This window comes from Hemitrygon akajei, chromosome 18 (genome assembly GCF_048418815.1).
Source record: "Hemitrygon akajei chromosome 18, sHemAka1.3, whole genome shotgun sequence".
NCBI lineage: Eukaryota > Metazoa > Chordata > Chondrichthyes > Myliobatiformes > Dasyatidae > Hemitrygon > Hemitrygon akajei.
The window spans coordinates 13,647,865-13,924,084 of NC_133141.1; the positions used below are offsets into that span (position 1 = coordinate 13,647,865).

At 40.8% G+C, this 276,220-nt stretch overlaps 3 protein-coding genes across 12 annotated transcripts; all 3 read right to left on the reverse strand.

Annotated features, from left to right (window-relative positions):
- Positions 1–208: 208 nt before the first annotated feature.
- Positions 209–139,213, reverse strand: esyt1a (extended synaptotagmin-like protein 1a). 2 transcript variants are annotated; one of them, XM_073070877.1, is made up of 31 exons: positions 138,300–139,213; positions 66,284–66,325; positions 64,799–64,933; positions 63,143–63,216; positions 54,575–54,647; positions 52,766–52,855; positions 52,099–52,154; positions 50,850–50,970; positions 47,368–47,544; positions 44,380–44,462; positions 40,352–40,400; positions 38,694–38,783; positions 35,995–36,090; positions 32,873–32,944; positions 30,671–30,757; positions 30,116–30,265; positions 28,365–28,562; positions 27,224–27,400; positions 26,819–26,901; positions 18,874–18,922; positions 13,552–13,641; positions 12,817–12,912; positions 12,519–12,590; positions 10,602–10,688; positions 9,439–9,582; positions 9,032–9,282; positions 6,315–6,407; positions 5,542–5,673; positions 4,910–5,006; positions 4,309–4,358; positions 209–4,039 (listed from the first exon to the last, which is right to left on the reverse strand). In XM_073070877.1, the coding sequence occupies exons 1-31, from the start codon at positions 138,624–138,626 to the stop codon at positions 4,018–4,020; spliced, it is 3,363 nt and encodes a 1,120-aa protein (XP_072926978.1). In that variant the 5' UTR covers positions 138,627–139,213; the 3' UTR covers positions 209–4,017. The 2 variants fall into 2 exon arrangements, with proteins under 2 accessions (XP_072926978.1, XP_072926979.1); XM_073070878.1 differs by lacking the exons at positions 54,575–54,647; positions 66,284–66,325; positions 138,300–139,213 and having other exon boundaries at positions 64,799–64,850.
- A 25,433-nt stretch (positions 139,214–164,646) lies between these two features.
- Positions 164,647–240,811, reverse strand: LOC140741115 (zinc finger CCCH domain-containing protein 10-like). 6 transcript variants are annotated; one of them, XM_073070899.1, is made up of 7 exons: positions 240,793–240,811; positions 188,684–188,729; positions 187,120–187,196; positions 176,759–184,124; positions 175,500–175,627; positions 174,052–174,103; positions 164,647–164,967 (listed from the first exon to the last, which is right to left on the reverse strand). In XM_073070899.1, exon 4 carries the CDS (start codon positions 184,087–184,089, stop codon positions 183,247–183,249), a length of 843 nt encoding a protein of 280 aa, XP_072927000.1. In that variant the 5' UTR covers positions 184,090–184,124; positions 187,120–187,196; positions 188,684–188,729; positions 240,793–240,811; the 3' UTR covers positions 164,647–164,967; positions 174,052–174,103; positions 175,500–175,627; positions 176,759–183,246. The 6 variants fall into 6 exon arrangements, with proteins under 6 accessions (XP_072927000.1, XP_072926997.1, XP_072926999.1 ...); XM_073070896.1 differs by lacking the exon at positions 240,793–240,811 and adding an exon at positions 202,597–202,734; XM_073070898.1 differs by lacking the exon at positions 240,793–240,811 and adding an exon at positions 188,845–188,980.
- Positions 199,145–240,873, reverse strand: LOC140741117 (zinc finger CCCH domain-containing protein 10-like). Of its 4 annotated transcripts, none has more exons than XM_073070905.1 (2): positions 240,808–240,873; positions 199,145–202,810 (listed from the first exon to the last, which is right to left on the reverse strand). In XM_073070905.1, the coding sequence occupies exon 2, from the start codon at positions 202,760–202,762 to the stop codon at positions 202,073–202,075; it is 690 nt and encodes a 229-aa protein (XP_072927006.1). In that variant the 5' UTR covers positions 202,763–202,810; positions 240,808–240,873; the 3' UTR covers positions 199,145–202,072. The 4 variants fall into 4 exon arrangements, with proteins under 4 accessions (XP_072927006.1, XP_072927005.1, XP_072927007.1 ...); XM_073070904.1 differs by lacking the exon at positions 240,808–240,873 and adding an exon at positions 204,436–204,542; XM_073070906.1 differs by lacking the exon at positions 240,808–240,873 and adding an exon at positions 204,417–204,498.
- Positions 240,874–276,220: the final 35,347 nt, after the last annotated feature.

Genomic DNA, 276,220 nt, shown 5'->3' on the forward strand with positions numbered 1-276,220 from the left:
AATTATTGTCTTGAGTAAATACTCTTTCCTAAAAACTGCAAGAATATCTACTTCTATTTGACTTGATGAATATTTCCACAGCATTTGGCTTTTGCTTTATGTCTTTAGTCCCTCAAGTGAGGCTTGACCCACAAGCTACTGCCACCGATGAGAGCTGCCATTGAACAACCATAAGAGTAAGTGAATTATCACAAGTAAAAGTAAATAATTGTTGCTGCATTCTTGTTACTTTATTGAGATTACATATACATACAGCAATACAATAAATGTACATGCAGAATTATTTATCTATAATTCTTTAAATTCATGAAATATGAAATACGTAAGTGCCCAAATCGCAATGTGCTCTAATATATCTTGGCAACATTCAATCATAAAAGTAGCAGTTTACTTTATGCTTGTCATGTTTGATAACATGAGATATTCAGAAGAATGGCTTTAAACATTCCTATTGGAAGGAATTCCCTGTAGTGACTTAAGGTAAGAATTCAAATTAGTAATGTATTTGATTTATTTGTCACCACATATTGACCTTGTGTTATTTTTAGTCTGAAATATAAGGCAGAGGAGTAGTAAACAAGAACTAGAATGAAGTCATTAAATGATATTGGGTCCAAACCAGATAGAAGCTTGTCCTTCAGAAATAGTATGAAGACAGTTAGTTTCAGTCACAGTTTAGGAAGCTCAGTTCCAGCTCATTCACTTTTTGGTGTTTTTTTTTAAACTTAGATGGGATTATAAACAAATCAATATTAAGGTTAATGGCTTGGTTAATGGCTTTGGTTAGTAATACAGTTTACAATATTTTGTTTAAAAATGCTTAGATTTATAGTGATCTTTCTTGACTGCTGAATATTAAATTTTATAATGTAATAATTTCCTAAACTATTTTGGGAAGATTGGTCAATGTACAGTATTCTAAAGTGCCATTATTTTAAGTAAGAGGAGTATTTAGTTATTCTATACTCTAAACATGGATAACATTAAAATGTCTCTTTTTCCCTGAAATTGAAGCAACTGAGTTTAAAAATGAAAATTCTGTGATTTATAGTTTTGATATACTGAGCCTGGAGGAACAAAGTTTAACTTCAGCGTGATTTTTTTGCATTCAAATCCACCAACCTATTTGACATTCAAAAATAATGCAAGACCACCCCGACTGATAGTGCACATCTCTCGCCTGTAATCGTGTCATTACTAAGTACAAGAGCAACACCTTGTGGGAATACAAGGCTGTTGCAACTTTGAACATCAAATAAGAATTTTAAATTTCAATTGAAATTTCAGTTGGATAATTGTACCTGTAGCTTTAACATACCATCTGCAATTTGTATACTCAAGTTACAAAATTCCAACCTGCTTAAAATTATTAACCATTAAACCATAATCCCTTTCCGGCTTCAACTGATCAAAGATGGACACACGAAACAGATTTTTAGGTGGAAGCAATTGTCTCTATTAATTCTTAAAAGGAGCTGCATGGATAGGAATTTAAATTGAGAGAATGCAACAGCTGATGATAGGTTTCCTTTGAGGAAGGTGAAGGATGAATTTGGTGGTGCTTGGAGTATCTGTACAAAAATAAAATAATTTGTGGACAGTGGCTGAAGTGAGCTGCTTGATGGGCTGAATGCTCTTGCCTTTGCCATTTTTCCATATACAGTAAAGCTGCTAAGTGTACTGAAGGGTATGGATGCATCACCATTAGACTATCTCTGTCCATGTGGAATGGCAATATAGCTCAGACTGAAGTGATCACAAACTCTGAAGCAGGATTTTATTTTTGAATGTGAGTTATGATATGTCGCTGAGAAAGGCTTTTTCAGTGGTGAAAGCTTGTAGCACCATTAGTGCATGATTATTATTATTCAAACATTTTTTTAAACTATATGTTAAAATGTTCCCTTGTGGAAATAATTTTTATTTTCATTCAGACTTTTACAAGCTGTAAATATTGAATATACATAATCTTTTTTTTTATATAAAGGCACAGTTATTGTTCCCAACCATTCGGCTAACCCAGGAAATAAGCAAAGTATATCTGCAGACAGCTATTTTCTGGTTAGGACCATTCTTGGGTGACATTAATGCAATCTATCAACTTTGGCTTCAATTCTGCTACTGTAAAGTATCCATTGTTTACCATGACCTGCACTGGTTCCACTATTCACTGGAAGACGATAGGTTGCAGCATTTAAGAGGGATATCAATCTACATAAAAGTTCTCAATGTCTCCCAAGTCATTTATCTTCTCTGAAACTGGTATTTTAAGAGCTAAGACAAAAAGGGCAACTGTATTTGGGTATCAAATTGCTCTGAGAAGTGGGGTAGAAGGCATCTTTTCTTCCCCCCCCCCCCCTTGATTGAGGGTCCATTACTAAATCCAAGTATAACCAACACTGAAAACTTAAAAGTGGTAGAGCAGGGTTGGGAGTTGTCTGGAACTTGAGGAAAACCTGGTTGATTTTTTTTTTAAACTAAAAGATTTCTCCTGCCCATTGCCAGTTATACTGGTACACTGGTGGCTGCCCAGCAGTTAACCTTAAGATACCTGTTGCCGAAGTTTTAGGACACAAAATAGACTTTTCGGTGGAAGTAATTTTAAAGACACAATCTAGCGTGCAAAATTCTAACCACCACTCCAGTAGTGTGGCACCTTTCAACTTCTACAGCTTGCTGGAACTTGAACCAAGGCATGATCCGATGAACCCTGGGGCTCTGTTGTAGGCACATTTTCAATATATTGACAATTTTGCCAGTATCTGTAAATAGCCAAATCTCAAAATTTGAGGTTTATTTTCCAATGCCATGTTATTAGCCCATACAATTTCACTTCTAATAAAATCCCATACTGCTGAAGGATTCCCATCCTAAAACATTAACTCTGTTTTTCTTTCCACAGATGCTGCCTGACCTGCTACTTGTTTCCAGCATTTTTGTTTATATCTGATTTCCAGCATCTGCAATGTTTTGATTTTATTTTAGTATAAGTTGTTCTTATGTGCCAATTAGACATTAAAATCCTTGAACACTTCCATGTTAATTGGAATAGAAATTGGTCCTCACTACAGAAAACGGAAACCAAAGACAAAACCTGGAGGGTGGCAGTGCAGTGTTCTTTTACCCAATCAATAACTGCATTTACTAAATGCTGCCATATTGATGAGGATTTCCCTTCCCTCAAGATATTCTAAGCTACCCAAGCGAAGATTAGACCTCTTGCAAATGTTAAATAGAGGCCTAAACAGTCTTGAATCAGCCACAATACTATTTAATTTTTTTAAAGTACCAATTAATTGAATCTCATCTTCAATGGAAGTCTTTTTGAGCAATGCTGTGGATAATCTCTTAAAGACATTGAAATATAGTTTTTGAATTACATTTCATGAACTAGAAATTGTTATTTTGTATTAATACTTTTTTTAAAAAATGTCTCATTGGGGAAAAAACTATTTTCCACCCCATCACATCAATGTTGTCTTTTTCAAGAACTGAACAGTTTAAGTGCATAGGGATGCTGCCAAATCAGTTCCAACTCAATCCTAATTTCAAACCTCTTCTGTAGTAGTTATCTAGTTTCCATACCATCCATCTTTCTGGAATGAGCCTGCTCATTATATTAAAGTTTTGTAACGTGAACCCTCAATCGAAAATGCATCAAGATCTCCCAAACTGTTTCACATAGGATGTTATAGTTTCCTTCCATTCACCAAGTAGCTTTATGATCATAGTTTATCAAGATGTACTTGAATAAGAAGATTGTTTGCAAACAATAAAAGGATGAACATAAACAGAATGAGCTGTGACTGACTTAATACTCTGATCATGGTCTTTGGAATTTCTTTGTGAATTAAAGCTAAAACAGGAACAAAGACATAGTCATTGAATATAAAATATTTAAAATTAACATAATACTTAAGTGGTATGAAATACTTCAGTAGAAACAAAACCATTTAAAAATAGTTGGTCATAAACCAAAGACAAACTGAACAATGGGTTTAATGCGACTGAATCATCCTATTCTTCCTTCAAATCGAACCTGCAAAATTAAATAGTTTTATTTTAATAATTTGCTGTACATGTTTAAAATTATCTTAGTTTTTACTCCTCTAGAAGCTGTTAGCCTCATTGGGATATAGACATGTACAGTGACAACTCTGATGGCTAGCAGGATTAGACATACTTCATATGAAACAATGAATGGTAACAACTTCATCAGTTAAGGACACAACTGAGCCCAGTAAGGAAATGGTCTGAACAGAGGAGCAACCAGTTTGACCCATTTTTCTTATTGACTTGCTCACTTACCACTGTGTTACCTCCTGAGTCAGGTCAGGTAGTGAGAGATCAATATGGAGCTGTAAGAGAACCAGTGATAGATCTAGTTAGAACCCAAGTTTAGTAAAACTCAAAATTCAGGAGATGGCACAAAGTAATAAACACATAAAAGTGGTAAGAAGGGTTTAGAATAATCAGAATCATGCTAACTTTGAAACACTAGTTCTGCAATAAATTCCATGATTGGACTTTAAAAAATATTTTTTATTTGTTTAGATTGATAAGTTTTTTTAAAAGGATAGTTTTTTAATGGTTAAAATCTATTCATTCCCAAGATATAGGCATTCCTTGTAAAGCCAATTTTTAATAAGTGCTTTCTTAAACTGTAGTGGTCCTTGTGGTGAAGGTACTGTCACAAAGTTCTTGGGCAGAGAGTTCCAAGAGAGGGAAATTGGTCTCCCTGTGCCTGTTACCTTTTAAGTGGTACAGGTAACTGATTTTGGAGATGCTGTTGAAGGGTTTTACATATTGATTTTTTTTTAATGCAATTGTGTCCATTTTACAAAACACTGAGTGTGACCTGTGCTTTTTTTAAAGTTTCTTTTAAATGTTCTACATAAGTGTACAGTACCTTTCCAATTTCTTTAGACATGAAGGAAACACTGTTTTTTACTGTGAGCTCCAGCTTTCTCTTCTCTGCTTCCTCCAATGATATTTCAAACTCAAATCTGGAAAACAAAATGCCACTAGAACAAACTCATGGAAATTTTAACACAGCCCATTATTCCTACACCACTACTATATGTTGATTCTATCACATTTGCTAACTCTTCAATCTCTCACTCATACATATGGAGTTGATCCCATTTTTTAGGAATAGCAGTTAACTTTCTCAACTAGTTGGATCAATCTAACAAACTGTTAGATTGGCCTTTGAGTACGTTAAAAGGTTGGTACAACATCGTGGACCGTAGGGCCTGTATTGTGCTGTACTATTCTATATTCTACCTAGAAATCCCTCTTCTTGAGGAAGTTCTCTAAAGTTGCTTAAAATACCAACTATCCTTGGAAATGTAAAGACCTTTTGCACAGTAAATCTTTTAACGTTAAGTAGTATCTTTTTATGTGTGAATAATAGTTACATTTGGAATAGAAGGAACTAAATTATTAAAAATGCTGCAATATAATTTATCAACCTTAGATAAATGCCTCAAGTTATTATTTTGCTTAAATCCCTTAGGTTCTCATGCATACATTCCTTACGTTTCGTTATATTCTGGATTAATTGTCTTCTTCTTCACACTTGTTTTTCTCTTTGTAACTTTATTTTTGTCAGGGAGTAGAATGAGAGAGACATATGGGTCCGGGACCTCCTTGGAATGGAGTCTTAGGTTCCTGCAACAAACAACCAATCAGTATTTTAAAATACTGTATTGTGAGATTGAAAATAGCCTCTGAAAAACACATACAATCCCTATGTAGCCTTTGAGATGAGAGGAAAGGGAGCAGAAGGACTGGAGAACACAGGAGAAAGGAGGAGAATGGAGAGGAAAGGAAAGGAGATGAGAAGGAATGGGAGAGGATTGTAAAAGGGAATAAGGGAAATAGTTGAGTGGCTGGCAGGAAGCAAGAAAGGAAATGAAGGTGGTAGGTAGCAAACTGCAGAAAATGAGGGTGGTGGATGAGGAGCAAAGTTGTCATCTGTACCATATTCAATTAAACACACTCTACTTAAATGTAATTTTTGGCTGTCCTGCCAGTATAGACCTGTTTTCCAATATAATTTTCCCCCCCCAAAGTCATCCAGCAAACAGGCACTCGGTATTTTGGGACTGACAATGATCTTGATTTTGTGCTGGCCTCAGTGTTAATTGAGTAATATCAAGTGATCCTCCTATCAATTATCTGTGGGAGCTGCTAGAATTCATCCTAATGAGGCAGCATAAATATTTCTCACAATCATGACAAGCTGAGATCATTGTTATCAAAAGAATTTTTTCCATAGTGGTCTATTAACTAATGATCAACTTCCTTACCTGCAGGAATGGATTAGGAGCATCAGTCTCTCTTGTTCCACACTATATTGCAGAGTCAGCTTGATCTGTGGTGACTCTGAAACATCCATTTTGCTGGAGGAAGAGGACAATTCAATTATATGAAAAGACAGCAGCAATTGAATAGTGGAGTGAATACTCAATAACCACACAAGTTAACTGCCAGCTCAAGATTGTGTGACCAGACACATTTTAAAATGTATTCTGGTGCACTTAAATTTCTTCACTGACTTTCTAATGTAAAGTTAACTACAGTGGAAGGCTAGAACAGAGAGGCAGAGGTATGGAGCATGGGGCAGATTACCCACTTTTCTGACATGGATAATATAAGCAAGAACTAGTATTTACAGTATTACAGTGAATGTGAATATTTATCAATTGAAATCAGAGTGCAGCTGTATAAAAGCTATTAGAACAGCAGAACTGATGTTACACAGCAGGCTGCCACTTGACAAGTACAGTAACACTGCTAATCTAGTACAGTAGGTGGTCCAGACTAGCAGATTCTTTATACTGTTGTATTATATCATCACACTTTATTCATTTTTTTTTTAAAATGTACACTCAATTTTCATTGAGCCCAGCAAGTTTCAATGAGTGTGGGAACTGGAGTCCCAATGTGGTTAAAGGGAGAGCCAGAACCAGGGCCCCGGTGAACCAGATGCTGAACTACCAGCAGATTATGAATTTTATTGTATTCTGGAAAATAATCACAGTATTTATACAATGATCAGTTCCTCAAAGTAAGCACGTACATGGATACTTGTTCAATATACATGAGCACAAAGCATTCTGGAACACAACTAAATATGCTGACAACATGGCTGATGTTGAGAGAGATGAGACAGAGCTGTTGACTAGATTCCAATCAACTTGAGAGATAGGTTGTAGCTCTAAACCACAACACACTGATGAGATTAAGGGATGGGGAAACAATAGATCAATGTATAAGATAGATATGAAATACCTTCTCCTTCAGACAGTCCCTTGGGATCCAAGGTTACTTGCTCCTACCTTTTGGGTTCTGAAGTGGTTAACGGGAGTAACAGACTATTCTACAAATGGGGCAGGTGGTAACTAATAGGATGGGTAGTTTATGAGGTGCTTCTACAGAGCCCCTGCGGCATGGATTCAATATCATCCATTTTGAGCTGTCATGAACCAGAGGTGCTCAGGAGTTATTGAGCACATAATTTTATTTTCAAGGAGCCTTGTACAATAACTTTAAATCTTGTTCTCTGTTCCTGCTAATCTCTTCTCATGACAGAGCTCAGAATAAGGAGTCTGGTGTGAACAATGCAGCAACTGAGAGGAACCTGGGTGATGTTGTGCCACTTATCCTGGCAGTAAATTTGGAAAATTGTGTGTAAACGTTATAAATTATTCCCCCAATTCCTTGTGATGCACACTACAAGAGAAATGGGCCAGGTATTAGAACCACGGATATTTTAGAGTTAAGGTATTTGGCATCATTGAAACACTTGTCATAGGAGGTCCTAGCTAGATAGATGAGGGGTTATCAATCACCTGTCATGTGTTATTGTATCTGAAAAGGTATAAATTGTATGTATTTGGCATTTTGGGAGGTGGTGCCACCCAATCTCCCCTCTCCCCCCAACTCCATGCACAGTTGTACATTTATGACTCCAAACTACAAGTAGCTCTTCAACCACTACACAGGTAGGGCTAGAATACCATGTTTCATAGAAACATAGAAAACCTACAGCACAATACAGGCCCTTCGGCCCACAAAGTTGTGCCGAACACGTCCTTACCTTAGAAATTACTACTTACCTATAACCCTCTATTTTACTAAGCTCCACGTACCTATCTAAAAGCCTTTTAAAAGACCCTATCGTATCCGCCTCCACTACCATTGCTGGCAGCCCATTCCACACACTCACCACTCTCTGAGTGAAAAAAAACTTAACTCTGCCATCTCCTCTGTACCTATTCTCCAGCACTTTAAACCTGTGTCCTCTTGTGGCAACCATTTCAGCCCTGGGAAAAAGCCTCTGACTATCCACACAATCAATGCCTCTCATCATCTTATACACCTCTATCAGGTCACCTGTCATCTTCCGTCGCTCCAAGGAGAAAAGTTAATGTTAACTTCTGAATATTGTCTGCATACGAAGTGTAGGAAGAGTTAAAAGTAATGTTGTATGCAATATTGATGCCCTGCTGGTGGTTATCATTAATACTTCTAACATGGGATGTATTAACTATTTAGAAATCTGTATTGAGATGTTCTGTTTATGATTGCCACTAATATTCATTGTTTACTATAATCATCTGCTTATTGCAATTTAATTATTAAGAGCTATCAATATTCATTTGCCACTAAATATTTTTGTAAATTATAGATGTTTTGTTGTTCACCTATTTTAGGATAAACTGTATAATTGTTATTTCCTTGTAGTTTAACTTTCTTATGCGTTTATATAGCTACGTATGTACACATAATTGTCCAGTGTGTTTTCTGGTGATTGCAATTGCTTTTGTAACAACTTGGTTGCAGTTGTGGGTATTGCATTATTTGAATAGGGTCTATCTGTTTCCATCCACTAACAGTAACAGTAAACCTTAAGGAACAAAACATTACGGTATAACTTAACTCTTGCTATTTGCCAAGTTACTCAAAGGTAATTTTCAGAAAGCACAAGAAGAATGAATGAAAATAAAATGTTCCTCTCTACCGATTTGTTCTCTGACGGAGATCCTGTTCGGATGACGCTGACTCGCTCTCAGGAATGTTGGCATTATGCTCTGAAGTAAAGGAGGCCACTGAATGGCTGCTGGGATCATTTACTAATGATGAAACTGGTTTCGGTTCACACTCATCACCAGCGGAAGCTGAGAATGACACATTCTCCACCTCATGACTAGTTGGTTCTTGAGCTCTGTTCTGAACTGAGAAAAGCTCCCTGGAATGCTCAGAAACTAGGATCTGTGGGATAATAAAAACATAAAGAATATCAAAACACACTTACAATAGACAGAGAACCCAACTTCTGATATAGGGCACCAGTCACAATATTGCAGGAGGTGCACAGTCATAGATATAGACATACATATACAACCCACACTCATTTTGCATTCTTACCCCAAGGATAACCTTCAACAAAATTTGGCTATTGGGTCCTGAATTTTCCAGCTGAAACCACTTGTCTAAGGTCAGATTCTTGCAAGCCAGCAGTTCAGATAGTGAAATGGTAAGAGTTCCCAGAGTGTGATTGTCATCTTTAACCTAGGGGAAAATTTTGAGACAAATTAATAAGGCACATATTTGGAATCAACAGAGGTGAATTCAGGTTATTTTGAATTGTGTAGTGTTTCTGCCTCGTTTAAATTAGGTGTGCTGAGCTGAATATGTTGGCATGCTGAGAGCTGGCTGATGTATCAAGATGGGCATGCTGAAATGATGGAAATGCTCAACAGGTTATGCAACATCTGTGGAATGAGACAGACAGTTAATCTTTCAACCTTTATTCATAACTGGAAAAGCAAGAAAACATTTTATGTTGCAGAGAGGAGGGAATAAAAAGGATGTGAGATACAGGAATTGTGAATGCATCTTGACCTTGGCTTATCTATCTGGAGGAGTAAATGGAGAGGTAAATGAGGGCAGTCAGGAGAAAAGCAATGAAGAGCATAACATAACAGTTGATGGAAATCAGAAATAAAACAATGCTGGAAACAGCTGATCAGGCAGCATTAGTGGAGAAAGAAGAACAGAGTTAATGTGGATAACAACATAACTGGCTAGTTCTGATACAAAGAGCAAAGGCTAATTATTTGAAATTGTTGAATTTGATATCGAGTCAGTGTGCATAAAGACACAGATGAAAGATTGGATCTTGTTTAAGGTTACATTTGGGCTTTGTTAGAATACAGTAGGAGAGGGCCAAATGCAGAAAGGTCAGAGTGGGTGTAGGATAGAAAATTAAAGTACCAAGTGACTATTAGATGAGCAGTCTCGATCTCCAACCCAGCAATGATATTCCTCTTGCTGTTCCCCCTTACCCCCGTTAAAACTCTAATGGCTTGCTTTCTCACTTTCCCAGTTCTGATGAAAGGTTATTTATTAACCTGCTTTTTTTGGACTCTGCCTAACCTATTAAGTACTGCTGGCATGTTCTGTTTTTATTTCACATTTCCAGCATCTTTTTGAGATTAGCATGTGGATAGACAGATGTGATGAGGTGTCTTTTCATGATAAAGTATCTGAATAAAAACATTTTATATTCTGGTGTTCTTACTGTTTACCTGAACCTCCAGATGATCCACGTTTGGATCCTTAACAAGGAATGAAAATGTCTCCTCCCAAATAGGCAAGTCTGTGCTATTAATAACCTGTGACAGAGAGTAACATCAATTCACAAAGAGGCAGGTAAACTTAATAAGGTACTGATTTCAGCAACAAGGCTCTCATCTTAAAGCTCCAGGCTGAAGTGTTTTAAGTCAATGTATCACATAGTTTGGTTTGTTTAATTTTAAATAATTTCTTCCATAAGACATACGAGCAGAATTAGACCATTTGGTATTCAATCTGCTATCTAATCATGATTTATTTTCCTTCTCAACCCCATTCTCCTGCTTTCTCCCTGCAACTTTTGATGGCTTTAATAATCAGGAGCATATCAATATCCTCTTTCAATATACCCAACGACTTGGCCTCCACAGCTGTCTGTGGCAATGAGTGCCGCGGTAGCCTAGCCATTAGCACAATGCTATTACAGCTCGGCATGTTGGAGTTCAATACTGACATCATCTGTACATTGGTCACTGTAAATTGTCCTGTGATCAGGCGAGGGTTAAATCAGGGTTTGCTGGGCAGCATGGCTCTAAGGGCTGGAAGAGCCTAATCCGCACTGCATCTTAATAAATAAAAATAATTCCACAGATTCACCACCCTCTGGATAAAGAAATTCCTCATCTCTGTTCTAAAAGGATATCCTTTCATTCTGAGACTCTCCCACTATTGGAAACAGCCTCTTCATGTTCATTCTATCTGGGCCTTTCAATATTTTGTAGGATTCAATGAGATCCTCCTTCAAGCTCCAGTAAGAACAGGCCTAAAGTCAAACATTCCTGAAAGGTTAACCCTTTTGTTCCCATGATCATTCTCGTAAACAACCTCTAGACCCTCATAAATGCCACCATATCCTTTCCTAGATATGGGGCCAAAAATTGCTCTCAATACTCCAAATATGCCTTATAAAGCTCAGCATTGCATCCTTATTTCTATATTCTAGTCCTGAAATGAATATTAACATTGTATTTGCCTTCCTTACTAATGATTGAACCTGCAAGTTAACTTATAGGGAATTCTGCACTAGGACTTCCAAGCTTCTTTACATCTCCAATTTCTGAATTTTCTCCACACTTAGAAAATAGTCTAAGCCTTCTACTAAAGTGCATAACCATATACTTCCCTAGAATGTAATCTATCTGCCACTTCTTAGCCCATTCTCCTAATCTGTTCAAGTCATATTGCTGACTCCGTTTCCCCAACACTCCCTGACCCTCCACCTACCTTTGTATCATCCACAAAGCCATCAATTCTGTCATTCAAATCATTAACATACAATGTGAAAAGTAGTGGGCCCAACCAGACAAGCTCCCCTTTATTCGCACGCATTGATTCTACCTGTCAGCTAATCTTCTGTCCACGTTAGTATCTTTCCTATAATCTATTTTCTTGATTATAAGATTATAGTTCCTTCTGTAATCTATTTGAAAAAGGGAGGTTGAATTTTCAGATCATGAAGGTGGAATTCTTATTACTAGGAAAAGAACAAAACATGTAATCAAACATTCTCAGGTCAACTAGATCTTAGGTTAGGGATAAAACTCCCTCTACACTATCCCATTGAACATTTTTGACAAGGGTAACATAAGTGGAAAACAGATCAATGCTGCCTCAACTCTATCCTATCAAATACCCACAGGAAGAGTATAGAATGAATTAGATACAGGATTGATCTCTGTGACTCAGTACAGCACACAAGATACAGAATGAGCTCTCTTATTCAGCACCATTAATGTACCTCAGCTATCACTCTCAATGTGTTATTCCCTCAACAGCCATTTCAAATCCTTACTGACCAAGCTACTAACTTTTGAAGAATGATTTTCTTGAGTCCTATGTATTTTGGAAGCTTCAAATTCAAATTCCTTTACCTGACTTTTATATGTGGTGTGGTCGACAGTGAGCTGAGCCATTGGACTGGGGGGTTTCTTTCCTTTCTTCATCTATGAAAATGAAAGATCGACAATGAGAATCACAGTAAGAGAACAAGAGATAGCAACTTCAACTCAGTGATTGTTTAATCAAGTATAGAATGGTTAAGTATTGAATATAGTACAGTAAGACACTTTGATAAAGCCTTATCCATATGATGGCAAGGATTAGCTTCAGCAACTATAACATGGGACAGAAATTGACATTTTATTGACAATCATGAAAACCAAGGCTTACAGGAAGTTCATGGGCTCTGTCTAAGTAGACGGACAGGATGGCAGCAGATGGTTCCACGTCATTATGTGTGAAAATGGTTTTGTTGGCCTGAAGCACCTGCAAACAGATGAATTATGGGGAACACCATTATTGGAAAATATAAGCTCTTTGATTAAAAGGAGGGAAATAAGAAAGCTGCCTATTCCAACTTCTCATTTAAAAATTAAAATCCAAATATGCACAATCTAGTTTCAGTCTAGCTGGTCACAATATCATTTGACCTGAAACAAAATATTTGCACAAAAATATCCAGAAACTTAACAATCCCACTTCATTCTGCAGTATTTTCTAAAATTATTCTTTTCCAATTTCTAATCCACATGGAGATGACTGAGATTACTGGCTATGCTGTGAACTGGAGTCCACTGACATCGTCAGACTCAGGTTTTCCAGCTAAGCACAATAACCATGATGTATGCATTTGGTTTCAAGCCAGAAAGTACTTCCGCTCACTTCAAAAATAAAAATCATTTATCTTTCCCTCTAGCATCAAATTTTATAAACCAGACTCAGTCCACGACAGCTAAATTTCATCCAAGTTAATTTAGAACTCAACACAAACACTTGCATCACATCGCTACCCACCACCACACGCCCAATACATGATGCTCAAAGGGCATTATACCAGATGTGCAGTCTCTTGGGTATAGAGACAAAATCTTGTGAAATGCTGCATAGTAAATAGGGGACTGATACCTGGTCTAAGATGATTGAATCCATACTTGGTGGCAACCATTCCAACTTGAGATGAAGTTTTCCTGACTTGACATCATTCAGAATGAACCACTGCAGAAAAAGGAGTCGAACATAATGTTACATCACATAAATGTTATGATAATCATTTCATTCTCCAACTTTAATAACTAGAATATATGTATAATCTATTTATAAATAATGGCATGCACACAATGATCTTTGGGTGTAGAAAGGTTGCTGACTGAATGCTTTGAACAAGACACACTTTTGAGACGTAAGAAACTAGATGCTGGAATCTGGAGCAAAATACAAACTGCTGAAGGATCTCAGCAGGTCAGGCAACATTGTGGTGGGGGGGGGGGGGGGGGGGAGAGAACTGTTGACTTTGAGTCAAAATCCTGCATCAGGACCGAGAGTGGAGAGGGGGAGAGCTGGTATAAAGAGAGAGGATGAGAAGGGCAGTGTGGAAATGGGAAAGGAAGTTAAAATAACAAGCAAACAGGAGCACGTAATAGGCTAGGTTGGATTAGATGAACTCCCTCTGACCTCATCTTCTGCATTTGGTTCCTCTAATGAGCTACTTTCTTATGTGCAGAACTTGCTTTAAGATACCAAAATACAATAACCACAAAATCATAGTGATCTCAAAACAATTTCAATCAGCAGTCAAAAATGTTGCAGCTGGATATCAACAGGAAACAGAAAAGGCATCAAAGATAGTTGCTAAATTTGCTGGTTTTACAAAGATAGGTAGGAAAGTAGATTGTGAAGAGGACATAAGGAAGTTACAAAGGCACAAACTTGCCTTTGAAAACCTGTGCCAATCATCTGGCTGGAGTGTTCAAGTATATCATCAGTCTCTCCCTGCTGTAGTTGGAGGTTCCACCTGCTTCAGAAAGGTATCAATCATACTAGTGCCCAAGAGGAGCATGGTGAGCTGCCTCAATGACTATTATCCCATAGCACTCACATGTACTGTGATGAATTGTGTTGAGAAGTTGGTCATGCCTAGAATTATTTCCTGCCTAAGCAAAGACCTGGACCCACTGCAATTTGCCTACTGCCACAAATAGGTCTACAATGGATGCAATCTCACTGGCTCTTCACTCGGCCTTGGATCATCTGGACAACAGCAATACCTATATCAAGCTGCTGTTTATTGATTACAGTTCAGCATTCAACAAGATCATCCCCTTAGTACTAATCAACAAGATTCAGAACCTGGGCCTCTGTATATCTCTGTGCAACTGGATCCTTGATTTCCTCATCAGAAGACCACAATCAAATAGCTCCTTCTTGCCAACAATCAACACAGGTACACTCAAGAATATGTACTTAGTCCACTGCTCTACTCTCTCTACACTCATGACTACGTGGCTAAGCACGACTCAAACAAACACCATCTATAAATTTGCCGATGACACAACTGTTATTGGTAGAATCTCAGATAGTGATGAGAAGATGTATAGGAGTGAGACAGATTGGCTGTTAAGAGTGGTGTCGCAACAACAACCTTGCACTCAAGGTCAGTAAGACCAATGAACTGATTGTGGATTTCAGGAGAACACCCAGGAACTTGAAATTGCTCGCACTCTCCACTTCTGAACCCTCAATGAGGATTGGTTCGTATTCCTTCATCCTACCCTTCCTGAAGTCCACAGTCAGCTCTTTCGTCTTACTGATGTTGAGTGCCAGGTTGTTGCTGCGGCACCACTCCACTAGTGGTACATCTCGCTCCTGTACACTCTCTCATTTTCATCTGAGATTCTGCCAACAATAGTTGTATCATGGGCAAATTTATAGATGGCATTTGAGCCATGCCTAGTCACACAGGAATGGAGCAATGGGCTACGCACACATCCCTGAGGTGCACCAGTGTTGATCGTCAGCTTGGAGGAGATACAGTATTACTACCAATCCGCACAGATTGTGCACAGATCAAAAACCCAGAATACAAAACACAAAAGGCATTTCAGTAAACTACTGGAGAGAATTTGTAGAGATAGGATTTTTGAGCATTTAGAGAAGCATAGTCTGATTACAGATAGTCAAGCATGGTTTTCTGAAGGGCAGGTGTTTTTCAAGGAAGTGACAAAACAAACTGATGAAGGTAGAGCAGTAGATGTGGTGTGTATAAATTTTTAAGGCATTTGATAAGGTAGCCTCACTTAGGAGACATGGGATGCAAGGAAATGTGTCTGCATGGATTTGGAAATGGCTTGCTCACAAAAGGCAGAGGGCGGTCGTAAACGGAGCATATTCTGCCTGGAGGTCTGTGATTGGTGGTATTCCACAGGAATCTGTTCTGGGACCCCTGCTCTTTGTGTCTTTTACAAATTGCTTAGATGAGGAAGTAGAAGGGTGGGTTAGTAAGTTTGCTGATGACACTAGAGTTGATGGTGTTGCAGATAGTGTAGAACAAACCTTTTTAAGCCCAAGATCCCCTACCTTGGCCTTAGTGAAAGGCAAGATCGATCTACTAAATCATTTAGAGAAAAAACAGCTCAGATTGTACTTGCAACTTGAGGCCCTTTATTTGGGCTAATTGTATTTTAATTACATAAAATGCTTTTGTCAAACTTTCAAATTAATTTTACCAAGAAAACACTGTAACTAGCATATCAAACAGGACGTAGCAGCATTTAGCTAATCCAATAACGTCTTGAATAAGCGGTGCTGAAGCACTTTTGCTCAAATCAAGTTTATCAGTTTGACCACCAGTGTCATTACATGAGTAAAGTCCACAACCTTCCCAGCCAAGGCCTGCTGATGAATCACACAGTGATAATCCAGGAAGTCGGGAAAATCAGGGTCATTACGGCACAGTGCTATAAAAACCAATGCGCACATCGCACATTGCCGGGGCTCCATCAGTAGTAATTGCCACCAGTTTATGAATGGGGATGTCATTTTCACGGACTTTTTTTTTAACTCATTGTAAATATCCTCGCCTCTCGTTCTCTCCTTTAATTGCAAAAGAGTGAGGAAGTCCTTTTTTGTAAAATCCTGGAAAGCCATTCTGACAAATACAACAAGCTGAGCTGTTTGCATTACATCCAGGGATTCATCAAACTGTGGTGAAAAATATTCACAGAGTGACAAGTCCTTTAACACTTGTCGATCCACGTCCTCTGAGCAGCATGTTTGCTGGGCCTTCAACCCCGATTTCAGCTCCTCAACTTTCCTGGTATTGGTAAACTTACTGAGACACTAGTATTAGTTTCAGGGATACACAAGCTGATGACACCACTGTTTTTGTTTCCCATTTCTTGTACATTTGGGGAATGTTGGAATTTAAAGGGGGAGAAATGTTGTAATGTGAGCATTATAAAGATAAATTAATACCAATTAGGATTATGGTAATATAGGAATACTCCTGCTATGAAAACTGTTTGTCAAGAGAGATTGTTTCCGGGGTTGCGGGGTTTTCCTTCTGGTCTTTTCTGCCTGGTGCGCATTAGTGAAAACTTCTGTATGCGAATATCGTTTTACCGTCCCAGATAAAGTTGTTCTTTTTGGGCATGAAGTTGTCAAGTGGTCCTTTTTCAAAGTAGAAGTTACGACATATTTGTATCAAAAGGTTTATCAGGTATAATGTATTTCTGTATTTGTTTTTCATTTTATTTCGGGATCTACTGGGAAAGTCTCAAAGATCGACCGGTCGATCGTGATCGACTGGTTGGCGACCACTAGTGTAGAATGTTATCACCGGTTTCAAAAGGACTTTGACAGAATTCAGAGCTAGGTTAAGATGTGGCAGATGGTGTGCAATACAGAAAAATGTGAATTTATGCATTTAGGAAGTTCAAACTTGAAGGCAGAGTACAAGGTTAATAACAGGATTCTTTTTTTAACGGGGTCGAGGAACAGATGGATCTTGCAGTCCATGTCTTTCAAAGTTGTTGTGTAAGTTGGTAGGGCGGTTAAAGTGGTGTATGGTTTGTTGGCCTTCATTAGTCGGGGGATTGAGTTCAAGAGCCACGAGTAATGTTGCAGCTCTATAAAACTGATTAGTCCACACTAGGAGTATTGTGTTCAGTTCTGGTTGCCTCATTATAGGAAGGATGTGGAAGCTTTAAGGAGAGTGTAGAGGAGATTCACTGGGATGCTGCTTGGATTGGAGAATTTGTCTTATGAGGAAAGGTTGAGCAAGCTAGGGCTTTTCTCTTCAGAATGAAGGAAGATGAAAGGTGACTTGATAGAGGTGTACAAGTTGATAAGGAATATAGATAGTGTACACCCAGCACCTTTTTCCCAGTGCAGCAACTGCTAATACAATGCATACTTTAAAGGTGATTGGAAGAAAGGCAAAGGGGGGAGATATCAGAGGTAGTGTTTTTTTTTCGAAAAACACAGAGTGGTAAGTGTCAGAAATGCACTGCCAGGAGTGGTGGTTGAGGCAGATATATTAGGGACATTTCAGAGACTCTTAGATAGGAACAAAAGACGAAAGAAAAATGGAGGCTATGTGGGAGGGAAGGATTAAGATTGATTTTGGAGTAGGTTAAAAGGTGATACATCATTGTGGGCCAAATGGCCTGTACTGTTCTATGTTCTAAATACATATTCTCTAATTTTTTTCATTTCATCAAATATTCACATCAACACTGCCCATAAACTAATGGAAATATTAATCAATGAATACCATGAAACATTATTATCACCATCTTGAAAATGCTTTTAAAATATATGGCAGAATTTATATGAAGTTGTACTTTCATAAGTCAGGTCATTCATAGCCAGGGGAGCCTCTGTATTGTTAAGGCAGAAGGAGACAGGTTTTTGGATAAGCAAAGGGAACTAGGTTACCAGAGTGAGCAACGATGTGCAGATGAAGTTACAAACTCAAGGGGCCGAATCACCTCCTCCTAAATTGAATTCACATGTTTGTAAGGATCCAATTAGGTGGCTCACGTGGAAATGGTTTTGATCGGCTGAATTATCTGTTTGGTTGTATCATGCCATGGAATTACTTTTCATTGCCTTCACTGGAACATAGAGGTAGGTACTTGGAATTCTTCCCACCATGCCATAGGCAACTCTGCAAGTCACAGCTAGACAAGTGCTTCAAGCTAGCAACTTTTAGCTGATTGAACTTCCTAATCCATAACATTTCCTCAACAGCCTTTGAAAGTTAGCAAAAGTTGGAGTCACGACAGGAAGAGTTTGAGCACTTCTAAACAGCCAAACAGAAAATGACAGATGTTCTTGCTTTTCACTTGCTCTCTTAATTGTTGTTGTTGTAGTACTTGGAGATCTAACACTCCCAAATGCAGCAACAGCAAAATGTCTGTAGCATTTCAATTAACCAGACTTCCATACCTCATCCACAAATTTTTTCTTCATAATATCCTTGTAGCTGATCTTCAATCTGCATGAAAAGATTAATTCAGATCAAAGAGAAAAATCATTTACGTTACAAGTGAATACAACAGCATATATATTTTTTGAATAGTTTGAGGCTGTTTCTTGAAAATGGACAATGAGTTATCCCTCTTGTCCTCCCCCTATAATCAGCTGTATGAAGTACAGATGCTCCCCAATCTATCTCACTTCCCCCAGAAGGAGCAGGTGGAGAAGGAAGAGCTCACAGGCAATGAAGGTTGTGTATCTGATAATATGATCTGCTGCATCAGGTGGGGGTGGGGGTGGGGGTGGGGGTGGGGGGGGTGATCCCCTTACATGGACCCAGGGTAACCAGCCAAAAATCAGCAAACAAAAAAGCACCTTCCAAAAGTTAGAGGCTGCACCAATGGATGAAGGGCCAAGAACTTTACATAAGCCTCTAGAGTCAGGTTTGAGGAGAATGGCTCTTGACCTCAGGTTATTAATGCAAACAGAGAGGCACGGCTGCTGCTGCAGCATGGGCGTAAGGACCACACCAGCACAAAGCATTGAGTGGCCATGGGGTCACTCCGGTTGAAATAAAAACAGAAATATCAGGGAAAGGAGAAATTAATAGGTATGGTAAAGGGAGAGGAAAGTGAAGAAGGATGGCTCAGGCTCTGATTTATGTCTACAAAATTCTTCTGCTACATCTTTGGCAATGGAGGCATTTTAAGACCATAAGACATAGGAACAGAATTCGGCTATTTGGCTCAATGAGCCTGCTCCACCATTTCGTCATAGCTGATCTATTTTCCTCTCAGCCCCAATCTCCTGCCTTCTCCTTGTATCGCTTCATGCCCTGACCAATCAAGAATCTATCAACTTCTGCCTTAAATATACATAAAGACTTGGCTTCCATAGCTGCCTGTGGCAAAGAATTCCAGATTCACCACTCTTTGGCTAAAGAAATTCCCACTCATTTCCATTCTAAAAGGATGCCCCTCTATTCTGAGGCATGTCCTCTGCTCTTAGATTCTCCTACCAAAGGAAACATCCTCTTCACATCTACTCTATCAAGGCCTTTCAACATCAGATAGGTTTCAATCAGGTCACCCTTCACTGTTCAGAATTCCAGTGAATACAGGCCCAGAGCCATCAAACACTCTTCATCTGACAAACCATTCAATCCTGGAATCATTCTTGTGAACCTCCTTTGAACCCCCTCCGGTTTCAGTTCACTCTTTCTAAGATAAGGGGCCCCAAACTGCTCACAATACTCTAAATAAGGCCTCACCAGTGCTTTATAAAGTCTCAACATTGCACCTTTGATTTTACATTTCAGTACCCTTGAAATGAATCTGAAGATTGCATTTACCATCCTCACCATAGACTCAACCTGCAAATTAACCTTTAGGGAATCCTGCACAAGGACTCCCAAGTCCCTTTGCATCTCTGTTTTTTGTATTTTTTCACCATTTAGAAAAGTCAACCTTTCATTTCTTCTACCAAAGTTCATAATCATACACTTTCTAACACTTTATTCCATCTGCCAATTCTTTGCCCATTCTCCTAATCTATCCAAGTCCTTCTGTAGCCTACTTTCTCAAAACTACCACCTAGCTCCATATCACCTGCAGACTTTGCAACAAGACCATCAATTCCATCATCCAAATCATTGACATGTAATGTAAAAAGAATCAGTCCCAACACAGACCCCCGTGGAACACCACTAGTCACCGGCAGCCAACCAGAAAAGGCTCCCTTTATTCGCACTCTTTGCCTCCTACCAATCAGCCATTACTTTATTCATGCTAGAATCTTTCCTGCAATACCATGGGCTCGTAGCTTGTTAAGCAGCCTCATGTGTGGCATCTTGTCAAAGGCCTTCTGAAAATCCAAGTACACAACATTCACCAATTCTTTGTCTATCCTGCTTGTTATTTCTTCAAAAAATTCCACCAAATTAGTCAGGCAAGATTTTCCCTTGAGGAAATCATGCTGACTCTGGCCTATTTTATCATGTGGCTCCAAGTACCCTGAGACCTCATCCTTAATAATCGACTCCAACATCTTCCCAACCACTGAGGTCAGACTAACTGGCCTATAATTTCCTTTCTTCTGCCTCTCTCCCTTCTTGAAGAATGGAGTGACATTTGCAATTTTCCAGTCTTTCAGAACCATGCCAGAATTTATTGATATTTGAAAGATCATTACTAATGCCTCCACAATCTTTTCAGCCACATTTTGCAGAACCCTGGGGTGTACATCATCTGGTCCCAGTGACTCATCTACCTTCAGACCTTTCAGTTTCCCAACAACCTTCTCTCTAGTTATGATAACTTCACACACTTCATGACCCCAGAAACCTGGAACTTCCACCATGCTGCTAGACTTCCACAGCAAAGACTGATACAAAATACTTATTCAGTTTATCTGCCATTTCCTTGTCCCCCATTACTACCCCTCCAGCATTATTTTGCAGCAGTCCAATATCCACTCTCGCCTCTCTTTTACATTCAAAGTATCTGAAGAAACTTTTGGTTCCCTCTTTAATATTATTGGTTAGCTTACTTTCGGACGCCATCTTTACCGTCTTAATGAATTTTTTTAGTTGCCTTCTGTTGGTTTGTAAAAGCCTCCCAATCCTCTAACTTCCCACTAATTTTTGCTATTTTTTTTGCCTTCTCTTTGTTTTTTATGTTGGCTTTGACTTCTCTGGAGGGGCTACTGCACAGGACCAAAAGAAGCTGCAGAAGGTTGTGAATGTAGTCAGCTCCATCTTGGGTACTAGCCTACAAAGTACTCAGGACATCTTCAGGGAGCAGTGTCTCAGAAAGGCAGCGTCCATCATTCAGGACCGCCAGCACCCAGGGCATGCCCTTCTCTCACTGTTACCATTAGGTAGGAGGTACGGAAGCCTGAAAGCACACTCTCAACAATTCAAGAACAGCTTCTTCCCCTCTGCCATCCGATTGTTAAATGGACATTGAATCATTGGAAACTACCTCACTTTTTTTTAAATATACAGTATTACTGTTTTTGCATGTTTTTAAATCTATTCAAGTAATTAATTTACTTGTTTATTGATTATTATTATTATATTTATTCATTTTTCTCTGCTAGATTATGTACTGCATTGAACTGCTGCTGCCAAGTTAACAAATTTCATGTCACATGCTGGTGATAATAAACCTGATTCTGATTCTTGTTAGCCATGGTTCTGTCATCATGCCTTTGGAATACTATTTTCTCTTTGGGATCTATCTATCCTGTGCCTTCTGAATTGCTTCTAGAAACCCCAGCCATTGTTGCTCTGCTGTCATCCCTGACAGTGATCTTTTCCAATCAAGTCTGGCCAACTCCCCTCTCATGCCTCTGTAATTCCCTTTACTCCACTGTAATACTGATACATCTGACTTTAGCTTCTCCTTCTCAAATTTCAGGGTGACTTTGATCATATTATGATTACTTACCCCACAAGGGTTCATTTGTCTTAAGCTCCCTAATCAATTCTGGTTCATTGCACAACACCCAATCCAGAATAGTTGATCCCCTTGTGGACTCAGCCACGAGCTGCTCCAAAGAACATCTCACTGGCACTCTAGAAATTCCCTCTCCTGGAATCTAGAACCAACCTGATTTTCCCCAAGCTATCTGCATATTGAAATCCCCCTTAACTATTGTAACATTGTCTCTTTGGCATGCATTTTCTGTCATCTGTTATAATTTGTAGACACCATCCTTACTACCATTGGGGGGGGGGGGGTCCTGTATACAGCACCCATCAGGGTATTTTTACCCTTGCAGTTCCTTAGCTCTATCCACAATGATTCAATGCCTTCTGACCCTATGACACCTCTTTCTAATGATTTGATTTCATTTTTTTTTAAACCAACAGAGCAACTCTGCCCCTTCTGCCTTCCTGCCAGTCCTTTCAATACATTAAGCTCCCAGCTATGATTCAGTGATGCGTACATCATACCTGCCAATCTGTAACAGTGCTTCAAGTTTATCGTCCTTATTCTATTTACTATGCACATTCAAATACACCTTCAGTCTTGTATTCACCCTTTTTGATTTTGTCCACCTTTTACGTTGCAACTCATCCTGTCAACTGCAATTTTGCCCTATCGATAGCCTCTCCTCACTACACATTGCCTCTCTTTATAGACCAGCTCCCTTATCTTCAGCACTATCACTCCAGTTCCCATCCCCCTGTTAAATTAGTTTAAATCCTCTCAAACAACTCCAGCCAACCTGCCCGCAAGAATATCAGATCCAGTCAGGTTCAGGTGTAGCCCGTCCCTTTTGTGCAGGTCGTACCTTCCCCAGAAGAGATCCCAGTGATCCATAAATCTGAACCCCTATACCCTGCACCAGTTCCTCAACCACACATTCACCTGCCAAATCATCCTATTTTTACCCTCACTAGCATGTGGCACAGTCACCAATCCACAGATTACTACTCTGGAGATCCTGTTTCTCAGCTTTCTACCTAGAACCATAAAACATTACAGCACAGAAACAGGCCTTTTGGCCCTTCTTGGCTGTGCCGAACCATTTTTCTACCTAGTCCCACTGACCTGCACCTGGACCATATCCCTCCAAACACCTCTCATCTACGTACCTATCCAAGTTTTTCTTAAATGTTAAAAGTGAGCCCGCATTTACCACTTCATCTGGCAGCTCATCTCACACTCCCACCACTCTCTGTGTGAAGAAGCCCCCCCCCCCAATGTTCCCTTTAAACTTTTCCCCCTTCACCCTTAACCCATGTCCTCTGGTTTTTTCCTGCCCTGGCCTCAGTGGAAAAAGCCTGCTTGCATTCTCTCTATCTATACCCATCATCATTTTATATACCTCTATCAAATCTCCCCTCATTCTTCTACATTCCAGGGAATAAAGTCCTAACCTATTCAACCTTTCTCTGTAACTCAGTTTCTCAAGTCCCGGCAACATCATTGTAAACCTTCTCTGCACTCTTTCAACCTTATTAATATCCTTCCTGTAATTCGGTGACCAAAACCGCACACAATACTCCACATTTGGCCTCACCAATGCCTTATACAACCTCACCATAACATTCCAACTCTTATATGCAATACTTTGATTTATAAAGGCCAATGTACCAAAAGCTCTCTTTACAACCCTATCTACCTGTGATACCACTTTTAGGGAATTTTGTATCTGTATTCCCAGATCCCTCTGTTCTACTGCACTCCTCAGTGCCCTACCATTTACCTTGTATGTTCTACCTTGGTTTTTCCTTCCAAAGTGCAATACCTCACACTTGTCTGTATTAAACTCCATCTGCCATTTTTCAGCCCATTTTTCCAGCTGGTCCAAATCCCTCTGCAAGCTTTGAAAATCTTCCTCACTGTCCACTGCACCTCCAATCTTTGTATCATCAGCAAATTTGCTGATCCAATTTACCACATTATCATCCAGATCATTGATATAGATGACAAATAACAATGGACCCAGCACTGATCCCTGTGGCACACCACTAGTCACAGGCCTCCACTCAGAGAAGCAATCCTCCACTACCACTCTCTGACTTCTCCCACTGAGCCAATGTCGAATCCAATTTACTACCTCACCATGTATACCTAGCGACTGAATCTTCCTAACTAACCTCCCATGCAGGACCTTGTCAAAGGCCTTACTGAAGTCCATGTAGACAACATCCACTGCCTTCCCTTCATCCACTTTCCTTGTAACCTCCTCGAAAAACTAATAGATTTGTTAAATATGACCTACCACACACAAACCCATGTTGACTCTCCCTAATAAGTCCCTGCCTATCCAAATACTTTTAGATCCTATCTCTTAGTACTCCTTCCAATAATTTACCTACTACCAACGTCAAACTTACCAGCCTATAATTTCCTGGATTACTTTTAGAGCCTTTTTTAAACAATGGAACAACATGAGCTATCCTCCAATCCTTCGGCACCTCACCCATAGATACCGACATTTTAAATATATCTGCTAGGGCCCCCTGCAATTTCAACACTAGTCTCCTTCAAGGTCCGAGGGAATACCCTGTCAGGTCCTGGGGATTTATCTACTCTGATTTGCCTCAAGATAGCAAGCACCTCCTCCTCTTCAATCTGTATAGGTTCCATGACCTCACTACTTGTTTGCCTTATTTCCATTGACTCCATGCCAGTTTCTTTAGTAAATACAGACACAAAAAAACCCATTTAAGACTTCCCCCATTTCTTTTGGTTCCATACATAACCGGCCACTCTGATCTTCAAGAGGACCAATTTTATCCCTTACTTTCCTTTTGCTCTTAATATACCTGTAGAAGCTCTTTGGATTATCCTTCACCTTGACTGCCAAAGCAACCTCATGTCTTCTTTCAGCCCTCCTGATTTCTTTCTTAAGTATTTTTTTTTCGCACTTTTTATACTCTTTAAGCACCTTATTTGCTCCCTGTTTCCTATAAAGCTCTCTCTTCTTCTTTATCAGAGTTCCAATATCCCTTGAGAACCAAGGTTCTTTATTCTTATTCACTTTGCTTTTAATCCTGACAGGAACATACAAACTCTGCACTCTCAAAATTTCTCCTTTGAAGGCCTCCCACTTACCAATGACATCCTTGCCAGAGAACAACCTGTCCCAATCCATGCTTTTTAGATCTTTTCTCATTTCTTCAAATTTGGCCTTTTTCCAGTTTAGAACCTCAACCTGAGGACCAGATCTATCTTTATCCATGATCCAGTTGAAACTAATGGTGTTGTGATCACTGGAACCAAAGTGTTCCCCTACACATAATTCCATCACCTGTCCTAATTCATTTCCTAATAGGAGATCTAATATTGCATCCTTTTAGGGACCTAGCTCCCTAAAATATCTCTTCAAGGTCTCCTCACCTTGTCTACCTATGACATTTGGTGCCAAGACTTCTGGCTGCTCACCCTCACCCTTGAAAATGCCATGGACCCAATCAGAGACCTCCTTGATCCTGGCACCAGGAAGGCAACATACCATCAGGGTGTCTCTACAGTGCCCACAAAACCTCATCTGTTCCTCTGACTAGGGAATTTCCTATCAACACTGCCGTCCTCTTCACCTCTCTGCTCCTCTGAGCCACAGTGCCAGACTCAGTGCCAGAAACTGTGGCTCTCCAGCCCCCCCCCCCCAGTAGCCTGTCCCCCTCAACAGTATCCAAAGTGGTATTATTATTATTGAGGGGAACTGCCACGGGTGTACTCTGCATTAGCTGTGCATTTCCCCTCTTTCTCCTGACAGTCACCCAGTTACCTATCTATCACCACCTCATTCTCACCCAGGTCAGCTGAAAACTGCCAGGCCTTTCCAAAGTCTGAGACAAAAGAGAATCTTTCTTTCACCCAGGCAGTTCTAACTGACTTGTGCCAGGCAACAGGGGTGGGGAGATGGTTACGTGTATCAAGATAGGAAAAACTATTACACAGTATAGCTTCATGACAGAAGCCCCATCCCATGAGATTACCCTTCCCCAGTTTTCTGTAACCAGTCACCAAACTTTTAAGATTTTATACAACATATCGCCTTCATTAACTTTGTGAAAAGCTTCTCCTCTCCCCACCAGATACAATTGATTAAATCCAGCAAATGTTCTCACTGCATTGTGAACTCCTGACCTCTTCACTGATTGGAGTCAGGTTTATCCAATCTTCAATCAACCAACATGTGCTGTTCCTGCTCTGGGAGTGGCTGATTATATCCAATAAGGTTTACTTTGAATCTGATAACCCCTTGCAATGTTTATTGCTAACTAAGCATGCCTGGTATGGTGTCACATACCCCACAGATTTCAAAATGATAAACATAGCTGAGCAAACAGATATTGGCACTAGATGGTCAAAGCTCTAATTAAAAGGCACGCACTTTGTTCTAAAACCATGTAATATTGCACAATTCTGAATTTCTGGATGGACTAACATACCTTCCGAGGAAATCATCCTTGTCCATGTCCTTGTCAAAGAGCTCAAATTCTAGCTCTTGACCAGGAATGTGATTTACAATGACCTGAGAGGAAAACAATTATTACAAAATAGAATATTAATTTGATTGAATATGATTAAGACACGTCCAGTATGAAAAATTTACAGGGGTTTGAAATTTTACACAAATGTGAAATAATATAATGAACAAATCCAGGAAAACTGAGTGAAAATGAAAGGTCAGTGGTTGTCCCACACCCAGGAATTGCCTCTGAGCAATGGAAAAATAGAGTTAAAAGATACATCTTGAATACTGAACATGTTGAATTAAAAATTCAGAGTCCATTTGTTACCCAGGTCACCCACTGCTGATGTAGTTTCAAACTTCAGAGTCTGAACATACTGACCTCATACATTTCGTACCACTTCGGATTAAGGTTTTCTTTAATAGTTTTGCTTCGGAAGCTTTGGGCTCCTGCTCTCACTTTGACATAGGGATCTGACTTTCCTTTCACAATTCCTTTCATGAAGTTGTCCTTTGCAATCAGGTTCTCAGCTTCCAACAAATAAATCCGTATCACCCCCTAAAAGACCACAAATCAAGACAAGATTAAGACTCTTGAATTTGCTGCACAATTCCATATAAATCTTGCTTTCTTCTCTTTAAAAAGCTTCTTTTTAAGCAAGTGTAAGTTTTCACAAGTTTCACATTATAACCTCCTGATATATTATTACTAGAATATCATTAAAATAACTAGTTATTTAATAAATACATTCTTATTTTAATAAAATAGTAATTTTCCTCAGAAGCTTCTTATACAACTTCAAAGCTGCAGCTTTTTCAAATTGCATGGTATTCTCAAGTTACGTTACCCATGATTTTATGCAAATTCTTTAATGCTCATTTCCCCCCAAAAATTCTTATAATCAATTATCACAATCAATCACTCTATGCAATTACCCAATCCCTATCCCCATTAATCAATCCCATCCCCATAGTTAAGTCCCGTAATTCAATCCTTTCAAACAATATTAATAAATCTATTCCTGCAATCTATCAATTTCCTTAATCAATCACTCCAACAATGATCTAGACTCAAAAATCCCTCCATCAGACTTCACAATAAACTCTAAGATCAAGCCTTTTCAGTCCTTGGAAGTGGACATCGCTACCCTTGCCTAATTACCCTCAGCTACAGACACCCTTGTACTAGGTTGTCTAAGAATCACTGAATCTGTTCCGGACTGAGTGGCTCAATAAACTCCTGTACATGGCTTGAACTGAATGTGTCCTATTTAAAGCCTTTAAATGGGACTTTGAATCAATGTTCTGCTAACTGAAGTCCAACTTTGATTCACCAGAATTCCAGTGCTGTCTTACAATAACTATTGGGACACCACTTTAAATGTCATGACTATCAATCAGAATCAAACACTGACAGTCAGCAGGCTGATTAATTATATTCTAAATACTTCAACTTAAGTTTGATCTACACCAACCTAAATAATAAATGCTTAAGTGTGTGAAAATATAAAGTGACCCAGTACCTCAGTCCCCACGCTGCTGGGGGCACTGCTTTCCGTTGGTAAGGGAGCTTGGATCAGGCTCCCCACTCCAGAAGCCTCCACTAACTTAGCAGTAGTCATGCTTATCTTGTCAGATTTGGATGATCCCTGCTTTTTTTCCATTGTGGATCTCCGAGCCCTGGGAATTTTCTCTGGATCAACAGCATCAGAAATCAGGACCTGTCAACCAAACATGCAACTAAGGTAAAAAAAAACTGGGAAGTAGAGTGATACTTGATTCATTTTGCTTTATTTTAATAAAATCAAGCGCTTTATGTACAACATTTAATTGAGTCCTATTTCAAATCTAAAGGGATATTGTTCAGTGAAAATGCTATGGACAATCATGTTCACTTTTTATTACATTTTTCACTTCTATGTGAAAATATTAGAAGCCAGTGGTGCAGTTAGAAACTGCTCAAGTGAAAGTATGAAAGAAGAAGTGGAGGCAGAAGGATGCATTTTTTTCAAGGAGCTGTTTCTTAACCTTTTCACATGGAATCTGTTTACTACTTTAACACCATTCAAAAACAAGTTAAACTAGTTCAAAGTGGAATTTTAAGCAGAAGCTAAACAGTCCATTGTCAATGAAAATTCAACTGTAATGGATACAATTGTGAAACAGAGTAGATGCTGAATAGGACATGAGGTAATTTAGATAGAATGAAAAGCAAAATGATTGACAAAATTTACCTTCGTAAATTCAATTGATATGGTACTGTTGCAACCTAATATCCAGTAAGGTTGTTTCTGATTATATACGTGTAGAGAGGATCGGAGTTGATGACACTTATGATTCTTTTTCTTTTCTCAGATATTATAAACAGCCCATGTTTCTTTTTCTTTCTCTTTTTTTTAGTTAGTGGTTAGCTTGTTAGAGTAGTTTCTTTTTTTTTTGTTTTGTTTTGTTTGGAGTATATAATTTTTTTCTTCTTTTTCTGTTTTTTTTCATATTGTTACACCTAGTTTTCTTGTCTTGTACACATTATATTTGTATCATGTATGATTTTGAGAGACTTATTTTTGTACCTATTATTTATATATCCATCTATGTTAATTTTTAATTTTGTAATCCCAATAATTATGTATCAATTTTTGTTATCTTAATATGTTGATATTAATAAAAAGATTGAAAAAGGAAAAAAATCCAGTAAGGTGGCCATACAATATCATTTTGGTGCATCGTCACTGTTGAGTTAAAAATGGCAGCCTTTCTGATGTGGCTGTATAAGTATCTAAAAACTTGTCAACGGACTAGAAGTATCTCAAATTACGATGTTACTAAAACAGACTTAATAGTCCGATGATCAGAATGAAAATAAGAAAATAGAGAAAGAGGTGCATTCCACATGACCATAGGAGGGGGCAAGTGAGCTAAAGAAAAAGAGAAATCCTGATGAAAAGTCTCAGACTGAATGTTCTGTTTATTACCCTCCATAGATGTTGCCTGATTTGCTGAGTTCACCTAACATTTTGTGTCCACCTGAGTTTTCGTTTCATTGAAATGATTGGAATGAGAGTTAGAGAGGCTCTATAATAGGAAAACACTATTACTGTACAATGAATATAAAAGTGTATCTCTATGTTCTATTCTCTTGGTTCTCTTTCCTGAATTTTGCAGTTAGGCCACCTGATTGTTCGTGATGTGTATCCCAGCACTGTTCCTTTAGTTTCAATCCATAGGCTGTCTTTATATACAGGTACAAATTCTCTGATGTTGCCTTCTCACTCACCCGCATCACGATTTTCAGATAAATTTTGCTGTTGCGTCCAGAATGTTCTAGTGGGAACCACTGATCACAGGTCATATCTGAGCTCATCAGTAACTGTGACAGAGGCAGGGACAGGGATCCCAGACTAAACTGACGGTCATCATCTTTAACCTAGAACAGAAAGCAAGAAATACTGATTTAACTAAAATGCTGAAAGTACAATTCTGTAATTAATATTTTTTTTACTCTTTAACTTGATTATTTTGTGTTTACTCCATCTATTATCAATACTCTTCAGAGATTGTCTGCCTGGTGCCAATGGTCGCATAATCAGGATTTGTGACATACACCAGCTGCTCATATGACCATCCACCGCCTGCTCCCATGGATTCACAGACCCCGATCGGGGGGCTAAGGAGGTGCTACACCGTGCCCAAGGGTGACCTGCAGGCTAGTGGAGGAAAGGAACTCCTTGCACCTCCTTTGGTAGAGACACATCTCCACCCCACCACCCATTAAATTACAGTAAACATGTAAAACTGCTTTGATCACCTCTTGTAAGTTTCTGAAAAATACCTGTATATCAAGCTCCTGTTGTTTTGGATTCTGGACAAAAAATGTAAAGGCATCCTCCCAGATTGGGGCACTTGTGTTATATACAGTCTGTGGGAAGAAGCAAAAAAAGTGAAATCTCAGAGTGGTAAAACAACATCAATTTAGTCTGTCTGTTGAAAAACCAAGTGCACTGGCACAGTGAGATGGTGTTTATCTTAATGTCAGCTGGCTTGGTGAGCAGCATATTTATTTCTGAGTCACAGGCTTATGGAATCAAGTTGTACTTCAGGAAAATCTGGGGTGTAGTACTGAGGGAATGCTGCATTGTTAGGGGTGCTGTATTTTTGGATGAAATGTTAAACTAAGACTGTCTCAAAAGACTCTGGGGGTGTTTTGTTAAGAAGAGTTATAGTGAAGTATTTATTCCTCAACTAACATCACCAATACTGTTTAACTAGTCATTACCAGAATCAGAATCAGGTTTATTATCACTGGCATGTGTTGTGAAATTTGTTAACTGGGCAGCAGCAGTTCAATGCAATACATAATATAGAAGAAAAAAACACAAAATAATAATAAGTAAATCAATTACAGTATATGTATATTGAACAGATTAAAAATCATGCAAAAGACAGAATATATATTTTTTAAATGAGGTCGTGTCCAAGGGTTTAATTTCCATTTAGGAATTGGCTGGCAGAGGGGAAGAAGCTGTTCCTGAATCGCTGAGTGTGTGCCTTCAGGCTTCTGTACCTCCTACCTGATGGTAACAGTGAGAAAAGGGCATGCCCTGGGTGCTGGAGGTCCTTAATAACGGACGCTGCCTTTCTGAGACACCGCTCCCTGATGATGTCCTAGGTACTTTGTAGGCTAGTACCCAAGATGGAGCTGACTAGATTTACAACCTTCTGCAGCTTCTTTCGGTCCTGTGCAGTAGCCTCCCCATACCAGACAGTGATGCAGCCTGTCAGAGTGCTCTCCACAGTACATCTATAGAAGTTTTTGAGTGTATTTGTTGACATACCAAATCTCTTCAGACTCCTAATGAAGTATAGCCACTGCCTTCTTTATAACTGCATCGATATGTTGGGACCAGGTTAGATCCTCAGAGATCTTGACACCCAGGAACTTGAAACTGCTCACTCTCTCCACTTCTGATCCCTCTATGAGGATTGGTATGTGCTCCTTCGTCTTACCCTTCCTGAAGTCCACAATCAGCTGTTTCGTCTTACTGACGTTGAGTGCAAGGTTGTTGCTGCGACACCACTCCACTAGTTGGCATATCTCACTCCTGTATGCCCTCTCGTCACCACCTGAGATTCTACCAACGATGGCTGTATTGTCAGCAAATTTATAGATGGTATTTGAGCTGTGCCTAGCCACACAGTTGTGTGTATAGAGAGAGTAGAGTAGTGGGCTAAGCACACACCCGAGGTGCACTAGTGTTGATCGTCAGCGAGGAGGATACGTTATCACCAATCCACACAGATTGTGGTCTTCTGGTGAGGAAGTCAAGGATCCAATTGCAGAGGGAGGTACAGAGGCCCAGGTTCTGTAACTTCTCAATCAGAATTGTGGGAATGATGGTATTATATGTCACTATTTGTGGGATCCTGCTGCTTGGCCACCGTATTTCCAACATTAAAAAAGTTGCTGGACTTCTTGGCTCTGAACCATTTTGGAATGTCCCAAGACTGTGAAAGGTGCTATAAAAATGCAAACTGTTCCATAGATTATATTCTGGGGCAAATCCACTGTAAATTGTAATAACTGTAATAACAGAAGACAGTCTTAAAGGAAACTCTGAGGGTGTGGTGATAGTCAAGGAATTGTGAATGGGCCAGCACACAGTTTACATTAGTAGTTCTTGCCTGCTCCATTTTACATAAATCATAGAAAACTCACAACACGGGAACATTTAGCTTATTGTTTTTGTGCTGGTCAAAAATGAGCTCCCAGTCTAATGCTACCTTCCTGCATGGATCCATAGTCCTACAGGATCACAGCTCTTCAAGTACTGTTTAAACATGGGGAGGGGTTTCTACCTCTGACCCCCTTTCAGGCAGTACTTTTGAATGCTCTCTAACTGAAAAATAATTAATTCACTTGCCCTCCAATTCTTCCATTCTTGCCCTTGTGTTTTTTTTTCACCTCTCTGTTAAGGGGTTTTGAAGTATACTGCATTTATTTTAACCAACAGATCCAGAAATGCCATATTCATACCCTGCTCTCAAAGGTTTTGTCCAATAGTGAAGCCTGTACCAGAGGATTCGGTTCCCTCGTTCCTTGTTTTAGCTGTAGACAAAAAGAAAAATAAGAGTTAATGAAACAAGAAGAGTTGAATGCAGAGTGAGAACAAGGACAGAGACAGAGTCAGATGAATAGAAAGACAAATGGAATGCACACTGGCCATGAGGGGAACCATGATTCCCCAAATTACCTTCCCAAGAGCTACACAGAGCTGACATTCCTGATTCACATCTGGCAGGTTCCTCTTTAACACTTACACAAATTGGAAGAATGGGCAAAAAAGTGGTAGATAGAATACTATGTTGGGAAATGCATGATAATGCATTTTGGTAAAAGGAACAATAATGTGGACTATTATCTAAATGGGGAGAAGGTTCAAACATCAGAGGTGCAGAGGTACTTCGGAGTCCTCATGCAAGACTCCAGAAGGTTAACTTACAGGTTGAGTCTGTGGTAAAGGCAGCAAATGCAATGTTGGCATTTATTTCAAGGGGAATAGAATATAAAAGCAAAGAGATAACTCTGAGGCTTTATAAGACACTAGTCAGGCCGCATTTGGAGTACGGTCAACAGACTTGGGCCCTATATCTCAGATAGGGTGTGTTGTGAGAGTCCAGAAGAGGTTCACAAGGATGATTCCGGGAATGAAGGGGTTAACATATAAGCAGTGTTTGGCAGCTTTGGCCCTGTACTCACTGGAATTTAGAAGAATGCAAGGGTATCTCACTGAAACCTACCAAATGTTGAAAGGACTAGATGAGGTGGATGTGGAAAGGATGTTTCCTCTGGTAGGGGTATCCAGAACTAGAGGGCAGAGCCTCAAAATTGAAAGCTGACCTTTTAGAACAGAGGTAAGGAGGAGTATTTTTAGCCAGAGATAGTGAATCTGTGGAATGTTCTGCCACAGATTGCAATGGAGGCCACATCCGTGAGTATATGTAAGGCGGAAGTCGATTGTTTCCTGATTGGTCAGTGCATCAAAGGATATGGTGAGAAGGCAGGTGTATGGGGTTGAGGGATCTGGGATCAGACATGATGGAATGGCAGAGCAGACTCGATCGGCTGAATTCTGCTCCTATGTCTTATGGTCTTATGTATATACCAGGCCAGATGACTCCCTGTTTGGCTGCAGGCTGAAACTTCTCAAAGCCTATAAAGGCCCAAAAAGTTAGGTTTACAGTAAGTGTCTTTTATGTTCTCTTAGTATTTCTTCACCAAGAAATTAGATGCCACTGGCACCTCAGCAAAGGAAAATGTAGCTGTGATTCTGGTTGGGTCAGAAGTTGATAAATCATGTGACTTGACAGTTTATGGTGAAGGAACAGATGAGGAAAGTATAGTTGATGACCTCTAGAGCAGTTAGGGACCTGGCTTTGATCCTGTGCTTGGATGCTGCCTGTGTAGATTTTGAACATTTTCTTCATGACCACTTGGTTTCCTCCAAGTGCTGTGGTTGCCTCCTAAATTCCAAAGAACTGTGCTGGTTGTTGTAAATTACACAACCAGCATGAACCTGGTGGACTGTAGGGTCTCCATGTCATTATACAAGATTTGAACTTCCAAAAGGCCTCTGAATAACTGTGTCACATTTTAGGCTTGTCATCAAAATTGTAGAGAGAGCTGGCTAAGTGACAGAAAACAGACAATAGTAGTGAAAGGTTATTTTTTGGGTCTGGTGGGAAGTCTACAATGGAGTTCCCCAGGGGTCATTGCTAAGATCAGTACTTTTCTTTAGATTAATGACTTGGACCTAGGTATATAGAGCATAATTTCCAAATCTGCAGATGACGGCATTGGAGACATTTAACTGTGAGGAGGATGGTACCAGCTTTAAGGGGATATGGACCAATTGATGGAATGGCAGATAGGTGGCAGATGTGAGGAGTTGAATAATGCTAGAGACAATAGGAGGCAACATGAAGTAGAGGGCATAACTATAAAAGGGATACAAGAAGGGACAGAGTTATGGGGTATGTGTATAGTTCATTAGAAGTCTTGGTGCAAGTTGAGAAACTGGTTTAAACAAAACCATGCAGGATCTGGGCAGAGAGTACAAGAGCAAGGTGTCATGATACCCTTAATGAAACTCTGGTTTAAACATAACTGGAGCACAGTGTCCTGTTCAGGATGTCACACTTCAGGAATGATGTCAGGCTTTAAAGAGGTTGCAGAAGAAAATGATTCCAGAATAAGGATCTGGAATTATGCAGATATACTGAAGCAGGGATTGTTCTCCCTGGAACAGATAACATTGTGCAGGGTAAAGTCATCAAAGATATGAGGTCAGAGTCTGGAATCCACTGCCATGGACAGCAATGGAGGCAGATTCAATTGTAACTACAAAAGAGATCTTTCAGGAAGCTGTTTAATTGTCCACCACGATTCATGACTAGAAATGATAGGACTGCAGAGCTCTGATCTGATCTATTAGTTTTGCAGTTGCTCACCTCTGTTTGCTAGATGCTGTTTTTTTTTCAGATATAGTCCAGTATTGCAACATCATTGGGCCTGAAACTCATTATGTTTAGGCAAGTCTGATACTACTCCCAGCATACCCTTCTGCCTCCTCACTGACCCATCGTTGATCCTCTGACTTGATCATCATGGTAGACTGAGGAAAATGAAGTTACAGATTGCGGGGATCGACATTTCAGCTGCTGAAGATGGTCCATAGCACCTCATGGATGCCCGGTTTGAGTTGTTCTGAGTCTACCCCAAAAGTATGACTGTAGTGCCACACAATATGATTGAAGTGGAAAATTTCCTACTATTGGAAAATAACTACTGCCAAACTCCAGGTAAGCCATTTGTCACAGGGAGAATGGAAATATCTTCAGTTGGGTTCCAATTATCACCATGTACTCACATCACTGACAAACTACCCAGTTAGCTGAGTCTGTTACTAGGAGTATCTGGCTTGTCTGGCAGATCAAAGCACTGTAAACCTTAATGACAAAGACACTTGTAATGCGATGCAAGAAGATTACCGTACAAGGTAATGGCCGCATGGAGGTTTGAATGCGTTGTTGGTGTTTTTTATTATCCAGTTCAACTGTGAACTGGAATCTATTGCTGATCACAGCCATTGTACATACCGGGAGATCCAGTGCCTGGTCCACATAGACAACCATAATGGCAGCGGAGGGTTCCTCGCTATTCTGCGCAGCAATGGAGTTATTTATAAGCAGTGCCTAAAGGGTAAAAGCAGAATTCTATTAAATTTTATTTTGAAGGGGTAGAATCACTCTTTTCTTCCCCCCCTTCTGACACGTTTCACTAGCTATACAGACCCTTAGTTACGGGCTGGCGTGGGATCATGTCAATAAGTGCTGGGTGCTAATTAACACAGCTCTTAGACTACTCTGAACCACCCAAATTTGTCAGCCAGGAATATTTCCCCACTTGTCCTGAAGGGTCTTGGCCTGTAATGTCGACTGTCAATTTCCCTTCATAGATGCTGCTTGACCTGCTGAGTTCCTCCAGCATCTGCAGTCTCTCGTCTCCCTTTTTTTTAATCTCTTCCCCTCTCCCAGAAATCACATGGACTCAGTGATTTCTGAGCCAAAAATGCCAAAAAGCATTTGGCACCTCATGTTTGGAACAAACAAGATAGAGTAGCTAGAATTTTTCTGCCTGGCATCCTTCAGTTAGCTCATGCCTTATGCTCATGGAGGGTTACTTCTTCCCCAGACCTTTACTACTGCTAGAATTTTGCTGGAGCTCGTGGATGTACACCGTGGCCTCACAATGGCTTGCTATCTAATTTACTCCCCTTCCTCGTGTTAAGTGAAAGCCTTCACTAAGTTTGAACCTCATACATTGACTGGAATATTACTTATGACCTTCCCTTTGCAAAATGTATATTTCTTGTATTGGAAATGCAGGACAATGAGTTGCAGATGCAAGCTGACTGAATCATAGTCCCCATTTGAAAAGTTGTATCCTCTCCTTACTTGTATATCTCCATTACTGGCTATAACATGACATTTATTATGGAAACTGTGTAAATTGCAGTGCCTCCACTGTCAGGAGGAGGAAATTTTAACACTACAAGCAATTTTTATTTTAAATACAACAATGGAATTGTTAAGAGAAAATGGCAGAAGGGTCAAAAATTAGGGAACATAGAATAAAGATGATTGGCAAAAAAACTAAAAGTGACACAAGGAAAATTACATTTTTTTTAAAGCAAAAGTAGTTAGTGTCTGGAATGTATGATCAGGAATTCCTAAGAAATGCCTCAAGATGTTTATTACTTTGAAGGCATAACATTAATTGAGCTGTGTCTCCTTGTCTCCATGAATCCAATCACATACTTCACAGTCAACTTGGCTCTCTTTTTAACCATTCACTGTGCTGCTGTATGTATCTAGAAAGAAACATGGCAACAAGGTTGTACTTATCACAAGACTTATTGTTCCCTCTGATAGTTCAATTGGTAAAAGGTGCTCTACATTAAACCGTGTAGACCAAGGGCCAAGATTCAATGTCTGGTCAAAGCTGTGTTTGCTAATTTCAGTATGCACAGTGGTAAGGGGTGGTATAGCTGCAAAACCCTTCCAAGACTGAAAAGAGGATCCTGCTGCTGATCACTCTCCAATAACCGATTATGTCAAATGGATGTGTCAGTTAACTCTGATGCATCCTTGGTAGAATACCCTGCTATAATTCACATGCGGAATGGGAACTTGGGTGAAATACCAGAGACTTTATGAAGGTAAGAGAGAAATACTGATAGGGATGTACAATTATTAAAGAAGTCTCTTAAATTTGTTCATTTGGTTTAAACCATCACTAAACCACAGGATTGAATTATGGGGCTTATCCATTATCACCATCCATAATCCTGCCTGTAATACAGCAGAAAAAAATCATTCTCTTGTGATCTGCTGTCAATGGCTAGCTGACAGTACTTCAGTTATACACTCAGTGGCCACTTAATTAGGTACCTCCTGTACCTAATAAAGTAGCCACTAAGCGGTCATTCATGGTCTTCTGCTGTTGTAGCCCATCCACTTCAAGACTCGACATGTTGTTCATTCAGAGATGCTGTTCTGCACACCACTGTTGTAACAGGTGGTTATTTGAGTTACTGTCACCTTCCTGTCAGATTGAACCAGTCTGGCCATTCTCCTCTGGTCTCTCTCATTAACAAGGTGTTTTCATCCACAGAACTGCCACTCACTGAATTTTTTTTTGTTTTTTCACACCATTTACTATAAATTCAAGAGACTATTACGTGTGAAAATCCCAAAAGATCAGCAGTTTGAGATATTCCAAATTGGCACCAGCAATCGTTCTACAGTCAAAGTCACTTAGATCACATTAATTCCCCATTCTGATGTTTGGTCTGAACAACAACTGAAGCTCTTGACCACGTCTGCATGCTTTTATGCACCGGGTAACTGCCACATGATCTGGCTGATTAGATACTTGCATTAAGGAGTAGGTGTGCCTAATAAAGTGCCCACAGAGTAAATACGCAGTATGTGAGTGGTATTTTATAGAAACAAAGACAATGAAGGCAAAGCTGAATCAAATGTTATCTCAAAGAAAAGACAATAATATTATGGAACAGGATCATTTCTCAGAAATGACTTGTCTACTTCTGATCAAATTCTAACTTACCTTTGAGCTAAGAATTCAATTCTTTAACAAACTGAACTAAGAACAAACCAAATTCCAAACTATGTATAGAGCCATATATCAATTATTGATCACTGCAATGGTCATCAGGCAAGCCATGATTTCAAATGTAAGGCACTAAGAGCTCAAAGATCAGCCTTGCGATTACCTGCTCCAGTTTTGCTGGATCAGCGTACAGGGTCAGCCACTCCAGTTTCAGATGAATTTTTCCTCTCTCCACATCCTTTAGAGTGAACCACTACACAAGAAATAAGCCAGAGGGTGCAGTCAGGCAAAAAAAAAACATACACAAAAGAAGTCACACGAAAATAGGAGCTGAAGTAAGTCTCCTCAAGCCTGTCCCAGCAACATCCTCCAGGCCTCATCTCCTTTTCTGTCTCAATAACACATTGCCCTCATTCCCAAATCTTTCACAAACTTATCTACCTCCTCTTTAATACTCCCCTCCCTCAGTGATCCAGCCTCCACAAATCTCCAAGGTAAAAAATTCCAGATATTCATCCTGCTCTACATAAAGACACCTTGGTTTTAAACGACTGCCCCCCCCCCCCAATCACATCACTGTGTCTCCTCGTTCAACTCTCCTACTATTCAAGTATAAAATCACATACCATTAGCAGCAATTTTAATTTCTTGGGGGGAGGGAATTGGCAAATATTTTACTTGCAAATGATTTGGCAAAACATGATGCAAATTACTTGTATGTGATATCAAGCCACAACTCTTCCCCAACAAGTGCAGAAATGATATTAGCATACATAAAGGAAAGTTGAAATAAGCAGCACAAAGCTTCTTCTAACATAGTACAGTGAAGAACCTAGTAGGAAAAGTAATTGAATTGAATTGAATTGACTTTATTTTCTTACACCCTTCACATACATGAGGAGTAAAAATCTTTACGTTATGTCTCCGTCTAAATGTGCAATCATAGTAATTTATAATAAATAGAACAGCCAATGACACATAGAAATACATTCAAATTAGCATGAGTTAATCAGTCTGATGTTCTGGTGGAAGAAGCTGTCCCGGAACCTGGCTTTTATGCTGCGGTACTGTTTCCCAATTGTAGCAGCTGGAATAGATTGTGGTTTGGGAAAATATAGTTCCCATACCAGGCAGTGATGCAGTTAGTCAGGATGCTCTCAATTTTGCCCCTGTAGAAAGTTCTTAGGATTTGGGGGCCCATATCAAACTTCCTCAACCGTCTGAGGTGAAAGAGGCGCTGTTGTGCTTTTTCCACCACACAGCCGGTTGTTTTTTTGGCACCACTGTGTCAGAGAGATGACTTCTTCCCTGTAGCCACCTCGTTATTGTTTGAGATTAGGCCAATCAGTGTAGTGTCATCAGTGAATTTAATTAGCAGATTGGAACTGTGGATGGTGACACAGTCATGGGTATACAGGGAGTAAAGGAGGGGGCTTAGTACACAGCCCTGAGGGGCTCCTGAGTTGAGAATCAGAGGGGTGGAGGTGAGGGAGCACACTCTTACCACCTGCCAGGAAGTCCAGGATCCAGCTGCACAAGGCAGGGTCAAGGCCGAGGTCTCTGAGCTTCTTGTTGAGCCTGGATGGAACTATAGTGTTGAATGCTGAACTGTAGTCCAAGATCAGCATTCTCACATAAACATCCTTCTTCTCCAGATGTGTAAGGATAGTATGTAGAGCTGTGGCTATTGTGTTGTCTGTCAATCGGTTGTGTTGGTACTTCAGTTTTGACAATTCATTGTTTCTTTTATGTAGACAGTGCCTCCCGCCTCCCCTTTTATCCCTGCCCAGTAACCATCTTTGATTCTCTGCAAATCTTTACCTCATCCACAGTTTGATTTTTCATCACTTCCCCAAGATCCAGCTGCATTCTGAAATGAAAAAAATACAACCAACCATGATTATTTCCATAGCAGTCATCTGCAAAAAGTTGGGATTTCTTTCCCATTTCATCAGGTGACCGAAGCAGCCCAATTGAGTCACTGTAAGAGAAAGCTTGTTTATAATATTTTACTATTATATATGATGGAGAGATAGACTATGTACACGGTTGTCCTAAAATTTGCAGCAGATCTCTACCAGCTTTATTTGTGAACCCTGCCTGTGATATTCTGTTGTGCGACTATTCTATCATGTGTGATAGAATAATTTTTACTTGATGGAATTTGAACAAAGGTCTTGCTTCTGCAATCTCCTGTCTTTGTGAAAAGTGATGACTACAAAGGAACTGAGTTTTGGAGGAATAAGAACAGCTGGGGAGGAAGAACAGTGAGATGATAGAAAAGTAGGCAAGACTTAAGAGAGATTATCAGTAGAAGTCTGGCAAAATATCTGGTTGGTAGCAGAGGTGGAGGGCAGCACAAGGCTCAGGCATGAAGACTGAAGTTGGGAAAGTTGGAACAATTACATGCAAAGCATACATAAGGAAGAACCTACATGAAAAAAAAAACTACCAGAAATCAATTAGGAAGGCAAACAGTATTGTTGGCCATTCTTGCAAGAGGATGCAAGTACAAAACTAAAGATAGCTTGCTCCAATTATGTAGGGTCTGAGTGAGATCTGGAATATAGTGCACAGCTTCTGGTCCCCCTAGCTAAGGAAGAAAATGGAGTGGGTACATCAAAGTTCACCAGATTGGTTCCTGGGATAGTAGGTTTATTGTATGAGGAGAGATTAAGCAGACTGTGTCTACACTTTCTAGACTTCAGAAGAACAAGAGCAATCTCATTGAAATGTATGAAATTCTTAGAGGTTTGACCATGTAGTTGTGCAGAGTTTGCTTGCCAATCAGGATGAGGTAGTAGATTGGATTAGACTTTAGCTTTGCAGGAGAAGCCTGAGAGTGGTGGTAGATAGTTGCCTCTCTGACTGGAGGCCTGTGACCAATAGTGTGCCACAGGGATCGGTGCTGGGTCCTTTGTTGTTTGTCATCTATATCAATGATCTGGATGATAATGTAGTTAAACTGGATCAGCAAATTTGCAGATGACACCAAGATTGGGATTATAGTGGACAGCGAAGAAGACTATCAAAGCTTAAAGCAGGATCTGAACCAGCTAGAAAACTGGGCTGAAAAATGGCAGATGGAATTTAATACAGACATGTGTGCATTGTTGCATTTTGAGCGGACCAACCAGGGTAAGTCTTACACAGTGAGCGGTGGGGCACTGAGGAGTGTGGTAGAACAGAGGGATCTAAGGATACAGGTACATAATTCATTGAAAGTGGTATCACAGGTAGATGGGGGCATAAGGAAATCTTTTGGCACACTGGCCTGTGTAGATCAATATATTGAGTACAGAAGTTGGGATGTTATGTTGAAATTTTATAAGACATTGGTGAGGCCTAATTTGGAGTATTGTGTGCAGTTTTGGTCACCTACCTACAGGAAAGATGCAAATAAGATTGAAAGTGCAAAGAAAATTCACAGGGATGTTACAGGGAAAGTTTGAATAGGCTAGGGCTTTATTCCCTAGGACGTAGAAGGTTGAGAAGAGATTTGATAGAAGTATTTAAAATTATGAGGGGTATAGATAGGGTAATTGCAAGCTGGCTTTTTCCACTGAGGTCGGGTAAGTCAATCAACTTCCCAGCTCTTTACTTCACCCCTCCCCCTCCCGGTTTTACTTATCACCCTGTGCTTTTCCCTCCCCTCCCCCCACATTTTAACTCTACTTTTTTTTTCTCCTGTCCTGATGAAGGGTCTCGGCCTGAAACGTCAACTGTATTCTTTTCCGTAGATGCTGCCTGCCCTGCTGAGTTCCTCCAGCACTTTGTGTGTGTTGTTTGGATTTCCAGCATCTCCAGATTTTCTCATTTGTGATTGGTCTACAACTAAAGGTCATGGGTTAAGGGTGAAAGGTGAAATGTTTAAGGGGAACATGAGGGAAGCTTCTTCTCTCAGAGGGTGGTGAGAGTGTGGAACGAGCTGCCAGCGCAAGTGGTGGGTGTGATTTCAACATTTAAAAGAAATTTGGATAGGCACATGAATGGGAGGGGTGGGGGTATGGAGGGCTATGGTCCTGGTGCAGGTTGATGGGTTCAGCTGAAGGGCCTGCTCCTGTGCTATGGTGTTCTGTGACTCTGCTGGAGTGTGTGGAACTAAGGGTCACAGCCTTACAGTTAATGATCAGCCATTCAAGAAGCAGTAAGAAATTTATTCACCCAGGTGGCTGTGTATCTTTTGAATTCACTGCCCAGGAGAGCTGTCGAGGCTCAGTCACTGAGCATATTTGAGAGAGAAATAGATAGGCATTAGATATTGAAATCAATCAAGGTTTATGAAGTTAGTGCAGGAAGCAGGCTGCCAAGTAGATCACAAACACAAGAGATTCTGCAGATGCTAGAAATCCTAAGCAACACACACAAAATGCTGGAGAAACTCAGCACGTCAGACAGCATCCATGGAAATCAATACACAGTCAACATTTCAGGCTGAGACCCTTTAGGATTGGAGAGGAAGGGGAAAGACTCCAGAATAAAAAGGTGGGGGGGTCACGTGAGAGGAAGGAGGACAGCCAGAAGATGATAGGTGAAGCCAGATGGTGGTAAAGACGAAGGGCTGGAGAGGAAGGAATCGTATAGGAGAAGAGAGTGGACCATAGGAGAAAGGGGGGGAGGGGAGGAGGAGACCCAGGGAAGGTGATAGGCAGATGAGGAGAGGTAAGAGGCCAGAGTGGGGAATAGAAGAAGAGGGAAGGGATTTTTTTTTAAACCTGTAAGGAAAAATCAATATTCATGCAATCAGGTTGGAGGCTACCCAGATAGTATATGAGGTGTTGCTCCTCCACCCTGAGGGTGGCCTCATCTTGGCATAAGAGGAGGCCATGGACCAACATGTCAGAATGGGAATTGGAATTAAAATGTTAGATTTGCTATAAATTTGTTAAATGGAGAAGAATGAGGGGCTGAGTGGTCTACTGTTTCTACTTCCAGGTCCTTCTTTTCCAAGATGGCTTCCCCAGTAGTGACTCAGGCAAGGCCCCCTTTAACTAGTAACGCATAGGCCTCAATTGTCATGTTAGACCTGCCTCAGCCTGAGAAACTGTCATTCCTTGTGGGCACAAATTATGAAATGTAAAAGTTATTAGAGAAGCTGCGGAGGAGATTTATCAGGATACTGCCTAGAGAGCACATCATGAGGATAGATTCAGCAAGCTAGGGCTTTTCTTCTTTGGGGTGAGGGAAGATGAGAGGTGACTTGACAGAAATGAACAAGATGATAAGAGACATATATGAAGTGGAAAGCTCGAGACATTTTCCCAGGGTGGCAACAGCAAATATGAGACAGCATAATTTTAAAGTTATTGGAAGAAAGTACAAGGGAAATGTCAGAGGTAAGCTTTTTACAGAGAGTGTTGGGTGTACGGAATGCCCTGTCCAGAGTGGTACAGAGGCAGATACATTAAAGACATTTAAGAAACTTTACATAGGCATATGGATGATAGAAAAATGGAGGCTGTGCAGGGGGGAAGATTAGATTGATCTTGGAGTAGATCAAAAGGTTGGTATAACATCGTGGGTTGAAGGACCTGCACTGTGCTGTACTATTTTATAAAGAACACACACACACACACACACACACACACACACACACACACACACACACACACACACACACACACACACACACACACACACACACACACACACACACACACACACACACACACACACACACACACACACACACACACACACCCCCCCCCCCCCCCCCCCCCCCATAAGCATAAGGTACACTGATGTATACTTGTATGCAGATCACTACAGAACTTGTATATGCATACACAACCTCATACACAACACAGACAGTGAATGCGTCTATACACAATCATTCACAGAGCTCTCACCTGCCCAAGAAGTCATCCTGATCTGGATCTTTATCGAATATCTCAATTTCAAACAGCTGACCAGGAACTTCATGAACAATCACCTGTGGGATACAGAAAGTGGGCACACAAGATACAGTAACATTAGTTTTGAGATTTCCAATTCTCTATCTCTTGGAAGTTTGACATTCTCTCAAAGCAATTTGTTCCAAGACTGTAATGTCCAGCACAGTATTACTTTGATCCTGCCTGGCGAATAACTTTCAAAAAGCACCTTACTTCTATCTGAAAGAATTTGAAAATATATGAATGATTTTTCATGTGGTATAGTTATAAAAGTTCATTAAAATGAGAAAATAAAATAAATGTATCCTTTTGTATCTAAAGCTGAACATATTTCTTCCATATTGCTGACATCTTGAGTTGGAAAGCAAGGTGCTCATTCAACCATGTGACTGAGAAAATACAGGTTTTGTTAATTTTGTATTTGATAGTGGACACTGCTATTTTATTGACTACTAGTGCAAGAGGAAAACTAAATGCTATACAGTACTGGGGGAATCTTGTATACATATTGCTGATTAGCAAAGCACTAGTGTTCATGATGCTTGGGGTACATCCTCATACTCAATGAACCTGGTCAGGTGACAGATCGCTCTGTAGGTCAGCAATTTGGTGACAGTGACCACAACTCCCTGACCTTTACCATAGCCTTAAAGAGGAATAGGAGCAGACGGTATGGGGAAGTATTTAATTGGGGGAGGATAAATTATAATGGTATTAGGCAGGGACTTGGGAGTGTAAATTGGGAATGGATGTACGCAGGGTAAGCAACAATGGAAATGTGGAGGTTATTAGGGAGCACTTCCATGGGGTTCCCATTGAGGATGGTAGTTGACAAGAAATGGGGAACATTTAGTCAAGAGGAAGGAAAAAGCATACTTAAGGTTCAGGAAGCAAGGACCAGAGCTCTTGGGATATAACAGGTTGCCAGGAAGGAGCTGAAGGATGGATTTAGGAGAGCTAGAAGAGGGCACAAGAAGGTCTTGGTGAGTAGGATTAAAGAAAACCCCAAGGCATTCTACATGTACAATTGTATGTTAAGAACAGGAGGATGACTAGAGTGAGGGTAGGATCGATTAGGGATGGAAGGGGAAATGTGTGCCTGGAGTCAGAGGAAGTACGGAAGGTCCTTAATGAATACTTTGCTTCAGTATTCACCAGTGAGAGGGACATTGACGTTTGTGAGGCCAGCGTACGACAGCGCATATGCTAGAACATGTCAATGTTAGAAAAAAGTGCTGGAATTTTGAAAAACATTAGAATTAACATACCCCAGGTTAACTTCAGGAAGCAAGGGAAGAGATGGCTGTGCATTTGGAGATGATCTTTGCACCCTCACTGGCCACAGGAGTAGTACCAGAAGACTGGAGGGTGGCAAATGCTGTTCTTTTGTTCAGAAACGGGAGTAGGAATAATCCTGGGACCTATATGAGTCTTACTTCAGTAGTGGGCAAAATACTGGTGAGAGCAAAGGATGTTCGGAATGTCGAGGGTGGAACACTGCGGGAGGATTGTGGGGCAGGTGGCAGTTAAGAAATGCCAGGACAGGGGATGGAATGGGTACAGACACACCCAAACCTGAGGCACCAGGCAAAGTCATCTGATTCCAAAGATGAGTCAGAGATAATTCCAAAGATAAGAATCAATATTGATCATGACAGAATGTCTTTCTGGTGCTTCCCACTCTCTCCCCTCTCCCTTTCTCAGTCCACAAGAGGCCCACATCAGAATCCGGTTCATTATCAGTCACATACTTCATGAATTTTTTTTTGTCTGCGGCAGTGGTACAGTGCAATACATAAAATTACAACAGCACTGTGCAAAAGTCTTAAGCACCCTAGCTATATACATGTGCCTAAGACTTTTGGACAGTACTAGTGTGTTGGCCTTCAATTACTCGGAGTATTGTATTCAAGAGTCATAAGGTAATGTTGCAGCTCTATAAAACTACTCAGACCACACTTAGAATATTGTGTTCGGTTCTGGTCACTTCATTATAGGAAGGATGCAGAAGTTTTAGAGAAATGCAGAGGAGATTTACCAGGATGCTGCCTGGATTAGAGAGCATGTCTTATGAGGATAGGTTGAGCAAGCTAGGACGACAGTTAACTTGATGGAGGCGTACTGCAGATCAAGTGGATAGCCAGAAACAATTTTCCAGGCCGGAAATGGCTAACACCAGCAGGCATAATTTCAATGTGATTGGAAGAAGGTCCAGAGGTAAGTTCTTTAAACAGAGTATGGTTTAGAGTGTGGAGCATGCTACCAGGGTGTTGGTAGAGGCAGACACATTAAGGGTATTTAAGAAACTCTTAGATAGGCACATAGTTGATAGAAAAAAGGGGCTATATAGGAGGGAAGGGTTAGATTGATCTTAGAGAAGGCTAAAAGGTGGCGCATCATTGTGAGCTGAAAGGCCTGTACTGTGCTGTGATGTAATGGTTCTATGTTCTAATGGCTGCTAGGAAAAGATTTTGTATTTATTTGAAAAATAGAACTTTCGCACTTAAGGTATGAGATGTATTCACCCAAAATGCTGGAGGAACTCAGCAGGTCAGGCAGCATCTCTGGATTTTCAGTATCTGCAGAATTTCTTGTTTACAAGTATTCATCTTCCAAATCTATTAGAATATCTGGTGGCTGCCTACAGATTGGCTGCTGAGATACTTGTGTGATAAACTCAACAGCATATATACAATGGCATTTCTGGCATACCTAAAGGTTCCCACCTGACCAGGCAGGAGCCAGGAATTGTTGTGATGCCTCACTAGAAAGTTCTAGGAATGGTGAATATTTATCTGATAATTTGGTGCCAGTTGGGAATTCTGGCATTGAGTTCTGATCTTGATCCTAGCTTCATTATGTGACAGAACTGCCCTACCAGGCCCTGAGAAGTGCAGGAATTGTACTGTTAAAGAGGATGAAACCACAATGAAATTCACCCACCTCATACATTTCATTCCACTTGGGATTCACAGACTCACTAACGGTCTTGCTCATGAATGTCTGTGTGCCCACTCGTACAATTGCATATGGATCAGATTTTCCTTTGATGAGTCCTTTGACATACGTATCTTTTGACTCCAGGCATGCTGCTTCAATTAGGTGGATCCGCACTATTCCCTAAAATTAAAAACATAAATTCAAATCCCTCTTTCCAAACTACTGGATTACTGTACTGTATCTGGCATGCTGATTAACTGAGTACAGGCAGCTAGTTAGACCTTGCACCTGGTGTCAACTATATTAAATAATTCAGTTCAAAAACAATGCAACAGTGCTGGGATTTCTCCATTTCTAGTTGTGGCACCAGTAACCTGGCATTAATTTCTGGATAATTTGTTTACACTTCAGGTTCCTGACATTCATATACATTGGAACATTCCTTCTATTAAATAAGGCCAATTAAAAAGCAAAATAAAGGAGGAGGAATCCTATCATCATTGCCTAGACAGTAAGGTGGAAGAGTGGATTGGTCACCTTTCATGGGAGTAGCTTTCATCCCATTGAAATCAACACAACAAAGATGAACTTGTTCTACCATCTGAAATTTGACTCAGATCACACTTCAAGATCACTTTGACAGATTACAGCTGTTTGACCTCACAGTTACCCTCCATTCAAAGATCCCCCTCTTTTGCCCATTCAGCCAGATCACCACCAAATATCCCACACCCTTAGTTGTCACGGAAGAGAGGTGGTAAGGAAGCAAAATATCAAGAAGGCTGCTTGCCCTAACTCTGTCTCCCCTGCCATCCACAAACACTGCATTAATCAGCTGTCTCATTTTTGGTGACATTTTCAATCAGTCTCTCAAACTATGCACTGTTTCAGCATGTTTCAAAAAATCTGTTACCATTCCAGTCTCCACAAAATCAAAGATCACTGGACTCAATGACTACAGGCCAGTTGCACTCACATCAGTCAAAATGAAGACTTTTGAAAGCTGATGATGTCATTTCTCAAATCCTGAACTCAAAACTTTCTAGATCTGCTGCAGTCCACCTACAGAACCAACAGATCACTAGATGATGCTGTTAATATCAGTCTGGACATCATACACATCAGTTCCTCTGGTACACATGTTAGGATTCTCTTTGTTGATTTCAGTTCAGCCTTCAATACCCTGAGCTTCTGCAAGAGAAACTCGCCAAACTTAATGTACCAGGTCCCATGTGGAGGTGGATCACAAACTTCCTCTCTGACAGTAGGCAATACGCAGGCCTAGGCAAGCATACCTCCACATCCCACTCAGTCAGCACTGGAGTGCCACAGGAGTGTGTCCTTTCCCCTCTCCTATTTTCTCAATACACCAATGACTGCATCTTCAGTAAATCTGTTAAGCTGATAAAGTTTGCAGACAACACTACTGTGTCATAGGACCAATCACCTGGGGGGGGGGGGGGGGGGGGTGGAATGAAACCAAGTACCACCAGGAAGGAAGTAAACAAGTTAATATCCTGGTGTAATCACAACATCTTGGAACTAAATGCTCTCAAAATCATGGAGATGTATAACAACATCAGGAGAAATGTGTCTCCTCTGCACCAACTCATCATCGACAACTCTACAGTTAGCACTGTTTCAACATTCAGATTCCTCAGCATCATTATTTTGCAGGTCCTCACGGGAGAACCATATCTCCTTCATAAAACAAAAGGCACGGCAGATAATGTACTTCCTGCAGCAGTTGGCAAAATTCCATCTTCCCCAGAACATGCCAGTACAATTCTACACTGCCATCATAGAGAGCATCTTCACATCAGCCATTACTGTCTGGTTTGGTGCAGCATTCCTCTCACAACACACAAAAAACTACAGTGAACTGTCAGGTCAGCAGAAAAGGTTATTGGCTGCAGTCTACCATCACTACAGGACTTGCATATGTCCAGGACAAAGAAGTGAGCAGGAAAAATCACTGCTGACAATGCCTATCTTGCAAACTGCCTTTTTGAAAAGCTCCCTTCTGGAAAATGTTTAGGGCCATTAGAACAATATCTTCATGCAATCTTGAAAGTTTCTTCCCACAAACAGTTAATCTTATCAACCAGCACCCCTCCCCCCACCCCCCTCTATCTATTACCCCACCACTGCACTGTAAACACTTAAAACCACTTTTTATAATGCTGCTTGCATTATAAATATATACTGGCACAGTGGATTCCAGTTAATTGGCACATCAGTTAATCAGGGCAACCATTTATTTGGGACAACTCTTAAAGAACAAAGCTAATCTAGAAAATACCCGGGATTCCCTTTGTTTATTTGGGACACCATGCTGCTTAATTGGAGAAGGAGACTGTTGCCAAATAGTTTCTAACAAGCATCAGTCGCCCACACTTGTGCGCTTGTTAGGCGCAACACCGTGCTTCGAACAAACAGTTTTAAAAATAGCATCAGTTGTGTGTGTTTATGTTCAAAAAGCAGTGATTTTTGTCACTTATAGTTGGCGGGAAATAAGCAGTAAAACAATTTAAAACAGTTTTGCTCATTGTGGCTTCAAGCATTCAGGCTTGGAGATGCCAGAAATGGTTGAGAGTGAAAATGAAATGATCTCACAACTTCAATAAGTTAGAAAATGCAAAAATTTGAAGGTATCGACAATCATCTTGAATGATATAATGAAAATGAAGATTTGAAGGATACAATTGTCAACAGCATTGGATGAAGGCAGTCCATTATCTGTACTAGGTGTCTGCACTCATTTTGTTCATTTACAGTCAAAAGAATGTGCCACGGATATATTCCTCTGTCAATAAAGTATTAGGAACTAATATAGTTTTATAATACTACAGTAGTATTGTTAGTGTTCTGATTTGTTCTGTTTTTCATTTAAAGTCATAATTTGTTACTTGGTTTGTCTTTTTTATACCTTTTCAAGCTATTTCCATGAAACTTCCACTAATTGGGGCAGCTGCTTAACTGGGCCAAAAAGAAATGGTTCTGATGTGTCCCCAATTAACTTGAATCCACTGTATTTGTTTATTTAAGTAAATTTTATTCCATAACCATTTTTAACCACCAACTTTATTAGCTTTATATACAAGATAAATTATAATTCTTTATAATTGTTGAATGTTGTTGTTTTTTGTTGCATGCCGCGCCCTGACCAACACACTACAGCAAATTCTTAATACATGTAAATATATATGGCAAATGAAGTTGATCCTTGAAATGCTTCACTGCTCAGGTAGTAAAATGAAACTCCACCCTTGTTTTATAACTGTAAAAGGTTCAAACTACTTCCATGCCTCTAATTAGCCAACATGATATTATTACTAAGTGCCTTAATATATTGTTGATCTCAACAGTGTCTGAACAGGTGATTTCATGGCAAACACACCACTAAAAATGCACCAACAGATTTTGGAGTAATTACTTTACAGAAAATGACTTTGTTAGTCATGATTTGATGTCATGATACATACCCGAGGCAAAGGAGAACGGAGTTCAGCCACGTGCAAATCTGGAACAAGAGGGCAGGTAATCCGGTTTGGCAACACCAAGAAAGAGGCAATGGTGTCCATAAGTATGGTGTCAGACTTTGAACTGTTCAAGTGGAAAAAAAAGAGGCAGCAAGGTTTATGGAGTAAACACAAAGTACACTGCAGATGCTGTGGTCAAAGCAACATGTACAACAAGCTGGAGGAACTCAGCAGGTTGGGCAGCATCCGTGGAAATGAGCAGTCAATGTTTCGGGCCAAGACCCTTCGTCAGGACGAAGGTTTATGGAGTAATAGGGAAGAGAATGGGAGATAAAGAGAGAAAAACAAAACAGTCTTTGGGGGTTTCACTACAAAAATACAAAACTAAAGGGGCACTGTTAATTTTAAAGCAGGCTGATCTACAATATAATGCTTAGTTACTCAGAGGTGAATTTAACTAGAGATCAGGTTCATGAATAGTAATTATGGTTCATCAAGTGTTTTAGATACTCCCTGGAAATGTTTTCAGACACATTGTTTTCTGGACAGTGGTGCAGCTGCTTCACAGCTTCAAAGACCATGTTCAATCCCGACCTCCAGAGCTATCTGTGTGGAGTTTGCACGTTCTCCTTGTGACCGTGTGGGCTTCTTGCCAGTGCTCTAGTTTCCTCCTACATGCTAAAGATGGGTGGGTGGTGGGTTAATTGATGGTAACATGGGGGAATAATAGTTTATACAGAAGTAAATGGGAGGATGGGATTAATGGCACATTGATAAATTATTGTGTATATTATTATTCTGTGCTTTATTATTAGTTAAGTCTGCACACTAAATGTGTTTTTAACTTGCTGCTGTAACGAAAGAATTTCCCATTCGGGATCAATAAAGTACTTTAGTATTATTGCTTCAAGAGCTGGCATAGATCAATGGACCAGATGGCCTCCTCAGTGCCAGAAGAAAATATGAGAAATATTTATTTACCGTATTCCCCAAACAGATCTCATCTCTCCTTTTCCAAAACAAATATGTCCTCGTTAAATCATTCAATTCAAAATCTTGTATATTTGTGAAATTGTATTATTAGTTAACATTTTTCAACATACATTGATCTTGCTCAGTTACAGTACATATTGTTCATTCTAAGAAGCTGATAAACTTCTAGAACTTAAAATAGTTTCATAATGTTCTTGGAAAAGAAATCTTACAAATACTTTGGCTTTGTTTTTCATTTGGGTCCTATAAAAATCATTACCTCAGCCCTGGAATATCCAGCAGGTTGGTAAGACCTGTCCAGTTAATCTCCAGCACCTGAAAGGACACCAAGTTTCTCAATCACTTTCAGAATATCAGCTTTAATTTAAGACATTAGAGGTATCAATTTCACAACTAAGACATTCTGCTCTCAGTGTCAGACCTGTAACTCTAAAACTAACATGCCAATCAAATTTGTATAGGCTCATCAAGTCATATTCATTTTGGTTTAAAACGTGGTTTATTTTGATCTACATCTCTCATTTTAAAAAAAACAAGTACTGCTCTATCAGTTAAACTGATAAACCAATGAATTTCTCCCTGCAGTCAAGAAGCAAAGGTCAAAGACAGATCACAAGCAATAGCAACTCAACAATAACACAGCTCTAATACCAACACTACTATCATCTAGGAAGTTTCAAGGAAAACCTGAAAAATATGACACACACTGACAAAAGTCAGTAGCTCAAATGGTTTTATTAAGCAATTCAATAAAAGAAGTTATAACACATCCTGTTGGGTTCTGGCTGAAGGCATTAAATATGACTCAACACTCCTGTAGAGAAGAGCCCAAAATCATTTGCAGGATCAATCTCAAATCAATTTTTGCTAATCCCTCCTCTTCTGTTACAGTAGCTGTTTCTTTCCTTCTACAACAATTTCCTTACTGGGCGTCGGATGAAGAACAGGGTCACTGCTCCCACCAATGGCATGTCTCCGATTAAGGGCTCAAGAATCACTCGAAGCATTCCATGGAGCTGTGGGGAAGATAGACAAAAGTCAGTAACTGAAAGAATCAATGGCTCTGAGCTGCCACAGAAGAAATCTATCGCTGACGGTGCAGAATCATGGCCAAGAATACTGAAATTGGCCAGCAGTTTGTTCCCCAAGCCTGCCTCTTATGGAACAGCTGCGTTGAACAGGTGGCTAATATAATAGCAGCCATTGTAGCAAGATTATGCTTTAATACCACTGATTCTCCTTCTGAAGCCACACTTCAATACTTATATAAGGACCATAGATGAAGTCAACTGTACCCATCTGTTCCCCTCATTCCCAATTCTGTTACCTCAACTCCGTGGCTTTTTCTATTTCTGTAGCTTGTTTCTTTGCCCTATCATTGACCTAATTCTGAGTCCAATATTCTCATAACCTGGTGTAAAACCAGCCATTTTGTCACAGTGGCTGACACCATACTGTCTCATCCACTTACTCCTGCAATCCAGATGATGCTTGCTTTATAGGAGGGTTGGTTGCAAATTGGCTGCTACTGCAAATTGGCCGCTGATGCATCTGGATGGCTGCAGATTGCCTGTTTGTGCAGATTGGCTGCGCGTTGCCTGCTGGTGGCAGACTGCAGACAGTGCATTTTGCTCTTGCCATAATTTCATTAGATAGATACTTTATTGATCCCAAAGGAAATTACAGTGTCACAGTATTAGACACTATCTGTATAATTAGCAAATGTTTTTTTTTAAATGAGGCACAAACATATTTGCACCTAATATCCCTGTGCAGGGCTTGCTGGTGCTTGCTCCAGTGTAGGTCTGAGTTTCCTTGTCCATACCCACAAACAGACAAATTAGTGCCCTACTCTTAGCCGTTCATGTAGTGCTGTGTATGGTCATCAACATGAAACATTTCTTGAGATGAAAAAATAGCTTCAATTTGTTTTATTTTAAAGAAAATATCCGCTGTGAAATAGCGCAAAACTCAGTTTTATTTCATAAATTGATTTTCTATGTTTTATACAGACCTTCCTCATTTTTCTTTTAGCTGGAAAAGTAAAGAATCTAGGTGCTGACCGATCAACCTACCTAGATACACCAATGCTTAGGAAAGGTTCGATCCAGGAGCAGTTTGAAGTTGCTTCAGCTAATAGTAATGTAACAGTCAACAGCCAAAAATTAAGAGTTTATTATGTCCTTGTCAGTTAAACCATTTTAACTACCAGCTCTTGAACTGTCAAAACATTCAGTAATATCTCCAAACCTCCAGATGCTGATATTATCCACAGGTGAAATTGTAATAGTGATTTTCATAGTTTAATCTTGTCATGTTAGTAAAATCTAAGAGGTACCATTGCAAGGCCTTAAGCTATAGTGCTTCCCATCTACTGGAACCCATTACTAGTAAATCTGATTCAACACCATATCCATATACTTTCCATCAAAAAATTCCAGATAGGGACTTCAACCCATTTTGCCTCTGTCTGACCTGAGCACTTAGACATGTGATCCAGTACTATCACTACTATGCCAGTTGTCATCAGTGACCAGAACAGATACTAAGGTGTGAACATGGAACCTTTCAGATTCACACATGACAGTGCATTTGTCTGCTGTGGCATTGAGTATGGCATTTTAAAATGGAATCATAATCTGTTTCAAGTGTTATTTGCAACAAGGATGCTCTAACTTAGTGGGTACAGATTTACAAAGGCAACTGAGCTTGCTCTTTCCCATCAAATGACCTACCTGGATACCATTCACTCCAGCTTTGCAGAAATACTTCTTTACTTCAACATTGATTTCACAGTCACCAATGTAACTACAGAGGAAAGACAACAGAGGAAACCCCATTTTAGAGAATCTCAGCATGCATAGTGTATTGGCAAACTGGTGTTTTTGGTTTATTTAAAGGCCAATTTAAATATCAATCTGGAGTTGTCAGCTAGAGAAGTGAGGGTGACATGTGATCATGAATTTGTCTATGTGTTCACAGTCATATCAAAGAGTAGCTGGTAACTCAAGGCCAAAACCACCAGCCGATTTACTTGAAGGAAGTCTTGGCTAAGTCACAACCAGCAATGCCTTAATATCAAGCAGCACCAATAGAGACCATAGCAATCTCAAATAGTAAGACAGTGATAGTGTTGGGAGACTGTATCAGAAAAAGCAAGAAACTAATTTCACATAAAAGCATTTGCACAAGTTCAATCTATTTAAATAAAAACTCTCTAAACCTGGTTACATAAAAAAAAAACATTTATTCATTTACTTCTCCATGTTACTTGTGTGACAGACCACACAACATGTTGAAATACATACATCAAACCTGGGAGAAATTCTGCAATATGGAAGAAGCCCTGTACTTCAATAGTCACTGTATGTCGCTGGGGCACCCCAACAAGCCTTAAATCTGTAGCTTAGTTTGGATTTTCAAAACCCATCTTTCACTCCTACGAGTACTTTGAGCATTTTGAAAATGTTTTTCCTGATGTACAATTATTCCTTTTTTAGCACACTATTTCAAATGGTAAGTTGGTGCAGTGATAGGAGCAGGTCTGGATGAGCAAGTCTGCCTCATGAAGAGAAGGCACCAACTGGGAAGCCCTTTCTCCATCTGCCACTTCTACTGAAGTATCTCAGATGAGCTGATTATTTGTCCAGTTGTCCACTGCAATAAAAACAGAAAGCACTAAAAAATACACAGATCAGGCAGCATGTGTGGGTACGGAGCATAATCAACTGACGAAGTCTCTACATTAGCCTGGAACATACAGCATGTTGGGACGAATCATTCTGTTACTGCCTGGTTCACCTCTTCATTAATTCTTCCAAGCTATCATGGAAGAGGCATTTACCAGACAAACTAAAAAAATACTTGCAGAGCACTGGCACTGTCTCTCTAAACTTTATCTCACCGACAGTGTCAGTTGTCCCTGGAGTAAAGAATAGGTCACCCTTTTATTGTACATTTGTGGAGTCCAGGCATCTTGTGCTGCTGCATTTCCAGAAGTGCTTTGTACCCATTTTTCTATCATCTTCTCTTTCAGGATATTCTGATTTCCAACACCAAAATGAGCAGTCAGAGCTGCTCCTTCCAGTCAGTGTACATTTCACAGAAGTAAAGTTAAATGCTTTTGACTGGCTAGATTTTGCTGCTGGCGGCCAGTTAGTTAGGGTTTTCTAAACCCAAAGAGCAGAGGTGAATTAGAATTGGTCCTCAAATTGTAATATTTAGTGCAGCCCATTCCCAGTACTGTGGACATAGCTACACTTGCAATCCTGGTTCATATACGAAGCCACAGTTCATATCTACATCTGAAGTGTATAACACAGAAGTCCATTTAGCTGTTCATTTCCATGCTCTGTCTAAGCAATCCTAGCTTTCTTCTTGTACCTCTACAGTGGTTTCCATGCAACATTGTAGAAGTGACAAAAGGAGTGCCTGTTGCTTTGGGGAGAAATGTGACTTTTTTTTTAAAAACTGACCTTGCACCCAGTGGCATATAGTGAATTGCTGCTGCTGCTCAGAACATTGCGCAGAAAAGTATTATTGAACCTCCCACTATGAAATAAAACTAGGAAGTTGAATAAAGCTGCAGATTAGTCTAAAGAGGTTCAGAAATAGGAGGATTTTGTGATCCATAGCAAGCTTCTATGTTAGAAGTAATCTGGCCTTTCGCAAGTTTCAACTTAGCTCCTTTGGCAAGATTTTGCGCCAGCCACTTGTGTGCTTGCACACCTCTTGCACTAGCCTGGTGATACTTCCGATGAATATCAAAATAGTCAAATGAACAAGTGTGCAACTTCATGGTTTTTGCACTGAAGCAGTGTTCCAACCTCAGTACCACCCTCACTGTAAAGCCTATTTTGCACAGGATCAAGATAAGGTAGAGGTATAAAACAGACTTTGGATGCTTTTGTTGCAGTATTTTATTATATCTTTTTGGTGCAGTCCACTGATACAAGCCATTTAGGTTCAAGCTACAAGTTGCCAAGTGAAGGTTGCAGTTATTGATGGAGATTTATTCGGATACTATATTTTATGGTTAAAGTGAAAAAAGATGCATTGTTGAGAACTAGTGTATCATTAACCATATCTGCAAACAGTGGCACACCCAGCTACAAACTGCCAAGCCTAACTGTACCTACATTGATGACTGCATTGGTGCTGCTTCATGCACCCATGCTGAGCTCATCAATTTCATTAATTTGGCCTCCAACTTCCACTCTGTCCTTAAATTCACTTAGTCCATTTCTGACACCTCTCTCCCCTTTCTCAATCTTTCTCTACATCTCTGGAGACAAACTGTCTACCAACATTTTTTAATAAACCTATTGATTGCCACAGTAATCTCGACTATACCTCTTCCCACTGTCTCCTGTAAAAATGCCATTCTTTTTTCTCAGTTCCTTCAGCTCTGCCACATCTGATCCCAGGATGAGGCTTTCCTTTCCAGGACATCAGAGATATCCTCCTTCAAAGAACAGGGTTTCCCTTCCTCCTCCATTGATGCTGCCCTCACCTGAATCTCCTTTATTTCCTGGACATCCATGCTCACCCCATCTTCCCACTGCCTTAACAGGGATAGAGTTACTCTGGTCCTCACCTACCACCCCATGAGCCTCCACATCCAATACATCATTCTCCGCAACCTCCACCATCTTCAACAGGACCCTACCACCAAACACACCTTTATCTCTCCCCAACTCTCTGAAGGGATCACTGCCTCCATGATTCCCTTGTCCACTTGTCCCTCAACACTAATCTCCCTCCTGGCACTTATCTCTGCAAGCAGAAGTGCTACACCTGTCCATTCACCTCCTCCCAAACCACCATTCAGGGCCCCAAATAGTCCTTCCAGCTGAGGCAACTCTTCACTTGCAAATCTGTTGGGGTCATTTATTGTATCAGGTGCTCCAACTTGATGGCAGGTACATCAATTTCTCCTTTCAGTTTTTTTTTGTCTTTTTTCTCTTCTATTCCCCACACTGGTCTCACATCTCTTCTCCTCACCTGCCTATCACCTCTCAATGGTCCACTCTCCTCTTCTATCAGATTCCTTTTTCTCCAGCCCTTTATCTTTCCAACCGACCTGGCTTCACCCATTGCATTCTAGCTAGTCCCCTTCACGCCCCCCCCCATCTTTTTATTCTGACATCTTCTCTCTTCCTTTCTAGTCCTGAGTAAGGGTCTCAGCCTGAAACATCAACTGTTTATTCTTTTCCATAGACGCTGCCTGACCTGCTGAGTTCCTCCAGCATTTTGTCTGTGTTGTATCTGCAGTCACCAAGTCAGTACAAAATTTCTCCTGGTTTTCAACTGATGTGTAACAACAGCAAGGCCCAATTCGTAGCAGGCACCAAGATCCTTAACATCTCCACTGCTAGTGTCTTCCAGGTTAATGCTGTTGTTTACATGGAGAAACAATTAAATGATACACTAATTAGCACAGACAATTGCATCTCCTTTCCCATCATTGAAGAGCCAAATACTGCTATCTAGTATTATCTCTCCAGTGCATGAGAAAGGTCAGCAATGAGAATGCTCAGATCAGTGGAACTGGTTCTTCCTCAGTTCCCCACTAAGTCATGTGGCAATTTCAGCTTAAGCTAATGCATACACTAAAGGATTGTAGGGTTCTGAGCTGCTTTCTGTTATTTAATCTTGGAGTGAGTATGTGCCACTAAATACAAGGATCACAGTGGAAAGCAAAAGCCCCCTCTATGAGTTTAGTGTACACTGAGGGATCACATAATGACAGTTGTGCAACAAGGCCAACCCAGCCTAGCTTTAGCAAGTAACCACAATTAGTATAGGTAAGTCTTGTTACATGCTGGTATGAAGATTGGTGGTGGTGTTGTCACAACCACAGATTCAGCAGCGCAGTAGATACGGCAATTACACTTGTTAACTTGCACATGTCAGCTAATTATTATCTAATTGTGACAGTATTTAACTCCACACTTGTCATCGTAGTGCTTGCTGAGACTTGGACAGAGCACAGCAACGCTTTGCTGCCTGTTTGCCTTTGGCCTTCCCTGAGAAATTGGACTGATTCGGAAGACCAGTGGTATTCATTTGATATTTAGATATTCTTTTCAGCCACAGTGTAGGCTTCGTTTCCCTTTTGAGAGTTTTAGTTAACGGCCCTGTTTGGCCTAGCATTTATTGTTTATTTTCTCTGTAACACTGTTCACATTAAAGTCTGTGAACTATCGACCTGCTTCAGTGTCTCTCACTCCGCACTTGGGCCATATACAAACCTGGTAACAGCAAGTCTCGACCACACAAAGATGGACCTAGCAGAGAGAGAGAGCAACTGACCTTGGCCGTGAGATTCATTGGTCAGGTAGGAGACAAGCAAACAGGTAACGAACCATTGCTGAACTCTGTCCAAGTCTTGACAAGCACTATGACAAGTATGGAGTTAAATATGATTAGAAATTTGCTGATGACACAAAGGTTGGAGGTGTTGTGGATAGTGTGGAGGGCTGTCAGGGGTTACAGAAGGACATCGATAGGATGCAAAACTGGGCTGAGAAGTGGCAGATGGAGTTTAACCCAGATAAGTGTGAGGTGGTTCATTTTGGTAGGTCAAATATGATGACAGAATATAGTATTAATGGTAAGAACTCGGCCTTTTCTCCTTGGGAGCGGTGGAGGATGAGAGGTGTATAAGATGATGAGAGGTATTGATCGTGTGGATAGTCAGAGGCTTTTTCCCAGGACTGAAATGGTTGCCACAAGAGGACACATGTTTAAGGTACTGGGGAGTAGGTACAGAGGAGATATCAGGGGTAAGTTTTTTCTGCGCAGAGAGTGGTGAGTGTGTGGAATAGGCTGCCGGCAATGGTGGAGGAGGCGGATACAATAAAGTCTTTTAAGAGACTTTTGGACAGGTACATGGAGCTTAGAAAACCTAGAGGGCTATGGGTAAGCCTAGTAATCTCTAAGGTAGGGACATGTTTGGCACAACTTTGTGGGCTGAAGGGCCTGTATTGTGCTGTAGGTTTTCTATGTTTCTAAATACTATCACGATTAAATAATAATTAGCTGACACATGCAAATTCACAAGCACAATTACCATATCTACTGCACTGCCGAATCCGTGGCTGTGACAGTTATGGATAGTGTGGAGAGTTGTTGTAGGTTACAAGGGGGCATTGACAGGATGTAGTGATGGGCTGTGAGCTAGCAGATGGAGTTCAACCTGGAAAAGTGTGAAGTGATACACTTTGGAAGGCCGAATGAAGTTAGGGTGCAAGGTTAGTGGCAGGGTTCTTAGCAGAGTGGAGGAACAGAGGCATCTTGGGGTCCACGTCCATAGAACCCTCAAAGCTGCCACACAAGTTGGTAAGGTTGTTAAGAAGGCGTATGGTGTGTTGGCCTTCATTAGTTGGGGGGGATTGAGTTCAATAGCCATGAGGTAACGTTGCATCTCTATAAAACTCTGGCTAGACCACACTTGGAGTATCGTGCTCAGTTCTAGTCAACTCATTACAGGAACCTTTAGAGAGGGTGCAGAGCAGATTTACCAAGATGCTACATGGATTAGAGAGCAAGTTAGGGCTTTTCTCTCTGGAGTGAAGGAGGTCGAAAGGTGGCTTGACAGAGGTGTATAAGATGGTAAGAGGCATGGAGAGAGTGGATAGCTGGAGACCTTTTCCCAGGGCAGAAATACCAGAGGGCGTAATTCTACAGTGTTTGGAGAAGTATGGGGGTGGGGGAGGAAGCGGGATGAAACATGCTGAGAGGTGTGGTGGTAGAGGCAGAGACATTAAAGACATTCAAGAGACTCCTCGATAGGCATGTGGTTGAAAGGGAAAAAATGGAAGGTTATGTGGGAGGTAAAAGTTTGAATGATTTTGGAGCAGGTTAAAAGGTCAGCACAATATCATAGGCCAAAGGGCCTGTACTGTTTTATGTTCTATGCACAATGGTCAAATATTTAAAGATGGGACTGAACTAATTTTTTAGATGTTATTTATTTAGGGGTACAGCACAGAATAGGCCCTTCCAGCTCACTGAGCTGCACAGCTCAGCATCCCACCGATTTAATCCTAGCCTAATCACGGGACAATTTACAATGACCAATTAACCTACAAACCGGTACATCTTTGGACCATGGGAGGAAACCGGTGCACCCGGAGGAAACCCACCCGCACATGGGAAGGAATGTACAAAGTTGCTTACAAAGGATGCCAGAATTGAACTCCAATTTCCAACACCAAGACCTGTAATAGTGTCGTGCTAACCAATATGACACCTTGGCGCCCTCTGTGTAGAGTTTATGAAAACAAGTATTGTAATTTTGCACAACACTTTGCTCAAGTAATAACTGTAAAGAATGTTGCAAAGCAATAATGTGTGGTATGCATACTCAGGCTATTTCTAATATACACACAACTGAAGAGTCTTTGCTTGCCAAATTTGTTAAAAAGTGCCATTGTCTCTACACCTCTACAGAAATGCTCTAATGTGCCAACTCACCAGCCAAAGATTCTTGGGTGCTTCACCACTGTCACTTAGCAACCAACATAGTTTGTTTCCTCCATTTTGAATCAGCTATTCCTGCTTTTGGTGTGCTACATATTCCCTAGCCACAAACACTTTGGGAAGGTCAGTAAATATATAAGCATTACTTTGCCTTCTTAATGGATTGAATATTTTTGCCCACCCACATAGGGGAAAACCTCAAAGAAAACAGAATTTACAGAAAATGCTCAATAAGTCAGGTGACATTTGCATCAGGTTTAGTGTTTCAGATCAATGAACTTTGCATCAGGACTGTTCAAAAAGATCATTCCTTTGAAACACTGACAGTTTTTCTCTCTCCACAGAAAGTGCCTGACTAGCTGAATACTTCCAGCATTTTCTGGCTTAACTCAGATTTCTAGTATCTGCAGTATATTATTATGTGATGTTTTCGACATCAGATACATGGCTATCCAGTTAATGGTTTAAACGTGGTTACATCCATTCATGACAGTAACACTGCCAACCATCCCATGATCATTCACATCATAGATTCCTATGATCTTGAGATTTGGAAGTACACACCCACTTTCACTGTTTAAAGCAGAAGTTGTTTCATGAACAACATCAATAGTGCATGTGTGGCTAAAACAAAGGAAATAAAATCTCTTTTGAATTGAACCTTGCACCAGCACCCAGGAACAATAGTGGCTTAACAATTAATTCCTACCAGTACCAAGAGATTATTCTTGAAGTTAAACAATGATCACAAAGAGGCAATTATTATGATTGAAATTATTTATCTTCCCAAGTCTTCATCTCTCCCTCTCCCAGCCTCCAAATGCGTTCCACATCTTCATTATCATTTCATCCAACACATATTATAGCCAGGTGCTTCTGTGTCACTTGGTAGACAATTAACTTCCCATCCCTAATGAGTTGGTGTACAATCTAGAAGCAACATTGATTTCCCCACCTATGGAGATAACCATATCTGAAGCTTCCCGCAGTTTCAGAACTCCACCAATTGATATTCCAGTGGGCACCTAGTGGCCAGCTACTCTCAAAGAGCATTACCGTTCGTCAGGTAAACTGTTTCATATTATGTTAAAAAGAGCTCAGAAAAAAGCTCAACTGACACCAATGCAAGTGCAGTCCAAAACTGTTAATCATCAGCCTCACCTTTAAAAATATTTTGGGAAACCACAAGCAAATTTTCCAATTAATATTCCAATAACATTGGTAAATGAAAGTAACCAGAATTAACACAGGTTACCTAGCCAAAGTATAAATAAATTTAGATCACAGGTGAATTGTTTCCTACATATGGAGTTATAGAAACATGATAATTGTATTATATCATGTGTCAGTGAAGTAATGCCATACAAATTTTCACTTATGCTTCACTGCACCCAGTGTGCCCACAGCAGTTGAAAGGTAGTGTGATTGCAAATGGAATTAGGATAACAGAAAAATGAGTTGGGTCCTCGCTAGCAAGTTAGGGCATTGGATAAAAAAAATGGGGGAAGGCTGAAAAATGAGGAGGAGTTGGACAGGTTCTCTCTCCTGACTATCCTATTCCCTCCCTCAGTAATAATGACAGAGCCATAGAATAAGCTTTTAAAAATGAGGTTATGTTTCATGGCCTGATTATTACAGAAAACAACCATGGAGCATAAAGGAACTTTAGAGAGCAACGTGAGACCACTGGATTGGTATTTCAAGCAAAAGTTGTCTAATAATTTATGAACATGATTGGCCAGCACACACTTTACATGAAAATATCTTTTCCATTGGCGCTTAACCAGGAAAGTGGAATTGAATAAAGAATCAATTACCTGATATGCAGGTCAAGAATGACCTGCCTTTGGTCTGCACCTGAATGCACCTGTACTCCATGAATCTTCAGAGGCTGAAAAACATTTTAGAGGTTTGATATGTTCACTAGTCACTTACATATACCATCTTTTCCTTGATATTTGGAACCCGTTTCAATGAATTCGGTTTGCAATAAATAGGCTTCTGCTACTTACAGTAAAATTTCCTTGTTGGTTCATCAAATTTAGTAAGTGAACAACTGAAAACCCTAGATTCATTCTATGAGTGTTGAGAACACCACAACCAGACACATTTCAGAACATTAAGTCAGAGAGGGGTTTGTTCGACAAAGCTAATGGTGATTAATATCTACTAATTATTACTGATTAGTGCATATGCTTAAGTGTTGGTTAAAGACTCATGGTCCCTGTAGTCAAAAAGATTTACCAACTTAGGTTCACACCCTAGTAATGGGTAGTAGTAATATTACTAGTAACACTAGTAATAGTATGTCATTGGGAGAATGACAGTGAACTTGGTAAACCTTGTGCTATGTAAATGGGCCACTAGTATTTACTCCAGTATGACACTTTTTTCCCCAATTGAATTTAATCACTCATTTCATTTAGAAATAATAACTCAACAATATGTGCTAATTACAAAGATTATGGATTACTGCATACGAAAGAACCTGCCTGAGGATTGGGAGTAATTTGGGAATTAGCAAAAATAACCAAAATGTTGATTAAAAAAAAGCAAATTAACAAAAATTATATAGAAGTGTATGTAACTATGCATAAGTGAAGAGGATAACAAAAAAGGGTTCTTTAGGGGACAGAGCAAAGAGAAATTATAGTGGGGAATTAAAAAGAGGAATTAATCAAATAAATTTAAGAATGCAAGTAGTAGGGTAGATAAAATAAAGACCACTGGATGTTCCTGGAAATCGGGGGCTGTGAACCTTGGGAATTGTCCACCCAGAAGACTGAGAATGCAGATTTGTTAAGAATATTTAAGACTGAGATTGATAGCTCATTCAGCTCTAAGGGAATCAAGGGACATAGGGATTGTGAAAGGTAGATTTGAAATAGTCAGCCATAATTTTATTGAATGGTGTATTAGGTTGGATGACCCATCTGGTCTTCTCCCTGCTTCTAGACCTTTATATTTATGTTCAGTTTGTGTTCATTTGCTGTATTCATCACAGTACAAGCCAACCTGATCGATATCTGAAAATTCACACATGCATTAAATACTGCCTTATTAAAGCTGCCTTCTAGAACAACCTTAGTTTACATTTTTCTTACTATTATGCGAGGAGTTTGTAGAAGCCTAAATGAGAACAATAATAAGCTTGCACATTAGTCAAATGGGCTCTATGGTCAATTTGCCTGCTAACACTTACAGTCAAGACTTAAAATGAGAAGAACTGCACTTGAACAAGATACACAAAAATGTACAGCAAACTATACTGCAGCACCAGGACTAATCTTCAGGGGTGGGTAAGAGAAAGCAAACAGATAATAGCAACAGCAGATAGCTTGACACCCAATTATTCTGTAGATATGCTATATGATTCAGTGTATCAAACAGTGAAGAAACTAACAGACGCAAGCTACGTGAAAATTAACACTTGTTATTGGAACACTATTTAAAATATGCAGATACCCAATTACCTTCACTCCAAAGTTGACTTTTGTGAAGGCAAACGTTTGTAGGTGGTTGTTCGAACCACGAATACTGGGAGCAATGGAGTTCACCAACAGCTTCTCCAGGTATTGGCCGACAAATGGCCATGCCTGCCGCAGAATCTACCAATGACAATGTCTCAGTTAGATTGTTACTTTTGAGAATTTTATCTTAGATCTAACAAATATACCGAAGACTCAGGCATCATATTTTTGTTTTAGTTATTGTTTGCCCTTTTTCTAAGCCTGCATTATCTTTCCAAACTGACAGCACAACATATTAATCTTTAGGAATCTAGGCCACTCAGTAACCCATTCACCATGGTGCTCCCATGGAAATTCATCTTCCAAGTTTACTTCTCATTTCAGGAGGGGATTGTTGAAACAAAAATCAGAAGATCCTCTTTCTAGTCAGAGAATGGTTAAACTATGCACACTTTTTGACAATAATCCTGCTAGAAAATCAGGTATTTTTATTTGAAGATCAAGTTAATCAAGGTTGGCATGTTTTCATGAAATAAAGTCTCATTTACCCACTTGAAAGGCATGAAGCAGGTTTAGTTTAAATGCTCCACTCATGTTAAAATAGGAGCCTTAAGACTTAGACATCTCCTTGGCCATCATATTTGTGCCAGATAGTGCAGTTTTGAATCCAATAAATGACTGGGCACAATGTGGTTGTGAGAAATTTGCAATGTTTCAGTTTCATTGAATCAGAAAAGTTAGTAGCTCCAAAGTACCATCTTTTTTGCAGCAATGATCAGTTCTATACAGGCTGTTTGTACAAGCAAGGCATCTTTATATTTGATGTTTTATGGAGAATAATAAAATTTGTAATTGTTGTTGTGTTTAATACTGATCATTTACTACTCTATCTTTTTGTAGCCTTAACCTCTATCAATAGACTGTTAATTCTTCTGTGTATTAAAGTAACAGAAACTCTTTTCAAGAAATTGTGCTACAGAAACTTTTAGCAAGAAAAATGGGATCTGTGTATAGGGAGAAGGCTACATTGGAAATTACAAAATAAAAATAAATTAAACTGTAGATTTAAGAAAATGTTATCATTATATTGTACTCCCTGAAGTAGGAGGCAGCTGTTTGGCCCCTTATGCATGTTCCCACATTCAACAAGATCAAGACTAATCTGTTACCTCTGCACAACTTCAGTGGATTCAGTTCATATCCCATCAATAGCTAAAATTTTATTGATCTTAAAACTCCCTCAACAGAGCTTGAATGTTGTTTGGCTATTGGGACATCCACTTAATTGGGCCAAAACGTACTGGTCCTGATGTGTCCCAATTAACCAGAACCCACTCTATTTAAATTTCAATCTGACTGCATGTCTTTTGCCAAACTCATCTCATTTGTCTAAATGTGCTGGAGATGCGCATTGCAGTCAGTGCAGCCAATTTCACCTTCTGGTTGCATAAGGTTAGAAAAGCTTGTAGTTAAAGTAGGAGTTCCTACCTTGTTTAACCAGTCTACACGCTCAAGATCTTGGAAGTTGATCTGTGAAGAGAGAACATATTGCTAATTTAACAAACTAATCAACAAATCCATCAAGGGAATGCTGCAGCATTTAAAATGTGGCTCTCCCCTGAGTGTTAAAATAACCTTGCCTCATCTGCTAATCTGAATTCTAAAATAAATAAAATAAAGAAAAATAAAAAAGAATTACTCTTGCACTTTGTGAAGATTCTAGATCCCTTCAATATTTATCATTGTAAACACATGATTTCATTTTAAGATGAAAATCATCACAATGACTCTTATAATATTGATAATCACAAGTGGCCTGAGAAAGGCTCACCCCAGCATCAAATGGAAGAACAAACAGCTGACAGTCAAAATAAGTAAATTACTTTTTAATTTTGTTCAACCAACATAAAATCATGAAAATTTATGGTAGAGGAAGCCATCACTTGGGGCTGTGTCAATGCCAGCTAAAAATGAACTTTAATCTCACTTCCCAACTTTCAATCAGCCCTATGAGTTATGGCTCTCCAGGTACTCATTCAGATACCTTTTAAGTGTGGAGAATGTTTCCCCCTCCACCAGCATGTCAGACAGTAAGTTTCAGACTTGTACCATACATTGAGTGGAAAAGAAAACTTCCTTCAAGTTATCTCAATACTTTGTCACTACTGCCCTCTCATGCAACATGCTATCACAATGGGTACTTTTGCAAACAGAACTGCTATAAATATTTAACGATGTCCCATAAAGTCTACAGCTTAGATTTTCCTAGTCATTAAATGAACTTTCAGTCACATATGTATACAGTACCACTAACATAGTAAAATGTTGCAAGGTGCTTCACAAAACCATTGCTAAATTAAATTTGACTGATTAACAGCTGGTCAAAGTAGTAGGTTTCAGAGCAGTGGGACCTCAGGTGACTATTACGGTGAACTTCAGGGCTCCTATACACCGTTTGTTACATTGGGAGTTGACAGGTTACCCACAATGCACTGCCTGAGATGAGCTACCCACATTCACCTTCTTGTAGCAACATTTCTGTTGACACTGACATTTTGGGGTCAGTCTGATGGAGATTACAGATGTGTGTATGGTGGTCAGTCCAGTGGCCATTTGTACCCATTATGCACAGATGATACAGACATCTTTGCAGTCCCTTGCTCAGATTATGGTACATGTCAGTGCTTGCACAGAGGGTATTGCTATGAGGCTTGTGCTCATCACTAATGAAAAAGGCTGCTGGTTATGACAAGACAATGCTCCAATTATGTCAGAAGACTTCATTAGAGTTCCTTGCTAAACCTCATCACTCTTTGCTAGAGGGCTGCATCCTTCCCCATCCCAACATTGAAGTCACGCAGGATCACCTCATTTCACTGCTAAATTAACAACTCCCCCAGAACAAAGCAGAAGTCCTCCTTGCCTTCAGGGGTTGGGGCATGAGCACTGATGACTCCAGCACGTTGGTTCCTTGATCAAGTGAGCCAAAGGGTCATTAGGCATGCTCAATTCAGCGGTGGGGGACACGACGGGTGGCAAAGCTCACTCTGTGAGGAGCATGTCCCTTTTCTGGAGTTGTACACACCACCTTGTTCTTTAAGCAGTTCCAACTGCCGCACAACATGACTCACTCATCAAGATGTTAAAGTATTTAAGATCAAGGTATGGTAGTGAAGTGGTGTCTGTCACTCTGAAATATCCAGCAGGGTCCTAATATTTCTGGTCACAAATTTCATATCACGAAATGGGAGATGCCTGGATGTAGCTTCATTTAAACTTGGGCAGCGGTTACACAGGCTTCACAGAGCAAGATTCTAGAGGATCAGTGTATCTATTATTTTTTAAAATGTTTGCAGCTCTCCCCATTATTGTTAAGGGCTAGAACTGTTAAGATTAAGTAATGTTAAGTAAAAAGGTTGTGGGGCAAGGCTAAAGGATTAAAAAGGCACTTGCACCTCAGCAGCTACTTTAAGCAACTGCACTGTCTGTATTTTAGTAGGGCGGAGTGAGAACTCATTAAACAGCTGCAATTATTTGCTCAAACTATTAATCACTGAACTATAGGGGAAGCCTTGGAATGCCACCAATTTGGTCTGCCTAAACTGCATGTTAGCATTGAAACTTTTTTTGTGCAAACTGCAAAAATAAACAAAGTCATATTTTTGTTTTCCCAAAAGAGCTACAATTTTCCCCCTGTAGCTTTGGGGTTCAACTGAAATTTTCAGGATTTTGATAAATTTCAGAAGGAATTAAGGAACATGAATCAATGAGAGATACGAGGGGTGATTGATAAGTTCGTGGCCTAAGGTAGAAGGAGATGAGTTACTAACTTCAAACTTTCTGCATAATCACGCAAAGAGTTGACCTGCATGTGCATGTAATGACAACTGTATAACTCATCTCCTTCTGCCTTAGGCCACAAACTTATCAATCACCCATCTGTGGACATTTTCTGGAGGTCCAAGATCCATATGCTCCACGACCACTGAACTAAGTGTGTACATGTAGGAGGGGACTATGTTGAAAAATAAATGTGCTAGGTTTTCTAAAATTGACTCCTTCTATCTTAGACCATGAGCATATCAATCACCCCTCGTAACTGAAGCTGAAAGAAAACAATCCATAAATGCACAGGCTTGAGGAGCTGAAGTGACTCAGGTATCTGTTGCGGTACTTCTATCTGCTTGAGGAAATGTTGCAATTTTGGTTTAAGTCAACTCCAGCTGCCTGGTACAATAGCATGCACGCACTCATATAAACAATAGACCTCAGAGCACAAAAACGGGCACTGTGGCAGTAATATCACATTCAGACCCATTCAGGAAACCACATTTTCTATTTGCTCAGTGCTTATTATTATATCTGCTAAAGACTTCAAGGGCTGTTTGTAAGCCTTTTCTTCAAAGCGTTTGCGTGAGTAATCAATGACTGTCAGAAAGCTACTCTTTAGCACAGTTTCCTGCATGAGTTAGTAGATTCCAATTATGAGCAACAGCTTTCTTGGTATTTCTCTACGCTGACACCAGTTGTTTCTGCAGCTGATTCAGCTAACACATAAACTGGCCACCTGGGTCTGTCTGATCACACTGGATAAGCTTTGCTTTCAAATGTATTAAATACAGTAGAAGAAATGTATCTTGTACCTTTAAGCAAGGTCACCTGTTATTGAAATTGTGAGATGATCTTGAGGATATATAGAGCATAAAATTGGCAAACTTTTAAAGCACATTTTACTACATTTAGTAAATATTTAAAGCACATACTACATTTTATTTAATAGCAGTAATTACCAAAGTCAAAAATGATATACTTTTAGCTAATTATTCAGTTGTCTTCAATGAACTTAAACCTTGTTTTAAAATATTCTCAGTCATGGGTGATTTTAACTTTCCAAATATTAACTGAGATTACCTTCTAGGCCTAGATGGGGTGGAGTCTGCTAATTCATTCATGCGGAACGAGGACGGGTAAATGGTGGAAGTACCCTTTGTGAACAGTGACCATAAAACAGTAAGCTTAAAGGTAATCATGGAAAAGGACAAGGTTGGACCTAGAGTTAAGGTCTTGAATGAGAGGACTGGCTGATTTCAAGTCTAAGACGGGACGTATTTCAAGTTGAGTAGGAGCAGCTGTTGGAGGGAAAAACAACAACAACAAAAATCTGATAGTGGGAGGTGTTTAAAAGCAAAATAATAAGAGTTGGCAAGCCCCTGTTAAGGGTAAGAAGCAAAAATGATAAGATTAGGGAATTTAGTTAACAACAAAAATTGAAGGTTTAAAAAAACAGGAATAAGGAAGTGTGTATAAGGAAATGGTTATGAATTGAGTCCTTTGAGGATTATAGAGAATACAAGAGAGATCTTAAGGAGGGTGGGAAAGGGGCTTGTTTTCCTGTTGTTGTAGCTGTTTATGTTGTTCTGCTGACACTTGTGGGCTGCCCCCAGCACATCCTTAGGTTGTTTTGGTTGTTAACACAAATAACAGTATGTTTTGATGTGCATGTGATAAATAGGTGTATCTGAACAAATGATTCTGAAAGCACTTGAGGGCAAAAAGAGGACATGAAATGGTCCTGGCCAACAGAATTAAAGAGAATTCCAAATCTTTACAAATATTAGAAGCAAGATTTTGCATTATCCTTAGCCACAGGTGAGGTGCTGGAAGACTGGAGGGAAACCAATGCTGTTTCCAAATTCAAAAAAATGTGTAGTGGGGATTTACCAAGAAACTACAGGCCAGTAAGCCTTGCATCATTAGTAAGGAAACTATTGCAAAAAAATTCTTAGGGATAGGATTTATAATTGCTTGGAAAGGCAAGGACTGATTAGGAAGAGTCTCACAAATCCAACAGAATTTTTTGAGGAGGCTATATAGAAAATATATTCGGGTAGATAGAGCTCATCAGCCTGGGAAGACAGTCCATCTAAGAGAAGGAATACTCTGATTTCAAACCTCCGCTGCCTTGCGACCATACCCACTCATGGGGAAGGCTTCAGGAGTAAACCCTGAGGACAAATCTGGAGCTGGAGTCCCTAAGGCAGTCCAACATTGCCTTCAACCTCGTTCTGGCAACTCCTGCGATGTCAAGTTGGTGCCAAGTTGTATCAGCCCTTGCCCTTCCCTTGGACAACGTCGGTGTCCTGGAGAGGGGAGACTTGCTGCTTGGGCAACTGCTGGTCTTCCGTACAACCTTGCCCAGGCCTGCACCCTGGAAACCATTTCAGGCACAGATCCATGGTCTTGCGAGATTAACGGATGCCACCATATAGAAAATTGATGAAGGCAAGACTGTAAATGAGGTCGACATGGACTTTAGTGAGGTTTTTGCCAAGGTTACACATGGTAGGCTAGTCTAGAAAGTTAGGTCAATATATTTTGAAAAAATGAATTTTAAAATTGGCTTGGTGATAGGATGCAGAGAATAGTAGAGGATCGGTTTTTACTGACTGCAGGGATCTTTACACAGATCAGTGCTGGCACCAGTGTTTGTCATACACATATATTTGGATGGGCATTGTGTAGTCCGTTAAGTTTGCTGATGATTTGAAGATTGTTGGAGTTGTAAATAGTGAAGATGGTTACCCAAGGATACAGAGGGAAAGCTGGGTGGAGCAGTGACAGATGGAATTTAACCCAGACAAGTAGAGGTCAGACATGTAGAGTAAACAGCAGGGACCTCAGAACTGTACATGTATAGAAGAACTTTTAGGTACAAGTACAGTCGGCCCTCCTTACCCGTGGGTTCCACATGTATGGATTCATCCAACTGTGGATCGGGAAAACCTGGAAGTTGAGCATTGTTCGCCTTGCGTCTCGTTCATTCATTACTTGTGTTGTGAGCGAGAGGAAGGAGTTTAAGGCTAGTAAGGGATGGCTGGCTAGCTATGTGAAGTGCTACAGCCTCAAGAACTTAAAGATCACGGGAGAATCGGGATTGCAGCGTTCCCAGAAGAGCTACGATGGTTGCGTCTGTACTGAACATGTACAGACTTTTTTCTTGTCATTATTCCCTAAACAATACAGTATAACAACTATTTGCATAGCATTTACATTGTATTAGGTATTATATGTAATCTAGAGATGATTTCAAGTATACGGGAGGATGTGCGTAGGTTATATGCAAATACTAAGCCATTTTATATAAGGGACTTGAGCATCGCATTTTTTTGGTATCCGCAGGGGGTCCCAGAACCAATCCCCCGCAGATAAGGAGGGCCGACTGGACATACAGTAGCTCCCTGAAACTGGCAACACAGGTGGATATGATAGTGAAGGCAGCATTTAGCTTGCTTGCCTTCATAGACAGGGATATTGAACATAAGAGTTGGGACATCATATTGCAGCTGTACAAGACATTATTTAAACAACACTTGGAATATTGTTTGCAGTTCAAATTAAATTTTATTATCAAAGTACATATACATCACCATACACAACCCTGAGATTTATTTTCCTGTGGGCATACTCAGCAAATCTATAGAATGGTTACTATAACAGGATCAATGAAGGATTATAATCAGGACCGAGTACAGAAGACAACAAACTGTGCAAATGCAAATATAAATAAATAGCATTAAAAATACCAATAGATAATGAGGTAAAGAGTCCTTAAAGCAAGATCATTGGTAGTGGGAACATCTCAGTGATGGGACAAGTGAGTGTAGTTATCCCCTTTTGTTCAAGAGCTGATGGTTGAGGGGCAGTAACTGTTCTTGAACCTGGATACTACATTATAGAAGCTGTGTGATAGCATGAGACAGAATCCGAAAGGGATTCACCAGGATGCTGACCTGGGATGGCGGACTTCAGTTACAACGACAGATTGGATAGGCTGGGAATCTTTTCTGGGGAAGGTATGACCTGTACAAAAGGGATGGGTAAAATGTGAATCCAAGGGGGGGGCAATATCCTTATGGGCAGGTTTGCTAAGCTGTTAGGGAGGGTTTAAACTAATTTGGTAGGGGGATGAGAACTGGAGTGATAGGGCTGAGGATGGGGAAGTTGGTATACAAGCAGGAGCATTAAGTAGTGAGCCTGTCAGAAAGGACAAGCAGATGATAGGCAGTCAATGGGATGAGTTGCAGTGTAATATGGGGGACAAAATCAAAAAGGGTTGACAAAAACAGGGCTGAAGGTAGTATATTCGAATGCACACAGTATACAGGAATAAGGTAGATGAACTTGTAGCACTGTTGCATATTGGTATGTATGATGCTGTAGGCATCACTGAATCATGGCTGATACAGTAGAAGATTATAGCTGGGAACGTAATATCAAAGGATACACATTGTATCAACAGGATAAGTGGGTAGGCAGAGGGGGTGGCATTGCTCTGTTGGTAAAAAATGAAATCAAAGCATTGGAAAGAGGTGATATAAGGTCGGAAGGTGTTGAATCATTGAGGGTAGAGCTAAGGAACTGAAAGGTAAAAAGACACTGCTGGGAGTAGTATACAGGTCCCCAAACAGTAGCCAGGATGTTGGCTACAAATTAGAACGGGAGGTAACTTGTAAAGAATTATGTCAAAAGGAAAATCTTACGATGGTCAAGGGGGATTTCAGTATTCATGTAGATTGGGAAAATCAGATTGGTGCTGGATCCCATGAGAGATAGTTTGTAAGATGCTTACAAGATGCTTTTTAGATTGTGGTTGAGCCCAATAGGGGATCAGATATTCTGGACTGAATGTTGCAAAATGAAGCAGAATTGATTAAAGAACTTAAGGTAAAGGAACCCTTAGGAAACAGTGATCATGATAGAATTCACAATGCAATTTGAGAGGGAGAAGCTAAAGTGAAATGTATCAGTATCACAGTAGAATAAAGGGAGTTACAGAAGCATGTGAGAGGAGTTGGCCAAAGTTAATTGGAAGGGGACACTGGCAGGGATGACAGCAGAGCAGCAATGGCTGGAGTTTCTGGGAGCAATTCAGAAGGTGCAGGATACATAGATCCCAAAGAGGAAGAAGTATTCTAAAGACGGGATGCTGTAACAGTGGCTGACAAGGGAAGTCAAAGCCAACGTAAACACAAAAGAGGGCATATAATAGAGCAAAACTTAGTGGGAAGTTAGAGGACTGGGAAGCTTTCAAAACCAACAGATAGGAACTGAAAAGCCATAAGAAGGGAAAAGATGAAATATGAAGGTAATCTAGCCAATGATATCAAAGAGGATACTAATTTTTTTTCAGATATATAAAAGAGCAGGGGTTCCCAACCTGGCGTCCACAAATTCCTCAGTTAATGATAGGAGTCCATGGCATAGAAAAGGCAGGGAACCACCAGACACTAGACACTAGAATACTACAGCACAGTATAGGCCCTTCGGCCCTTGATGTTGTGCCAACCCATATATTCCTAAAAAAAAAGAGTACTAAACCCACACTACCCCGTAACCCTCTGTTTTTCATTCATCTATGTGCCTGTCCAAGAAGCTCTTAAATACCCCTAATGTTTTAGCCTACACCACCAACCCTGGCAAGTCATTCCAGGCACCCACAACCATCTGTGTAAATAACTTACCCCTGATGACTCCCCTAAACTTCTCTCCCTTAACTTTGTACATATGCCCTCTGGTGTTTGCTATTTGTGCCCTGGAAACAAGTACTGGCTATCCTCCCTATCTATGCCTATCATAATCTTGTAGTCCTCTACCAAGTCCCCTCTCATTCTTCTACGCTCTAAAGAGAAAAGTCCCAGCTCTGCTAACCTTGCCTCATGAGACTTGGTTTCCAATCCAGGCAACATCCTGGTAAATCTCCTCTGCACCCTCTCCATAGCTTCCACATCCTTCCTATAATGCGGCGACCAGAACTGAACACAATACTCTAGGTGTGGTCTCACCAGAGATTTGTAGAGTTGCAACATGACCTCTCTACTCTTGAACTCAATCCCCCTATTAATGAAGCCTAGCATCCCATAGGCCTTCTTAACTACCCTATCAGCCTGTGCAGCAACCTTGAGGGATGTATGGATTTAAACCCCAAGGTCCCTCTATTCATCCACACTCTTAAGTAACCGACCATTAACCCTGTACTCAGCCCTCTGGTTTGTCCTTCCAAAATGCATCACCTCACACTTGTCCTGATTGAACTCCATCTGCTACTTTTCTGCCCAACTCTGCATCCTGTCTACATCCTCTTGTAACCTTGGACAACCTACAGCTCCATCCACAACTCCTCCAATCTTCATGTCATCCACAAACTTACTCACTCATCCTTCCTCCTCTTCATCCAGGTCATTTATAAAGATCACAAAGAGCAGGGGTCTCAGGACAGATCCTTGCAGCAGTCCACTAGTCACCGACCTCCAGGCAGAATACTTTCCTTCCACTACTACCCTCTGCTTTCTTCCTGTAAGCCAATTTTTTATCCAAACAGCCAAGGTTCCACTGATCCCATGCCTCATGACTTTCTGGATGAGTCTCTCATGGGGGACCTTGTGAAATGCAAACCCCTGATAAAGAGTAAAAGAGAGGCAAGAGAAGGTATCGGACTGCTGGAAAATGATGCTGGAGGTGTAGTAATGGGGGACAAGGAAATGGCAGAACTAAGTATTTTGTATCTTATAATTTCCTTTCTTCTGACTCCCTCCCTTTTTTGAAGTGTGGAGTGACATTTGCAGTTTTCCAGTCCTCCAGAACCATGCCAGAAACTAGTGATTCTTGGAAGATCATTATTAATGCCTTCACAATCTCTTCAGCCACCTCTTTCAGAACCCTGGGGTCCAGGTGACTTATCTACCTTCAGACCTTTCAGTTTCCCAAGCACTTTCTCCATAGTAATAGCAACTGCACTCACTACTTCCCCCTGACATTCTCAAGCACCTTAAAACTGTGCCCTCTCGTGCTAGCCATTTCAGCCCTGGGAAAAAGCCTCTGACTATCCACACGATCAATGCCTCAGTGGCTGGGATGATGTTGGAGTCGATTATTAAGGATGAGATTTCAGGGTACTTGGAGGTACATGATAAAATGCCTCTCATCACCTTAAAATTGTGCCCTCTCGTGCTAGCCATTTCAGCCCTGGGAAAAGCGTAGAAGGATGAGAGGGGATAAAATAGGCCAAAATCAGCATGGCTTCCTTGAGGGGAAATCTTGCCTGACAAATCTGTTGAAATTCTTTGAAGAAACAACAAGCAGGATAGACAAAGGAGAATCGGTGGATGTTGTGTACTTGGATTTTCAGAAGCCCTTTGACAAGCTGCCATATACAAGGCTACTTAACAAACTTAGATCCCATGGTATTACAGAAAAGATACTAACACAGATAGAGCACTGGCTGATGGGCAGGAGGCAAAGACTGGGAATAAAGAGAGCCTTTTCTGATTGGCTGCTGGTGACTAGTGATGTTCCGCAGGGTCAGTGTTGGGTTCACTTCTTTTTATGGTGTATTTCAATTATTTGGATGATGGAATTGATGGCTTTATGGCCAAGATTGCAGACGATACAAAGATAAGCGGAGGGGCAGGTAGTGTTGATGAAGCAGGGAGGCTGCAGAAGGGATTGGACAGATTAGGAGAGTGGGCAAGAAGTGGGAGATGGAATACAGTGTCGGGTAATGTATGGTCAAGCACTTTGGTAGAAGGAATAAAAATGTAGACTATTTTCTAAATGAGGAGAAAATTCAAAACTCTGAGGTGCAAAGGGGTTTGAGTGTCCTTATGCAAGATTCCCGAAAGGTTAACTTGCCGGTTGAGTCAGTGATGAGGAAGGCAAATGCGATGTTAGCATTCATTTTGAGAGGACTGGAATATAAAAGCAAGGATATAATTCTGAGGTTTTATAAGGCAGTGGAAGTTCAGAGGAGGTTCATGAAAATTATTCCGGGAATGAAAGGATTATCGTATAACCATATAACAATTACAGCACGGAAACAGGCCATCTTGGCCCTTCTAGTCCGTGCCGAACGCTTACACTCACCTAGTCCCACTGGCCCACACTCAGCCCATAACCCTCCATTCCTTTCCTATCCATATACCTATCCAATTTTACTTTAAATGACAATATCGAAACTGCTTCTACCACTTCTACTGGAAGCTCGTTCCACAGAGCTACCACTCTCTGAGTAAAGAAGTTCCCCCTCGTGTTACCCTTAAACTTTTGCCCCTTAACTCTCAACTCATGTCCTCTTGTTTGAATCTCCCCTACTCTCAATGGAAAAAGCCTATCCACGTCAACTCTATCTATCCCCCTCATAATTTTAAATACCTCTATCAAGTCCCCCTCAACCTTCTACGCTCCAAAAAATAAAGACCTAACTTGTTCAACCTTTCCCTGTAACTTAGGTGCTGAAAACCAGAGGAGTGATTGATGGCTCTGGGCCTATACTCACTGGAAATTTAGAAGAGTGACAGGGGAATCTCATTGGAACCTATCAAATGTTGAAAGGCCTAGATAGTGTGGATGTGGAAAGGATGTTTCCTATAGCGAGCAAGTCTAGGACCATAAGGCACAACCTCAGAACAAAGGGACATCTATCTAGAATAGAGAGGAGGAGAAATTTCTTTAGCCAGAAGGTGGTAATTCCGTGGAAGTCATTGCTACAGGTGGCTGTGGAGGCTAAGTCATGGGGTGTACTTAAGGAAAAAGTTTATAGGTTCTTGATTAGTCAGGGTATGAAAGGTTACGAGGAGAAGGCAGAAGAATGGGGTTGAGAGGGAGATGGATCGGCAGTGATGAAATGGTGGAGGAGATTCAACGGGTTGAATAGTCTCATTCTGCTCCTATATCTCATGGTATGTTCTCACTTGAGCACAGGAGGTTGGCAGATGACCTCATATATGTTTATAAAATTATGAGAGACATAGATAGTCTTTTTCCCCTACAAAAAAGGTAGGGGAGTCTAAAATTACAGGGCATAGGTTTGGAATGAGAGGGGAAACATTTAAAAAGGTGATCTGAATAACAAGTTTTTTTTTAATTAAAAACACACACCTCAGAGAGTGGTGGATATATGGAACAAGCAACCAGAGGTTGTCGACAGGTATATCAATAGGCAAGGAGTAGGAGCCGAGTAGGCCAAAAGTTAATGACCCACCACAGGAAAATGTGATTACCTTGTATAGGCATTTTGGTTGCATTGACAAGTCAGGCCAGGATTCATTTTTGTGTTGGACAACTCTGATTCGAAGGCTGAGCTGACACATTGAAAGCAGTGAGGAACTTCATCATAGATATCTGCCTTCACTGAAAGGTGGCTCCTGAGGAAGCAGTCCACATTCACCCCCAACCATCCCAGAGTATTAATCTAAAATGTTCTAGCCTAAATTTATCTGTCCGAGATGCTGATCCCAATCATTGCACCAATTACTATTGAATTTTTTTTAAAAAAATGTTTGCCATTCCTTCACAGAATGGAATTCACAGAAAAGGATATACTGAATCACCTTTGAAGTAGGTAATTGTTGGTCCATTTCAAAGTAAACCATTTTGCTGTGGATCTGGAGCCACAAACTGTTCAGATAAATTCAGAACAACAGATATTATTCCCCGAGGGGAAAAAAAAAGAATCCAACAGGTCTTACAACAATTTGGTAGCTTTGTGGTCACTAATTAACAATACTAAATTCCAAATGTAATTACGAATTATAATATAGAATACAGCACAGTACAAGCACTTTAGCCACAATATTGTGCTGACTCTTTAACCTACTCTAAAACTATCATCCATGTGCCTATCTAAGAGTCTCTTAGATCTTCCTATGTACCTGCCTCTACTACTATCTCTAGCAGGGTGTTCCATGCACCCACCAGTCTCTGTAAAGAACTTGCCTCCGACAACTCCCTATATTTTCCTCCAATCACCTCAAAATTATGCGCCCTCGTATTAGCCATTACCAATAGGGGATAAAAACTCTCTGGCTATCCACCCTGTCTCTGCATCTTATCTTCTACATCTCTAAAGCTTCTATATCCTTCCTATAATGAACACATTTATTCCAAGTGTGGTCTAATATTAAAAGCTATAACATTACCTCACAACTCTTGAACTCAATTCCCCAATTAATGAAGACCAGCATACCACACACCTCCTTAACAACCCTATTAACTTGCATGGCAACTTTAAGGGATCTTTGGATGTTCGAAGGTTCAAAGGTCCAATTTAATGTCAGAGAAATGTACACAATATACATCCTGAAATGCTTTTACTTCGCAACCATCCATTAAAGCAGAGGGGTGCCCCAGAGAATGAATGACAGTTAAATGTTAGAACCCCAAAGTCCTCCCCCATCTCCCCTCCCCTTCCTCCCATGCGTAAGCGGCAGCAAGCAACAATCCCAAGATCCTTCTATTTCTCCATGATTCTAATAATCCAGCCATTAACCCTGTATTGTGCCTTCAAATTTGACCTTCCAAAATTAATCACTTCACACTTTTCTGGGTTGAACTCAACTATCACTTCTCAGCCCAGCACTGCATCCTGTCCATGTCCCATTGCAACCTACAATAACCCTCCACACTATCCACAGCACCACAAACCTTCATGTCATCTGCAAACTTACTAACCCACCCTTCCACTTTCTCATTCAAGTCATTTATAAAAATCACATAGAGCAGCGGTCCCAGAACAGACCTTGCGGAACATCACTGGTCACCAACCTCGATTTACTACCACCCACTCTCTTCTATGGGGAAGCCAATTCTGAATCCACACAGCCAAGTTTCCCTGGATCCCATATGTATTACATCCACTGCTCTAACTTCATCAATGTGCTTAGTCACATCCTTAAGGAATTCAACCTGGCTCGTGAGGTATGACCTACCCTTCACAAGCCATGCTGACTATCCCTAATCAATCTATGTTTCTCCAAATTCTTGTAAATCTTTATTTTAAGAACCTTCTCCAATAATTTGCCCACCACTGAAGTAAGACTCACTGGTCTACAATTCCAAAGGTTATTCTATTACCTTTCTTGCCACCTTCCAATCCTCTGTTACTACTCCTGTGGCCAGTGAGGACGTAGAGATCATCGTCAAAGGCGCAGCCCTGTTCCCTCCCTTCATCATATTTAACCTGGGTATGTCCCATCTGGCCCTGGGAACTTATCTATCCTAATGTTTTTCAAAAGTTCTAGCACTTCCTCTTTCTTAACATTGACATGTTCTAGCACATTAGCCTGTTTAACTCTGTCCTTACATTCATTCTCACTGGTGAATAGTGAAGCAAAGTATTCATTAAGGACCTTCCTTACCTCCTTCAACTCTAGGTACATTTCCTCTTCCATCCATGATTAATCTTACCCCCTCTCTAATCATCCTCCTGTTCTTCATGTACATGTAATACACCTTGGGGTTTTCCTTAATCCTACTTGCCAAGCCTTCTCATGTCCCCTTCTAGCTCTCCTAAGTCCATTTTTCAGCTCCTTCCAGGCTACCTTGTAACTCTCAAAGGCCCTGTTTGATCCTTGCTTCCTAAACCTTGTGAACTTCTTTCTTCCTCTTGATTAGATGTTCTAGTTCTCTTATCAACCATGGTTCTTTCATCCTCTCCCTGCTTCAATGGGACAAACCTCCCCAGAACCACACGGAAGTGCTCCCTATACAACCTCAACATTTCCATTGTTGCTTTCCCTGAGCGTATCTGTCTTCAAAAGTCCTAGCACTTGCTATTTCTTAACATCAATATGTTCTAGCATATTAGCCTGTTTAACTCTGTCCTCACATTCATTCTCACTGATGAATAGTGAGTTCCTGCCTAACAGCATTATCATTCACTTTCCCCCAATTAAATACTTTTCATATTTTCTGCTCCTATCGCTCTCTAAGGCTATGGCAAAGGTCAGGGAATTGTGGTCACTGTCTCCAAAGTGTTGACCCACCGAGAGATCTGTCACCTGACCAGGTTCGTACACTACATCTAGTATATGACTTCTCCTCTAGTCGGCCTGTCTACGTATTGTGTCAAGAATCCATCTTGGACACAATGAACAAACTCCACCCCATCTGAACCTTTTGCACTAGGGAAGTGCCAATCAATATTAGGGAAGTTGCAATCACCCTTGAGAAGCCTATTATTTTTGTACCTTCCTAAAATCTGCCTCCTGATCTGCTCCTCGGTGTCTGTTGCTATTGGGGAGGCGGGAGGGGGAGTCTATAGAACACTCCCAACAGTGATTGCTCCTTTCGTGTTTCTGATTCCACCAGACTGACTCAGTGGACCATCACTCCTTAACATCCTCCCTTTCTGCAGCTGTGACTCTCTCCCTGATTTACAATGCCACTACACAACTCTTACCTCCCTCCCCGTTCATTCTTAAACATCTAAACCCTGGGACAGCCAGCAGTCATTCCTGCCCTTGTGATAGGCAATCTCTATTGACCATAACTTCATAGTTCCATGTACTGACCCTTGCTCAAAGTTCATCACCCTTGTTCCTAATACTTCCTTGCTTTAAAACAGACACACTTCAACCTATCTCAGTGACTGCAATTTATTAACTGCCTATCCTTCCTCACAAACTCTCTACATGTTCCACCAACTGCCCCACCCCTTGACCTATCACTCTTGTTCCCATCCCCACCAAACTAGTTTAAAGCCTCCCTAACAGCTCTGGCAAACCTTCCCGCAGGGATATTGCTCCACAATGAGTTCAGGTGTAGCCTGTCCCTTTTGTACAGGTCATATCTTTCCCAGAGGAGATTCCAATGATACAGAAATCTGAAACCCTGCCCCCTGCACCAGTTCCTCAGCCACCCACTCATCTGCAAAATCATCCTATTCTTGACTTCACTAACATGTGGCACAGGCAGCAATCCAAAGATTGCACCCTGCAGATCCTGTTTATCAGCTTTCTACCTGGCTCACTAAAATATATCTTCAGGATTTCCTCCCTTTTCCTATCTGCTGTTGGTACCAGTATGTACTACAACATCTGGTTGCTCTCCCTTTCCCTTTAGAATGCTGTGGACCCGACCCAAAATGTTCTTGACCCTGGTACCTAGGAGGCAACATACTCACAATGTCACGTCTCTCACATCCGCAGAATCTCCAATCTGCTCCTCTAACTATGGAATCCCCTGTTATTACTGCATTTTTAAATTGTTAATTTTGAATTTTTTAAAAATTACTATTTAAATTTACAGTTCCCATAGTAGGATTTGAAAGTGGAGGAAGATCTTTAGTCCAGGCATCTGAACATTTGGTGCAGCAAATTAATCACAATGCCTATAACCTATTTACATAACCTATTTGATTCATTGATTTTAATTATTGATTGTTGCATCAATCCCCATAACAGCATCTCTGTATCAGAAATTCCAATTGTGATTGCCTGCTGACATCTTCCATGGCATGACTATGTCTGGAAGCTTGCTGGTTATTTTTTTATTATGCTTAATGGCACTAACCTCCCCACTGTCAAGGACATCTTCAAAAGGCGATGCCGCAAAATGGACCCGTAACATCCAGGACATGCCCTCTTCTCGTTGCTACCATTAGGGAAGAGGTACAGGAGCCTGAAGACACATTCTCATGTTTTAGGAACAGCTTCTTCCCCTCTACTATCAAATTTCTGAATAGATCAATCCATATACACTACATCAGTACTTTTTTTACTCCCTTTCTGCACTACTCATTTGATATTTTATATATACAGTAGATTTCTTATTATAATTTGGAGTATATTTATGCATTGCACTGCATTGCTGCCACAAAACAAAGTTGTCAGTGATAATAAACCTGATTCTGAATGTCATGTAATCTCTTACTAGTTTGTTTTGCAATTCACATTGTTTGGAGGAAAACAGTTGAGATTATTTCAAAATTTCTTATCAGATAATTTGATAAACTTCAACGGAAGTTGCACATAAACTGTTCAACAGTGTTGATAAAGCCTTCGATTGTGAAAAACAATTCTTGCATTGCAATTCAAAGATAAATTAGAGGTTGTGAATTGAAACACCACACCAAAGGTTTGAAGCACATACTCAGAGCCTCTTTGGGAGCTGAGGGGGTGGTGGTGGAAAAAATGCAGTATCCCACTGACACCTGGGAATCTCTAGCGCATAGCTACTGAAAGTAGAGGAAGAACTTTTAGAGTGGTATCGTGAAACTTGAGACAATGACTGAACAATCAGCAGGAGTGTACCACTTCACAAATTAACCACCACCTCACCCATCAGGCCCTACATTGGTCTCATCAGTCACCTGGGAACCAACAAAATTAGAGTGACGTAAGTCATCCTAGATAACAAGGTACTGCCAAAGTAGTAGTATCTGTCACATCACATACTTCCCTTACTAAACTACCTGAAAATTATAGCACATCCAAGTTGGTGATAGCTGTCTCTGGATATCTAATTGGCTCAGTGGAATTCTGAGGTGGAATCTTAGCCAATTTGGGACAAGCCTCGAGGTTTTGCCACTGTTCCAAGTCTTACCTAATTTGGGCTTGAAAGTAGATCTAATATTAGACTCTTGCAGTGCAATGTAACACCTCTGCAAGAGTCTAATATTAGATTAAAGAAGCCAAAGTGGAGAAAACATTGATACCAAAATAAGGATCTATCTTGGATATCTTTAGAATGCTTATAAATAAGATGATGTGTAATATTAACTGAATGTATCAGCCATTTTTAAATGGCTGACTGCAAGTACTCTGCATTCTTAGAGACCTTTTCTTTGTTGTCCAGTAAATGTCAGACTGGACATTTGAACACGCAGATGGGAATATTAGGAGAGCAATATTTTCTCCCATAATTACAATGTTCTCTGTCTACCTATAGTACAGACACCAGAATCAGAATCAGGTTTAATATCATTGGCATATGTCATGAAGTTTGTTGTTTTCAGTACATTGCAATACATAATTTAAAAAACTATAAATAATAAGAAATATAAATTAAATTAAATAATTAGTGCAAAAAAAAGAAAATAGTGAGGTGGTGTACATGGGGTCATTGTCCATTTAGAAATCTGATGGCGGAGGAGAAGAAGCTGTTCCTAAAACATTGAGTGTGTGTCTTCACCCTCCAGTACCTCCTTCTTGATGGTAGCAATGAGAAGAGAAAATGTCCTGGGTGATAAGGGTGCTTAATGATGGACGCTGCCTTTTTGAGGCATTGCCTCTCGATAGTGTTCACACTATGTCTAGCCACACAGTCGTGGGTATAGACAGAGTATGTATCTGCTGTAGACCTATTGTGGCAATAGGCAAATTGCAGCGGGTCTAGGTCCTTGCTTAGGCAGGAGTTGATTCTGGCCACAGTCAACCTCTCAAAGCGCTTCATCACTGTGGATATGAGTGCAACTTGGTGATAATCATTGAGCTAGCTCACCCTACTCTTCTTGGGCACTGGTATGATTGATACCCTTTTGAAGCAGGTGGGAACTTCCATCTGTAACAGTGAGATTAAAGATGTCCTTGAACATTCCAGCCTGTTGGTACAGGTTTTCAGTACCCTGCCTAGTACACCATCAGGGCCTGATGCCTTGCAAGGGTTCACCCTCTTGAAAGATGTTCCAGCATCGGCCTCTAGGGCAAATAGATGCTACACCAGGTGTAGTTTTATTCTCCCTTTTAAAACATGTATAAAAAGCGTTGAGCTCATCCAACAGTGAAGGATCACAGCCATTTATGATGTTAGATTTTGCTTTGTAAGAAGTGATGGCCTGCAAACCTTGCCATAACTGATATGCTCCCAATTCTGTCTCTAACTTCACTTGGAGTTGCTTTTTTACTCTAAAGATGGCCTTCCATAGGTCATACGTAGATTTCTTGTAGAGTTCTGATCACCAGTCTTGAACACCACTTCTAACATCACTTAGATTTGCCCACATTCAAGCAAGATTGTTCCAACATACACATAACAAAGAACTCGGAAGTAGATAAGCAATCTGATGACAAGTGATAAGAATTTGTACAAATGGAACAGTAGCCATGCAGAACAGGACAGGCTATGAAAAGGCACTAGGAAGATCTCTTGAGAGAAGGGAAGAAGGAGACTGTTGCCCATGGTGCTCACAGAATTATCCCACCAAAAGCTCACTGGGGAACAACATGCAAGGTGTTCAGGATGTCACAATAGACGCCCCTTTAATAAAGCCAGTGATCAGAGTCCAATTCAGGCACCATCTGTAAGGAGTTTGTACATTCTCCCCATGCTCATGTGGGTTTCCTCCAGGTGCTCCAGTTTCCTCACACATTCCAAAGACACACAGGTTAGGATTAGTAAGTTCTGGGCATGCTGTGTTGGTGCCAGAAGCATGGTGACACTTGCGGGCTGCACCACCCCCCCACAGCACATCCTTGAACTGTGTTGGTCATTGACATAAAATGTATCTCACCATATGTTTCCATGTACATGTGATAAATAAAGCTAATCTTTAATTGCACCTCAAACATAGTTAATGCATGATATTTTACAGAACTTAGAACTTGATACCAAGCTACACAAAGAAACAGATCACAAAAAGCTCAGCCAAATAGGTAGCTTTGAACTTTGAGGTTTCAAGAACTGCCTTCAAACAGAGCAAAGCACAGATGTTTGGTGGGGGTCGGGGGGGATTACAAAGGGAAGGATCTTGGCAACTGAAGATACAGCCATGAATGATGGAATGATGAAAAGCAGGGATGATCAAGAGGCAAAAACTGGAGACAAGAACTCAGAGCTCAGGGAGTAATACACTGGAAAGATTACATACAGAGAAAAGGAGGAGGTGAAGCTATTGAAAGATTTGGAAACAAGGATGAGAAATTCAAAGTGCAAGATATTGGTGGACCTAAACAAAATGTTAGGCACCTTTCATTTACAGACAAACTAGACAGAATACAAATTTCTTCAGAGGTCATCCCTGAAGTTATTACAAGTTATATTTCAAATGCCAAAACTTTGTTTTTAATTTTTTTTAATGGCAGGATTCAAGTTAGATAGAGCAACATTGACTCACATCAAAGCTAATTTACATCACCTTGGAATACAATAGTTGAATTTGTTTGTGGAATATAAATTAAGACCCAAATCAATAAGAGCCTATCCAAATGATTGATTTAGCTCCTGCCTTTTACATCTCCTGTGGGAGCTTACCCACATGAAATGTCTCCCAGTTCCTGTGATTGATTGGCCTCTAATCCAAAACCTGCATTAGTGGTTTTCCTGTATCTCTGGATATAGACAGGAAAATAAAAATTCAGAAAAGCAGCCGATGCTTGTCTGACCATTGCTGAAGCCAATTAGACCAGAAAATATGCTTCATGATTTCTGGCTCCTGATGCCAACTTCCTCAAAAAAAACCTATTTACATGAATTCCCTCTCTTAGCTAATAGGATGAGGTTCCAGGAACACTAGTGGAATCAGCATTAAAAGGGATCAACATATCATTATACTGACGTATTACTGACAACATTGCTGTGCCAGAACCTGCCACAAACACGTCCAGCTAAGAACCTGGTTAAGGCCTGGTTATGGTGCATCCATACTAAGATTAAAGTGATCTCACACCCAACAGCTCAATGTAAAGTGAGCACAGGCATACACAAAGGCCTGTGAGTTAGTGTTGGGTGAGGCTGGAGTGAGCAGTGAGGATAACCAACACTGAGATGTGTGGTTCAGGACTGCACCCCAGTTAACACATTGAGTGCGGCCATTGCTGGGGGCTGGGTATTCATAAACAGCCTGGATCCTATAGTCTCTCTTACATATAATGACAGCTGCTGACTTCCCCCCCCCCCCACCCTTATTTTCCTTCTTGCCATTCAAGGGGCAATGTAAGCAGACTCCCTTTTTAAAAAATACTAGGCATGCGTATTTCTGAGCATTCAGACGGGGACCAGGAGAACTGTAGCATAGTATTGAGCAGTGTAGGTTCCTTGTCTAAACCACAACACCCAAAGAATGTACAAACTCACATAGACAGCACTCAAGATCAGGACTAAACTCAGTTCTGTGGCAGCAATTCTGTCATAAACTGTCAGCATTTACAAAAAACTCAAAATTTTAAGACTTCCAGTTCGAAGACTCATGTATCAAATGTGCTGACAGATTCCAGTTAACACTTAGCTGGAAATCTGCTTACTGATCCAGTGTCAAGCTAGCCATAATTTAAAAGAATTGTTTCAGTCATACAGTACAGAAACAGGCTCCTCAGACCCACATCTCTAGGAAGTGGGAGGCAACAAGAACATCTGAGGAGGAGTGGAACGCATGCATTCACAGGGAGAGCATGTAAACTCCACACAAACAGCACTAGAGGTCAGGATGGAACCTGAGTCTACCTGTTGTGCCACTGTATTTTAATAGTTTTGAATACTTCTCATCATAGACATTTAGAAATATTGAAAAACCTTGACAATTTTCTCAGAAGTTCCATGAGCAGGGCTTGCACAACCTATTCTTTGAAGTATTACATGTAGTTTGGTGTCCTTACACCAGGCAAGTTCCTGGAAAGTTGGGACTGATACACGAGAAGGGATGGGTTGACCAGGCTTACATTCACTGGAGTTTAGAGGGGATCTAATTGAAATTCACTGTATTCCGAATAGCCCAACAGAATGGATGTAGGGAGGACATTTCCCCTCGGGGTCAGATGCTTAGAAGAAGGGACTACAGTCTCAGGATACGGGGCCAGGGATGAGGAGAAACTTGGGAGGGTGGTGAATTTGTGAAATTCACTACCAGAGGGCTGTGTTAGCCACATGGCTGAATGTAGTTGAGGAGATGGATTCTTTTCCAGATGGAAAATGTATAGTGGAAGACAGGGAGAGAATGGAAATACAATATTAAGAGGGGATTGGCCATGATCGTACTGAATGGCAAAGCTGTTTCAAAGGACTGAATGGCCTACTTTGGTTTAGAATTTATGGTTTGTTTCTAAGTAATGTACTGCACTCCATGAGAAACACTTGAAACTAGGTGAAAGTATCATTGTAACAAGCTCCATTTGTGAATAATATTACCTCATATTTCTGTATCCACTACAAAGAACCATTTATATATTGAATATTTGACATTCAAAAAGAAAAAAAAGATCAAAGTATTATAATAAACTTTTGTCATTACTTTCACTGCTTATTAAATTAATGGATTGTTATTTATGGCACAGCATGTACATTTCCGGACAATTAGTCATCCCTAATTAAACAGCCACACGGTACACAAGTACACTGGCCATCTTTCACCTTATAACCATTTATACTGCAGCTTGTATTCTGCCTTTGGTTCTACATTTACTTCCCCTTGCTCTTCTCCTGAAATTGTCAAGTGCTGCTTAGATGGAGGCTGTATAGAACCACAGATGATAAACTATTGATTGTTAACCAGTCTAGCTAACAATTGTTAGTAAGAAATTTCAGCTGAAGCCAGCACAGCTGAGACCAGTAGTGGCATTCTTATCAGCACAGATTGGAGAAATCAAACCAGGCTCTCATATATCAGTGAGTATGCAATAAAAAAAATACAGATGCAACTGAAACAAAAGCCTGTCAAAGCAAGACGTTCTCTTATGTGCACTTCTATTGCCGGTTACAAATAGATATCAGTTGCATCCTATGGCAGTGAGATGGAAGTTGACCTTGAGCTTGGCGGTACATGCTATCAGGCTTTTGTATCTTCTGCCTGAAGGGTATGGCAAAAAGAGAATGTTTCAAATTCAAAAATAAACTTATCAAAATACATACATGTTACTGCATACTACCTTAAAATTCTTTTGCAGGCATTTACAGGAAAAAACAGAATTTTTGAGAAAAATAATTAAGACTGAAACAATCAACATGCAAAAGACAAACTGTGCAAATAAAATAATACTAAGAACATGAGGTCTTAGATGAGAGGGATCTTTGATTATGCTAGCTGCCGTAAGGAGTAAGAAGTCTAGATGGAGTCCACACAGTGAAGGATGGATTCCATGATGTACTGAGCTGTGTCCACAACTCTGCAGTTTCCCGCAGGCACAGACAGAACAGTTGCCATGATGCATCTGGATAAGATGCTTTCTATGGTGCACTGACTTTTTAAAAAAGATATCTCAATGAAGTGTCCCTGAGAAAGTAGAGGTGTTGGTGAGCATTCTTGACTATGCCATCTACACGGTTGAACCAGGACAGACTATTCATATGCCCATTTTACAACCTGCCTCCATCTTCACACTGCTGTCTTCAACACTGTTGACCTTAGTTTGAACTCTGAAGACTCATTGAACAGGAAATTCCAGAGGCTTCCCTGCATTTTACACTGCCTTAACACTGCATTTTAAAAGGAAAGAGACAATGAAAGGCAGCAATCTGGGAAGAACCACCCAAAGCAATTAATGTCACTCACTGTGTTTCATAATCTGACTTCATTTATGATAAAGCAAGATGCTAGCAAAAGATAGATCCATTCTGCTGTAATATTGCAGCACCCTAACTGAGCTCAATGGAGAAGTTGCCAATTTCATCAGAATAGTTATTAATAATAGTGCTATTATTTCCAGTTCAAAGTAAATTTATTATCAAAGTACATATTATGTCACCATACATTACCGAGGTTCATTTTTTTCTGGCATTTGCAGAACAGAGAAATACCATATGAACAATGAAAAACCACACACTTGATATGATAACGCTAATGAATTTAAAGGTGATCAAAGCTCTGTCCACCTTTGATCCTCTAATGACCTGGTTGATGAAGGCATGGGCCAGATCAAAGTGGCACATTTGCATGACACTGAATCTTGAGTGACAAGACAGACAGACATACTTTATCGATCCCGAGGGAAATTAGGTTTTGTTACAGTCACACCAACCAAGAATAGTGTAGAAATATAGCAATATAAAACCATAAATAATTAAATAATAATAAGTAAATCATGCCAAGTGGAAATAAGTCCAGGACCAGCCTATTGGCTCAGGGTGTCTGACACTCCGAGGGAGGAGCTGTAAAGTTTGATGGCCACAGGCAGGAATGACTTCCTATGACGCTCAGTGTTGCATCTCGGTGGAATGAGTCTCTGGCTGAATGTACTCCTGTGTCTAACCAGTACATTATGGAGTGGATGGGAGACATTGTCCAAGATGGCATGCAACTTGGACAGCATCCACTTTTCAGACACCACCGTCAGAGAGTCCAGTTCCACCCCCACAACATCACTGGCCTTACGAATGAGTTTGTTGATTCTGTTGGTGTCTGCTACCCTCAGCCTGCTGCCCCAGCGCACAACAGCAAACATGATAGCACTGGCCACCACAGACTTGTAGAACATCCTCAGCATTGTCCAAGACCAAGACGCATAAGGACAATTTTCCCAGTGCCTGCATAATTGCAATCTGATTTTAACCAATTTGAAAATACCTCATCAACTGCAAGAATGATATGAATGAAAATTCTCATTCATAAGCAGTTGATGAACATGGAAAACCTGCTCTCCTGAGTGTGACCATGCAGTTGTATAATACATCTGTGTTTATCTCACATGATACAACTGTTTCATTATTCATGCCAGATACCACTGGCTTGGATAGACAATAGAAACTACCATTTTGCAATACTTTAGAATACAAATAGATGCAGTACTGTTGTAGATTGGTGAAGATACACATCATAATATTCTTCAGCTAGCTGACATTCAGAGAACAAGTGGTCAGTATGCAGAACACACTAAATTCATACCATCTGTCCTGGTGAATTTTATCTCATTTAGCTTTGGAGCAGATTCAAGAACAGAAGTTTGAAAGAAAAGCTGCAAGGTTAGGGAAATAAACTATATCTGCTCACTCTTTCCATCCTCCATACTATGCTGCATTGGTGAGAATCACTTTACAGTTGAATCAATGGACTCAGCCAGAAATTAGGGACATTCAAGCCTGGCCCTTATCTTGCATAAGTAATATTTTTGTATGCTGATTTTATTTTTAATTTAACAGTAAGAAATTAGCAAGTAGGGAAAGACTGGGGGTTGGGTTGGTGTTGGTGATGCAGCTGGCCATTTATAACACAAGCAGAGGCTAGATGCTTCAGGACAAATCATTATTTCTCTTTGACCTTCCTCTGAAGAATCATTTGCACTGGCACTCTTGCCGGGGACCTCCTCTGCACTCTGGCACAATCCTTGGGACTCCTCATTACTGACATGCTCCTAGGGCCCCTGTAAATTCTGCCTGAGAGCCTCAACTACAATTGGTTCACAACATAGTACATGGCTCTTTTCATAGTGTCAGAGTCATAGAACACTACAGCACAGAAACAGGGCATTTGGCCTATCTAGTTTGTGCCAAACCATTATTCTGCCTACTCCTATCAACCTGCACTGGGACCATGGCTCTCCATACCCCTACCATCCACTTACCTATCCAAGCTTCTTGTAAACATTAAATTTAAGCATATTAGCTTAAGTTTTCTGCAAGTAGGAGCACAAGATAGCCAAAGGAAAAACAATATTTTTATTACTTTGCAAGTTGTTATTAATACATAGTAACAGAAATAAAACAACAGTCCACATTTAGAAAAGCACAGGTGAGATTTAGAATACGAAATCTTGAGAGTCACAGTGGATGCCTTTAGTTTAAGTCAGACAGAAAATTGCTGCTTTTAAAAGAGATCTACCATGATGTCGCTTGGAGAATGCAGACCTCTTAGAACTAGATTATTTGAACTTTTTTTTTCAGGATCTGAAATCTGTGTAATCCCTCATCAGCCTCAATATTTTTTCCTCTAACCTTCAAGTTTTTAAAGTAAAATTTTGGTTAGACCTAATCGCTATTCCCAATTCACTTTATTTTAAGTATTCTTTTCAAAATTCTCATGTCTAATGTTACCATTTGTACTTAAAATTCAATCCTTCTTAACAATGCAAAAGATGCCTTTTCCTACCAGTTCGAGAAGATTATGGTCTGCAATGTTTGAGGGAAGAAGAGGACATATGGTTACAATGTACAAGCCTTGCCCGTTGAGACAATGCATACCTCTCACCATCTAGGAAATGTGGATGAGTACAATAGCATCCTGAAAAATGTGTAGAGCACATTCCAGTGTTTTTATTGTGCTTCGGAAGGAATATCAATGCTAAACATAGATCAGAAGGGGCAAAAGTGAAGGACAAGAAAAGACAAAAGGGAAATCGAGGAGAAGGTCAGGAAAAGGGAGGAACCAATAGGACTATGACTCACTCGGCTTTCTCAAGAAACAAATAATCACGTTGACTGAAAGGGAGTTACATTTTCTTATATCTCACTGGTTGTTCAAAGAAAAATCCCCTCTTTTCTCTGAAAGCTCATGCAACCACTGGAAAACAAGAATGAGGCTAGAGACAAAAAATGTGGGAGATTTGTGTCATCCCATTTTAGGTACTGGTTTAATGTAAATGTGCATAATGTGCATTGTACTTATAATATATATTATTTATGAAACAAACCAGCAAGAACATACAGGCTTCTTATCCAGCAGCACAAAAAGTGTGAAGTCTTCAGTATAATTAAATTCCTATCAGTAAGCCTGACTTTACAACAATTTGATGTTATGACCTTAAAGGGACACTACTTAACCTCAGCAGAACAATACAGTACTACATTATGGATACATTACGTGATATCCAGATTCTTCAAAAACTACATTTCATCTTAGCCACTGCAAGCAACAATTACAGCAATAATAATATCCATTTGGTATAATATAGCAGGTAATCATAAGTGAAACACAGTAGTACACAAAAATAAAGAACGTGGCCGGTCATTTCCTGTTTTATTTTGACAATTGATCTGGCCTGACTTCAAATCTAGGAGTCAAGAGCCTGTTTGAATTGGACATGACCAAAAAGCAATTAGTCTCTAATTGATATCAAGGTGTCCTAAGTTTGAAGTCAAAAATAGAATCAGACTTACTGTAAGTTTGTTTCCATGTTTCAAAACCCAGATATTACACAAACAATGCCACAAGTGATCATTTATTATCTATGTCACTCAATAAACATACTATTATCATCTGAAGCAGGAGTTCATCTATTTTACATGCTTCTTGCCATTAGGTGTTAATGATTGTTAAAGGAATACCGTAGAATTATAGAAAATTCAGTCAGAACCAGGCTTTTTTTAAAAAAAAGTTTCCCTACTAGAGCGATTTACTCTGGTATCATTTCCCCTTCAAAATGACTCAAAAATAAACAAAAGAAAAATGATTGACTCCAAAATTTCAATCACAGCCAGAGGATCAGACCAAAATTTTCAAGCTTTGTTTCTGCAGTCAATGCCATCAACAAATTAAACAAATTAATTTTAATCCTGGAATCCCTCCCAGAATGTTTGCTCATTTAAATTGCAATTATTATTCAGAAGAATTCCTCCTCTGTGAAAGTAAGGATCTGGACAGATTCAAATGCCAGTACTTTTAGTGTCAATCTGAGAGCACAGGCATAACTACAAAATAACAAGAAAAGGCACAAACACAAACTGACATTTTTGTCAGAAAACTGTTTTTTTTTAGTTCAGTAATGATGCATATATCAGTTAACATTAAGTTTCACAAGTGCAGAATAGGCATTTCCGTAGCAGAGGGTGGGACAGGATGGAGCTAAATTATACCATGTACTGATTTTAAAAATCAGTTTTTCTCTTTCACACTTCACTATTTGGTGGAACGGTTGGGTGGAGACCAGACTTACCCAGCCCAGCTGCCTCCTATCTACAAAATATTCAGAAAAATAACCAATTTATAAATCATAAAAGATTATTAAGGCAAGCAGCTCATGAAACAAACACTCATCTCCAATCATGGTCAATTAAGATGTTCTTTTTAAACGTAGTTCTGTTTCCCACCTTCATAAAGCAGATCATTCAAAATTGTGCTGTCCTTGTCCTGATTCTCAATAAGTACCATATAGCCATCACTGTGTTTGCTGATCTTCAGTTCTCGTTTTCAAAGTCCTCCATGGGCTCACCACTCCTTGTCTAATTTCATTTAGCCCACATAACTCAAGTCCTTGTCACTTCTTTCATCCTGCTTTTAACACCATCTTCATTCATTTACATTCTGATTCCTTCCTATAACTCTCAACCTTACTGTCTTCCTTTAAGACAGTAGCTTTAGGGCAAACATTTTTGCTTCCATTTCCTTTTAAATATGGCAACATTCTTGCAAAGTGCTTTTGAAAGTTTTATTACATCAAATGCGCAACATAATGGAAAATACTGAAGTTAAATAACCTCCATGATGCTGAACGGGTTGGGGGCTGGGGGGGAGGGGGTTTGGGGTGAGAAGAGAGAGATTTTGCCATTCCTCCAAGGAAAAAGAGCTAATATACAAATGATGATTGGACCTGCTCAATCAACTCAGCCCTTGGTGACTTACAGACACCAATAATAAACACAGAACTAGACTCATTGCCAGTCTAGGTCCCTGTGGAATAGAAAGAATCCAGGGAGAAAATCCTCTGAGACTGACACCTGCTGTTTACTTTGTTTCAATAGGTGGCCTTAACCTGTGAGTCTGAAGGAGTTACAGTTATGCTGGACTGACAGCCTTACAGTTCTGTCATCCTAGGAAGTTGTGACTCTGAATGAATTAAGTATGGCAAATTCTGAGCTGGCTATGGGATAATGACAATTGTAAAATAGCAACCAGTTAGCTCTTGGCTCACCAGATGTCCTCAGGAATCTAGACTCATACTACGGTGATGATTCTTCTGTGACACCCAATCCTCTGTGCTATCTAGTTTTCTGCTGTTTAAACAGACAGACGCTGCTGGAGTACTGAGAAGGTGCAGTCCTGTGATGCAAAAGCATCCTTTGCCTAGTAGATATACTGCAGTCATCTTGTAATAACTATCAATTGTCTGTTCCTTCACTGTTTTCACCTACCCACCTTCTCCCTTCCACTTTCATCCCAACCTAGATTCCCAGCACTTGTAATGTCAGGATTTTCACTCCTTTATTAGTTTCACAATTGATTAACAGATCATCACTGAGCACTGAAGTTGCAGTAAATATGAATATTAAGGAGTGCCATGCTTATGGAAGAGTGGCAAAGTTCTACTTATTCAGCAGATTAGTGTTGAGTAAATGGATTTTTTAATGCTGAATAAAATGGCTGCTGCTGTTCAATCAATACACATTATAGACCATAAGACAAAGTGCATTATATGTACACTGATGCACTGCATTGGTTCATAATTCATTGAGGAGAGCAGCCACTATTTCAATGGAGTTCCCCACCCCCACGCTACCTTGTAGGCCTCAGAACATTCCCTTTATCCAGCACCTTGCTTGAAGTCCCGAGTTTACCACTATAGATTTGTGTTCAATCTTTTCTGACTCCACCACTGTCTCATCTCAATCAGTATAACTGGAACAGAATGGACGTCACAACAGCATAGCAGTTAGAACAAAGCCATTACTGTTTGGGGCATTGGAGTTCAGAGTTCAATCCCAGTGTCCTCTGTAAAGAGTCTCTGTATGTCCTCCCTGTGGAATGCGTGGGTTTACCCCAGGTGCTCCGGTTTCCTCCCATGGTCCAAAGACGTACTGGTTTGTAGGTTAACTGGTCATTGTAAATTGCCCCATGATTAGGTCAGGGTTAATCGGGTTTGTCGGGGGTTGCTGAGGTGGTGTGGCTCCAAAAGCCGGAAGGGTCTACTCTGCGCTGTATCACTAAATAAACAACAGATTTTCAATTAAGGATAATGCTTGCCTTAGTAATTACTTAATCAGCAAAGGACTAAGCCTGGTGCTTACTGATTAACAAGCACATTAAATTATACTAATTTAAAAAGGAAATTACATGAAGTTAAAGTATTTTAACTAGATCAGTATCTTTCTGAATAGATGTTAAAACACACACCAACTCAAAGACCAAGCCTTTCACTTTGTCAATAGAGAATGACTCTCCATTTTATCCACAAGTACTACAAATTCCTTATTTATTCATCACTTCTTTGGTTAATTTTCTTTTTCACCCTCTCCTGAAGGGATTGACTCATTCTGGATCAGGCTCATAGGTACTGCATGTCAACCTCACACCTCAGTGGGCTGTTATTCACACAAGTATAGACTATGGGTGTTGATGAGCTATTCTGCACACATGGGCATCAAAACCATGTCCCTGAACCCACAACTCCAGCAAGAGTTTCTAGGGCATGATCAGAAGCTAGAACTATGACCAAATCATTCCCAGTCCCTGCTGAGGATAACTTTAGTAGCAGCCCAACTAATAAAAAATCACTCTCAAATTCCCAGGCAATCTGCCTACACCTTTCACCTTCTGCATTTGTCAGAATCTTCATCTTCAAAGTTCAAAGTTAAATTTATTATCAGAATACATACATATCACCACATACAATCCTGAGATTCTTTCTTTGCAGGCATACTTTGCAAATCAAAAGAACAGAAACTGTGAACAGGATCTGTAAACAGTAAACATCAGGAACTGTAAACAAATGATACAGATGCAGATAATAAATAAATAGCAATAAATAATGAACATGGAATAACAGGACAACAGAGTCCTTAAATGAATGTAGCTAGCCCCTTTTGTTCAAAAGCCTGATGGTTGAAGGATAGTAACTGCTCTTGTACCTGGTGGTGTGAGTCCTGAGGCACTTGTACCTTCTACCTGGTGGCAGCCCTCTGGTTTCCCTCCCCTGAAGTCTACAAACAGTTCCTTGGTCTTATTGACATTGAGTGAGTGGTGGTTGTTATTACATCAACCGCCCAAGTTTTCAATCTCCCTTCTATATGCTGATTCATCACCCTCTTTGATACAGCCCACAACAGTGGTGTTATCAGCAAACTCATATATATGATGTTGGAGCTGTACTTAGCCACACAGTCATAGTCTATGAAAGTTCCCAATCATCCAAGTCACTGTATATCAAGCAGTAATAAATCAAGGCAACCGGAATTGCAGTGTTGTCTAGAAGACATTTCACCACTCATCCAAGAGGCTTCTTCAGTTCGGATCCATGGTGGGTAGTTTTCCGGTTTATAAACTCCTTTGATGATAACAAAGTGCACATTTTGTACAGGGAGGACAGGTGGTTTGAAAGAGGGGTTAAAGATGCCAGCTTTGTCAAATTGGAAAACCTATCCCTGAACAGAAGGAGGTACGGTATTAGCTGCTTACAATGGAGTCTAACATCTCTACCTTGGCGTCTCCACAACAGTTCACACCTCCATTCATGCAAAGACTAATGACCTTCTCATTACCTCTACAACTCATAACGACCCTCATGATTGCTATACCTTTAAACAACTCAGTTTATAGGTCAGACAGCTACCCACCATGGATCAGAACTGAAGAAGCCTCTTGGTTGAGTGGCGAAGAGTATTCTAGACACCACAAGTCCAGTTGCCTTGATTTATTACTGCTTAACACACAGTCACAGGTGTAAAGCTAGTAGAGTCGGGGGCTAAGTACACATCCCTGTGGTACTCGTGTGCTGATGGAGGAGATGTTGTTGCCAATCTGAACTGACTGGGGTCTACAAGTGAGGAAATCCAGGTTCCAACTGCACAAGTGGGTATTGAGGCCCAGGTCTTGGAGTTTACTGATTAGTTTTGATGGCATGATGATGTTAAATGCTGAGCCGTAATCAATAAAGAGCATCCTGATATATGCATCTTTACTGTCGAGATGTTCCAATGAGATAGCACCTGGTGCTTTGGCAGGCGAATTGGAGCGGATCCAAAGTCACCATTCAGACAGAAGCTGATATGCTTCAACACCAGCCTCTCAAAGCTCTTCCATCACAGTGGAAGTAAGTGCCACTAAGCAATAGTCATTGAGGCAGGTTACCACACTCTTCTTGGGTACAACTGAAGCCTGCTTGAAGCAGGTGGGTACCACACACTGCCAGAGCGAGAGATTGAAGATATCTGTGTATACACCAGTGAGCTGGTCAGCACAGGTCTTCAGTACTCTGTCCTAATTGACACTGAGACCAAAGGATCATTGGGAGACACAGGGGTGCACAATAGTTCCTCCCTGTTTTGGTGATCCAAATGAGCATAAAGGCATTGAGCTCATCTGGAAGCGAAGCTCTGCTGTCCCTTGTGTCGCAAGATTTAACTTTGTAGGAGGTTATGACATTCAAATCCTGCCACAGCTGTTGATCATCCCTCATTGATTCCAGTTTGGTCCAGAATCTCCACTTTGCCTGTGAGATGGCTTTCTGGAGACCATACCTGCACCTCTTGTAGTACAGGCAGTCCCCAGGTTATGAACAAGTTCCGTTCCTGAGTCCGTCTTTAAGTTAGATTTGTACGCAAGTCGGAACAAGTACATCCGGTATTATTTAGCGTCAGTTAGTCAAACGTTTGTCTTAGTATATAGTATATATTTTACCTTTCTATGCATATAAAACACTTAAGAAACGTACGTATTTCAATAATTAAACCACTGCGTTGCTTAGTAATAATTGTAGCTTTCATCGGGGCAGGGCCTTTCACATGCTCCATTATTCTCACTTTATCCTTTATCCTTTGAAATTGTTCTGATCGTTGACCGACTGTAGTGTAACGCTTTTCTAATGACAGATGACATTTCACCTCTTTCCAAATGCTTTATTATTTCCACTTTATTTTCAATCGTGATCACTTCCTGTCAATGGAACAGAAACACTATGGGCGGCGGCTCCTGAGGTCCACTGGGTCCTAAGGACCACCACACTGAATTCCTCGGGTCCTAAAGTCCGCCGCACTGAGCCAGGTTAAATGGGACAAGTGGGGGCTGTGCTGGGTTTGGGTATTTGATCCTTCTCAATATTCCGCGTGGAAATTTAAACTGTAGGTGGCAGTGTTTTTTTTTACAAGGTCGAGTTGCGAGCTCGACATCAACCCGGCACGCTTGGGAGCAGTCTGTCACTGGATCGAACTCGGGAACCTCCGTTCTCGAGCCCGGTGCTGATCTCACTGCGCCACCGCGCCACCAGCCGCGTGAATCTTGCTAAGAAAAATTTAAGCCAAATACAAAGTTACACATTCAACACAGTGTCAACGGCAATGACTTAAAATGACGGAAGGTATCGCGATCCGACTTAAAATGGCAGACGGCATCACGATCTGACTTAAAATGGTGGACAGCGTTCTCCTTCCTTGGTTCGTAAGTACGAGTTGTTCATAAGTCGGACATTCGTAACTCGGGGACTACCTGTATTCTTGATTTCCAGACTTGAATGCCTCGGATCTGGCCTTCAGCAGGTTCTGGGATTTTATTGTTCATCAGGTTATTCAGGTCCTCAGATAAGTTCTTGAATACGGCCCAAGCCACTCTTCAAATTTTTGACAGAATAAATTCATAGCCACAGGATCCTGTGTGATTTAAAAACCCAAGATTCTTCCAGCAAAGTCTAGAGAAAAAACTCAAATTCTCAAAACTTACTGCTCAGACACATAATTGGTACAGCTCCACTGGTGTGCAGATGGAATTTATATTCTGGCAAGCAATTCTCAATGTCTAGACTTGAATGAGCCAACTGACCACTCACATCTTCGTCACATTTGCCTTGCAAGCATTTCAATACAGGAAACACTATCTGCTTTGTTTCTTTTGCTAGAACAGAGCAATTCACCAATAAATTCAGGGCTATCATGATGAAGTCATTTACTCATTGTTGTTCCAGGAGGTTCCATGACCTTCCACTTATTACTGCCCAATCCTCATACTTCCATTGGTCACCTGATAGTGCCCTATGGATGGACCTACCTTTCCCATTTCAATTTAAAAGGAACAAATTTGGGCTGCCGGCAACGGTGGTGGAGGTGGATACGATAGGGTCTTCTAAGAGACTCCTGGACAGGTACATGGAGCTCAGAAAAATAGAGGGCTATGGGTAAGCCTAGGTAATTACTAAGGTAGGAACATGTTCGGCACAACTTTGTGGGCCTCAAGTCAAGTCACTTTTTATTGCCATTTCGACCATAACTGTTGGTACAGTACATAGTAAAAATGAGACAACATTTTTCAGGACCATGGTGTTACATGACACAGTACAAAAACTAGACTGAACTACATAAAAAACAACATAGAAAAAAAACTACACTAGACTACAGACCTACCCAGGACTGCATAAAGTGCACAAAAAAGTGGAGGCATTACAATAACTAATAAACAAGACAATAGGGCAGTAAGGTGTCAGTCCAGGCTCTGGGTATTGAGGAGTCTGATAGCTTGGGGGAAGAAACTGTTACATAGTCTGGTCGTGAAAGCCCGAATGCTTCGGAGCCTTTTCCCAGACGGCAGGAGGGAGAAGAGATTGTAAGAGGGGTGCATGGGGTCCCTTCTTAATGCCATTTGCTTTGCGGATGCAGCGTGTAGTGTAAATGTCTGTAATGGCTGGAAGAGAGACCCCGATGATCTTCTCAGCTGACCTCACTATCCGCTGCAGGGTCTTGCGATCCGAGATGGTGCAATTTCCAAACCAGGCAGTGATGCAGCTGCTCAGGATGCTCTCAATACAACCCCTGTAGAATGTGATGAGGATGGGGGGTGGGAGATGGACTTTCCTCAGCCTTCGCAGAAAGGAGAGATGCTGCTGGGCTTTCTTTGCTATGGAGCTGGTGTTGAGGGACCAGGTGAGATTCTCCGCCAGGTGAACGCCAAGAAATGTGGTGCTCTTAAAGATCTCTACCGAGGAGCCCGTATTGTGCTGTAGGTTTTCTATGTTTCTAAGTGTTTCAGTACTTAACTGGAAGGTTCTTGACTTTTCCCAAACCCCTTTTTTTAAATTTTTCACACAGCTTCCACACAACAGTATCCTAGAAATTCCAGAAAAATAGGAAAGTTTGCAACCCAATTAATAATTAAATATTAGGACCAAGTCTGATTACAACACAGGAAGCAATTCAGCCCATACATACATGTTCCCATCTTTTGGATGTTGGAAGACTCCAGAGCACCTGGTGGAAAACTATACACTTATAGGTAGAATATGCTACTTTAACACTGACTGCACCCAAGGTCAGGATTGAATCCAGATCCGTGGTGTTGTGAGGCAGTGGCTCTAGCAGCTGCACTACCATGCCACCCTAACTTCTAGTACGTATTCCACACAACCACCACCTTAGCACAGCCAGACATTATGGAGAGGGATTCTCCAACACCAAAAGCAGTTGATGTCAAGGCTAAATAGATAAGCATACAGAAAGAGGACAGCTTGTTGACACATTTATTACCATTCTCTTCTTCTTCCCACATGCCCCTTACAAAAATCAAACTACATTCACTTAAGGTAACCTCCTAATGAGGAGTATTGAAAATTGGCAAAAGGTAAACAGAAGCCTGGTTTTACCATTATTAGTGAGGCATATTTCAGAGCAGGCAGATGAAACTGAAAAATAATACAAAAGATGCACAGGAGAAGAGAAACTTCAGTTATGAGGAAGCAACTAGAAAAGTAGTGAGTTGAAGAGATGATTAAAAGAGGGTGTGGAGGGGTTCAAATGAAGTGTTTCGATTAAAAAAAATGGGAAGAAAAGTTACCTTCAGTCATGACAAGGTATAGATTTAAGACGGAAAGGACATTGTGAATTAGAATCTGGAAAGTACCTCAGAAAAAAGTGAAACCAGATTCAATGGCAACTTTCAAAAGGGATTTTGATATGGATGTAATTTTAAAAGTCTGCTGCATTACCAAGAAAGAGCAGATTAATGGTACAAATTGTATGAAAGACATAGGCAATGGTCTCTTTGGGAAAAAAAAGATAAAAATTAATTTTAATTCTGGACAAATAACATTCATTATCATGAGTATGATTCAGCTAAATGTGCTTTCCTTCGAAATCGCAGCAGATGCCAAAGCTCAAATTCCATTAGCAAGTTTTTGGAACTGTTTGCAAGCTGCTCACAGCAGACAGATTTATTTATATCTGAAAACATGAGTTTCAGGTCCTTGGAGAGATGCAGTACAGTAAAGGAATAACTGAACAGTTTCTAATGCTCCCATTTTTATCTAGCTCATCAGGAATAACCACTTACTAGTATCTAAATGCCCTCTCATTTTAGTACTTGTTCCTAATTTTACCTCACAAACACCACTTTCTCCTCATTTTCCCAAAACTATTATTTTCACAAACCTTGCTCCCTTTCTGCAGATTTCTGTAGCGTCCCTACACAAAAGGTTGAGTGAACAGCATCCAGTCCTCTCCCAATGTTAGGATGAGATACAGAATTGGCTGATCTTTGTAAAAGTATTCTTCTTTACGCAAGAGGAAATCCCAGCTCTCAGCTCAGAAATATTCTCTTAGCCTAAGGCAGAAACAGATCTATTTTTTCATTATACGAGGGGTGACTGATAAGTTCGTGGCCTAAGGTAGAAGGAGTCAATTTTAGAAATCCTAGCACCTTTATTTTTCCTACATTTACACACTTAGTCCAGCGGTCGTGGAGCATACGGATCCCTTCTTTGTAGAAGTCGGCATCTTGGACCTCCAGAAGTGGTCCACAGCATGGGGTGATTGATAAGTTTGTGGCCTAAGATAGAAGGAGATGAGTTATACTGCTCTCGTTACATGCAAGTGCAGTTCAACTCTGTGAAAATGCAGTAAGTTTGAAGTTAATAACTCATCTCCTTCTACCATAGGCCATGTACTTATCAATCACCCCTGCTGTGAACCACTTTCTGGAGGTCCAAGACGCTGACTTCTACAAAGAAGGGATCCGTTATGCTCCACGACCGCTAGACTAAGTGTGTAAATGTAGGGAAATTGACTCCTTCTACCTTAGGCCATGAACTTATCAATCACCCCTCGTATAACCAGCAGGACAGAACCACACACTATGCCAAGAAATATTGCCATTTTTCTGATCAATCAGTTTACAAACAGGTACACTCATTTTCCCAGGATTCACTGTAATGTATCCAGCTGAGAGTTCAAACAAATATGCATAGAAGAATGATATCAAGAAATTTGACTCCCATACCATGGAAAGGATCTGTTGCATAGTGACCTACATATCCATTTTATATCATGAAGGAGAGAGCTTTATAACCATCTCTCTCCAGAGCATCTCTGATTAATGATTATTATGGATGGATGGATGGATGGATGGATGGATGTAATCCCAACCTGGAGCATAGTTCCTTTGGATTTGGCAATTTCATGCTATAGTTTTTAAATTACCAGAAGATCTAGAGAAAATATTTCACACAGTTACTAGAATCTGGGACACTCAACTTGAAAATTTGGTGCAAGCTAATTCCATTAATCACATTTAAAAGAGAACTGACAAGTCTTCAAGAATTTGGAATTTACAGAATTATGGGCAAATATTAAAGCTATGGACCTAAGCATAACCAATTTATAACAATTTTCAAAGATTTTATGGCAGTGCAAGACTGGTAAAATTCAGTTGAGGATAAAGGATCACCTATTTAAAACAGAAATGAGGAAGAATGTTCCTTCTCATCCACCTCAATCTATTCTTTCCAGTTTTGGTCTTAAGTTGTTCAACTCAATTTGTTTTGTTAACTTCTTATGCACAACTAAGAAAGACATTGATGACAGTGAAAAATACTGTACAAACAACGCTTTTTACTGTGACACTTTAAGTTAGCAATTTATTAGATTATAAAACATGCACTAAAATGACATATGGCAACTCACATTAGTTGATCTAATTGTTAATGTGTAATTTTTCTGTTCAATTATTATTACATTCCTCACATTAGCAATATTAGATATCAAAATTCTCAGCAATCATGTATAATGCTGAAATAGGCTTCATTACTTCACCTCTTTAAAGGAAAGTGTTTGAAATCACTACAGCTTGGGAGCATTGACTATAGTAGCAGCAGAACAGAGTAACATGGGAAACTTAAGGGGATTAGGGTTTCCCTTTGAAATTATTGAAACTGATCTCAGTTTCAACTGATTCGACAACAAACATAAAAGTAATTCATAATCGTTTATAGCTCATATTATTCAGATATAATTAAAATAAAAATCAGATTGCCTCACTAAATCTGCATTTAAGTATGTGTTCCTTTATAGGAAGTTTGTCATCAAGTCACAATGTTTCACCAGGGAGTAAACAAGAAACCATGTAATAGTATTACTGGTGCTTCAATGACACAAGAGCATCTTGAATTTCATCTGCAGATAAAAGGTTTCTAAAGCTGTAACTTAATATTTTTATTTATCACATTTCACCTGGAGTTGCCAGTTTTGCAACTACTGAGGCAACATTTGGCAGATTATAGAATTAAGAATTGAGCCCAACTACTGAAAACCTCAAAGAGAATAACAAAGGCCCTTCTCCCTGAACATCTATGAAACCCCCATGGAAGATCATTCAGAAAGGAGTCCTGTCCCCTTTTGTCACATTCCATGTACATCTTTGTGCCAACAAAACAGTAAATAAAACAGACTCTGATAATAGCTCCTTAGCTTTGGGTATTAAACTGAATTTAACACTGTGCATGCTGTGGTGAACTAGATATACCTGTCTGACTGCTCCTGTGGCTCCTCCCACAGACCCCTGTATAAAGGCGACTGTGGGCTGCTGCTCTCCCTCATTTTCCCCAGGATGTAGTGCTGTTTATTCTTCCAGTCAATAAAAGTCGATATCTCACTTCCTAAGTCTCAGCGTGAGTTACTGATGGTGCATCACATGCATTATTCTTGAGCTCATTTGAAAGCCTTTGTTTAAGCTGCTCCCGATACCAGCCTGAAACAATTACTGCAAGCTCTTTTCAGGAATACTGTACTTATTGGCCATCTTACTTCCAACAGTATATTGTATAACTTTTTCTTAAAACAGAAAATCCTAGAAATACTGAGCACATCAAGCAGCCTCAAAAATGAGGCAAGGTGACATCAAGGAAGCATTTGATGGGAAAGTGGCATCAAGGAGCCCTGATAAAATTGAAATCAATCAGTACTGTGAAAAACATTTCAAAAGGTTGTGTTGATAAGTAACAAGTAACAATTGTACCTCAAAGTAGCAGGCAATGGCCATCTCCAACAAGAAAGATGTTATGTTTGACACTAAATGGCATTACCAACTCTGAATATCCCACCATCACCCATGTGCTGAAGTCACAAGAACCTGGGACTAACACAAGAAAACACCTTGATTGGCATGGACAGGTCGCATCGAAGGACCTATTTCCATGCTGCATAATATGGACTATGCCGTCCTGGAATTACACTGCCATTCCTTCACCATTGCTGGATCCAGACTCTGGGATTCCCTCATCAGTTACACTTTGGGAGCACCTTAAACAGAAAGGATTGCAACAGTTCAAGAAAGCAGTTCACAACCACCTTCTCAAGGACAATTACAGCACAGCACAGCACAGGCCCTTCAGCCCACGATGTTGTGCTGACCTTTTAACCTACTCTAAGATCAATCTAACCCTTCCCTCCTACATAGCCCTCCATTTTTCTTTCATCCATGTGCATATCTAGGAATTTCTTAAATTCCCCTTAATGTATCAGCCTCTACCACCATCCCTGGCAGTGCATTCCACACACCCACCACTCTGTGTAAAGAACCTACCTCTGATATCTCCTCTATATTTTCTTCCAATCACCTAAAATTATGCCTTTTGTATTAGCCATTTCCACCCTGGGAAAAAAAGTCTCTAGTTATCCACTCTGCCTAAACCTCTTATCATCTTGGACACCTTTATCAAGTCACTTCTCATCTTCCTTCGCTCCAAAGAGAAAAGCCTGAGCTCACTCAACCTTTCCTCATATGCTAGGCTCTCTAACCCAGGCAGCATACTAATAAATCTCCACTGCACCCTCTCTAAAGATTCCACATCCCAGCCTCTTGACACTGCATAAAAACAAGAGATACTGCAGATGCTGGAAAGCTAGAATAACACATACAAAATGCTAGAGAAATAAATGGTCAACATTTCAGGTCAAGACCCCTTATCAGGACTAATACAATACTGTGCAAAAGTATTAGGCACATATGCATATATAGCTAGGGAGCCGAAGACATTTGCACAATACTACAGTAATTTTATGTATTGTACTGTACTGCTGCCACAAAAAAAACAAATTTCATAGCATATGTGAATGATGATAAACTTGATTTTGATATGGGTCTCTATTGTGGACTGAGAGTGGGAGGAGGGCAGGGAGAGGGGAATCATGGTTGGGAAAAGGGGAAGGGAGGGGAGGGAGTGGGAAGCACCAGAGGGACATTCTGTAATGATCAATAAACCAATTGTTTGGAATCAAATTACCTTCCCTGGTGTCTCAGGGTTAGGTGTGTCTGCACCCTCCCCTTTCCAAATATGCTTTGCTCCTGCCAGATTTACAAACTCGCTCTGCGCTCTAAACTGACAAATACAGTACTGTGCAAAAGTCTTAGGCTATATAACTATGACTTTTGGACAGTACTGTATATTGAAAACTTGGCACATAAAAGTCTTTGTGGCCACATTGCCACAACCTTCTTGCACTGTTTGAAAGCAAAGGCAATAATAATTCTGACAAAACAGAATCTATCTCTGGATAGATTGGGGGCTCAAAGACTCCATAAGTCTATAAGGAAATGACTGGTTTATTTTTCAGTTGAATGAGAAGACTTAAGTTTCAACAATCCCAGTAAAGGAATTTGTAACATGTTCATTTTTAAATAGCATTCTGACAATCTATTTTTTGTTCCTGCTGCAGACAGGAAGATAGCTCCACCTCCTCCCCACTCTGCTACAGTCACTAGGGTGAGTATAGTAGCACAACAGCTGTCTAATCTCATTCAATCTCTTCCAGTTTTTTTTAAACTGACAAATTTAAGCAAGGAGGTATAAATAAATGGTTGTGCTACATTATGATCTCAGTAAATGAAACCATTACAGTTGACAATCATTAAGCATAGAATTTTGAAATATACTGAATTGTTTATTGTTTTCACCTATCAGCTCTCATGACGGAACTAACTTTTGTTGAGGTCAATTGTTGGTCAAGTTGCTCACCCAAATAGCAAATTATCATCTATGATATTAAGATGACACATGTTCATGAGGAAAGGCTCCTTGTGGCCGAATTCAGACCTATTTTCATACAGCACTTGCAGTAGGGATTATTGGGCAGCAGCAATTTTCTCTTACCCAAGGATGCTGAGCCTTATTATAAAGTACCGTGCATAGAATTAATGGAAAGAAAACTATGTTTCTCTGCTATTCGCAACACTGTCATCTCATCTCTGGAATTCAGTGGGGAGATTTGGTGTACTGGTAATTGCCACTGGATCAGTAATCCAGAGACGCAATTTTACGCTGGAGACACAAGCTCGAATCCAACCACAGTAGATGGTGAACTTGAATTTGAAAATATCTGATGACCATGAAACCATGTCAATTGTCGTAAAAACCCATCTGGTTCACTAATATCCTTCAGGGGAGGACTCTTAAATGTGGTTGACTCTTAAATGCCCTCTGAAATGGCCTAGCAAGCCATTCAGTTGTATCCAACTGCTAAAAAGAAAATAATAAGGAATGACCCTGGCACTGGCCAAGGCACAGGACCTGGGAACACCACCACTTGGAAATCCCCCTCCAAGTCACTCACCATCCTGACTTGGAAACATATCACTGTTCCTTCATTGTCACTGGGTCAAAACCATGGAAATCCCTCAGAGGTGTACCTACACCTCAAAGATGGCAGCGGTTCAAGAAGACAGCTCAAGAGAACTCCAAGACCTTCTTAAGGGCAACTAGGAATGGGCAATAAATGCTGGCTTAGCTGGTGATGCCCATATCCCATAAATGAATTTAAAAAAGGTGCTTCAGCCAGTGTTTGAACCAGGGCTAAGTATTAGGTATGGATGAAGCTGTCCTGGCAAAAGCCAAAGTGAGGATTGGTGAGCAAATAACATGTGACATGAGTGATACTGTATTTATGAGGGACTTTAGCCTACATATACACCAGATGAATCAAATTTGCTGCAATAAAAATGGAAAATGAGTTGATGGAATGCATTAGGGATGATTTTCTAGTCCATGCTGAGGAACAACAAATGGAAACGGTCATTTTGGATCTAATTTTGTGCATTTAGAAGGGCATGATTGAAATCTTGCTGTCAAGGAATCTTTGGAGAAGAATGACCATAATATGATAGAATTTTACAGTGGGATTGAAAGTGGTGCACCTCAGTGTTTAAATATAAGTTCCTAGTTTCACAGAGGATACAATGAAGTCATGAAGGAAGGGTTGGCTGGGATTCATTGGGAGAACATGGACAGGCAATGGGTAGCATTTAAAGATCTAGTGCACATGTTGCAAAACAAAAATCCATAATTCATTAATCACTTTTCCTGTTGGGTTTTTAAAACAGTAGGCTGATCAGAGAAGTTAAAGATGACATTTGATCAAAGGGAGGAGTTCATGCAGGTACCACTAACGGTCATGGGGAACATTTTAGAACTCAAAAGATCAAGATATTGATAAAGAAAAGGCAAGATAGAATATGAGAGCAGACTACCAAGGAACACAAAAACGGACCGCAAGAGCTTTGCAAGTCTTCCAATATGTGTATTTATGAAAAACAAATATGGCCCCTGACAAAAACAGGCAATAAGAAATAAACAATTACTGTTTTCACTAAAGACACATAACACCTGCTAGATATATTAGAAAATCAAGGATATGCTACAGAATGAGGAACTCCCGAAACAGAAGTCCTGAATAAACCAACAGATCTGCAATCTGCTGAGAGCAAGTTTAATGGCGTTCATGTCTGACAATCAAGGAAAATACAAGAGGCCAGGTACGATCTCCTGAAAGTCATCTCACAGGTGAAGTGGCAATTCCAGACCAAACTGGAATCACAGAAGGATGCTCGACAACTGTGGCAGGGCTTGAATGTTATAGCCTTATATAAAGTAAAAGCAAACAACATATGTGCTCCATACCTCTTATGCTTACTTTAACAGAACATGGAGGCACCTTCATGAACTCCCACAGCCTCTGTCAATTCTGTGATTTGATCTCTGAAGCTGACATGAGAGCATCCTTCAGGAGGGTGAACCCACAGAAAGCAACTGGTCCAGATAGTATACCTGCCAAGTACTGAAGACCTGTGCTAATCTGGTTGGAATGTTTGCTGATATATTTAATCTCTTGCTTTGGCATTCTGAAGTACCCACCTGCTTCAAGCAGGCTTCAAACATACCGGTGCCCAAGAACCTGCCTCAGTAACATTCACCCAGTAGCACTGTGATGAAGTGTTGTAAGTTGTTGATGAAACATATCAATTCCTGCCTGAGGAACAACTTGGATCTGCTCCAGTTTGCCTACCAGCACAACAGGTCAACAGCAGATGCCATCTCATGGGCTCTTCACTCAGCCCAGGAACATCTGGATAGTGAAGATGCATATGTCAAGATGCTTTCCATTGACTACAGCTTAGCGTTCAATCATCTCCTCAAAGCTAATCAGTAGACTTCAAGACCATGGCCTCAATACTTCCTTGTGTAACTAGCTCCTCAATTTCCTCATTTGCAGACCCCAGTTGGTTTGGATTGGCAACGACACTCCTCCACAATCTCCATCAGTACAGGTGTATCACAAGACTGTGTGCTTAGTCCCCTGCTCTACTCGCTTTATACTTATAATTGTGTGGCTAAGCACAGCTCCAATGCCATATTCGAGTTTGCTGATGACACCACTGTTGTAGGCCGAATCAACATATAGGAGGAAGATCAAAAATGTGGCTCAATGGTGCCACAACAACAACCTCTCACTCAATGTCAGCCAGACCAAGGAGCTGATTATTAACTTCAGGTGGAAGAAACAGAGGTCCATGAGCCAGTCCTCATCAGAGGATCACAGATGGAGAGTGTCAGTAACTTTACATTTCTCAGTGTTGTCATCTGAAAGGATTGTCCTGCATCCAGCATGTAAGTGCCATTACAAAGAAGGTATGGCAGCACCTTTATTTTCTTAGAAGTTTCTGCTAATTTGGCATGTCATCTAAAACTTTGACAAACTTCTATAGATGGACAGTGTATAGCATATTGACTGGTAGCATCATGGCCTGGGATAGAAATGCCAATGCCCTTGAACGGAAAAGCTTATGAATGATAGTGGGTATGGCCCAGGCCATCATGGGTAAAGGCCTCCACACCACTGAACATACCCACAAGGAGTGATATCACAGGAAAGCTGCAACTGTCATCAGGGACCCCCACCATCCAGGCCATGCTCTTTTCTTGCTGCTGCCATCAGGAAGGAGGTACAGGAGCCTCAGGGCCACACCATCAGGTTCAGGAACAGTTGTTACTCCTCAACCATTAGGCTCTTGAACCAGAGTGGATAACTTCACTCAACTTCAACACTGAACCGATTTCACAACATATGGACTCACTTTCAAGGATTTTACATCTCATGGTCTGAAAATTATGTATTACTTATTTATCTGTTATTACTTTGTTTTTCTTTTTGTATTTGCATAGTTTGCACATTGGTTGTTTGTCCATCAATGTGAGTAGTTTTTCAGTGATTCTATTGTGCTTCTTGTATTTACTGTGTAAGCCTGCAAGAAAATGAACCTCAGTCTTAATGTGCTTGGAAGTAGGTACAGAGGAGATATCGGGGTAAGTGTTTTTTTTTTTTTACGCAGAGAGTGGTGAATGCATGGAATGGGCTGCCGGCGACTGTGGTGGTGAGGCAGATACAATAGGGTCTTTTAAGAGCCTCCTGGTACATGGAGCTTACAAAAATAGAGGGCTACGGGTAACCTGAGGTAATTTCTAAAGTAAGTACATGTTTGGCACAGCATTGTGGGCCAAAGGGCCTGTATTGTGCTGTAGCTTTTTCTATGTTTCTATCTTTCTAATATATTGTGACATATATGTACTTTGATAATAAATTTACTTTGAACTTTAAATTAAATAACTATGAGTCAAAAAACAGCTAGAGAAGCTGATGCGCTTGAAACCTGATAAACACCGGAAATGAAAATGAAGAATATAAGAACAGAACACGTTGAGAAGAACAGTAATTGAGAAGAGTCAATACGGATATATGAAGGAAAAAATCATGTTTGACTAATCTATTAAAGTTCTTTAAGGATGTGACCTGTACAACAGTTTTGGGGAAACCAATGGATGTGCTCTACATAGATTTCCAGAGGCTTTTGCTTAAGTTCCACACAGGAGGTCAGTTAATAATGTTAGAGCACATAGAATTAGGTAATATACTGACATGGATTGGCAAGTGGTTATTGGGCAAAATACAGTGGAACTAAATTAATTGTACTCAGGTTAGCAGATAGTGACTAGTAAGATACCACAAGGATCAAGTGCTTGGGCACCAGCTACTCTCATTCTATATTAATGATTTATATGAGGAGACAAAATGCCTTATTTCCAAGTTCAGTAAAGCAGCCAGCGTAATGAAAGACCCCCACCTACCCTGAACATTCAACCATATGCATGTATACAACTAAACGAAACGACACTCCTCTGGGGCCAAGATACAAAACACGGTACCCACAGTCACACACAACAAATATTGTTGCCATCCAGTCACAAAATAATATTAACCATATCCACTATCTTTCATATGCTTTTCCATTCAAGGGCATTGGTGTTTCTATCCATGAGTAGCATGGCCTGAAGTTTGACAAGATACCATAAAATGCAAGGTGCATGTTTATACTCTCTTGTTTTATTGTAATAGTGCCAGTAACATTATACTGTCTTTCATTATGTTCACTGCTTTACTGAAACAGCAAGATGTATGGACTGAATCTATGGAGGGGAGGCTGGCTGCTGCTTGCACAGAGCTGTGTCCACAACTCTCATTCATGATAAAAAAATATATATCTAAATAAAGAAACAGTGCAAAGCTTTTACATTCTTGGTCATTACTTTCAATACTCTAAACATTTTAAAACAAGAAAAAAAAATAACATCATTGCCACTCATGTGGACCCCTGAAGTGATATCCTTTTCATTGAGGGGTTTCCTCATTTGATTTAGCCATTCCATGTGCAGTATCTTAAGGACACCATTTAGTGGTCCTTCTCCACAGAGCCCTTAGCACTGGTGCACTGAGCTTCAGTGCATCCCTCAGCACATACTCCTGCAGCCTAGAAAGTGCTAGTCTGCAGCATTCCCTCACAGACATCTCACTATGCTGTATGACCAACATGTTTCAGGCAGACCAAAGGCGTCCTTCACCAAGCTGATGACCTTTCAGCAGCACTCAATGTCTGTCTTGGTGCATGTCTCTAGGAGCAGACCATGGAGGAACAGAACATAGACCATAAAGTCCTCTGTTACATAGTTACTGTGGATGAACCAGAACACAAGACCCTTGCACCCATCTCCACCATTTTTGCAAATCTACACAACCTAAATATTGCCTAGTAGCTATCTTCCCTTTACTCTCTGACACAATCCAAATGTTGACTGTCCATCTTCACCCCCCCCCAACAAAAGCTGCACAACCCACAGAGTTCTTCCAGCAGTTAGCCATTTTGTTCCAGATTCCTGCATCTCTTGTCTCTTTTCAAACTTGGTTAATTGTTTAAGGAAGGCAGTTTGAGATGAATAACAAGTCTTGGCGATCAAAGAGCTGACAATGGGGCTGGGAGTCATTAAGGTGATAAATTCAGAGTATCACAAAAGACAAGAATCATGTGTGATACTCCGTGCCTTTCTCCCCTCTCCCCTCTTACAGTTTATTGGCACCATTTCACTGAATGAGTCACAGTGGCTAATGGAAAACATGATGTGGAAGTGCAAAGCTGGCAGGAAGAGGTTGCTTTTCTAAAATTACAGAGAAACATGTAAAATGGTTATAAAACAAGAAAAAATAGTTTTTAATCATGCACAATAGGAACAGAAGGCTTGGAAAATTTTATCAGAACACCAGGTGCTTTCAGCCACAAGGATAGCCTATCTTGCACCAGGGCTGATCCCACAGAACAGAACAAAGCAAAAAAAGTATAAAACACAGACAGCAGGCAAGGTTCTGAGGCTTAAACTTCAGGATGCAACTTGCCAAATCCAAAGGTCAAGGCCATTTGTAGCAATGCAAAATGCGCCTCAGCTATGATCAGCTAGCTCTGAAGAAATAAGGACAAAAACTTGGAGCTCCCAAATTGTTTAACTTAACTTCATGCATTCTTCAACTATATTATCATCATGGGAATTTCTGTCCCATAATCACTCAGAACATTCCAATATTTGCCACTTTATATCAGGTTATCATGGCATTCAGTAACATAAGAGGATGAAATAGAACATTGAACATATACTAAAACAGTGCTGGAACAGGCCTTTCAGCCCACAGTGTTGTGCCGAACTAAATTAGTAACCAAATGCCCAATTAAAATAATCCCTTCTGCCTGCACAATGTCCATATCCTTCCATTCCCTACATATTTGCCTAAAAGACTCTTGAACTTCTCTATCATATCTGCCTCTGCCACCACCCCAGGCAGCACATTTTAGACAACCACTGATTTCTGTGTAAAAAAACTTGTCCCTCACATTCCCTTTGAACTTACCCCTTTCCCACCTTAAATGTATACCCCTTGGGGAAAATGAATTGGTTGTCTATTCTATCTATACCTCTCATAATCTCATAAACCTTTATCAGTACCCTTCAGCCTCTGCTGCTCCAGAAAAAAACACGTTTGTCGAGCCTCCCCTTATAGCACTAGACAGTCCTTCCTTTTTTCTCTATTGCAACTTTCTTCATTTCTCTGCTACTATTAGTCAGAATCATTACTGCACTATTTGTGAAATTTGTTGTTTTGTGGCAGCAAAGACATAGAGTTACCATAAATAGTGTAAACCCAAAGGAATGATAAGGTAGTGTTCATGGGTTCATGGACAGTTTAGAAATCTGAAGGCAGAGGGGAAGAAATTGTTCCTAAAACGCTGAGTGTAGGTCTTCTGGCTCCTGTACCACCACCTTGGTGGTAATAATGAAAAAAAGGCATGTCATAGATAGTAAGAGTCTTTAATGATGGATGCTGCCTTCTTGAGACACTGCCAAGGAGGCCTTGCTCTGTTGAAGTTATCTTGTTTCTTTAACATTCAAGCCACTTAGCTGTTCTTCATCTCTCCACCTGCAGTAATGTTGAAATCAAGACCCATTGCACATCTCTTTTAATTTGTTCTTTTCCAGAAATGGAAAACTGTAATTGTTTGCATGGCTCAGTTTTCACTTCCTTATACAACTTATTTCTAACTCACTGGGTAATCATGCAAGAAATACACCCATGGGCTAGGGAAGTAACAGCCGACGTTGCCCCAAGGGTCCAAAGTGACTTTTTATTCATTCTTTTAATGCGGGCATTTTTTTTTACAAGGTCAGCAATTGTTGTCTATCTCTAGATGCTTTCAATTGAGCAGCTTGCTCAGGCATGTCATTGAACAGCTAAATGTCAACCCGACACTGAACAGCCTTCTCCCTCTCACTGACACCTCTCTCCCCTTTCTCAATCACTCTGTCTCCATCACTGGAGACAAACTGTCAACCAGTATCTTTTATAAACCAACCAATTTCCACAGTTATCTTGACTATACTTCTTCCCACCCTGTCTCCTGCAAAAATGCTATTTCCTTTTCTCAGTTCCTTCATCTTCACCGCATCTGTTCCAAGAATGTGACATTCCTTTCCAGGACATCAGAGGTGTCCTCCTTCTTCAAAGAACAGGATTTCCCTTCCTCTACCATTGATGCTGTTCTCACCAGCATCTCCTCCAATTCCCAGATGTCCACACTTACCCCACTTTCTTGTCACCTTAACAGGGATAAAGTTTCTCTTGTTCTCACCTACCACCCCACAAGCCTCCACATCCAACATATAATTCTCTGCAACTTTCACCATCTCCAAAGGGACTCTACCACCAAACACATCTTTACCTCCCCCTTCTCCCCGCTTTCCACAGGACTCATTCACTCCATGATTCCCTTGTCCATTCGTCCCTCCCTGCTAATGTCCCTCCTGGCACTTACCTCTGCAACTGGCAGAAGTGCTACACCTGCCCCAACACCTCCTCCCTCATCTCCATTCGGGGCCTCAAACTGTCCTTCCAGGTGAGACAACACTTCACCCTGTGAATCTGTTGGGGTCATCTACTATATCCATGGGCTGACAGTACTCCCAATGTGACGCCCTCTACATTGGTGAGACCCAATGTAGATTGGGGGACTGCTTTGTCGAGCTCCTCCGCTCCATCTGCAAAAAGTGGAATTTCCCTGTGGCCAACCATTGTAATTCCAATCCAGATTCCTGTTCTGACATGTTCTCACTGGTTGTATCATTGTCTGGTATGGATGAACCACGGCACATGATCAGAAAAAGCTGCAGAAAGTTGCAATCTCAGTCAGCTCCATCATAGACACCAGCCTCCCCAGCATCCAGGACACCTTCAAATGGTGATGCCTCAAAAAGGCAGCATCCATTGTTAAGGACACCCATCATTCAGAATATGCCCTCTTCCCAATGCTACCATCAAGGAGGTGGTACAGGAGACTGAAGGTAGATCGATCGATCTATCTGTAGTATATACATATACACACATATATGGAGGGGGGGTGGAAGAGAACAACTATAGATAGATTGATCTATAATATATACACATACACACATATACAGGGAGGAAAGAGACCAACTGTTTGGAATCCTGAAGATATTGGATTAGATAAGGAATATGGGGACAAGGCAGGAACCGGGTATTGATAGGAATTGATCAGCCATGATCTCAAAATGGCGGTGCAGGCTCGAAGGGCCGAATGGTCTACTTCTGCACCTATTGTCTAATAGGAGACTATGTGGCAAGTCTGGATTTTAACAGTGTGGAGGCAGAGACCAGGAAGATTGTGTGGAACTTGGTAAACAGACATGGTGGGAGCAACCAACTGGGAGTTTTGAAAAATTGAGCTCATAGGGTTGTTGCCAGAAACAAGATTATGTCAAGACTCCCAATGTGGGAGAAATGACTGATAAGAGGGCCAACTTAGTTAGCCTTACTGACAGGAAAGGAGAAGAGAGAAGAGGTTGTGGCATAAAGATTGTAAGGAACAGATTCTTTGTTGACTTGAAAACAGGAATAGGGAACAGAGTCTGAGGAAAATGGTAAAAACAGAGTACATTCATATCATGATAATGATATAATGTCAGTGGAAATGGGAGCAGGGTCAAGCTCTGCATGGCACAGACTGGAGCCAACAGTCCACCTAATGGTAGTTGCTAAGGTAAGCAGTTCTGTGTTTTCACTCCTGCAGGATGAATCCTCTTCTATCCAACACCACACATGGTATCTGAGCCCCAAGACTCATAGGGGGAGAAGAGAAGTGGAAGAGGAGTGGGAGATGAGGTAGTTTGAAGTTGAAAGGGCAAAGTGATGGGAAGTGTAGATCAGAAAAACTGTGGGTACTAAGGGTTAATGGTAAGGTAGCTGAGGGCTGAGAATGGGGGGTTTAGTAGGAGATAGTAAACTCATAGTAGGGAATAGTGAAATCTTGGATTTGTAACAGAGCAGAGAGAGATAGGATGAGCATGAAGTAGAGAGATATAGGTGGCCCCTACAATGTTGGTACCAGGCAATGAATGCCTGAGCAACAAGCCGTAGACTAAAGTAAACTATAATGAACTCTTGCCTGGCTACTAGCTTAGCAACGGCTTCATAAAACTCCAGGATGGAAGTTTGCCATTGTACATATAAGGTAAAAGCAGAACTGCACATAGCACATAGGTGCTGAAGCTTGACACTGCAAAAGGCTTACTCACTCTATGCATGCACAGCACATATAGGGTTGAGATTCGTGAGGGGGAAAGTAGATAAGAAATAGTATATGAATAATTAAAAGTTTGGACCGGGGAGCATTTAGAAACATAGAAAACCTACAGCACAATACAGGCCCTTCAGCCCATGATGCTGTGCCAAACATGTACTCACATTAGAAATTACCTAGGGTTACCCATAGCCCTCCATTTTTCTAAGCTCTGTGTACCTATCCAGGAGTCTCTTAAAAGATCCTATTGTATCCACCTCCACCACTGTTGCCAGCAGCCCATTTGTTCAAGACAAGTGACTTCTCTGCTGACATCAGCTTGTAATAAAGAGAAAGGTAGTTCTGAAGGTAAACCCCAAACCTGGTCTCCAATGAACTTGACCTATACTGTTGGACCAAGACCTCGCTCTGTCAAGCCAGTGTGATAGCTACTGTGCAATGGCCATCACACATTAAAATAATTTGTATGTGGGCATCTTCTAAATGAGAATTGGAGTGGAATCAAGTTGCCCTAAGCAATTAAAGGACTGCCCAAGTAAACAGATAAAATGCTGTATTCTTCTGGTAACTTAACCAAGTGATTATTCTTTCATGCAGGCTTTATGAAGAGCTTTCAAAAAATCACTTGGTTAAGTTACCAGAAGAACGCAGCACTTTATCTGTTTACTTGGGTAGTCCTTAAATTCCTTTAACGTCAGGAAGACTTTACAACAAACACCATTGCCCTCCTATCATATTGCAGGTTTTTTAAATGTTGTAATTGAGAAAATCCAATAAAGTACAAGTTACAAAAACAAAATATTAAACCAGATACAGAATTCACAGCCAATTCTCTGGTAACTCCTACCTGTGAGGCTACACGAGCACACCAAGATACACATCACTTGGAATGACCCAAAGACACTCATTTTCCAAGATTCAAATTATTTAAGAAGATCAGACAATTGAACTAAAGAAAGAGCACATGGTGAGTGGAAAGAGCACAGGAGATCCAACAACCTGCGGACAGACTTCTTACAAGATGACCAACAATCGGCTACCAAAAGAAAACGCTATCAGGAATGCAAGGCTGCAGTCCAGAAGAGCACCCGAAACCTGAAAAACCAATGGTGGAGGAAGAAAGCTCAGGAAATCCAACAACTAGCAGACGCCAACGACACTCAAGGCTTTTTCAACGCAACTAAAGCTATTTTTGGCCCATCCACTCACGGTCAAGCCCCTCTCAAAAGCAAAGATGGTTCAACCGTCCTGAAGAGCAATGCTGACATCAATTCTAGATGGAGGGAGCACTTTGAAGATCTTCTAAATCAGACCGCCTCATTTGACAGGAATGTGGTTAACAACATTCCAAAACAGCCCATTGACGAGCCCTAAGCAAAATACCAACACTTGAAGAAGTCAAGGAAGCCATCAAAACCTTGAAAAACAACAAGGCCGCTGGACTCGATGGAATACCAGCCGAGGTCTACAAAATTGGAGGTAACCCGCTTCATTACCAACTGCATCAACTTCTCATCAAGATCTGGATAAATGAAGACGTACCAGCAGATGTTAGAGACTCAGCAATCGTTACCATCTACAAAAGAAAAGGCAATTGATCCGAATGCAGAAACTATCGTGGAATTTCCCTGTTAGCAACAGCAGGAAAAATCCTCACCCGCATCATGAACAACCGACTCAAGCCTTTAGCCGAGAAGATCCTTCCAAAGACACAAGCCAGTTTTAGACCATCACGTGGAGCAATCAACATGATCTTCACAATGCAACAACTACAAGAAAAATGTCGTGAACAACTTCAACCTTTGTACATGGCATTCATTGACCTCACCAAAGCCTTTGACTCGGTATCAAGGGCAATCCTATGGGATGTCCTATCCACCTATGGATGCCCTGAAAAGTACATTCCAATCCTGAGACTCCTCCACGATGGCATGCTTGCCACAGTCATGGTCAGCAATAGTAACTGTGAGCCTTTTCAAGTTAGATCAGAAGTAAAACAGGGAAGCGTGATTGCCCCAACTTTGTTCACCATCATCATTGTGACAATCATCCACATTATCAAGGACAACCTACCCCCTGGAATTGAAATTGTCTACAGATGTCAGACTTTTCAATCTTGCCCACCTCAAGTCCAAAAACAAGACATCCATGAGTTCCCTCATCGAGTTCCAATACGCAGATGACAACAGTGTTGCAGCTTTTTCAGAAAACCACCTACAACAGATTCTGACTGCCTTCAACTGTACATACATGAAACTTGGACTTACCATCAATTCCAAGAAGACTCAGATCATCTACCAACCATCACCAACTGAGACAAATCGGATAGAACCAACAATTCAACTTGGCGAAACAACCCTGGAAAATGTGGACCACTTTCCATATCTTGGAAGTCAGCTCTCCTCCAATGTCGACCTTAATGATGAGATCCAACATCATCTTAAATGTGCTGGAACAGCTTTTGGACATCTCCGAACAACAGTCTTTCATGATCGTGACATCTGAACAGACACCAAAACGTTAGTGTACAAAGCAGTGGTGATCCCAACGCTCCTGTATGCATCAGAAACCTGGACAACATACCGACGACATCTGAAGGCGCTTGAAAAGTTCCATCGACGCTGTCTTCGAAACATCTTAAATATCAGCTGGGAAGATAGAAGAACCAACGTCAGCGTGCTAAATGAAAAAACCACAAGCATTGAAGCCTACGTCATCAAGAACCATCTACAATGGAGCGGTCATGTTGTTCGAATGAAAGGCGAACGTCTGCCGAAACAAATCTTCTACACCCAGCTTAAAGAAGGCAAATGTAAAAGAGGCGGATAACAGAAGAGATTCAAAGACGTCTTAAAAGCCAACATGAAGAAATGTAACATTGACATCAACAATTGGGAAACCGATGCCAAGGACAGGAAACTCTGGCAAGCCATCATCCGAGAAGCAACAGCAACTTTCAAAGCCAACAGATGTGCAGAATTAGAAGAAAAGAGAAGAAAATGGAAAGAGAGGCAGCAACAACCAAAGCCCAATCTGTCATCTGGAACTATCTGTCCTGAATGCGGAAGAACTTTCAAGGCCAAGATTGGACTCATGAGCCACTTGAGAGCCCATAAATAGATCAACAGAACGAAGACCATCATCCTCGACCTTGAGGGATAGGCATGACGACCTCACTTCTCATATCTGGAAACAGGAGGGCATAACAAAAGGACTGCAGAGTCTAACAATAACATTTTCAAGAAAGAACACAAATCCAGCAGTGGTAACTACAGAGGGGTCTCCCTGCTATTTGCTACAGAAAAGGTAATTGCCAAGATCCTCCTCAACTGCTTCCTCCCAGAAGCTAGAGGTGCTGCCCAAATTGCACTGCTCATCTAAGGACTTGGCAAACATGATTTTCATCACTTGACAACCCCTAGAGAGATGCAGAGAGCAGCACCAATCAGTATAGAGAGCCTTTCTTGAAAGGAACATTCAGCATCATTCTCAAACATGCTGTCACTGAAGTAACCACCTTGGGTTTGCTTCATGAGGATATACAAGTTGTGAACATAACAAACCCAATCTTACTTCAGACTGGTGGCAAGCAAGGCTGCATCATCACCTCAACAAATCCTTTGTCTAATGCAATTTTTTATTTAGTTAAGATAGAAACCAACTAAACAGTTATCCTATTCCACTGCATATTTATGAGGTCAGAAGCACAATGATTTCATACATAGCATCACAGTGTAACTTTTTAGATTTGATACTAAACAGTCTATATAACAACTGAAATGGTCTTCCACCCACACAAAAAAAACATTATGCTGTAAAACAAAAACTCTACTGTTGCAGATGTTGTACAAACTCACAAGATTCCCCAGAATCAGTATCTGATTTCAATAAAAACTCTTCTAAAATGCACATAGCTACCCTCTTGTTCCAGGCCTACTACAAATTATTCTATTCAAATGCTAAACATGTCTCATAGCTGTTTAAGTAACTATGTTGAAATTATCACTGTTTCTATGAAATTGTAAAATGGAGCTATTATCTACAGAGATTCGCAATGTAGCATCAGTTAAAAAAAGAGCTGTGGTCTTATTCATTTTCTGTAGTAAAATGTGGCTTAGAGTGATGGTTAAACGCACTAAAATAGCTTTAGTCTGCACAAAGTCGTGCATTTGCTTTCACCAAATTGTTTTTGCAACATTCACCTTCTTAGTTGTATCAGCTATGATTGGTCTGTGCCCTTATCAGCAATCTGAGGGTGCTATATTGTCACGCCACAATTTAACAAGCTGAAGAACAGAGTTGTGGTTTCAACATCATAAATTGCCAAAATGATGTGAGAGTCATTTGAGAATCTGCTATTTACAGGGTCATGCCATAAGAAATAAAAGGAGTAGGCCATCCAGCCTCTCATACCTGCTTTATCAATCAAATTTATCTAATCTTTCATCTCAGAATTGTTTTCCTGCACCAAGCCCATATCCCATGACTCCTTTTGAAGAAATTTATATCTGAATAGCAGACTCCTTAATTTGAGACTATACCTCCTGATTTTCAACATCCCAAGCAGGGAAATATTAACACTGTAAGAATTTTCTGAACTCCAGATAATTTAGGCCCACTTCTTATTCTCATCAGACAAACTCTGCTATTTCATGAATTGACCAGATGAACCTTTGCAAGTGTATCCTTCCTTTGGGAGGCAGACCATACCTGTACACAGTATACCTTGCTCTGGCTATATAGAGCCCTGGTGCAACCCTATGTAACTGGAACAAGATATATCCTCTTGCCATAAAGACCAACATACACACAAGTGGCCACTTGATTAGGTATCTCCTGTACCTAATAAAAAGGCCACTGGGTGTACGGTTCATAGCCTTCTGCTGCTATAGCCCATACACGTCAAAGATTGACCTGTTGTGTGTTCAGAGATGCTCCTTACACAGCACTGCTGTAAAGTGTAGTTTTTTGAGTTCCTGCCACCTTCCTGTCAGCTTGAACCAGTCTGGCCATTCTCCTCTGACCTCTCCCATTAACAAGGCATTTTCACCCACAGAGCTGCCACTCACTGGAATTTTCTGTTTTTGCACCATTCTCTGTAAACTCTAGAGACTGTTGTGCTTGAAAATCCCAGAAGGTCAGCAGTTTCTGAGATACTCAAACCACACTCTGGCACCAACAATCATTCCAAGGTCAAAGTCACTTAGATCACATTTCTTCCTCCATTTTGATGTTTTATCTAAACAACAACTGAACCTCTTGACCATGTCTGCATGCTTTTATGCATTGTGTTGCTGCCACATGATTGGCTGATTAGATATTTGCATTAACGAGCAAGTATAGAGGTGTTTCTAATAAAGTGGCCACTGAGTGTATGCTACATAAAGGAATTTGTAGAGAAGAATCACATCACATTGAAATAATGTTGTTTTTAAACTTCTTTCTCTGCATTTTTATCTTCCATCTCTCTTCCTTTCCACCCTCCAGCACTTCTCCTTTCTACCTTCACCACTATTGTAACTGATGTGTTAGTATTATGAAAATATTCAGCTAGCCTGAGAGGCATAAAGTGGGGTAAATTGCCAGGAAGTAATGCCTGTCTGTCCTGACGAAGGGTCTCAGCCCAAAACATCGACAGTGCTTCTCCCTATAGATGCTGCCTAGCCTGCTGTGTTCTACCAGCATTTTGTGTGTGTTGTTGTAGGAAGTAATGCACTTGTTTTACTCTATTCATGAGCAACATATGTAATTTGAAAACCAGCCATGCCAACACTTTTTCCAATTGATTTTTCACTTGATTGCTAGAAGTGTTTCACTACTTACATGGCAGTAGCAGACTTTACCTGACTTCAGCAACTTGTTACTTTTTATATCAGTGAAAACTAATTCCCAAGTCACACACTAAGTAATGTTCTGATACATTGAAATACCTTGCAGGGAGATGTGAATGTTTAGGCCCAAGCAAAGGAAGCATCTTAATGCAGTAGTACCTATATAGCTTTACCATTGTAAATATTTTCTGGACTTTACTATATATTTGTTTCTTGATAGTACAGAAATTCTATATGCTGGATTTGCAAAATGGCCCCGAATACCCTTGATGTTGAAGACAATTTGCTATGCTTTTGACTTCATGACATTATTGCATGTAGTGTCAGTGCCACAGTGGAGGTGATAAGCTAATTCCCGTCAATCAAGCTGGGTGTTCATGCTGCTATAAATGACTAGGATCAACTTAATGCACGTAATTAATATGGAACTATCTTTTTCTGGAGAAGTTGAAAGGAGTTGCTGTATTTGATTCCTCTGTTCAATATAAAATGTTTTCTGAGTAAACTGCCTCTGCCCATTGTATAAAATACATTTGTGATGAGTCACATTCCACCCCTCCTCCAACCCGTTGGTTGATGCAGTGTTGTCAATAAATACTTTGAATTTTAAAGAACACTTATATATTAAAAAAGTGATTAAAAAGTGATCATTAGGTTGGATCCTAATTTAGTAGGGGTCTCCAAAGGGGAAGTGGGCAATTACACAAAGGAGACAAAATTATGGAGATATGGGGAAAGAGGGGAAATGGGATTAACTATTTTTCTCTTTTATGAGTCATTACAAGTCATGGATTAACCAGTTCCTTTTGAACTGTACTGTTCTGCTGCTGAGGAAGACTGCAGAAATTCTGACTCCTTTATTAACTACTTGGTAACTATTTTTCACTTCCGGCATCTAAAGTTCAGAACGTAAATGAGCACTGATCTTTTTACAAAGGGCCTTTATGTACCATATGCACAATATACAGACTGAAGGTGTACAATTTTATCTCATCTAACTGTTGCACAGAATGTGGGAAGAGGATGTCAACTGACATGTCTAACCCACTGTCTCATAATTCATTAGAGTGATAATTTTCTAAAATGTAATGTAGCATAGAAAACATAGAAAACCTACAGCACAATACAGGCCCTTTAGCCCACAAAGTTGTGCCGAACATGTCCCCACCTTAGAAATTACTGGACTTACCCATAGCCCTCTATTTTTCTAAGCTCCATGTACCCATCCAAAAGTCTCTTGAAAGATCCTATCGTATCTGCTTCCACCACCATTGCCGGCAGCCCTCTATCATTATCATTACCTAGATCTCTATCATTATCAACAGCCTCTGTACACCACGTTTCCTATACCCTACCATAACTTCCCTGTCTCATTGGAACGTACCTATGCAGAACTCCACACAAATATCCCCTGAACATTTGCCACATTTCTTCCGTACTTTTCCCTGAAAACATCTGTTCCCACTTTATGCTTCCAAGTTCCTGCACGATAGCTTCATATTTCCCCTTACTCCAATTAAACACTTTCCTAACTTGTCTGTTCCTATCCCTCTCCAATGCTATGGTGAAGGAGATAGAATTATGATGACTATCTCCAAAATGCTCCCCCACTGAGAGATCTGACACCTGACCAGGTTCACTTCCCAATACCAGATCAAGTACGCTCTCTCCTCTTGTAGGCTTATCTACATACTGTGTCAAGAAACCTTCCTGAGTTTATAGTGAATGGTGCGAAAGGAAAAGCATCCAGTGAGCAGCAGGTCTGTGGGCAGATGAGAATGGCTAGACTTGTTCATGCTGACAGAAAAGTGACAGTACAGTCAGCCCTCCTTATCTGCGGATTCAACCAACCGCGGATCGGGAAAACCCGGAAGTTCTCTCTCCAGCACTCGTTGTTTGAGCATGTACAGACTAGTTTTTCTTGTCATTATTCCCTAAACAATACAGTATAACAACTAGTTACATTGTATTAGGTTATTATAAGTAATCTAGAAATGACTTAAAAGTACAGGGAGTCCCCGGGTTATGAATGAGTTCCATTCCTGAGTCCGTCTTTAAGTCGGATTTGAGGTCGGGACAGGTACATCCAGTATTATTTAGCGTTAGTTAGTCAAATGTTTTTCTTAGTATATAGTACATATTTTACCTTTCTATGCATATAAAACACTTAAGAAACATACATATTTCAATAATTAAACCACTGCGTTGCTTAATAATAATTGTAGCGTTCATTGGGGCAGGGCCTTTCAAATGCTCCATTAAAATTGTTCTGATCGTTGACCAACTGTAGCCTAACGCTTTTCCAATGACCAACGGCATTTCACCTCTCTCCGATCGCTTTATTACTTCCACCTTATTTTCAATCGTGATCGTGATTAATTTCGTGAACAGAAACACCACGGATCGAGCTACGCTGGGTCCTAATGTCCACCGCGGTGAACATGTTAAATAAAGTCTGGGGTTCCGCTGGGTCCTAAAGACTGCTGCACTGATTCAGGTTAAATAAGCAACTTGAGCATCCGCAATTTTTGGTATCCGTGGGGGGGTCTTGAAACCAATCCCCCGTGGATAAGGAGGGCCGACTGTACCTCAAATAAGCACGTGTTACTACAATGGTATGCAGCAGTGCATCTCTAAACACACAAGTCAAGCCTTATAGGCTTGATAGGCTAGTAGAGTACCACAAACATACACTCTGTGACCACTTTATTAGGTACAGGAGATACCTAACAAAGTGGCCATTGAGTGCAAGTTGTATAGAGTGGCAAGAGATAGTGAAATAGGCTACTCCATAATAGCTGAGAACTGTGATTGTGGCAAGAGGCACAGCATACAACCTTTCTGGTCTGTCTGCTACCCAAGGATGGCTCATACACCGCTTGGGATTTTGTTGATGCCAATTTAAGCATTGAATTGTATCCATGGATGGACATGAATTAGAATGGCAGATCACCTGAAATTGATGTAATCATCATAGAACTGATCAATGGGAGAAATACAATAGAAGTTCAAGTGCTTGTGGATCTAATAAATTCAGTGGTGGAATTTGAAGAGAATAAAATAGGATTAGTGTAAATGGAAGCTGGATGGTTGGCACAGGCTCTGTTGACTGCATGACTCTTTGCTCTGCATTATCTAAATCTGAATAAGCAAGGACTATGTGATAGTGCAGCAAAATCCATATGGTCTGCCAAGTTTGTTACTGTTGCCAAATGACACCATGATTTAGAAGACTATTTTAGAAAGTTTTCTAAATGTATTAAAACAAAAGGAAGCTTTGTGTTTTTCTGGCCAAATTGTGGGACATGACAATTTCTTAATGAGAATCCTGGCATCCGTATCAGAAAAGTAGCAATTTGTTCAAATTAAATCTTAAGACAAGAAAAGTCTTGGCAAAGAGATTGTCCATGGATTTGATGGTTTAGTCATTCCATGTCGACTACTTTCTATCGGTGGCATGGGATTCATCTTCAGCCTTGACAAAATGGAGGGAGAAGTTGTTGTTTTATCTGGTGATCAACATGGAATCTTGGCATCAAGATGAAGGACAATAAGTGAAAGTAGAAACTCCCTTAGGAGCATTACAAGATTCAAGATTGTATAATATCATTTCCAGGGACGTAAGTGTAAAAGGTGAATGAAATAATTGTTACTCTGCATCCAATGCACCTAAAAAAATCACAATAAAATACAGAACACTGCAATAAAGTTACACAATAAACATAAATACATAAGATCACTTATATACATAGATTGATTGTATGTCCATAAAGTGATGCTAGACTCACAACATCAGGAAGAGTTTAAGGTATTGCTGAGTTTTGAATGTGGACCTGTTTCTGACTAATTCAATTAACTAAGGATTTGAAAAAAACATGAGATATTGTGGGTGCAAAACCTTTTAGAGATGGGGCACTCTTACTATCTTATAAGATAGTAAGCAATGTGAGAAAGGTTTGGGGCTAAAAGCTGTGGGAGGAAGGAAAGTCACACCAAGAAATTATATACAAGGAGTACAAGGATAACTATTTAACAGCGTTTCTGCTACAGAGCATATGCTGGTATTTGAGGATATAGCAAGGGGTGTAAATGGGAAGTGTACAATGATACAACATTGGGGAGCAATCATTTTTCCATTATCTGTACAATGGGAATAGATATGTATCAGAGGAAAGGTTCTCATATCCCCAGATGCAATTTTAAAAAAGCAAATTGGGATGTATTTGATGATTTATGTGTAAGTAGATATCCCGACCATTTGTTTTGGAGGATATTGAATTGAGTAATACCTTGTTCTCTGTACTCTACTCAATAGCTAAGGAATCAATTTCCAGATCATTAGGAGATAATCAAAGAAGAGCTATTCCCTGATGGATGGATGGATGAGTGTAAAAGAGCTGTGAAGGAGCAGACTAAAGCTTAGGCAAGTTAGGCAGTGTTAGTCCTATTCATCTTTCATACAATATAGAAGAGTTAAGGCTACAGTTAGAAAAGTATGAGAAGGGCAAAGAAAATGTATTGGAGAATGTACTGTGATTGCACTGGGAAAGAGATCCAGGTAGGGGAAGTTTGGGATATGATACAGAAAATAAGGGGAGTTAGAAAACTTGATACATTACTGGTTTTGTATGGTGTAGAGAAGGTTGCAGTTACTGACTCTGAAAAAGCAGAACTATTAGCAAAAACATATATCAGTGTACTAATTTAGCCAATTTAAGTAAAGAAGAGGTCTTATAGAGAAACATTTTTGGCAAGCAATCCTGAGATTGCTGAGAAAAAAGAACGTTCCAGTTCCTGCTCGAATGTTGAATTTACATTGTCTGAGCTTAAAAGGGCTTTTAATAGTCCTGGTCAGACATCAGATGGGAAAGATAATATATTTACATAGCTATCAGATTCAAAACTTATGTTGGTTTTGAAATTTTTTAATACAATATGGGTTGAAAGCCGACTTCCTGCTTCCTGGAAATTAGTGATTGTTATCCATATGTTGAAACCTGGTAAGGATCAATCAGATCCTTCCAGTTATAGACCTAACTTCACATATATGTAAGATAATGGAACCAATAGTTATAGAAATATTTTGTGGAAAGTAGTGGAAAATTTGCTACACCAATCTGGATTTTGTAAAGGGAGAATGACCATGGACTTGGAGTTAAGTCTGAAATCTGATATTCATAAGGCCCAAGTTAATAAAGAATCAGTGGTAACAGTTTTCTTTATGTCAAGAAAACTTACGATATGTTATGGACATAAGGATTGTTGCTTAAACTGGAAAAGATGGGAATAGTTATGAGGGGGACCAATATCCTGGCGGGGAGGTTTACTAAGGATACCGGGGAAGAGGAGGTTGGCTCACAAATAGAGAAAACTTGGAGACAGTGCGAAAGGGAGGATAGGCAGGTAATAGAGAAGGGATGTGCTCAGACCGGTTTGACATGCTTAGAGCGTGGATCAGCACTTGGAGCTATGATATTGTGGCCATTACAGAGACTTAGATGGTGCAGGGCAGGAATGGTTACTTCGAGTGCCAGGCTTTAGCTGTTTCAGAAAGGACAGGGAGGGAGGCAAAAGAGGTGGGGGCGTGGCACTGTTGATCTGAGACAGTGTCACTGCTGCAGAAAAGGAGGAAGTCATGGAGGGGTTGTCTACAGAGTTTCTGTGGGTGGAAGTTAGGAATAGGAAGGCGTCAATAACTCTACTGGGTGTTTTTTATAGACCACCCAACAGTAACAGGGACATCGAGGAGCAGATAGGGAGACAGATTCTGGAAAGGAGTAATAATAACAGGGTTGTCATGATGGGAGATTTTAATTTCCCAAATATCAATTGGCATCTATCTCCCTAGATCATGGATTTAGATGGGGTGGAGTTTGTTAGGTGTGTTCAGGAAGGTTTTCTGACACAATATGTAGATAAGCCTACAAGAGGAGAGGCTGTACTTGATTTGGTATTGGGAAATGAACCTGGTCAGGTGTCAGGTCTCTCCGTGTGAGAGCATTTTGGAGATAGCGATCATAATTCTATCTCCTTTACCATAGCATTGGAGAGGGATAGGAACAGACAAGTGAGGAGAACGTTTAATTGGAGTAAGGGGAAATATGAGGCTATCAGGCAGGAAATTGGAAACATAAATTGGAAACAGATGTTCTCAGGGAAAAGTATGGAAGAAATGTGGCAATGTTCAGGGGATATTTGCTTGGGGTTCTCAGTAGGTACATTCCAATGAGACAGAGAAGTTATGGTAGGGTACAGGAACCATGGTGTACAAAGGCTGTAATAAACCTAGTCAAGAAGAAAAGCTTACAAAAGGTTCAAAAAGCTAGGTAATAATGGAGATCTAGAAGATTATAAGGCTAGCAGGAAGGAGCTTAAGAATGAAATTAGGAGAGCCAGAAGGGGCCATGAGAAGGAATTGGTAGACAGGATTAAGGAAAACCCCAAGGCATTCTACAAGTATGTGAAAAGCAAGAGGATAAGACCTCAGAGAATAGGATTAATCGAGTGTGACAGTGGAAAACTGTGTATGGAACCAGAGGAGATAGCAGAGGTATTTAAAGAATACTTTGCTTCAGTATTCACTGCGGAAAAGGATCTTGGCGATTGTAGGGATGACTTGCAGCGGACTGAAAAACTTGAGCATGTAGATATTAAAGAGGATGTGCTGGAGCTTTTGGAAAGCATCAAGTTGGATAAGTCGCCGGGACTGGACGAAATGTACCCCAGGCTACTGTGGGAGGCGAGGGAGGAGATTGCTGAGCCTCTGGCGATGATCTTTACATCATCAATGGAGACAGGAAAGGTTCTGGAGGATTGGAGGGTTGCGGATGTTGTTCCTTTATTCCAGAAAGGGAGTGGAGATCCAGGAAACTATAGACCAGTGAGTCTTACCTCAGTGGTTGGTAAGTTGATGGAGAAGATCCTGAGAGGCAGGATTTATGAACATTTGGAGAGGTATAATATGATTAGGATTAGTCAGCATGGCTTTGTAAAGGGCAGGTCATGCCTTACGAGCCAGATTGAATTTTTTGAGGATGTGACTAAACACATTGATGAAGGAAGAGGAGTAGATGTAGTGTATATGGATTTCAGCAAGGCATTTGATAAGGTACCCCATGCAAGGCTTATTGAGAAAGTAAAGAGGCATGGGATCCAAGGGGTCATTGCTTTGTGGATCCAGAACTGGCTTGCCCACAGAAGGCAAAGAGTGGTTGCAGACAGATCATATTCTGCATGGAGGTCGGTCACCAGTGGGGTGCCTCAGGGATCTGTTCTGGGACCCTTATTCTTCGTGATTTTTGTAAATGACCTGGATGAGGAAGTGGAAGGATGGGTTAGTAAGCTTGCTGATGACACTAAGGTTGGGGGTGTTGTGGATAGTGTGGAGGGCTGTCAGGGGTTACAATGGGACATTGATAGGATGCAAAACTGGGCTGAGAAGTGGCTGATGGAGTTCAACCCAGATAAGTGTAAAGTGGTTCATTTTGGTAGGTCAAATATGATGGCAGAATATGGTATTAATGGTAAGACTCTTGGCAGTGTGGAGGATCAGAGGGATCTTGGGGTCCAAATCCATAGGACGCTCAAAACAGCTGCACAGGTTGACTCTGTGGTTAAGAAGGCATATGGCCTTCATCAATCATGGGATTTAAGAGCCGAGAGAGAATGTTGCAGCTAAATAAGACCCTGGTCAGACCCCACTTGGAGTACTGTGCTCAGTTCTGGTCGCCTCACTACAGGAAGGATATGGAAGCCATAGAAAGGATGCATAAGAGATATACAAGGATGTTGCCTGGATTGGGGACCATACCTTATGAGAATAGGTTGAGTGAACTCGGCCTTTTCTCCTTGGAGTGAAGGAGGATGAGAGGTGACTTGATAGAGGTGTAGAAGATGATGAGAGCCATCGATTGTGTGGATAGTCAGAGGCTTTTCCCCAGGGCTGAAATGGTTGCCACAAGAGGACACAGGTTTAAAGTGCTGGGAGTAGGTACAGAGGAGATGTCAGGGGTAAGTTTTTTACTCAGAGAGTGGTGAGTGCATGGAATGGGCTGCCGGCAATGGTGGTGGAGGCGGATATGATAGGGTCTTTTAAGAGACTTTTAGATAGGTCCATGTAGCTTAGTAAAATAGAGGGCTATAGGTAAGCCTAGTAATTTCTAAGGTAGGGACATGTTTGGCACAACTTTGTGGGCCGAAGGGCCTGTATTGTGCTGTAGGTTTTCTATGTTTCTATAACACCCTGGCAACTGTCCAAAATTGAACCAAATATATCTTTGCAAGTTTAGTATCATATCTGACCCCATGATGAGATTCAGGCAACTCTAAGGATTCCTTTTTCCATCTCAGCAACATGATTCAAATGCAGATTTGTTTGAGGAAACCTCATTTCTGCTTTATCACACCAAACTTGACAATTCCAATGCATTCTCAGCAGGACTCCAACGTTCCATAAACTTTAATCCGACTAAAATACTCCAAGCAGTTTCCCAAACCGCAAAGTATTATTCACCCATACCCCTGTGCTTTTGTCTGCAAGTCCTCTGCAGGTTATGGCAGGGCTCCATTCCTATGAAGTGTTTGTAACTCAAACAGTTCACAAATCGGAAACACGGCTGTAAACCAAGTTCCACATGACAGATATTGCCTACAGCAGCTGGCAAATCCATCCTATCAGCTCCCCCAATGCTTGTTTGCATGTATAAGCTGTCCCAGAAGTCAGATGTTCATTAGCTGGGCAGGACCTGTACACAAGTTACTAGTTGAGCAATGCCTCAGCTCTCAAATTCTCACCATCTTCACACTCTATCCCTCCTTATTTCTATGATCTACCACAGTCCTACAACAATAGTTGTGCTCCTGCAGTATTAGACTCCCTAACTGATTCTTAACCACTAATGGCAACTCTGATTAATATTAATGATTGTTATATGTGAGGAAATTATAATGGCTCAACAAACCATAAACAAAGTAGGTGTCAGATTACTTAAACTAAGCAAAACAGGCTTGAAAATGTAGGTGAAAGAGCACATCAACCCTTTTGGAAGTAAAGGAATCCTCTTTGAATGGAGATCAAAATATACAAGAGGGGGAGATCTATATATGCTATCCGAAGAGGTTGCGAAACTTGTTTTGTTCCAATTTAGGCACTGTATCCAAGGGCAAAGATCACAAAATACAGCTCTAAGATTTTACTAATATGGGTGTGCTATGATATATATTTAAAAAATCATGTCTGAACCTGGATGAATTTGAACCAGGATATTAAAGGAACTTAAAAAGGAAAAGCTACAAGATATAAACAAAAAAGGGCAAGTAACAATCTGACATCACAAAATTATCATTTAAAATAAAAACATTTCAACACATTAGCTTAAAACAAAAGATGTCAGATTCTAGAAACCTGAAGAACATGAAATATTGAGCATATTCTGCAGTTCAGGCAGCTTCTGCAGAGAGAAAAACAGAGTTAATGTTTCACCAAAACTAGGAAAAGTTAGAAATCAAGCATGTTTAAGGGGTTGAAGAGAGCAAAAGAAGTGCCTTGGGTAGAGTTGAGATCAAGCATAACTGAGTGATGCAAAAATTAGTGGTACAGGCTGAGAGTTAACTGCAGCCCTGTAGGAGGTGTAAATAGGAGATAATTGAAAACAGAACTGCCCCAGTAAAACCACCGTTTTGGCCTATTGCTGCACATAACTAGTTTCTTCCCCTTTTCTTTCTTCACTTCCCCAGTGACTTGCCACCTACCTCTATGACACCTCTGGTGACCAATGCTGACAGTGCATTGATTCCAACTGGCTTATTTTCACCATACACGTCTAATTCCTCTACACCTTCATTTAACACCAGGATGGCTCAAAAGCCCTTTTCTTTTTCTTTGAACAAAAGCCCAACCCATGACCTCTACCACTTTGCTCAACCTGTTGAACTCATTCTCACATTGAGCAATACAGAATCAGATTTGTTATTACTGACATATTTTATGAAATTTGTTGTTTTGCAGCAGCAGTGCAAGAGATGAAAATGACTATAAATTACAATAGATAGACAGCTAGAGTTCATGGGTTCATAGACGGTTCAGAAATCCCATGTCAGGGGTAAGAAGCTATTCCTATAAAGCGTTAGGCTCCTGAACCTCCTCCCTGATGATAGTAATGTGAAGGGTGCATGTTCTGGATGGTGAGGGTCCTTAATAATGGATGCTACCTTCAATAGGATACCACACCAGATACACCTTGTCCTCATTTTCTACTTCAGTATTCCAAATGACTGCTTCACCCTTCCAGCTACATTGACACCCAATCCCTTCTCACAGCACCCTACCATGCAACCACATGATGGTACGTTTGTAAAAGGATGAACTGATATGGTCATTACAGACATAAGTTTTGCCGTGATTGCCTTGTGAACAACATTTCTTTGACATTCTGACCTTCACCCCATTGACTAGAAGTGTCACACCATGGACTCTGCCCTTGCAAGCAGGCAGCAGAACAGATTCAGAAATCAAGCTCATGCGTATGCACATTCCAGCCAATTAATGTTTCATTGTGGTGATATTCAACTCCCTCCCTCTCATTCCAGTCTTTGTTGAATCTTGACCAAAAGCACAGCAACATCTACTCTGTCCTGACGAAGGGTCTCGGCCCGAAACGTCGACAGTGCTTCTCCTTATAGATGCTGCCTGGCCTGCTGTGTTCCACCAGCACTTTGTGTGTGGTGTTTGTATTTCCAGCATCTGCAGATTTCCTCGTGTTTGCAACATCTACTCTCTCTACTTACCTTCATCTTGTTCTGGGAAGGAAGACTACATTGACATTGTAAAAGAGTGGTACTTATTTAGTATTAAGTTAGTGCATCCGAGCCACAGTGTCGGCATTAGCTTACTGTTTGAGAGTTTTAGTTAATTGCCCTGTTGGCCTAGCATTTACTGTTTTTTGTTCTTTTTTTTGTTCTGCACAGTTCTTATTAAAAGTTAGCTCATCCACTTCAGTGTCTCACCACCCCCCCCCCCACCCCACCCCGCATTTGGCCCATAACCGAACACTTGTGTCAGGAAGGCTACTCTGATTTTCTTTAGAATTAATTCATAGGAAGCAGCCATCACTGAAAGGATCAGTATTTACTGTCTATCCCTAACTCTCCCTTGAACTGAGAGGCTTATTGTCATTTCAGCGAATTGTTCAAAGTAAAATTTCAAAGATAAATGTTGCAGGCCAGAACAAGTAAGGTGGCAGATTTCTTTCTGAGCCAAATTCATGAGCTACCTTAGTGTAATTTATGTTTGTACTAGACCAGTAACATAACCACTAAGCTACCTACCCCAGTTTTCTTGAGAATTCTCAAGCTATTCCGAAAGCACCTTCCAGTATCCTGCTCACCACAGCAAATTGCTGTTTGGGGAAAAAAAACATGAAAATCCATGACTGAATAAGGCCATTATTACTTATCAATATCAGAAAGGATGGAATATAGGGGCATGCTACAGTGTGGAGTATTGTTATGCAAAATAGATAAAATTGATGAGGAAAATATGGGTAAGGGTGTCCTTTTTAAGGAACCGAAATGCATTCTCAGACCGTATAGTGGTGCTAGATGACCTAAAATGTAATCAGATCTTCATGCAAGTCCTAAAAATTAAATAAAGAGAACCTAATTAAATAAATAACACAAAACATTATACTTGCACATTTACCTATTGAGAAAAATGATCCAGTATGACATGTATTTGTTGGAAAAAGTATGTGAACCTCTGGGGTAATGCCTTCTACAAAAGCTATTTGGAGTTGGGTGTTGCAATCAATGAGATGAGATTGGAGGTGTGGGTTGTAGAGGTGCCCTGCCCTATTTTAAAAAAAGGCACACAAAGTCAGGTTACTGACAGAACCTGCTCTTCTCAATAAAGATCTATTTATGTACATCATACCTCAATCAAAACAACTTTCAGAGGACCTTAGAAGAATTGTAGAGATGCATGAAGTTGGAAAAAGCTACAAAAGCATTTCTAAAGACCTGAGTGTTCATCAGTCCACAGTAAGAGAAATTGTCTGCAAATGGAGGAAACTCAGTACTGTTGCTACTCTTCCTGCAGAGATCACACCAAGAGCACAATGTGCAATTGTGAAGTGAAAAGGAACCCAAGTGTAACAGCAAAAGACCTGCAGAAAACTCTAGAACTTCCTAAAGTCACTGCTCGTGTATCCACTATAAGAAAAACACTAAACAAGAATGGTGTTCATGGAAGGACACCACGGAGGAAACCACTGCTCTCCAAAAACTAAACATTGCTGCACGCCTCAAATTTGCAAAAAAACACTTGGATGTTTCCACAACGCTTCTGGGACAATGTTCTGTGGACAGATGAGACAAAAAGTTGAACTTTTTGGCAGAAATGCACATTGCTATTTTTGGAGGAAAAAGGGCACTGCACACCAACACCAACACCTCATCCCAACTGTGAAGAGCATGGTGGAAGGAGCATCATGGTTTGGGGCTGCTTTGCTGCCTCAGGGCCTGGACAGCTTGCAATTGTTGAGGGAGCAATTAATTCAAAATTGTATCAAGACATTTTACAGGAGAATGTTAGGGTAGCAGCCCATCACCTGAAGCTTAAATAGAAGTTGAATGATGCAACAAGACAATGATCTGAAAGACAAGAGTAAATCAACAACAGAATGGCTTAAAAAGAAGAAAATTCATGTTTTGGAATGGCTGAGTTAAAGTCCTGATCTTAATCCTTCAGAAATGTTGTGGAAGGACCCGAAGCAAGCAGTTCATGCAAGGAAGCCCACCAACATCTCAGAGTTGAAACAGTTGTGTAAGGAGGAATGGTCTAAAGTCCCTCCAAGCCGATGTGCAGGACTGATCAACAGTTACCGGAAACGTTCGGTTGAAGTTATTGCTGTACGGGGGGTGCGTGGGTCACACCAGTTACTGAAAGCAAAGGTTCACAAACTTTTTCCAACAAATACATGTATTATTGGATCATTTTTCTCAATAAATAAATGAACACATATAATGTTTTAATGTTATTTATTTAATTAGGCTCTCTATCTTGTTTTAGGACTTGTGTGAATATCTGATCACATTGTAGGTCATAGTTATGCAGAAATAGAGAAAATTCTACAGGGTTCACAAACTTTCTAGCACTACCGTACTCTTGCATATTTGTTTATGAGTCACTAAAATAAAATTCAGGCATTTCCTATTTTAATGAGAAATTTTACCCCCAAACTAATATAGGGTACAGCATATTTACTCAGACTTTTATAATCTTGGTATAAATAAAGAGTACAAATGTCGCAGAGCATCATTCTTTGAAAATGGCATCCCACTCAGGTATCCTATATAATGGCAAATAAGTGGAAATATCTCACTGATGCATTAAGTGGGGCTGTTCTGGGTTGAGAACTGAAGCACATGCAGTTATTAACTAGCAGCACTTGATGCTAATGCTGTTGACCACACTCAAGTAAGAATCAGAATCAGATTCAGCATCTGCAGATTTCCCTGTGTTTGCGTTTATCATCACTGACATGTGTCACGAAATTTGTTGTCTTGTGGCAACAATACATTTTTAAAAATCACTTTAAGTTACAATATGAAATATAAAAAATAAATAAATAGTGCAAAAGAGTGAGATACTGTTCATGGGTTCATGGACCATTCAGAAATCTGAAGAAGCTGTTCCCAAAACTTTGGGTGTGTGTCTTCAGGCTCCTGTACCTCCTCCCTGATGGTAGTAATGAGAAGAGGGCATATCCTGGATGGTGACGGTCCTTAATGATAGATGCTGCCTTCTTAAGACCTCTTAAAGATATCCTTGATGCCAGGCAGGCTAGTGCCTGTGAAGGAGCAGGGTGAGTAAACAACCCTCTGTAGTCTCTTACGATCCTGTGCATTGGAGCCTCCAGATCAGACGGTGATGTAACCAGTCAGAATGTTCTCCATAGTACATCTGCAGAAATTTGCTGAAGTCTTTGGAGACCAAATCTCCTCAAACTCCAAATGAAGTATAGACATTTTTGTGTCTTCTTCATGTTGGGCCCAGGACAGATACTCTGAGATACTGACTCTCAGGAACTTGAAGCTGCTCAACCTTTCCACTACTGACCCCTCAACGAGGACTGGTGTCTGTTCTCCTGACTTCCCCTTCCTGAAAACCATAATCAATTCCTTAGTGTTGCTGACATTGAGTACAAGGTTGTTGTTGCAACACCACTCACCCAGCTGATCTATCTCACTCCTGTACACCTTCTTGTCACTGAGATTCTGCAAACAACAGATGTGTCACTGGCAAATTTATAAATAGTATTTGAGCTGCACCTAGCCACACAGTTGTGGGTATAGAGAGAGTAGAGAAGTGGGCTAAGTACATATCCTTGAGGTGAGTTGGGTCCTCTCATTTGCTCCAGTGCTTCCACCCCTCCCCTCCAATCACTAAATTCCTACTCTTTGCTCTTTGCTTTCATTTGGTACCTTGTGTGTGGAAAGCCCATCTTGTTACAATAAAACACATCAATGTTGTACAATGTGACTAAATCGTTAAAAATTCTTTCACCAGATATGGACTGTGCATTTCTTCATTTTCAATGAAACAGTACATTTGATTTCGAGAATGAAGAAGGAATGTGCATTTTTCCCCCATGAGGTCACTCTCCTCCCTCACAAATTACTTCAGCGTCTGCCCTGGTGACAAAGTAGATAGCTGCAGTTTACTGGAATGGTTACTGTATCCCTGAGATTGAGGCTGAACTGCAAGCTTGTATCAAAACTTGTGACATGAAAAATGTATTCTTGCTGCACAGCCTCCGTGGCACTAGGCATTTAAACAGAAACTGACTTCACAGCATTGTGCTTCGTAACTGCCAAGTTCCTTCAGTGTTTCGTTTTCCGTTCAACATAGTGGAGTGCAATGCAGATTCATATCTTTTGTTTAAGTTACCCTATCAATTAAAAACCCTGAGGAATGGACTGCCCCCAGAACTTAGATAATTTTCTCAGGCAGAAATGGTGTGTTGCTTCAGGAGTATCCAGAGAGAAAACGCCTTATGAAAAAGGCATAACACAGAAATCTGTTTTGCACCCAAAAGATGATGTATTTGCCCTTCAGTTTCCACCCACCCCATCACTAAACTCTAAATATTCTCTCATTCTTTGCTTCCATTGGCTACCTTCCCCTGCTAGATAATGGTTGGTAACCACAAACCTCATCTCTTTTTTTGTGAAAACAGCATTAAGGCAAGCTTGTATCAAAACTTGTGAGATTGAAATTGATTTTTTTTTGCTTCACAGTCACTTGGGACAAGACATGGAAGACAACCACCATTTTCGAAGCACGCCAAATCTCCCATAACAAATTTCAAATCAGATCTAATTTAGAAGAATATGCAAAAAGAACCACTAACATCTGCTGCAGTTAAAACTACTCCTTCAATGAAGACATGCAATGGAAGTCCGCTTCGGAACGCAGACTTGTGACTTCACCTTTTTAGAACTTCCACCCTACCAGTAACCAAGTCTAATCCGCAGAAATAGAATAATAAATCATCCTTCACATGTAAAGGTTTTGAGTTAAAATAAAAAACAACTTTTGTAAAAAAAATGTTCTGGAAACTTGAAAATGGATGTTTCCTGTAGCACACACAAAATGCTGGAGGTACCCAGCAGGCCAGGCAGCATCTATGGAAAAAAGTACAGTCGACGTTTCGGGCCGTGATTCTCCGTTAACTGTACTCTTCCAGAGATGCTGTCCTACCTGCTGAGTTCCTCCAGCAGTTTGTGTACTGACTGGATTTCCAGCATCTGCAGAGTTTCTCTTGTTTGCTTCCTGTAACATATACGTTGTGTGTTTTCTATTAAAAGAATCTTCACCGCTGCCCACACATCTGCAGTGATGTATTGATTGTACGCTCACGCCGGTATGGGACACCGCGCATCCCTCTTCCCTCAATAATGTTTCTGAGTCGGATAATGATTCCCCATAGATGGAGAAACTTTGCAACCAAACGCGCCTGCACTTTCTGCGCAGCCAAAGTTACCCCCGCCCTTGTCTTACCCAAGCTGGAAGGCTCTTGCTTGTCCTTTTTCTAGTGACGGTCTCTTCGTTCTCCAAGAGGTATAAGCCGTCCTTCAGCCTGTTCCACTTGCTCTCCCTCCGCATTTTCCAGCCCATCCACAGTATCAGCCCGAAAACTAGAAAGCTCACGCTCAACCCGAAGTAGCCGGTCAGATAAATCGGCATGAGCCAGAGGAGCGTTTTACCAAACCTCATTAACTGAGCCATCATGTCGGTGACCGCCTGCCTCGGGGCCCCGGCTTCCTCAGGGGTCCCGGTACCTGCGGCCGGCGCCCCCTCCTCGCGCATGTTAGGCTTCGGCTCCATTAGGTGATTTTAAAAAAAATCAAAACTAAAAAGATAAAAGAAAATTCTAAAACTCTACAAAAGGTGGGGGAGGTAAGTGGACGGATTCAGTGAAGGGCACGAGCAGTCATCTCAGCGCGAGCAGCTGCCGTCCCTTCCCGCCAGCACAAGAGCCGAGCTCCGGGGACTTACGAAGCTTTTGCTTCTCAGCGAGATGTCAGTGTCGTGCTGTGCGGGCGGAGCCGTCCGCAATATTGACCCTCCGCCTGTCAGCGAGAAGAAATGATCCTGAGCTCTTCCCTCCCACTTATATAGTCCTTGCCCCTTTTCTGGAGGGCGTTGCTGGTATCCGCATCTCTATGATTATCATTCACTCAGATTCTCTACACTTTTTTTGTGTATCCGGACGTGATGGCTCATCTCAGATCGATTAACAGACGTGTTTTCCCCCTTTCAGCGCCCCAAACGGAAAGCAAATCGAGGAAAATATATTTAAGTGGCCGTGCAAAAGAGTCAGTTTGATGGGGACGATGACTTTTCTAATGCGGGGCTTTCTTTGTATCCATCGCAAAGTTTAGTCCCGAAGTGCAGAGCCGGAGCCTCCAGCCTCCACATTCAGACGTTTTGAAAAGCTTCCGTCATATCCGTTCGGTAGTTGGCGCAGATTTTTTTTTAAATATCCGTGCCATCTTGTACCTACGCCTTTGTGTTGCTGTGAAAACCGACCTGCAGGTTGTCAGGCGCAGCCAGAAGAACGAAGACATCGAGGAGCACGTCGCAAATTCTGAAAGGCCGCTTCAGCTAACTCCCCTTTTTGCCACGTTCAGTTGCAAGATATTCATTTATTATGGATTCATTGCGAAATATTACTGAGGAATTTCAGGTTTTAGAGAGTCGTCAATAACCAATAGAGTGACACACCTACCAAACGAGACATAATGGTTTGATTTACACGTGTGGGGGTTAGGGTTTCTGTGCAATAAAATGGTAAATAAGATATTTAAAATGCCTCTCTGTTCGTTTCAAATACAGAAAGTCACCGAAATGGATAAATATCCCTGAAAACAGGTTGCATGGTAAAATCAGGATTGCTTTGTGACTCATTTAATTTCATTCTTGTAAAAAGTAACATTGCCTTCAACTGTTCCACTCCCTGATTCACCCAGTATTGTAACATTTCCTAGTTATCCAAGTGGTTCTCAACATCTGCTCAGTGCAGTTTCGTTACTAGTTGAAACTGCTAAAAAATGAAATGTTTAGCCTCAATATTGAAGGTATGAAAAAGATCTGAAGAATTTCAAACAGCAGGAGCGAAGGCTATAAAAGCAGAATAAAACAAAAACAGCAAATGCAGGTTTTTTTTCAGCACGTTTGTGAAAAAGAAAAACAGTTAATGTTTCAGGGTTACAACCCTTCATCTGAACTGGGAAAGAGAAAGTTGCAAGTAGGAGAGAAGGTGGGGGAGGGAGGTGTAGAACAAAGGGAGTCTCTGTTAGGATGCTTAATGGTGGGACTTGCCCAGCAGGCTAGACTTATATGAATAGGATATTAAAAAAATAGAAAATGTAAAATGCTACAAAAATAAAAAAGTCAAACAGTATCTGTGGAAAGAGGAGTGCAGTAGTGAAAGGGGTTTCCATAAGTATGTTGCCTCACAGGTGCCAGGATCAGGGATATCTCAGATCTGGTCTACGGCATTCTAAAAGAAGACGGCGAGCAGCCAGAAATCTTGGTACATATTGGCATCAATGAGATAGGTTGGAAAGACAAGGAGGTCCTGAAGAGAGATTTTAGGGAGTTAGGTAGAAAGCTGAGAAGCAGGACCTCCAGGATAGTAATTTCTGGATTGCTGCCTGTGCCATGTGCCAGTGAGGGTAAGAACAGGATAATTTGGCAGATGAATGTGTGGCTGAGGAAATGGTGCAGGGGCAGGGTTTCAGATTTATGCATCATTGGGATCTCATCTGGGGGAGGTACAATTTGTACAAAAGGGGTAGGTTACACCTGAACCCCAGGGGGACCAACATCCTTGCATGCATGTTTGCAAGAACTGTTGTGGAGGGTTTAAATTAATTTGGCAGGGGGATGAGCCCTGGAGTGATAGGACTGAGGATGAGGCAGTTGGTACACAAGCAGAGGCAGTGTGTAGTGAGACTGTGAGGAAGGACAGGCAGATGATAGGGCAAAATTGCAGTCAGTGGGATGAGTTGAAGTGTAACAAGGGGACAATATCGAAAAAGATTATGAATACAGGATTGAAGGTGTTATGTTTGAATGCTTAAAACACAATACAGGCCCTTCAGCCCACAGAGCTGTGCCGAATATGTCCTTCCCTTAAAAATTCCCTAGGGTTACTCATAGCCCCCTATTTTCCTAAGCTCCATGTACCTATCCAGGAACATCTTAAAAGACCCTATTGTATCTGCCTCCACCACCATTGGCGGCAGCCCATTCCACGCACTCACCACTCTCTGAGTAAAAAACTTAACCCTGACATCTCCTCTGTACCTACTCCCCAGCACCTTAAACCTGTGTCCTCTTGTGGCAACCATTTCAGCCCTGGGAAAAAGCCTCTGACTATCCACACGATCAATGCCTCTCATCATCTTATACACCTCTATCAAGTCACCTCTCATCCTCCGTCGCTCCAAGGAGAAAAGGCCAAGTTCACTCAACCTATTCTCATAAGGCATGTTCCCCAATCCAGGCAACATCCTTGTAAATCTCCTCTGCACCATTTCTATGGTTTCGACATCCTTCCTGTAGTGAGATGACCAGAACTGAGCACAGTACTCCAAGTGGGGTCTCACCAGGGTCCTATATAGCTTTGGGGGCTCATGCCAAGCTTCTTCAATTGCCTGAGGTGGAAGAGATGTAGTTGTGCTTTTTTGCCACACAGCCAGTGTATAATTTGTATTAGACCACTGGAAAATGGCCCTGGAGAGGTAGTAATGGGGGACAAGGAAATTGCAGATGAACTGAATAAGTATTTTGTATCAGTATGCTGGATGTTCAAGAGTGTCAAGGAGCAGAAGTAAGTGAAGTTGCCATCACTAGGCAGAAGGTGCTTGGGAAGCTGAAGGGTCTGAAAATAAATAGGTCACATGGGCCAGACAGACCACAACTCGGGGTTCTAAAAGAGGTAGCAGAAGAGATTATGGGGGCATTCTTTAAAGAATCAGGTTCTGGAATGGTTCCAGAGGACTGGAAAATTGCAAATGTCACTTCACTCTTTAAGAAGGGAGGAAGGCAAAAGAAAGGAAAGTATAGACCAGTTAGCCTGACCTCAGTGGTTGGGAAGATGTTGGAGTTGATTGTTAAGGATTAGGTTTTGGAGTACTTGGAGGCACATGATAAAATAGACCAAAGTCAGCATGGTTTCTTTAAGTGAATATCTTGCCTGACAAATCTGTTAGAATTCTTTGAGGAAATAGCAAGCAGGAGAGACAAAGGAGAATTGGCGGATGTTGTGTACTTGGATTTTCAAAAGACTATTGACAAGGTGTCACACATGAGGCTGCTTAACAAGATAAGAGCCCATGGTATTATAGGAGAGATACTAGCACGGATAGAGCATTGGCTGACTGGCAGGAAGCAAAGAGTGAGAATAAAGGGAGCCTTTTCTGATGGGTTACCAGTGACTAGTGGTGTTCCTCAGGGGTCAGTGTTGGGACTGCTTCTTCTTACATTAAATGTCAATGACTTGGATGACATAATTAATGGCTTTGTGGCCAAGTTTGCAGATGATATGAAGATAGGTGGAGGGGCTGGTAGTGTTGTGGCTGCAGAAGGACTTGGACAGATTAGGAGAAAGGGAGAAGGTGTGGTAGATGGAACACAGTGTTGGGAAGTGTTTGATTATGCAAATTGGTAGAAGGAATAAAAGCGTATACTGTTTTCTAAAAGGCGAGAAAATTCAAAATTCTGAGGTGCAAAGGGACTTGGGAGTTCTTGTGCAGGATTTCCTAAAGGTTAATTTGCAGGTTGAATCAGTGATGAGGAAGGCAAATGCAATGTTGACATTCATTTTGAGAGGACTAGAATACAAAAGTAAGAATGTAATGCTGAGGCTTTACAAGGCACTGGTGACGCTTCACTTGGAGTATTGAGAGCAGTTTTGGAACCATAATCCAAGAAAGGATGTACTAACATTGGAGATGGTTCAGAGGAGGTTCACAAGAATGATCCCGGGAATGAAAGGGTTAATGTATGAGGAGCGATTGATGGCTCTGAGCATGTACTCACTGGAACTCACAAGAATAAGGGGGATTCTGATTGAAATCTATCCAATGTTGAAAGGCCTTGATTGGAATGTGGAGAGGATTTTTCCTGTAGTATGGAAGTCTAGAACTAGAAGGCGTAGCCTCAGAATTGAAGGACATTCATCTAGAACAGAGATAAGGAGGAATTTCTGTACCCCAGAGGGCAATGAATCTGTGGTCAGGTAAGGTCATTATGTGTATTTAAGGTGGAGGTAGATAGGTTCTTGATTAGTCAGGGTGTGAAAGGTTACAGGGAGAAGGCAGGAGAATGGGGGTGAGAGGGAAATGGATCAACCATGATCCATTTGGCCTAATTCTGTCTCTATATCTTATGGTCTTTTATGTTTCTGGCATATTGGGTTACATCTAAATATCACAAACCAAAAGCATTGACTATTTCTCAGTCCACAGGCTGGCTGACTTGCTGAGTTCTCCAGTATTTTCTGGTTTTGTTTCAGATTTCCAGCATCTATATTTTTATAGATTTAAAAAGTTTTGGACTTCTATTCTGGACACAACCATTAGACATACTGTACTTTACAGATACTGACAATGTAATTTGCAATAATTTAACAGAAGAAGCAGAATCAGTAGGTCATTTGGCCACTTGTGCCCTCCCCTATTCAATAAGGTCATGATTGATCTTTTACCTCTGTGCCACTTTCCTGCATTAAACCCATATCCATTAATTCCTTTAATGTCTGAAAGTTTATTGATCTCTGTCTTGAAAATGGTCAGTGTGTGAGCTTTTACAGCCCTCTTAGGTAGGAAATTCCAAAGTTCTGTCACCCCCTGAATGACGAAATGTCTTGTCTCTGAGGTTCCAGATGCATAAGCCAGGGAAAACATAATCTTCACATCCACCCTGCTAAATCCCAAAATAATGTTGTATACTTTGAAATAGATCAATTCTTACTGATCTAAACTCCAGACAGTATTGATCCAGTCTCCTTAATATGAACTTCTACAACAAACCTGCCATCCCAGGAATAGTCCTGGTGAACTGTCATTACGTCATGGGGATTTATTACCTTCCTATCCCATTAATTTCTCCAAAAATATTTTAATTGCTTTGAACTCCTCTCTGGGCCTGTCCATTACAGACCGACTATTTCTGAGAAGTTTTCTGTACTTCTGAACACAGACAGAAAGTATCTGTTCAGAAGTACATATCTATGAGGCTCTTACAACCTGCTTCTATGTTTTACAGACTCTTCCTTTCCTTATCAACACCCAGACATCCTTTAATAAATTCTCAGGTTTATTGTTTTTTATTTGGTAATGTTGTAAACTTATTTCACTTCTGTGGCTTTCTGATCACTTTTCTTGTTTACTTTTTAATTTAATTCCTTAAAAGTTTGTATTTCAATGCAAATACCCTTCTAAAGTATCCTTCGATACATGCACAGAATTCTTCCTATTCTGTGACCACGATGAGTGGCAAGTGTCAGCTTTCTTTTGGTAGAATTAACAACAATAGCATTGGTTTCTTGTGTTATTATAATAACGGATCTGCTTTTCACCTCTTATTGATTCTCATCCAATTACCTGGATGGTTCATTTGTTGACAAGTTGCGAAGTCAACTGAATATCGGACAATCATCATGTTTCTACCTGAATTATAGAAGAAGGATCATTAATGAAGCAGCTTTAAATGGCTGGACCCAGGTCATTGTCCTGAGGAATTCCTGCAATGATGGATTTTTGACAATCACAGTCATCTTCATTTATGCGAGGTAAGACTTGAACCTTGGAGTATTTTCTGCTTGATGCCCAGTAACTTCTACATGAACCAAAACTTTTACCTGGGATTTCCATGTCTATTTAAGGCATTGCAGTCTCTGTGCATCATACATAACATCACCTGAAAACAAACTTTCATTATCACGAGATTAAAGGAGCATTTGAAAAATGCTTTAAAGCAAGATTAAAATATTGACATCCATGCTGGTCGTGAAGGAAGGAGAGGAGGAGAGAAGGGGCGAGAGGGCCACCAGAATGGGGAACCTCCTCCTTCCTTCATCTAGTCTCACATATCACTTGCCAGTTTGTACTCCTTCCCCTCCTCCACCTTCTTATTTTGACATCTTCCCCCTTCCTTTCCCTCTATAGATGCTGCCTGACTGGCTGAACAACTACCATTGACTGGTTTGTTCAGTAAATACTACAATTAAGTACCATGTGTTACAATGTTGACTGAAATCACAGCTATTTGCATAAAAGAAAATATTTCCCTAAGTACATTTTTGCTTGTTTAGAACCCAGCAAAAGTTAATGGAATTGCTTGAATAATTCATTTACATGGTTAAGTTTATTGACACACATTCTCAATTGGACTATAGATGTGAACGAATGCTGCAACTTCACCCCCAAGTCCCAGTTGTGTATCAAATTCCATATTAAAATATTTCACAGGCAGGAAGCTCTGACTGTGTGGTTCAATGTTCACCATAAACCAAACATTTCTGTTTGGATTTCTGTACAGTAATTGTTGAAGTGGGCTATTAAGCTGACATTATTGAAAATGAAATTTGATCAAACTTAGATATTTGATTATTAATCTATAATGTGCCAACTATGTGTATTGACCTAATCTCTCTAATGATTGTGACAGAACCTATCAAGAAGGCAGAATGTCAGAAGACTGAACTGGCATCCTCTAGTTGATCAAAAAATCTTTCCTCGCCTTTCTTGGCCCTATTACTACATTTGCTGCAGGGGTACTCTGTACTTTCGGGAAGATTGCCATCATCAGCACTGGTTTGCTTCAAGTGAACCCTCAGTGGCACAACAGAAAACAACCCCATCTGTTTACCTCACAAAAGTAAATGGCTTCTTTCTCCATTTTTCTAAGTGAAATCTCAGTAAAGATAACCATGAAGCTACTGCAATGTAAAAACTTATCTGGTTCATACCTTGTGCTCCACAGTCAGACCTCTCCAAGGAATGATCCCATAATCCATTCTTTCAATCCCCAGATTCTCCTTCCACTCCCCAAATCCTAAAATGCCTACATTAACTTACAATTAAAATCACAGATGTTCCTATCCAGAAAATAAACAGCAACATCATTCTACTTCCTCTACTGATTCAAACTCTGACTCCAAATAACTTGTCCAATATTAAGACCTGTCTAAGTCAAGATGCCATCCAAATTAATGTCAGCAAAATAAAATTCAGGATTTTGCCCGTTACTCCTGTGCCTATTTTCTGGATCATTTTCACTGGCAAGCTGCCCAGTGTTGTCTCTATGGTAACTACTGGTTGCTGAAATACAGGTAATTTAAATAAGGCCCAGTAACAGGTGAGCTTCAGGCCAACTTGTTCGGGCAAGGCCTTTGATCTCAGCATCATCTTCACAATGACTGTCCACCATAATTGAATTTCTAATTTATTGGAGTGGATAATGTGACAGAATTTTAGTTAGGTCTGGCGCCTCTCAGACAACTTGGTTCCAGATTTGGTCAGAATGATTAGATCTTTATGTGAATAATTTGAGTTAGTAGATGTGAGTCACTACCATGACTCTATGATGTAATTTACAATGACACAGAACTCAAGAGTTAATTGTTTCTAGATGTAAAAAATAAATTTTGCAGAGAATCATTATTATAGAAACATCCAACTTAGTAAATGGGTTCCAATTTTTTATCACTGAGCCATCATGGCAGAAAAGCAAGAGTGTTTTCAAAACAATTAAGGATAGATAAAGAGACAATATTTTTTGGGAATTGGAAAGTCATTATAACAGGCCTCGGGATACAAAACAGAATGCTTTGTAACAAGAAAGGCTTGAGAAGATTACTGATTCTCCAGGCTCCAGAAGCATGTAAGTATATTTAAGATGTTGGCTACAGTATCTTGGTTGAAGCCCACAGCAATATGTTTTTAGAAGAATCTATTGGCCTGCAGAGCAGGTTTTCAAGAATGCAAACAAAGGTATCAGACAGGTGTAGGTGGGCTCCTTCCTTTAACCAATCTGTTGAACGAGCACTTCCCATCTGACATAACTGTGTACTTCTGGTGTGCCATTTTGGAGGATTTAAAATGCAATACTAAGCACAGAATTTGTGCTAATTAAATTCCCAAGACTGCCTTTGGAAAATACTGCAGATGAAGAATGAAAGAAGTACACAGAGCTCTCAGAAAGATAATTCATAGAATCATAGAACACTACAGCACAGAAACAAACCCCTCGGCCCATCTGGTCCATGTCAGACTATTGTTATGACTAATCCCATTGAACTGCACCCAGACCATAACCCTCCATACCCCTCCCATTCATCTACCTATCCAAATTTCTCTTAAATGTTGAAATCAACCCCGTATCCACCACTTCTCCTGAAAGCTCGTTCCACACTCTCACCACCCTCTTAGTGAAGAAGTTGCCCCTCAGGGTTCCCATAAACTTATCACATTTTACCATTAACCTATGACTTCTAGTGCTAGTCTCACCCAGCCTCAGTGGAAAAAGCCTACTTGCATTTACCCTATCTATACCCCTCATAATTTTGTATATCTCTATCAAATCTCCCCTCATTCTGCTACGCTCCAGGGAATGAAGTCCTAACCTATTCAACTTTTTCTTATAACTCAGGTATTCATTTGTGGTTTACTGAGGAAATAAATTAAATAGTTGAATAATTCTCTCAAATAAAAGCAGAAAATGTTGCAAACAGTCAGGAGGTCAGGTAACATTGGGAGAAAAGGGAAACAATTGTCCTTTTAGGTCAATGATCCTTCACCAGGTTGTGGATGATCAGGTTGAAACAATTTCTTACCATCGTGGGTGTTGTATACACAGCTTTAGATCCTTTGAATATACTTTGCAGTTGATTAAAAAAAAGCTACCACCAAAGGTTTTGTCTGATAAAATCCAGGGTAATCATTTGCAGTGTATTGGAGCTATTGTCAACTGAAGAACTACTGATTGTTTTAGAGTCATAGAAAACTATAGCACAGAAACAGGCCTTTTGGCCCATCTAGTCAGTGCCGAACCATTACTCTACTTAGTCCCATCGACCTGCACCGGGGTATAGCCCTCCATACCCCTCCCATCCATGTGCCTATCCAAACTTCCCTTAAATGTTGAAATCATGCTTGCATGCACCACTTGCGCTGCCAGCTCATTCCAAACTCTCACCACACTCTGACTGAAGAAGTTACCCCTCACGTTCCCCTTAAACTTTTAAACTTTCACCCTTAACCCCTGACCTATAGTTCTAGTCTCACCCTACCTCAGTGGAAAAAGCCTGCTTGCACTAACCCTATCCATACCCCTCATAATTTTGTATACCTCTATTAAATCTCCTCTCAATCTTCTACGTTCTAAGCAATACATTCCTAACCTATTCAGTCTTCCCTTATAACTCAGGTCTCCCACTTCCAGCAACATCCTTGTAAATTTTCTCTGCACTCGCTCAATCTTATTTACATCTTTCACCTGTAGGTAGGTGACCAAAACTTAAATTAGGCCTCACCAATGTCTTATACAACTTCAACATAACATCCCATCTCCTGTACTCAGTACATTGATCTACACAGGCCAGTGTGCCAAAAGCTTTCTTTACGACCCGATCTACCTGTGATACCACTTCAAATGAATTATCCACCTGTATTCCCAGATCCCTTTGTTCTACCAAACTCCTCAGTGTTCTACCGTTCACCGTGAAAGTCCTATCCTGGTTGGTCCTACCGAAGTACAAAACCTCTCATTTGTCTGCATTAAATTCCATCTGCCATTTTTCAGCCCATTTTTCCAGTTGGTCCAGATCCCACTGCAAGCTGTGATAGCCTTCTTCACTGTCCACTACACTCCCAATCTTGGTGTCATCCACAAATTTGCTGATCCAGTTAACCACATTATCATCCAGATCATTGATATAGATGATAAACAACAAAGGACCCAGCACCAATCCCTGCAGCATTCAACTAGTCACAAGCCTGCAGTCAGAGAGGCAACCATCTACTACCACTCTGGCTTCTCCCACAAAGCCAATGTCTAATCCAATTGACTACCTCACCCTGAATGCCAAGCAACTGAACCCTTTTGACCAACCTCCCATGTGGGACCTTGTCAAACGTCTTGCTAAAGTCCATGCAGACAACATCCACTGCCTTGCCTTCTTCCACTTTCCTGGTAACCTCCTCAAAAAACTCTTTTAAGGTTGATTAGACACGACTTGCCATGCATAATGCTATGCTGACTATCCCTATCTATCAAAACACTCATATAACTGGTCCCTTAGAATACCTTCCAATAACTTTCCCACTACTGATGTTAGGGTCACCGGCCTACAATTTCCTGGTTTATTCTTAGAGCCTTTCTTAAACAACAGAACAACATTACTAACCTCCAAACCTCCGGCTAAGGATGATTTAAATATCTCTGCTTGGGCCCCTGCAATTTCTGCACTTGCCTCCCACAGGGACAAGGGAACACCTTGTCAGGCCCTGGGGATTTATCCACCCTAATTTACCTCAAGACAGCAAACACCTCCTCCTCCCCTGTAATCTGTGTAGGGTCCATGATCTCGCTCTTGTTTTGCCTCACTTCTATAGACTCTGTGTCCATCTCCCGAGTAAATACAGATGCAAAAAATCCATTTAAGATCTCTCCATCTCTTTCGGTTCCATGCATAGATTACCATTCTGATCTTCCAGAGGACTAATTTTGTCCCTTGCAATCCTTTTGCTCTTGGTATATCTGTAGAATCCCTTTGGATTCTCCTTCACCTTGTCTGATGAAGCAACCTCCTGACTTTCTTCTTAACAGTTCTCTTACATTTCTTATACTCTTCAAGTACCTCATTTGCTCCTTCCTGCCTATACCTGCTATACACCTCCTTCTTTTTCTTAACCAGGGCCTCAATATCTCTTGAAAACTAAGGTTCCCTAAACCTGTTATCCTTGCCTTTTATTCTGACAGAAGCATACAAACTCTCTTCTCTCAATATATCACTTTTGAAGACTTCCCACTTACCAATACATCCTTGCCAGAAAACAGCCAGTCCCAATCCACACTTGCTGGATCCTTTCTGATACCATCAAAATTGGCCTTTCTCCAATTTAGAGTCTCAACCTGAGGACCAGATCTATCCTTTTCCTTAATGACCTTGAAACTAATGGCATTGTGGTCACTGGATGCAAAGGGCTCCCCTACACAAACTTCTGTTACCTGTCCTATCTCATTCCCTAATAGCAGATCAAGTACTGCACACTCTCTCATTGGAAATTATATGTACTGATTAAGGGAATTTTCCTGAGCACATTTGATAAACTCTATCCCATCTGGCCCTTTTACAGTATGGGAGTCCCTGTCAATATGTGGAAATTAGAGTTAATGGTGTGGAAGGCAAATGCAATGTTAGCATTCATTTCAAGAAACCTAAAATATAAAAGCAAGAATGTAGCACTGAGGCTTTACGAGGCACTGGTGAGGCCTCTCTTACAGTGTTCTGAGCAGTTTTGGGCCTATTCCTATTATCTAAGAAAGGATGTGCTGACATTGGAGAGGGTTCAAAGGAGGTTCACAAAAATTACTCCAGGATTGAAGGGCTTGTTATATGAGGAGTGTTTGATGCTCTGAGCCTGTACTCACTGGAATTCAAAAGAATGTGAAGGGATCTCATTGAAACCTATCGAATGTTGAAAGGCTTCGATAGAGTGGATGTGGAGAGGATGTTTCCTATAGTGGGGGAGTCTAAGACCAGTTGATACAGCCTCAGAAGAGAGGGATGTCCATTTAGAATGGAGATAAGGAGAAATTTCTTTAGCCAGAGAGTGGTGAATCTGTGGAATTTGTTGCCACAGGCAGCTGTGGAGGCCAAGTCATTGTATATTTTAGGAAGAGGTTGATAGATTCTTGATTGGTCAGGGTGTGAAGGTATACTGGGGGAAGGCAGGAGATTGGGGATGAAAGGAAATTGGATCATCAATGATGAAATGATGGAGCAGACTCAATGGATCAAATGGCCTAATTTTGTTCCTAGATCTTATGGTCTTAAAGTTCTCAGCTGGATCTCTGCAGGCTTCAGTTTAGTATCTTTGAAATGCCATTCAAACTCATTTTGTGGATTGACTGAAACCACTGAGCCAGTGTTCAATTCCATTTTAATTCATTTGCTGTTCGCTTCTGATGTAACCCATATTGCCTTTCTATTGTTAGTTTCCACATTGAAAATCTCAAGGCTACTCAGTACTATGTCAACTCTCATGGTTATCAGATTTTCCATCAACAACATGCAGATTAGTGCTCTTTTTGAAAACTTGACTTAACTTTTTCTCTTCCCTGTGCTGTTCTTTTGCTTTTGTCTGCCTGACATACTCTTTGTATGTGTCCTGCTTTGTTACATCTTCTATAAGTTTCTCCTTTAAATCTGCATTGGTCTGGTGTACGTGAGCCCCTGCTACACAATGGTAACACAATTTGTTCAGCCAAGCCGGCTTTTGTTTAAACATTGCAATTTTGTAAATGCTGACTATCATTCCTGTGTTGGCCAGAAAGAATGACAACCTTCAAATCAGTGAATTCAAATGAATCAAGGACAGTGGAAGCAGTCTTTGTTCTTGCCGTGTGCTTGGAGGATGGAGGCTGCCATTTTGTGAAGACACTCGATTCTCCATTTTGTGAGCTTGACATGCTGGACTTGATTAGTGTTTTAAAGACACAAAGACTTCAGGTAATCTGCTGGATTGCATTTCTACATTTCTGCATTTCCAAATAAGGAGTTGTTTGTGAGGTGTTCTTTGGTTGGATATAACATGCAGACTTGTGAATGCCTGAGGTGATTCAAGCTCATTGCTGACTAAGAACAAAGAGCCATGAGTCAGCAACTGTCCCTTGATGAGAAGAGGACAATAGATGGACGCTGCTTTGGACCAGAACCAATGACCAGGTGTTAAAGGCCAGACACATGACCTGCGGTCAATGACACGGGAATGCGACATTTGAATTGATAAGCAATGGATATTGATGCACCATCAATAACTCACTCTGAGATGTAAGAAGCGAGATATCGGCTTTTATTGACTGGAAGAATGAACAACACTACATCCTGGAGAATGAGGCCGGGCTCAGGCCTCAATCGCCTTTATACAGGGGTCTGTGGGAGGAGCCACAGGAGCAGTCAGCAGGGGTCTGTGGGAGGAGCCACAGGAGCAGTCCAGACAGGATTATGTAGTTCACCACAGATATAAAAGTGGATGCTTTGTGTGCGCCGGTGGTGGTAACTTCGGAGAATAACCATCGCAGACACAAGCGAGAAGAACCCTGCGTGAAGAGAAGCATGTGGAGAGTGAGTCGGGACCACGAGGAACAAGGAGCACCCGGCCAGCATAAATTCCTCCGCCCGGGTAATACCTTTGCTATTCTTTGACTATCCAGGAGAGTCAGGGGTACTTAGCAGGTGTGCGCACAAGGTATTTAGTGTATAAATTCATGTATTAGTTAGCTTGAACAATAAAGGTAATTGTCAGTAAATACAGATCTCTCTGTGCCTCACTCAGAATCGTTGGAAGAGGTAGAAGCGGTATCTCTCTCTCTCTTTTTCCAACACCTGCCTGCAACTCAATTGTGTCTCTGCTGTGTCCATTGATACAGCTATTCTAATTGCTCTTTTAAATATAAGTTGAGCTTCAGTTAGGAGTAAGATTCCACAACTAAACAATCTCTCAGTGCATCATTAAGCTCTTCACTGATCTGACAATGCTCAGACAATCTCTTCAATTCAGTTACGTACGCTGAAATGGACTCCCCTTTCTTTAGACACAAAATGCTGGTGGAATGCAGCAGGCCAGGCAGCATCTATAGGAAGTCGACGTTTCGGGCCGAGACCCTTCGTCAAGACTAACTAAAAGAAAAGATAGTAAGAGATTTGAAAGTGGGAGGGGGAGGGGGAAATCTGAAATGATAGAAGACAGGAGGGGGACGGATGAAGCTAAGAGCTGGAAAGATGATTGGCAAAAGGGATACACAGCTGGAGAAGGGAAAGGATCATGGGACGGGAGGCCTAGGGAGAAAGAAAGGGGGAGGGGAGCACCAGTGGGAGATGGAGAACAGGCACGGAGTGATTGTGAGGGGCAGAGAGAGAAAAAAAGGGGGGGGAGAGAGGAATAAATAAATAAATAAGGAATGGGGTAAGAAGGGGAGGAGGGGCACTAACAGAAGTTAGAGAAATCAATGTTCATGTCATCAGGTTGGAGGCTACCCAGCTGGAATATAAGGTGTTGTTCCTCCAACCTGAGTGTGGCTTCATCTTGACAGTAGAGGAGGCCATGGATAGACATAGCAGAATGGGAATGGGATGTGGAATTAAAATCCTATAGATGCTGCCTGGCCTGCAGCGTTCCACCAGCATTTTGTGTGTGTTGCCTGAATTTCCAGCATCTGCAGCTTTCTTCGTGTTTGCCCCTTTCTTTAGATTCCACTTATGAAAGCTAAAGCATTCTGCAATCAACAATAGTTTTAGTTTTAAATGTTCTTGCATTTATCTTCATAGTATCAGCAATTCTCATTTCGGCTGGTTTGGTTGAAGCAGTTAAACTTCTAAGCAAATTGTATGCTTCTTCACCCAATGCACTCAGCAAAATTGGTACTTGTTTCTATTCAGCTATTCTATTTGCTTTAAAATACTGCTCAGTCCATTCCATACACAATATCCAGTTATCTCCTGTGTAATCAAACATGTCAATCTTTCTGATGTAGCCAGACATTTCTGCTCTTTTTTATGATTATTATCATAAAAAATATTATCACTGTTTATGAACCCGTGAATTCTTCCATTTCTGCCCTTTTCTAAAATCTCAACCAACTTTCTCCCCTTGCAAAAGATGTGGTGTGCTGTTTTCTTTACTCAACTGTTTCACGCTGTGCTTTTTTTAAAACTCAAACATTTTGCTGTGCTTCAACAGGAAGTTGTCATCTCGGGTTCATTTAAAACTTCCTTGTTACCACTATTATGTGTTGCAACTCCAAAACATAAATGTAATTGGGAAAAAAAAAGACAGGAGCCCAAGAGAAGGGGTCTTAGTTTCAGTTTTACTTTAAACAAGGCATGCACAAATCACATGATGATGTATGCCATTCACATACTTTGTACATGAATTATTTAAACAAGGAATGCTTAATCAAACAATATCTTTACAATATTACTGAAATATTAAGTACACAACTGCTGTACCCAGTTATGGTACACTATTTTCTTCTCAACCAAAATCATAGAGATGTAAGCAAAAATCAACTGATCAAGAAAAATAATCTCAGTGAAAAGCATATTGCTCATTGCCAGTACAAATGTTGGTGGTACTAAATGAATTGTACAAGTACAAGCCTAACAGGTCAAACTGGACTAAGAGATAATTGATACTGGTTATGGTGCTTAGAACTTTGTTGACTTTTGAGTATTTGAAGGCATATCTTCTAGCATAAGATTGAAGTGTCAAAGATTCAAGATTCAAAGTATGTTTATTATCAAAGAATGTATAAATATTACAACCTTGAGATTTGTTTGTTTACAGGCAGCCACAAAGCAAGAAACCCAAAATAACCCAATTTTTAAAAATAAAATAAAGACCAACACCTGATGCACAGAGAAAAGGGGGGAAAAACACAGATCATGCCAACAACAGAAGTGAGCAACAACAATCCAAATCAAAATGAGTCCTCAGATCCAAACCCCGGAGCAGCCTGGAGTAGGCCCAAAGCCTCGCTTACCAGTTCATCATATTCGTGGGCACAGAGCACAGCAGCTGGGGGCAGTCTTCATAGCCTCAGCACCATGGAGAGAGGAGTGAACACCATGGGAGAGTGAGTGAAATTGGCTTTCCCCTCCAATCCCTTTCCAGCACATCTGGGTCGGTGTTTAAATTGCCCAAACAACGTAACAAGCTCCACACTAGGACCCGGGCACTGCTGCAGTGAAAGGCTCCGGCTTAGAACACACCATCCAATGACTCTCTCCAGGCTCAGATTTTGCCACCCAGCCCAAAGCCACTCTCAATTTCTCCAAATCGGATCAGCGCCCACAGCAATCAAACCTCACACCTGGGCCAATTGTACAGGCAGCAGAACTCAACTGCCTTGACTTCTTCTCTCCAAATGGCTCACTCCATCTGCATCAATTCTGTAATGTACCAGCACGATTTATCCCTCGCACACCTCTCCATTGCTTGCGGTGATAATTTACTACAATTTAATGCCCATCGCTATTGAAAAGCACCTTTACAGACCCTTGGATGAAACTGTGGTTTAATTTTGTTAGTAAGCTAACAGCTATCTCGCAGATGGTAATGCATTGTCAGTGACTGAAGCTGCACTACAAATCCATACCCTCAAGAAAACATTGTTGTATCAGACATATTCTAAAGTTACTTGGTGACGAATGGGAAATTAGTAAAGGGAAATTTTATAAGGCAGGTGGGTTTTTTCTCAAAAGCAGAATTACCTGGAGATGTGAAAATCATCATTTGACTGTGTAGAACAGCTTGACTGGGCCTTTTAAAAGAACAAACTATGAAGTAGTTGTGCCATTTGCCAAACAATTCCCACTCTTAAGCTTATGGACAAGAATAATGTAAATAGGCACATGCAAAATCAATAATTTCCCAGCTAATGTCTAATTGGAAATATAAACTACTGGTTTATGAAAGGTGAAGTAATGTCTTTAGAAGGTCATATATTCAATGGAATACTTAGATCTGACAAATGTAGTTGAGTTCATGTTGTGTCTCCAACACCACAGCACTGTTGAATGATTCTTTTCAAAAAAGAATGCAGACCAATCAGCTGAAAAGTCACATCTCAGTTTCCACAACGAAGGCTGTTTGTGCAGGTAAATGTTGACCTGGATTGCACAGCCTGTTATAATAAGCTGACAAAAGACAAAAAAGACTTACAAAACATTACTTCAAGAGAAAAATATGACCCACATTGCACTGTAGCCAACACAATGGCAAAAAGGTAGGGTTTTCTAAGGAGAAATTGTCAATTTGTTAGTGTGAAAGCTGTAGAGCATCTAGAAATGCTTTCCTACTGCAGATGGGCAGTACTGAATCTAACCTTTGGGAATGTTGCTGGGCAAGAGGAAGGAGTGTCAGGAGGAGTACATAACACTGTAAATTTTAAGGTTATTAATGGGAAAAGACTAGGATAGATAAAGATTAAAGTCCTGAATTAGGGGAAGAATGATTTCAGTAAGACCAGACCTGACAAACCCAGATTGGGGCAGCTATATTCCACATTCTAGTCAACATTCTAACCATGGGAGTCATTCATAACACAAAGTGGTGAAAATTGAGGACCAACATATTCCCTTAAAGGCCAACATGTCCAAGGAACCCTGGGTGTCAAGTGATTTTGAGGGCTGGATTTAAAAAAGTTAGTTTATGGGATTTTCAGAGTACTGAAACCACCCAGGGTCACAGGTACAGTATGCTTATACTATGCACATTTTAAAGGCATTTGCTCATTGTATCGTGAGATCCACACTTAATGCCATGTGCTTGCATATGTATGTTCTTGACCTCCATCTGTAACACTGCTTTACTCAAAGTCAAAGCTGGTGTAATCTGCAGTTCAATTTTATTCAGTGCAGCAGATTTTCCTTTCCTTTCAGACATCAAAGATTGCAAAATTCTTGGATTCCCCAATGCAATTCCCTTGCCTCATCCGATCACAGATATTCTCTTTGTCCTAGCCGTATTTACCCTTTCTCTGCAAGTTAAAATGTTGTTTTCTCTCTGCAGATACTGCCTGGCATGCAAGACGTTTCTGACATGTTTTATTTTTATTTCAGATTTTCAGCATCCCAGTCCATGTGCAGCATTGACCAGCATGATGTGCTAGAAATACAGACTCCGGTTTTAAAAAAAAACTTTTAATAAAGGCTTTAAGGGTTGTAAGACTACAAACTAGTCAATCATTTTCTGCCAGCATCAGTATTATATATTTTTATCATTATATAGAAACTTGATCAATTACAACTGCCTTTATACATACAAGTAACTACAAAATCAAAATTTAATGTTAAGGGCAATCTGTATAAAATCTAAAAATTACTGTATGTCACAATGAATAAAACAGACCAAGATGACCCCACTGACTCCTATGCCAATAGGGTTAACAGTACAGATATCACACTCTTAATGCTCCACATTTAGTAAGCAGTTACCAGTTGGAAGATTCTGAATAGCTATCCCATTATCATTGTGAAAACGTGCATGCAAATATTATTACAACACAACTTACATATCACTTTTGACAGCAAAAGAGCTCAAGATGCTTTACAGAAAGCAAAATAGATGAATCTAAAAAATAAAAGAGATGGCTTTTTAAGATTTCATCAGGGTTTAAGGAAGGATTTTTAAACAGGAGCCCAGTTGGCGAGGATCATGGTCACCAATAGAGGGGGTCAAGGGAATATATGGAAAGAAGAATTAATGGTATATTGACATAAAATTAACATGAAGAATGTGATGATATGCTTAGTAATAAAGTGATCAGAGAAATTGTCTGACCCAGAAGGACTGTTAATACCAAGATCATAATAGATAGGAGCAGCATTGGGCCATTTGGCTCATCTATTCTGCTCTGCCATTTCATCATGGTTTCCTGCCTCCTCCCCCTAACCTTTCACACCCTGACTAGACAAGAACCAAACGAGACCTCATTAATGATTTATAATGCCTCAGGATTGCATTCTCACTTTTATATTCTAGTTCTCTTGAAATGAATACTAACATTGCATATGCCTGCCTCACCACTGACTCAGCCTGCAAGTCGACCTTTTGGGAATCCTGCACAAGGACTCCCAAGTCCCTTTGCACATCAGAGTTTTACATTTTCTCCCTCTTTAGAAAAATAGTCCATGTTTTTATTCCTTGTACCGAAGTACATGGCCATACACTTCCCAACACTGTATTCCATCTGCCACTTCTTTGCCCATTCTCCTAATATCTCTAAGATCTTCTTCAGCCTCCCTGTACCTCCAGCTATATTTGCTTCATCTGCAGATTTGTCCACAAAGCCATCAATTCAGGCATCCAGATCATTGACTTACAACATAAAAAGCAGTCCCAACACCAACTCCTGCAGAACACCACTAGTCACCAGCAGCCAATCAGAAAAGGCTCCCTTTATTCCCAGTCTTTGCATCCTGTCAATCAGCTAATACTCTATTAATGCTAGTATTTTTCCTGTAATACCATGGGCTCTTATCCTGCTAAGCAGCCTCATGTGCAGCATCTTGGCAGTGACCTGAAAATCCAAGTACACAACATCCACCAATTCTCCTTTGTCTATCCTGCTTGCTATTGCTTCAAAGAATTCCAACAGATTTCAGGCAAGATTTTCCCTTAAGAAAATCGTGGCCTATTTTATCATGTACATCCAAGTACCCTGAGACCTCATCTTTAACAATCAACTGTAAAATCTTCCCAACCATTGACGTCAGGACAACTTGCTTATACTTTCCTTTCTTTTGCCTCCCTCCCTTCTTGAGGAGTGGAGTGACATTTGCAATTCTGCATTCCTCCAGAACCATGCTAGAATCTGATTCCTTAAAGATCAATGCTAATGCCCCCATAATCTCTTCTGCTACCTCTTTTAGAACCCTGAGTTGTGGTCTGTCTAGCCCATGTGACCTATTTATTTTCAGACCTTTTAGGTTCCCAAGCACCTTCTGCCTAGTAACAGAAATTGCACTCACTTCTGCCCCCGACACTCTCGAGCTTCTGACATACTGCTAGTGTCTTCCAGTGAAGATGGATGCATAATACTTATTCAGTTAATTCATCATTCCTTTGTCACCCAGCTGTCTATTCTTGCCTCTTTTACTCTTTATGTATCTATAGAAACTTTTGGTATCCTCTGATATTATTGGCTAGCTTACCTACATATTTCATCTTTTCACTCATGTCTTTTTTAGTTGCCTTTTGTTGGTTTTAAAATATGTCCCACTAATTTTTTTTGCTGTTATATACCCTTATTTTTGCTTTTATGTTGGCTTTGACTTCCCTTGTCAGCCACGGTTGTGGCATCCTGCCTTTAGAATACTACTACTTTGGGATTTATCTATCCTGCGCCTTATGAATTTCTCTAGAAACTCCAGCCAATGCTGTTCTGCTGTCATCCTCTTCCAATCAACTTCAACCACCTTGTTGTATCTTATGCCTCTGTAATTCCCTTTACTCTACTGTAATACTAATTCTTCTGACTTTAGCTTCTCCTTCTCAAACTGTAGGATGAAGTTTATCATATTATGATCACTGACTCCTAAGGATAACTTTTCCTTAAGCTCCCTCATCAAATCAGGTTCATTACACAAAACCTAATCCAGAATAGCCTTTCCCCTATTGGGCTCAACCACAAGCTGCTCTAAAAAGTCATCTCATAGACATTCTACAAATGATCTCTCCTGGGAATCAGCACCAGTCTGATATTCCCAATCTGCCTGCACATTGAAATCCCCCCACCCCCCATAACTATCAGTATATTGCCCTTTTGACATGAGGTTTCAATCTCCCATCATAAGTTGTAGCCCACATCCTAGCTGCTGTTCAGAGGCCTGTATATAACTGCCATCAGGGTAATTCAACCTTTGTAGTTCCTTAACTCTACCCACAACGATTCCTATCTTCCAATCCTATGTCACCTCTAAGGATTTGATTTATCTTTTGCTAACAGAGCCATGCCAGCCATTCTGTCTATGCTTTTGATACAATGTATCCCTGGATGTTAAGCTCTCAACTATGATCTTCTTTCAGCCACGACTCGGTGATGTCCACAATGTCATTTGCCTTATTCAGGATACTGTATGCATTCAAATATAACACATTCAGTCCTGTATTTGTCACCCTCTTTGATTTTGTCCCATCATTTGCCTGTCCTTCCTAACAGTCTCATTGCACAATGCATCTAGTTGTACACCAACCACCCCATTCTCAGCCCTATCACCCTGGTTTAACCACCACTGCCAATTTTGTTTAAACCCTCCTGAGTAGCTCTAGCAAACCTGCCCACAAGGGCATTGGTCCCCGTTAGGTTCAGGTATAACCTGTCCCTTCCCCAGAAGATCGAGAAATCTGAAGCCGTGCATCAGTTCCTCAGCAACAAAACCAGTGGCACAAGCAGCGATCTGGAGATTACTATCCCAGAGGTCTTGTTTAGCAGTATTCTACCTAACTTCTTAAATTCTCTCTTCAGGGTCTCAACTTCTTTTCTTACCTGTGCCATTGGTACCAATAGGTACGAAGTCTTCTGGCTGCTCACTCTCCACTTTTAGAACACCTGGAATAAGTGCAAAGGTGCAGCTCTAAGTGCTACATCTCAATGCTGAGTGGCTAAACCTCCACACTGAGTTACGGTACAATGCATTACTGCACAGCATCAGAGAGCAGGTGTTTACATCAGGTATCAGTCATGCTTCTATGTAAAAATCTATTAACTCCCTTCAGTACTTGTTTCTAGGAATGTATTCTGAGCACTATGAAAGAAACAGTATATACTTTGGAGGTGGGGAGAAGAGAATTGAAGATGCAGTTCCCTCATTTACAGGATGTGATTATTTCTACAATATCCAGGATTTATAGCCCAGTCCTACTCACGGTCAATGAAGCACTTTCTTGAACTACTGCAGCCCCTTTTTCCTACAGTGCTTAACCCAGAGACATACCATTGTAATTGTTTACTTGCTTGGACAAGTGTAATTGAAGAAGCCATAGCAAGTAACTGCAATAAATTTCATAGATGGTATACATTGCAACAATAGAATACCAGTGATGGAGGAAGTGAATGTTTCAACTGATAGCCAAGGCGGCAAGCAATTTCTTTTTCCCTGGAAAATGTGCATCTTCTGAATAGTTTGTAGTTGGAAAGGGAGGTGAGATACACACTGCAGCTAATCAATATTTAAGTAGATGGCCCTGCTAAGTTTTTAGTCAAATTGTAACTTTCAAGATGTTGATGATAGTAGTCTCAGTAGTGGTAGTGCTATTAAACACCAAGGGTAGGTGAGTAATCACTTATAGAATAAATGCTTTTACTACTGATCAGTGCCTCGGTGTATCTAAGCGTTTCTGCATGCAGATATTATCCATTGAGCCAACAGAAATTAATTTTGTACATTTATCAGTGAATATCCAATCCTGACCTCATGGTGAAGCAGCTGAAACTGCATGGAAGAAATCCTAGTGGTGTTCTAGTACTGATTTGATTGGCTTCCACCAAACAAATTTATTATCCTTTGCACCAGCTAGTGATTCTTCCCCTCCAATGCCCATTTGGCTTCCAAGGCTCCTTGATGCCATACTTGGTCCAATGATGTTCTTATGTTGAGGACACACTTCACTTTTGGAATTCAACTCTATGACCCTTGTTTGGACCAAAACTATTGAGGTGAGGTGACAAGAAATCCTAGCTATGTTTCAGCAAGTAGTTTATCACTGAGTCAGTGCCATTTGATTACATTGTTAATAACACCTTCTATCTTTTTGGTGATGATTAAAGATTGACCATGTAAGTTTGGATTTGTTCTGCTTTTTGGCAAATAGAGCCAGTGTTGTAGCTGTACAAGGACTGATCAACAAAATACAAATGATGTTCCTGTTTTGTGGCCAGGTTCCCAAGCCTTTGATTTGTTTAGTGTTCCAAGCCACTGTTTGAGATTATGTCCAGTAATCAAATGGGCTTAACTAACTGATGGAGCACCAGTCAACACTTCTAGGTGGAATGGTCACAAACACATCAGCCTTTCCTTTTGGACTTGTCATACTCTACCCAGTGCCACCCTTTTGTTTTGTGGTGTTTTAATCAACTATTTAGCACTGGACATTACAGAATAGCTGTGACATCATCCAATGCATAGTGGGATTACCTCGCCATTTAAAAGATACTACCTTTGTTATTTAGCGCAGGTGTAATCCCCTGTTGTGACTTTAGCAACTTTTTAAGGATATGTTGCTACTCCTAGAGAGCTTTACACTGAATTAGGGATCATCCCAATTTTGATTATACTGATGGAGCATCATGCTGGTCTGGAATTAGGTTGTGGTGAAATATAATTCAGGTGCTGCAGATCACCCAGTTTTACGAATCCCACATTTTGAGCTGCTAGCTGTGTCCTGAATTTAACATATTTAACACAAGAGCATCCACAACGTGATGAAACCATCTCTACATGGACAAACTTGGTCCTCTTGGTTCACCTATGCGTAGGGCCAAAAGAGATGGGGGGGGGGGGGGGAGATTTGAAATGGATTTTCGTTTTTGCAACTTTATTTACTTGGAAGATGGACACAGAATTCATAGAGCTAAGACAAAACAGCACTAGTCATGGCCCGTATACAAATTACCAAGGTATTTTGTTTTGAGGCAAACTAGAATGGATAAGTCCTCAGGGCCAGATAAGTTGTCCCCTCGAGCCTTGTGGGAGTCTAGTACAGAAATCGCAGGGGCCCTAGCAGAGGTATTAAGTGTCCTTAGCCACGGGTAAGGTGCCGAGGATAGCTAATGTTATTTTGTTGTGAAAGGAAGGCTCTGAGAATAAGACAGAAAATTATAGGCTGGTGAGCCTGACATCAGTAGTGGGAAAGTTATTGGAATGTATTCCAAGGGACCAGATATCTAAGTATTTAGATATACAGGAGCAAATTAAAAATACTCAATGAGGTTAATAGGTCAGTCCCTTGGATTTCCTCACTATCTACAGAATGATGCCAACAACCAGTAGGACTCTATTAAAACAGTGATGATTTTGGCAACCAATAGCAAAATTGGAATATGTACTTTCAGGTGGTGTCCACTACATAGCAGTACACTTAACAGCTCAGAGAGGGAGGTAGTGAGAGATCAGGTTTCTTTGCCAGTATGGCCTAATGCCAGAGTTTATGGGTCCAGTCTTCATTAACCTGGCTACTGCTTTCACCAACATACCACTGCACATCACTTATTATGGGTCTGTTGGGTTTTATAGTACAGGGCAATATCAGAGATGTAGAATGGTGGGCTTAAACCATGGAACTCCTAGTGTTTTGGAATACTCATCGTTTACAAGGGCTTGGGTTGCACTTTGCTGTGTTCAAGTGGCCAGATCAGGATGGCCTGTTTTTATTTTTCTTATGCTGTTGTATCTTTCTACATTATTTAAGGGTTAATTATGGGGCAACCAAATTACTGTTGATTCAGAGTCACAGGCAGGCCAGATGACATCAAGGGAGCAAATTTCCTTTACAGTACTTTTAAAAATATATCAGAAATTCAATCATTTCTTGGTAGTACTAGAGAAAGGGAGATAAGGCAATAGAGGGAAATGAAAGGATGTGAATATTAAAATTTAGATGTTGGATGGCCAAACGTCACTGGCTATCAGCAAGGGCAAGTTCATTGGAGAAAAGGATGGGTATGAATTAAATATAACATACGGATAGTAGAATGGGTTAACCTGGCTTTACAGAGAGGATGGGAGAGAAATTGGATCCTGGAATAGTTTAATTTTGAAGTAGTAAGTGAATGGATGAGTTTCAATAAAAGGTAAAGATGGGCAAAATAACACAAGCTGGAAGGTCTTTGTAATGAAGATATAGGGTTAGAAGCTTTGCTCAGGATGCAATATAATGGTAGGGTTCCAAGTAGCCTGATTTAGTCCAAAGTGGGAGCAGAATTAGCAGTGAAGCATTTGTGATGAGGGTCAAAGACATTAGCCTCCCAATATTTCAATGCAGGAAACCGTATCTTACTTGGGACTGGACTGGAGCTGAATGGTTGGTAGTTTAGTAAGAAAGACGATGGAGAGTCCACAGCCAAGAAATGAACATACTGGTACTTCACAAACATCCAAATTAAGTCAACCTCAGTGGAGAACACTGCATACAAGTTCTACAGCTTTCCTTAAAGGTTTGAGAAGGATAATATTTGCATAACACACACACTGAACTAGTGACAATGGAGTATAGGGTTTAATCTGCTGAATGTGGTCCGGCTAAATGTTCATATGCCCAACTTGCATCCCCTAAACAGAAACGATAAACGATGAGCTATCAGGGAGAACAACTGAGTGGAAAAGTAAAGGCTTTACTGGGAACAAAAGATGTAGGTAAGGTTATAACAGATATTTTTGAAGGCCACCTCTTCAACAGTCTCATTGGAGTAAAGGCTACAGTGGAAAGTGTCATTATAAGTAACATAGGGTGTTGTCTTGGTGTTGTCATTCAACTGATGGGTATAGATATCATATGCAATGGCAAGTTTGAATAGGTGGTTGTGAATATGGACAAGGAAATTTCATAGAATGGTACATCATAGAAACAGAACCCTCAGCCTATCTTGTCTATGCTGTAATGCCTCTCCATACTAATCCCATTACCTGCATTAGGCCCCCACTTACAATGTCCTATGAACTTGCACTCCAAGGTCCCCCCCCCATATCTCAATTTTTATGATGAAATTAGTGAAGCTATGACAATATGCACAGAACCAAGAGGGGTGAGGATCTTGAGCATCAGCTTGTTCACAATCAGAGTTCATGACTATCAGCTTGACAACCTTTATGATGTGCTTCACCTCTCTAAAATGCATCCTGGTATCTCATTCACCCTTCTTTAAGTGCAATGAAGGTGAAAAGAGAAAGGGATGAAGGAAAATAATGAGTAAGGGGGAAGGGAGAGAGAAAAATGGCCGGAGTAAGGCACGCAGACTTTTCAGACAAATGAGACAGATCTAGATGTTAAAACACAAGATTTTCACTATAAATGAGTGCTAAGTGGATAAAGTGGAGACAGGAACTCAATGACACTTAACGTATGTCTTCAAATTTAATCTGGCCAGTATTGATGGCTAAGATGTGTGCCTCCATTTGTATATATAGTAATTTTTTTTGTAGTAGCTTATTTCTCTCTTTATGATCATTTAACTTGTCTGTTCTTTGATGCAACCTGGATGTGGAGACACTGACATGCTGAGAGTACCCTTCAGAAGCATGTGCAACTTTTCCATTCTCTCAACAAAATCGTGGACTCTATTGAGAGGTAGATGAGTCTGAAGCGATCAGCGCTGAATTTATCCACTCCTAACTCTTCTGGTGTTGAAGCATTGGAATTCCAAGAGTGTGCTGATGAGAGGTTGACAATAGTATTAAATTAGTGCAGACACAAATTTAACAGTTAAAAATTTAACAGTTAACTGTTAACAAATGTAACAGTAGGCATCCTTCTAAGTCATGCTTAGGGAAATAAATTAAACTCAAGTTACACAGTCCAAATATATTTTGTCAACTGGTTGGATACTTTGCATACTGATTAAGGACAGTAAACTGGCTTTGTTGTAAATAACAATAATTTGTAATAATTATTATGTGAGGAACTAGATTACTTCAACTTTATTGATAAATAATATAAATTTCTTAAGCACCTGTTCAGTCATCCATCAGACCAGAGCTGTAGTAGAACTTATAATTCATGTATATAATATAGTTGAAGATGAGTTTCAATATATTGTAAAACATAACTGCACATCAGCACACAGCAATTGATTCAACCAATACCCTCTTCAAAAAGCCATTGGCTCTTTTATATTCACCCAAGTTTAATTACTCATCTGAAAGATAGCACCACCAATAGACCAGACCAATACTGCACCAGCACATCAGCCTCATTTATGTAGTGAAATCTGTAGTTGGATTTCCGGTCATAACCACCTGACTTAGAAGGATACCTACTTGGATTGAACCAGATGACAGGTACCATCAGCTATGATGTTTACTCAAGATCACTTTCCACCAAACCACAAATTTTGGTGTCACCCACAAACTTATCATGTCAAAAAGGCTGTCATCCAGACAAGCCTACCACAGAGTACCTCATCAAAAGCCTTGGCAAAATCTATGTACACACCATCAACTGTGCAGACCTCATCAGTCTTCTTTGTTACGTCCTCAAAAGGCTCCATCAATTTTGAGACATGATTTCACATTCACAAAGCCATGGTGACGATGTAAAATCCTGGTAAATCCAGTCTTTTAGAAACTCGAGTAACTTTCTCACCACTGATGAAACAGGATGGCAGAATGATAAGACTCTTGGCAGTATGGAGGTTCAGGGGGATCTTGGGGTCTGAGTCCATAGGATGCTCAAAGCAGCTGTGCAGGTTGACTCTGGTTAAGAAGGCGTATGGTGTATTGGCCTTCATCAATTGTGGAATTGAATTTGGGAGCTGAGAGGTAATGTTGCAGCTATGTAGGACCCTGGTCAGACCCCACTTGGGAGTACTGTGCTCATTTCTGGTCGTCTCACTACAGGAAGGATGTGGAAACCATAGAAAGGGTGCACAGGAGATTTACAAGGATGTTGCCTGGATTGGGAAGCATGCCTTATGAAAACAGGTTGAGTGAACTTTGCCTTTTCTCCTTGGAGTGACAGAGGATGAGAGGTGACCTGATAGAAGTGTATAAGATGATGAGAGGTATTAATTGTGCGGATAGTTAGAGGCTTTTTCCCCCAAGGCTCAAATGGCTGCCACAAGAGGGCACAGGCTTAAGGTGCTTGGGAGTAGGTACAGAGATGTCAAGGGTTAAGTTTTTTTTAAACATGGAGAGTGGTGAGTGCGTGGAATGGGCTGCCGGCAACGGTGGTGGAGGCGGATACAACAGGTCTTTTAAGAGACTTTTGGATAGGTACATGGAGCTTAGAAAAATAGAAGGCTATGGGTAAGTCTAGTAATTTCTAAGGTAAGGACATATTCGACACAACTTTGTGGGCCGAAGGACCTGTATTGTGCTGTAGGTTTTCTATGTTTCTATGATGTTAGACTCACTGGTGTGTCCTTGAAGCCCTTCTTAAATAAATAACACGAGTTATCCTCTAGTCTTTTTGTACCTCACCTGTGGCTAAAGATAATGCGAATGACTCTGCCAGTTATGTCCTACAGTTTGGGACACTGAGTGGCAATAGGGACAGGTAAAATCTCAGCACACAGTGGCCACATACTTGGGTTCGAAGCAGAGCCTGATGCCAGTTACATTTTTGCCTCCATGGGACTCCACTAGGGACTAGTGTATCATGACTCAGACACTTTCCACGTTGGCTATCCAGGTGAAGTGGAAGATGGCTTGGGTGACTGCTAGGGCAGTGAAACAAGAGAATAGGCACACCTATGCCAAGTACAGTAGCAGTATGTGTACCTTGCATCTGAAAACTGGATTCTTACCAATTATTCAGAAGGCGCATCTCTTCCACAGTCCCAATTTCAGTTTAATGTTGACCATCTGTTCAAGCCAAGTTTTTTTTACATGACTGTGCCGCTCTGAACCAGATCCCCAGCATCTTCAGGAAGTCAGACCTTTCAGTGAAAGGTGCAGACAACCGGCTGGGCCAGATGCTGAAGAGCTCTTCCCGTGGTTGACCCTGGTCCTTAAGTCTGCTTAATTTGGTCACAGATGCTGTTCAAGCCAAGCCTGGATCCAGGCAAATGACTGCGATGTTGACCAGGTACACGGAGACTTTGTTCTGAGTGCCCCCACAGCTTGGCAATGTCATCCATCTTATGCCACAGTCTTACCTGGTGGATTTAGCAAAGGATTCCAATCACCACACAAACAAGACAGAAGAATCCAGATTTGATGGGGAAGCTTTCCTTTTCCCAGCATTACGGCTATCTGTGTAGACCAGATGGATTCAATATCTTATTTTCAGACCCTCCCCCCAAATCCCAGTTCTTTTGAAATCATATCGATATCCCTCAGCAGAGATTTTCCTGACAGGTAGAGCAGATTTTGGTCCTAATGCAGACATGACCCAGTTGCCAATGACGTTGGATAGGATCTTATAATAGAAATGGGTCTCCAATTCTTGATGCCCTTCCTCATGGAGTCTGACATGCTGCCAGCCAGAAGCATAGAGTTGTACACTTCTAGCAGATTCAGGTCCATCCAAGTCCCACAGAGACTACGCTTCCAGTTCTATGTGAACTCCTCTACAGCCAGCAGCTGCTTCAGTGGAATTTGGATCTGAAGATAATTTTGGGGAATTCTGAGGCAAAGAGCACAGCACATTCTAGCCGTAGGAGTATGGGGTGAGGGACAAACTGAGGCTCAGAACAGCAAAGCAAAGGCCCAGTGGTGAAAGGCTGCAGTCCAAGTTCCTTCTGCCAGTGGACATTGAGGGGCTAAGCCTGGAGCAGAAGGCAGCCAAAACAGTTTGAATTGAACCAGGAGGCCACAAATGACAATGGTACTCTGTATATGGAATGTGCTAACATTCTATTAAAAGAACCAGTGGATCTTACCAAAGTCATTTCTCATCAATCTCCACACCCTAAAACTGCCCACCCTCAGTCACAGAGTCAAAGTACACTACAACACATAAATAGGCACATCAGCCTGTCTAGTCTGTGCTGAACCATTTAAAGTCCCTATTCCCATCGACCTGCACCGGGCCCAAAGCCCTCCATACCCCTCCCATCCATGTACCTATCCAAACTTCTTGCGCTGGCAGCTTGTTCCCCACTCACGACCCTGAGTGAAGTTTCCCATGTTCCCCCTAAACATCTCACCTTTCACCCTTAACCCATGACCAGTTGCTGTCTCACCCAAACTCAGTAGAAAAAGCCCACCTTTACCTTATCTACATCCTTAGCAATTTTGTCTACTTCTATCAAATCTACCCTCAATCTTCTACATTCTAAAGAACAAAGTTCTAACCGATTCAATCTTTCCAGTCCTCGGGTCCTTTAGTCCCGGCAACATACTGATAAATTTTCTGTGTACTTACTCAATCTTTTTTACACATTTCTTGTAGATAGGTGACCAAAACTGCACACAAAACTACAAATTAGGCCTCACTAATGTCTTACACAGCTTCAACACAACATCCCAATTCCTGTACTCAATACTTAAGGCCAATGTGCCAAAAGCTCTCTTTACACTGCTACCTACCTGTGACACCACTTTTAATGAATTATGAACCCATATTCCCAGATCCCTTTGTTCTAGCACAATCCACAGTGCCCTACTGTTCACTGTGTAAGACCTACCCTGCTTGGTTCTCCCAAGTGCAACACCTCACACTTGTCTGCATTAAACACCAGCCATTTATAGTCTATTTTTTCAGCTGATCCAGAACCTGCTGCAAGCTATGATGGTCCACCACGCTGTCTACTGCATGCCCAATCTTGGTGTCATCCACAAATTTTGCTGATCCAGTTAAACACACTATCATCCAGATTATTGATATAGATGACAAACAACAAAGGACTCAGCATCAATCCCTGTGGCATACCACTAGTCACAGACTTCCCAGCCAGAGAGGCAACTATCTACTACTCCTCTCTGGCTTCTCCTGTAAAGCCAAAGTCAAATCCAATTTACTACCTCGTCTTGAAAGCCAACTGACTGAACATTCTTGATCAGCCTCCCATGTGGCACCTTGTCAAAAGCCTTACTAAAGACCATGTAGACTACATCCACTGCCATGCTGACTATCCCCAATCAGTCCTTGTCTATCCAAAAGTAACACCTTCCAGTAACTTTCCCACTACTGATGTTGAGCTCACCGGCCTATCATTTTCAGGTTTATTCTTGAGGCTGTTCTTAAACAACAGAACATTAGCTATCCTTCAATCCTCTGATGCCTCACCTATCGTGAGGATGATTTAAATATTTCTGTTAGGACCCATGCAATCGCTGCACTTGCTTGCCACACGGTCCGAGGGGAACACCTTGTCAGGCTCTGGGATTTGTCCACCCTGATTTGCCTCAAGACAGCAAACACTTCCTCTTCTGTAATCGGTATAGGGTCCATGACCTCGCTGCTACCTTGCCTTACTGCTATAAACTCTGCATCCATCTCCCAAGTAAATACAGATGCAAAACCTCAATTTTGAGATCTCCTCATTTCTTTTGGCTCCATGCAGAGATTACCACTCTGATCCTCCAGAGGGCCAATTTTGTTCCTTGCAATTCTTTTGCTATTAATATATCTGTAGAAGCCCTTAGGATTCTCCTTCACCATGTCTGCTAGACCAACCTCATGGTTTATTTTAACCCTCCTGATTTCTTTTAGTGTTCTCTTATACTCAAGTCCCTCATTTGTTCCTACCTGCCTATACCCACTATGCAACTCTTTTTCCTTAACCAGGGCCTCAATATCTCTCGAAAACCAAGGTTCCCTGAACCTGTTATCCTTGCTTTTTATTCCAACAGGCACATACAAGCTTTCAAAAACATGAGAGATTCTGCAGATGCTGCAAATCCAAAGCAACACACACAAAATGCTAGAGAAACTCAGAAGACTAGGCAGCATCTATGGAAAAGAGTAAACGAGTCCTAATGAAGGGCCCTGGCCCAATACATCGACTGTTTACTTTTTCCCAAAGATGCTGCCTGGTCTGCTGAGTTCTACATACAAGCTTTGTACTCTGAAAATTTCACTTTTGAAGGCCTCCCACTTACTAAGCACACCTTTACCAGAAAAGAGCCTGTCCCAATCCATAGTTGCCAGATCCTTTTTCCAATTTAGAATCTCAACCAGAGGACCAAACCTAATTCTTTTCCATAATTACCTTGAAACTAATGGCATTATGATCACTAGATGCAAAGTGTTCCCCTACACAAACTTCTGTTACCTGCCCTGTCTCATTCCCTAATAACAGATCAAGTATTGCATGCTCTCTCGTTAGGAATTCTATGTATTGATTAAGGCACATTTGACAAACTCTATACCATCCAGCCCTTTTACAGTATGGGTTTCCCATAAATATGTGTAAAGTTAAAATCACCTACTATCACAACCATACATTTCTTGCAACAGTCTGCAATTACTCTACAAACTTGTTCCTCTGAATTCCACAAAATCCTCTAAATGGTCTTTAATATAATCACACTAATGTGGTCATACCTTTCTGATTCCTCAGTTCCACCCATAAAGCCTCACTAGACAAGTTCTCCAGCCTGTCTTGACTAAGCACTGCTGTGACATTTTCCCTGACTATTAACTCCACCCCTTCTCCTCTATCCCTCCTGTTCTGTCATGTCTAAAACAATGGAACCCGGGAATATTGAGCTGCCCATCTTGCTCCCCCACAACCAAGTTTTACTAATGGCTACAAAATCATAATTTCATGTGCTGATCGATGCCCTGAGCTCATCTGCCTTTCCTATAATATTTCTTGCATTGAAATATATGCAGCTCAGAACATTAGTACCACTATACTCAGCCTTTTGATTCCTGACTGGGGGGGGGGGGGGGGAGGGAGGAAGAGACAAGACAGAGACAGAGAGAGAAGTTGAAGTGGTGACCGAAAAATGCACAATTTTTTTAAAAGAACTATTTAAAAAGCAGAGAGATAATAAGTGTCATTCTCCCTAGTTTCTTGGCAAAAATGATCACTTAAACAGCCTTTGTGGTTATTTCTTTTTGCTGTGTGCAAGTTGGCTACTACTGCATTAAAACACCTTATAAAAACATTATTACAATAAGAAATCCTGAGATTGTAAAATGACTTTACAAAATAGTAGATTTCCTTTTTTAAAAAAAATCACTTCAAATGTCTCAGGGGCACAGAAAAAAAATCTTCCATTTGCTATCCAGTCGTACTTAGTTGTGAGAATAGGTTTACGATGCACTTAATGTTAACGGTAGAGAACCATTATGCCTTTGGAACTGAGCGTCAAGCAAGAATAAGCACAACATGGAGAGAAAATTTACAGCAGGTATAGGATAAGTTCTTTCTTTTATCTCCTCCTCTCCTGATATTCCAATGAATTTATAGTCAAGTCCATATTAGTATCAAGTATCAATTATTAAAAGGAGCTGATGCCTGCTCCGACTTAGAAGATCCTGCAGATATAAAAAATTTCCACAGAACTATTTTGAATAAGTTTACTATAGATATGTTGTGTTTAAAAACTTAAATCCAAGATATTGTTATTTTGTGGCTAGTGATTGAGTTATTTTGGAGGAATTACATCTTAGACTTATGGTAACCAAAGAGAAAAGTGGGCTAGCATTCAGAGAAAAATGTTGAGTTCTCCCAATGGCCTTGTGAATGAATAACTCCTGCGATACTGAACCAAGTCCAGAAAATCTGACTATCAACAGTCCATGCTCAGCTGGCTGATTTCAGATAGAGCTGGAAAATGACAGTTAGGCCTAACATCTCTGTAAAGATGCACTTTTGTACAGCACCTCTTCACAGGGTCCAGCAAAGAATTTTACAACTAATGGCACACTTTTAAGGTATAGTTATTGTTTCAAAGGTAAGCATAACAAGCAACATGCAAAACGCATTAAGGAAGGGGAAACAAGAGCCAGGACACCAGTTTCTCATCAATATCCATAACTCTACAGCAAAGTAAGCACGAGGAATCTGCAGATGCTGGAAATTCAAGCAACACACACAAAATGCTGGTGGAATGCAGCAGGCCAGGCAGCATCTATAGGAAGAAGCACTGTCAATGTTTCAGGCCGAGACCCTTCATCAGGACTAACTGAAAGGAAAGATAGTAAGAGATTTGAAAGTAGAAGGGGGAGGGGAAAATGCAAAATGATAGAAGACCGGAGGGGGCCATGGGCACCCGTATGGGTCCCAGTTATGCCTGCCTTTTTGGAACAGTCCATGTTCCAAGTCTATACAGGTATCCGTCGCCCTCTTTTCCTTTGCTACATCGACGACTGCATTGGCGCCTTCTCCTGCACGCATGCTGAGCTCGTTGACTTCATTAACTTTGCCTCCAACTTTCAACCTGCCCTCAAATTTACCTGGTCTATTTCTGACACCTCCCTCCCCTTTCTTGATCTTTCGGTCTCCATCTCTGGAGACGGCCTATCTACTGATATCTACTATAAGCCTACAGACTCTCACAGCTACCTGGACTATTCCTCTTCCCACCCTGTCTCTTGCAAAAATGCTATCCCCTTCTCACAATTCCTCCGTCTCCGCCGCACCTGCTCTCAGGATGAGGCTTTTCATTCCAGGACGAAGGAGATGTCTTCCTTTTTTAAACAAAGGGGCTTCCCTTCTTCCACCATCAACTCTGCTCTCAAACGCATCTCTCCCATTTCCCACACATCTGCCCTCACCCCATCCGCCCACCACCCTACTCGGGATAGGGTCCCCCTTATCCTCACCTACCACCCCACCAGCCTCCGGATCCAACGTATAATTCTCCGTAACTTCCGCCACCTCCAACGGGATCCCACTACCAAGCACATCTTTCCTCCCCCCCCCCCCCCCATCTTTCTGCTTTCCGCAGGGATCACTCCCTAGGCGACTCCCTTGTCCATTCATCCCCCTCACCCCTTCCCACCGATCTTCCTCCTGGCACTTATCCTTGCAAGTGGAACAAGTGCTACACCTGCCCTTACACTTCCTCCCTCACCACCATTCAGGGCCTCAGACAGTCCTTCCAGGTGAGGTGACACTTCACCTGTGAGTTGGCTGGTGTGGTATACTGCGTCCGGTGCTCCCGGTGTGGCCTTTTATATATTGGTGAAACCCGACGCAGACTGGGAGACCGTTTCGCTGAACACCTACGCTCTGTCCGCCAGAGAAAGCAAGATCTCCCAGTGGACACACATTTTAATTCCATGTCCCATTCCCATTCTGATATGTCTATCCATGGCCTCCTCTACTGTCAAGATGAAGCCACACTCAGGTTGGAGGAACAACACCTTATATACCGGCTGGGTAGCCTCCAACCTGATGGCATGAACGTTGACTTCTCTAACTTCCGTTAATGCCCCTCCCCTTCTTACCCCATCCCCGATATATTTAGTTTTTTTTTCTCTCTCTGCCCATCACTCTGCCTGTTCTTCATCTCCCTCTGGTGCTCCCCTCCCCCCTTCTCCCTAGGCATCCTGTCCCATGATCCTTTCCCTTCTCTAGCTCAGTATCCCTTTTGCCAATCACCTGTCTGGCTCTCAGCTTCATCCCACCCCCTCCGGTCTTCTCCTATCATTTCGCATTTCCCCTCCCCCTCCTACTTTCAAATCTCCTACTATCTTTCCTTTCAGTTAGTCCTGACGAAGGGTCTCGGCCCGAAATGTCGACAGCGCTTCTCCCTATAGATGCTGCCTGGCCTGCTGCATTCCACCAGCATTTTGTGTGTGTTGCTTCTACAGCAAGGTGTTTGCATGTGAACATTGACATATTCAATCTGTACTGTGATATTTGCAAATTCAAGCAACCTGCCAATACCCACCATCTCAAACATAAAGTGCCAATGGGATCATATACCAACATGAGTCAAAGACCTGAAACAGAAAACATATTTATTAAAAAAGTGTAAACACAAGGAAGTGGCAAAAAGCAGGTAAATGTAAGATATGAAATAGAGATTACCATCTTATACTTATCTGCTTTTTGCCTCTTCCTTTGAGCTGAATAAACTGAACAGTTAGACAAGTTAATACTGGACAGTCTTTATGAGTTAATAGATCATATAGGTAGTTTTAGAAAGCAATCCCACTGGAAAGCAGCCCACTTATCTAGGACACAAATTCTTAATTAAAATCTACTGTCATTTACGTTAAAAAACTCATCACGAGTCCTGAAAGTGTTAAATAGTTTTTAGACTAGAGCTTAATGATGTCTGGGAATTACACTGAAAAATTAACCCTTACTTCTTACAGTACACTGAATTTAATTATTAAAAATACTTAGCAAGTTATCGAATGATACCTGCCCTGCTCACTTTCTCTTGTGGTAAACACTATGAAAGTTAATATTCTGTAAGTTCTGGGATGCCTCTGTTTCTAAAATATGGAGGCCAGTTAGATGTAACAACTCCAATCCTGAAGAATATGCAGGGCATTGTTGGAATTTAACTAACTAACTCAGTTTATTACAATAGCATATTGATTACTCTTTCATTGCCTGTCCATTAAGGATTACCCTACCCATTAAATCATTTCTTTTGGACTGGGTTTCCCATTCAACTGCAGCATGGAGGTGCCCTTGAGGTCCAATTAATGATCAGACAGTCTAGTCAGTTACCATTAATGCCCTGGAGTACATGGGCCAGCCTGGCAACACTATCCATAGATGATTGAATGGTTTCCAATTTTTCCATCATTTGCAACTAACTCATCTCCCAGTGAAACCCTATTACTCTCCCTCTCCAAACAAGCACTAGATTAACAAATAATACAAAACGTTAGCTGTTAGTAACTTTACTCTGTGAACAGCAGCGCAGTTCACTTTAAGAGGTATTAGAGCATTCCTAGACTCTAAACCTGGCATGAGCACATATTATTTCCTTTAAATGGTGGTTCCACCAATTGGGACTATAAAGTGCCAATGGCAGCCTTATGTTTCTACAATACAATCACAACAGACACCAAACCTCTGATATGAGTGCTTGTAGTCATATGTGGCTCCAGAAAATGCTTCCAGCAGTTCAAGATTCAGAATTTCTTTGTCAGAATTAGCTTGATGAAAGAACCTATGCAGACAGCTTGCAATATGCCAGCTCTTTTACTGTTTTAAATTCATGCCGCCAATGTATGCATTAAACTTGCTTCACATCTTCAAAAAGGAGCCACTTGATCCCTTTTTTCTAGCAATTCATCTGCCATGTTAAAAAAAATTAATTTTTTGTGGTTAACTCTCAGAATTCCACTCAAATATTATTTCTGCGCATACTCTTACCTTGACTGCTAATAATTATCTTGCTGGGAGCTTTGCAATTTTTGCCGTAAGCAGTCAGCTGTAAAACATCAAAATTTTGCTCCTTCACTCAGATCCAGTCAGAGCAGACTTCAACGATTTGTCTCATTCTGCTAAAAAAAAATTCAGCCTGCTCCAAAACAGACAAGTCACAGAGCCACAGGAAAACAGATAAATTCACCAGATAAAACTAGACAATTCTCTTATCTATGTTACTTTACTGCAGCTTAAATAAAGCTAAATGCTAAAGTAGGAAGATTATAAAGATGGAAAGGAGAAGATGGGGAGCAAAAAGACAAGACAGCATAGAAAATAACTGTTTAATAATGTTTTATTAATATGGTAATTAAGATGCTCATGAGATTGCTGTAATGTCTTATGAATATTCTCAATAATATCTGAGCTGAGCATTCCATGTAAAGAGGCAATTTAAAACCTACATACCAGCATAAAGGACTAATTTTATATAGCGCCAAAGCCTCAGTTGAATTCCTCTTAGCAGCAGTGATTATTATGTGGCAAATGCAGCAGCCATTTTGCACACAGCAAAATCCAATAAACAGCAATGAGATGAACCTCCAGTTCATTCGTTTTGGTAAATTGGTTGAGAAAGGAATGTTGGCCAAGCTATGTCTCTATTCTGCAAATAATGGCATCTTTTGTGTTCACTTGTCAAGGACTGAAACCCCTCTACACCAGTGGAGATGGATTTAAACGGCAGCCTTCTGAGTCAGGCTAAAGTGCTACCAAATGACCCATACCCATAACACCTTAACCTGAAAAGGCGCTCCCAGTCAAACATTACCCGGAAATTCCTTTTTCAGCTCAAACCTTAATCGTAAATAGCTGCAGCATTGGCATCCTGTCAATATCAAGCGGAGCTGCATGTCTTTAAAATAAGTGTAATATCTTTTCAGAATGTTAAAGAAGATATATAATACTGTCAACTCTAAGACCGGTATGATCTTCAGTTCAATTTTCTGTGGTTAAGTTAGTAACCTCAGTTGAGGATGCTTGAGGAGCAAGAACTTCTGATCTGAAGATGAAACAAAATCTGGGGCAAGGATTCACCTTTCTCCATGGATAAAATCATTTCAAGCAAAAACAAAAAAATAGAGCAAAGCATATTAGCACATTAAAAACTGCCAATAAGGTCAAGTTTGCAGGATGGGGCACTGAAGTGAGACTGGAAATGGGGAGGCAGAGGAAAGAGATATTAAGTGACCACAGCTTTGGCGCACCTATAGTACTTCTTGACCTTAGGATATACCAGGAATCAGTGCTTGCTGTCATCTTGGCTAGGGAACACAAAAGGAGATTGAGTAGCTTAGGGTAGAGAAAGACCAATATACAATTTAAATTCAGATAGATTACTTTCAGTGCCAGTTTGGTTTTTAAAGATCTGAGTCGTAATTTAATTTTTAGAACAGAAACACTGCAACCGCCCATAATTATGAGATGTACAGATTAAGGCAAGTGGATCAAATGTAATTTCAAACTACTAGGCTAGACTTGAAATTCAGCTCTATTTGCAGAATTATTTTTACTTGTTTGGCTTGTTTTAACTTTATTCACCTGGCAGGTATGGAAAGGCCCACTTTTATCATCAATACCTCAATGGTGGATAATCCTAAAACTATAAAATGAAAATGTTATCAACATCAGGGAACAAATATATATTTAAACTTTTAAAAGCCTGAGGCACCATGACATTGCACCAGACTTTAAACTGAACGGTTACTGAGAATGTCCTTGTGTTGTGTTTGGACTCCATCAACCTATCCCACCTCAATACAAGGCCATCTATTTGATGATTACATAGTTTAATTTTAAGACTTTTTTTGTCTTGCCAACTGAATGAAAAATGTAGTCAACCTTCCAAAATAAGCAACTGTCTAAATGGGCATTTCGCAAATACAAATTCTATTTTAATTAGCCAGCAACTCCTTATGTTAAATGGTACATCCCCATAGGATATTTTCTAAAAATGCAACCACTAACAATTCTCCCATAGTTCAGGTATTTAACTACAGAAATATTATAGCAGATGATTAGAAACTGATCACAGGTATGTCTGCATAATCAAGCCCACAGTGACCTGGAGCTAAAGAGGGGATTAAACCTGATATAGCATTTAGAAATTAAATCAGTTAAACCTTTAGAATAAGTGTATGGAATATCCATATCTCAAAATAAAAACAAAGGATGGTGGGATTATAGCCTTTTATATTTGCTGTAAACAACTAAGTTAGTAGGAAGTTAATTACATTTATCTCAAACATTTAAAAATTTAAAGATAACTCATGGAAGATACTGGCATGCAGCTTAGAATCTAAAGGACTTGGGAAAAAAATCTGTTCTGCTTGGGGGATTTCTTGTGTCCACTCAATGGCCTGGTGAGATGACAAAATACTAGTGGTTTCCTGCACTCAAACAATCATAAACAAAACACATCTAACCAATGAGGGGGGAAAAAAGTGTTTGAAATATGTACCTGGCACTGGTTGCTACAGTTTCACCACAATGGCTTCTGTAGTTTTTATGGCAGGAATTCAATCTCCCAAGCAACAGTCTCCTGTAAATATGATTATATAGCTTTGTATTTTGCCTTAAGCAAATTAGTTGGATCTGTTCTCTGTTGTTGACTTTGAATGTAACAAACCACTTTTTAAGGAATACAACCATTTCCTGGTGACATCACAAGGTGGAACAATACCATACCACCAAGTCATTGAACAAGGGAATAAGCAGGAAGAATGTGTCCAGATTTATTCCAAGAGAAAAATATTACAGAAGTAGAACAATTGACAAGATACAATATAGCACAATAATTAAAACTTACAACATTGCCAAAATGGAGAAGTTGACTTCTTGAAAAGACTGTGTCCTTTTTCCTTACAGCTCCTCTCAGGAAGTCCTTAGAGCAACACAGCCATTGTCAGGGCACAGGCAGGATTATTCTTCATGCCTTTATTGCCACCTTCACTTACAGAGATGAAGCAAATGGAAAACTGAAGACCACAATATGGTTCCTGAATTATAACAATGTCTTTTCTGTTGAAGTGGAACCATTCACTCAGAAGAATGTCTTCGGGGGGGGGGGGGGAAAGATTCAAGCAGACTTAAATATACATTAAACAATGTTAAAGGCTTGAAATTAAAGGCTAGACAGTAATCACTCTATTACACTTTTAGTCTGGTAGCATCAAGATGAATTCATACAAGTATACATATATAATGAACTACATTTTGTCTATCAAAAATGTGTATTTACATTAACAAGTTAAAGATGGTTGACTGATGTAACCACCCATGTGCATCAGCCACAGAAAAAACAATGATGCAGTGGTACTACACTAACAGCTGTTTAACGGTACTTAAACTCTGATTTACCTTATCAAGATTCAAAATTAAAACCACCCCCATTGCCATCATTGGGCTTTGGCTTTCACTCAGGATATTTTAGTTATATTCACACTTTTCACATCATTGTGCACCGAGAGACAATGCACTATATATGTTGACATTTAATTTCGACTTGTAGTCTAGCACTGCTTACCACTCTTTCTTGACCGTTGAACTTCCTGTCCTACTACTTCTGGATTAAATATTCCCTTTCAACTATCACTACCTTTTTCTCCTGTTAAGATCTTCAAGTTGGTTTTGTCTTCTCATTTTCAGTCCCAATCTGCTTTCTACTAATTTGCTTGTTTTTTTCACTTTGGTCCTGCTGTTTCCAACTTACTTCCTGTGCAAACTTATTGTCTGCATCCCCTGCACTTTAGTGCAATTTATCAGGATAATTGAATCACAAAACCCTTGGCGTGGCAAAACTGCTATTCACAAAAAACAAGCAAGGACCAAAATTAGAAACAGAGACCTTAAAATCAATAAAGACTGGGATTGATTTGGGGGGGGGGGGGGGGGCAGGGAGGAAGAGGCTTCTGACAGGAGCAATAAAAGGAATTTTCTAAATAATGATGACAGTAGTGTATAGGGGGAGATAGAAGTGGTTTGGGGAAAATATTCTCAGATACAAGTCTCTAAAATAGTGTGTGCGCAGATGGATGGGGTGTGTGTGCATAGGAGGGCACTGAATGCACCTGTGGGGGCGAGGGATCATCATCAAGGAGGAGTGCAAAACTCAACCAGATTTTTTTCATTGTGTTGAGGAACTTGCTTTGTTTTAAATGGGGATTTTCTACAGCTCAGATGTTTGAGATTGCTGTATTATATGCTTTGGATTGCTGCTTTTTAGTGAATGCGGAATTTGCGCCATATTTGGAATCTTACACATGCACCGTCAGATACAAATTATCAGAGTGATAGATCAGCTTTCTTACATAACTATGTAACAAAACAAGCTGTTTCAGGCATTCTGCTATAAAAATGTTATTGAAATTAAAAGCTATCATCCAAATATTAGGGAATCACTGAAGCCTGGAAACTCAACTAATGAAAGACTACCAGGCTGGACTAAAGCAGATCATGGTTACTCTTGAGCAAGAAAATATCTATCAATATGATAGTAAATCCAATCACAACTTAATGATTTACGTCCAATTACAGGGTTTTGCCCTGTCATTTTGTTGAGTGAGTAAATCACAGCCCATTGGGCACAATTATCCTTTTCAGGTCTGTGCTTGCTATCTCCTGATAGAAAATGCAGTGGAAAATGATTGGATACTGTGATAATCCTATTTAAATATTCAAAAAGCAACAAGATCTTGGAAAGGTTCAGACGGTGCATCCTGCAACACACCCGGACAAGTGCCTGGCTCAGGAAACAAAGAAAGAAATTTGGAAAAATAGTTTCCTGACTTTTATTAAGAATAAAGCTCTCAAATGTAATACAAGTTTCAACATCTTAACTTTAGATCTACAACACATCTTTTCCAATTTTAGTATCAAGGGGAGCTTTAGTAAAATGCAAAGAATGGCCAGGTAGCCCCAAACTATGAGAGCTTCCATCAGAAACATCTGCATTACTAGGGTCAGCAAGGTCATCACATTTTTCTATTTGTATCTTTAATAGTATTTAATGATAAAAAAATGTGCTATTAAGTACATTTGCACAATGATAGCCATATTTTTCAGAGTAATTATGCTTCTGGAAGCAGGACTTGGGGCTGAGGCTGGGTCAATATTTCCAAGAGTTCAGTAAATTGCTCTACCCTTTTTATATAGCTGAACACTAATCTATACTTTGATTTGTGCATATGGTGCAACAATAAAATCTATGGATTAATAATTGAAAAAAAAAGCACTTTATCATACACAAAGTGACTTTCAGAAACTTTATTTTTAAAAGCTGTAAAATTAAACTGCAAGTGCATGGAGGAGGCTTCTAGTTAGGGCAACTAATAGAAGGAAGGCATTAAACAAGAAACAAGTTATCTTGTATGCTTGAGTCAAAGTTGATTTAAACCACCTCGAAGTTTTTTCTCCTCACACAAACGCTTAAACCTTTACAACCATAAAATATAAAGGCATGAAATTTCAGATCAGCCATTCAAATGCCTTTAATATCCAGACTTATCATTTACAGGAACTGTTAGAAAATGTTTCAGTGTATCAATATCTAATTAATGTATTTGGAATAGCAAACTCAAATGTAGAAAGATGGAACCTAAATAGATACAAATGTGATTATTATAATTCAGAAATACGCATTCAACATCAACAATCACTGTTATGCACATTCACTACAGTTTTAATGTTCTGAAAGTCTTTTTACCCCATGAGCCCCAACTCATTTTGCATTAATCTATCACAATTAGCACAGTAAAATAATAGCGCAAAAATCCTAAACATTTCACACCTTACAACTATGATTGAGAGCGGCAAGAAAAATTATTTTCAAGACTATATAACAAACGCAAGGTTGTAATTACTGAGCATCACCACCATTTTCTCAATAGAAATCAACTTGCCCTTAAACTCAGAAAATATCCTAAGAAACTACATAATGGATATTTTAGTAATGGCCGATTAATCTTAGATAAGTTCAAGTGTATCTTGAATATATTGTCCATGCTAAGTTGACCAACATTAGCCAAAACCAAACTGTCTAGTTGTCCTTAAGCCTTCAAAGAATAAACATCTCAAAAATATATTTTAGTTTTTATATGTAAAGGCTGGGGTTAGCCTCCTTGGCTGGAAAGGATGAATAATATTGTTCCCAACCATTCATAAGCAAGCAACTATTCCCATTCACTAAGTTCAGACAGGGTTGTATAATACTAGATACTGTTGGGGGCAGGGGTGAGGAAGGATTTTCAGCATTGATAGTAAGTTATATATTCAAAAACTACCAAATGCATACAATCCAAAGAATGTTCTGAAAGTGTACCTCTCAAGCAGTGACATTATGCGCCTTCTTGCATACAAGCTTTGTTTCTGTCTCTAGTATGATTGCTTTCTTACATAAAGCTTAGAGAGCAGTTTAAGAAATAAAACTGGAACATATTAATACCACCACATGCTGATCCAGTATATTTTGTAGCCAAGTGAACATCAAATATCATTTTATTTACTATTATTTTGATTAGAAGCATAATGTATGAATTCAATCAAATGAAAAGAGATATTAGATTTCACTTATTCAGAATCACTGTATACTTGCATTTATTCCAATGCAACTGCAAAATTGCAAATTCTCAGGACTTCTCTATTTCATCGCATCTGGAGACTGCTGATTTAACTGCCAATAATCAGCAAGATCAGTGTGCAGTCTCAAATTTTGGTTGTTTTGGTGACATTCATAGGAGAGCAGGACAAGGTGGGGTGGGAAGACAAGGGAAAGACTACAAGCACATTGAGGATTGGTATTATTTCAAAGGTTTGGGAGAATGAGATCCAGGATATGCAGACTGCCAAAAAGTTAAAAATGAGATGCTGTAACACACATTTTTATTCCAGTGTCCATTTTGGACAAAACAGGGATGGCCTATATAATTTGTTTAGTTTTGCTCATGCCAGCTGCACTGTTTGCAAGGCAACACAACTTTGAGAGCAAATGTACTGCAGTGTTGTATTATATTTCCAGGTACTTCAACATTAGTGTTCCTTTGCCATGATTTTATATTATTATCTCAGACATGTTGGAAGCTGTTCCAGTTCACTCAATGGTGGTTTGGAACACTAAAGTTGCTATACTCAGGTTTGTTCAGTTCATTCAAAACATACTAAAGGATACTATCATTCTATTGCCAGATACACTGTAACCCAGATCACCATTTTAAAAAAGGTTTGTGGTAACTCACTTAAACAAAGTCTATTGTCATTAACCTTTGCCTTGTACATTACTTTTTACAAGATAAAACATTAAGAAACTTACTCCTCAGCAAACTGTATTCACATTTTGCAAACAATTTTATTTTTATAATGGTGACCTACTTTGGGCAACTACTTGGCGCTAGCTCTTCAATGCCTCTTCCAACTAACACATATACCCAATGTAATTTCACTTAGCCATTGCTGCAAGCATCAAGAAAAAAGTTATTCCAGCCAAAATTCATTTGATGCTTCTTGCGCAGCCTTGTCAAGAAACTTAGTTATGTATCTTGACCTTATATTTTAAAAGCAATAAACAATGTTTCAAGGTTTGAATATTCCAATAATATTTTCCCACCCTCCCCAACCTCATTCAAAGTCACAGGAGTAAAGACTTAACATATAGGATCAGTGCTGAGATGCTAAGAATTATTTTGTAATTTTTGGAAGCAATTTACTCCCAAAGTCCCCTTGTCTTAACCCCTGGAGAAGTGCAGTGGCCAAATCTCCCAGTTGTTGCTGTTGTGGGCATGGAGTTCAGCATTGCTGCCTTGATCTGGTTGCGGAGAAATGCATTCTGCTCCAAAAGGACCTCATTGTTGCCCATCAAATTTGACACCTGCTTTTTGAGCTCCTCATTTCGGTTTCGCAGCATAATGTTCTCCTCCTCCAAGTATCCAGGATCAACTGATCGCCGATTTGAAAGATCATATTCATAGACTTCAAACTCAAACCCTTCTAACTTTCTCCTCTTCAAGCGGTGATCATACTCATAACAATTGATACCGCTGTCATTATCCGATCGATCATATCTACGAACTGGCTGAGACAGTGGAGGGTCTCGTGTCAGCTTGATATCATGTTCTAAATTGTCACGTTTGAAATGACGAAACCTACACTTTGATCCTCTTTGACAATCACCTTTGAGGTAGTCACGGCATACCGGGATCTCACCTTTATCAGCAGGCAGGTCAGAAACTGAGAGACCATAGGTTTCAGCCACCTTGGAACGCAAATGCAGGGGAAGCTCCCCTGTTTTTTTGTAGTATTCTTCATCCTCTGCTGTCCCGTGTATGAATGTGCATTTTGCACGGGTACAAACATTATTCATAAAATAATGACAGAAGACAAACTCATTCTTTTTCACACCTAGGTCATGTACCTCATTTATATCCGGGTGGAGGTACTTGCAGGTCTTGCCGCGATAGCAGACATTGCGCAGGTAGTCCCGGCAAACATCTTCTGTGCTCTGGCCAGCCTCGTCTTTGCCATTGTTAACAACATTATTGTCTGCCATTTTAACCGATTATTTCTGCGCTGCTCAACAAACAACTGCAAAAGAAAAATGAATCATGTCAGAGAGAAAAGGACCGACCACAGAAGTGTGGGTCATCTTCGCATCCCACCCACAACCACATCAAAAAGCCCAACGGTAACTTAATTGAAAATACACAAATTGCAGGCACACTTTTTATGCAAGTTAGGTGCCTTGTTTTGTATGATCTCTCAAGTGTAATTTATTTTGCAGCAGATTTCTTTGTATTTGATACATGAAAATTCCAGGAACTCCAGGATATCTATGACCATCATAAGCTTTATAATACTGGCATGAGTTGCCTGAAAAAATATCAGTCATTGAATCCCATTAATATCCAAGGACTATTTTATTGGGATTTATCCCAAGTAGTTTGGAAGACCTGGGAACAAGAATGTAAGTAAGTTTCAACTCCAACCCTTGTTTTAAAGATTTGATTGCAATAGGCAAAATGGGGCTATGAATGAAAGGCCAAGTTATTTGTTTTCTATTTCAAATATTCAAAATTTGGATTTTCTTTTAGTGAAATAATAGAAATGTAGTTTTTAACTGACATTTAATTACTTTTTCTATTTTGGAACTTAGCTCAGCATCAGAACGAAGCTGAGAGTGCAGAAGGGTGCAGGTGGACAACCTGAAATTTACTCAGGATATATGGTATTAACTAGTTTAAAACCACTTCCATAAAGAACACACCTAAGAAGTGCTTTTTTGTAAGGATTTCTTTTAAATAAAAATAAGGGAAACAGCAAAGATGGAAATAGCTGCCAGAAAAAAGGTAGAAAATAATGGAAATGTTTGAATAAAGTCATCTAATTTTATTATTTCTTTTCTCCATACATTTCCTCAGAGAAGAAAACTTTCATGCTTTCTTCTCTAAAGAAAACTGTAATTAAACTCATTATCTAATTGTATCTTGCACTGAGAACTAACATTTTATTTACATAGTTTGTTTTATACAGTTGCTGAGACAGTGTATCAATTAAAAATTACACCACAGCGACACTTGGTTAAAAAATTACTGCAAAATAATTGATGTAACCGTAAAATTTCCACTTTTTTTCTGGCAGGTATCAAGTTCCATGTTTGTTTCTTTACTACATAACTATACAATACATAAATAGCTTACCTTTAAGAATAATTAATTTGCTAAAACATTGAGGGACCTATGACAATAACAAAATGCCTGTGCAAAAACTGGGAGAACAGCAGGAGCCTCGACCACGCCCCCCCCCCCCCCAACACACACCATACATTTTGATAGTGTCAAAATGCTTTCAGACTGGAAGTTGGTTTTTCATTTTTCAGTAAAAGAAAACAGTTATTCTTATAACACAATAGTGCTTAGTGTACACTTGACAGAAAGGGTAATATTTTCCTGTAACCTAGCTGATTAAATAATTCTCCAAATCATATAGTAATTTCATTGACTTCAAAAACTTGCCTTCATATCATTCCTTTCACGTCAGGACTTCCTAGAGTGCTTTACAGCTATGACTTCTCACAAATAGCTATGGAAATTCTATGGCCAAGAATGTGTTTTGGTAAGTTCCGATGAGGGTTAAACATTGACTCTGATATTATGATAACTCAACGTCTGAGTGATAGGTCTTGTATCCCAAGAACAGGTAAGCAAGGCCAGAGATTAATGTCCAATTCCAGCAATATTTTTTTGACCAGAGTACTCCTTCAGCTCTATGCAGGAGAGTCAAGATGAATTGCAATTCCAAGTCTACACATGTGGGTCAACACCACAATCTCTACCATGGTCCATATATTTTTTATTTGTAGTGCCAAAAGATCCATGATTTAAGCAAGGTACTGAAGCAGTTAAAAAAAAAAATCAGGTTTTGTAAATTATTCAGACCGGTATTCTGTGAAGCATGTTCCAAGACAGCTACACATTTTATTACAAATTAATTATAGGACATAAGTGAAGGGTAAGAAATAAATGCTTAACAGACATGGGAACATTCAGATTTAAGTGACTTAATTTAATGCCAAAAAAGGGATAAACATACAAACTCCTTATCCAGGGAAGAACACATTCAAAAGGCCAACCTTGAGAGGTGCAGTCTCAGTGCCAGCCATGCTCCCTGCCAAGAGCACTGAATTCATTCAAATGGCATTAACCCCTTTCTTACTGCATGTTATGTCTTGCAATGTCACTAACCTATCAACAATGCCTGATGCATTGCTTGCTTCTCCCCCCCAATAAGCTGGATTAGCAAGCAGATCTAAAGAGGGCACCACCGCTCATAGTTGCATGAGTATCGCTAAGTTTCTTTTTTTTTTGCGCATCATACTACCATCAAGAATACTGTTTTTGTTCATAGCTGCTTGCTGTGAATTATTTCCCTTTTTATTTTGCGCAAAGATAACGATATTCAGAACTGGTGCTGTTTTGCTCGTTGCCGCTAGCACGGATCTTTATTAGCTTTTTACCAGCAAAACAAGTTAATGCATCAAATTTAAATAGAAGTATGCGGTTCAAAAGCAGCAGGGTCAAAAAATAATGTAGCATAATGCATATGAACTTCTACGGTCTTCTAACAGGCCTTGTTCCTAAGAGTCTTAACGTACCCCATTACAGGTTAGATGACTATTTAAAACGAGCATTTTAACCCCTGAAGATAGCATGGTTAAAGCTGAGCCAAGCTGAAACAGAATCTAAAGAAACCCCTGCATAGGTGGCAGTTAGGACAGTAGTTTTAATCATTTGGTTCCATTTGCTACTTTTGCGCAGAAATTCTGCGTACTTGCAAGCAGAAACTAAAATGCTAAAAAAAATTTTTAAATCTTTAAAACGGAATGCCAAAAATAGTTATTTAAATTTGGTTTATTGCTTATAAGACACGAGAACATAATTCTATATTTTTATTACATTCACCAATATTGAACATTGTATTTAAGACAAACTGAATCAAAATCTTAACTCCTCAAAATCACTAGTTTGAGTCTATTCAACATCAAGCATGGATCTCAGCTTAAATAATAAAGAATAGAACCCACCATAGTCCGACGAGACAAAATCCCTTATGTTTTATGGGAGGCAAAAAGCTGCAACTGGCCATAAAGGATCAGGTGTACTGAGAGAAAAACAAAATCAGAATTATTTACAAGCTTCTGTGTTTTCAACTCACCAAAACTGAAAAGTAATCTGTCAAGGGCTAATCTGTAATTGGAACATTTTAGCCCCAACTGTTTACCATTTTGAACAGATGGATTGTTCTGTGTAATGTCTGTATCTTACTTTAATAATCATGCACAAATTGAAAGGCTGAATCATTATTATGTTTTTAACAATGTCAGTGCAGGAAGAAAAATAATCATATCTAAAACTCAACTTACTGGGAACATACTTTTGAAATATAAATACAATAATCCATCTGTAGCTTGCCTTCTATCAGGTGCCAAGGACCCAATAATAAAAGCTGTAAGTTTTAAGTTGTGTACTTAGATTGTAAACAGATACAAAAGAAATTCTGTATAGAGTAATAAACTGTTGAAGCACAGATCGTCTATCCCAAAATGCCTGTGCCCATATTTCTTTCAATCCACCGACTTTACCTCCACTTATTTGCTTCTCCTTCAAACTTTTCACATTTCACTTAATTGAAGCCCATTACTTACAAGAAGCAATTATCTAATTTTTAAAAAAATATTTAATTCATTTCAGAGCTAATGGCAAAAAATGAACATTCTAACTACTCTAAATGTTTGAAATCTCCTTTTGACTTAAATCTATGCTTCCTTGCTGGGATAGCCTTCTTGACTTATTAAATCTTCCCTGATCTCCTTCAGCACGAACTTGGTCTTTATTGATTACATTTTCTCAACCTGCATCACCTCCTAACAAACCTGTATTTTCTCCATTACTTTCATGAAATGGGATGTGCAAAATTATATTAAATACTCTTGCCGAATAAGCCTTCATGCAAGTTTACCACCACCTGATCAATAAATATCCCGAGGGTTAAAAATCAACCACTACACTAGTCTTTTGATAAAAGGCTTATTCACTTGCACTGCCACCTTCAATAATCTGTATACAAGTTCATCAAGGTTCATTTGTTCCTCCACATCCTTTTAAAATTTACATGACCCTTCCCATTCTTAATTTTAAAATGTAGTAATTCACACTTTCTACATAAAGTAGTAACTACAAAATATCTGCCCACTTTCTAGCCTATATTGTTTTGCAGTGCAGTTCTTCATTGGTTACTGAAGGAAAAAACAAGCCCATCATCTAAGGACACAATGTCTCTGAAATTTGGTTTTGAAGTTTTCTCTTAAATCATATGTAATACTAAACAAATAATTACATTTAAAGTAACATACATTTACTTGTTCAATAGTCTTTGCCTAGGTCACATTATTTTGACTACAACAAAAAACAACAGGGCCATCAACTGTCCAGGACTCACCAGCTGTTTGTTGTCAGTATTCCCCATTCTGCGCCAGCTGGGCACACCAAAATTAAGAAGCATGGTAACCAGAATACTCAAAAATAAATGTTGACTGAGACATAATATACAATTCTATTAAAATGTCACAAAATTTAAAAACCACTTACTTTATTACAGAGTTCTGAGAACTGCTCTGTGAATGCTCCATTGGACCTAATTTTCATAGTAATAAAAAGACATGTTATACCACCTAGGTATTCAACGGCCTTAATAATCTATTTGAAACATAGCATGGCACAATCCAAAATAAGTAAGCAATATTACCTACATTGTTTGGTCTCTCATTCTTCAAACAAAAGTATCCTTCTTATTCCTTAGGGGTGAGTCCAGGTTACATGGACGCAATCCCTTCAGATGTTTCATTTTGCTGATGTTGCCCATTGAGTTTTTTCCCTTTCAGCAAACTAGTGACATCATTCATTTAATGTATACATTTTTTCAGAGTAACCGGAACATAATGTAATAAACAATAGCACGATATAAAGCTTGTATGAAAACAAAAGCACAGGAGTGGTTCACAGTGGCCCAAGCATTAAAAAACCCCAGCATAATGAACAACTCATCACATTTTACAAAATATTGGAAGCAAATATTCCTGACAGTTTTGGAAAGAGAAAATTCAAGGATGAACATTTAAGCTCTAGTAAACTGTAGCACAACTCTGAGCAAAAATGAAAAAAACTAAAAGCACACTGTACACATTGTGGAAAAACAAAACCTCAAATTTGTTCCTCAACTAGGTGCCAGAAGTTTAAAGAATAAGCCATAATTAATTTCATTGTCACTGGGTATAAATATTTATACATCCTGCCCACCAGTACCACATGGGAACACCTTTACCAGAGAGACAGCAGCAGTTTAAGTCTGTGCCTCATCATCACCTTCAAGGGCAATGAACACTAGCCTTGGCAGCAGAGGCCAGATACCAAAATGAATAAGTAAAATCAGGATTTATTGCTACTGTAGATTATCATGCTGAAAATGACGAAATAGTTCTTCACTACAGCTGTCATATTAACAATGTTTATGATCTATTTAGATGTACAGCACAGAACAAGCCCTTCTAGCCCAATAAGTGCACTGCTTAACAACCTACCTACTTCACCCCAACCTAAACACAGGACAATTTGCAATGACCAATTAACAGTATGTCTTTGGCCTGTGGGAGAAAACCAGAGCACCTGGAGGAAACCCACGTGCCCACAGAAAGTATATACAAACTTTCTTACAGAAGACACCGGAATTGAACTACAAATGAGGCGCAACTGTGGCATAGCGGTTAGCACAACACTATTACAGCTCAGGCAGTACTTCATCTTTAAATAAATAAATCTGATGCCCAAAGCTGTAACGCTAACAGCTACACTACCGCAGCACCCCAGGTAATTGATGGCTTAACTGTTAAGTCATAGCAGAGAAAAAATAAAAATCTGTGTCACAGGTCTGAGTCCTTTTGATTGTTGAGTGTAGGGGAAGAGCACGCCCACCTATGATATATTGTGATGTGCTCACTCTACATTACTCCATTATTGAGTATTCTTTCCTAGTATGGAAATGTTCTGCCAATGCTAATATAAAAAAAAGACTTAAGAATGCAAAATGACAACTACAGAACTATCAATGACTGCCCTAACCCAAAGAATACCAAGTTTATACTTCCTTACAGATAATCTGGAAACCTGTGGCCAGTGGAAGGGGGAGGGAGGAGAAAGAGAGGAAACAACAAATCAAGAATGCCAGAACATCAACAGTTACAACACTGCAGAAAATGTCTCAAGCCCCAAAGGAGTCTGATTGCAACACAGGTAAATCAACATCAGTACAACCATCTACAAGTAGTGGTAGGCACGACTTGTAGATAATGGGCCTAGCTAGTGGGACTACTAAGCAGCTTACTACAGAAGTGGAGAAAGAATAGACCACCTGGAAGGCCACAATTTGTCTCTGTACAAGTCTGCTGGCCAAGAGCTGACAGGGTGGAGTGTGGTGCCACCACAATACTCAAAACCCGTTAAGTGTGACAAGACATAGACTAAGCAACATCTTTGTGTGCTCATACGTGATTCAGGATCTTGAAAGAGGCCAATTCATGAGCTTTCTGGTGCTACCTTCAATGGAAATACAATTTAAATTAAGCATTAACAAGGTCCCATGTGGGAGGTCGGTCAATAAGGTTCAGTCACTTGGCATTCAGGATGAGGTAAACTGGATTACACATTGGCTTTACAAGAGAAGCCAGAGAGTGATAGTAGAAGGTTGCCCCTCTGACTGGAGGCCTGTGATTAGTGGTGTGCCGCAGGGAACGAAGCTGGGTCTGTTTATCATCTATATCAATGATCTGGGTGATAATGTGGTAAACTGGATCAGCAAATTTGTAGATGACACCAAGATTGGGAGCTTTATGGCCAGTGAGGAAGGCAATAAAAATGGGCTGAAAAATGAAAGACACGAGTTTAATGCAAACAAGTGTGAGGTGTTGTATTTCTGGAGGGCAAACCAGGGTAGGTCTTACATGGTTAGCAGTAGGACACTCAAGAATTTGGTAGAACAGAGGGATCTGGGTATACAGATCCATAATTCTTTGACAGTGCACACATAGATAGGGTAATAAAGAAAGCACTTAGCACATTAGCCTTCATAAATCAAAGTATGAGTACAGGAGTTGGGATGTTATGTTGAAGTTGTACAAAATGTTAATGAGACCAAATTTGGAGTATTGCCACCTACCTGCAAGAATGATATCAATAAGATTGAAAGAGCGCAGAGAACATTTACAAGGACACTGCCAGGAGTTAAGGACCTGAATTATAGGGAAAGGCTATATAGGTTAGGACTTTATTCCCTGGAGCATAGATGATTTGGTAGAGATTTGATAAAGGTATACAAAATTATAAAGAGTATAGAATAGGGTAAATGCAAGCAGGCTTTTTCCACTGAGATTGGGCGAAAACCTTAGAACTAGAAGTCACTGGTTAAGGGTGAAAGATGAAATTTTTAAGGAGAACCTGAGGGGTAACTTTATCAGTGTTGTGAGTGTGGAACGAGCTGCCAGCAGAAGTGGTGAATGTGGGTTCAACATTTAAGAGAAATTTGAATATGGATAGGAGGGATATGGTTTGGGTGTAGGTCAATGGAACTAGGCCCATTAATAGCTTGGCATGGACTAGATGGAGCAAAGGGTCTGTTTCTATGCTGTAGTGGTCTATGATTCTATAACTTGTCTTTTATACCCTAGAGCACCACAGTAGCATAGCAGTGAGTGTGACACTATTACAGCTCATGGTGTTCCGGAATTCGAAGTTCAATTCCAATGACATCTGTGAGGAGCTTTTATGTTCTCCCTATAACCGTGTGGGTTTCCTCCAAATTCTCCAATTTCCTTCCACATTCCAAAGATGTACACTTAGTAGTTTAAATGGTCATTGCAAACTGTCTTCTCATTAGGCTAGGGTTAAATAGGAGGTTGCCGGGTGGTGCAGCACTTTGGGCCAGAGGGGGCTGTTCCATGTCTTATTGCTAAATAAATAAAAATCCCAGATACCAAACAGGTGGGCACTGTCGTCCTCCACTCTGCACAAGATTTTTTTTTAAAAACTTAATTTTAGTCCTTTTGTAAGAAAATTTGACAGATCATGATGGAATTGCAACATGATAGATCATTTATGATAACCATTTTCAGGAAAAAGATTGCATTTATACAACCAGGCATGCGTTAGCAGAACAACAAGTAGCCTGACCTTTTAGAATAACCTACTTAAATAAGAATTCTTGTCTGTTGAAAACAACCACAGGGACAGACTGATCGAGTTTTGTTCTAATTTGTCATAGCAGATTGATTATGTATCATTTTGGGTTGACTTTCCTGCTTTTCTGTATTCATGAGAACAGCGAGAGGAAGAAGTGAAAATAGGAAGAGACCTAGCCAAAGGAAAGGAAGAGCTCCAGAAGACAAGGTAATAAGCAGAAGATCCTATCACCAGGTGGAAATCATGAGGAATAAGGAAGAATGCAGGCCATGATAGAGCTTCAGTGATTTCAAAGTGGGATGTCATGATAAATTGCAGTCCTGCTATAAAACTTTCATCACAATACCTGCAAGTCCATCCATCTCAGCCTCTACTTTCATCTAGCTTCCACTAACACTTTACCTGTACCATGTCAGTTTCCAACTTCCATTATTTCTGGCTGGTTTCCAATTCTCCACACTTGGTGAACCAAATTCTGTGGCCTTGCTTCCTAATCAACACTATGGCCTTGTTGACATTTAAATATCATCCACAAAGTATTTTGCAAAGTTTACTAAGGCCAATATATCATTACAAGTTGCTGTAGAAGGCACCTTGGAAAGGAAGTTGCATTGAAGTTCGTTTTGAGGTGAAGGTCACAAGGGAGAATTGTCCAGCTCTTCCTGTAGAATGTACAGTACATCCTGCAGCCAAAGTGCCCAGCAATGAAGATGGAGAGAATTAGCAAATGTACCGGCCAAGTTACCTGCTGTGTGCTACATTATGACCTTTGCTGCTACAATATCCAGGAGTTTGAACCAATGGCAAGTTTTCATCATATTCCTGACATTTTGTGGATAATGATGCTGTGAACAGGCAGACAAGTCAGGCACTTTTAAAGCACCAGTGCTGATGCCATTAATATTTGGAGGTTAACTCTGGGAGTCTTAATCAATACAGGTGTCCCCTGCTTTCCGAATGATCACTTTACAACATTTTGCTTTTACGAAAGACCTATATTAGTACGTTTTCGCTAACTGAAAGAGAATTTGCTTTTATGAAAAAAGACGCTTGCTTTAAACTTGTGTTTACCCCGAGAAAGACTACCATGACCATGAAGCCTTGCGCGGGCAGGTGTGTGCGCATGCATGCACGTGCCGATTTTTTTCTACAAATCGGTTTTGGCTTAATCTTCCCAATTCTGGTAAGTGAATTTATCATATCATTCCTGCTTTTACTGTATGTTAGTGTTTTTTAGGTTTTATGTGCTATTTGGTATGATTTGGTAGGTTACTTTTGGGGTCTGAGAATGCTCGAAAAATTTTCCCATATAAATTAATGGTAATTGGTTCTTTGCTTTACGCCATTTCGGCTTACAAACTGTTTCATAGGAACGTTCTACCTTTGGATAGCGGGGGAAACCTGTACATTGAATGTCGAGTAACACCAGGCTTCTCACTCAAAATTCATTCCCCACTGGTTACAGTCGCAAGCCACGCATTATTCAAGTACTTCTGTAAATTGGTATGGGCTACTTCAATACCAGGAGTTGAAAGCAACTCTCTAAAGGAATAATTATTAATAAAGGAACTGAAGGTGTCACACCTGTCAATGACATTCTATAGACAATAACTGCCCAACAATGCCCCCATAACTCTAGCATTTTTAAAAAAATTGATGCACTATAGAAAGCATTCTGTTATGAATGCATAACAGGTTAGTATGGCCACTGCTCTGCGCGTGACCACAATAAACTAAAGCTACGGACACAGCTCAACACATCACAGGAACCAGTCTCCCCCCTATAGACACTGATTATGCTGAGGCAGTACAACACATTGACCAAGACCCCAACCACCCTGGATCACCTCTTCTCCCCTCTCCCATCAAGCAGAAGATACAAAAGTTATAAAAGTTCCACCAGGCTCAAGAACAGCTTCTGTTCCACTGCTATCAGACTCTTGGCCTCATAACCTACCTCATTAAGATCTCGCACTTTACTGTTTACCTTACTGTACCCTTTCAGCAGCTTTTACACTTTTTACTGCATTATTGTTTTACCTTATACTAGCTCAATGCATTGTGTAACAGTTTGATCTGTATGAACAATATACAAGATAAGCTTTGCAGTGTATCTTAGTGTGTGATAATAATGAACCAATACCAACTGCAAGCTTCTTCCTTTACATCAAGTATAACACTAGACACTCATACCATCCCAAAATGCCATGATCTTTGCTCCCATAATCAAATACTGTTAAACTAGAAGGTATTACTCTTACCTCTCCCACTGACATAGTTTCCCAACCCTCACCAAGATCAAAACTAAGGGGGCCGATCAATTCTGATAAAGATGAAACCAAGATCAACTTATCAGGGTTATTTGCTTGTGAAGGAAAGATGGCCCTGCATTTCAATGGTTTTCTCTGCAGCCATTTTTTAAAAAAATGCCATTTTATTCACCAGAGTGAGTACATACTCAATTCGAAGAGGACTGCAAGGGAATTGAAGGGCAAAGCATACAGGGGTGAAATTTTAAGTGCAGGATTAAGTGGCTATTAATTTCAGGAACAAAGAACATCCAAAATATTTATAGATTACTCATTACTTCCTTTAGAATGTACACAAGTCAAAAGAATAATCCAAATGAGTAGGGTTTAATCAATTATTAATGCATTGCCAATTAGTTTTTTTGAACTATTCTCAGCTGTTATTAGCTCTTCAGCTGAACATCAAACTCAATACACTGGACCAACTCAGAACAAGAAGGGACACTTCCAATTTAAAATTCCTGCATCAGCAAGGAACCACATGAACACCAAAAAATCTGTAGATGCTGGAAACCTAAAGCAACACACACAAAATACTGGAGGAACTCAGCAGGCCAGGCCTATGGAAAAGAGTAAACAGTTGACATTTCGTGCCAAGACCCTTCATCGGGACTGGAAAGGAAGGAGAGAAGTCAGAATAAGAGCTGGGACATTGATTGGTGAAAGAGATAAAGGGCTGGAGGAGGGTAATCTGATTAAGAGAGGACAGAGGACCATGGAAGAAAGGGAAGGGGGAAGATTACCAGAGGGAGGTAATGGGCAAGTAAGAGGAGGTGTGAGAGGGAAACCAGAATGGAGAATGCTGTAGGGGGAGGTGTGTGAGGAGTGGGAGACAATTACTAGAAGTTTGATAAATCAGATTAGAGGCTACCCAAGTGTAGAAGCAGGTGTAGCACTTGTTCCACTTACAAGGATAAGTTACGGGAGGGACAAGTGGACAAGGGAGTCACATCCCTGCAGAAAGCATAAAATGGGTGGGAAGATGTGCTTAGTAGCAGGATCCCATTGGACCTGATGGAAGCTGCGAAGAATTATGCGCCAGATGTGGAGCTTGTGGGTAGGTGAGGACAAGAGGAACTCTATTCCCTGGTGTGGTGGCAGGAGGATGGGGTGAGGACAGGTGTTCGCGAACTGTAAGTTACAGGTGAGGGCAGCATTGATGGTAGAATGGAAGCCCCTTTCTTTGAAGGACATCTCAGTTTTCTGGAATAAAAAGCCTCAACCTGAGAGCAGATGCAGACGAACTGAGAAAAGGGAATAGCATTTTTACATGACAGGATGGGGAGAGGTATAGTCCAGAAAGCTGTGAATCAGTGGGTTTATAGAAGATATCAGTGGATAGAATGTCCATTTCTGACACCTCTGTCCCCTTTCTTGATATCTGGATACAGTCTATCTACTGATATATTTTATAGCCTATTACTTCACCCCTTCCCCCCAGTTTCACACATCATCTGCCAACTTGTACTACTTCCTTCCCTCCCCTGCCTTATTCTGACTTCTGCCCTTCCTTTCCATTCTTAATGAACAGTCTCAGCTTGAAATGTCAACTGTTTGCTCTTTTCCATTGATGCTGCCAGGCCTAGTAACCACATGATGTTGGTTTTATTTAATGGCTTTTCCAGCATATGATTCATCACTGGTTGCTGGTGCCACTTGAAACTAGCATTTTAAGAGATGGTGTAAAAACAACCTTTAGATTCTTCAATGCACTTTTTTGACAGCAGCAAAGAGCATTTTAAAAAATTTTCCCACTAGGTGTGATAGAGGTTCACAGGGAATCAATTCTTGCTGATGCCTAATTTGGAAGTTAGAGAATCACAACCTAGCAATCCTTTGAAAAGAAATGGAACAAATATTCAACACAAAGCACTGGAATAACTCAGTAGGTCGGGCAGCATCAACAGATTGGAAACAGTCAGTGCTTCAGTTGAGAATCTTTATCTGTGTCACAAGAAAAAGTTAATGCTCAATCACTTTCTCTCATCACATGCTTCTCTAGCACTGTATCAATTGCTTTATTCGCACAATGTATAGCACCATATAGATTTGCACTGTTAATTTCATTTTGACGTGCAAATGGAACTATATTCAAATGTATTTATATCCCCCAGTACACCGAAGGAAGCAATGAAAAACTTGTTCAGTCACATAAAATACTCATTGCAATGCTTCTTGTATCCAATTACTAATGTCATCAGACAATACTTTACATTTTGGAATTTTTCTAACAAAATTAAATCAAAACTGCAACTAGCAGCATCTGGTACAGGCTTTTGATACTGGTTTTATTATAGTATAGTTAGGCAACGTTTTCATCGAACTTAATTTTAATTAATTTAGAAATACAAAGTTGAGCCAATAAATAAGGAAATCAGAATTCAAATCATGGTACCAAGATTAAATTTATTTTAGAAAATCTGGAACATGAAAATATGATCTTACATTGCCAAGACACTTTTAGAGAGATTAATGTCAAGCCTGATCTGGCCTGTGTGCAAGCTCCAGTCCAATGTCAAACTTAACTGGCTTCTGAGGTAGCCCAAGAGTTGCAGCTTTAATTGTACCTTTTAGCCCTGTCCTAGGGTGGGGGTAGAGAACAAAGGATCTTTATTCAGACCACAGAAGGCAGTGTACCTCAAAGCATCAAATTCAGGACTACTTATTCACAGCGCACATAAATAATTAGGGATTTAGAAATCTATCTGGATCACCAGATGCCCTTCAGGGATGGAAAAGTATACCCAATATAGTCAGCACAATGCAAAGACCATAACGATGTAGTGCCCTACAATGAAGCCCAACGAGACAGTTCAAGAAGGGACAATAATTACCCATAGCCTAACCAATCAATAACAAAATAATCTGCAACATAGGACATCAAAAAGAAAAACAAGCAGTGGAGGCGCAATTATACCTTAACAAGGAGGTCTGGTATATTAGGGGAAATGCAAAAGCATCAGCGAATAGACAAGCAATTAAATGAGCAGAAGAATGCAGGTGATAAGGTTGCTACAAGCAGCAACAGGCCAGCAAATCAATTTTAAAATGCTATCAATGCATTTCCATGATTCAAAAGTAATGGTCAGGCAAAATTTTGAGTATTACCAGAAAGGAGAGATTACAGCTGTCAGAAAAACTGAAGTTTTTTTTAATGGCAGAAATATGTATTTTTTGGACAGAATAGATGTGCAGCAAAAATGCAGAGGCCATAAAGATAGAGCACGGTAACAGGCCCTTCCAGCATAATGTGCCTGCGCAGCCCAATTCCACCCATGTGACCAATTAGCCTACTAACACATACATCTTTGAAATAAATAGAAGTATATTTAGTTCAATAGAGAAATTTGACTCTCACGAGCACAGAAGTTGTTGGGACTAGTAGTATGTTTTCAAAAGGAAAACAAATGCTGAAAGACTGAAATGGAATAAGAGTAGACCCACATAGGATAGGCAATAAATATTATTTTAATCTGTAAGTATGGCGTGCAAAGCTAAAGTTCACAATAGACCGTGCACCTTTTAATTTCAAATGGCTTTGGCAACATCAAGTATAGATGAACTTGAGTCCAAGTCCCAAGAGGTTAAAAAAAATCTAACCTACATTGCATCATTAATCTTGCCATACTATTTCCATTATCTCAAATACAACATTCATACCATAAGATGTCAGAAAATAAGACACAAATTGCCTATTCACAAATCTATCAGACAAGATTTATAACTACATTCCATAGTGTGGATAATTGTAACTTTTGCTAAAAATGCAATCAAATTCACTGCAAATCCAGCAAGTTTAGTTGTGATGCTTAGCCTGCTTGCTAACCTTTGCTATGGCAGAAGTGGCTCCCCAATATGCCACAGCACCCCAACTTTTGATGAGAAGGGACTATTCCCACACCTAAGATTCCTGCTGGGAAGTGTGCATATGTATGTCAAGTACAAGATCATTTTGACGAGTCATTTGCATCAAATTATAGAATAAGGGGTATTTAATAATGAAATCTCAATTGCTGTCTTCTAAATCAACTGGCATAATCAGTATTTCAATAGATATCATTCTTGCTATGTTTTTTAAAAAACTCAGCCCAAAAACTCACCTGCTTCTATTCCATGCTTTTTCCAAGATAAACCCTTTCTGAACACCTCTCCATAATTTAATTTTCACTAAATCATATCTGCACCTCTAATTTTAAAATCAAATACAAAGGAATCAGTGCTGATATGGAGTGCTAACAGGCAAGGTGCATAGTGTGTGGTAGCCATTTTTTTAAATTCACTGCCAACCAAAATAAATTTCCACCAGATGATTTAAGGCTTAAAAAGTACAAACAGTTTGATCAAAAGGAGCTGTCACCTCCCAATGTTTAGAATTATTTTTTTCCCCAAAAGATATTTAACTTGCACTGAGCTGAATTTATAATTTATGTAACAAGTGTTTTACTTATATCATGATTACAAAAAGTCAATTTACTAAAGTTTGCACTACAAACACAAGAAATACAAAACAATACACAAATGAAAATTTGCTTTATTGTTATACACTCAACAAACTTTCATAGAAATGAAGTTGAACACATTTTTTTTTGTTTTAAAAGGTCTACAATTAAAGTACACTTAGTTTAGGACTGTATAGGTTCTGTTGTCCTGGAGGTCTGCATCAGTTGAACGATTAACGACGGAAAAAAAACACTCTACATGTAATCGCATAGAAAAGCATTAACCATAGTAAAGAACTATGTAGCAATCAAATATATACACATTATACATGTACTGTACCATTAAACCTTTCCAGCGCGTTAGATGAAACTATAGTTAAGTTTCCCATTTTATTGGCATTTCCAAATGGCAACCAAAGTGCTCATTATTCCACTTTAATAACCACTTCACTGCAAAGCCCAATTTAGGAAACAGTGTGTTTTGGTAGTACAGTAAAATCAAAAACATTAAATTCTGAAATAAAAAATTAAAATTCATTAGCAAGACCAGTAGTGAAAACCAGAATTCAAGTTGAAGACCTCTCTATAGTTATATTGAACCTATCAAAATTCCCTTGTATATTTTTTTAAAAGTGTAGCCGATTAATGATTGGGTCTGTGTTGTGAAGAAACAATCTCACCACAGAACTACTCCACAAGAAGCCTGGCTACTTTGTTTCTTCCAAATCTTTAAACCTGTAGAGACGTACCCATTCTAGTCAGTAAGTTTTAAACAGGAAAAGAGAATGTATTATTTATGACACACTAGTTTACTTGACTGTTAGGGTCAACAATAATTGATGACTACCCATAAAGTAGCAACTGCCCTACCCTGTTCCCAATCAACTGCAGCTTGGGTAATGCCAAAAGATTTTGGTGTGCAGAGTGGAGGAGAAAATGTTCACCGTTAAAAGGCTGACCCTAAGCTTTAACTTGAAATAACACTAAAGTCATGTAGTACATTCAAATGCCAAAACAAAGGATAGATGAATGCCAGAATCCTAAACCACTAAGGCCAGATAGGATTATGAATAATATTAACATTTCAGTGCAAGGATCTCAAAAAATAGCAACAGTAACAAGTGAGCACTGATTTTAGGAACTGAAAGAGGTGCACAATCAGATGTCAATAAGGAGACTCCTGTCAAGATCCTTGTTGTACCAAATCATGACTGACTTGTAACAGTCATTTCTGCAGGTCTGATGAATAAGTTGAATTTATCTTGTCCACCTATTACAAACAGGATTCCACTGTACACTTAACTATAATAATGCACCATATACCAATTATATAACTAACATTTGTGATTTGTACTCCAAGATAAGAAAATTCCAAAAAATTGTGGTCACTGCAATATTAGCTTGATATCCATCAACACCAATACCTAGCAATTCACAATTCTGTACTATATCTTCTCAGCTTGAGCAGGCATGTAAAGGGGTGGAAATGTGGGCAAGGAAAATTAGAAGTTCTGGGGTCTGTATGTCCATTATTCCCAGCTGAACCTGTTGAGTGAAGACCAGGTGCTTTTTTTTTTAAACAGGAGAGAAGAGAGTCAAGATGTATGCATGCTTTTACCTTCTGCAATCAACGGTTAGTGCAGGATCAGATTTTCCAGTGTGGAACCAAAGTGTGCCCTCCCCCACCCCAAAGAACAGTAGAAAAAAAGAGAAAAGTTAAAAGTTATACACAATAGGCAGAGAATTACTAAAAGCAGGCAGGATTCTCTGTTCACCTAAGTCCAATGAAAACATGGCAACTAATAAACTACACTCAGCTATTTTAAATGAGTTTTAAAGTAGAAAGCAATGCAAGAAAAGTAGAAAAATCTATGATGTGCCATGCAGTGGTCCTGGGTTCCCACCAACACAAAAGAAAAACCCACAATACAGACCAAAAGACCACCAACCCAATACCCACTATACGTAGCATCAAAAATGCCTTGTTTCCTGTGGCTTAAGCCAAATTAAAAATCAGTTGGCTGACAAATGATTAACTTAGTTTTCAAAATGTCAGTCACATAGAACAGATACACAAGAGGCCAGCTACACATTGAATGATATAGGTGTATTAAAGGCTGTATTCTAGACTTAGATGGAAAATATAAATCAGACAATAACAATGATCTAGAATTATACAACCTTCAGTACCCAAGTCTGTAATAGCTTGCAACACATACCAAGGCATCTCACAATACACACACTGGAAAGCTTTGCAATACAGGTGGCTCAATTGGTGGCTAATTTTGCCACTTAATTCATACATATCTGCCACTATGCTTTGCCAAAGCCAAATCTAGCATGTGTCTAAATCTTGCAACACAAGGTTTCCAGAAAAGCAAAATGCGCAAAACTGAGGTGACAAAATACTCTCAAATTTGTGCACAAAATGGCCATAACCAAGTCAATGAACAGAGAATTTTGCACAATGTCACTTAGAAAATAGCTTACTGGATGAACAACTTCATCCTGCATTTTGGTTAAATGTTTTCCCAATACTCGCATTACTTTTTCTTTATTTAAGGTGGGTGGGCGGGGGGGGGGGGGGGGAGAGAAGGGTGGAGAAAGAAAGCTAAGTTATTCAAAATGACTAATGTTTATTGCAGTGACTCTAGATATCATGAACAATTATCAGAATTTTTTGATACATCCTGTCACTTCACTGCCAGTGTTAGCAGTGGTACAGCAACTTAACCATCTTCCCCTGTCCACCCCTATTACTCCCCCTCCCACCACTATTTATAAATTAGAAGTAGTGGTATTGTAAAACTGCCTAGTATCAGTTGAGATCATGGTCTTATAGGTCAATCTGTAAATTTGCATATTTGCATCTGTAAAGCAGTCCCAGTACAACCTTCTCAGATCTGACAAACTACATAAGATTCTTTTATTAGTATACTGAAGTGACAAAACAATTATTTAAAGGAGTAGAGTCACACCTCTCTCAGGTGATCATCACCACGTCACTGGGTGGTGAATCTCCCAGCTGTTGCAGTGGGTGTGGGAGTCATAGCTGTCATGGAGGTCATGGGGGTCATGGGAGTCATGGGAGTCATCATTCCCATCTTCACTTGGTTGCGGAGATTTGCATTCTGCTCTAGAAGGAGCTCATTGGTGGCCATCAGATTTGACACCTGTTTTTGGAGATCCTCAACACGCTTTTGGAGCATGAGATTCTCTTCCTTCAGAAATCGGTAGTCAGCTGCACCTGGATTTTGCATACCGTAGTCGTATACTTCGAACCCCATGCCCTCCATCCTCCTCCTCTTCATGTGGGCGTCGTAGCCATCGTAGTGGTCAGCGTCATAACCTCTAGAGTAGAGGTCATCATAGCGGTCATATCTACGGGCCAAGGAAGAAAACACTTGGCTGTGCGCCATACCTTGGTTTTCATAACCATACTCGTCGCGCTTTACGTGCAGGAATTTACATTTGGGCCCTCTTTGACAGTCACCCTTTTGATAGTCGTGGCAGATCGGAATCTCACCTTTATTAACAGGTAGATCAGAAGATAAAAGGCCAAGGGTAGACATCTCATTAGCGTCTGGGTGGCGGAACTTGCAGCGCTTACCGCGGTTGCAGACGTTGCGCAGGAAGTCGCGGCAAATATCATCTGTACTGGGGCCAGCCTCCTCGGTGCCGTTATCAGGCATTTTTATAGATTATTTCTGCGCTGTTTAGCCAAGGCGCTACGCAAGCAACTGCAAAAGAAAAAAAAAGGCAGGTCTTTACAGAGAATGAGCGATTATTTACAAGTAACTGCTGCGCATTCCATAAAACACTGAAATTAGAGGTTGCAGTAGCAAAAAATCAAATGACAGCAAAGAAATCTGTGCAATACCTTTGTTTGCACGGGGGGAAAATGTAAGTCATATATGAATGTCAGATCCATAAGTCAGGTGCGCGTAAAAAGTGCTCTGCATTTTCAGGATCATGACGTTTTCAAACTTTTGAGTTATGTGGGCCATGCCAGAACAGAGCAATTCCTGATGCAGCACTATAACTTTAAAAATGCATTCAAGAGGGAATGACAAAAATATACGCAAAAAAGTGTGATGATTTCCAAACAGTGCCAGCTTCGTTCAGAATGACAGTAGTCCACTTTTAGCTGAGGAAATGCACTTGTTAAAGGGAAGTTTGAAGCACTCACTCATTTTTTTGATTCAAAAAAAAACTTGCACAGCAAAGCTATATTACTTAAATAACTAGCTTAGCTAAAGCAGTACTCATTTACTCCCTGCACCTAAAAGGAAAGATTTCAGAAGTGTGAAAACTATTCAGGAGCTCACTACCAAGCTGCCCTATAAATTAAGACTAGTGTATGCAATTCTGAAAGTCATTAGGAGACTTCAATGAGAGCCACTCAACAAATGACATAGACTTCAAGCAAAATACACTAGGTTGTTCTGAGGCAAGCATGTCAAAACAGCCAAAATCAGACTCTGCCAGGATTCCAAGTTTGGCCTTCCATTGATCCTATTTTCTTCCAAACGTGGGGCATTAGCTTTTTCCTTTAAAGGAGTTATAATTTACTAACAATACAATAGTAAACATTTGCACTTCAATGTGATACTTCTGGACTTTGATATACAAGTTATAGACAATGTAACATTTCCTGAATTGTACACTTGAATTCACTACCATCTTTTTCCACACAGGGCTACTAGGCCTCCACTTGCTTCGTCGGGAAACAATACTTGAACACAATCAAATCCTCACTCAAAAATCTCAAACAATTCGAGGAATATGAGCTAGACAATCGGTTAAAACAAACAAGAGAACGAACACATTTTAAAAATTACTCACTTAATTAAAATATTTAGCAAATAACTAAACGCATATGCCTTCCCTCACATTCCAACTGCAACTGAGCACAAAGAATTGCAATTCTAGTCTTTCGTGAAATATTAAACGGATCTATAACAGCTCTGAAATCAGTACAAGCAGTAGATGTAAAAACAAAAAACATTATTCTTTGCCCCTCCCCCCCACAAGCGGCTGGTTATATCCTGTGTCACGCAACCAAATAACGTACTTTATTCGATAGTAGTTTTCATCTTTCATCGTTTCCCCTCCTATGATTACGATTTGACGAGCAACGGAGTCAACCTCTCTAGATTCCACCTCACTAACACGCTCCCTGGATCTCAGGCTGTAATGGCGCCTTTAGGCCTCGACTTCCTGCTAGAAATTAAAATGACGCCCGGCCTGCAGACTAACCCGGACCCTATCCGTACAAGGTATACACATTCAAATCTTAGAGAATGATGCCACCGAACCCGAAATTTAACGTGTATTAAAACTCACAAACCAGGGATGGGTTTACCTATACAATACAGTTCAGCTCAGCTCCTTGCCTCACAGCTCCGACACAAAGAGGCTCTACGCAAGTCCTCCCAGTCAAGGGGAACTTCATGACAAAGAGCATCAACCCTGGTCCTCCGAGCCAAGAGAAACCCCAGACGCCTTTGATTGCAAACAGAGCGTCTGCCCACTGCGACTCCATGGTAAACATCAAATGCTAATTCCGAGTCGGATCGGACACTTTAACGTGTACCGGTTTAGAGAATGCACCATTCTCTATTTTCATTAAGCTGTTTAACCAGCCAGTCGCTCTTGGATTAAATCTGGAGTGCCGATGTTTTTGCTGGAATTTTAAAATATAACATAACCAATCCTTCCACACTATGCAAATACATGGAAAAATGCAAATACATATTTTTGACAGCCCAAGACAAACTTAGGATGATTCGACAGATAAATGCGTGACAGGCGAATTGGACAGGATGCTTCCTATGGGGGGGGGGGGGGGTCTCAATAAAGGGACGACCATTTAGAATGGAGATGAGGTGAGTTCCTGTATCCCAGAGAGTGGTAGATCTGTGGAATTCGGTGCCACAGGCGGTTGTGGAGGCCAGGTCATTGCGTGTATTTAAGGCGAAGGTTAATAGGTTCTTGATTTGTCAGAGTGTGAAAAAGGCAGGAGATTGGGGCTGAGGGAATATTGATTAGCCATGATAAAATGACAAAGCAGACTTGATGGGCCGAATTGCCTAATTCTGCCCCTATGTCTTATGGTCTAAGCAGCAATACACGGGAGGGGTCAGAGACTGGTCAGTGAGTACAATAGGGAGGGTAATGATAAAAGAAAGGTTGTTGGACAGGAAAGCATATGTGGAATGCTACCAAACAGAATATGACATGTTCCTCCAATGTGAATTGGGTCTCTGTAGCATAGAGAAGGCAGAGGATAGATGAACTATGTGCAAGTGGGAAGGAGTTAAAGTGATCTGCAATATGTGGAGGGATTGGAGAAAAAATTTGTGGTCAAAAAAATAAGCTCATAAATTTGTTGTGGTTTAGGATTTATTTTTGGATTTTCTCTGGGAAAAATGACTTGTCTGGAGTGCCAACTTCTCAACACTGGATGGTGATGCCTATAATTATAAAGACTTAACTATGCAAGGTGGGAATAATATTAAAGACTGACACAGCACAACAGGGAAAGTCAAGCAAATTTAGCGGTGTGTATATTTATTGAAATACAGTGTGGAACTGGCCCTATGAACTGCACCACCAGCATCACCCTGATTTAATCCTAGCCTAATCACAAGACAAATTACAATGACCAATTAACCTACCATCCCATACATCTTTGGACTGTGGGGGGAAATTGGAGGACCTGGAGGAAACCCACACAAGTCACAGGGAGTACATGCAAGCTCTTCACTAGCAGCGGGGGGAATTAAACCCAGGGATTGTAAAGCGTTGTGGCTAACCACTACGCCACTGTGCCGCCCCAATCTACAGAATGATGGGCAAGATACCATCAAAACTAGGTCATAGCAAAATCACCCCTCTGACATAAACTTCCAAGCTTGAAAGCTAGTCACCTCAATAAACAGTATCAAAGTCCCATCTGCATTTTCACTTATCTACCCAGTTCTGCTTTAACCCCACCTCAATTGAGACCATCTCATTTTGATCAAAAGTGGGACCTTTTGGTTAGTACAGCTCAATTATAAGGCCTTTGAGCAATGTTACTCTCTTTGCTGTTTCTGGATGAACGGCTTTGAGTTACTCCAAACCATTGCTCAAAACTGCTGGTGATATAAAAATGCACTCAATACTTTTAACAGACATAGGAGATTCTGCAGATTCTAAAAATCTTGAGCACCACACAGAAATGCTGGATGAACTCAAAGTCAGGCAACATCTGTGGAGGGGAATAAGCAGTCAACGTTCTGGGCTGAGACCGTTCATCAGTGTCCTTTATTGCCCGCTATAGATGCTGCCTGACTTGCTGAGTTCTTCCAGTATTGTATCCATGTTCCCGTTTGTCTCTGTCAATGTTTTAAATAATTGTAAAGAGTCATAGACCAATACAGCACAGAAATTGGTCCTTCCATGCATCACATCTGTGCCAACTGTAGATATATTGGTTTTGGTGAGTGCAGAGTGGCTTTACCAGAATACATTTACCAGTACACATGGATACTCAAGCTTAAAGTACGATAAATTACAAAGTAGAGACTTGTATCCTCTGGAATCAAGTGTGATGGCAATTGAATGATTAAGAGGAACACATAAGAGTGGATGAGAAACATATTCCCACTGGGTTGGGAAGTCTGAAGGAAGAATCTAAAACAAAATGAGAGATAGCGTTTTCGGAGTGAAGTTAGGTTTTTAATAGAATTTCATATAGATACGTTAATATAATGACTTTCAAAACAGCTTAATTTGAAAGAACGTAGTTCAGAAGTACACTTCTAATTAATTCACTGCCTTGATTTGGCGTAAAATGCGGTCAGTTCATTGGCCAAAAATATATCTGCATGAATTGTTTTTAACCACACTGTCCTTAGTCTATATGATTTCTTTCCAAACAAAATGCTTGTTGAAAAGATTTACACAATCTATTCTGGGTGATCACAGCCTAGTAACTAATTTCGTGGTAGAAATGAAGTTAACCACTATTCGGAACCTTGAGTAATTTAAAATCATGGCAGTGGCTCCGTATTGGAGGCATGCATCATCGAAAAAGGAAGATAAAAGTTGGAGCACATCGATTTTCTGAGAGACAATGTTCAACAGAAGGATCACAAATTACAGGAAAAAACCAGCACCAGAGAAAAATCCAAAGCTCCGGATCTAATTACGCGCATTAAAGCAGCCTCAAATTGTGCGCAGTTTAATCAGCTTTCGAAGCAAACGACTGTAAAATAAACTCGAGCTTCTTCAAAACGAAAGTCCGAAGACAGCCACACCATTGGCGAAATTACACGTCAATGCAAGCACAATAGTCTCAGGCGCCATTTTGTAAACATAGCGGTGAAAGCCGCGGCCCGAAAAACTTATTTAAATGGCGCCCCCCCCCCCCCCCCCCGTTCCACCACCTTTGTTCTTGAAATCATAGAGGCACGTTAACAATTACAGTACATAAGGCACCAAACCGTGTGACTTAAGATATAATAGGACATGAACGGTTCAAACAAAGGAAGTAAAGGGATAGCAGCCACACCAAGTTTTCCATTTTGAAATCGAGTGTCCCTTCCAATTACAAGATGTTAAGCAACCAATTCTTCACACTGAAATTGAACAATTGCTGTAAAAATATAACGAATTAAATACACTAAGCGTTACTTCACAAAATACTTTAGTCGTTATAGTTTACTTAATACACTAGAGAGTTTAAAATTTCCCTGTTGTGGATTCGTGATTGCTTCATTGCTTTCAAAGGTCATGCACCACTACAGTCCAAGCAACTGAGGTTGTCAAAACTTAATGTTAACCACCCATATGCCATGAGCATACCGAAATGTGCTGACATGAAATGATACAACAGTTCAGGATTTATCAATGCTTTGAAGCATTCAGTTATTCAGAACGGGGAAAGAAATGTGATAGAACATAGAACAGTACAGCACAGGAACAGTATAGCACGGGAACTGGCCATTCGGACCACAATGTTGTGTTGAACCAGCTAAAAAGCAAATCAATAACACCCAAACACTAATCCCTCCTATCTACACCATGTCCATATCCCTCCACCTTCCTTACACCCAGGTGCCTATCTAAACGTCTCTTAAAAGCCTCTAACATTTTTGCCTCTACCACCATACCAGGCAGTGCATCCAGGCATCCACAACTCTGAGTAACTCACAACATACTTACTCCTCACATCCCCTTTGAACTTACCTCCTCTCACTTTCAATGCATGCCCTCTGGGTTTAGACATTTCAACCCTGGGAAACAGATACTCTGTGTCCACTCTGGGCAGGTTTGCTAGAGTTGTTGGGGAGGGTTTAAAACTAGTTTGGCGGGGGGGGGGGGGGAATCAGAATGTGAGTGCAGAGATTAGGGTAGAAGGACAAGGGCATGATGCTATGTGTTCTGAGTTGGTGAGGAAGGACAGGCAGGGGACAAAACATAAATGTAACCAGTTAGAGGGGTTGAAATGTGTCTATTTAACACTAGGAGTATTAGGAATAAAGAGCATGAACTTAGAGCATGGATCGGTACGTCGAACTATGATGTTGTGGCCGTTACTGAAACTTGGCTGGAGGAAGGGCAGGATTGGCTGATGCAGGTACCGGGGTTTAGGTGTTTTAAGAGGAATAGGATGGAATAGAAAAGGGTGGTGAGGGGAGTAGCATTACTGGTCAGGGATAGTATCACGGCTGTAGAAAGGGAGGACACTGCAGAGGAAGTGTCCATTGAGTCGGTGTGGGTGGAAGTCAGATATAGGAAGGGATCAATAAAGTATCTATCTATCTATCTATCTGTGCTGGGAGACGTCTATAGGTCCCCAAATAGCCCTCGGGACACCAAGGAGCAGATAAGCAGGCAGATGTTAGAATGGTGCAGGAAATATGGGGTTGTAGTTATGGGTGATTTCAACTTCCTCAAATTGACTGGCACCTCCTGACTGCAAGGGGGGATAGATGGGGCTGAATTTGTCAGGTGTGTTCAAGGTCCTTACACAGTACGTGGACTGGCCGACGAGAGGAGAGGCCATTCTGGATCTAGTTCTGGGTAATAAACCTGGTCAGGTGGCAGACCTCTTGGTGGGGGAGCATTCTGGTGAGAGAGACCACAACTCCCTTAGCTTCAGCATAGCTATGGAAAAGGATAAAAACAGACAAAATGAAGAAGTGCATAACTGGGAAAGAGCTAACTATGAAGGGATGAGGCAGGAACTAGCGAGAGTAAATTGGAAACAGATGTTCAAGGGTGAAAGCACAGAAGTAATGTGGAGGAAGTTTAGGGACCCTTGTGCTGGGTTCAGGATAGGTTTGTCCCACTGAGCCAAGGAAAAAATGGTAGGAAAAGGGAACCGTGGCTGAAAAAACGTGTGAGGCAACCCGTCAAGAGGAAGAAAGAAGCATATGTTAGATATAAGAAGCAGGAAGCAGGATGGGCTCATGAGAAATATAGGGTAGCCAGGAAGGAGCTTAAGAAAGGATTTTGGAGAGCTCGAAGGGGGCATGAGAAGGCCTTGGCATGTAGGATTAAGGAGAGCCCCAAGGCATTCTATGCATATGTGAACAAAAGGATGACAAGAATGAAGGTGGGGCCGCTAAAGGATATAAAGAAAGCAACATGTGCCTAGAGGCAGAGGAGGTTGGGAGGCCCTAAATGAATACTTTGTTTCAGTATTCAGAAGTGAAAAGGACCTTGATCAGGGTGAGGTCGAAATAGAACAGGCTGTGTGCTGGACAATGTGGAGATTAAGGAAGACGAAGTGTTGAATCTTCTTAAAAACCATCAAGATTGATAAATTCCCAGTGCCGGACATGATATATCCTATGTTGCTGTGGGAAGTGAGAGAAGAGATCACTGGAGCAGTAGCGATGATCTTTGAATCCTCTTTAGCTGCAGGGGAGGATTGGAGAATGGCAAATGTAGTTCCCTTGTTTAAAAAAGGTAACGGAGAATCCTGGGAACTATAGACCGGTGAGTCTTACGTCTGTGGTCTGCAAACTATTGGAAAGGATCTTAAGAATAGGATCTATGAGCATTTGGAGAAGTACTATCTACTCAAGGATAGTCAACATGGCTTTGTGAAGGGGAAGGTCGTGCCTCACGAGCCTAATTGAGTTTTTTTGAAGAGGTTAACAAAAGAAATTGATGAGGGTAGGGCAGTAGATGTGGTCTACATGGATTTTAGCAAGGCATTTGACAAGGTCCCCCACGAGAGACTCATCCAGAAAGTCATGAGGCATGGGATCAGTGGAACCTTGGCTGTTCGGATAAAAAATTGGCTTACAGGAAGAAAGCAGAGGGTAGTAGTGGAAGGAAAGTATTCTGCCTGGAGGTCAGGTACTAGTGGAGTGCTGCAAGGATCTGTCCTGGGACCCCTGCTCTTTGTGATTTTTATAAATGACCTGGATGAAGAGGCGGAAGGATGGGTAAGTTTGCGGATGACACAAAGATTGGAGAGATATGGATGAAGCTGTAGGTTGTCTAAGGTTACAAGAGGATATAGACAGGATGCAGAGTTGGCAGAAAAGTGGCAGATGGAGTTCAATCCAGATAAGTGTGAGGTGATGCATTTTGGAAGGACAAACCAGAGGGTCTTTGGGGCTCAAATCCATACATCCCTCAAAGTCGCTGCACAGGCTGATCGGATAGTTAAGAAGGCCTATGGGATGCTAGGCTTCATTAATAGGGGGATTGAATTCAAGAGTAGAGCAGTCATGTTGCAACTCTACAAATCTCTAGTGAGACCACACTTAGAGTATCATGTTCAGTTCTGGTCACCTCATTATAGGATGGATGTGGAAACTATGGAGAGGGTGCAGAGGAGATTTACCAGGATGTTGCCTGGATTGGAAACCAAGTCTTATGAGGCAAATTAGCAGAGATGAGACTTTTCTCTTTGGAGCGTAGAAGAATGAGAAGGGACTTGATAGAAGTCTACAAGATTATGATAGGCACAGATAGGGTGGATAACCAGTACCTGTTTCCCAGGGCACAAATAGCAAACACCAGAGGGCATATGTACAAAGTTAAGGGAGGGAAGTTTAGGGGAGACATCGGGGTTTTTTTTTTACAGAGAGGGTTGTTGGTGCTGCCTGGAATGACTTGTCAGGGATGGTGGAGGAGGCTAAAACATTAGGGGTTTTTTTTAAAGAGCCTCTTGGACAGGCACATGGATGAAAGAAAAATAGGGTTACGGGGTAGTGTGGGTTTAGTACTTTTTAAAGGAATATATGGGTCGGCACAACATCGAGGGCCGAAGGGCCTGTACTGTGCTGTAGTATTCTAGTGTCTATCTATGACTCTCATAATCTTATAAACCTTCATAAGATTTAAGTGTTGGTGCGGGCAGTGGAGCGGGAGCAAGGAGTGTTCGAGGTCGACAGACGACTGAAGATGGAGGATCAGCCGTTGTAGGTAGGCCGAGACCGTCGGACCTACCTGGACAGTACCTGAGGAGGAAGGTAAAACTGCGCAGGCGCGGGTGACGTCAGCGGCCAGCGCGGGGTTTAAAAAGAGGCCCACTTTTAGGAGCGGGCAGCGGAGCGGGAGCAAGGAGTGCTCGAGGTCGACAGACGACTGGAGATCAGAGTATCAGCACTCTTTCAGGTGCGGGCAGCGGAGTGCTGGGCTTTGGCTCAGTGGGCTTCGGCAAGAGAAAATCAGTGAGCCTGAGTACGTACTTGCTGAGGTAAAAAAGGTAAGGTCAGTAGGTACTTTTTTCATTTATTCTGACTAATCTGGGATCAGGTAATGGGGGAGACAGTTAGAGCAGTGGTGTGCTCCGTATGCAGTATGTGGGAGGTCAGGGTCAACACAGTTGTCCCTGATGACCACACCTGCAAAAGGTGCATCCAACTACAGCTCCTATCAGACAGAGTTAGGGAATTGGAGCAGGAGCTGGATGAACTACGGATCATTCGGGAGGCAGAGGCAGAGATAGATAAGAGTTATCGGGAGGTAGTCACACCGAAAAGACAGGAGGTAGGCAAATGGGTGACAGTCAAGAGAGGCAGGGGGAGCAGACAGAGAGAGCAGAGCACCCCTGTGGCCATTCCCATCAACAATAAGTATACCATTTTGGATACTGTTGGTGGGGATGACCTACCAGGAACAAGTTACAGTGGTCCTGTCTCTGGCACTGAGGTTGGACCCTCGACTAGGAAGGGGAGGATAGGAGATTTTGTGGGGAAGATCGGGAGTCTCGGATGGTATGTTGCCTCCCTGGTGCTGGGGTCCGGGACATCTCAGATCGGGTGCAGGTTATTCTCGAGAGGGAGGGCAAGAACCCAGATGTTGTGGTCCATGTAGGGACCAACGACGTGGGTAGGATGAGTGAGGGGGTCCTGCGTAGTGAGTTCAGGGAGTTAGGTGCAAAGCTGAAGGGCAGGACCTCCAGGGTAACAATCTCAGGATTGCTACCTGTGCCACGTGCGAGTGAGGCAAGGAACAGAAGGATTATACAGATTAATACGTGGCTGAGAGGATGGTGCAGGAGGGAGAGCTTCAGGTTTTTAGATAATTGGGCTTTGTTCCAGGGAAGGTGGGATCTGTGCCGACGGGACGGTTTACACCTGAACTGGAGCGGGACTAACATTCTTGCAGGAAAATTTGCTAGTGCTTCTCGGGGGGGGGGGGGGGGGGGGGGGGGGGGAGGGTGTTTAAAACTAAATTTGCAGGGGGCAGGGATCCAGAATACGAGAGAGGATAGCGAGATGAAGAATAAAGGACAGGTGGGGACTACACAGTTCCGGAATATTAAGTGTGTAGTAGAGAAAGGTGAGGAGGAACAAGTGATAAGGAGGACACATGTACAGAGGGATGGTCTGACGGAACATGGAGTTAAATGTGCAGAAAGAATAAGTAAATTTAGGAAGGACAACAAAATTCAAGGGGCGTATAGCCCGATGGGAGTTCGGGGAGTTGGGTTAGGCAGCGATTTAAACAGAGAGAGGAGAAATGGGTTAAAAATTCTATATCTGAATGCACGAAGTGTCAAAAATAAGGCGGATGAGCTTGAAGCTCAGGTGCGAATGGGTAACTATGATGTTGTTGGGATAACGGAGACATGGCTGCAGGGAGATCAGACCTGGGAAATGAATGTACAAGGGTATACGTGCTATCGTAGGGACAGAAATGTGGGCAGAGGGGGGGTGGGGTGGCCCTGTTGGTGAGGAATGAGATTCAGTCCTTTGCAAGGGGGGACATAGGATCAGGAGAAGTAGAGTCTGTGTGGATAGAACTGAGGAACAGTAAGGGCAAAAAGACCCTAATGGGTGTTGTCTACAGGCCCCCAAACAGTAGCATGGATATTGGGTGCAAGCTGAATAGGGAGATAACATTGGCATGTGGCAAAGGTAATGTCGCAGTAGTTATGGGGGATTTCAACATGCAGGTGAACTGGGAGAATCAGGTTGGTGCTGGACCCCAGGATAGGGAGTTTGTAGAGTGCCTACGGGATGCATTCTTGGAACAGCTTGTACGAGAGCCGACCAGGGACAAGGCTATTCCGGATTTAGTGTTGTGTAATGAACAGGATTTGATAAGCTATCTTGAAGTAAAGGAGCCATTAGGAGGTAGTGACCATAATATGTTAAGTTTTTATCTGCAATTTGAGGAGGATAAGGGCAGATCGGAGGTGTCAGTGGTGCAGTTGAACAAAGGAGACTATGGAGCCATGAGGGAGAAGCTGGCCAAAGTTAACTGGACCGATATCCTAGCAGAAAAGACAGTGGAACAGCAATGGCAGGTATAGTGGGGTGACCAAAACTGTATGCAATACTCCAAATGTGGCCTAACCAGAGTTTTAAAAAGTTGCAACATAACCTCCTGACTTTTGAACTCAATGCCTTGACTAATAAAAGCAAGCATCCATAAGCCTTGTTAATCACCTTATTGACTTGTGTAACCACTTTCAAGGAACTACGAACTTGGATCCCAGGATCCCTCTGCTTAGCAACACTGTTAAGGATCTTGCATTTGCCCTACCAAGGTGCAACACCTCACATTTATCTGGGTTAAACTCCATCTGCCATTTCTCTGCTCATATCTACAAATGATCTATATTGTGTTGTATTCTTTGCCAGTTTTCTACATTTTCATCCAGGTCATTTATATACCGTCAGCCCTCCTTATCCGCGGATTCCGTATGCGTGGATTCAACTAACCACGGATCTGGAAAACCCGGAAGTTCCCTCTCCAGCATGTACAGACTATTTTTTCTTGTCATTATTCCTTAAACAATACAGTAGAACTATTTAAATTGCATTTACATTGTATTAGGTGTTATAAGTAATCTAGAAATGACTTAAAAGTACAGGCAGTCTCCGGGTCATGAACGAGTTCTGTTCCCGAGTCCGTCTTTAAGTCGGATTTGAAGCCGGAACAGGTACATCTGGTATTATTTAGCGTCAGTTAGTCAAACGTTTTTCTTAGTATACAGTATATATGTTACCTTTCTATGCATATAAAACACTTAAGAAACATACGTATTTCAATAATTAAACCACTGCGTTGCTTAGTAATAATTGTAGCTTTCATCGGGGCAGGGCCTTTCACATTCTCCATTAAAATTGTTCCGATTGTAGCCTAACGCTTTTCCAATGACCGATGGCGTTTCACCTCTTTCCAATTGCTTTATTACTTCTACCTTATTTTCAATCGCGATCGTGATTATTTTCATGAACAGAAACACTGCGGATTCAGAGCTGCGCCGCCGTGTCCTAATGTCCACCGCACGGAGACATGTTAAATAAAGTCCAGGGTTCCACTGGGTCCTAAAGACCACCGCACTGATACATGTTAAATAAGGGACTTGAGCATCCGTGAATTTTAGTATCCGCGGGAGGTCCTGGAACCAATCCCCCGCAGATAAGGAGGGTCGACAAACAGCAAAGGTTCCAGCACAGATCCCTGCAGAATACCACTACTTCTACTTACAGAGCTCCAGCTCAAACAAGTCTCTTCAACCACTGCCCTGTCTTTGAGGCACAAGCCAGTTCTGAATCCAAACAGCTAATTCGCTGTGGACCCCATGCACCTTAATCTTCTGGGTGAGCCTCCAATGAGGGACTTTGCAAAACACCTTACTAAAATCCATACAGACAATATCCACTGCGCTACCCTATCAACCTCTCGTCACCTTGTCAAAAAAACTCAATCAAGTTGGTAAGGCATGACCTGCCACGCATAAAGCCATGCTGGCTCTTCCTAATTAGAGCATGGGTTTCCAAGTGCTCATATTTCCTATCCCCAAGAAATTCCACCAGCAATTTCCCTGCAACTGACATGAGACCCACTGGTCAACAGTTCATAGGATTTTCCCTTGTTGAACTTTCCCTTCTTGAATAGACGTACAACATTAGTCACCCACCAATCCTCTGGGACCTTGCCTATGGCAACTATTTATAAGTAACTCAGGATTATCTTTTGACATGGCTCCTAAACTGAGACAGAAGAAAGCTACTACTTCGAAGACTGCGCAAATCGGCGGAGAAAAAGGCCTAACCATCTCGGTGAAGCCTCAGTCTCAAGTTGGATCTCCTCCTGGCGAAGTGCATGGCACTTCTGATGATGCGGAACCGGAAGTTGCAGCAATGTCGGCGGTCTCCAAGAAGAAACGGCAAGAACAGCGCATGCGCGAAAGTATGCATGAACAGAGATGAACAAAACTACAAATCCCAACTACGGTTGGAAGTGAATCAGAAGTGGAATCAGACTCTTTGGGGAGGAGGAGAAGAAGGAAGAGATTAAAGGAGACATAAAAGATATTCTGATATATATTATGAATGAATTAAAAGCTATAAGAAGGATGCAGAATAAATTCGATAATGTGGTGGAAAAACAAAAGAAGATGGATAATAAAGTTAAAGAGATGGAAGTAAGAGTGGAAGAAAACACTGGAAGAATAGATAAGATAGAAGACAATAACCTTGCCTGGACAAGAGAAAGAAAATGGATGTTGGAAAAAAATAGATGCGCTTGAAAACTCTAGTAGATGAAATAATATCAAAATTGTTGGTCTTATGGAAGGTAGAGGGAGAAAACCCAATAAAATTCTTTCAAGAATGGATTCCGAAAATGTTAGAAATGAGAAAAGGAAGCCAAGTAATTGAAATTGAAAGAGCACACAGAGCTTTAAGATCAAGACCTCAACAAGATCAAAATCCAAGATCAATTTTAATAAAATGTTTAAGGTATCAAGATAAAGAAATGATCTTGAAGGCAACTATTCAAGGTGCTAAAAAGAGAAATGGGCCATTGATAATAGGAGGGAAAAGAGTTTTTTTTAATCCAGACATAAGTTACGATCTTCTGAAGAGGCGGAAGGAATTTAATCCAGTGAAAAAATCTTTATGGGAAAAAGGCTATAAATTTTTATTGAGCTATCCAGCAAAATTGATAATTTTCCTGGATAACGAAGAAAGAAGGTTTTTCGTTGATTACCGGAAAGCGGAGGAATTTGTACAAGAATTACCTGATGTCCACGAAGAAGTAAAGAATTATAGAAATGAAATGGACTAATGATGAAGACTGAAACAAGGTTGAACTTGATGGACATTTATATAAAAAAAAGTTGAGGAGTATTAATTGGGAGTAGAGACATTAATTATTTTTTTTCTTCACTAATATATTTTTGTTTTTTTTTGCGGGGGAGCTGGAAGAGCTCCTGATCGATGGCTGCGTGTTTCACGTGTACAATCATGGCGATTGCCATGACCCGTAAAATGGGGGGGGGGGGGGGTAATGTTGTGTTCTTTTTATTCGCAACATTAGTGGGGGGGGTACTTTGTTTTTTTTCTTATATATTAGTTATCTTTCTTCTATTTTTCTTCTTTTTTGCCTGGATGGTTGGGGAGAAACTCATAGCAACATGGAGAATTTTAAAGAGTTCCCAAGGTATTATGAATGATTAATTTACTTAATTTTTTAAGTTTTAATGTTAATGGAATTAATGGACCTGTGAAAAGAAAAAGAGTTTTAACATATATTAAGAAAATGAAAGGAATGATATATTTTTGAAAATTTGGCTCCCATACCTACAAAAGATAGGATTAAATACATAGGTCCTTTGAAGATTAAATTATAAAGTAATTGGGGAAAGTAAGAATAAATATTAAAATTATTTTGAACTCCATGGAACATGTGGGGATCCTCCGATATCCAGGCAATCTTTCTTTCTTTCTTTTTTTTTCTTTCTTTAGATAAGGGTTAAGGGGGGGGGAGGGTCAATATTATTTTTCTTACTATTTATCATCACATTTATTCTTTGTAATTTTCTAAAATTTAATAAATAAATAAATTTAACTTAATAACCCGGGGTAAATCCCATCAGGCCCTGGGGACTTATCCACCTTAATATTCACTAGGAAGTCCAACACTGCCTCTTCCTTGACCTCTAAACACCCTCATATATATATTCACACAGCACTGATATCCTGGTCCTCTACATCCTTTTCTTGGGAATTACTGAAGCAAAGTGCTCATTAAGTACCTCACTCACATTCTCCACATCCAAGCAAATGCTTCCCCCTTCATGCTTGAGTGGTTCCACCCTCCTGCTCTTGATGTACGTGTAGAATGCACTGGGGTTCACCTTGATCCTACTTACCAAGGGCTTTCCATGGTTCCTCCTGGCTTTTCTAATTCTCTTTAGTTCTTTTCTGGCTTCCTTATACTCCTCACGTGCTTCTTTTGACCCTAACTTATGAAGCTTTACATACTTTCCTTTTCTTCTTGACTAAATTAATTATCTCTCTGGACATCCAAGGTTCTCTATCTTTCCATCCCCATCTTTCCTTCTGATAGGAACATACCCCTTCTGTACTCGGTGCAATTGATCTTTAAACACCCTCCACGTCTGATATAGAGTGCCAGAGAAAAGGTATTCCCAGCCTTAGCTCCAGCCTAATGCCCTCATAATTTAACTGACTTCAATTAAAAATTCTTCCACAAAAAAGTTGAGGAGTTGTGGTGACTGTTCCCCAACTGCTCATCCACTGAAAGGTCAGTCACCTGGTCAGGCTCATTACCCAACACCAGGTCCAGTACGGCCCCTCATGTCAATGGACCATCAACATATTGATTTAAGAAATTTCCTGGATACACCTGACAAATTCTGCCCCATCTAAACCCCTTGCACTAAGAAGGTCCCAGTTTGTATTAGGAAAGTTGAAATCCCCCATGACCACAACCCTATTATTTTTACACATTTCCTTAATCTGATTACGTTACCATTCCTCAATGTCTAGGTGGCTATTAGGGGGTTTGTAGTACAATCACATCAGTGTGATTGCACCTTTCCTACCTTTCCTCAGTTCTACCTAAATGAACTCCGTATCTGACCCCTCCATTATATATCCCGAGTGCAGCTGCGATATTGTCCTTGATTAGTAGTGCACACCACCCCTCTTTACCTCCTCCTCCATCTTTTCTAAAACTTTGAAAACCTGGTACATTAATCAGCCATTCCTGCCCCTCTCTCAACTAAATTTCAGTAATGGCCACAACCTCGTAGTTCCATGTACTGATCTTTAAGTTTAATCACCCTTACCCATAATATTCCTAGCATTAAAATATACACACTTCAGACTATCTGACCAATCACCCCCCGTTATCTTGATTTTGCCTTTTAATACTTTCCCTGATATCTACCTTCTGGTCCCCCCCCCCCCCCCCCCCACCATCCTTCCCTTACTGACCTGGTCTAAAGGTGAGTCAAAACGGCAATGTTATGATAGTCATGGGAGATTTTAACATGCAGGTCAATTGGGAAAACCAGGTTGGTAATGGAGAGTGAGTTTGTTGAATGGCTTTTTAGAGCAATTTGTCATTGAGCCTACTAGGGGATCAGCTATACTGGATTGGGTGTTATGTAATGAACCAGGGACAATTTGGGAGCTTAAGGTAAAAGAACCCTTAGGAACCAGTGATCACAATATGATTGTGTTCAACTTGCAATCTGATAGGGAGAAAGTAAAGTCTGATGTAGCAGTATTTCAGAGAAGTAAGGGAAATTACAGTGGTATGAGAGACAAGTTGGCCAAAGTAGATTGGAAGGAGCTGCTGGCAGGGATGTCAGCAGAGCAGCAATTGTGTGCATTTCTAGAAAAAATGAGGAAGGTGCAGGACACATGTATTCCAAAAATAAAGAAATACTCAAATGGTAAAATAGTACAGCCATGGCTGACAAGGGAAGTCAAAGCTATTGGGGGAAAAAAAACAAAAGAAAGGGCATACAACAAAGCAAAAATTAGTGGGAAGATAGAGGATTGGGAAGTTTTTAAAAACAAAAAAGAGCAACTAAAAAAATTATAAGAAGGGAAAGATGAAATATGAAAGCAAGCTGGCAAATAATATCAAAGTGAATAGTAAAAGTTTTTTCAAGTACGTTAAAAATAAAAGAGAAATGAAAGTGGATAAAGGACCACTAGAAAATAAGGCAGGAGAAATAATAACAGGGGACAAGGAAATGGCTGATGAACTAAATGAGTATTTTGTGTCAGTCTTCACTGCAGAAGACAGTAGCAGTATACCTGATGTTGTAGTGTGTGAAGGAAGAGAAGTGGGTGTAGTTACTGTTATAAGAGAGAAGGTGCTCAACAAGCTGAAAGACCCAAAGGTACCCAAGTCACCCGGACCAGAGGAACTGCACCCTAGGGTTCCTAGAGGTAGCGTTAGAGATCAGCACTAGAGATGGGCATAAGAAATGATCTTTCAAGAATTATTGGACTCCGTCCGGCATGGTGCCAGAGGACTGGATAATTGCAAATGTTACTCCACTCTAAGAGAGGAAGGCAGCAGAAAGAAAATTATAGACCAGTTAGCCTGACCTCAGTGGTTGGGAAAATGTTAAGAGTCAATTGTTAAAAGATGAGGTTTTGGAGTACTTGGTGACACAGGACAAGATAGGACAAAGTCAGCATGGTTTCCTTCAGGGAAAACCCTGCCTGACGAACCTGTTGGAATTCTTAGAGGAGATTACAAGTAGGATAGATAAAGGGGATGCAGTGGATGTTGTATTTTTGGACTTTCAGAAGGCCTTTGACAAGGTGCCACACATGAGGCTGCTTACCAAGTTAAGAGCCCATGGTATTACAGGAAAGTTACTGGCATGGTTAGAGCTTCAGCTGATTGCTAGGAGGCAGCAAGTGGGAATAAAAAGATCCTTTTCTGGTTGGCTGCCAGTTACTAGTGGTGTTCCATTGGGATCAGTGTTGGGGCCAGTTCTCTTTATGCTGTATATAAATGATTTAGATGATGGAATAGATGGCTTTGTTTGCCAAGTTTGCAGATGATATAGCGATTAGTGGAGGGGCAGGTAATGTTGAGAAACAGGTAGGATGCAGGAGGACTTAGCTTAGGAGAATGGGCAATAAAGTGGCAAATGAAATACAATGTTGGAAAATGCATGGTCATGCACTTTGGTAGTAGAAATAAATGTGTGTACTATTTTCTAAACAGTGAAAAATCCAAAAATCTGAGATGCAAAGGGACTTCAGAGTCCTTATGCAGAACGTCCTAAAGGTTAACTTGAAGGTTGAGTTGGTGGTGAGGAAGGTAAATGCCATGTTAGCATTCATTTCAAGAGGTCTAGAATACAAGAGCAAGGAGGAGATGCTGAGGCTTTATAAGGCACTGGTGAGGCCTCACCTTGAATATTGTGAACAGTTTTGGGCCTCTCATCTTAGAAAAGATGTGCTGGCATTGGAGAGGGTCCAGAGGAGGTTCATAAGGATGACTCCAGGAATGAAAGGGTTATCATAGGAATGTTTGATGGCTCTGGGTCTGTACTCACTGGAATTTAGAAGGATGAGAGGGGATCTCATTGAAACCTTTCAAATGTTGAATAGCCTAGACAGAGTAGATGTGGAAAGAATGTTTCCCATGGTGGGAGAGTCTATGATAAGAGAGCAGAGCCTCAGGATAGGGGGGCACCATTTCAAAACAGAGGTGTGGAGAAATTTCTTTAGCTGAAGGGTGGTGAATTTGCGCAATTTGTTGCCATGTGCAGCTGTGGAGGCCAGGTCATTGGATGTATTTAAGGAAGTGATTGATAGGTTCTTGATTGGACATGGCATCAAAGGTTACGGGGAGAAGACTGAGGTTGAGGAGGAGAAAAACAAAGGATCAGTCATGATTGAATGGCGGAGCAGACTTGATGGGCCAGATGGCCTAATTCTTCTCCCATGTCTTATGGTCTTATGGAATGATTGTTGGTACCAGACGGGGTGGTTTGAGTATCTCAGAAACTGCTGATCTCCTGGGATTTTCACACACAACAATCTCTAGTGTTTACAGCACATGGTGCAAAACAAAAACAAGAATCTAGTGAGTGGTAGTTCTGTGGGCAAAAATACCTTGTTAATGAGAGGTCAGTGCGAACCAGTCTGGCCATTTTGCTCTGACAGGAACAATAACTCAAAAAATTACGCATTGCAGTAACGTGCAGAAGAGCGTCTCTGAATACACAACACATCAAACTTTCAAATGAATAGACTATAGCAATAGAAGATCGTGAACAGTTGTTGCTTTGGAAAATCCACAAAGAGGGAATAGCTGCTAAGAATGTAAGAAATGACCAGGCATTCACCAAAAGGATGGCGTGGTAGTATAGTGGCTAGCACAACGCTTTACAGTAGTGGTCACCAACATTTTTAAGTCCAAGATTCCTTACCTCGGCCTCAGTGAAAGGTGAGATCGACTCCAAATGGATTAGTCACACGCATGCGCACTGGGGCAGAAAAGACTGGAAGTAAAATCCTGCAACCCGGAAGTAGAAATAATGCATAAGCACCAGGGGTACCCACCCTTTTTTGCACCGTGGACCAGTTTAATATTGACAATATTCTTGCGGACCGGCCGACGGGGGGGGGGGGATGTTAAACAAGACCTTCACGGCTCTTGGCACTTAGCTGCTATCCCGCCCTGTTCACGTTTTTTCCGCAGAAAAAACTCAACGGGTTCGTCTTTAAGTGCAGGGTGCTTGGACTCAAGGTCCCAAAGCAGTTTTGAGGGCTTCATTGTCGCATTAGACAGCCTCCAGGCCCGAACTCCATCCTCTGCCCGCCCGCCGCCAGATGCCCTGGCCAGGTGCGGCTGGTCATGGGTGGGGTGAGAGGACAAGGTCAGGGCTGGAGGTCCCCGTGGAGGGCTGCAGCCGTTGCAGTCCGGACAGAGCGACCAACTGAGCGAGGAGAGCGAGAGGCCCGTGCCCGCCCCCCTTGTAGGATCTATCGACTGACAAAAGTTTGTTTCAGCAGATCGCAGCGAGTTAGCTGCTCTGATACTTACGAAACCTTGAGCCCAAATTAGGTCGTCTGCGAATATTTTAGCACCGGATTCCCCACGAACATTCGGTGTGCTAAACAGGTTCAAAGGCAGCGCCCATCTGTCCGTGCTCTGGGCCAGTAGCATCAGCACTTCCCGCCAGCTGCACTCCGGGCCAGTAGCATCGGAACTTCCCGCTAGCTGCACTCCGGGCCAGTAGCATCAGAACTTCCCACCGGCCGCACTCCGGGCCAGTAGCATCAGAACTTCTCACCAGCCGCACTCCGGGCCAGTAGCATCAGAACTTCCCACCGGCCGCACTCCGGGCCAGTAGCATTGGCGGTTCCCACCGGCTGCACTCCGGGCCAGTAGCATTGGCGGTTCCCACCGGCCGTGCTCCGGGCCAGTAGCATCGGGTCTTCCCGCCGGCCGCGCTCTGGGCCAGTAGCATCGGGTCTTCCCGCCGGCCGCGCGTTTAGGCGACTGATGACCTCGCATGGGTTCAAGTTCAACAGTGGCTGTGACAGGGAATGAAGAAAGGTGCAACTGACTCATATTGTTTCCTCACAGCCCGGTGGTTGGGGACCACTGAAGTACACTGTGTAGCGCGGGGGACCGATGTGCATGCGCACTGGACAGAAAGAACAGAACGAAAACCCCGCAACCTGGAAACAATCTCAACAGTATTTGTGTATTTATTTTTCTTTTTTTTTCAGGATATACTGGGAAAGTCTGAAAGATCGACGGGTTGGCGACCACTACTTTACAGTATCAGCAACCCAGGTTCAATTCCTGCTGCTGTCTGTAAGGAATTTGCATGTTCTCCCTGTGATTGTGTGCGATTCCTCCCAGTGCTCCAGTTTCCTTCCACAGTCCAAAGACGGTCTGTAGGTTAATTGGTCATTGTAAATTGTCCCGTGATTAGGCTATTATATCGGGGGCTCTTCGGTGGCATGTCTCGGAGGGCCAAAGGGGCTTACTCAGCACTGTATCTCAACAAATAAAAATAAAAAAGAAACAATCTTTTTGTAATGCTGAATGAGGAGATACTTCTGGTGATAAAATGACATTGAAGATGATGGGAATTGAAAAAGATGACCCACTGAATGCAGAGATTGGTGGAGTGGAAAGCAAGGGCCAGAGGAACTTCTATCTGAGGGTGGGTGTGTCAGGTAGGGAATTAAATTTAAAAAAAGAGGGGGAGGGGGAGTCAAACCCTTCAAAAGTAAATTTAAAAAAAAATTATTTAGTGATACAGCATGGGCCCTTTGATCTATGCCGCCCCAGCAACCCCCAACAAACCTACTTGACCCTAACCTAATCACTGGACAATTTACAATGATCAATTAACCTACCCCACTACGTTTTTCGACTATGGAAGGAAACCAGAGGGCCTGGAAAAAACATGCATTCCATGGGGAGGAAGCACAGAAACTCCTCACCCCGGAGCACCCAAGCCATACTAGCATCATTCTAACCACTATGCTACCTGTTGCTGAATTCTGACAAAGTATCTTCGACCTGAAATGTTTATGTTTTTCTCTTTCCACAGATGCTGCCCAATCTGCTGAATTTTTCAACTTATTTCCTGTTGATGCAACTTAATTCTCCATGGCACTCTCACCTCTGTCTTTGGCCTTCTGTACTGTTGTAATAAAACTCAATGCAAGCTTGAGAACCTATACTCAATATTCTGTCTGGGCACATTACCAGTTTCCCAACTTGATGCTGAATTCAACTAGTAATTCTCTCTCCATTTGTATCAGAACTAGTAGTTTTGTACGGCATACTTCTACATTATTACTTCAGTTTTCCTCATTCCAATGGCAAGGCTCGACCTGCTAGTTTTCCTAAAGCTTCCTTTATACAGCTTTTTTCTCTAAGATTTCTCTCTTTAACTATCTTCACCTTGCAGCTTTAAATATTATTTATTAGTATTATTTCTCTCTAATTGTCCTCATTAGCCTATCAACCAGATTACTTCATTTATCCCACAGTAACCCTGATCTCACCTTTGTCTTTTCCATTCCTCCCCCATCTTCCCTACAACTAACTAAAATTTTCTTTTATTCCTACTTTTGTTTAAATATTCTTTTGGCTTTTATTTTTGATCTTCAATGCATTAAGACAGATTGTTTCTGGATAGTTTTGTAAGTTACATCATTGTGACTACCACAAAAATAGGTTCTGTTAATCTATAGCTATGTGACTTTTGGAAGACTGGAATTCATAAAATGCATTTCTGAATCTTAAGGGACAAACCATATTGACAGGGAAAAATATATCTTCTAAATGTACAAATATAAAACAACATGCTAATCACAATGGATAGAATCAATCACATTATATAACATACAATGTAACTGTCATGTACAAGATGCATTAAAAGTTCCCTTAATGCTAGACAAAGCTATTATTTTATTGATCAGCATCCAAGCAATCAATTTTTTGCAGCATTCATAACCATTTCAAAAAACTCCACTGTTGGTTCTGTATGTTATAGTATTTAGATTTTAGAATTTACATTTCATATCTGACATACTTCTGTTTCTCCAACCTTCTCCATAGATACAGGATCAATGAGAGCTTGTAGTAATATAGAATACACCAATATGTGGAATTATAACTTTGATTCCCAGTTAATTGACACTCTGGTACATAATTTAGTGCTGTGAAATATTAAGACACATTCCCCCATTCCCCAACATGTCAGATATACTAACCTCTCATATCAATAAGAAAAAACAACAGCGGTTATCTTCTCTTTCTTCATTTATTAATGCTCTGTGAAAATCTATTGTACATTCTCACCAAGAAAATTACAATCACTCCATTTTCTTAATCACAACTATGTCTGCCTGGATTAGTAATTAGTATCTATGTATTTACATCACCCAAATTGTACTCTTTCTTCTAAAAGAAATTATTTTAAAGTGGCTCCTTTAGTTCAGCTCAGAAGTAAATACTTTGTATGTATAACCTGGAAATGTTCAGCTTAGGCAGCATTTGTGAAATATCTAAATAATCAGGAATACCATTGACAAAATTATGATCTGAACAGACTTTTGGGAGTCATTTCTTATAGAACACATAGCTACTGGTCCTTCAGTTAGGTGGTTCCACATCTACTTTCCTATAGGATCTTTATCTAGAAAAATTGAGTAACGATACAAAAGCAAATATCTGAATATCCCAGAAACTCTAACTTATGAACAATTGTTTATGTCAAAAACAGCCTTGCATGGCTGACAGACTTTATTAATTACCAATATTGTGCCTGAGCCAATACTTGGAACAACAGTTGATATATACACTTCAAACTCTCACAATAAGAAAAACAAAACGATACTTGTTTGCAGAATTTGCTTATTCTTCTTCTACTGTAAAGAGATATTCTTGAATGGTTTGACGTGCTCTTATCCTACAGACTGTGGAGGAAACTGATAAATTTTATCTATATTATTAAAATTAGGGCATTTTAAAGGAATTTAACATAGGAAAGAAGCTTCAACCAAGATATAGTAGGTAGCCATCGATCCCAGGGGATCATGGGTTTGTGCCTCTGGTGGACTGTGTCTTCTCCAGGGTGCAAGCCGGGGTGGGAAGATTTGAATAACCAGCTGTTGCCCATGCAGTGGGTTCCCCCTCTCCACGTCACTGATGTAATCCAAGAGAAGGGCAAGCGCCGATACAACCTGGCACCAGTGTCGTCACAGAGGTTGCCAGAGTAAAGTTGTAGACAACATCAAACTGCCTTAGGCACCCTGGTTCCAGATTTCTTCCTTGCAGTTTACTCCCGAAGCCTTTCCCATGGGTGGGTATGGCCACAAGGCAGTGGAGGTTTAAAATCAGAGGTTTCTTTCTCCTAGGCGGGCTGCTGTACAAGGCTGACAAGCCCCACCTACCCAAAAAACCAAGATATACTTGCATTTAAATGAGTGGAGCGGGCTTTGTTGGAGCAGCCATTCTATGAGTGAACCAGTGTTGGAGTGGTGAGACTTTGGTCCATCAGGCTTAGGTGAGGTAAATATCTGGTAAATTTCTTTTTCTTCTTCATTCATTCTATGTTAGTACATAGTTAGTGCAATGAGGATGGGTCCAGGGGCTTTGTGTGAGATGTGGAATAATCACATCTGCACCAGGTGCACTGAGCTGCAGCTTCGCAGAGAATGCGTTAAGGAAATGAAGAGGTGATAGATTGGAGCAACAGAGAGGTGGTCACTCCTAAGTTGTGGGAGGCAGGTACCTGGGTGAATGTCAGGAGTGGGGAAGGAAATGGGCAGCCAGTGCAGAGTATCCCTGTGGCTGTTCCCCTCAATCAGTATACCACTTTGGATACTGTTGGGGGTGGGGGTGTAGGGGAACCTACCAAGAGGGAAGCTGCAGCGATAGGGTCTCAGAAGGGAATGGGGGAGAAGAGGGCTGATTCCATAGCTGGCAGAGTGGACAGGATAGAGACACCTTGATGGTATGATGCCTCCCAGGTGCCAGGATCAGGGATGTCTCAGATCGGGTGCATGACATTCTCAAGGGAGAGGGTGAGTACCTATAAGTCTTCGCACCAATGACATTGGAAGGAAAGATGAGGAGGTCCAAAAGAGAGGTTTTAGGGAGCTAGGTAGAAAGCTCATAAACAGGACATCCAATCTCTAGAGTCTAGATTGCTGCCTGGTCACGTAGCAGGAAGGGTAAGAATAGGATGATTTCGTAGATGAATGGGTGGCTGAGGAACTGGTGCAGGGGCAGGGTTTCAGATTTATACATCATTGGGATCTTTTCTGGGGCAAGTACGACTTGTATAAAAGGGACAGGTTACACCTGAACCCGAGGGGGACCAATATCCTTGTGGGCAGGTTTGCTAGAACTGTGGGAGGGAGGGTTTAAACTGATTTGGCGGAGGGGAGGGGTATGTAGTGAGACTGTCAGGAAGGACAGGCAGATGATAGGGCAAAATTGCAGTCAGTGGGATGAGTTGCAGTGTAAAAGGGCACCAAAGTCAAAAAGAGTAACAAATAGAGGACTGAGGAGTTAAATTTGAATGCATGCAGTATACGAAATAAGGTAGATGATCTTGTAGTACACAGAGAATGGCAGGTATGACATTCTGGACATCACTGAGTTGTGGCTAAAGGAAGATTATAGTTCGGAGCTTAACATCAAAGAATACATGTTCTATCAAAAAGGACAGGCAGGTATGCAGAGGGGTGGCATGTCTCTGGTGGTTAAAAATGTAATCAAATCTTTAGAAAGAGATGACATAGCATTGGAAGATATAGATTCTTTGTGGGTAGAGGTATGAAACTGCAAGGGTAAAAAGATCCTAATAGGAGTTATATAAATGCCTCCACAAACAGTAGCTAGGATGTGGGCTACAAATTACAACAGGTGACAGAAAACGCATGACAAAAGGGCTATATTATGATAGGTTGGGAAGATGTTGGAGTTGAATGTTAAGGACGTGATTTTGGGTTACTCAGAGGCACATGTAGAGGGGTGTATGGGGTGTCTAGGGAGGGGTAGCACCTCTGGTGGGGGGAGGGGAGGCCTGCCATGCCCTTTTCAGGGCAGCTCGTCCACCTTTGGTCCCCACCTGGCACTCAGCTCTCACCTGTGGCTCCAAGTAGCTGTAACACATGCAGCGGTCACACCTCCAGTAAACTGTCTTGACAGACGGGCTAAACCAGGTGAGGGCAGCCGACGGGTCTTCGATCCTCAGTGAGGTAGGGGATCTGCCTATCCAGCGTGTGAAGTCTGGCCCTGGCAGGTTGAGCGGAGGAGACCGATTAATGGTCCAACGGTCAAGAAGGCAGGCCAGCAGGCGTTGTGGAGCACCAAGAGCACCATAAGACACTTAGACGTCCTGGTCATCCACTGCAGCAGGGTCTCTTCTGCCGAGAGAGTGGGATTGTCCCTGTGCAATGGCTGTTCTACTGAAAACTCCATCATGCACAGGTTTCTGTGTCTTCTTCGAATCCGAAGGACTACCACTAGAGGAACATGATAAAATAGGCTGTGGTCAGCACGATTTCCTGAAGAGGAAATCTTGCCTGACAGATCTGTTGGAATTCTTTGAGGAAATAACAAGCAGGATAGACAAAGGAGTATCAGTGGATGTTTTACTTGGATTTTCAGAAGGCCTTTGACAAAGTGCCACACATGAGGCTGCTTAACAAGATATGAGCCCATAGTATTACAGGAAAGATACTGGCATGGATGGAGCATTGGGTGACTGGTAAGAGGCAAAGAGTGAGAATAAAGGGAGCCTTTTCTGATTGGCTGCTGGTGACTAGTGGTGTTCCATAGGGGTGGGTATTGGGACTACTTTTTATGTTGTATGTCAATGATTTAGATGATAGAATTGATAGTTTGTAGCCAAGTTTGCAGATGATATGAAGATAGTTGGAGAGGCAGATAGTGTTGAGTTTGCAGAACGACTTGAACAGATTAGGAGAAAGGGCACAAAGTGGCAGATGGAATACAGTATGGTCATGCACTTTGGTAGAAGAAATAAAAGTGTGCGCTTCTTTCTAAATGGGGAGAGAATTCAAAATCTGAGCTGCAAAGGGACTTGAGAGTACTCATATAGGATTGTCTAAAGGTTAACTTGCAGGTTGAGTTGGTGGTGAGGAAGGCAAAGGCAAATTCATTTCAAGAGAACTAGAATATAAAAGCAAGGATGTAGTGCTGAGGCTTTATAAGGCATTGGTGAAGCCTCACTTGGGAATATTAAGAGCAGTTTTGGGCCTCTTATCCAAGAATGTGCTGACATTGGACAGGGTTCAAAGGAGGTTCATGAGAATGATTCCAGGAATGAAAGGGCTATCATACGAGGAGCATTTGATAGCTCTGGGCCTTTACTCACTGGAATTTAGAAGAATGAGAGGAGATCTCATTGAAACCTTCCGAATGCTGAAAGGCCTAGATAGAGTGCAATGTGGAGAGGATGTTTCCTAGATTGGGGGAGTCTAGGTCCAGAGGGCACAGCTTCAAAATAGAGGGACGTCCATTTAGAATGGAGATAAGAAGAAATTCCTTTAGCCAGAGGGTGGTGGATCTGTGGAATTCGTTGCCACAAGCTGCTGTGGAGACTGAGTCATTGGGTGTATTTAAAGCGGAGATTTTTAATCAGTTAGGGTGTGACAGGTTACGGGGAGAAGGCAGAAGAATGGAGTTGAGAGGGAGATGCATTGGCCATGATCAAATGGCACAGTAGACGTGATGGGCCAAATGGCCTAATTCTGCTCCAATGTCGTGATCTTATTTCCAGACATCCTACTGTACTTTACATACTAAATGAAGTGCACAAAATGATGTAGTTATGGAAATCCTACAGTAAATATACATCCAAACTCCCATAAACAGGGGAAAGGAAAATATTAGAATCATTTAACCAAGTGGCAATGGGGCACTTGTGAAAATAATATGACTGGCCAGAGCAAACATGGATTTATGAAAGGGAAATCACATTTGACAAACTTGTTGAATGTATTTTATGTCAGCAATAGGAGACAAACCAGTTGCTCAAGGCCTACAATGAGGTGCCACACAAATGACTTATTAAATTAAATTAGAACACAGTACTGGGGGTAATATATCAGCATGGATTAACGATTGGTTAACAGAAAGAAAACAGACCAGGAATAAAATGGTCACCTTTGGGTTCAGAGTGACCAGTTTGTTGCTGTAGGGATCTACTGTTCTCAATCTACTTAAATTAGATTAGATGCAATATATCCAAGTTTATTCCCAATAAAAAATGTGGCAGTGTGGGCTGGGAGGAGAATAATGAAATTCTTGAGGGGGTATAGTTAGGGTCAGTGCAACTTCAATGTGGAAAAAAATTAGTCATAAGAGGTGAAACATTCAAAAATCTTGGTGTTTGTAGGGAACTGGGTGTACTCATGCATAGACAACTTAAAGTGCAGGTTCAACAAGCAAGAAGCAAGACAAGTAGTGCAATGGTATGTAGTGTGACAACATTGAATAAAAGAGTACATATGTCTTGGTCTAATTCTACAGAGCCCAGGTGAGTCAGACATCTGGAATACAATCTAGACACAGAGACTGCAGATAATGGAATCTAGTGCAAACAAAAAATTCCTGCAGGAACTGAGTGCTGACCAACAACTGTGGAGGTAAAGGAATTGTCAAAGTCTCAGGAAGAGGTCCAGCAGCGAGACTGATGAAGGGTCTCAACCCAAAATATCAACAATTTCTTTCCCATGTGCAGACGGTGCCCAATCCTCTGAGTTCCTCCAGCAGTTTTTTAAAATCTGGAATATACAGGTTTGGTCTGCCTAGGCAAGGATGGATGTATTTACAAAGGATGGAATGCAGCCAAGGCTTACCAGATTGATTCACTGGATGACAGATTTGTCTTATAAGGAAAGATAAAATAGACTGGCTCTAGGTTTAGAGTTCATAATGGTTTAGATATTCACTGCCAAGTTTGGCAGGGCCAAATAAAATCTAATCAAGTCTATCAACCCATCAAACAAGATTGCTCACAATTCAAAGAACAAACTCGAATACAAATATAACTCCCATATTCTCTTCTCCATCCTAAACCATCATCTCATAGCCAGACCATTCGTTACCTTTTCAGCTTCATCTCCTCCAATACACTTAGCTGCATTTTGGATGCTGCCTCCCATAACCCTCTCCACCTTATGTTGTCTGTGAGACCCATCTGCTGCCCAAACCTCAATACAAACTATTGATCACCCAGATTTCCTTCCTGGCTCTAATGATATCTGAAAATGTAAAAACAGTTCTCTCTTTGGGTATTTTAAATCTACTGACATCACCACTCTCTTCAAAGGGATACCTCCTTGACCACCAGTCCCTTCAAATTGCTGCACTATCCATATCCATAACATTCCTTTCCTGTCCAAAAAGCCTTTAATATGTTCCAACCTCTCAAATTCATACACATCATCTCCTATAACTCTCTTATGCAACCTAAACACCCAAGAACACAAAAGATTTCCACACCTCAAACAAATGAATGAGCAGCAGTAGTAGGCCACTCTGCCCCTTAAAATCATTAGGATTAAGATCATTATTGCTTCGATTTTAACCACAACTTTCCTGCTGACCCCAGTAATCTTTCATCTATTTATCAAAAATCTATCTCTACTTTTAAATATATTCAAAGACTCTGTTTCTACCACTTTCTGAGGACGATTTGCAACCCATAGAGAGAAAAAAAATCAAGTCATTCTATTATAAATAAACAGACTTAAATTTAAAAAAAGACTTCTAGATTCTTCCACAAGAGGAAACATCCTTTGTACTTCTATTCTGTCAACACACTTCAGTGGGTGAAAACTCGTTGTTAATGAGAGAGGTCAGAGAAGAACTGCCAACTAGTTCAAGCTGACAGGGAAGGCGACAGTAACTCAAATAACCATGCATTAGAACAGCGGTGTGCAGAAGACCACGAATATACACTCAGTGGCCACTTTATTAGGTACAACTGGTACCCAATAAAGTGCCCACTGAGAGTACATTGGCCCTGTTAAGCACAAGTGACCCTTATGGTTTCGCACCTCCCCGTATCAATAAACACCTCAAGTCCTATAAATCTTAAATTTTGCTCCTCTTTGTGCAACTGGATTTTCACACTTGCAGACCCTAGTCAGTTCCAATTGGCAACATTTCCTCCACAATTTCCATCAGCATAGATGCACCACAAGGATGTGCACTTATCCCCCTGCTCTACTCTCTTTACACTTATGACTGTGAGGCAAAGTACCGCTCCAATGCCATATTTAAGTTTGTTGTTGGCCGTATCAAAGGTGGTTACAAATTAAGATATTGGAGGGAAATTGAAAATCTGGTTGAATGGTACCACAACCATGACTCATTCCACATCAGCTAAACCAAAGAGCTGATTATTGACTACAGGAGGAGGAAACCAGAGGATCATGAGCCAGTCTTCATTGAAGGATTGGAGGTGGAAAGGGCCAGTAACTTTAAATTCCTTGGCATTATAATTTCAGGGGATTTGTCCTGGGACCACCACTCAGTGCCGTTATGAAGAAGGAACGGCCTCTACTTTCTCAGATGTTTGCGGATATTTGGTATAACATCCAAAATTTTGACAAACTTCTATAGGTGCACAGTGGAGAGCATCCTGGCTGGTTGTATCACAGCTGGTCGATACTCTCAAGAACAGAAAAATAGTAGTAGATACTCCCACATGGGAGGTTAGTTAGGAAGATTCAATCACTAGGTATACATGGAGAGGTAGTAAATTGGATTAGACATTGGCTCAATGGGAGAAGTCAGAGAGTGGTAGTGGAGGATTGCTTCTCTGAGTGGAGGCCTGTGACTAGTGGTGTGCCACAGGGATCAGTGCTGGGTCCATTGTTATTTGTCATCTATATCAATGATCTGGATGATAATGTGGTAAATTGGATCAGCAAATTTGCTGATGATACAAAGATTGGAGGTGTAGTGGACAGTGAGGAAGGTTTTCAAAGCTTGCAGAGGGATTTGGACCAGCTGGAAAAATGGGCTGAAAAATGGCAGATGGAGTTTAATACAGACAAGTGTGAGGCATTGCACTTTGGAAGGACAAACCAAGGTAGAACATACAAGGTAAAAGGTAAGACACTGAGGAGTGCAGTAGAACAGAGGGATCTGGGAATACAGATACAAAATTCCCTAAAAGTGGTGTCACAGGTAGATAGGGTTGTAAAGAGAGCTTTTGGTACATAGGCCTTTATAAATCAAAGTATTGCATATAAGAGTTGGAATGTTATGGTGAGGTTGTATAAGGCATTGGTGAGGTCAAATTTGGAGTATTGTGTGCAGTTTTGGTCACCTAATTACAGGAAGGATATTAATAAGGTTGAAAGAGTGCAGAGAAGGTTTACGAGGATGTTGCCGGGACTTAAGAAACTGAGTTACAGAGAAAGGTTGAATAGGTTAGGACTTTATTCCCTGGAGCGTAGGAGAATGAGGGGAGATTTGATAGAGGTGTATAAAATTATGATGGGTATAGATAGAGAGAATGCAAGCAGGTTTTTTCCACTGAGGCCAGGGCAGGAAAAAACCAGAGGACATGGGTTAAGGGTGAAGGGGGAAAAGTTTAAAGGGAACATTCTTCACGCAGAGAGAGTGGTGGGAGTGTGGAATGAGCAGCCAGATGAAGTGGTGAATGCAGGCTCACTTTTGACATTTAAGAAAAACTTGGACAGGTACATGGATGAGAGGGGTTTGGAGGGAAATGGCCCAGGTGCAGGTCAGTGGGACTAAGCAGAAAAATAGTTTGGTACAGCCAAAAAGGGCCAAAAGGCCTGTTTCTGTGCTGTAATATTCTATGGTCCTATACAGCCCAGTCCATCACAGGAAATGCCTCAAAACCTTGTGCTTTGACCAAGCAGTTGGCTACCTACTGAGAAACAGGGCGAGTGATAAACAAGAAAGAGTGAAAAAGAGAATCAGTTAGGCAGAACCCTAATAATTTTGGTTTTAGCAGAATCACAAACATCATAGCACCACATGACTTTCAAAGATATATCCAGAAGAAAATCTCTACGTAGATGAGGGACCAAAAAAAAGCCAAATTAAGCATGGTAATAACTATTAAAAATGAGCAATTAGAATTTTCAAACTTTAACATTTTACCCACCCAAGTGAAAAAGAACTCTAACTGGAATGAGGAATAGCTAAAAGTGAAATATTTATCATGGTGACAGTTGAAGTACATTAAGGCTGTGGGATTCTAAGAAATTAACTTCCATAAGGAAAGGCAATCCCTCAAATGCAATTTTAAATAACCTGAACTATAAAGGTGGTGTAAAATAATTTCTCTTATAAATTCTTTCCACTATAAAAATGATAATACATTCTAACTTTTTCACTGAGCAGGTTGGAAAGAGAAATAAAAGGAAAAAAGGTTTAGCTTTATTTGTCACAAGTATATTGAAACATACAGTGAAATGTGTTGTTTGCATCGATGACTAACACAGTCCAGGGATTGGCTGGAGGCAGCCTGAAAGTATCACCATACTTCTGGCGCCAACATAGCACGCCCACAGCTTACTAACCTTAACACATATGACTTTTGAATGTGGGAGGAAACCCATGAGGTCACGGGGAGGAAGTCCAAGCTCCTTACAGACAGTGGGGGGAGTGCCAATTGCTGGCACTGTAAATTTTGCTAACTGCTACACTACTGTGTTGCCCTAATCACAGTTCACAGTTGCGCTGAGAATCAATAAACATACAATCCATATAGAAGGTGATGTGCAACATTAGTTACCAGGAATGTAAGGGATTACAACATGAATATCCATATATCTCCACAAGAACACAATAGCTGCCATTTGCAAATTGATGAAGCAATGTACTCTCCCTTATATCCACCAGGTATCATTTCTAAGCAAACTGAAAACAGGCCACCAGTAACAGTGAGATTCCAATTTTTCAGAATCGATTAAAGAAAATCCACAAATACATTCATAATGCTTTCTCATTTCAGAAAAAGACAGAAAAATTAGTTTCAAACAAAAGCACAATCCATATTTTTGGCACAATTTCACAAAATGCCAGTGTTATCAACAGTTCCACTGTTGTCAACACTGAATTAATGACTCATGTGTGATAATGGACAATGCACAACTCAATGAAACCTGCCCTTCTGCAGAACAGCAGCTGCAAAAAGTCACAAGCTTGTACCAAATAAACCTAATAATCAACCAATATTAAAGGTACTAAAAAGATATTCATCAATTGTCTGGAAGTGCAAATAATGCATTGAGCAGAGTTTTGCATTACAATATACTCTGATGTTACCACTCATGTTGTTAATCAATATAAGAATTATGCAGACAAGAGCTATTTCATAGCAAGCATGCATTGGTAAAACATATTACATTCACAATGAGCTTCATTTACAAACATCTATCAAACAAGGAATACCTGGAATACCTGCTGAGGTCAAAATAAAACTGTTACCTATTTACTCGATGTAACAAAGTATAATAATAATGTGCCAGGTTTTAATCATACTCTCAGATTTGCTTTCCCTGCTGTTGCTGGGAGAAGTGCATTGTACTTGTTTCCACAATGTGGAGGCCAACATTTCCATTGTCATTTGTTATCAGAAGTGTGCATTTTGCTCCAGGTCTGACACTCCTATGGTGTTCTCAATTGTAACTTCATAGGATAAAGTTTTTGCAAAAGTTTTAGGAATCAACTGAAAATAATCTCAAGATGCATCATTCCCATCCAGATGCGGAACAGTGTTTGCTTCAATAGACATCTACTCATCAAGATTAAAGCTTACCACTTCGTGATTTTCACCATACCTATAAAGTTCTATCTGCAATTTACATCAGATCACTGGCATCCAACCTTCTGTTAGTCACTGCAGACTGGAATCCAGCCATTTAAGGTGTAGGTCATCGGAAAAAGGAGGCCAAGCTCAAAACATATTAGACTTTGGATGTCGGAACTTGCAGCGCTTGCCAAGGGTGCAGAAGTTGCGCGTGACTTCTCGGCAAATATCAGTGCTATTAGCAGTCACGTTGTTACCAGTGTTGATTACATGATCTGCACCTGACATTTTATAGTCTAATTCAGCGCTGTTCATTCAAGATGCTCAGTAAGGAACTGCAAAAGAAAAACAAGTCATATCTTTACAAAGACAGAGGGAATTGACTGCAAAATTACTGATTCACCTATCTCAGTGATCAAATTTCCATTGATTTAAAAGACTGCAACAATAAAAAATGGAATTTCAACAGTCTACTACTCCCTCCCAACGTTCTTTACACTCCTGAAGACAATATAGGTATACTAGAATTAAAGGTTTTCTGGCACCTCACCCAGTTTTGCCTTGGATGTGGGCCAAAAGCATTAAATACTGGGAAGCTATTCTCATGCAGGGACATCAAAGTTAAGCCCAATACTGCTCACACATGCAGTGACAGAAGGGATCACTGGATTGTGGTCAGGAACAAGGCTTCACTTGATTTTCACTACCTAATCCAGAAATCACCAAGAAGTAAATTGTGACATTCCTACCGATGACTTAATAGCTAACTCATCACACAAGAGATTAAACTTAGGACTTATAAGCTATATAGTTCAATTAATCATCTTGGAATATCTAATTTATTTCTAATAATAAAACGAGAAAAGTAAAGTTAAATAACCTACCTGCATGCAATTTATAATTTGGGGGAGATGGGAGATTAATTGAAGCCAGAAAAAAATCTTTTTCTGAGACATATCATCACATAAAGTGGTCATTCAGCCCACTGGAGCTATGGCATCTCCCAAGGTGGCAATGCCATCAGTCTCATTCCACCTACAATTAATCTACCAGAATGACTTTGAGATTGGGAGGAAACCTGCAAACAGCCATGAACCAAGGTCCCCAGAGCTGGGAGGTGGTCACAGTAATGACAGCATCACTGTGCCACCATGAACTCAAGAGGGCTCTGTAACCTTTCAACAGCTGTCCTGTCCATGAAAGCTTTGTGGGTCAATTGATTAAACTTGAATCTTACTGGTTACTGGGATCAATAATTTAAAAAACACAGTTCATTTTAATATTGATTCCCAGAGGAATGCCAATCAGAGCTAATGTTTAGTCATGCAAGATGAGCAATGGAATTATGGCAACTTAGCCACTGAAGAAAAGCAAAACCCAACATGCTAGCCCAGCATCTCACTACCACTGACACTGCCCACAAGCTATCTCAGAAACCTAGCAAAAATCAGACGTATGCTCTGTGTTAATGTAACACACTTCCATTTTAGTACCGTGCAGCCATTCAATGCAATACTAATAAAACTCTTCATGGAGTTAATAATTCAAAGGCTGCATCTGACAACAGTCAAATTATAGCCTGTTTAGAACTCAAGATGAAATGTTATCCCCTTATTCATTATGAAGATAATAAAATGGGGGTGGGGGAATCTATCTAATGACACAAAGATAACTTGTTCTTCCCCTGTAACATGAAATCAACATAATGATAAGCTAACGTTGAGAAAGAGTGGAGATTAAGGCTTTAAATAACAGCAGTCTAGATGCAGCATTTAAAATGTGTTTTAAACATTAAAATATATAGGTCTGGCAAAATTATTTTCATAAAAACAGCAACAGTGGGAGAAACCTATGCACTTCTATTAATGCTTGCAAAAAGCAGGCTATTATTTGCAGAACCTTTCAAATATTTTGCAAAAAATGTGCTCAATTTTATGCGCTTTTAAGTACTAACTGGTAACGATAAGCAAAAATGCAAGTTATTTTGCATAATGCCGCCATTCTTAAAATATTTATAGGTAGGCAAATGCCAGCTGCTTTGAGGAATTTCAAGAGATCATGAAGAAAGTCAATTGAACACAAGATCATTTAAAATAAATAGCACAGGCACAGTAGTGCACAAAAACCTAACATTATTTAGCACAGTAATGTAGGATTACTATGGCCGCTATAATTCCAAATTTCATTTGTAAAAGTATTTACTTTGAACTAACAATGAACACATTTCACAAATGTCATATATTATGCTTCCATTGCAAACAACACAACAGTCAAAAAGATACGTTTTCATATAATAAAACTGCACATTCAAAAGCCAGAGAATTAAAGTTTACAAGTATCAATGTAAAACACATGCAAAAGAAAGTAAGTTTTAGAAATGCTGTTGTCACTTACCTGCATGCGACATCCAATAGAAACACATTATTCAGGCAGATCATGGAGGGACCATGCTTGCAATACATTCTCCACCCTGAATTACCCCACAATCTTTTGCTGTATTCTTACTGATACATAAAAGAAACCAATACAGCAACTCACAAGGGCCATTGCCCACCCTGTACCAATAACCATGACAAGTGATTGCAGATTGTGGTGTAGAAGCAACTCATTTTATCAAAACAGATTTCCTGTGGTGCTGCTCCCTCAAAAATAATATTTTTTTGTAAAAATGCTTCACATTTCTACTGAAAAATGTCAACAATTGAACTACATCAAGCTGTTGTGAAACTTTTTTTGCAACACAAAGGGGAAGGAGTACACAATGGTGGCACAAAGGAAAATAAAGCAAGCAGCACAGAACAAGGGCCTCTCAAAATATGGTCAACCTGAAATTCATTCCACAACACTGCCCATCCTAATTTCAAGCTTCCTACTTAACTCTTAGCATAGAGATTGTGTGAATGATTATTTGTGCCCAATATAATGCTGCTGTGGAAAGAGCAAAAGGGGAAATCTGTTGAATTGTTAGCAATTTAGCTCAAATTCCATTGGATCCTAAGCTGCACATTTAGAATAAAAAGCAAGTCAAAAATAATTACTTTCAGAAGAAAAAAAAGAATCACTGATGCAAGCTTGGGAATTCAAACAAAATGTTCATCTAGGTTCTGAAAGATGTCTTAACAGGCATGTTTAATACAATTATATTTAAAATTGAATTTATAATGTTGTTAAGCCTTAGCTTAATTAGATGATCCTATATCTAGTTTGGCACCTCACCTTACATTAATGCCACATCCTATCAGATGACATCATAAACTACGGACCCAATTTCCTGTAGGGGAGCATAAAAAGTCCTTGGTGCAATAATAAAGAAATAATGATTTCTTCCAGTATCCAGAGCAGCACTGCCTTCTCAGGCAGATAGTTTTATCTCGATAGTGAATTCTGCAACTTCAAGTAAACCACTTTCTATGTATCAGAATTGTCCACTTCTGCTGTAGATAACCTATCTAGTCTTTCCTCTCCCCAGTAGCATGGCTTGACCTGCGGGCATGTCCTACGTATCAGCATATCTCAAATTCCTTAGTCTGTGTCTTCTCTAATTATATTCATCTCACAGCTATAATTTTTCTTTGTATTCCCTTCCTTCCCCACTGCCCTCAGCAACCAATCAATCAAATAATTTCATCTAACCACATCTCCACAGTTATTCTTTGTCCTATCCATCTTTCTGCAACTTCAAACCAACTTGGTTTTTCTCTTTCCCAGTTTTGACAAATGGTCGGCAACTTGAATTTATACTGTTTCCAGAGTCTGCTGAGTGTTTCCAGCATATTTTTGCTTTTACTTCAGAATTCCCACATCTGCTGTTTAAGTTCATTGTCTGCTCATAAATTTAGTTATTTTCCAAAAATAATCTGCTTAGATGGGAAACATTTTGTGATGTCCAAAGCATGTGGTTAGTCTTGTATACAGGTCTTATATACCTGGCTGAAGGTTTATCTCAACGTGGAAATGCTTACAGGGCAAATATGCTAACAGATCAGAATCAGATTTATTAGCACTGACATATGATGTGAAATTTGTTTTGCAGCAGCAGTACAATGCAAAGGCATAAAAGTTGATAAATTACAAAAATAAATAGTGCAAAAGGAAGGAATAACGAGGCTTCTCTCGGTGCACAGGGCTACTTTCCAGTGTGTGTTTTTTTTAAACTACCATGAAAGACTGCAGAATGTAAATTTGCAATATAGAAAATTGCACATGAAGTTTCTCAATTTTGGCACTAATATGGCTGATTTGCAAGTAAGCAGTCTATCTCAAAGTGTTAAGTTATTTACCTCAGTCATCCAAGTTCCCAGAAAACATAATAGATGGCTAAATATCCTGCCAGAATAGAGAGCAGGGCAACAGGAAATGTATGCTTTAAGCATTCCCTTCCCCTTCAACACCAGAGAGAAGTTGAATGCAGGGCCGCACGGTATGATCGTAACTACTACTGAAGATGAGTAGATTATACAATAAACATGAGGCGTTTTACCTTATAGAACTAAACCATTTATGTATTTTAAAACAAGACTTTTATTGTCTCTGCCTCTTGATCTGCAAGTCTGTGACACAAAGGGAGAAAGAAGACGACAGATTGGCAGAGAAGAGGGAGAAACAGAATCAACTACATTTTTAAAAATATGAGCAACGCCAAAGGAAATCATAGAAACTGATAAAATGCTCCCATTCTTAAAAAAATTACAACGACGGGGCCTTCACTTTCAAGTCCCTGAGACCCAAGTATCACCTACTTCTCTGCCACTTAACGGGCCACCCGATGAAGGTCCATTATTCTAATACATGTCATTTTGGAAGTGGCCTCTCCGTTTTTAAAAAAAATGCATCCTTGATGTCAATAACTAGACGGAATTAGGCCCTGTGATTCGTAATTCAACATTTTCTTAATCGTTTATTTTTTCTAAGCTTACGATTTGACGAGCAACGGAGTCAACCTCTCTAGATTCCACCTCACTAACACGCTCCCTGGATCTCAGGCTGTAATGGCGCCTTTAGGCCTCGACTTCCTGCTAGAAATTAAAATGACGCCCGGCCTGCAGACTAACCCGGACCCTATCCGTACAAGGTATACACATTCAAATCTTAGAGAATGATGCCACCGAACCCGAAATTTAACGTGTATTAAAACTCACAAACCAGGGATGGGTTTACCTATACAATACAGTTCAGCTCCGCTCCTTGCCTCACAGCTCCGACACAAAGAGGCTCTACGCAAGTCCTCCCAGTCAAGGGGAACTTCATGACAAAGAGCATCAACCCTGGTCCTCCGAGCCAAGAGAAACCCCAGACGCCTTTGATTGCAAACAGAGCGTCTGCCCACTGCGACTCCATGGTAAACATCAAATGCTAATTCCGAGTCGGATCGGACACTTTAACGTGTACCGGTTTAGAAAATGCACCATTCTCTATTTTCATTAAGCTGTTTAACCAGCCAGTCGCTCTTGGATTAAATCTGGAGTGCCGATGTTTTTGCTGGAATTTTAAAATATAACATGTTAGAAACGAGCCACGCTCCCGAATAATGGCTTCAAGACAAATTCAAGGAAACAAAGTTTATTAACAGTTCTGCAGAGCTGGGTGCCTTCAGAGAAGGGAACCCTGAACCTTACAGGGCAGCAGGTTTTATCCTTCTTCCTTACCACCCCCCCTCCCTGACTCGGGAGGTACACAGTCTTAGATTCAGTGTTTTCCCATTCCATATTTGGAGTTGTTTTTTACACATTTCTGTAAAACAATAGTCCATATCTCAGGACTTCAATGATTACAATCTTCGCATATCTGCTCTGTTTTCCACAAGCAGTTAATCTTGTCAGGCGCTTCTGCATTCCTGCTTATCAGACATAATTAAATCACATTTGTTTACTGACTTTAACCTCTTCCAAGCCCACGCACATCTTAATTTACTTCAACTCTCACAATTCCACCCTTTTTCTTTTTAAGATGTGCGTAGCAGCTAGCATTTCTCCTCTTTCCAGGGGGCCCACCGTCCTTCCTCCGCCCCCCGTGGAGGGTCAACTTTCTTCTTTAATAGCATAAGTTTTAGCTTGTTTGTCCCATGTTGGGATATCGCTACTGCCTGGAGCTGGAATATACTGCGCCTGATCAGTGTTCGTATACAAGGAATCAAACACGGCAAAAGTAAGAGAATCATTAGACCCCCCCCCCCCCCCGCTACTAGGAGAGCGGTGCGCCACCAACTACCTCCCAGTAGCCCGTCTAGCCAACTCATGTTCCCCAGGGATCTCCAGTTTTGTACTGGCACGTGGGCCAGTTTCCGAATTTTGTCGGATATTTTTAACACGGCCTTTCCACTGTCGTCTATCTTAAGGCAACAGTTTGTAAGATTGAACTTCCCACATACCCCGCCCTCAGAGGCCAATAGGTAATCCACAGCCAGCCTGTTCTGGTATATTGCTGTTCGCATCTGGCTCTGCTGTTTTGCCAACAGCTCCAATGCCAGTGCCGTGTTGAGGTATTGCTATTGCCTGAAGTTGTGACACACTTCGTTTTATTAGTGCTTGTACACAGGGAATGAGGCAGGGTAAAAGCATCAAACTCATTAATCCACCTCCCACCATCCAGAGTACTGTTCGCCACCAACCGCCTTTATTATAGACCTGATAGTACGGCTTACCATTTTCCCAACACCCTTCTGCTTTTATCATAACAACAGTCATTTACATGCGAGTGGGATACGAAGGATCCAGGGAAGACCCGACTTCTCACCCACACTGTTGTTCGACACTTATCACATCTTCCCTCCATCCTCCCAACACATAATATACACAGTATAATACAAATTGTCCATATTACTGCGCTCTTCATGCGACTCATCTCTGTTGCCTCTTTAGTTTCACCACCAATGGTTTTTCTCCTGGTGCACAGGTCCACTCGTCACCGCTCTCAGGCTTCACAGGCCCCTTTATTCTTGACGCGTGTGTCCACACTTTTTCTTTTGTCCGAACTGCAGCTTCAGTCGTGAGCAGGACCTGGAAGTGGCCTTCCCACTGCAGTTGGAGCTTCTCTGGCTTCCAAGTTTTCACCAGAACCCAATCCACTGGGGTTACTTGGTGTAGAGCGAAGTCAAGTCTGGGCGAGCAGACCTTTCTTGCGTAGCTCTGCAAAGGAACGGGACAAGGCCAGTAAATTGTTCTTTACAAATAAATCACCCCCCTGTAGTGTGGGATACCCCTCTATTTTATTCCAATATGGCAGTCCAAAGAGCATCTCATAAGGAGATACTCCTATGTCCTTCCAGGGCGCTGTACATATTCTCAGGAGAACGATCGGCAAACACTTGGTCCATGGTAGCTTGGTTTCCAACATTAACTTGGTTAGCTGTGCCTTCAGGGTGCTGTTCATTCGCTCTACTCTTCCTGAACTCTGGGGATGCCACGGGGTATGGTACTTCCATTGGATACTCAGTGCATCGCAAATTAACTGGTGCGTCTTGGAGGCGAAGTGTGTCCCCCGGTCAGAGTCTATGGACCCCACGATTCCATATCTGGGGATTATGTTCTCAAGTAGTATCCGAGCTACTGTGGGCGCATCTGCCTTAGTAGTTGGGTATGCTTCCACCCAGCGTGTAAAGTGATCCACGATTACCAATAAGTATTTCCATCTCTGCACTTGGGGCAGCTCGGTGAAGTCGATTTGGATTCCATGGAAGGGTCTCATGGCCAGGGGTTGGCCGCCTCTTGGGATGGATCGCATCACTTTCTTGTTTATTCGCTGGCACGTTGGACATCCAGTTACCTCTTGTTGGGCCAAAGTGTAGATTCCCTTGCATGCATATTCCCTAAGTACCGTGTCACACATTGCCTGCGCTCCCCAGTGGGTCTGTTGGTGCAGTTGTTGGAGTATGTTGCGGGTCACTTCCTTATTTAGCACCTGTCTTCCATCGGGGATTCTCCATTTACCATCAGCGTCTTTCCGGGCTCCTAGTTGGTTCATGTTGTCAATCTCCATTTGAGTAAACACAGGTAGTTTAGTAAGTCCTTCTCTCACTGGTATCAAAGTCAGGAGTTGCACCGGTTCTTCAACTGCTGCCCGTTTGGCCTCCTTGTCCGCCAGACGGTTCCCCACAGCATCAGGTGTCGATCCTTTTTGGTGTCCGGGTACATGCGCTACCGCAATTTCAGTCGGTAAGGCCAGGGCTTCCAATGTCATACTTATCATTTGTTCATGTGCCAGTCCTTTTCCCCTGGCCGTTATCAGTCCTCTTTCTTTCCATATCTTCCCAAATGTATGTACTATCCCATAGGCGTATTTGGAGTCAGTGTATACAGTTCCAACTCTCTTTTCCAATATTATCAGAGCCCTTTGGAGCGCGTATAACTCACAGGACTGAGCCGACCATGAAGGTTGTGTCACACCCTTGGGGACCTAATTTCAAGTTTACCAGGGGTTCCTGCCGATGATTTTTCTTCCCCAAGGGTTGGAACCCCCGACCCCCCCAGTACTCTTCTTCCATCATGGCGTACGAGCGCACTTCCCGTCGGTATCTGGGGCACTCGCACCTGAAGTGTCCCTCTTCGTTGCAGTGAAAACATCTAGAGGCCCTCCTGGGTCCCCTACTTCGATCTTGGCTGCCACTTCGTCCCGGCCATGGGTCTCTTCTTTCTCTTTTGTCTGCGGTCACCTGTTGGACCGTCTGGACCATTATCTTGGCTGCTTTCTTCTGCTTCTCTTCATCCCTTCTTACAAACACTTACTGTGCCTCCCTAAGTAGTTCACTCAAGGGTTTAATATTCCAGTCTTCTAGTTTTTCCAGTTTTTTTCCTTATATCTGGCCATGCTTTCGATACAAATTCAACACGAATCAGCTGTTGGCCAACCTCCGTCTCAGGGTCTATTCCCGCGTATTGTTGCATATTCCTCCGGATTTTATCTAGGAAGTCGGACGGAGTCTCCTCGGGATTTTGGTGGCTCCCACATGCCTTGGTAAAGTTGTGTCCCTTCGGAACCGCCTGTCTTATTCCCTTTATTAGGAATTCTCGCATATCTCTCATATTTCTTCGGCCCCCCTCCGTTTGCTTATCCCAGCCTGGGTCCACAAGAGGGAATTTCTGTTGCGGCTCTGCTTCGTTTGGCCTTTCCTTTTCCCACATTACTATGGCCGCCTGTCTTATCATTTGTCTTTCTTGGGTGGAAAACAAGGTTCCCATAATTGAGTACATTTCATCCCAGGTATAAATGTTGGGTCCTAGGAATTGATCCAACTGTTCGGCCAGGCCCATGGGGTCTTCTAATAGGCCTTTCATTTCCTTTTTAAAATTCCGTACCTCAGCGCTAGTCAGGGGAACATTAACATACCCCGTCCCTCCATTTGCTCCTCCCATAGGTACTTCTCTCAGAGGATATAGTCTGGTGGTCTGTTCGACTTCCTCTTTGTGATTTTTAGCTGTTTGTGACCTGGTTTCCATCCTCCTGGCTCCTATACTCTGCGGTTTTGCACGCTCCGTTTCCTCTTCACCCTGGTCTGCATCTTCTTCAGCTGCAGCTGCCGATTCATTTTCACTTTCCCTTGCCTCAAGGTCATCGATTTGCGGAGCGGTAGGGGGCACATATGGGGGCGACAGGTGCTCGAGCACCTCCCATGTATTCTTTTTCTGTCCCCCTTCATTTATCGTTTTCAATTTATAACTATTTGTCGTTGGTAACCAGCATAGGGCATAATCACTTTCTTCGGGTTTAACGTTAGGTTTTGAATTCACGTACAGATTAAGGGCTTGTTGTACCCAATCCTCGCTAGACCCAAACTTAGGCCAACACACAGCCGACCCTTGGATCGGCTGGCGGGACCAGAATTCACAGTACTGTATCATTTTTTTCTTTGACTTCCCTTTTCACCTCCCGTAATCCCAATTTTCTAACATCCGTCCCAACGGACTATCAGGGGGTACCCCGGGGTATTTTTCATCACTGGCGCCTGGATTCCTTTACCCTTTTCTCTCTTAGACCCCTTATTCCCCATCTTGAGGACTTGCCCGGTTCCTATCCACCCGCAGGCTACCCCGTGGTTCCGCACTCCTTGCGCACCACGTCACTGCAGGAATTTAATTTGAATGTGACCCACCTAGCTCGATCACTCCTGTCCAATTCCGGAACCTTTACTCCCGCGATCGCCCAGCTATCCACTCGCAGGCTACCCCGTAGTTCCACAATTTTCGTGTACCACGTCTCTGCAGGATCTCTTACCTGGGTCCTGTGCACAGGAATTACTCGATCGCTCACTGTCTCGACTGCCTCGACAACCCCTCTTTGTTTCCTTGAGTCCGCCGGATATCACTCGCTCAAGCCGCGCGGGGCGACGAGCAAGGAATCAGGGACTGCCGAACTCGGCAGGGTGCACCTTCTCCGATGTCCTTCCTTGCCCCCCTCACGGCCGGAGTGTGGATCCCGGACGAGCCCCCAAGTTGTCAAAAACGAGCCACGCTCCCGAATAATGGCTTCAAGACAAATTCAAGGAAACAAAGTTTATTAACAGTTCTGCAGAGCTGGGTGCCTTCAGAGAAGGGAACCCTGAACCTTACAGGGCAGCAGGTTTTATCCTTCTTCCTTACCCCTCCCCTCCCTGACTCGGGAGGTACACAGTCTTAGATTCAGTGTTTTCCCATTCCATATTTGGAGTTGTTTTTTACACATTTCTGTAAAACAATAGTCCATATCTCAGGACTTCAATGATTACAATCTTCGCATATCTGCTCTGTTTTCCACAAGCAGTTAATCTTGTCAGGCGCTTCTGCATTCCTGCTTATCAGACATAATTAAATCACATTTGTTTACTGACTTTAACCTCTTCCAAGCCCACGTACATCTTAATTTACTTCAACTCTCACAATTCATAACCAATCCTTCCACACTATGCAAATACATGGAAAAATGCAAATACATATTTTTGACAGCCCAAGTCAAACTAGGATGATTCGACGGATAAATGCGTGACAGGCGAATTGGACAGAGCGGATATGGACAGGATGCTTCCTATGGGGGGGGGGGGCTCAATAAAGGGACGACCATTTAGAATGGAGATGAGGTGAGTTCCTGTATCCCAGAGAGTGGAATTCGGTGCCACAGGCGGTTGTGGAGGCCAGGTCATTGGGTGTATTTAAGGCGAAGGTTAATAGGTTCTTGATTTGTCAGAGTGTGAAAAAGGCAGGAGATTGGGGCTGAGGGAATATTGATTAGCCATGATAAAATGACAAAGCAGATTTGATGGGCCGAATTGCCTAATTCTGCCCCTATGTCTTATGGTCTAAGCAGCAATACACGGGAGGGGTCAGAGACTGGTCAGTGAGTACAATAGGGAGGGTAATGATAAAAGAAAGGTTGTTGGACAGGAAAGCATATGTGGAATGCTACCAAACAGAATATGACAGTGGGAGTTTCTAAGGGAGTGATAAAGATAAAGGGGGTGGGGTGCTCAATAGCTAAGGGGGCAGTTGAGAGATTACAGGCTTAATTTAAGAAATGAATTACTTATAAGGTATTTGATCCTCAATGCCCAATAATTGATTACAATGATCATGTATCACCTCATCTCTTGCTAACCCACCATTCTCTGAGACTTTGCTCAAAGTATGTTATAGTTGTTCAAAAGAAATGTGACACTTCTGTGTTTGACATATCATGAGAAATCTACACTGAAGAAATTGTTATTTCTAGGTCTGGCCCATGCATTATTGCCATTCACTGTTGTAGTACAGTGTTAGCTCATACAATTCTATACTCTATAATCACACTGTGACACAATTCCTGTGAATTAGGGTATGGCATTCAATAGGGTAAAGTTCAGAACCTGCCCTTTCTAATGATCTTGTTCACATTTCTCTAGCCAAGCTATCACTGCTCCACTTTCTGTGCATTCAGGCAGACAGCAGCTCTGATGATATAACTTTCTTCATCATTGATCGCAGTGCTTGAGGTTGGATTTAAACAATAGGTGATTGACTGTGGCCATTAATCCATAATGAAAATGGAGAAGCAGACCAAATGAAAAAGTGTAGACAGTGTAATGTGGAGTATCTAAAATATGGATTTATACCAGCACCAAGCAACCAACAGCAGCCAATGTGTCTGTGTGAAAGAAGTTTTTTTTCCCAAATGAGGTAATGCAACTATCCACACTCCTCGAACATTTGAAGAGAATCCACTCTGATAGAGCAAACAAGAACTTGGCTTATTTTCAGTCACCTTGTGAAAACTTTCAGAAAAGGAAAACATTCAAAACATGTTTGCTAGCATCTCACAACAAAACAGTGATGGTTTGAGTGCTTCATACAAGATTTCTTTGCTCATTGCTACATCTGAAAAGCCCCATACAATTGGAGGAGGACTGATTCCGCCAGCAGTAAGGGAGGTTTTGAGTATGGCTTTGCATAAGTTACTATTTAGAGAGCTTTGTATTGAGAAGGATGAACACTTTGAATGCTTGCTGTTGCACACAGAAGTCAGATGGCTCTCAAAAGGAGACTTTCTTAGACTCTTTTATGCACAGTTGAAACTATGATCATATTCTTTGAAGACTCAAATGCTTCATTCAGCAATCAGCTCAAGAATATTTGGCATGACCTTACTTATTTGTCAGAATTATTTGCAAAATTTAATGAAATCAATCTTAAGTTGCAAGGTAATTATGTGAATCTTATCAAAATCAAATCAGTCAATTCCACATTTCTGTCCAAGCTGTCACAACCTTTTCCAATTTCCAAGCCTCTCGAAGTTGGAAGAGAAAGAAAGAATACCAGATGATGATTTTCAAGTGCACTGTATCCACCTGGGGGAGCTACATAAAGACATGTCAAAGAGATTTCAGGATCTTCTCTTGATCCAAATTCCAGATTAGGTAATAAATCCTTTCCTGAGCCCTTGTAGGTGCTTCATTGATCGGGGTCGACCATGGATGTTGTGTCCTAACTGTCTCGATACACAAGCCAGGGCAGTACAATATTGAGAGCAAGCTGTTGCCCATTGCAGCAGGCTCCCCCTCTCCAAACAGCTGATGAATCCGAAGCAATTGCAGACCAATACAGTTTGGCACACGCGGCATCACAGGAGCTGCCAGTCAGTGTCAAACTCAATGTAGGTCTTCCCCATGAGTGGGTAAGGCTGCAAGGCAGCGGACGTTTGAAATCAGCATTTTCCTTCTCCGAGATGAGCTGACAACCACAGCTGATGTGCCGTATTTGCCTGAAGCGACTGGTTTTAAGGTGCTAGTAACTCGCTTTAGTCCCTTCTCCTGTTAGTAGAAATGGTTTGACTATTTGCATGAGGAATTAACAGAGAAGATGGAAGAAGAACCGATCTCACTCCAAAATGACTGAGCTGAAGCTAAGGTTCAAAAAATCATATCAAGACTTTTGTTTGCAGAATGAAATGTCTGAAAGCTATCCTGCACTGTGGGAAAAACTTCAAGATGTTCTTTATTGCCTTTCCAACATTGTATTTGGTGAAGCACGGTTTCATTGCAGTCGTCCAACATCTTTCAAAGCAGCGAAACACACTGAGATTATTGAACCTGGGGTTCTGAGACTCTTGAGGTACATTGAGCCTGATGATGAGAAGCTGATATCACTGCACCAAGCCCATCCAACTCACTGAAGGGTGAAAAAGCAATAAACTAGTGAATACAAAACACAAAATGCTGGCAGAACTCAGCAGGCCAAACAGTATCTATGGGAGGAGGTGGTGACGACATTTCGGGCCGAAACCCTTCATCATGGTTTCGGCCCAAAACATTGTCACTACCTCCTCCCATAGATGCTGTTTGGCCTGCTGAGTTCTGCCAGCATTTTGTATTTTGTATTTATTTCCAGCATCTGCAGATTCACTCAAACTAGTGAATAGTTGTACTACTAATATACACTTGTTAATTTTATTTACTGTAATTAAATAAATGATTTTATTTGTAGCTTGAAGTAGATTTGAATATTTTTGCAATTATTTGTCACTGCTTTGAATTTGCTGTTCCTATTTTCTTTCACTGTGCATTGTCAATCAAAGTTCTTTATAGTTTTTATGTAATGGCTGGAAAGGGAGAGGGAGTGCACTGGGGATGTGGTTTGGGAGCCAACGGGGTGGTAACCCAAAAAAGTCTGGGAACCTCTGACATATACCAGTTGAGATGAAGTATCTTGATCTGAAATGTCCACCAATGCTCCATTTCCCTGAGCTGCACTCCTCCAGTAGCTCCTGTTTTTTTGTATTATTCCAGATTCCAGTACCTGCAGTCTCTTGTGTGTCGAGTCCAGAAAAAGCACCAAAGTCCTGAGTGTGCTGAATATCAGCATTTTACTGAATATAGTGCAGGGAACTGGAGCCGAGGTCTGAATGATTGAGCAAAGTTGAACTACTGGTAAGCCTATTCCTGCTCCTTGTTCTTTTGATTTTATGAGTTTGTCTCTCTGGAGAATGCCACAATGAGAATCAGAATCGGAATCAGACCTTAACCGCCAAGTACCTATGCACATACAAGGAATTTACTTCCAGCAGATGTTGTCTCTCTGCTCATAACAATAATAATGATAAATATAAATGAAAATATAGATTATACATACAGGTAGTGCAATCCAAGTAATAGTTAGCCGACAGTTAACCGGCAGTTAACTGTTCAGCAAAGTGAATTTATATTCAGCAAAGAATATAAATCAAAAATTGCAGGCATTGAAAATCTGAAACGAAAGCAGAAATAAATGTTGCCTTCTGTGGTAGAGAATACCACAGGTTCACCATCCTCAGAATGAAGAAATTTCTCCTAGTTTCAGTCCTAAATATATTGTAACTGAAATGCTCCAGCGTATCTAGCCTTTGTTGCTGTGCAGCTGGGATTTTCTTTTATGTAATGTTAATATAAATTTGATATTATGTCAATATAATTGTGAAATACCTTGTAATTAATTATTAATTAATTAATTAATATAAATACATAAATTTTCAAAATCATAAACTATTTGTCACATGTTCTATCCTTGGTTGTTTGATAAGAATTGGTACATTTTACAATGTTAGTGCAGACTTCGAAATGCAAGTTATTGTTGAAAAAAAATCACTATCAACTCTTTCCTGCCACCATATTGCTCCACTCCAAACAAACCCTTCCCCACTTCCCTCATCATTCCTTGAAAGGGTAGATAGTACTGTGTTTTTCTTCAGCAGGCCAATCTTTTACTGTTTGACCACCTTCATGTGTACTCTGAAATAGAAAAGCATTACTGATGCACCATCAATAACTCTTGGAGACATGAGGTGAGATATAGACTTTTATTGGCTGGAAGAAAGAACAAGCAGTAATTGACCACCACACTGCATCCTGGAGACTGAGGCCGGGGCGGTGTCCCCAATCGCCTTTATACCGGGGTCCGTGGGAGGAGCCACGGTCAGTGGGAGGAGCCACAGGAGCAGTCAGTGTGGGGGGGGGGGCGTGTCCAGACAGGTATATGTAGTTCACCACAATTACCCATCAGAAAGCTACATTATAGATGTTTTTCTATAACCTTCTAAACTCACCATCGAAAATGTAAAATCTCCTGTGTTTAGAGAATAAATGCCATAGCTAAATTCCCAAAATACCTACTCAGACATATCACCATCATTTTAGTTCAGTGCCTAACAACCTACTAATTTGTTTTATATAAAATTCACTTCACATGAACCCAACACTGAAATGTCACAGAATCAATATTTAATTCATAAGTAACAACCTCTACAAATTCTAAATAATTACCTTTATTGTCTTTCTTCATTTCCAACAATATGAACAATTGTGTCCATGGTAAAACCATAATGGCAAAGACAATTAAGATCAAAATATTCTTGCAAAAATTATATTACATGACTCAGCTGGTGTTCCCCATTGCAAAAATTGTCCTTTTATAGCATTTGGCACTAGCATTTCACATTAAAAGATTTTCACTCTTTCCACGCATTAACTAACTTTGAAACAAATTACTAAATAAATTAATAACTGTCTTTTAAAATCTCTATCCAAACACTAAAAAGTGCCAAGGAGAATATGAAACACAAGAAAATCTGCAGATGCTGGAAATCCAAAGCAACACACACACAAAACACTGGAGGAACTCAGCAGGTCAGGCAGCATCTATGGAAAAGAGTGAATAGTTAGCATTTCAAGCCAAGACCCTTCATCAGGACTGGAAAAAAAAGGGGAGAAGTCAGAGTAAGATATGGCCCTTGTGGCTAAAGGGATCAGGGGGTATGGAGAGAAAGCAGGTACAGGGTTTTGAGTTGGATGATCAGCCATGATCATACTGAATGGTGGTGCAGGCTCAAAGGGCCGAATGGCCTACTCCTGCACCTATTTTCTATGTTTCTATGTTTCTAGTAAGAAGGTGGTGGGGGGGCGGGGGGAGAGGGGAGGAAGAACTACAAGGTGGTAGGTGATATGTGAAACCGGGAGGGGGGGTGAAGTACAGAGCTGGGAAGTGGATAGGTGAAAGAGATACAGGGCTGGAGAAGGGGGAATCTAAAGGGAGAGGACAGAATACCACTGAAGAAAGGGAAAGGGAGAAGGTGATGGGCAGGTAAGGAGATAAGGTGAAAGAGGGAAATGGGAATGGGGAATGGTGAAGGAGGGGTCCACTACTGGACGTTTGAGAAATCACTGTTCAAGCCATCAGGTTGGAGGCTACCATGACAGAATCTGGGTTAGTTACCTTCCATTCTCACCACAGAAAGTCTTAATTTCTTTGCAGACTATATGGTCATTTCTGGGTTGTAGCTAAGACACCAAACTTTTATTTAAAGACTGATAATTAATTTTTCCATGTATTTCTGTGACCAATCATGTTGAAGTTATCAATAACTATGATTGGCAACACATGGTAATATGGTGACTGAGTAATTGGACTAATAATCCTGATATGCTCAAACCCCTGACCCCTCTCTGCCCTCTCTCCCATGGCTGTTTGAAAATTTGAGCCAAATTGAAAAAAAAGACTACACCAGAATTTTGAATCAGTTACCATTTTGGACCATCAGTTACCAAGGTGTTCATTAAAATCCCTTATGGAGGGAAACAGCTTTTAGTCAACTGCAGTGTCACCTCAGCATGCTTGAGTCTTAATTGTTCTCTGGCCTAGCAAAGGGAGAGGACAAATGGGGATGATCTTGCCTTGCCATTTACCTTGTCAGTAATGACCATGTTCACAGAACTTAAACATTATGTATATATATTTTTTATTTTTACTTAGCATCAACAAAGCAAATCTCAGAACCGAAGCCTCGCTTTCACTCCCGATTTTCTATTCGTCTCCTCCCTATTTGGATTTCACTTAATGTAAGGAAGCATACCTTTGAGAAACTATGCTTTACTTCATTTCATTTCTCACTTTCAGCAGAATAATGGATCCTGATAACTTGCTGCTTTTATATAAGCAACATTGTTACCAGAATGCCATTGAAAGGATAATTGTAAATTAGCAAAAGTTTGACTTGGCCAATCAAATTTGCTATTTTATCAGTACGCTGTGCTACTTCAAATCAAAATTCATTTTAGGTCCATGCCATGCATCATTCAGAATCAATTGCTCATGTTGCACAAATGTTTCCTTCAATAGAATTACCATTCTCTACTTATCCTGATGATGAAATTGCTTAAAACCTTAAAGCAAAAACCCCTACTTAGAGCATATGTGGTTCAGGTGTCGTCTTGGCTATGAACTATTCTTTCTGTCACTATCACAATATATGATTCTGATGTTAGTAGCAGGAAAATCCAGTGAGAATATATAATAGTGGCACTGTTGGGAGAAGCAAATGACTGCAGAAACAGTTCTGCCTTGACTGACTTACCTATTTACCATTGTGGTCAAAACATTGGCAATGAAATGCCCCAAAATTACTGTACTCCAAAAGTAAGTTTACTGGGGGCTAGGCCACAAGACATAGGTAACTTCTCAGGACAGTCCTGCCATACCAGGAATCACAAAGGAGATATAAGAGATTCTGCAGATGCTGTAAATCTAGAGCAAGGCATACAAATGCAGGAGGAACTCAGCAAGCCAAGCAGCATTAATGCTGCCTGAGTTTTGGTTTAAGTAAGAAGCTCCCAAAACACTTTTCTGTTTCTCGTTGTGTTGATTTTCCTGTTCAGTGACAGTCTATTCATTTCACAGCTGTGGGAAGGAATAGTGTCTTAGCAGAGGGGAGAAGGCCCCACCTATTCCAGAATAGAAACATTAGGTTTGAACTACAGTACTTGTTTTTCTGGGATCCACAGTAAGATGTCTGTTCTTAAGGGATTATCTTATAACCAGTGAGGCCAAGTGTACAATGTAGCAGGGACCAGATCAGTTCCATAATGACTGTATTCCAATTCTTCACAAACAGTAGTATCCATAAACAGGCAACAAGGGAGATTACTATATTATACTATATCTATGATGCACCATCAATAACTCTCGGAGACATGAGTCGAGATAGGCTTTTATTAGCTGGAAGAAAGCACAGTCAGCAGCAAGAGACCACCATACGACATCCTGGAGACTGAGGGAGGAGCAGTGCCTCCAATTGCCTTTATACAGGGGTCTGTGGGAGGAGCCACAGGAGCAGTCAGCAGAGGGGGCGTGTCCAGACAGGTATATGTAGTTCACCACAATCTATAAGCAAATCCAGTGGCTCAAGGAAATTTCAATATTCCTTCTGTAGCAGTAATGCACAGGCATAATCAATTACCATGGGGGTTAACAATTAACTGGCATTACTCTAACAGTGTGGGAGATGCACTTAAATTATGTTCTTGACCTGACAATGTGATCCATATATTGATGATGTAGAATCATAAGACACAGGGGCAGAATTAGGCCCTTTGGCCCATGAGACTACTCCGTCATTCCATCATGGTCTATTTATTTTCCTTCTCAATCCCATTCTCCTGCCTCCTCCCTTTTACACCCTTAGTAATCAAGAACTATCAATCTCTGCTTTAAATATACCCAATGATGGCCTCCACAGCTGACTGTGGCAATGAATTCCACAGATTCAACACTCTCTGGCTAAAGAAATTCCTCTTCATCCCTGTTTTAAAGGGATATTCTTGTTTTCAGAGGCTGTGCCTTCAATTCCTATGCTCTCCAACTATTGGAAACAGCAGCTCCACATCCATTCTATCTATGCCATTCAATATTTGATAGGTTTCAATGAGATCCCCACCTCATTCTTCTAAACTTTAGCAAGTAAGGCCCATGCACTCCTCATATGTTAACCTTTTTATTCCCAGAATCATTCTCATAAACTTCTGGACTGTCAGCACATCCTTCCTTAGATATGGGACCCAAAACTGCTCACAATAATCCAAATCAACACTGATTAACACTGGTGCACCTCAGGGGTGTGTGCTTAGCCCACTGCTCTACTCTCTCTACACCCATGACTGTGTGGTTAGGCATACAATAGCTCAAACACCATCTATAAATTTGCTGACGATACAACCATTGTTGGTAGAATCTCAGGTGGTGACGAGAGGGCATATATAGGAGTGAGATATGCCAACTAGTGGAGTGGTGCTGCAGCAACAACCTTGCACTCAATGTCAGTAAGATGAAAGAGCTGATTGTGGACTTCAGGAAGGGTAAAATGAGGGAACACGAACCAATCCTCATAGAGAAGTGGAGAGAGTGAGCAATTTCTAGTTCCTGTCAAGATCTCTGAGAATCTAACCTGATCCCTATATTGATGTAGCTATAAAGAAGGCAAGACAGCAGCTATATTTCATTAGGAGTTTGAGGAGAATTGATTTGTCACCTAAGACACTCAAAAATTTATACAGATGCACCACGGAGAGCATTCTAACAGTCTGCATCACCGTCTGGTTTAAGGGGAGGGGGGCTACTGCACAGGACCGAAAGAAGCTACAGAAGTTTGTGAAATTAGTCGGCTCCATCTTGGGTACTAGCCTCTGTAGTATCCAAGACATCTTCAAGGAGCAGTGCCTCAGAAAGGTGACTTCCATTATTAAGGACCCCAATCATCCAGGACATGCCCTGTTCTCATGGTTACTGTCAGGAAGGAGATACAGAAGCCTGAAGGCACACACTCAGTGATTCAGGAACAGCTTCTTCCCCTCTGCCATCCGATTCCTATATATACTACTTTTTTATTTCTAATTTTGCATTACATTTAATTTATCTATTAAATATATATATACACACTGACTGTAATTCACATTTTTCCTATTATTATTGTATTTCAATGTACTGCTGCCACAAAAATGACAAATTTTACGACATATGCCAGTGATATTAAACATGATTTTAATTTTTTTTCTGATTGTTATTCAACTGTACACAGGTATACCACCAAACAGAACAACGTTCCTCTGGACCAAGGTGCACAACACAATACATATAACTCACAGTTGCAACGTATAAAGTAGTATTACTCCAAATAAATTAACAAATAATAAGGTGCATTTATGACATAAGTTAAAAAAGTAAACAGTATAACACTACTGGTAGTTCATGGTTGATGAGACCTGGGTAGTGGTAGCCTGGGGGAAGAAGTTGTTTCCCATCCCAACAGTTCTTGTCCTCATGCTATGGTATCTCCTGCCTAATCAAAGGGATCAAAGAAACTGTTGGACAGATGGGAGGGATCATTGACAATGCTAAGGGCCCTGATAAATATCTCTGATGGATGGACAAGAGACTCCGACGATCCTCTTAGCAGTCCTTGCAATCCTTTGTAGGGTCTTGCGGTCAGATACATTGCAATTCCAGTACCATCAGGACACTCTCAATGGTGCTCCTGTAAAAATTGGTTAGAATAGGGGTGGGGGAGAGCTTTGCTCGCTTCAATCTCCTCAGAAGTGGAGACACTGCTGTGCTTTCTTGACCAAACAGGTGGGGTTGAGGGACCTGGTGAGATCATCTGTTACATGCACTTCCAGAAACTTGGTGCTCCTGACACTCTCCATGGAGGAGCCATGCATGTGAAATGAGGATTGGTCACCCTGCACCTTCCGAAAGTCCACATTCATCTCTTTGTACACATTAAGACTCAAGTTGCTGTGCTCACACCATTCCACCAGCTGCTCTACCTCCTTCCTGTGCACCTTCTCGTGTTATTGCTTCACATGCAGCCGTGGGGAGTGCTGGGACTCAGCATGATGAAGTTAGAGATGTTGCTGCTAACACAGACTGGCTGTGGCCTTTCTGTCAAGAAGTCCAGGATCCAGTTAGAGAAAGTTTAGCCAACAGCTTTCTAAGGAATGATCATATGAAGTGCTGAGCGGAAGTTGATAAACGGCATCCTGGCATATGAGGCACCATTTTCCAAGTGGAAAAGGATGGAATGGAGGACAGAGACTATGGCATCATCAGGGCACCAATTGAGTGATAAGCAAAATGGAAAGGGTCCAATGTAACAGGAAGATGGGATTTAATCTGATCCATAACCAGCTGCTCAAAGCACTTCATTATTGTTGAGGTCAGTGCCACTGGACGGTTATCATTAAGGCAGGTTACCATTGCCCTCTTTGGCACCAGGATGATGGTGGATGCCTTGAGGTCTGAGGGAACAGGCTTCCCCTTGCAGTTACCTTCACTCAACTGTGTAATACTGATACATCTGGATTTTAGCTTCTCCCTCTCAACCTGAAGGGTGAATTCGATCAGATTATAATCACTGGCTCCTGAGGGTTTCTTTACCTTAGGCTCACCAAGCTTCATTACGCAAAACTCAATCCAAAATTGTCATTTCACCAGTGGGCTCAACCACAAGCCTTTCTAAAAAGCCGTCCTGTAAGCATTCAACAAATTCCTTCTCTTGGGATCCAGCACCAACATGATTTTCCCAATCTACCTGCATATTAAAATCCCCCATGACTATTGTAACATTTTCCTTTTTACATGCAATTTTTTATCTCCCATTATAATTTGTACTTCACATCCTGACTACTGTTGGGAGGCCTGTAATTAACTCCCATCAGGGTCCTTTTACCCTTGCAGTTTCTCAACTCTACCCACTAGGATTCTACATCTTCTGATCCTATATCATTTATTTCTATGGATTTGATTTCATTCTTTTTACCAACAAAACCAGCCCACCCTCTCTGCCTACCTGCCTGTCTTTTGATACAATATGTTGCAATATTAAGCTCCCAACTGTGATCTTCTTTCAGCCACAACTCAGTGATGCCCACAACTTCATATCTACCAATCTCTAACTGCACTACAAGATCATCTACTTTCTTCTGTATACTGCGTGCATTCAAATATAACATTTTCAGTCCTGAACTCACTACCTTTCTTTTCAATTTTATCTCCATGTTGCCTGAAGTTAAATTCTTATCCCTTTCTAAACTTATTTGTCTTATTCTTTATTCTGGGGATCTCAGTAATCTCCCATGCCCTCTCTTTTCCTTTTATCCAAATTGGTGAACCCACTTCCCTATTATTTAGTTTAAAGCCTGTTGACAGCCCTGAATCTGAAGTAACAGCATGACACTATCTTAGTAGAAGTTTAAGATTGTATTTAAAATCAATTTGAATAGAAGCAAACCTCAGGCAAGAATCCATAATATTTTAGGCATCATAGTTAAAAGGTGTTTTCTGACATAGTAAGTGTGCACCTGGTAGATGTGGTATATTTGTGTGTAAATATGCAACTAGCTCATTATGGGATATAAAAACATCATCATACGTGTGACATAAATACCACAATTGTTGGTAGTCTCCAATAAAGTGTAGAAAAATGAACTTTGGCTTTTATTGTTCCAATTGTGTTTTCTTGGAAACAATTATGTATAATTTATGTTTTTCTTGTAAATGTTGCTTGTACGATGCTGTGTGCCCGTGATGTTTTTGTAAACAATTTTTTCATTGCATCTGTATGTACATGTACTTGTGTAAATGAAAATAAATTCAACTTTGACACCCTTCTCAAGCCTTAGAGATTATTGTTGGAACTCGCTGGCACTACGACATGTTAAGTGAGATTAGTGTATGTAGGTATGGTGAGTGGCATGGATCATGGGCTAGAGGATCTGTCTGTGTGCTGTATATATATGAATGTGACTGGCTTAACAACCACCTCCAAGTACACATCAGTGGAGGAATTACAAAGCTACATACAGCTCCCCTGGATTACCTTACGCAGGACATTTTGAGTAAGGATGACACTACAAAAATTGAGGCTGTGACTCTTATGCAGTCTGGCTTTGCTGAGTCCTAGTTCTTAAAAACCTTTCATTGAAGGAAGTAGCATATCAGAATAAGGTTTAGTCATGGCACTGATAATAGAGTATTGTAGTGACTTTTTTTGCTTTCTCTTATACTGTGGAAAAACCATTTGAATGAAGGACTAAAGCAAATTGAAACCTCATTGAGTGGTTAAATACACAGAACAAAGTTCAAATTTAATTTATTATTAAATTACATATGTGTCACCATATACAACCTTGAGGTTCATTTTCTTGTGGGCATAAATCTAATAACCATAATAGAATGAATGAAAGACCACATTAACAGGGCAGACAACCAAAGTGCAAAAGACAACAAACTGTGTAAATACAAACATAAATAATAATAACAATAATAAATAAATAAGCAATAAATATCAAGAACATGAGATGAAGAGTTCACAGGTTGTGAGAACATTTCAATTATGGGGCAAGTGAAGCTGAGTAAAGTTACCCCCCTCTGGTTCAATAGCCTGATGGTTGAGGGGTAATAACTGTTCGTGAACCTGGTGGTGTGAGTCCTTCTGGTAGAATATTTAGTAGAGCTGGTAGGTATCTACCAATATAATCAGAGATAGTGTCACGGCTGCAGAAAAGGTGGACGCCATGGAGGGATTGTCCACGGAGTCTCTGTCAATGGAAGTTAGGAACAGGAAGGGGTCAATAACTCTACTGGGTGTTTTTTATACACCTCCCAATAGTAACAGGGACATTGAGGAGCAGATAGGGAGACAGATTCTGGAAAGGTGTAATAATAACAGGGTTGTCATGGTGGGAGATTTTAATTTCCCAAATATTGATTGGCATGACCCTAGAGGAAGGGGTTTAGGGGGGGTGGAGTCTGCTAGGTGTGTTCAGAAAGGTTTCCTGACACAATATGTAGATAAGCCTACAAGAGGAGAGGCTGTACTTGATCTGGTATTGGGAAATGAACCTGGTCAGGTGTCAGATCTCTCAGTGGGAGAGCACTTTGGAGATAGTGATCACATTTCTATCTCCTTTACCATAGCATTGGAGAGGGATAGGAACAGACAAGTTAGGAAAGTGTTTAATTAGAGTAAGGGGAAATATGAGCCTATCAAGCAGGAACTTGAAAACATAAATTGGGAACAGATGTTCTCAGGGAAATGTACGGTAGAAATGTGGCAAATGTTCAGGGGATATTTGCGTGGAGTTCTGCATAGGTATGTTCCAATGAGACATGGAAAGGATGGTAGGGTACAGGAACCAGGGTGTACAAAGGCTGTTGAAAATCTAGTCAAGAAGAAGAAAAGAGCATATGAAAGGTTCAAAAAACTAGGTAATGTTAGAGAACTAGAAGATTATAAGGCTAACAGGAATGAGCTTAAGAAGGAAATGAGGAGAGCCAGAAGGGGCCATGAGAAGGCCTTGGTGGGCAGGATTAAAGAAAACCCCAAGGCATTCTACAAGTATGTGAAGAGCAGGAGGATAAGACATGAAAGAATAGGACCAATCAAGTGTGTCAGTGGAAAAGTGTGTATGGAACTGGAAGAGATAGCAGAGGTACTTAATGAATACTTTGCTTCAGTATTCACTACGAAAAAGGATTTTGGTGATTGTAGTGATGACTTTCAGTGGACTGAAAAGCTTGAGCATATAGATATTAAGACAGAAGATATGCTGGAGCTTTTGGAAAGCATCAAGTTGGATAAGTCATCGAGACCAAACGAGATGTACCCCAGGCCACTGTGGGAGGCGAGGGAAGAGATTGCTGAGCCTCTGGCGATGATCTTTGCATCATCAATGCGGATGGGAAAGGTTCCGGAGGATTGGAGGGTTGCGGATGTTGTTCCCTTATTCAAGAAAGGGAGTAGAGATAGCCCAGGAAACTATAGACCAGTGAGTCTTACCTCAGTGGTTGGTAAGTTGATGGAGAAGATCCTGAGAGGCATGATTAGGAATAGTCAGCATGGCTTTGTCAAAGGCAACTCGTGCCTTACAAACCTGATTGAATTTTTTGAGGATGTGACTAAACACATTGATGAAGGTAGAGCTGTAGATGTAGTGTATATGGATTTCAGCAAAGCATTTGATAAGGTACCCCATGCAAGGCTTACTGAGAAAGTAAGGAGGCATGGGATCCAAGGGGACATTGCTTTGTGGATCCAGAACTGGCTTGTCCACAGAAGGCAAAGAGTGGTTGTAGACAGGTCATATTCTGCATGGAGGTCGGTCACCAGTGGTGTGCCTCAGGGATCTGTTCTGGGACCCTTCCCCTTCGTGATTTTTATAAATGACCTGGATGAGGAAGTGGAGGGATGAGTTAGTAAGTTTGGTGATGACACAAAGGTTGGAGGTATTGTGGGTAGTGTGGAGGGCTGTCAGAGGTTACAGATGGACATTGATAGGATGCAAAACTGGGCTGAGAAGTGGCAGATGGAGTTCAATCCAGATAAGTGTGAAGTGGTTCATTTTGGCAGGTCAAATATGATGGCAGAATATAGTATTAATGGTAAGACTCTTTGCAGTGTGGAGGATCAGAGGGATCTTGGGCTCCGAGTCCATAGGATACTCAAAGCAGCTGCGCAGATTGACTCTGTGGTTAAGGCGTATGGTGTATTGCCCTTCATCAATCGTGGAACTGAATTTAGGAGCCGAGAGGTAATGTTACAGCTATATAGGACCCTGGTCAGACCTCACTTGGAGTACTGTGCTCAATTCTGGTCGCCTCACTACAGGAAGGATGTGGAAACTATAGAAAGGGTGCAGAGGAGATTTACAAGGATGTTGCCTGGATAGGGGAGCATGTCTTATGAGAATAGGTTGAGTGAACTCGGCTTTTTCTCCTTGGAGCGATGGAGGATGAGAGGTGACCTGATAGAGGTGTATAAGATAGTCAGAGGTTTATTCCCGGGGCTGAAATGGCTGACACAAGAGAGCACAGTTTTAAGATGCTTGGAAGTAGGTACAGAGGAGGTGTCGGGGTAAGTTTTTTATGCAGAGAGTGGTGAGTGTGTGGAATGGGCTGCTGGCGACGGTGGTGAAGGCGGATACAATAGGGTCTTCTAAGAGACTCCTGGATAGGTGCACGGAGCTTAGTAAAATAGAGGGCTATGAGCAACCCTAGGTAAATTCTAAAGTAAGGACATGTTCGGCACAGCTTTGTGGACCAAAGGGCCTGTATTGTGCTGTAGGCTTTCTATGTTTCTAATATATTTTATAAACCTACCAATTCCTATGGTTACCTTGACTATACCTCTTCCCACTGTCTCCTGTAAATGTGTCATTTCCTTTTCTCAGTTCCTTTGTTTCCACCACATCTATTCCCAGGATGAGACTTTCCTTTCCAGAACATCAGAGATGTCCTCCTTCTTCAAATAAAGAGGTTTCCCTTCCTCCACCATTGATGCTGCCCTCAACAGCATCTCCTCCATTCCCAGGACATCCACACCCACCCTTTCTTCCCAACGCCTTAACAGGGATAGAGTTCCTCTGGTCCTCACCTACCACTCCCATGAGCCTCTGCATCCAACGCATCATTCTCCACAATTTCTGCCATCTCCAAAGGGATCCTACCACCAAATACATCCTTACCTCCTCCCCCCCACTTTCCGCTTTCCGCAAGAATCCATCCCTCTGTGATTCCTCTGTCCATTCGTCCCTCCCTGCTAATCTCCCTCCTGGTACTTACCCCTGCAAGTGGCAGAAGTGCTGCTCCTGTCCATTCACCTCTTCCCTCACCTCCATTCAGAGCCCCAAACAGTCCTTCCAGGTGAGGCAAAATTTTACAAACCCCATTTCCAGAAAAGTTGGGATATTTTCCAAAATGCAATAAAAACAAAAATCTGTGATATGTTAATTCATGTGAATCTTTATTTAACTGACAAAAGTACAAAGAAAAGATTTTCAATAGTTTTACTGACCAACTTAATTGTATTTTGTAAATATACACAAATTTAGAATTTGATGGCTGCAACACACTCAACAAAAGTTGGGACAGAGTTAAATTAAGATTGAAAAGTGCACAGAATATTCAAGTAACACCAGTTTGGAAGACTCGACATTAAGCAGGCTAATTGGTAGCAGGTGAGGTATCATGACTGGGTATAAAAGTAGCGTCCATCAAAGGCTCAGTCTTTGCAAGCAAGGATGGGTCGTGGCTCACCCCTTTGTGTCAAAATTCGTGAGAGAATTGTTAGTCAGTTCAAAAGGAACATTTCTCAACGCAAGATTGCAGAGAATTTAGGTCTTTCAACATCTACAGTACATAATATTGTGAAAAGATTCAGAGAATTCAGAGACATCTCAGTGCGTAAAGGGCAAAGTCAGAAACCACTGTTGAATGCACGTGATCTTTGAGCCCTCAGGCGGCACTGCCTAAGAAACCATCATGCTACTGTGACAATTATAGCCACCTGGGCTCAGGAGTACTTCGGAAAACCATTGTCACTTAACACAGTCCGTCGCTGCATCCAGAAATGCAACTTGAAACTGTATTACGCAAGGAGGAAGCCATACGTCAACTCTATGCAGAAACGCCGGCAAGTTCTCTGGGCCTGAGCTCATCTCAGATGGACTGAAATACTGTGGAACCATGTGCTGTGGTCAGATGAGTCCACATTTCAGCTAGCTTTCGGAAAAAACGGACGTCGAGTTCTCCATGCCAAAGATGAAAACGACCATCCTGATTGTTATCAGCGAAAGGTGCAAAAGCCAGCATCTGTGCTGGTGTGGGGGTGCATCAGTGCCCACGGCATGGGTGAGTTGCATGTATGTGAAGGTACCATTGACTCTGAGGCATATATTAGGATTTTAGAGAGACATATGTTGCCATCAAGGCAATGTCTCTTCCCGGGACGTCCATGCTTATTTCAGCAGGACAATGCCAGACATTCTGCACGGGCTACAACAGCGTGGCTTTGTAGACACAGAGTGCATGTGCTTGACTGGCCTGCTGCCAGTCCAGATCTATCTCCTATTGAAAATGTATGGCGCATCATGAAGAGGAGAATCAGACAATGGAGACCACGGACTGTTGAGCAGCTAAGTCTTATATCAAGCAAGAATGGACAAAATTTCCAATTGCAAATCTACTACAATTAGTATCTTCAGTTCCAAAACGATTAAAAAGTGTTATTAGAAGGAAAGGTGATGTAACACAATGGTAAACATGCCTCTGTCCCAACTTTTGTTGAGTATGTTGCAGACATCAAATTCTAAATTTGTGTATGTTTACAAAATACAATTAAGTTGGTCAGTAAAACCATTGAAAATTTTTTCTTTGTACTTTTGTCAGTTAAATAAAGGTTCATGTGAATTAACATATCACAGATTTTTGTTTTTATTGCATTTTGGAAAATATCCCAACTTTTCTGGAAATGGGGTTTGTACTTGTGAAGCTGATGGAGTCATCTACTGTATCCACTGATCCCAATATACATTGAAACCCAACGTACATTGGGGCACCACTTTGTTGAGCACCTCCGTTCCATGTTTTCCAGTGGCCAATCATTTTAATCTCTATCCCTATTCCCATTCTGACATGTTGGTCTATGGCCTCTTCATCTGCCATAATGAGGCCACTCTCAAGTTGGAGGAGCAACACCTCATATTCCACCTAGGTGGCCTCCAGCCAGATGGCATGAACATCATTTTCTTCAATTCCTCACACTAGCCTCAGCTACCTATCACCTACCTCCCACTGATGCCCCACCTCCTCCCCTTTCTCCCTTGGTTCATTCTCCTATCAGATCCTTCTTCTCCAGACCTTTGCCTTTTCCACCTCTCACCTCCCAGCTTCTCACTTTATTCCCCCCTCCCCACCCCACCCTCTTTTTCCAGCACCTTCCCCCTTCCTTTCCAGTCTTGATGAAGGGTTTTGGCCAAAATGTTGACCGTTTGTTTATTTCCATGGATGCTGCCTGACCTGCTGAGTTCTTCCAGCATTTTGTGTGTGCTGTTGATTTGGTAGAGTTTACTTTATCATACACCAGTACCACTGCTTTTTAAAGGATAAAAGGAATATCTTCAAAACTCTTGAGCAGATAGTTCATGCATATGTCAATGTAAATATACAAAAAGTCTAGAATTAGTTAAAGTTTGTCCCAAGCCTTATTTATTGGCTCATCAGGCCGGTGCTTATGCTGGTGTGAAGCGACTGAGAGTACGAGACTCCCGCCCCCCTGAGGGACGCCAGTCTATCGCGAGGTTAACCCCCAGCATTTTGCCGGTACCCATTTTCAGCTGGGTGGACTGGAGCAGTGTGTGGTTAAGTGCCTTGCTCAAGGACACAACACATTGCCTCGGCTGGGGCTCAAACTAGCGACCTTCAGATCACAAGTCAAACTCCCTAACCACTTGGCCACGCGCCACACCTAGAATTAGTTAGTAATATGTTAAATACTTAAATCAATCAAAGCCAGTATGTTGGTGGAACAATACACATAGCCATTGATCATTGTGATGAAACAATGTGACAGGAGCCTTGTAAGCATCCTAGAAACTGCAACACAATGTCCACTTAGATACACAGTCTGAAGGGGCCTCGTTCTTTGTTTGGTTCATCACCAGCCAGGCAGAATGTCGTATTGTATCGAGAAGTTTCCACTATGGCTCCCGGGCACACAGTTGTATAGAGACTGTTGAGAAGGAATCTGGCCTACTTGCTGTTTAACCTTTTCTCAATGAAAAGTTTGATGCCAACTACTGCAGAGGGATTCACATAAACTGTTGTTTATATCTCAGCCATAAAGCTCAAAGAAAGCCTGCCAGCCAGACTGTTCACTTAAATTGGCTTACATTACAGCCAAAAATACATTACATTGCGGGTACATACTTGCTCCACTGTGGCATGTAGGCCATGATATTAATCAAAAGATTTAAACCAGAGTAAATTTCAGTGAAGATAGATATCAAAGAAGGCTGTGTCATATCACCCTAACATTTTTATCAATCTTTTTCACCACAGTTCAGCACCAAATTTCCCATTTGAATAGATATTGAGAACTGATGGGAAACTGTTCAACCAACAGTGACCATACTCTGAAACAGGGGTTCCCAACCTTCTTAATGCCATGGACCAATACCATTAAGCAAGGCGCCCATGAACCCCAGGTTGGAAACCACTACTCTAGAAGCAAAGTCATTTGAGTCTTAGTACTTGCATTGCTTTCCAGCAATAAAGGTTCACAGCAAGACCGTGGAAAATGTGGACCACTTCCCATACCTCCACAGCCATATTTTGGCAAAGGTAGTTGTTGATGATAGAATTCCCCATTGTTTTCAATGCACCAGTGCAGCCATTAGTCAGTTGAAGAAAAGGGTGTTTGAAGATCTAGATCTCAGACTTAGCACAAAACTCATGGTCTACCAGACAATCGCGATCCCTTCACTCCAATATAAGGCACTGAATAAATACCACCTGCACTGTCTCCACAAAATCCTCCCACTTTACTGGAATGACACGCAAACAAATATCAGTGCTCTCTCCCAAGGCAATATCTCCAGTGTTGAGGCCCTAGTTAAATGCTATTGGCTGTGGCCCAACACCAGACTCCTGACACAGACATTATTCAAAGCTGTTGTAGGAACACATTACATCAAAAGATTCAAAGATATAGAATTATAGAGATCCACAACACAGAAACAGGCCCTCCAGTGCATCTAGTCTACACATAATTATTATTCTGCCTAGTCCAATTAACCAACACTTGATCCATATCCCTCTCATCCATGTACTTATCCAAATTTCTCTTAAATGTTGAAAGCAAACCCGTATCCACCACTTGCTCTGGTGACTTGTTCCACACTCACACTACCTCAAGTTAAGAAGTTCCCTCTCAGGTTCCCCTCAAATATTCTGCCTTTCATCCTTAACTAGTGACCCCTAGTTCTAGATTCACCCAATCCTAGAGGGAAAAAAAGCCTGTTTGTATTAACCCTATCGACACTTCTCATAATTTTGTTTACCTCTATCAAATCTCCCCTCATTCTCCTACGCTCCTAACCTATTCAACCTTTCCCAAAAACTCAGGTCATCAAGTCCTGGTAATATCTTTGCAAATTTTCTCTGCCCTCTTTCAATCTTATTGATATCTTTCCTGTAGGTAGGTGGCCATACACCAAATTTGGTCTCATTGTCTTATACAACTTCAACAGTTGCAGTATCAACAGATTCATTTCCAAACTCAATATGCAACCAAGACTGGATAAACACTAAAAATGTAGCATATTGCCCTGAAGCACAAGCTGTGGTCTATGTTCGGCTCATGATGCAAATCTGCATTCACTGAACCTGCTGGACAAAAACCCTACAACATGCTGCAAATTTTTTAACTAAATTTATTCCCAAAATCAAAACATTGATGAATGAGAAAGGCTGCTTCATGTTGAATAGTAGTAGATGTAGGTTAAGAATGTAGAATAAACACTTTCATCTGTATGTCGGTTAATTGTTTCTTAATACAGTTAGTGTACATGTCTACAAATGACTACATTGCTACACCCTTATCTGTTGGGATCTTACAACAGCCTTGCAAGGAGTTTGGCTGCAGAAATTCTGTCTATACACTGCATTATAGTTTCATAAAGGAATGTGGAAAACTAGTGTACCAAAAAAAAATCAAGAAACAAAATTTACATGTAATGCCTTGGTTGAGATTTGTACTGATATGCTGTGAGGTATTTTATTTTAGCAGTTTTCTGTAAAAGCAGTGTGCCCTGTTAGTAAGAGTGTTTTGGCTTCAGCTAAAGATGAGGAGCCATGTTGTCCAACTTAGAAATGTTGTGACAACCAATCATTGTGGGATGTAGTGAAGGTTCTAGAGAGCTGGACAGGAAGAGATTTCTGAAGGACAGTAATCTGGTTTGGGGTCCTTTTGGTGGGAGCTGAGTAGCGCGTCACAAGGGAAGATGCAGCAGAATGCGGTTTGAAGGACAGATCCATTGCAATAAGTGCTTTGTGCAGATGAATGGCTCCAAGGAAGAAGGGCCAATACCCTTGAGAGAACCAGTTTGTTCGAGATGGTCTTCGGGGGAAATTGGGACTGTGGTGGGTGCTTTTACACAGACTATGGGTCCAACGCGCGAGTAATGTGATACAAGTCCAACTACTCCAGAAATTAGTGCTAATGTTTATATGCATATTAGACTGGTTTAACTGTAATGGCCCTTTTATTATTTTTTTTCTGTAACTGTAAACTTGGTAAATATATTTTCTTTCTAATTTTATGCTGGTGTATGATCTGTCATTTCTTGGCGACCAATAATTGTGTATGGGCAGTATTTACACAGTATTTACTCAAATTGAGTTTCCTTTAATTGGAACATCCTGATGTCCCTGTTTGCTTGAACTCCCAAATCATATCGACCCCAGATATAAATTGCTTATGAAAGGTGGCCTTCCCATCACTGAGTTATGTGGCTATTAGCAGAGTTAGCTAACGAACCAAGTTGGTGTACGAGCCCCGGTGAGGGGGTTCCATTCAAAAATATAATAAACAGCATACATTATATACCTATTGATAGACTACTTCAATTTCAAAGAATGGGGAGAATTAGATAATCAATAAAATCTACAGAAAGTTAAAGATACAGGTCCTCCCCAGATTTTGAACACCTGATGTACAGCCGATACATATGAACAAATGTTGGGAAACTGGCAGATAGATTTGCCAGGTACTGTGGAGCTTCAGTTAAATTTTCCTGACACTTGCTGGAATTTTGCCACATCTAACCCAAGAAGAATACATTCTAGTTAATACATTTATGTCCATTTTGAAAATCCTATATAATCACGACAGCCTTGGCAGCAGCAGTCTCCTTTTTAAAAAATGCAGAATATTTAAAACATTGCCTGCAGTAAAATCTTTTAAAAATATTTTTAGGACAAGGCTTATGCTAAGTTTGTTAAAATCAGTTTTATTAAGAAAAGCAAAACTAGATGGCATTAATAAGTGGCGACTCTTTGCTTGCTGGAATATCATCAAATGTTCCTGTTTAGGACTACTACAGCTGAAATCCAGTCACAGCGATGTTCGGTAAGCAACATCGTTACAACCAACGCATCACCTGTGGACCCAGAGGAGCCAACACACTTGACCTTGCCGTCCCTGCACATTCCTGCATACTGGCAGAGACTAAAGACCACAGCACCAGTGGTGAGGACCAAGGGAGGTGGAGGAGCGTTTACAAAGCTGCTTTGAGTCAATGGACTGGATGATATTCCGGGATTAAGAAAGTGGAAGTGTGGAATGAGGGCCAATTTGCATGTATGTTTGAACTGCAGAGGCCTTGGACCACCACCCTGATTATCCTGCTGGCGAATGTACAATTTCTGGAAAATAAAATTGAAGACCTCAGAGCAAGATTGCTGTACCAGTTTGACATCATGGACTGCTGTATGCTTTGCTTCATGGAAACATGGCCATACCCCACCATTTTGGACATAGCGCTGCAGCTCGATGGCCTCACCATTCTTTGCAAAGCCAGGACAGCTCAGTCTTTTAAAGGCAGAAGAAGTGGAGTAGCTTCATGATTTACTCATTGTGGTGCACAGACGTGGTCTCAGTCCTGCTCACCTAACCTGGAACATCTAGTGGTCAAATGTCATCCTTTTTATCTGCCAAAGGGGTTTTCTGCCATCATCCTGGAAGCGGTGTATGTTCCACCTCAGGCCAACGTCAGACAGGCACTGGAGGAGCTGAGCACTGTGATCATCAGTCACAAAACAGCATACCCTGATGCCTTCCCAATCATTGCAGGGGATTTCAACCAGGCCAGCTTGAAGTCTCTGAACAACTACCACTAACATACCACCTGTGGAACCAGAGGAGCCAACACACTTAACCACTGTTATACCACCATCAAGAACACCTATTGTTCTATCCCACACCCACACGTTGGAAAGTCCTATCACCTGACTGTGCTCTCAGTGTATAGGGAGAGACCAAAGAATGCAGCACCAGTGGGGAAGAGCAAGAAGGTCTGGTCATGCAAGGTGGGGGAGCGGTTATGGGACTGCTTTGAGTTGGTGGACTGTACAATATCCAGGGATCCATTTTTGAATCTGAATGAATGTGCCACAGTTGTCACTGACTTCATCAAGACTAGTGTGGATGAGTGTGTCCCTTCGAGAACATATTAGACATACCCAAACCAAAAGCCATGGATGAAACAGGAGATTTGTAGACTGATAAGGGCTAGATCTGTGGATTTCAAGACCAGTTATACAGAACTGTATTATAAGTCCAGGTACAACCAATGAAAGGCTATTTTAATTGCAAAATAAACAATTCTAGTTGAAGTTGGAATTGGATGCACGGCAGCTCTGGCAAGGTTTACAGGGCATTACTTCCTACAAGGTGAAACCTAACATCATGAATGGCTGTGATGCTTTGCTCCCATATAAACTCAACACCTTTTATGCAGGCTTTGAAAAGCAGAATAAAACTACAGCTGTGCAAATATCTGCAACATCTGGTCACCCCGTGATCTCTGTCTCAGAGGCCAATGTCAGAACATCTTTCAAGAGTGTAAACCATTACAGGATGCCAGGCCCTGATGGTGTAGGGTATTCAATCTCTCACTGCTGCAGCCAGAGGTTCCCACCTGCTCAAAAGGGCAACAGTCATACCAGTGCCCAAGAGCAAGATGAGCTGCCTCAATGACTTTTGCCCAGTTGCACTCACATCTGTGATGAAGTGCTTTAAGATTAAGAGGTTGGTTATAGTCAGAATCAACTCCTGCCTAAGCAAGGACCTGGAGTCACTACAATTTGCCTATCATCACAATAGATTTACAGCAGATGCAATCTCACTGGCTCTCTACTTGACCTTGGATCACCTGTGCACTAGCAATAACTATATCAGGCTGCTGTTTATTGATTACAACTCAGCATTCAACACCATCATACCCTCAGTTCTAATCAACAAGCTCCAAAACTGGAGCCTCAGAACCTCCCTATGCAACTGGATCTTTGACTTCCTCATTGGAAGATCACAGTCAGTGTGGATTGGAAATAACAAAGTTCAAAGTAAACTTATCATCAAAATACATATATGTCAGCATATACAACACTGAGATTTACATTGTATTTCATACTCAATAAACATTTGGGCATACTTAGGGCATCCAATAACAGAATCAATGAAAGACCACATTAACAGGGCGGACAATCAATGTACAAAATTAACAAACTGTGCAAATACAAAAAGGGAGAAAGAAAAATAATAATAAATAAGCAATAACTATCAAGAATACGAGAAGAAGAATCCTTGAAGGTGAGTCTATAGGTTGTAGGAAGAGTTCAGTGATGGGGCAATTGAAATTAAATGAAATTATCCCCTCTGATTCAATAGCCTGGTTGAGGGTTAATAACTGTTCCTGAACCTGGTGGTCAGAGTCCTGAGGCTCCTGTACCTTCTTCCTGATGGCTGCAGTGAAAGAGAATAGAGACAAAGCTTGTTGATTAGAACTGAGGGTATGATGGTGTTGAACACTGAACTGTAATCAACAAATAGCAGCCTGATGTGGGTATTACTATTGTCCAGGTGATCCAAGGCAGAGTAGATAGCCAGTGAGACTGCTTGACCTGGGTGACAACCAACACTGACAATTAACACTGGTGCAACTCAAGGATGTATGCTTACCCCACTGGTCTACTCTCTCTAACTACACCAGCAACTCTGTAGCTGGGCACAGCTCAAACACCATCTATAAATAGCCAATGATACAACTATCGTTGGCAGAATTTCATATGGTGAAAAGGAGGCATACAGGAGTGAAATAGATCCACTGGTTGAGTGGTGATGCAACAACAACCTTGCACTCAAATTCCTGCAAGACCAAGGAATTTATTGTGGACTTCAGGAAGGAGAAGTTGAAGGAACACACACCAGTCCTCATCAAAGGACTAGCAGTGGAAAGGGCGAGCAGTTTCAAGTTCCTGGGTGTCAACATCTATGAAGATCTATCCTGGGCCCAATGTATTGATGCAGTTACAAAGAAGGCATGACAGTGGCTATATTTCATTGAAAGTTTGAGGAGAATTGGTATGACACAAAAGACTCTCGCAAATCCCTACAGATGTACTATGGACAGCATTCTAACTAGTTGCATTACCATCTGGTATAGAGGGGGTAACTACACAGGATCAGAAAAAGTTGCAGCAAGTTGCAAGCTCAACCAGCTCCATCATGGGTATGAGCCTCCTCAGCCTTGAGGACATATTCAAAAGGCAATGCCTTAAAAAGGCTGTATCCATCATTAACGTCTCCCATCACCCCGGACATGCCTTCTTCTCATTGCTACCATCATGGTGGTGTACAGGAGCCCAAAGTCATACACTCAACATTTTAGAAACAGCTTCTTCCCCTCTGCCATCAGACTTCTGAACGGACAATGAACCAATATACACTATCTTAATTTTTTTGCTCTTTTTGCACTACTTACTAAAATAATTAAAAATACATTTCACATTGTAATTTATAGTTTTTTTATTATTATTTATTGGAATGTACTACTGTCGCAAAACAATGATTTTTACAAAATTTGCCAGCGATATTAAACCTGATTCTGGTAAGATTAAAATGTATTTCCAGACCATCTGTTCCTATGGGGTGAATCCCCTCCAGAAGCATTTTCTGCCAAATGGGAGCTCGTTTTGTGGCTGTGATTTGCAAGCTGTTCAGATTGCAAACAGTTCTAAGGAATAGAACCATGCCTTAAACTGGTGAGGACCTGCGATCTGAAAATTAGGTTTTCATTTCCCAGAGGGACAAGCCTTTGAAATTGTTGTCAGTTTGTCTGGCCTCTCTGGATAAATTCAAGAGTGAACTGTTCTTGACTCAGAGATTACACCATGTAAAAGATTAGTTCAACAGTGACCAACGCATGCAATGATCTCATGGACCGGTTTTGATCAGCAGGGTGGGAGAACAAAAGGGAAAAACATGGTGGAGTTAGAGAAGTCTTCCAGAATGGTTTGTGCTGTTTTTCTCTATATGATGATCTGCTCCAGCATAATACTCCAATTGTGACATTACAGGAAACAATTTTTCCTCTGCTTAACAAACTTCCCATGCACCAGTTTAGACAGAACAAATTGCTTCACACAATGATATCCCATAAAAATGGTTACTATACAACATTTAGTATATTGAGGGCTCCCGTGATGCCCCACATGGCATGATTGGGAAAAGAAAAATCTTCAAAGGTCATGGTTTAGGGGGGAAAAAAGTGAAATGATGGTCATATTTTTGTTTTGAAAGAACACTGCCACAAGGAAACAGCACCTATCATCAAGACCCCCACCATCCAGGCCATGCTCCCTTCTCGCTGCTACCATCAGAAAGGAGCTATAGGAGCCTTAGGTCTCATATCATCAGGTTCAGGAACAGATATTACCCTTCATCCACCAGGCTCCCAAACCAGTGTGGGTAACTTCACTGACCACAAAACTTAACTACCGGGTAATCACTGAACGTAATCTGTGGGCTCACTTTAAAGAACTCTACAAATCATGCTGTCAGTACTATTTATTATTATTATTTTGAATTTGCAGTTTGTCTTCTTTTGCACATTGGTTGCTTGTCAGTGTATGTGCATAGTTATTGCATGCTGGCAAGAAAATGGATTACAGGGTATATATGGTGACATATGGATACTTTGATTGTAAATTTACTATGAACGTTGAAAGTGTATTTCCATTAAAAGCAAGGGTAGTAAGGGTGGGCAGAGACAGCCTTGGATGGCTAATGAATCAAGGAAGGTATCAAGGCTCATGCATGCCAAGTCACCAAGAGTAGTGTGAAACTGGAAGATTGGGAAAACTTTAAAAAGCAACTATAAGAATAAGCAAGCAAGCAATAAGGAAAGGGAAGATAGATTATGAAAGTAAACTAGCACAACATATAAAACAGTAAGTTCTTATTGATATATAAAGCAGAAAGGGGTGGCTAAAGTGAGTGTAGGTGCCTTGGAAGATGACAAGGGTAAATTAATGTTTAGTAATGTTTAAATTGTTGAGCGTTTGAATGACCACTGTGTGTCAATCTTCGTGGTGGAAGACACATCTAATGTGCCAAAGAGAAATGTCATGAATGCAATTGCAATCACTACCGAGCAAACTAGTGGGCCTAAAGATAGACAAGTCTGCTGGTTCTGAGAGATTGGATTCCAGGGTCCTGAAAAATATGGTGGAATTTGTAGCAGAGGCATTTGTGATAATTACAAAAATTCTCTGGATCCTGGAGGATTGGAAGACAGTGAAATGTCATATCACTGTTTAGAAATTAACATAAAGGAGGTAATGGTGAGTCACCTGGATAGTAGTTCCATCAGGCAGACACAACATGGATTCAGGAATAGCAAGTCCTGTTTGACAGACTTACTGGAGTTCTTTGAGGATATAATGAGAGTGGATAGAGAGAAGCAGGTGAATGTTGTATACTTGGATTTCCAGAAGACATTCAATAAGGTGTCACACGAAAGACATCCATAAAATAAAGAGGCAAGGAGTTGGGGCTAAAGTTTTAGTATTGATAATAGATTGGTTAACCAATGGAAGACAGAGTTGGGTTAAATAGGTATTTCCCTCTGGTTGGCAGTCAGCTTGTGCTTGTGCTCAGCCTGCAACTGTTCATGATGTGCTCTAACATTTTGGAAGAGGGGACAGAATGTAGTGTATCTAGGTTTGCTGATGACACTAAATTAAGTGCGAAAAAATTGCGCAAAGGATGTGGAGAGTCTACAGAGGGATAGAAATAGGTTAAGTGAGTGGGCAAGGGTCTGGCAGATGGAGTACAATGTTGGTGAATGCCAGTTTATTCACTTTGGAAGAAAAATAGATCATATTATTTAAATGATGAGATACTGCAACATGCTGTTGTGTAGAGGGGCTTGTGCCTTTATTGCAAAAGGTTGGTTTGCTGGTGCAACAGAGTTATCAAGGAGACAAATGGAATGTTGGCCTTCACTGCTTGAGGGATTGAATTTAAGAGCAGGGATGCTATGCTGCAAATGTATGGGGTACTGGTGAAGTTGCACCTGGAGTACTGCATGGGGTTCTGGTCTCCTGACTTGGTAAAAGATAGAGGCGGTTCACCAGATTGAATACAGAGATGGGGTGGGGGGTTAGCTTACGAAGAGAGATTGAGTCACCTGGGACTGTATTCGCTGGAATTCAGAAGAATGAGAGATCTTATTGAAACATAAAATTATGAAAGAGGTAGATAAGAGTCAGGAAAGTTGCTTCCACTGATAAGTGAGACTAGAACTAGGGGACATAGCCTCAATATTCAGGGGGAGTAGATTTAGGATGGAGATGAGGAGGAACTGCTTTTCCCCAGAGGGTGGTGAATCTGTGGAATTCTCTACCCAATGAAGCAGTGGAGACTAACAAAGTAAATATTTTAAGACAAGGTTGGATAGATGTAAGGGTTATGGGGAAAAGGCTGATAGGTGGAGTTGAGTCCATGGCCAGATCAGCCATGATCCTATTAAATCGATGGGCAGATGGCCTACTCCTGCTCCTATTTCTTATGTTCTTATGTCTTAAAGGGTGTGGTGGCATCCATCAGTCTTGAGAGACCATGGATCTGCGCCTGGAGTTTCCAGGGCACAGTTGTATGGGAGACCAGCAGTTGCCCAAACTGCAGGCCTTCCCCTCTCCACGCCATGTTGTCCAAGGGAAGGGCACTAGGACCCATGCTCTTGACACTGGTGACGTCACAGAGCAATGTGTTGTTAAGTGCCTTGCTCAAGGACACAAACATGCTGCCTCAGCTGAGGCTCGAACCAGTGACCTTCAGGTTACTAGTCTGATGCCTTGCCCACTAGGCCACGTGCCTCTCTTAAAGGGAGGGACATGTTTAATAGAAATAGATTGGAGACAGCAATCTGTTGAACAACCCTTTTTTCTTATGAGTTAGTCAGTGGAGAATCAAGTCACAGTTTGGAATTCCCGTTGAAAAATGTATTTAGTACAATACTAAAGTTAATAATTTTCATTTTTAAAAGTGGCACAAACAATAACTTGCATTTACATAACAACTCTCAGGATATCCTGAACACATTATAATTGATGAAATACTGATGTCATTTTTGTTGTAGAAAATGCAGAATCCAATTTGCACATAGCAGGATCCCACAAATCATAAACAATGAACAGATGTTATAAAAAAATTCCATCAAACAGCAGTGATTTTGTACAGTACACAATAGTTTTTAAATTAAAAAAAATTCAATTGCATTCACTGGACCGGAGCACATAGGAATTTATGGTGTGCATTTGGAGGCTGTCAGGTATGTCAACATAAACAACCTATATTTTTGCTGTCACATACTAAATTGTAATGTACAAACAAAACCCATACTATTCAGGTTTTAACTGGGGGGTGGAGAGGAAGG

Bases quoted from the DNA above. Each gene is read 5' to 3' on its own strand.
- LOC140741117 (XM_073070905.1), bottom strand. From the start codon at position 202,762: ATGCCTGATAACGGCACCGAGGAGGCTGGCCCCAGTACAGATGATATT.
- LOC140741115 (XM_073070899.1), bottom strand. From the start codon at position 184,089: ATGGCAGACAATAATGTTGTTAACAATGGCAAAGACGAGGCTGGCCAG.
- esyt1a (XM_073070877.1), bottom strand. From the start codon at position 138,626: ATGGAGCCGAAGCCTAACATGCGCGAGGAGGGGGCGCCGGCCGCAGGT. The intron at 32,945-35,994 runs GTATGTACAATG...TTTTGTCTACAG, and splicing joins ACCAGGCACTGGATCTCCCG to CTAAAACAAGGAACGAGGGA. The intron at 26,902-27,223 runs GTCAGTATGTTC...TTTTCCTCTCAG, and splicing joins AGTGGTACGAAATGTATGAG to GTCATTGTAAATCACATTCC.